At 44.1% G+C, this 288,358-nt stretch overlaps 5 protein-coding genes and 2 long non-coding RNA genes across 15 annotated transcripts; 2 read left to right on the top strand and 5 right to left on the bottom strand.

Annotated features, from left to right (window-relative positions):
* Window positions 1–64,677: 64,677 nt before the first annotated feature.
* Window positions 64,678–70,789, bottom strand: C15H5orf15 (chromosome 15 C5orf15 homolog). The gene is made up of 3 exons (XM_032124696.1): window positions 70,665–70,789; window positions 67,338–67,924; window positions 64,678–66,289 (listed from the first exon to the last, which is right to left on the bottom strand). Exons 1-3 carry the CDS (start codon window positions 70,765–70,767, stop codon window positions 66,158–66,160), a joined length of 822 nt encoding a protein of 273 aa, XP_031980587.1. The 5' UTR covers window positions 70,768–70,789; the 3' UTR covers window positions 64,678–66,157.
* Window positions 70,790–71,825: 1,036 nt separating this feature from the next.
* VDAC1 (voltage dependent anion channel 1) lies at window positions 71,826–87,342 on the bottom strand. 2 transcript variants are annotated; one of them, XM_032124694.1, is made up of 9 exons: window positions 87,204–87,342; window positions 80,756–80,825; window positions 80,147–80,196; window positions 79,775–79,927; window positions 79,632–79,684; window positions 77,251–77,478; window positions 74,155–74,305; window positions 73,603–73,660; window positions 71,826–72,770 (listed from the first exon to the last, which is right to left on the bottom strand). In XM_032124694.1, exons 2-9 carry the CDS (start codon window positions 80,820–80,822, stop codon window positions 72,679–72,681), a joined length of 852 nt encoding a protein of 283 aa, XP_031980585.1. In that variant the 5' UTR covers window positions 80,823–80,825; window positions 87,204–87,342; the 3' UTR covers window positions 71,826–72,678. The 2 variants fall into 2 exon arrangements, with proteins under 2 accessions (XP_031980585.1, XP_031980586.1); XM_032124695.1 differs by lacking the exon at window positions 87,204–87,342 and adding an exon at window positions 86,693–86,713.
* Window positions 87,343–129,153: 41,811 nt separating this feature from the next.
* Window positions 129,154–145,725, top strand: LOC116451733. The gene is made up of 3 exons (XR_004243316.1): window positions 129,154–129,165; window positions 134,762–134,766; window positions 145,617–145,725. It is a non-coding gene; the product is annotated as an uncharacterized LOC116451733 (long non-coding RNA).
* On the bottom strand, window positions 131,193–138,339 carry LOC116451734. Its single transcript, XR_004243317.1, has 3 exons — window positions 138,036–138,339; window positions 137,627–137,738; window positions 131,193–133,546 (listed from the first exon to the last, which is right to left on the bottom strand). It is a non-coding gene; the product is annotated as an uncharacterized LOC116451734 (long non-coding RNA).
* A 24,104-nt stretch (window positions 145,726–169,829) lies between the features above and the next one.
* TCF7 (transcription factor 7) lies at window positions 169,830–242,568 on the top strand. 5 transcript variants are annotated; one of them, XM_032124550.1, is made up of 12 exons: window positions 169,830–170,027; window positions 170,143–170,209; window positions 170,613–170,719; window positions 220,324–220,456; window positions 223,535–223,625; window positions 228,140–228,226; window positions 229,868–229,978; window positions 230,194–230,356; window positions 230,569–230,676; window positions 233,271–233,319; window positions 234,887–234,959; window positions 238,804–242,568. In XM_032124550.1, exons 1-12 carry the CDS (start codon window positions 169,830–169,832, stop codon window positions 239,102–239,104), a joined length of 1,488 nt encoding a protein of 495 aa, XP_031980441.1. In that variant the 3' UTR covers window positions 239,105–242,568. The 5 variants fall into 5 exon arrangements, with proteins under 5 accessions (XP_031980441.1, XP_031980440.1, XP_031980443.1 ...); XM_032124549.1 differs by having other exon boundaries at window positions 170,610–170,719; XM_032124552.1 differs by lacking the exon at window positions 228,140–228,226.
* Window positions 242,569–244,250: 1,682 nt separating this feature from the next.
* Window positions 244,251–253,358, bottom strand: SKP1 (S-phase kinase associated protein 1). 4 transcript variants are annotated; one of them, XM_032124557.1, is made up of 6 exons: window positions 253,252–253,358; window positions 250,660–250,756; window positions 248,404–248,477; window positions 247,077–247,220; window positions 246,285–246,425; window positions 244,251–245,512 (listed from the first exon to the last, which is right to left on the bottom strand). In XM_032124557.1, exons 2-6 carry the CDS (start codon window positions 250,754–250,756, stop codon window positions 245,477–245,479), a joined length of 492 nt encoding a protein of 163 aa, XP_031980448.1. In that variant the 5' UTR covers window positions 253,252–253,358; the 3' UTR covers window positions 244,251–245,476. The 4 variants fall into 4 exon arrangements, with proteins under 4 accessions (XP_031980448.1, XP_031980447.1, XP_031980445.1 ...); XM_032124556.1 differs by lacking the exon at window positions 253,252–253,358 and adding an exon at window positions 253,105–253,123; XM_032124554.1 differs by lacking the exon at window positions 253,252–253,358 and adding an exon at window positions 251,113–251,192.
* A 9,589-nt stretch (window positions 253,359–262,947) lies between these two features.
* On the bottom strand, window positions 262,948–278,906 carry PPP2CA (protein phosphatase 2 catalytic subunit alpha). The gene is made up of 7 exons (XM_032124970.1): window positions 278,592–278,906; window positions 267,378–267,587; window positions 266,688–266,861; window positions 266,418–266,507; window positions 265,971–266,132; window positions 265,100–265,218; window positions 262,948–264,361 (listed from the first exon to the last, which is right to left on the bottom strand). The coding sequence occupies exons 1-7, from the start codon at window positions 278,691–278,693 to the stop codon at window positions 264,289–264,291; spliced, it is 930 nt and encodes a 309-aa protein (XP_031980861.1). The 5' UTR covers window positions 278,694–278,906; the 3' UTR covers window positions 262,948–264,288.
* Window positions 278,907–288,358: the final 9,452 nt, after the last annotated feature.

The following is a 288,358-nucleotide window of genomic DNA, read 5'->3' as shown; positions in this document are numbered from 1 at the left end:
TTCCTGTGGCATGGTAATGCTTTTGGATGGCTGGTGAGGCAAGAACACCCACTCTATGGTTAAGAGGGGGTCCTTGATTCTCTCGTCCCACTGGAAAATAAGGCCTTGCAGGTGTGGTAGCTGGCCCATAATTATAAATTTGAACTGCAGGTCTGGTTCCATCCGGTGGGCCCGCCTGGTGGAAAGAGCTTTCTGGACCTTACCAATGGCCTCTCGTGCTTCTGGGGTTAGAGATTGGGGAGAATCTAACCCACTGTCGCCTCACAGTAGGTTAAAGAGGGGGACGAGGCTTTCTGTGGATATCCCCAACAGGGGCCAGACCCAGTTCACTGTACCAAACAGTTGTTGAAGGTCGCGGAGGGTCCAGGGCTTGTCAGCAATGGCTAGCTGTTGGGGAGCAATGGTCATCTCCTGGATCCGGAGGCCAAAGTAGGTCAGGGGGCACAAGCGCTGGGTCTTTTCAGGATGGACTACAAAACCTGCAGCTTCAATTGCCTGGATTGTCAGATCTAGGGTTAGGTCTAAGTGTGTCTCATCTGGGGCACACGCAAGGACGTCATCCATGTAATGAAGGATGATTTCCTCTGGGGCCTGTTTCCGGACAGGGGACAGGACCCGCACAACATAGCATTGGCAAATGCTGGGGCTGTTCTTCATGCCCTGGGGCAGCATTGTCCAATGATATCTGTGCATGGGGGCTTACCGATTAACAGATGGCACTGAGAAGGCAAATCTAGGAGCATTGCTGGGGTGTAGAGGTATGTGGAAGAAGCAGTCTTTGATGTCTATGACAGCTAACTTCCACATACAAGGGAGCATTGACGGTGAGCGCATGCCTGGTTGCAGGGACCCATATCTTCCATGACTGTGTTGATTTTACACAGGTCATGGAGGAGACGCCACCCATTTCATTTTGGTTTTGGGAGAACAAACACGGGGGAATTCTATGGGCTGTTAGTTGGAACTATGTGGCCCTTGGTAAGTTGCTCCTCTGTGAGGGACTCCAGGGCGCAAAGTTTTTCAATGGATAAAGACCACTGTTCCACCCATATCGGTGTGTCAGTTAGCCAATTCATGTGTGAGTGGTCATGCGCAACAGCGGCCCACCCTAAAAACCCTGGGCTGCTGGAACAACAGCTTGAGTTCCCCACTGGGACAAGGTATCTCTACCCCACAGGATAAACCCTGCGTCAATAACAAAAGGCTGGACAGTAGCCGAATTTCCTTCCGGGCCTTGGATAGTCACATTTTGGGTGCTCCTTAAAGCTGTAGCTTTGCCCCCAACCCCAGCAATGTTCCCAGTCACTGATTCGAGTTCCCATGCTTGGGGCCACTCTCTACGAGAGATCACAGTGACATCTGCCCCGTTATCCACCATACCTGGCATGAGAACTCACTCACCCCCTTGGCTCAACTCGCACTCAAGGGCTGGCCAAATGGGTCCCATCACTTCTGCCCAGAAGACTTGTGGCTCCTGCTGGGCCATCAGGGAATCTTTTGGGATTTCTCATCCTTGTGCGATCGTAGCACCTTCTGGAATAAAAAGAGGAGCATGATGACATTCAACCAGGAATACCAGCCGTCCTCCCCCATTGGTGGTTAGTACGGATGGGAAGACTTGAACTCCCGGGTGCTCCGATGCTGCAAGTCCAGTAATAAAAATGTCTGACTCCAGCGGGATGGGTATCACCACTCAGGCCGGAACAGATCTGTCACCAGTTTTTTTAACAAGGAGGCTGGAGGTCAGGACAATTGGCACTGTCTTCCCCAGTTTCCAAGTATAAAATTCAACTGCCGCATCGGCTAGCTCAGCTTCTGTCCAGTCCTGTAAAATGTTCTTTTTTCATGGCATGGTAGCTCCATTTGTGTCTTCACGCAGAGCTGTATCACGCTGTCTGCTCAGTTTCCCAAGAGTGGTGCTTGTGTGTTCAGTCGGTGGCTGCAGCAACATCCCTGCCCCAGGTGGCCCGAACCTGGAATGAAAGGCTCAGGCACAGGTGTTACTGCCTGGGGTTCTTTACATCCCTTTGCCCAGATCCCCAGCTTTCCACAGCGGTGACACCTGCTCTGGGATGGAAGTTTTCCTCCTTGACGCACCACCCCCACGACCCCCCTCTTTTATTATTTTGAATTTCAGGGTCAATTGACACCAACTTTATACAGGTTCCTACAGTTAAATCTAAGGTGAGAGGAGGATCTAAAGGCAGGGCCCTGAGAACAGCTTTGCAGGCTTTGTTCGCATTGGAGCGGGCCAACTCTGTTAGCAGCTGCTGTTGGAATTCGTGCCCCTCTGTCTGCGAGCGAACAGCCTGTGTGAGGCGCTCTACAAAATCTACAAAGGGTTCTGATCACCCTTGGAGGACTTGTGTGAAGTGGGTCTTGGGGCAGCAGTGGTGGGAGCAAGGAACTGAGGCTCTGAGCAGCCTGCTTGATGTTTTGCAGGACTGCTTCAGGGATGTTAGCAGCCTGATCTTGGGGCTTAGTCCAAGCCCCTTCCCTGCAAAGGTGGTCCAAAGAGAGCACTGCAAGTTGGGGATTGCTCTGGTAGGAAGCAAGAAGATCTCACAGTGCCTTCTTCCACGTCCTTTCCCAGAGGAGATACTCAGTCTGGAAAAGGAGGCAGGCCAGAACATTCTTAAAGTCATGAGGGACTAAAACTCTAGGGGAGAAAGAGGCAAGGAGCAAGCTCCGAAAGTACTGAGACTCTCAACCAAACTCCTTGCTCGCCTTGTACAGCTCTTTTAGGTCGGCATGGGGAAAGGGTTCCCATCAGAGGCATGCTCCGGCTTGGCTGTAAACAACTGGCACGGCTTGCATCTGATCTGCATCCCCACTTCCAGGTCTGGGGTCGTGGGAACTGGAAGGGGGGGCATAGGAACCGGAAGTAGGGAGGTAGGGGGTGGAGCTTTCAGGGTGGGGAGGAGCCGGCAGGGCAGAGCTGGGGGGGGGCCCGACGAGGTAGGAGAGGCCCAACACAGGAAGGCCCATTGACGTAGGAGTGGGAGGTGCCAACGTGAGGGAAGGGGGTGGAGAGAAGGGGGAGGAGCAGGGGAAGGGCTGAGGGCAGAGCTGTGCAAAGCAGCGGGAAACTGGGAAGATGAGTGATACAAAATGGAGGACTCTTTGTCTTCTCCCAAGATGGCGGGCACTGCCATGAGATTGCCGGCGCCATGTTGGGTAGGTAAAAAGGGATTAACGGGGGAAGAAGGAAGGAAGGGGGGCGGAACTGGGGTGAGAAGGGATTGAGATCTTTAGGGGGTACAATGGACTCTTTCTCAGGCAGAGCAGGGGACGAGGGAGAGGAGAAGGGGTTTAGGGAGGAACTCAAGCTGGGGTGTGCACACCCAGCTTAAGGTGGGTGGGGAGAAGCTTCTGGAGAGCCGGGGAGACAGGGGCAACCCCCCACCAATAGGCGGTATACTTCTCCAAGGCTAGTCCTGTTAGGAACACGGGAAGAAGGAAAGCTGGGAGAGCCATGGCAGAGCTGGTCCCCACCCGGCAGGCTGCACCGGAGCCGATCTGATCCCAGTGAGCCACACTGGGTAGAGCGGGGCTGCGGGGAGCCAGGGGCTGGGGAAGACGAGGGAATACAACCGGGGACATAACTGGGATCGCCCTCCCCCGCAGACCTCTTCAGAGCATTTATAATGGCTGCACACAGGGGCATGTACAGATAGACAGCTCTGTCTCCCATGGCAGCCACTTCCCCAAGCCGCTTGCTGACTCAAGCCCAAAACGTTGGCTCTCACACGTGGTCAGCGGCGCCAGGGAAGCGGTGAAAAACCCACCTTACAAAGCTCTTTAAGAGACCTTTAGAAAACTTAAAATCATAACTTTGAAAGATACCCACAACTGGGACATAAAAACTCCGCTGAGCCTGGGATAATTTATTTGCCATGGCTCGTGTCTTCCCCCACTGGGTGCAAAACGAAGAAAGAAAAAAAACCCGCGGGTTTCCTCCTCCCTGTGCTGGAGCTGCCCACGCTGCACGTGTCACGCCGAGAGCTGGGCACCCCGAGGTTTGCACATACTGCGGGAATATCCTGGAACGAAGAAACCGGTGGGAGTCCTCCTCCTAGCTGCAGGTCTCTGGAGAGAGGTCCCGCAGATTGTTGGAGAGCTGCACGCGCGCGGCGGCAGCAGAGCACACTGGCGGCAGTGGTGGCGCGTGCTCGGCGGCGGCGGTCTGCATGCCAGAAGCAGCAGCACTGGTCTGCGTTGCGGCAGCGTGTGCTTCACAAGAAGCAGTCGGCGTCCGACGACAACTCTTGCTGGCTCCAGCTGGCGAGGACGCTCGGGTCTGCCTCTGCTCGGGAAGCAGGCAGGATGGTGGACAGTGGGTCACACCGGTCAGTGGCCCCGCGTCGGGCACCAGCTGCCACGGTGCCGCGCCGGCTAGCACGCTGTCCCGGGCACCAGGCAATCTCTGCCTGCACTGCGATGCAGCTTCCGTCCGCCCCTTTGGAGCAGGCAGAGATTGCCCGGTGCCCAGGACAGCGTGCTAGCTGACGCGGCACCGTGGCACTACATATTTGCACTTGTGTATTTTTCTTTGGCATAAAATCCTCCACTTTTCAGTCACTCAGCCTTGTCCGCCTTGCTAAAACATTATGTAGCTGAAATGCCTTTTGCTCAAGCTTCTGCGTTAGTCATTTAATCACCATCTCCCATCAGGTGTTTTTGTTTAGCTTGTGTTAAAAATCCACACTCTGCAGCAGGGGAACAATTTCTGCAGCACAAATCAAAGCAGGAGTCTCTAAAATATACCTTTCTTAGAAAAAAAAAAAATTAGACTTAGTGATAAAACATAATTCAGACAATTTTTGCTACTGTCATTAACAGGAAAAAAATCCCAGTCCAGCAGTACAAGATATCAAAGGGAAACTCATGGGAGCAGTGGCAGAGAATGGAGCTGATGTAAAAAACTGTTCCAACACAGAGAGAATATAAAGGAGAGTTCAGTATTCCTTCTGCACTCTTCATCCTTCTTCTAAAGCACACCTGTTATCTCACAGCTATAGGGTTCCCTGCCCCAGGTGCCACTTCCATCAGGATTTGACGAGCCATAGTCCACCTTGCAAAGCCTGGCCATGTGTTGGGGTTTTAAGAGGTCTAGTTTTTTTTTCTGTTAAAGGAATTTTCCCCCATTCTGTTACTAAGACGACAAATCGCTGGGTGCTGAAGAGAAAACAAAAGACCTGGCTACCCTTTTGTTTCACCTGGGTGTGGGGTCAGTTCGCTCTCGGTGTTTGGTGTTCAGAGAGAGAAGCTGCTGGTTCTTTTCGGCCGCTTTTTCTTTCTATGGAGAAAGATCCCAGGATCCCCGGCCCACCTTCCCTGCCCCGCTGGAGGCCGGGCTGTGGCCGCCCTGCCCCGCCGCTGCTTCGAGCCTTCGCTGCGTTGTAGCCGTGCTCGCCCTGCCTGCCTGGACCTCCGGGGGGTTCCCCACTTGGATACATCATGTCTGCCACCCGGGATTTGTGCTCAGCCTGTTGCTCCAGCCTGCTGCTCCAGCCTGCTGCTCCCGAAGGTCCAGACGGACACCGGGGCCAGCTGTCCGGGGGTTTGTGAAGCCTTTGTTCCATCCTTCCCCGGGACCCCAGACCACCGGTGCCGCGTGCTTCCCGAGCTCGCTCCGGAGCGCCCCCTGCAGCCGCGGGGGAACCATCGCACCTGCCCTGCTCACCGGCAGCCGCCAGCGCCCCTGCCGGCTGCGAGCGGAACTGCACCCGAGGGGAAATAGCCTGACAGCCGAGAAGGCTGGGACTGGGTTTGTGTTTGCTGTTACTGCCAGAGTTGTTGTTGTTTTGTTTGACTGGTTATATATATAATAGTAAAGAACTGTTATTCCTATTTCCCACGTCTTTGCCTAAAAGCCTTTGATTTCAAAATTATAATAGCTCGGAGGGAAAGGGGTTACATCTGCCACTTCAAGGGAGGCTTCTGCCTTCCTAAGCAGACACCTGTCTTTCAAAACCAAGACACCATGGAAAGCAGCATTGCTTGTCTTTCTCCCAGATTTATGGTGAAAGTCTAGAAAAAACATAAAGAGGCTATAAAGCTTTACACAAATCACCTGAGGGATTTTACATTTTGTTATCTGGGAATTAAAAGTTATCATTAGAAACTATTTTGTCTGGTCCTGTTGCTCACTGCACATGAGTCAATCCTCTCCAGGAGCAAGTCAATAAAAGTCCAACTCCACCAGGATGGGGGCAAGTAAGAACTCGTCACACAGCCACCACGCCTTCGCTTCCTGAGGCATTTTAGATTTATCATTACTATTTTTTTCTTGCCTCTGTCACCAGAGGAGACTCATCCTGAGGCAAGGCACATCTCCGGGAACGCACGTGACAGGTTAGCTCAGCAGCAAAACCAACAAGCTGTAAAGCCAATGCAGTAATGACCTCATGCATTACAATGCTTGCTGTGTAGTAATGCCACGTTTAAATAATGGACTGCAAAGATCATTAAAGCCAATCAAATGTATAGATTAGCCCATAAAATCTCTTTAATGTCTCCTATATTCTGATACCATGTGAAAGAGCAACCCCAGTCAGCAGTGGATGCAGGTGCTCGGCAGTAGCCTTGGGCTTTCAGCATCCTTACCTTGGAGGCTTCCTTCCACTCTTACGTTATCACTGCAATTTTTTACATCCTAAATTCTCCACAAGGAGAGGTGTAGCTGATGATTGTGGCCATATTTCTGCTGTAATCTCCAAAAAAATATCAGATCCAGCACAGCTGCTCTGCCAGCCCCAGTCTCAGCACACCAGCCCTGTTTTGTGGTTCCACCAGCCCAGCCTGGTAACAACACCATGGGGACCTCTCCTGCAGTGCAATGGAGTTACAATCACAGAGTCACCAGGGTTGGAAGAGACCTCCAAGAAAATCTAGTCCAACCATCAACCCATCCCTACCATGATTACACCTAAACCATACCCCAAGTGCCACATCCAGACTTCTGTTGAACACTTTCAAAGATTGTGACTCCACCACCTGGGCAATTTATTTTAATGCCTAATCACTCTTTCAGTGAAAAAAAAAAAAACTAATGTTCAATCTGAACCTCCCCTGACACACAGCTCTCTCCATTGTTTCCAAGTCAGTTGGATAGAGAAGTTTTCATGACAATGAACCCTTTAGCAAAAATCTTTATCATCTAGGGGGAAAGCAGCTGCTTCTCATGTTATCCATAACAGACTGCCACGGGACACCAAGTTCCTAAATGGCTATTCCTACCTAACCAACCGAGATCACATATGCTCATTTTTTGCTTTTTATAGATGCGCTTCATGATTACGTACCGCGCCTGATGTTTCTATTTACAATATTTCCCAGTTAGATTTTATTTAAGTTTACTTACAAAAATATAATTACATTTTTGCTTTGACTAGATGTGTTTACCCTGCCAACATGGAATTATGCATGCAAGAAAGAGAGATGGGCGAACAGGTGAAGAATAACTCACCTCCATCAGTATTTTGCAAGTCCTCTCCTACATCCACAAAACCTGCTAATATTAACAGATGGCATATCCTTCCTGCTGGAAGACAGACACCAAATCCTGACCTGAAGGGCCATGTTTATGGTCTCACTTCCCATTTCACAGCAGAGAAATCTTTAGAGCCCAGCAAACTCTATTCTGTGCTCATATATTCTCTAGATGGGGAACAGGGTCAACTTGCCTACCAACTTTTAAAACAGCTGCACTAGCAAGAAGGCTAAAATGAGAATCTTCCAGGAAAGACTTCATGTTTTACATTGCAGATCAGACAATTTAAGCCACGTTGTATATGTTAATAAAAGCAATTTCTTCAGTTACCTTTTAGTATAAGAAGTGTCTGCTACAGGAAATAAATTCAGCAATTAATATTGGCCATAACCTTACAGCAACAATTTTTCCTAAATAATTTCTTTTTTTTAAGAACCACAACTTGTGCTGAAAGAACATTTGCATTTTATTACCCCTAAATGTTTAACTACCATAACTAACGCTTGATTAATAAATGGCTAGCTACTGCTGTTACTTGCAAACTCACAATTTAGATATGGCAAATTATTTGCCAATGAATATTGGTCCTTCTCAAGCAGCAACATAGGGAGAAAAGAATCAAAATAGGAAAACAGGTTTAATTCAGAGTGTCTCTTAGGCCTCAGTCTATTATTCCAGCCAAGCTCATTAAATGCTGGGTAAAGCTATAATGTTTATAGGTCTTATTTAAAAGTGAAATTGTGGGACAAAAAAAGCTTAAGTTCATGTGGCCAGTCTTCCACAGTACAGCTCTCAGCTGGACACATCCCTTTCAGAGACTTCCTCAAGGCAGCAGAGAATTCATAATGCTTTTGGGGGATCCTGGGGGAACCCAGCCTACATTCAGCACCTAGAATCAACATCCAAGCGAAAGACAGGTATTTTGGGTGGGGGTTTTTTTGTTGTTGGATTTTGAATTTGTTTGGTTTGGGACTTCTTGGGAGGGTTTAGAGGTTTTTGTGTGTTTGGTTTTCGTTTCTTGTTGTGTATCTGTGGGATTTTTTTTTTAAAGACTCAGGCACTATTTTCCCTCTTTATTTTTTTATTTATTGAGCATGTCATTAACTCACCAGGTTGGTAGCTGTAGAAGCATGAAGGCTTTGGGACTAATTTGAATTAAAATGAAACATCGTGGATAATACTTGTTTGCTTCCAGGCCTTTGCAATGGAGCCTTCAGGGGAAAAAAATTTGCAAAAGAAAATATGAATTGGACTTCAAAGCTGTTAAAACAGTCTGGCTAGAGGCGTTACCTGGGGTGGCTGTTTTATTCAAATGCAAATATGTAAGACATTTAACTATGCACGAATCAGATCTCAAGTGCTTTCTATTGCTTCAAATGTTCCTCTCCCCAAATCCCATTTCTAAATGCTTGTGCCTTTTAGGTGGCAGCTGATTCAGCAGTTTCAACTTGCTTTTCTTGGAGATAAGTGATAAGTGATGCTTGGCCTGGGAGCTGCAGCACCACACCTGAGAACCAGCCCTGTTTACTCTTCACACCTCAGCCCAAGAAAGTAAATCTTCTCCAGCCCCAATCCTGCATGATGTCAAGTTTATAAATATGACTTTCGATTAAAATTATTTCAGCAGAGCTACATGACAAAATAGAAGAACCAGCAGAATAGGAAGGAAGAAGCAGAGTAAGAAATCTTAGGAAGCGGCAGAATAAATCTTCCAGTCTGGACAATTTTAAAGGAAAATAGTGCAGTTAATGGAAATCTCGCCATGCGGCCAAAAGGAGGAAAGCAGAACTGACAGCTAAGAATCAACTCCTGTTCTGTTTTTTTCAAGACATCAACAAAGGTTACAACCTGCTGCATGGCAGCTGTGGACACAGCTGTCATTTCAGATTTGATTTCACAATATATGCTTTCAAATTAGGCAGATTTCAACACTGATTAGGAACAGGCTTTTCTTCTACAAATGCTTATAAGAAGAAGTGCTTTCTCACAAGTCATACAGCCTTACAACCTTTTGGCTTGTTCCAGAGATACATCAAAAATATCCACCCCCATAATCACAGCCTTTTTATCTTGGCAGGTCCTTCCAAGTGCTCAGTACTCTGAATTTTCCACCACTATCAATAGTGCTAACAACTAATACTTGGTAATTTTTCAAAACTCCTTTCAAGCCTTTCAGGAACTTACTTGTATGAAATATTAACAAGAAAAATGTTCTGAAGTACTAATAAATTTGTCTCTCTCCAGCCTCTAACATAGATGAAGAGCTGTACAGGGAATTTTCAAGTTCTCTTTAGGTCCTAGGGGTCTTCAGGGTGTTGGTTGGTAACATCATCCCACAAACAAGCAGCTCAATCTCACCGACCCAACACAAGAAAGCCCTCAGCCATCATAAGCCATGGACATTCTCCATCCCAATATCCAGGGATATCCTAGCTCTGTGTTTAAGCAGCCAGCCACTTCTCAAAGCAAACAGCCAGGTTCATGAATGTATTTAACTGCCTAAAGATGCAGAAAAGCACACAGGGAGAGCTGCTGAAATCCTTTAAGTGAGTAACTCCAATTTACTCATCTGCGTGCATAAACTGCCCATGAATCCCACACTCTGGGAGCAAAACTGGTCTGAAACCGAGCAAACCAGAGCATTTCTGCTTGTGCCAAGAGTTTCCCTTTCCATGCAGGGCACCTTTATCCAAGGTTAGGAAAGCAGCCAACAGCTCCATGTGCAGGTGATGTACTTTCAGTCACAACAGAGACCAGCCATTTCCCATCGACAGGCGCACCAAGCTAAGGTGTCTGCACATTTAATTGAGATTATGGTGGGAATTAATTGTAAGATTAACAATCTCCAAAAGTGATGTCACAGAGCAATATCTATAACTGCAGTAGAGCTTTGGTAGCACAGTAAGATCATAAAAAAATGCTATTGAAGTACATGTGGATGAAAAGAAAATGACATGTGGCACTTCTGGTATGAGATAGCCATACAGTATATTTGTAGGACCCAAAAATTTCTTTTAAGTTTGAAAAAGTGTGAGATATTTTTTTGTATACGTTTTGAAATAAGAGTGAGATTATCCCAGGCAAACAGAAGCAAGAGAAGGGAAAGAGTCATCAGATGTGTGAAGAGCCAATCCCACAGGAACAATGACAAAAGATGGAAAATTAACAAGTAAAATTGCCATTGTTTCTGCAGGTTGCCTCTTGTAATTCAGTAGGAGTTACTATACTGCAAAATTCAAGGGGATAAAAATCCATTACAGCTCTTCTCTATACCCTGCTCTGAGGACTCTGTAGGTTATGGGTGAGTTCGGTCGGGACGGAGACGGAGACGAATGGAGAGATCTCTATAGGCAGGTCTTGGGACACAGTCGGTTTATTGTAAAGGCGTGGGTATAGGGGCACTGCTCAGAGCTGCCTGACTCAGCTCTGAGCAGGCCCAAGAGAGTAAGCAGGTGAGAGAGAGAGAGAGGGTGTAAGAGCAAGAGTGGAAGTAAGAGTAGAAGTGGAAGAGAGGAATAGAGTGGAAGTAAGGAATAGAGGAAAGGAGTGAATAGAAGAGAGAAAAGAAGTGTCTGAAGTCCTGGTTACAATACAATAAATCATCTTCTGTACTGAATATTCTAATTGTCACTAACCAATCTAATACAAGATACAAATCCTATAGCATTTACATACAGCCTATAAGAGTTCTTATATTACCATAAAGTGTTACATCTTAACTTCTAAAAACTACTCTTTGGACCCCTTCTGCTGAGCTAGTAGGGTCTGCTCTGACCCTTGGACCTGCCTGCAAGCAGAGGGTATTGTTCCATCAAGAGGGGATTACTTCAGTGGCCATACCATTGTTTTCTAGTTGTTCAGTAACTAAGACCTGGTATTTCAAAAGTGGCTTTCATTTCGATGTTGCCTGTAGTTTTCATATTCCCAAAATCTTTTGTCAGGCAATCATATTTCCAAGTCTTTCCTGTTTCATCTTCCCCAACAGGACTCTTTGTCTAAAATAACTGTATTTTAATCTTTTTGGCAAATGTTTTCAATACAGTCTTTAATACAATACTGTGTGGAGAATTTCAGGGTAGAAGGAAGGTTTGGTGCATTATTTCTACAGTTTAGTTCACCTCTTAAACCTACACAGACAGAGCACAGGAAGATAGCCCTTCCACATGAAGTGTTAATAAACTTTTAATAACAAAACATTTCTCCAGGCATCAAATCCTGTCGCTGCTGAGGACACTGGAATTTTACCATTAACTTCAGCGGAACCAAGACACAATCTCTGGCTATATATTTCATATAAATTACATTGCTATTAGACTTGATTCCCAACAGAAATTACATTCATACAAGCTCTAATACTCATGACATCCAAAACACATCCAAGTATTTTCTTCTTGCATCCACTCACACACACAGATTTTTTTTTTCTCTTTAACTACAGCAATTAAGACAAATTATGGAGATTAGTTTTTCTTCTTTTAGGCTCCCACCAGGAGTTTCCCTCTATTTTACAAGCTAAGCGTTGTTCGTTCCAAGCTTGGCACCTACAAATGCAAGCCCTGTTGCAGGAAGGTGCACTGAGACCTGAGCTCAGCAGTCCTGTAGCTGCTCTGGAGAGGTTGAGCCTGGAACCTCCCTTCTTGGAGGAGGCTGAGCACATCCTCAGCCGGCTTGATACCAAAAAAAGCATTCTTTGTGCATAGAGCTGAAGTGCATAATAAATCATACCTCAATTTTGCCTACATGCCAGGAAGGCTGGATTCCCCCTTCCCAATCTGCCTGCTTGCCTTGCCTGCTCTCCACTCACAGGAGTGTGGGGAAGCCAGAGCTCCAGCCAACATCAGTTTGCATTTCTGTCATACAAAGCACACAAGTTCACCCAAATTCAACCCAACAGCCAGGACTTGTCCAAGGTAATGGCCATCTTCACCACCTTCTGTCCAAACCACCAACCAATGCACCCCAACTGCAGCATAAGAAACCTCTTGGGCTCTGTGGAAACCAAACACAGGCTTTGGGAGCCCCAAGAGCATTTCTAGCCTTTCCTGACTCAGCTTTAAAGCTTAAAGACATTTTAAAATGTTTTTAATTGTGTGGAATGATAGGTCTGTCCAACAGAGAAAGCCAGGAACCATGACCAGGGTCTTCCACGGTTGTGTCCCCTCTCTCTGGTGCTGCCTGGTGAAGCACCAGCTCATCCAGCTCGCAGCAGGTAGCAAGCAGTGTTGGGCCAGATATTTTTTTAACAGAGATTTTCTCATGAGTTGTTGCTTGTAGGTGAATCCTAACTGCTTGCTTCAACTGCTCCTATTACCATAAACCAAAACCTCTGGTCTGTTATAAAATATTCTGATTTTATATTCAAGACATTTGGAAATCTCAACATATTTTCACTCTCTGGAAAAGAGTGAAAACCAGCTCCCCAACAATGCAGAATTTAGCAATTTGCATATGAAATTAAGTTTTCATATCACATGAAATCAAGTTTTATTATTCATTTCTAAATCCCACTTTCCTCACCCTCCGTTTTCCCAAAGTCAGCCAAGACCATGTGCCAGGTACCCGCAATGGTGAATGATTATTCACCAAGCAACCCAGGGAAAGAAGAGAGTCTGGCAGGGTTGCAGGACATTGTGGGAGGCTGTAGATACCAACAGCAGCTTTAAACAAGGTACCAAGTGCTAAAAATGGTGAATTAATCTACATTAGGCTCCGTGCTTTACCAGCTAGACAGGTCATTTAAAGCTGTTGTATCTTCACACTACACTGCCGACAGCGCTAGAGACATTTTCACAATTCATCCTGTAAAGCAGTACGTTCTAATTATTATTTCTTTGTCTTCTGCTTAGGGCTTTGCCCATTAGGTGGTGGGAAATCCAAAGGATATATGCAATGGTTATTCTTTTGTCTTCATAGCTCTTAAACTGCTTCTCTAGCTTATGTCAATGCCTAAGTAATTGTGCCAACATGTAAGTATTTATGTGCTTAACTAAAAAGAACATTAAAAAAAAGAAAGAATGCTATTGTTTATATGCCAACTAGAGATGCTGTGATCTGCAGACATTTTCCTGTTTTTTACAAGCAAAGGGCATTTCTTCTGATTTGAGATACTCTCCCCCCCTCACCAACCCCATGCACTCCCACAGCTGGTTCATGCTGTGGCTTCTGTCTTCTCAGAGATTTTCTGTCACTCGACGAACTCCCCCTTATTCTGTGTCATGGACCTGGTTTATGCTAACACGTAGACAGAAACTGCAGATGGATCTACATTATCAGAATGGCCTTTTCCTCCCTCTGTTCCCTCTCAACTCTTGCAATGGTGGCACTCAGTGGGACCTGTGGATGAGCAGGACACCTCCTTTGCTGTCATAAAGCCTGGGCTGTGCATGCAGCAAACAAGAAAACAAATTGGCTTGGGAAGTTTCCTGCCCACACAGCACAAAGACACTAAATGGGGCAACCTGCAGACTCAAACAAAAGCCAGATTCTTGTTTTCCCTCCTAAGGCCACTTTGCTCTCTCATGCGGGACACACCTTTTGTACAGTGTTCCCCTGGGGGCTGCAGTGATGAGTTAGCCAATTATACAGAGAGAAGAGGAATTTGATGAATGGATCATTTTTGGTGCACTCTGCACTTTTGACTCATAAATTCCACAGAAAACAAGGTAAATGGAGCATAACTCATTAATGAATAGAGCCCTAAATATCAAATGATCCGCTGCGAATCATCAGCAGGAATTGCAGAGCCTTCACATCACGTTGGTTATCACATGCTGCAGTGGTTCAGCGATGGACAAACTGCAGCCTGGTGTTAAGTTGTACAAGATAATCTAGGAAATAACATTCTGCCTTCTATAAAGCACATTACAGAGAGGTGCTTGCCTGACCTTCAGACTATGACCTCCAGAGACAGTGATCCTGCAAGCCTCACCTTGCATTGCAAGCCTGAAAGCACCATTAAGCCCATGATGAATCGTGAGCCTTGGGAAAGGTCCATGAACCCTAAATCTCACCAGAAAGCTGGGGGAAAGTCAGACAGCTCTGAAGAGGGACACCAGTGAAGTTTCTGTGTAGTGAGATAATTTAGCAGCAACAGCTTTCTATCCTGCATCACTTCTACCCCTTCACTGATGGGTAAAAATGGACAATCCCACCACGTTTGAAGGTCTACTGAGCTCCATATTAAGCCTGAAGAACCACACTGGCTGTTCTGAGAGAGCGCCACAGGGCAAAAACATGAAGAACCTTCAATTTCCACCTTTCTAAAAGTTGTTTGGTTTTTTTGAGAGTTGAGAAAACATGAAAGAAAGAAGGAAAGAACAAGGAAAACCATACACCCAAGTACCTCCTCTCAAATTATCTCCATGAGCCTGAGGATCATTCGCAGAGAAGTGTGAGCACACATATGCTGGCACACTCTTGACTGTTCACAGTCACAATGAAATACCTGGTCTGGGCATTTTCCTCATCACTGTTCTTGTTCGAATTAATTAGCTTGTTTCCATACTTCTTGGTGTCCTTGTCTGTGGCAGGGAGGTTAGAACTAGGTGGTCTTCAAAGTCCCTTCCCAAATCATCCTATGATTCTTCTTTCACCTTAACATCTCTGAATCTTCTGGAGTTAACTTTACTGCTGTTCTCCAATTTTCTTTCCTACCTAATTTTTCCTTAAGTGTTTTCAAGCATTTGGGTACAAGTCTGCCTCCTGGCACTGAGCTGCAGTTACCTGTGTGCTGTGGAACTATCTTTAAAGTTGGGGGGTTTTTTTTCACTTGTATTGACAGAAGCAGTAATGGTAAAGACTGCCCACTACTTTCTAAAGGCCATTTTTCCCTGTATGTGTACAAACATGTCATCTTTCATCTGTCAGACCTCTAAGTAGGCTTGAAGTGAGTTTCTCCTGCAAATGCGCCTCTTTTTGCAGGGATGGCCTATCTGTACTCTCCATTCTTTCCTACACTTGTGCACATCATCTTGTTCAAACAAACTGCCAAGATTTCAGCCAGCAGATAGCAATTAGTACATAAAAACAAAATGAACCACCATGGCTGGATGCTGTGCCATAGGCAAAAAAATGCAATAGAAAGCTACTTTAGCTGAAATTGGTGTTTAAAAGACATTTCCATAAGAAGGCTACAAAACCACCCTCTTACTGACTACCCATAAGGCTTCAGCTACACTTGCCGGGTAGAGCAATTTTCTAGAGACTATTAAGTAAAGCAAAACCAGCTAGACAGATTGTTGCAGTCTAACTGAAAAAGCAGCAAACTGATAAAAAAATTACCATTGAAGTCAACAGAAATAAGGACTTTCTACCTGCAAGATGTGAACTGTCAAAGGGAGCTGGGAAGCATCTTCCTAAGTCAGAACACGGTTACTCAAACCTACATATCCCCCTTACTGATAGTTACATGTTAGTAACTAATAATAAAAAACACAAAATAGAGGCCAGCACAAGGAATTCAGAGATAAGCAGCAATTAACTCAGTATAAAGAGACACTTTAATGCCCAACTTAGCGATTTTTGTACAACACTGACCTCAGGTAGATCTCCCTGGAGATACTGTCACCAGTACAAGAAAAAAAGTCCTGCTCATTTTGTCATTTTCAAGTGAATTTCTCATGGGAGCCTGAGATAATACAGTGTTTCCTTAGCTAGCGTGGCAGATGAGCAAGATTTGCTGCTAAGTCCCAGTATTGATGTGCTGAAAGTGTTTTCTCCTGGAAACATCAAGGAGCAAGGTAAGGCTAAAATTACTCATCTACTTGAATAATATGTCCTGTTTACTTTGGTATCCCCTTCCACAACTGCCCCTGCCTTCGGCAGCATCACCCTGACAGGAAGTAAAACGCTGTTAATGCATTAAATCGAACAGCACGATTACATGGGCTGCCTCTCCAAGACAAAGTGCATTAACTACTGATAAATTCCACTTCTCTTCAAAATTAGAGTGAAAAAGTCACTAGCCAATACTTGCAGGAAACAAATTACATGCCTAGAGCTACCTCTGCTCTGTCTACAGAACCTACTGACAGACAAAGCCATGAGCGAGAAACTGGATGTCACGAGCAAGTGCTCAGCTTACGGAGGGGAAACAAAGACTAAGGGGGACAAAGTACTCCCAAGCCCAGGCAAAATCCTCTTTTCATAATATCTGTTACCCTCAAATACATCCTTTCTCTCACACCTAAAGGAGATAAATGCTTGTTCAGGGGTGAAGGGGGTGGGGGGGAAGTGGGGAGTGGAAGCCAGCATATCAAGAAGAAGATTAAAAAAAAAACCAAACAAAACCAACATCCCAAAACACAACTGATTTTATTGAAAGTTATCAGTTGTCCTAAAGATCTCTTTGGAGGTGCCAAATTATCAGAGATGGCACCAGGGACAATTTACCATTTCTCCTCATGTATATTTTGGTGATTTCAGTCAGGTATGCCAAGATACATCTCCCCTGGTCTTCTCCAAGGATCACCTTCATTCTTCATTTCCTAGATCACATCTAAAACACTAAAATGCAGATTTCAATGGCAGCAGCAAATGCTACCTGGAAAGATGTGGGCTGGTGAGAGCACCCCTAACACAGGAATACGGCATTCCTCTCCACTTCCCTTCAATATTGTCAAAGGTTTCACCACTCAACACAACAAACTTCGAAAAAAATATTACTTTTCTTCCCCTTTTTGTATATAGAATAATGGCTTTTCGACAAGCCAAATGGAAAACTGTGTTAATGCATTTCCATGAGCAAAGCTTGAGAACCCCATAAATTGCCTTGCTTAATGGACTCAGGAGTTCAGCTATCCATTCAGAAATTCTACATGGAATCAAATGGTTCAGTCCTCAGGAAGTGCACACACACGCTTCTGCAGCTCTGTGGGTATCATCATTTATGTCTGTTGGATTTGATGGAGTAAATGTCACTTGGAATGAAGGAGGGCCTGTGTCCACCACCCCTCTGGCAGAAAGGGGCTGACAGTCCTTCTCACCCCAGGGGACTGTGCAGATGCCCCATCCTTCAGGGCTCCACACAATCTCAATCAACACAGAAAAACCAGTAATCTAAAGGACCTGCAGGCACCCTCATCTGGCTCTAAATGCACTGTAATGACCAACAGCTTGAGTGCTTTTTTAAGCTGTTAAGAAGAAAATCAACTCCTTTAACTGTTTCCCCTGCCATAGGCGGTGAGTGCTCAGGACAAGGTGGAGGATGGACAGGGTTGTCCCTCATCCTGTCCACATGCCATGCCGTGAACTCCCGTTCAGCAAAGCCACTGCTGAGCCAAGCAGCCTGATGAGAGCAGGTGTTGGGCTGGTTTGGGGGATGTGACCCCTGCAGAAAAGCAGTCCCTGGCATTAACACCTCTCACCATGCTGTGAGCTCTGTTTGCCCGGGAGGAGACAGCCCAGATTAGAGCTTGTCCTCAGCCCAGGCTGGCAGAGGGTAACAACCTTGGCCACACTCATCCCTGCTCCAGGCAGCATCCCTCACTCCTGTATGATGGGGATGACCAGAGGGTGAAAATTTCAGTTTGCTGTATCTGCTTTGGGGTTCAGAGCAAAGCAGAGTCCAAAGGTGATGCTCTTCTCTTTATTACAATTTTTAAAATCTGCTTTTATTTATTTATCATCACAAGAGTTGAAGTGCAAGCCAATGGATAGTCATTGTGGCTGGCAGCCAGCTCAGATTGGGATCTTCTCAGCTCTGGGCACACCAGAAGATGAGGGAGTGTACTGGTGTCTGTAGGGGGCTGCTCCCCAGTCCCCTCCACTCCCTGCTTTGTGTGCTGAGACATGAGCAGATTTAGCACCAGTCAGTGTCTTTGTCACACAAAGGGACAGCCAGGCACACACCAGCCCTGATTCAGCCCAGCACATCCTGACTGTAACCACGCAAATAAATCCATCCGAGCAGCACAGTCTGCCTGCACCCACGGGAGAGGGGCTGCCTCAGCACCAAACACCCCCAGGCCCTCTCTCACCCCAAACAGTGGGATCACTTTGGAAACCCTCAAAGAGTGCAGGAAAAACAAAGATACTTTCATCTGTGCGCATGGATCCTCTCAGGAAAGGAGTATAAATAGAAGAAAGGGAAAAAAGTAAGTGAGCTAATGTCCTTTGCAACTTTTGTAAAGTATAAAATACATCAGAGGGCACAGGTTCCAGGTCCAATTACTCCTGATTTACAGAAATGTGCAACTGTGGGGACACACATATTATGCTGATAAGAAAATATACGTATCTGCAGCTGGGACCTACAGCAGAACTAAAACATACTGAGAATACTCAAATCTTTTCCCTCCTGTGTACCTTAGCTGTTCAGAGGGATTTTTTTTTTTCAGTCAAAATTGAAATGAAGGGAAAAAAACACCACTTCTAGGATTAGATCCTAGAAAAACAGATTCCAGCTGGAAGCTCAAGCACCTGCAGAGAAGTATTTATAAATGAAAGGACTGACATGACTTTAAATACAGTGTCATCAGAAACTTAATTATACAGCAGCAAGTCTCTAATTGGAAGTCACAGAGCAATATATTGGCTTTGTCATGTGATTTGATACTCTCCAAAATGCTTTCCCAGGATTGTTTGTGTTATCTGTCTCAGGTTTGAACAGTAGTGTTTGTTTGCAGGCTGCAGTGAGATTAGCCCTATTTATCTTCATAGGCTTTGTTTCCTTGAACACAGACTGAATTCATATGGATTTGTTTCAGTGCTCCAGGAAATCCTTGGCTTTGCTTTACCCAGCCCAGAGACATGTTTGTGCTGGCTGAAGCTAAGTACCTTGGGCACCCAAAAGCCCCATGTTCAAGTCAGCATGTGTTTCCCACCAGCAAGAGGAGGTGAAAAAGACCACCTACCTGTGATAAATCAACTTGAAAGTTCTAAGACCTGTGTAGTTTCATACTGAAACCCCAATTTCTGTAATTACATTTTTAAAGGATAATTTATTTTAGTGCTTTATTGTTTCAAACTGAAAATAAATACTTCTAGAGAAAAAGCTCTAAAGAAATTACTGAAAGAAGTAAAAGTCCATCCTCAATGCCCTCCACATAGTAAAGTTTTCATTTGAGGGAATTTTGTAGATACAGTTAGGCAACATCTTTGTCCTCCTTTGGATTCTGTCTTGGCTCCTGATTTCTGTCTAAAAACACAGTTATTTCAGTTTCCAAATTTAATTATTGCTTTAAACTGAGTGCATATGATTTAAACATCAGTTGTGTTCCACCAACTTGTGTTTTCTCAATCCAGGTATCCTTCTGGTGTCACTGACAAGTAGATACAAATATTCCAGATGGGGACTTCCACATTTGAAAATAGTTCATTATATTCCTCATCTCTGCCTCACACCATATGTCTCTTCAGAGCCTCCCAATTATCATAGAATCACAAAGTGGTTTGGGTTCGAGGGGATCTTAAAACTCATCTCATTCCACCCCGCTACCACAGGCAGAGACACCTTCCACTATCCAGGTTGCTCCAAGCCCTGTCCAACCTGGCCTTGAACAAACACTTCAGGGATGGGACACAGCTTTTCTGGGCAACAACTAATTGAAGGACAGTCAAAATAAGACTAATCACAGGTACGGTTTTCTTGCATCACATCCTCTGATTGCTCAGCCTGATGTACCTCCTGCCTGGGAAGTCCTCCCACTGTTTCCCCTCCCATTTTCCCATCCTTCCCCTCCCCTCCTGCTCACCCCACTGCAGAGGTGCCACATGACCTCTCCAGTCAGGATCCAGCTGTGCTAGCTTAGCTCCCACTATTCCCCTAACACCTGAAGGCTGGTGTCTGCAACACCAAATTTGAAACAGGAAATTACAGAACTGTAATTACTTGAGCTGGAAGCTTCCAGCCCAACTGATTTGTCCTGTCATCTAAAAATCTACTTGTTTCCAAACACAGTTGGCAGAGATACAAACACGCAACTCTCTGGCAGGGGTCCAGGCAGCACCGATAATGCTGTGCTGCTCACGGCATCACAAGTGAGATTTTCCACGGCTGAAAAAAGACAACAGTGAAATTGATATTACATTTTAACCTAGGGGTCATGAAAAGATGAGACAATATATTCACTCCACTTCAGATAGCCTGAAGGAATGTGACCTTTTCCGTATCATTTATAACCCAGAAGGTTGAAATGAGCACCAAATCCAATTACGGTGTATTTTTATTTACCTAATCTACCAGCAGATGGCCTTTAGTTTTAAATTTTCTTAATTTTGGAGATCTGTTCACGCAGAACTGGCAGCACAACTCACGTCCCCCTCCCCGCAGGGAAGGGTTTAATGACAGCTCCATGAAACCTGCCACTTGGTTATTGCCTTCCTGGGCCGCTGCTCATCAGACCCTTCCCTTGTAATTAGATACATATATTTTCTTTGTCTTCCTATTGGATTATGAGGCATTTAAAGCAGGTATCATCTTTTTGAGCTATGATTGTACAGTATCTAACACAAGCAGAGGCTAACCCTTAGCTAGAGCTCCTAATCAGCACGGTAATGAAAATATTTCCTTTTCAAATGTAAGTTGAAGACTCAGTTCTCAAGTACCTGGGAAAACCAAAGGATAAATATCTCAAGTATAGTAAAAATTGAGTTTAAAAGGCAGGTAATTTAAGCTGAACACAATATGCTTTTACAGTTTATGTATAAAATTAAATCATTGAATGAAGCTACACTCCTTTGTTGTGAAAGTTTTACTGACCACATGCCCATGGGAAGGCTCAAGCTCATGGATCCTGAAAACATTTCCTTTTGTTTCATTTTTTACAATTCTTTAGGAATATTTTTGGATGGGATCCCCTGCCTTTCTCCAAGTGAAAATACTTGGTGCAGCCAAGGGTGGGTCAGAAACATCCCATCTGTCAGCTGCAGCATCTTCCAGCAGCTCAAGCCACCCGTAACACTGTAGCCTGCATGGAATCATTGCGGTTGGAAAAGAACTTCAAGATGAAGTTGGATCTCCAGACAGAGTGCAATAAATACCTTTCCCACTACCAACACCTGCTGTGAGCCAGGCTGGCTCTAACAGCCACTGATGGGGAGATGCATTCACCATCCCACCCTGTTCACAGAGCCCAGCAGCTGCTCAGCTGCACTGCAGGGGAGGAGCAAGTCCATCTTTTCCCTACTCCTCTGCCCAATGGAGCCCATTCGAAATTAAGAACCTTCACAAGTAAAATACACAGACCTCAAAAAATCCCTATTTGCATAAACTTGTGTTTTTGCTAACCACAAAATGTAATATAAATTACTCAGAGACACCTTCCCTTTTCCTCGCCTTTTAGCAGAGCAAAACACGATTTACATTCTGTTTGTGGGTGAATCAAGTGAAATGTTTAATTATAAATAGCACTTGTAAATATAATCCTTTCAGCTGGAATATTTTTATAGTGAAAATGAACAAGACCTTAACAATGATTTCAGTTACAAAACTTCATTAGGCCTGTTTCTCATTCCAGCTCAGGCTCTGTGCAATGATTGGGTGTGGCAGTGCAGGTGGCTCCAGCTGCCGTGACCACTGGGGAAGACACCAATAGCAAACTGTGGTGGTCAGAATCCCATGTTTAAGCACTTTGCTCTCCAGGTACAGCGAGAGCCCACAATCCCTCTATTCTGTTATTTACATGTTCTTCTACGATTGGTTAGTGTTTTCCCGACCTTGTTTTATGTATGAGTCTAATGTATTGTCATTCCCCTGTGTTAATATGTATAAGTTCTATAAGTTTCTATGTTACTCGACACCGCATTGGTCCCTTCCCTAAGTCCCTCCACTGTGTAATCCCCATTGATTCCCTTCCCCTTGACTCCTCCCAGTACGCTTATTCCCACTGGCTGTGATCCCCTTTCCTGCCTTTCCGTCCCCAGTATAAAACCCCTGGTAACCCTCAGATCTTTGTCACTCCATCCCTGGACTTTCACCTTCAATAAACTCCCGTTTGTGGAACCTACACGGAGTGTCCTCTCCTGCTTCTTCATCGCCGCACACGCGCCTTACACCTGAACCTGGGGTGCGCTTCCCAGAGTGAGGAACCAGCTATTAAGCAAACATGACCCAGAGCCCTGCCAGGGGACGTCACTCGTGTGACGCTGCGCCTTCCCCCTGAGCTATCCTCAGGGCTTGGCATCGCAATTGGGTGTAAATTTACATTTACTCGATAGAGCCATGAAACACCCATAGGTAGGTGTGAGGCATTAAAGCTCCGCTGGCTGTAGTGGTACTGCAAGAATGAGCACCAGCTGAGGATCTATCCAACTAGATACAAGTGGTCTCTAGCAAAAATGAAAATTATAGCCATTAGTTTTATTTATGGAAAGCTAAAACACACACTTCCTAGAGCCAAGTCTGCATTCAGCAGATAAAGTATGCGTGTAACCTGCCACCAAGGTTATGGAAAAGTGGAGGACAATGTTTATCAATGTTAGTAGGAATTTTTTCCTCCAGATATATTTACTAGGATAGAACATCTTCTACAGGAAACAGTATACAAGATATTAATTTATGTTTAGTCTAATTGCTCATCCTGAGGTGCTACCAAGTTGGAAAGCACTAACTGACCAATCAAGCTGTATCCTTGAGGCCACCAAAACCTGCTAGATAACAGGCAGGTCAACAGCACACAGCCACTCACTCACTCTTCCCCTCCCCAGCGGGATGGGGGAGAGAATCACCAAAAAAACCCAAAAAACAAAAGCACACACAGAAAAAATCCAAACAAGCAAAAAACCAAACAAAACCCAAACCCAGACAAAATAAAAACCACAGAAAACACACTCCACTGTCGGGGTCTCCTCCCCCCTGCCACGTAGCCCTGGGAGAGGGGCCCTGAGGGCACAGACACGGGGTTTCCCTGCCCCTGCTCAGCCTCGTTCCCCATTGGTTGGTTTGTGTTCCCCGGCACGGGCAAGGACCCTCGGTCGGGGGATTGTGAGAGTTCCTCGGCAGAGCCCCGGCCATGCAGCTGGGGAAATAAACATCTCTGAAACATCTATCAAGAATCTGTCCATACATATATATTTCTTTTCCACGGACCTCCTGGTTTGGTGCATTGTGTTACAGTATCCCCGCTATAACACTCCACAACAACCAAAAAACCCCATGGAGTGTTGGAAGATGGCCAAGACAAGAAACATCTCAGACTACAGCTGTGTAACCCAACTGGCCTGAGATTACGAACAGATTTGTATCCTCCTGGCAACTAGTGCTGTCCTAACCTTATCGAACCAGGGAGAGCAACTCCCTGAAGGCTCCTCTCCATCTCCTCTGTACATGGTTAACCATGAGCAGAAGGGAGAAGCCCAGCCCTGACAACATTAATAGACTAGAGGATTAACCCCTCTGTGATCAATGCCTTGGGAACCTCTTCCTCAATTTTATAGGGGAGTATTTTAGGCTCATACCTAAAGACTTGAGGTGTACATGTAGATGTTTGGACTGTGCTAAAGCTATAACATGCTAAGCAGGACGTGAAAGAATATTAAAGACACTGAATCAGATATACATTGTGATTTCACAAGATCCAAGACCACTTAAACCAAAGTCAAAACACAGCCAACCTTTACAGCAACACAAATTAACTCAGGGTCAGCTCTGGGTTCAGATGCACCAACACAGCTATCTAGTCAAAGAGGGGTTTTCCCCAAAAAGCAGCCAACAACAGCTTTGCACAGACTTTTGCCTCTAGCCCTTGGTTAAAAAAGAGAAATTATGTACTCTCTTAAAGCCAGCCACCAAACTGAGTCTCATGAAGGAAAATAGATACTGGGGCTTGGGAGCTTTGCTGAAGCAGGTACTAATGCCTGTTAGCTTGGACAAGCTTTAAACACCTCATAAAAGCATCCAGCAGCTTCAGATACAGATTTCTTCTTTTGAAAACAGAAAGTACTGGAGGCAAATACTATTAAAAAAAAAACAACCCAAAAAAACCAAACAACAGTTTCAGTTCACTAAACCAATGCATTTGTTAAGTAGCCAGATAAGGATAGTAAACAAACAGAGAGACATATTGAAGTGCTGATTTGTAAGGTAGGAAAAAATCTACCATGTAGCGATTACACAGTTGGTTAATTTTAGGGAGAAACTTCATCTTTTTATTAGGAAAAAAGAATGCAATTATAACTTTGACATGAAACAATTTATCCCACATTTGGTATTTCTGTTTGTTGGTTTAATGCCTCAAAATTACTTATCTTATTATTTATCTGTATGTTTATTTTTGAAGAACATATTTTTGTGCCTTCAAGCCACTTTACTCATTAGTTCTCTGGAGTTCATGTCCTATTTCATTATGTTTTAATCTTTACAGTTGTTAATTTACATTTCATTTCCTATTGTAGCAAAAAAAATTACTAACGAAAAAGTGATTGTAAATATTAATACAAGTCAATTGATAATCATCCAAGAAAGCATTTTGCAGCAAAAGCAATTACCTATGTTTGAGGAAGAAAGCAGCAATTCAAGTAAGTACAAAGCACTTCAAGTTGAGGGCACAGCACCTTCTTAGAAGTGGAGAGTGGGCCATCACAGACCAGCACTTAAAATTAACAACAACTTGCTTAAAAGAGAAACTGCCTAAAACAGAAACTAAAAACAAGACCTATTGGGTAACCAGGTGTCTAAAGCACATCAGAAGTTGGACTACATTCTCTCCACAGCATCAGTTATGTTTAAGCAACTGCTTAACTAATACCACAGCCATGACACTGACCTACAAAAATTTAGAAAACAGCAAACCAAGCCAAAAAATATCCTGCACCAGAAAAACCAACAAACCATGTAGGTCCAGGTTCCCCCTCCACACACCTTCTCTTTCACCCCTGGCTCCTGGCATTGCATCACAGCAACTTCAGTTTTCACTTTGGGAGAGACACACTCAACTCAGAGCAAGAGAAATCCTTTCAACTTACTCAGGTCTGGACCATTGTTCTGCAGGCTTTGAGCTTGGCTTTTGCTTCCCCAGGCCAGTTCCCCACCACTCTGCTCTGCAGGGACACTTCAACCACCTGCAGGAAAACATCTGCATCTCTAGAAGTGATGTCTTAGCACCAGTGGATCATATTGTTCTGACAGTGGATAATTATCCTCATTAGATAAATAAAAGGCAGGATTGTAAATACACCTTAGTTTTAACAGAAGAAAGCACTTAGTGACTCCTAATGTGTGAGCTGAGCCCCAGATCTGCCTGGCTCGATCATTAACCTCCTGCAGGTGCTGCAGTTAGAAGGGAAGAAGGCAGCAGGAGCTGCTCATTAGAAAAGCTCCACAAAAGAGAAAAGGAAAGCTCGGGGACTGCCGTTTGAACTTGCCCCTTGTAACTTTGCTTGTTGGCCTCAAAGAAAGGCCCTGCTTTTTCCTGCAGAGAACCCCATACACTGTATTTCCTGGCTTGGTGACTGTTGCACGTCCCCAGCACACAGCGACGGTATCAGTAAAGAAACAGCCACGTGGAGTGGCGACAGCTGGGTTTTGAGCAGAGCCTTATAAAAGCTGGGTCTAGGCTTTCAGCTTCCCAGTGTTTGCAAGAGGATTGCCTCTAATTCCTTACGCTTGTGACTTTGTAAAGCTCCACCAACTTGCAGGAAATTGCCCATCTAAAGCCATTTCTCTGAGCAGCTCCTGTCCATCTGTCACAGCAACCTGCCCTCCCAGACATGCCGCCTGCAGGCAAAGCGTGACAGCTAGATGGGCTTAAGACTCATAAAAAAATAAATGAGGCTATTTTCTTCATTATTTTCCTCTCCAGTTTCTCAGCTTTTCTGTGTTTCCACAATTGTTTCAGCAGGGACCAGTACCCCCTGCCACTCACAGAGGCCAGGGGAGCTCTGCAGCCACCAACCAAAGGAGCTATGATCAGGACAGTATGTCCCTACTAAACTTCTGAGGATCTTACAGGACTGATCCTTGCAATAAAAAATTAGGAGTTTAAACCTGGAAAAACAGAGCCTTTCTTGATGAGAGACCTGAGATAATTTACTTAATTATTAACTTAGAAAATCCTTGGAGGTGACATTTCAGATAAGCATAGTTCTCACAGAGTTCCCTCTTGCAGGAGTAGGAAACCATTTCACAGGTGTTTCAACATCAAAATTATTCTGTTAACTCCCCCTGCCCCCATGACTGGGAGGAAAAGGGAGAGTGAAAGTGAGCAAGGAACAAGTCCTGCTCTCCTGCAAAGCCATGGAGAAGGACAGAATTAGTGTGCTCTACCAGTGGCACAATTTCGCAAAGAACTGGAAAAAACATGGTTGACCCAAAAGGGACAAGAGCAGCTTCCCATCAGAAAGACCTGTTATATCTTTAAAGGATTAAAGATTGACAGCAACACAGGGAAAACTGGTGCTAATGAATTCAAATAACGAAGCACCCAGGAATTAACTGGAATTTTGCAGCTGCAAACTTCCTGCTGAGCAAGAAAGTCAGTCTCTCATCTGCCAGCTTCCTACAGATAATACTCCTTCCCTGCAAAACAGGATCTGTACCCAGCCCATCTTCCAGATGATCTGGCTTCCCCCAGTGCTTGTCCAGTGCTACAGCCTGTCCCAAGGGTTGTCACCCAGCTTCACTTCTACCAGCCTTGTAATGGGACAGCCCATCTGTGGGAAGAGTCTCAGCAGTTTTAATGAATTTTCACATCCTTTAGAACAAATTCTCATCTTCTTTCCGGAGAAACTGAACAAACTCTCCTCTCGCTAGACAAAGTGTAGAGCAGCCTCTGTACAGTCACTTGAGTTTTGCTGTGGTTTAGAGTGATGTAGTTGGAAGCAGGGAGGCTTTAGCTGACAGATAAAGTTTGGCAGAGCTGTCCCAGATTCTACAGCAGCTGCTCTGGTTCACATATGAGAAAAACACATGAGAAAAAATGAATCAAAAAGGTAAATGCATCAAACAAGATGAAACAAGAACTAAACAGAAGCACCCATCCAAGGTTAAGGCAGTAAATAGTTCCATTCTTGCTTTATGATCTCTGACCTGAGATATGTTAATTCCTGTTCTCCCCCTTCCCAAGCTCATTCAAGAAAACCTGGCAGAAGGGTTGATGCAGTAGTGCCACACACAGACACAACACTGAGCAGGAAGCCAAGGCCCCCTCTCTGACCAGCTTAAATGTTATGCAAATGCACAATATCCATCTTGATCACACTCCTTTTTTCTTTCTTCCTGCCTTCCTCTCTTTATTTCCTTCCTATTCAATCTATTTCCATAGATCCTGAAAGCCTTAGAAACAGCTTGGGTTTTTAAGCTGCTGACAGCAGTCCCAATCCTTCTTACCCCCATCCTTCCTTTGTTTCCTGCTGGACTCAAATCCATCCATGACTGGCTGTTGTCACTTGTCTTGTAGTTGGCTGCAGGCTCTCCAAGATGACTTTCCTGACCTTGTACTGGGCTTAGTGAACTCCTGGATCTTGACTAAGGCTTGAAACGCTATGGGAATCTCAACTAGCGTAGATTTCCGCAGTCATAACTTCGGTGATAAAAAGCACCTATTTTGTAATCACCGTGAAATTCTCCTTTTTCACTCCTCACTGCTGATACCCTCACAGTGCAGAATTAAACCTCAGCAGTGGTTTTCTCTACTCAGGGTTAAAAGTGATGCAGAAAGTTGAATTCCCTTTGAACCATCTTCCCTCTAAGCTGGAATGATGACCATGATCCTCAGCAGATGGTGTAGTCACTGAGGTTGGTAGCAAGCAGCTGCAGTCCCTCCCCATCAATAACAGTCAAGCACATGGCCTGACTTTAGCTCCTGAAACGATCATTAGTAATGATCCATCAAAAAGTTTTTGATGAGTGAATGATAAAAGTAAACAGGACATGGTAATAATCAGGCTTTATTTATAGCCGGGTAAAACACCGCTGTTGTCAATTTAACAAAGTGACTTTGAAGGAACTTTCTAAAGTGGATAGTGAGAATGTTCCCCCCCCACACCTGCAAACAACCATAACCATTACTGATAGCTTTTCTAGAACGGCAGGTACAGAGAAACAGAGACTGTTATTTTGTGTCAAAATTGGTTTATGGTGCCATATTTTTCCCTTGTTTAAGGCAGCACCATTCATTCACAACATTAAACAATGTGATTTATGGACTTTAGCAGAGCTTACTACATTTAAATGTTTTAGGCATTTCGTTTTTACAACATACCTTGTTCCAATATAATCAATGTGCTTTTTTCTTGGGCTGTGATAGGAATGCAGTTTGTGTTTTATAGCAAAATCAATATAAGAATTAATGGGTGACGAACAAAATAAATTGTAAAAAGTGCAGTGAGGTTGTGAGATCTCTTTTGCTGTATTGATTCCATTAGCATGAGGTTGCCCAGTTGTACACAGTTTCATATTTGATAAGCAAGCAGCGGACCTCGTATTCTGTGGAAGACAAAATGGGTGATGTTCAGCACTGGAATAACTATACCAAAGTCATTGAGGTTAAAGCAAGAATGGAGACGAGCCAAGGTGGCTGCTGAAACACAATGAACTTCAGAGGCAGCAGCCGTAAACGTCAGATGGTCACAAACAGTGCCACTGACTTTTATTAAAGGCTGTGATACTTGAGAGATGACATTCTTGGCTGTTTTATGCAGCTGGGTTATATGTCTTTTAATTAATTCCAAAAAATGATGAGAGGAGAATGCTGTTCCCAAGGTTTTTTTGCTACTAGATGAAAAGCAATATTTTTTTAAAAATGTATGCAACCTAGATTTCTTATTAGAGACATAAGCAGGGAGGAGCTGTAGCAAGCTATGAGCAGTGTAATCTGGAACAGATTTTTTCTTTCCTTTGACGTCTTTTCACTTCTGAATTTTACTCTTGACAAGAGTACATGTGCTAGGGACTGGAAAGGCCTCCCTTGGAATATCTCTGGAGTCTATCTCCCTGCTGGGGACTCATAGCAAAGCTCATTCCATGCTTTCCCATGAGCCAGGAGACAGAAAACATAACAGCACCTTGTATCTGGGTGTCCCATGAGCAGACCAGCAGCACCCGCAGCACAAGCGATGCCAAGCAAAGGGTGGGTTCCCAGCCCCATCCCTCCTTTGGGTCCTGTGTTCCCTCTGCTCTCCATCGCCAGCAGCACAGGCACGCTCCTACCAGGGCTTCCACCTCTGCGAAATACAGCCTGCCCCCTGCAGTATTCGTACACTCAGGTTTGTGGAAAACTAACGGATTGGGATCAAACATCTTTCCAAGTGTCCAGCTGTCCTGGTTTCAGCTGGAGGAAAATTACTTTGATCAGGACCAGGACACCGGTTAACTCTGATTATTACTCGCACCCCAACTCATATTTCTGTTTCACAATCTGTATCAACAAATTGCAGTGATGCCCTTCCACCCTGAAAAGCATCTATAATCATTCTTACTCCAAATAACAGATTAGATGCATCTGTTCATGTTGCTACATTACTTTTCAAAGCTGTGACCAAACAAAGCAATTACTGTTCAAATCAGACTCTGGATACCTTCCATAACCAACAGTAAAGCATTCTGGGGTGCAATAGTATCTGTTCCTATTCTCATCTTCTCCCTTTCCTTTGGGAACATCCTTTTCATTTCCATAACCATCAACAGGTTTTAATAGAGCCCGGCAAGCAGGTCCAAGAATGGTAACCATGACAAACATTTTCTGCAAGAATATTATCCTCCAAATGTTCAAAATCATCCTCACATGGCACCTTTTGTTCACTCTTTGTTGTGAAAGTCTTAAAGTTTATTGCTCTTCTGGGTGTACTTGGAGCAAAATAATTTAATTATATTCTATTTCAAAACAAATTGTTGATACAGACTCGAAGTGTCAGTAATTAGATAATTTCACAGTGCACATTCCATTATCACTGTCATACCTAATGACTGTTTATTTGAAGAGTCCTAGCATTGCAGCTACCCCAGTACTAACTGTAATAATAGACGGTGTGATTGGGAAGGTTCACCCATTGCTCTCATATTTAAAGTAATGAGCTCTCCTACTCAAACACAGAGATTTAGATGGCAAGGAATAAAATGCTGGCCTTAATGGAATTGGTAATAAAATACTCATTGGCTTCCCAGGGCTTAATATAATCAGTTCCTTGCAAGTAAAGATGATTGGTGACATAAATTAAATATTAAATAAACAATTGTTATGAGCTCTATCCTGACTTCGAGTGTCAAAAAGGCTAATGTAGGAAGACCCTGTTTATTCATTCATGGACCCCTTAACCCAACTAAAAGCATGTTCTGCACACACCAGATCTGTATAACAGACCCTATCGAAAAGCTTAAACCAACACCCTCTGTGAGTCCTGTCCATTCCCACATACCTGGAGATGGGGATAAGGTCTCTCAGTAGGGGATGGGAGCAGAAGTCTTCAACCACGTGCACCACATCTCCCACCAGTTCCAGCACTGGCAGGGAGAGTGTAAACCCTGGCACTGCTGTGGGAAGGGTGCTGATATCCCAACACAACCTTCTGCTAAGGGATGCAGAGGGGCTGGGAAGGGGGTCCCATTCCCTCTTCTTGCTCCTGAGCTTCCTACCTACTGCAGTGCTAAAGTCACTGAGATTTTGTGTCATTATGCCATAAACATCCTCTGTGCTATTTCTGGAGCAAAGCACAGAAGTGTCTGCAGCACTTTCTAATTTAATAGGAGTTGCATTTTTTAATTTTTCATTTTCTGGTTTACTTTTTTAAAGAGAACAAGACATGCAGATAATAGAGATTTCTTTTTTCTATTTTTTCTATACTATATAGTATTTTTCTAAATACTGAAAATTAACCATCTATATTTTTGTCATACCTGATTTTGGTTCCTTTTCAAGCTGTTGATTTTACATACACAGAGCACTGCTTAAACCACACACAACCAAGCATAGTGATTGCCAATCTCATAGCATAGGGTCTTACAGTTCTAATATTATTCAACAAGACATGGACTAAATTTAGGCTCACTTAGCAAGGCTGCTGTGAGGAAGTACCAGCTGAAGTATCTGTCAGTATGTGGTGATCTCAGCCCTGAGCAGCTGGAGCTTTCAAAGGAAAGTACAAGCATCATTATGGGGTGGATATTAAAGATGGTTTACTTTCAACAGCCTTACCTTCGCAAAGTGTTGGGTAAATAGAATGATCTGTTTTAAAAAAAGGCCCTATTCTATTGCTGAAGTGGTGCACTACATCTGGAAATTAGAGGGAGCTCCATAAAAAGCTTTATTTTGAGTCCACTTACCCTAATGGAGTAGGAGCCAAGGTCTTTATCCTTAATAGAGTGATTCAAGAAATGTGTTACTGTTTATTAAGAGTGAGATGCCTTTAATGACCACAAAGAAACACAGGCAAGGAAAACACACTCCATTTTCAGACATAGTTCTTCAAAATGCATTAGGAGATGTTTATGCCCAACTGTCCAAGATTTATCCTTTTTATTTTAACTCAGGCATTCATTTAAGCAACAGAGCTAATTTGCTTATATTTCTGGTCAGCAAAATAATCTAATGCCAGGTTCTAGTGACATGGGGGATAGAGGCTCAGCTCCTTAATACAAGGGACAACCACTCTCCCAACATGACCTCAGCATACAACATGTTCAGAAATGCCCTTGCATTTTCAGTGGCTTTTGGTTTTGGTTTGGTTTGCTGCATTTGCTGCAGCCAGCCCCTCTTAGATGCCAGCTAATAACCTAAACATCAGCAAAAATGCATAATAATCAAATTCACCCTGGTTTTACCTGAGCCAGATTTTCCTTCACCGCTTATTGGTGCAGCACTTTCAGAGATTTAGTATCTCTGAGCCTTCATCTTGTGATCGAATTCAAGTGAGGCTGGTCAAGGGATTCAAAAGGGCTTGGGCAGGAGGTGATGAAGGAAGGTGGAAAACACACTCTCGTAATTCCCATTTGCATTAAAAAAATAGGCCTGTAAGGGAAAAGGAATCAAAATATAAAATAAACAAAGGATGGTTACAATAACAGCTATCTGAATATGCAGGATGTCTCTGCAGACTCTTTTTCCCTTAAAGTGAGTAAAGAAACTGTCAGATAATGGCCAAATAAATCAGTCAGCATTATCAGCCACAGCTGCTGCCCGTGCCTGTGAAGTGCAGCATAAGCTCTGCTCCAAGACTTAGGAAGCACTCCAAAATTCAGATTATTCTCCTCAAGGCATGCTGAGATCTGGATATCATCTTTCACTTTTTAATTAAAATATATTTTTCACTCCCGATCTACATAAGGAAAAACAACATAAAAGTAATTGAGAGTTCACATTTCACATGTCAAATCATGATAGCTTTTCTTATTCACTGGCATGCCAAATAAGTACTTATAGCAAGATTCACCATCAAAAGCAAGCACCCTCCTTTCCAAGGATGACGGAATCAGGCTTAGATAAAATAGGAACCAGCTCATGCTCAAAATGAATCCTGGTGTCAGGCTGCTGCACCTTTGCAAAGTCCTTCATCTCTCTAAAACCTACCATACTTCATTATAATATATGGGAAAATGCAACAGCTTCTCCAGGCATTTCACAAAAATTACTTACCAAAGCAGACAGTATTCAGAAATTAATGCCTTTAGTACCAGTGAGCAGGACTGAGCCATATATTGCAGGCTGTAATTTCAAGGTCTCCTTTATCCCTCCCGGGTATCAAGTATTTTGTTGCAGCCTTTTTGTGGAAAGCTTTTATTTCTAGGCCTTCTGTGCCACTAATACACTGTTAAAAGGGAAAGCATAAAAAGGAAAGAAAAGAATTTTCTGCACTTGGAAGGCACTGCAGGTCAGAAGGGATATGAAACCACGCAACAGGCTGAGAGAGCTGGGGCTGTTCAGCCTGGAGAAGAGTAGGCTCCAGAGAGACCTGAGAGCCCCTTTCAGTGCCTAAACAGGCACTGAAAAAGCAGGCTCCAAGAAAGCTGGAGAGGGACTTTGCACAAGCGTCTGGAGTGACAGGACAAGGGACAATGGCTTCACACTGACAGAGGCCAGGGTTAGATTGGGTATTAGAAATAAATTCTTTGCTGTGAGGCCCTGGCACAGGTTACCCAGAGAAGCTGTGGATGCCCCATCCCTGGAAGGCCAGGTTGGATGGAGCTCTGAGCAACCTGGTCTAGTGGCAGGTGTCCCTGCCCTTGCCAGAGAGGTGGAACTGGATGGGATGATCTTTAAGGTCCCTTCCAACCCAAACCATTCTGTGATGCTTCTATGGTGACATGTCACCAGTGATACAGAGCTGAGAGGGTCTGACAGCACAGGGACTGTTCCTGCAGCAGAGGAGGGGTGTGGTCCTCAAAGGGATGGATTTCACAGGGGTCTAGCCCAAAAACAAGCTTCCTTTTTATACACCCAAACATGAACAACACTAAAAATGAAGATTCAACACATGTGTTTATTCTTATGGGGATTTTTAACAACCCATCTAGTGTTGGGAGTGGCTGTCCTGGGACTGTGTTTTCTTTTAAATCAGTAAGTGCAAAACTTACAAAATGTACCTGCCTCTGCCATGATGCCTTGTCAACTGCAGAGGTAATTTGGCAATTTATGCTATGCAAACTTAGAAAATACAGGACTGAATGGTGCAGAAATAATGATTAGTATAGTAAGATTTTGAAGAAACCCGAGATCACTGTTGAGGAATGCTGAATCTGCCCATTACCTCAGCTTAATGGAGCGCTTTCAAGTCTAAACAGTTAATTTTCTGGAGATTTTCCACAGCTTCCTGAAGATCAGAGCACAATCACAAACTCCGAACACCAACTCAATTTCCTCTCTGCAACGGCTTTTCAATTAGTCTAGGTAGAGTAAGTGTAGAAAATACAGCACTTATAATCAATCTATATACCTTTACAAAACTTTCCAAGAGCAAATAACTGGTGTCAAGGCTGGATAAATGATAAAGGAGAGTTATTGTGCTGGATCTAAGACATTAGAAACCTTTTCAATTACTGACATTTAATTTCCTTATTATTTTCAGTTGTTAGTTCCACCTCATTTTGGATATATTGTTTTATTTCACCATTAAATCTGTTTAGTTCAGAGCCATGATCAGGTCACATTTAAGGTCTGTGGATAGCCAAGACATCAGACCCAAAAGAAAAGTGGTTAGAAACCCCACACTTAGCATGCTCTGTCTCCTATCTTCTGAAAGGTTGTTACCGTAAATGCAAAACCAATGTGGCCTGACACTGGTGAAAGTTGGAAGAGTAGGAGACATAAAATGCATGGGTTATTTTTTACATTAGGTAGAAAACTGAGTTCTTCTTTAACCACTTAATTACCTTTGCCTGTCAGGAAAAAACATTGCTATGAAAATTAGTATTATCTTTATTATGGATGTGTCCCTGAAGATGCTGATGCACTGACATATCTCCATGTACAAGGCCTGCAAGCAATGAAATAATTCTACCTTGTGAGCAGATGCAAAGTTTTGCACTATCACCAAGGATTTATTACATAGTTTAATGGTCGTTACTTACCATCATCTGCTCTTTTTATAAATTCTCTATCAGCATACTCATTTTTGTCTTTCAGCCTTATTATCTTGTGTATATGAACAAAGAATATGTGATGGGTAGTGGGAATATAAATCAGACCTAACTGGCCACAGGCAAGTCAAGCTCAGTTTCCCTGAACTCAGGTAGAACAGACTCAGCATAAGGTGTATTGGGTACATGACAATGTTGGCACAGCGCCCAAGAGAAGGACAACCTGATACTTAAAGCAGGATCTGCCTTGCCTTACCAATTTGAGGATACTTTCAGACACCTACATGCTTTTTGCAGCACCTCAGTTCTCCCCTCAATGAACAAGGACACTCATAGAATCCTGCAATTATTTGAGTTGGAAGGGACCTTAAAGACCAGCTTGTCCCACCCCTTCTCCACCAAGGGCAGGACACCTTCCACTATCCCAGGCTGCTCCAAGTCCCATCCAGCCTGGCTTTGAACACTTCCAGGGATGGGGCAGCCACAGCTTCTCTGGGCAACCTGTGCCAGGTCCTCCCCACCCTCACAGGGAAGAACTTCTTCCTAATATCCAATTTAAGTCTACCCTCTTTCAGCTGTGCACCTCTCTCCTTTCCTGGAGCCTCCATACTCCTGAGCTGACACTGCCAGACAGGAGTATGCTCTGGAAAAAAAATTAAAATCTCGTTGTTGCTGCTGAGACTGCAGGTCCCTCTGTGAGAGTTGAGTATGGCATGCAGGACATCTGCCTCAAACAGGTTGTTTGCTCCAGCACCAAGATAAAGAAATGGTCAGAACTATCTCTGGTACCATCTGCTACTATGGTACATAGAATAAGTCATTAATATTGCAGAGGAGCAGAATATGTATTGCAGTGTTAGCAGCTACCTCTAAACACACAATATTTCCTCTTTCAGTACTAGTTTTCCCAGCATCCCCCTCCATCTGAACACTCGGCTGTTAGTTCTAAAAGATGTGTTGCATTTTTCAATAAATTTCCAGCCCTTGCTTCAGATGAACTGTCATTTTTCCTTTGTGTAGGTCACACGCCCAAAGAAGATTCAGATGGATTTTATTTTTAAAAAAATGAGATTTAGGGCAGCAGAAATAAAGACTCATTGTGAATTCTCCACTATATCACCAGGAGGGGTAAAATACACAGAAGAGCTGTAGGACAGAGATCCCTCCACTCTCCCAAGTGCACGGGAGCTCTTACTCTGTTTTTCAGGCTCAGGTTCTCCAAGTTCTGACCAAGACCCTCCCTGCACTCCCTAAAGGCATCTTAAATTCCGCTTTAAATCCCATGTGGAGCAGCAACAGCCCCCTCCAGTGGTGCAGCCTAAGAGCCCTCACATTACCCTTCCTCTAAAGAATACATGGCTGGGAACAGGACACCTCTTCCTTTTGCAATCCATTTGAATTCTTGAATTGGATGCTGCTGTGGAAAGGCAAATGCAACCTCAGTTACCTATGGTGGCATTCCCCTATTGTTTTTAGGATCCCTGTGACCTCCAAGTTTGGTTCTTAGGTATCACCAGGTGCCGGTGCTCCTATGAGCTGGTTGTTTTCCTGGCTCTGACAGGCATCCTCTTCTCCAAAACCTTCAGGGACAGTCTCAGCTGAAATTCAGCCTGTGACAGCAAGTTCTCACACTGTGACCTGGGTCACTTTTGAGCCTATTGAATTAGAACTGAAATAAAAAGGGAAAAAACCAGAGATTAATCTGAAATAAAAGCGTAACTAAATGATGTGTGAAACTAAATTGCCATATCACAGCTTAGTGCCCAGCCCAGATCTGGGTATTATGGCACTTAGGATACAACAAGCCATTGACTCATCAGCAGCATGGCAGTTAACTGCTCTGCTGACAAGCATAAATCTATTCCACCACTATTTTGTATTAATAATTAGGAGAGGGGGGAGCAGTATTTGTAGCATATATGGGTGGCTCATCTACTGCCTAATGTGAAAGGTTTTATTTGGCTTGAAAAATCATCTATTTAAATTGTGCATCAAGGTCATAACACATGGATAGTTTCACTCACCGTGGCATTTTGATGGTGGCTGTGCTAGGTGGGAGCTCATATGCCATATCATTATTTCCCACAAATCAGCTGGAAAGGCAAATAAACTTTTGACTCATAATGGGAATACAATGCAAGCAAGCTGAAAGCCTGCCTCCAACAGCTTCAGTTAAAGGTATTAGGAGTTAAGGTACAAGCTTGCGGAAGGACAACAACATAAATCTACTCAGAATCTACAGAAATATCTATCACTATTCCCCAATATTGCTACCTATGTATGGATCTGATCAATATTCAGTATCACCTCCACTTTACCCAGAGGCTGTGCAGTATGCTAAATTAGCTTTTTCTATTACCATATCAAAGGTATGCTTGAAATTGAACATCACTGTAATTTAACTGCAATTACAGGCAGACCTGGTCTGTCTTGATCAGTTTGCAAACCCCTCTACATTAATCATATTAAAGACACTGCAGATGAACAAATCAGCAATGCAGGCAGAAAACTGGCTGCCTTGAAGGAAGTCCTCACATGCCCCTGACACTGAGGACACAGGGAGGCCTAAATGTCACTGCAGATGTCTGTGGGCCATGCCAGCACCACGGCCTCCATGCTGGTCCCATTCCCAGTTTCCCATTGCCCAGCAGCATTCCACCACCATCACCACGTTCCCCATCACCAAATCCTCACCCAGATGCCAAAGGCTGGTTGCAGATACACTCACTCACGATGCATTGGCCCAGTCTGAAGACACCATCATTTCCCCCAGATTCAGCAATCCATTTTTCCAATACCTGCCCACAGCTGAAGATTGTGGCACTGTGCAGGGGGCTTCAGCCATGCACAAGGACTGGCTGGCTCAGACCACATGCCGGTGTCCCCAGCACAGGGGTGTGGGTAGTTGGACGAGCGAGGACAGGAACTTCTCTGTATCCAGCTGAGCTCAAGCAGCACCCACCCCTGAAGGAGGAGGTAGACACATCCAGTGCCCTTCCTGGCCACAACAGGTGTTTGGCTCCTGGTTCTGTTCTTTTCCAAGAACAGGAGTTCCTGCCTTTGGCTTCTCCAACCTTTGCTGCCCACCTCTTGTTGGCCTCAGGTATTTATTTTTCGGTAGAAGTTTCTTTTTTCTTTCAATGACTTTCTTTTGCTCGGGACCTCTCTGATTTTGACAATCTTCAAATTATGTCCTTAAAATAAACCTGACAATCAGCAATATATAAATTATAATTTCCTTTTCCACATGCTTCAACTATTATCTTAATCAAGCAATCATGTCACTTCACTTATAGCCCCCAATTATCCAAGTCGTGCCCTGTTTGTATTATATCATCCGTATCTGATGGCACACCAAACCATCTGCAAATCCTCAGGGCTAATGCAATCCTGAGTCCTTAAATATTTTCTAGTTCTTTTGTGCTGCAAGAACTGAGTTCTATGTAGAGCAATGACTATTAGATGACATCCAGGTGATGAGAGGGCTTTCTTTACACACCCACCATTTTATCTGACCTTTTAAACAAGACCTAACAGAAGGAAAGCATCACTCTGCTAAATACAAGTGGCCCAGGGTACCATTTAATCTTTAAAAGGAAGCTCAAAAGGTCCTTGCTGAGATTACTTAGAACAAATGAAGCTGGAAACAGTCACGTGTTTTTTGGAGACGTTTTAAAAGCAGGAATTCTCTGTGGGATGGCCATACACTTGCCTGGAAGATGATCCTCCAGCTTCTCAGTCCCCCTGCTCTTCATGGTCCTCAGCTTATCAAATTGCCCATGGGATGGACATGCATTTTCCTGGGACATGGTCCTCAGCTCCTCCAGCTGAGCTCTCCAGTACTCTGAGCACCAGGAACAGAACACATGATCAATGAAACACAGACTTCTGATTCTGCAATCACAGCTGACCACTCAGACCTGTGACTTTTCCACACAAACTCTGCACAGGAAGAACAGTTCTAGCATGGAAACACCCCATCTGTATGCTCGGAGCCAGCCCACCTGCTCACCCAGCACCAGCCTCCCGCCATGCATAATTAATGAGCAATATCAGTCTCTAGTCTTCAGTCACCTAATTTGTTCTCACAGTCGTGATTCCAAATATCACACAAGTAATTCTTCAAGTTATTTTAACTGTAGTTAGATAAGCCCATTAGCCATCATAAATTTAAATATATTATCCTTTTCTCGCACATGGAGGTGCAAGAGGCAGAGCACCTTGGCAGGTGAAATATACCCCTCTGCATCTTTGGTGACATGTACAGTACTGGGTGACTCAAATCTGCATGGAAGTATCCCAAAGAGCCCCTCTCTACTCTGTAGCAGGGAACAGGGGGCCAGCCCTGGCCACTAGCCCTGGGTCACCACGAGGGCTTCAGATGGGTGGTCTCAGCCATGAGATCTCAGTGTCATAAATTTCCAGAGTTGAATGATAAACACACCCCAAAGATGGAGAGGCTTTGCTTAATCCTACCCCTCAGGAGCTCTTGTTTTCCAGTCAGACATCCTATTTCATTTACTGAAGCCAAACACCTTTTTCCCTCATTTGCTCCACTCCTTTGAAAAGGTAATTTTACAGCAACTCAAGAGTTCAGGTATACATCATCCCTTAGGCTTTGCATTGCAGGATCCCATTCAGTGCTTTGGAAGTCTTTCTCCCCTATCTTTGAGAAACAACAACATGGGGCTACAAACCCCAAAAAGGGCTACAAAAGAAGAGGTACAGCCAGGCAGTATCTGTCACTGCCACTACTTGCTTTGATCTCAGGGACTCACCTTGCTCTAGGGAAGAGGAATAACTCCATGTGACCCCAAGTTCCTCTGAGGCTTAGCCTCCCCCAGAAACCAACAGAAGAGGGTGAGATACTGCAAAAAATCCAGTGCACAAACAACCCACGTGAGCAGCTGTTATAAGTACTGATTTTTATACAAGTAACCTCGGTGGGAAGTGACATTTCACAGATGTAAATGATTCCTGACTTTGAACACACCACGTGAGGAACACTCTGTGCTGCCACACAGTTGTGTGAAGGGTTGTCACGACAAGTTAGCAACTGATTCTTGCAGAAAAGCCACAAAGATGTTGTTTTTATTGCAGCAGGATGATAAGCAACTGTACATAATATAAAGGGAGTCTAATTATAGTAGGCAGAGAAATGAAATTACACCAGTCTTAGTTTAAATTGCTGGGATGAGGTTTTTTCCAAGAATTTTAGATGAAGGTGCAAAAAATCAACACTGAGGTTTATAATTAAAAACAGGAGGAAACATTACAAAGGATATCAGACTTTGGGGTTTCTGGGACTAAGACACTCACTGTCTGTTAGGGGTTAGGATCAGGTATTGAGAGGTAGAGGTAGATTAACACCTGCCTATGATGAGACTCTTTCAGCATCTGATCACCACCACCAAGAAAGAGTCAACACAGCCTGGAGTGGAGTCACTCAGGCAATTTTTAACATCCTTGCCTCTGCAAGGATGTTACTACCTATGTGTGAAAGATGTTTAGTTTCTTACTATCACAGATCTAAACAAACAGTTTTAAATTAAATCCATACAAGTACTGAAGGAGCTTACTTCCAAATATTACTTAGGAAGCATAGAGAATAAAAAGTCCTTTCCAGTCTAATTGTTCAATTTATTAAAAAAAAAAAAAAGGCAACAAAACATATGAAATCTCTGTGAGAGGGAATTAGCCTGTGGGTTTAGATTATTCTCATTTCTGAAGCAAACAGAATGGTGGCTGCCTCGTATCTGTGGGCTACACAGACAAATTCAATAACCTGAAATATTATGGACCTTTTCCTTCCCATTCATTGTTACACATAATAGGCTGCAGGTATGCAGCCACATCAGTCATGGCAGGGATATTCCTTAGCACGTCTTTTCAGGAGGACAGTGAGGGACCTGCTTCTCAGCACGGGCACTGATAGGGTCACCCTGTTATCCTGGCTGGAGCTCCAAATACCAAAGCAGGACAGTACAGTCCTGGTGCTGGGTCATCTCAGACAGAGCCACCACCAGACTTAACCTGGGTTGGAAAAACACCTACACCTCCATAAAAATAGGAAATTTTCAGGGACTGACTCAGCCACAACCACCCTGCAGACAGAGCAGCACACGGGCACTTACAGGTGCTTTCTAATCCCTTCTGGTAACTCTCATTTTCCCAGACCATTATTTTTTTCAGTCTTCAAAGGTCTTTTTCCTGCCCCTGTTTCTTGCCGCCTTCCAGCTCCTGCTTTTGCCATTCCCTTCTCATTCAGGTCTGTCGTTCCCTAAACTTTCCTGCTTAATCTCCTGCCCTTTCTCATCTGTAACTTTCTGTCCCAGGATACTTCAGTTCCATCTGCTGCAGGAGAGCTGAGAAATAAGGCACGATTTTTGACCTTGTCCTCCATTTCAGCCCCCATTTTATCCTTCCACTGTACCAATGTCTACTCACAACTGTATTTAATATTGCTTTTCCTTCCTTAGGTACTGGATCCAAAGCTTTCCTTCCATTCCCACAGTGCTGGGGGCACCCAGAGGTGCTAGGAACTCTGTCACCAAAACCCATAGCACGCTAAGGAGAGAAACGGGCATGAGAAGTCCAAAACAGGGTGCCTGTGTCTTCACACAGCAATTAGAAGGTGGAAACAGGAGCTGAGGTTTTGCCCCCACCCTGGCACAGACTCACTGCACAGCAAGTGCCCCCCAGATCTAAAATGAATCTCAGACCTCACTGGACTATCGCAAGACTCAGTTAATAAATATTAGTGAAATGCAGAGATCCCCGGATGAAAACTGGAGTGGAGTTGTAGACTGCCATGTTTCATTAATTTCTTATTATCTTATAAGGGCTTCACTGGAGCCTAGAGGACTGCATGAATAGTGCATGAATCTGAAAAGTTTTGCTGTCATCCTCACCTTCAGCTTGAAAATGCGGCTTGTGAGAATGCAGACCTGAAGGATCCCTTGGCTGATAGAAAACATGCTCAGGTGCTGATCCTGGTTGTTGGGAGGGGGCTGGGCTCTCAAGCCTTTTGAAGTTCAGCACAGTGTGACTAAATCACATTTAATTAAGGTGGAAACCCTTCCTGAAGTCAGAGTGAGCATGCTGGAGTGATGCAGGAAGGTGATGAACTGTGCAGGTAAAGCAGGAATGGTCACAGACAAGATAGGAATTGGCAGGAGAGGAAGGATGGTGGTTTTCAGAAGATCACAGAATCATAGAATCAGTAAGGTTGGAGAAGACCATCAAGAGGACACTCCAGTAGTCAGTAGAGCAGCCTTACCCAGCATCTCCAGTCACCCCAGCTCTCATAAGAGATTTCTTCTGTCTTCTCACTGAGAAAGACAAGGTCCCAGCTACCACAGGAAAACACTAATGTTGGGACGTGCCTCTTCTAGGAAATCTGCTCTGCCTCCAAATCAGGTGGGATCTGGTAGGAAAACAGCACTGCCACAATTGGTGATGCATCACACTGAGCAAATAAGTCATCTCTCTTACTGCTTTACAGAGGCTTCCCAACTACTCGTCTAATCAGCACAAGGTAACTCTGATTCATTTATAAGCACTTCACCATGTTATTTTAAAGGAAAATTATCTCTTGTTTAGCTCAGCAGTCTGAAAGTTCATTTGGCTGAAACATGGGAACATCTTCCACCAGGAGAGATAGCAGTGACCAAGTTCTGAAAACAGCATTTTAAATCACCATTGGCATTTATGTTATACGTATAATAGCACTGCTATCCGTTCATCTGCTTAAAACCACAGTGCTACTGCAACATTCACATGGAGAGTGTGAGGACACCTCTGTGTCAGCCAATAAATCTCACTTTCCTACCAAATCCAGCATAGCTCTGGTACCCAAACCCACACCTACGCACACTGTGTACTCTGTGTGTTTTACAGCTGAAGCCCAACTACCTGGAGAGTGCAGGGTTCCAGCTGGCCCAAGCAAGAATTCTGGGCAGTGTGAAAAACACCAGTTCACAGATCCTGGCTTTGGCTGTTCTTGGCACTCTATATTTTCTCACCTGTGATTTTAAAACTTACTTTATTCCTAAATACAATCTGATTCTTAATGCTCTCTGTTCTCAGTCAGTGATCTCAGAATCATGGGAACATAGAATCATGGAATGGTTTGGGTTGAAAGGGACCTTAAAGAGCATCTCATTTCAACCCCCTGCCATGGGCAGGGACACCTTCCACTGGACCAGGTTGCTCGAAACCCCATCTCACCTGGCCTTGAACACTTCCAGGGATGGGGCAGCCACAGCTCCTCTGTGCAGCCTGTGTCAACACCTTCAGTCACAGTGAAGAGCTTCCTCCTAACATACAATCTAGCCCTGCCCTCTGTTAGTTCGAAGCCATTCCCTTCCCTTGCAGCTGCTGGGCTACACAACTCACAGCTCATGTCCGGCTGCTTCCTGCTAAAACACACAACAGGAGATGAAGGCAAACGCCAGCAACACAGACTCAGGGTCCGTGGGTGTTTCTGAGGTGTTGGTGGCACTGGGTGGCACATGGTGGCACTGACATCTCAGTTTGAGGCTTGGAGCAGGATCCGGGCACAAGGGTGCAGCTGGAGGAGGAGGTGTTTCCTCCTCGACAGACATCAATATAGCTCTCTTTGTGTGCAATGTGCTAATTCCAGGCAGAAGCATCCTGCTACACAAAGCCCTTTCAGATGTTAATGACTCAAGCATTACAGGGCTGGTCTTGGTTAAAAGTCTTTTGATATTGCCTTCCCTCCTTTCAACTGCCTGCTCCTGCTCAGCATTGGGTTTTGCTTTGGCCCCTTATTTCAGGACAAATCTTTTGCGCGTTAATAAATGCAAAGGCTCCTCAGACTTCTGCAGTCTGTGAAATACAGACATTGATGAACTTCATATTAGTGACAAGGATAAACCTTTCATTTTTCTACAAGACCACGGCATCTTACAACTCTAAAAGATCTGCTGGGTGTCAGCAGCGCAGGGCCAACAGCACACAGCAGACCTGCTCTTCTTCCAACTGTCAGAGAGCACCAAATCCAAAGAAAGTATCCCCTGATGGTACTCACCAGCCTGGCTCTGGTGCCAGGCAGAGCCCTGAGCCCACCCCAGTGGCTTTGCAGCGACTTTGGCACTTGGCACAGTTTGCTTTCCCAGCCGACATTGAAATAACTTTGCAGCAAGCAACCCACAGACACCCTGTGCTCCATTTACATCCCCTGAAACAGAAAGACTGTGCAAAGCACTTTTCTCCATCCAAACATATCATGGAGATGCAGTAAGCATCTTTGCTTCCTAATTGAAATCATACATCACTTACTTAAGTGATACTAAATCAGACACAAACATCACTGGCAATTCAAGCATTAATAACCAGTTCCCCGCTCCAAAGACAACAGGTCCTCTGCCAGCATAACCCTCATGGCTTCCCACAAAGCCAGCCCCTGCTCTGCTTCTGCCAACCTGTCCCCACACTGCTGCTGTGCACATTGATCCCACAGATGACTCTTTCCCTCAGAGGTCATGCATTTTAATTTTAGGTGCCGGGAGAAGGCTGCAGCTGAGCTGTGCCTCCTGTGGGACCAGAGGAATAGGGCAATGGCACATCCCTGATTACTCTTCCCTGGGGCTGGAGGCTGCAAGACATCCTCCTGTCAGTCCAGGGCAGAACAGGCTGAGGCCACCCAACCACCCATTTTGTAGAAGCAAACCACAGCCTGCCCCAGCAACCTCTCACATGAGGGACAGAGCCATCCTAACTCCCTGTCCTGTGCAAATCCCAGCCCCACAGATTGGGTCTTTAAAGGTTATCTAGTTCCAACTGCCCTGCCATGGGCCAGGATACCTTCCATTAGACCAGGTCACATCACTGTAAGGCAACTTTGCCTTGTGGGAGCCATCCAAGAGATTTTTATCCAGGCTATTCCAACCCACAGCTCTTAGAAGCAACAACTGACTTTGTTTCATTTTTTTAAAAAAACACCCTAAGAGATTTTATAATGCATTTTTAACTTCACTTGTTGTGAAAATAACTCTTTTGTGAGAAGCAGAAACAAGCTCTAACTCACCTTTTAATGTATGGCTTTTGTGCACCTCATGGATCTCTCTTTTAATGATTCTCCCTCAATTCTGCTTTTGACTGATTATATTGCATCCTATATAACACACAGAATATAGATTATACAGAATATAGACCACATAAAATCATAGAATGGTTTGGATTGGAAGGGACCTTAAGGATCACCCAGTTCCAACCCACCTGCCATGGACGGGGATGCCACCCACTAGATCAAGTTTCTCAGGGCCCCATCCAAAGCTCCATAGCTTTAAACATGAATCTATCATGTTCATCTCACTCCCGTAAGAAGATTTTGTATTGCTTTCTCCTTTAATCTGATTTTCTGTACCCCAGCAAAAAGGAGAGCCCTACACATGGTTATGCGTACAGCTGAGTTAATGTGCAGCTAGCAATTAATTTAACAAACTTTTCCTCTTCAAAGAGGCACAGTCCCCTGCCTAGTCAGACTCCTTTGACTGAAACTGCTGGAAGAGCTGCCAGTGGGAAATGGAGAGCTGACATCACTGAGCTCTCTCCCCTCTCTCTCCTAATAGAGAGATGCCTATTTATTTTACCTGTCCTGTGTCATTCTCGTCAGCTCAAGCCTCGTATCAACAATAATAAGAGCTATTATGAATAATCTCTATCAGTTAACTAATTTACAAAACTATTCAAATGGTCTTTGACCTGAAATGTAATTTGCATGTTACTGAGCCCTCTCGACTGTCTTGCCCCTGTGCCAGAGGAAAACCACTGTCTAACTTCATCTGCGCTGTGGATACAAAGTGATTTTCCCCTAACTTTGATTTTCATTTCCCGTTCAGCTATTAGAAGAAACCCATTCATCACAGCTATAGGTTTTCCCTCTGAAAACCTTCAGCATTTTAAAGCTTTTGACTGAAATATAACATATTAATGGAAGCCATGATTGCACAGCCCTCTGCTGACCTTCCATAGGCTGAAATTGCTTATTTTGCTAAATTTATTTGCTACCCATTTATCAATCTAAATCTAAGGTGGTTTTAAAGGTCATAAACCAAACAGCTACTGAAATATGATTAAGGAATATGGAAATAAATTACAAACTCACAATGTTATCCCTTCCTGTGACTTAGTGGCAGAAGCTTGGATGAAGTATGGGAATTTTTTTAACATCTTACGTATTTGGGGATTCATTTGCCTCCAGAGAGTTGCTTGAGTTCTGTTAATTCATAATGTGCTTCTTTGTGCCTACAGAAAGGAGGATTAGAGGGGGCAAACTCCAGGTCAGAAGCAGACTAAGAAAAGGCTTTAACTTGCCTTAGAGGAAAAAGTCTCTCCTTGATGACCAGACACATTGTGCTGAGAACTTCCTTCCCACTGAATGAGCAGCGCAGTCGTTACCACGTGCAGTTCCCAGACCGCCTCCAAAATAATTAATGGAGCATTAAACTGCCTTGATACTGCAGGATTAGCATGAAACATGCTGAAGGTTCTAGGAAAAACGAGCAAGTGTTTTCTCTCTGGAGGACAGAAGTAAAGGTGAATCTTCACATGAAGCTTTGAGGCATGTTGAGCAAAGTTGGTTATGGTAAAATAGCCAAAACAATTCAGTAGTGAGCACCAGGGTGGAAGAGTTGTGCACAGCTGAAGCTGGGGAGAAGAAGCATGATCAAACCGCCCTGCATGAGCTGCCGGAAGAGCACTGGAGACAGCATTGGTCCTTACACAGCACTTACTTGGGAGTAATGAGATATGACCACAACAGCAGTGATCACACTTGTTTGTCCAGCTGCCATCCAGTTGCTTTCCTTTGGGTGTTCCACAGACCACTGCCCTGGTCCTGCCCTGTCATGGGGTAGAGCTTCTTGAGAAGCTGTGAATGTCCTGTCCCCAGAGCTGTTCAAGGCTGGGCTGGACAGGGGTTGGACCAACCTGGTCTATGGAAGGTGTCCCTGTCCATGGCAGGGGTCGCAACAGGATGATCCTTACAATTCCTTCTAACACACACCATTCTGTGATTCTTCAGAGTGAGTTGGACCAAGGAAGCTTGTTCTCTGTCCAACATGTATTAGAAGTAACTGGTAAATGATACTGGCTTAAAAACAAACTGCTTGCTCAGAATTAGGCATTAATTCCTGCATGTTATAGAAACAATTTTGACTTCATTACCAGAAGCTTCAGCTAAATGAGTGTTCAGCCACTGGTGAATTTTAATTCTTGATGAACCTCTAATTGCTTTGCGCAGCAGACTCAGGTAAGCACACACACGTCTGCATCCCTTCAAATGCAAAAATCAAACACCAGCTCCAGAAACATGGTGCCATTTTTGCTCAATATCACTTGATTTCCCGGGGAGCGTATTTCCATGTAGCAAGAAACAATGTTTTGGAGTTTTTTAAGCAGATATACAAAGACAGAGCTCCAGTGCTCTCTGGCAGGAGTATTGCAGGTAGCACTAGCAAATGATGCAGCCTGAGGTGCAAAATATGCACAGCATTGTTCCTGAGCTGTGATCACTTCTAGCTGTTGGTTTTGGTGCCTTTTCTTTTCCCTCTGGTTTAATTGATTAATGAATTATAAATAAAAGAGACATGCATAGCATATAGACACTGTTTCATAAAGACCTCTTTAGAGAACAGTGGGATGAAGACAAAAATAAGCAAGGCAGTAAAAAGGCAAGATGAAAGCAAGCTGCAGCCTTCTGAGTGTATTATAAGTAACAATAAACCCAACAGAGGAACAGGAAGGCAAGTACTGCCTGGCACAGCCCCTGCAAGGGACTGCTTAAATGGATTGCTGAAAAAAATTAGTTGTACCAACACACTACAGTAGCAAGAAATACAGCCTTGCACATCAGACCAGTAATACTAAGATGTGCACACAGCAAATCCTTCTGATTGCTTTATTTCTGGATTGACTCCAAGGCAAAGAATCCAAAGATAAAATAGAGGTTATGAAAGATGTCTTATAGCAATTAAGAAAAACAACAGAGCTTGTGACTTGCTTGGAAAATTCAGCTCTTCTCCTATTGATCTAAACAAGCAGTTCTGCAAGAGCCAGTGCAGGTCCTGCTTGCCTTTAAAAGCCTGAGCTTTGGGGAAGATTTCTTCTCACCTGCAACACCCCTGTGAGAGGATCCCTTTGCTCTACTGATTCCCCACTACTCAGCAAGGACTTGAGGTAATGATTTAGCCTTTCCTTAGTCTAAATCTCTGAAAAGGTTTGTTTTCACTAAATTTATATAGAGGGATTCCTTGTGGAACAGGGGCATATGATAGCCCTGGAAAGATTGGACAATCCAGGGTTGCTGAGGAAAAACCCCTGAACTGGCCCCTGGCTGCAGGCAAGCCTGGAAAGCACCTGGCTGCAGGCAGCCCTGAAAGTCCTTGGCAAAGTTGGCAAAGTTATACACTGGTCATCTCCCCCACTGATTAGAGGCTGTCTAGAGGGACTGGGCGTGAATCTTTGCAAAAAAGTAGATATAAGCTTGCATAGTTAAACAATAAAGGGAGAATGACGCTTAATCGAATCGGTGTACGTGTCGTTACTCTGGCCAGCTCTCCGGACTTGGTCCCAAAAAAGTTTACAGGAATATCATCGCTTCAAAGCCTCTATTATCAGAAAATAGAGTTAAAATATGTTAATAGGGTCAAAAGTGGCAAGAAGAAATGATACACACCCACACAAGCATGGACACTGCGAGCCTGATACCACAAATGTTGTTTCTTTAGGAAACCAAGCTAAGAAACTTAATTGGTGCTTTCTGTGACCTGGATCACTTCTGTCACTTTTAGCCAGTTTTTAATTCTGTGCTCTGCAAATCCAAACTATGTGGAGGCTATTCTGGGCTTAAGGAACTGGAAAGGCACCAGATGTCAGGAAATTAATTGCACTGACACAGATCCAGAGGAATGCTTCTGTGGATCAGACCCAATCTTCATAAGATATTTTAGCAATTTCTCCAAGTCCAATTAGCAACTTACGTGTAATGCATTGAGAAAGCCTGTGGTTAAAGAGTGTATTCCTATTAACACACTTATGACCTGCAGAGTTTGACATGTTGTCAACTTAAAATGAATCGTAAAAAAACTACATTTTAAATAAGGGTCAAGAAAAGGAACAAATAGGCATAAACAGATTTTTACAGCTATCCATAATAGAGTCGCAGCAAAAAAAAATGAGTTAGAAAGAATACATAGCCATTCTGAATTATATGATCACAAAATTATGTCTCGATTGACTCTTAGCCTTAATGCTTGCATTGGCTGGCACAGTTGGATCACAGAATTTTCTTTGAATTTATTAACATTTATTTTAAAAATTATCAGTTTTGAAGTTATGAAATGCCTTTCTAATTTACTACACTGCTGTTTACTGCTAGGGAGTTGACCATTTTTGCAGACAGACACCCTGGGAGTTCTTTCTGGACTGTTATTTATTAGAATAAAATGAATTGTTTGAGTTTTAGACTAATGCTGCTGGAGGGCAGCTGGGGGAGATGGTGCAAGCTGGGCAGCAACATCACACTGGCTGTTAAGGACAGCTTTGTTTCTTAATGGCAGCTCCATAATAAAAATTAAAAGAGACTACTCCACTGTGAAAGTTGCATACTGGAGAGAAATCATTGCCCAGAGAAGCTGTGGATGCCTCATCCCTGGAAGTGTTCATGGCCAGGTTGGATGGGGCTTAGAACAACCTGGTCTAGTGGAAAGTGTCCCTGCCCACGGCAGGAGGTTGGAATGAGATGAGCTTTAAGGTCCATTCCAACCCAAACCTTTCTTTGGCTCTATGAAATCGGAATAGAAAAATTTTAAGTCATTTTTGAGACAAACAGCCAGAAATTAGGGCTTAATCCTGACCTCACAGATATGAGTCAGTGAGACATCCAAAGTAACGATGTTTTCATTTTGCTCAGTACCTGTTCATGAGCTGCACTGGACACAGATGGAGCACACCAGGCCTCTGAGTCCTGTCCAATTTGCACAAAACAAAATAAAAACCTATAGGTCTCCACCCTACCAGTCACCTGAGCCTTGTCCTATCACCAAGGAGATAAAGAGCTGGACTCACATCCAAGACACCATTAGATGAACTATAAATCTCATAGCCCATGGGAAAAATGGTCTCCATCCCCTGTGAGGCTGATGGACCTGAATTAAGCACCACTGCCCTGAGTAGACAGAGACCCAGCTCTTCTCTCCACCACAAGCACTTTGGGAATAACTTCCCTCCAGCACCAGAAGAAACTCGGGTTTGAAGAAGCTGCACCTAAAGCCCAGCCCAAGCCAGCAGTGCCCAACAGCACTGCCTAACTTGGCTCTTCTCCACCCAAAGCCTGCACGCAGGCCAGTAGCTGGTCTGCAGAGAGACAGCCCTCAAATATGGGTTTGGGGTTCAGCTCAGTGAATGATGGCTCTAGGTAAAGATCCACACAGTCCATGTTTATTTTGATTTTTTAAGACTGGAGTTACAGGAATTCCTGACTGAAGTGTGTTTATTTGATAACACACCTTCTTCCAGATGAAATAACAGCCTCATCAATTAAACATACAACTTCAGAAAATACAAGGTTCCAATACAAAAGGTCTTCTACCTCACTGCTGAGATTTTCCAGGCTGCCAGCAATTTGATTGCCAAGATCTCGGTAGGACTTGAAATAATCAATTATTGACATTGCAATATAGTGCCTACAACAAAGCTGTTCACTCTGCTGGAGATCTGGCAGCAGGAGAAAGCACTCAACAGCTCTGTAAAACATCTGGACAGGGAGCTCAGCCCACAGCACCCCAATTCCAACCACTGCTGTCCTGGGAAGCTCAACCCAGCCGAGTGGGAGGAACAGGGCAGTTATAAGGGAGATTCTCCAAACCACGTGTGCTCGGTTTAGTAACAGCAAGCAACTTGCAACACATTTGGCTCCCAATCATATGTGTCCCAGTTGTCTCATTAAACATTTTGTCTAAGTTTGGAAATTCAGCTATAGTGTATGTTACTACTAATTGCCTCACTCCTCAGCTGTGCAACAACAAACCACCCTGAAACACAGTTTTATATTAGCACCAGACAGGGATTAACTAATTAGTAAAAAAAAAAATATTTTCTTGAGATAACATTATAAATATATATTAGATAATTAAAACTCAAAAGCTATGTCCAAGAAGGACAACCTTTTTCTTTGCTTTTTTTATCTTGAGTATTCCCCAGTCACACATTTTCTTTTCCTTTGCCATGTCTCCGGCATAATAAATCACTAAAACCGGACATGTGTCCAATTAAGTAATGAGATATAATTTAGTCTCATCTTCAGGGGTCAAAAATAAAACTTACCTACTTCATTTACCTATTAAACAACAGCAGTTCACCACTCACAAAATGGAACATGAGGCCATTTCTCTTGGTTTAACCAACAAACTCATAGTATGCAAAGGGCTTGAAAGCTTTTACCTGGGAGGGACCCATAGTTTGCCTAACAATAATTCCACAGTTCAATAACTCAGAGTGGCAAGTGGGAAGGAAAACGAGGAAGGGTGATGGTGTGGTCCAGACAGGCACATGCCATGAAGGAGGCAGCACTCCTGTCCTGGGGGAGAGCACGACGGTTCAGTGAGGCATGAAGGCATCCCTCCAAACCTGAGAGCAAAAAGAGCAAGGAAAAGCTAAGGAGTTATGCTCTAACATAAAGGGGATTACTCCACAGTGAATGAGAAGATGACTGGGTAGGACCATTAATAAGCATCAGTGAGTATGAAACTCTCTGACCGCAAAGCCTGAAATCCGTGAGCGACTATTCCCGTACTCTGAGAGCATTTGGGATTAGGCATGGCCTCTTCATGCCTCCTCTCACATTGTTGAGCCGTGAATCCAATTTCACAGACCACACTGACTTTGAAAGGAACTTGTCCATATTTTCTTTACATCAGCCTCTGCACTGATCCATTTGCAACAGCTGTCATTTTGTCTCCCAGATTCATGAGGTTCAGAAATTAGAGCTCAGGAAACAAACTAAGCCAAATCAAATGGACCTAAAATGTCTTCCCAAATAGAAGATTAGTATATTTTTCCACCATGGAAATCACTAGCACACATCCATAAGGTCCATAAGGTCTAAACATCAGGCTTCCTTCACAGGAATACAATCAAAAAGTTCTCCTGGCTGGCAGCAAACTCACCTCTTTGCTGTATTTGATAATATGTGTTCTTTGTGCACACAGACAGGAGAAGGGTAAAGAATGGTATTATCTCATTTGTGACACTGATCACAGTTCAGGCACTAAATCCTGCCTAAGAGAATATGCCTCCAAATATTCATAACTTCTCTTTGCATAAGAAGAAACTATGATCAGTCAGCTGCATACAGAGCCACTGTCCTGTGACACTCTGGAGAAGACCAGAGCATCCCCTTCTGGTTTCACGACTGAGACCAAAATTTTCCAGAATTTCTCTATGATCTTATTAACATTATGAGATCACAGGAAGTGTATGGCAACAGACAGAATAGAATTGTTGTTATTATTATTGTTGTTGTTGTTTTTGTTGTTGTTATTACTACTACTTCTATTATTATTTCTTCAGTGTACCCATTACAAATCAGCTCTCTTACATCCCAGGGTTTTCCCTTTGGCTTCCTAATCTCATGATGAGTACACACTTGAGTCCTGTTCTTCCAGGAAGAGCACCAAACCAGTAAAACATACTGCACCTGTGAACTGAACCAGCAGCCAACACAGCAGCCTCTGTGGGACACATATTCCTGAGATTCCTAATGTTTGGAAATACAGTAGTTCGGTGGTTTATTTCCCCTAGGATTTAATTCTCCATTGCTCTGTAACACTGTGCATCCATTTACATGTATGTCAAACACTTGCAAGACAGAAGTGATGACTCTCTGCTGCAGCAGCAAAGCCCCAAGACAAATTCAATCCTCTAAAAGTTCCCTTGAGTGCTCACTAATATTCAAGTATCTGTCCAGCACCTGGGTTTTGTTACGTTTTCTGGTAGCATGGCTTTTGAAAATCTATACGTGCTGGGGTATGATTAAAATGCTTGGTTTTCCATGGTAACATTACGTATCTATAATCTTGTTTCTTAGTGAGATCTGAGCCAACCGTACCAGTAATTTCCTTTAATAATAAGTCTTCAGTAATAACTCTGCCCTATAAATGCAAAATCTGAGGCAACACATGATTGACAGATATCATGGCTTTCAGCTAATTAAGTATTCTGAATACTCAACCATGGGAGATTTTTTTAATGAAAATAATTTTAGTTGTCAGACTCCCTGTGGCAGCTCTGCCGTCACCAAAAACTCTGGCGCAGCCCTGGGGTGATGCTGCTGACAGTGAAGCTGCTCTCCCTCTCTACGGGGGGGGCTCACCAGGCTCCCTCCACCTAACTGGAGGTAAATGGAACTCCACCGTCAATTGCACAAAGCACTTAAGCATGCTGGGTTAATTAGTTACAGCAAAGATGATCTTCGAGGCAAGCAATGTGCTATTCCTAAATGATGCTGCCACTGAAGTGCTAATTCCCTTTGAGGATTAAGCTGCCTGGGTATAAATCAGATGCTGCAACCGCCCCAAAATACCAATTGCTGTGCAGGGATCATAGTCAAAAGCAGCAGAGCAAAGTGTTGAATACTGAACCTGGACAGGCTTGGAACACTCATGAGATGCATCACATGGTTGGGCTAAGAGCACTTTATTATTTTTTTTTACAGTGTAACAGCATGGTCCATTCATCACAGCTCTCAGTGGGGTGTGGCCCTTTGGACAGCACTGCAATAAAATTATTTGTAGCAAATTCTAGAACTGCAAAGGCAAGGCACATGGCCACTTTGCAGGTGTCAGAAAGGATGAGCTCAGCTGGAGTGTGTCACAGCTTCAGCCCCACTGCTGTGACTGCTGCTCTTCCACCACAAACACCTTTGTACACCTTCTCACATACCTGAGTATTTGAAAGCCCACCTCCAGCAGAGTTGATTTGTTATGATAAATCTCAACCAAATCAAGCATTTTGCCAACAGCAGTTGGAAAGTGTCCATGTTTTTATTGCCTGCACATTCTACATATCCCATTGCTACTGTTGAGTAATAAATGTATTCATAGCTCATACCAGCTTCCTACCTCAGATTAAGAGAGTGTTGCAGCTGGAAAAGACACCTGGGTGGACTGGAAAACACATACCTAATTTCACAGCCTCTCTCCCTCTGTAATACAGAACAAGTCAGATGTTGTTCACAATTTTGCTGCAAAGCATCTCATCTAAAGCCTCCAGGTTAGCTGTAACCTGGAGTACCCCAGGCCTCTGCAAGTCCTTGGGCTGAGCTTTGAACAACAGGCTCCCTGGAAAGAGAAGTGAGCAAAAGGGGGAAAACCAAACCAAACCGAAAACAAAACAAAAACAACAACAACAAAACAAAACAAACAAACAAAGCAAAAAACAAAAACAAACAAACAAACAAAAAACAAGAAAAAGGAAAAAGCTATTTTGTTGGGGAAAAAAGGCTTTACAACCTCTGCAAAACTAAAACTGCTCGCTTGGCAATTGACCCTCAAGAAAGTTTTACCCACTCTGCACAGAAGGAAGTATTTACATCCTTTAGTCACGGGATGCAGGTGGTGATATTCTGGAGATTACAAACAGATTGTAGGCATCTTGCAGTTTTATTGCTGTGTTATTGCAAGGAGATGTAGGTACATGATAGGATACCTGAGCCCAGCTGGGGCACAGGAATCAGAAACAACCCCTGAAGGCAGCAACAGCAGCAGCACTGCCAGGATGGAGCTGTGGTCCAGCCCCCCGACCCCCCCCGGGGATCACACCAGGCTATGGCACGTGCACAGTTTGGATCCTGCTGCTTAATGAGGATGTGTGGATCAGCTGCACAGGCAAGGAAAGGCTCATCTTGCAGTTTGGCATCAAATAAAATACATGTAGCATCACACTGTTAATGAACACACATCACTGACAGGGCTCCTGCATAATTTATCACCACAAAACCCATCTTTCTCCAGAGTTTTCATAATTCTCATATCTTTATTTATAAAGTGTTAATCTGTCTAAAATAAAGGGAAAGGCAAAATTTCAAACGTAAGCCCTAAAATGTGGTGAAATTGTGAAAACTCTAAGTGGAGAGGAAGGGATTCAACTACATAATGTTGCATCTTTCAGATGCCACGTGTTCCTGAAATTCTGAGTTTGGGGCAGTTACACTCAGCCCATGCAGTCTAAACCATGCCCTGAGCTTCAGTCATGCAGAAGAGGATGAGGAGGCTCTGCTAGAACAAACAGGCTTTTGGTGTTTTCAATAGAGGAAAATATTTGAGGGTTTGGCTTTTTCTTTTCTTTTTTTTAAGAGGATTGATGGTAATAGGAGATGCATTATGTAAATAATTTCTGTAGTGAAGACCTTTATCCAACCAGCAATTTCCACAAGAAATTGTAAATGCTGGTATAAAAATCTGTAAATGCCCCACTTAGCAAGTAGAAGGAATTGTGACATTCAAATATTCTCACCCAAAAGCAAAAAGACAATCTTTTGCACACCAGAAATGCAACATGCAGATTATGTCCCCAGAGATAGAAGAATATGTTTGGAAAAGCTTTTAAGTATCTCAAGAGCAAAGGGCTATTTGAAAACCAACATGTCAGTCAGTCATTTTGACATGAACACGCTGGTTCCATCAGCACCTCTATAGTAAATATTTCAAGATAATCTGTCCTGAAATAGAAAACTGGCTGCTTGTTTGAATGCCCTTATCTCTGCTGGGTTCCTCACGACAAACTAAGGCTCAGCAAGACCAAGCTGGTTGAGCTGTGCATTCCGGGGAGAACACAACCAGGCTGAGGGGGCTGATGGCAATCTGGGGAGGTTTGCTGGTACAGCAGAGAAACCCTCAGACCCAAAGACTTGTTGAGTGTTCATGCAAGATCTACCTGCCCATCTCCAGCCCTGAACACTAATGTGGCTCCACCTTCCCAAGAAGACTTCCCTAATTTGACAGGGAATGCAGGCAACCCCTTCCCTCAGTCAATGGGGCATTTTGAGTCATGCTTTGCAGCACATGCCACGAATACAGGAGAAAGAATTGTTTACTTTTAGAGAAGTGGCATCTTTTCCTCCTTTCATAGTTGGTAGCTCCTACCAATACCCCCAGCAGGGCAACCTTCCTTGAGCCAAGGTGTCAGCAGAGAGAGGGGGAAAAATCACATTCCCCCTGCTCTCAACCCTGTGCCTGGGAGCTAAACCTCCCCATGATTTTCTGCATTTGCTTTTCTTTACTTTCCTCACTCAGACAGAATGTTGCCTCTCTGCTCCTCACCCTCAGAGGAGCCTCCTGCAGAAACCTCTGACATTAATCTCAGAAGCAATTCAGACAGAGGGGGAAAGAGCTCTGTAAACCCAAACAAGACTGTGACCATCTGGCAAAAAGAAGCAAACCTGTTAAGAGACTACTTTGTCCTTCCTGCAGCTTCAGCACAAGCTGTCAGTGGCATTTCAATAGGAACAGCTTTCTTTTCCAGCGCTGCGCACAGTGCTCAGTTTAGTTTAGGCTTTTTTTTCCCCCTTCAATATTGTTTAGTTTATTGTACCAAAGCTGGTGGGATTGCTTTTGAAGTAAGTGTAATCCAGCCTGAGTAACAGCATCAGAGCCTGGACCATCATCTCTAAAGCCTCAGCCCTGAATTACCTAAGCATCTGTTTGCAGTTCGTTGTAGGGCGGGAATTAAGCAGCACTCAGAACAACCAGAAACTGGACAGAAATACATAGAAATTTTTATCATTATCTCTGCTGATGCTGTTTCCACCTCTGGATCCTGCTTTACGTTCTAGGACTGGCAAGTTACAGAGAAATAAAGCAGGAAGCTAATCCCAATGCTTGGTGGGTGCCACCATGATAGTTTTCTTTTTCTTTTATCAATTCTGATTAACATTTTTTAGGAAATCTATCACCTTAATCTTGGGGAAAGAGGCATGCTAATGGCTGTACCAATTTTAGTGGCTATTTTAACTTTTATATTCAATTTTATTTTTTGTGTGGAGCATAAAGAGGAATAGTATGAAGGACTGCCAGGATTGGAGGCACATCAGAGTCCTCTGAACATTAGCAGAACTCTGCTCTGAGTGCTCCCTGGTGGGAGTTATAATCAATTTTAACGGAAGTTAATTGCTGCTGTAAACATGAAAATGAATCAGCAATACGGGATTGACTTGAGTTGCTCAGGGACTGGGGTTTCTGAGGATGAGGATAGGATACCCTCTCCTGCTCTCAGCTGTTAGGCACTGAATAACTCATCTTTCATATTCCACAGCCCTCAGAAGGGTTCTCTTGACCTTTGGTGGCTCAAGAGCCATTGAAGGACCCCTGTGGAGCATATCAAGACTTAAAGAAGGAGGATGACAAATGGACACTGCAGATGATGCACAATTCCCAACGTTGCTTGTTGGTCTGGAGCCTTTTTCAGCATTGGGGTCTTTTCCTGTAGCACTGGGGAATGAAGGAGGCCTTACTGGAGATCACCCCAGATAGAGCAGCTGCTGTAGAGATGAGAATTTTTATGTTTCTCCCAAATGGAGAAATTTCTTCTCTGAGTTTCTAAGACATCCTTGCCCAACACTGCAGGTCCGCAAGCATTAGCAATTCCCATGCAACGACTGCACATGTGTGTAATTGGAAGGAGAAATGGCTGAGTAATTAGGCAGACAAACTATTTACAGACATAAAATAACCAGTTTTCAGACATCAAGTTCAACAAGAACTAAGTATTAGCAGTATGCAAGTAATTAACCTATTAACTGGTGTTTTGGTGACATATTTCTAAATCTGCATTTACTCAAGCACATAGCAATCATTTGTATATTGCTCTGGAAAAAGGTGCTGTCAGGTAAAATTCATCATATTACAATCCCATAAATAGCAACATTTTTTGCTTTCTATTAATTTCTGTTTTCCCATGCAATAACATTTAGGGAGATTCATGTCTTTGTTTTCCAATGTTTTCCTCTTGCACAATAATACAAATATAAGTTAGATTGAAGAAACATTTATTTTTCCCTGAATAAGAGAAGAACTTTCTGATTTCAAAGCTGGAGATTATTTTGCTGAGCCACCCAAGAGTAAAGACAGTTTTTATTCTCACAAACTTATTACAGCGGAGATGGATTAATACATAAGAGCTCATGATGTTAGAGACACACATTTTTCAGGACAAAACTAAAAAATAAAGGCCTGGGGATGCAGTGTAAGAAGAAGATAGAATCATTTAGATTGGAAAAGAAAATGTAAGATCATCGAGGTCATTACTCCAAGGTAAAAAACTCTGTTTCTTGAGGATTTTTTTAAAATAAAATAAACTGTTTTTTTTTTTTTTTTTAAGTAAACACCCCTTAACACCCCTCCACATCTGGATGGCTCTATGGGCTCATGCTGTCTGTCTCACAGTGTCAGTTTTGTCCAAAGAAATTTATCCTAACACTCATTCTTGAACTTATTTTGCACTTTTCCAGCACTTTTCTGGCTGCCAGGTGCCTTCCATGGCGCAGCCACACTCCCCCCTGCTGGCTGCTCCACGAGATGGTGAGCATCAGGGAAAACTCTGAAAAATAATTTTTTTTATATCTAAAGTGATTATTATTTTTCTTCTGGGTATTACTTCGAGAAAAGGCAGGAGCAGGCAGCAGTCCAGGCAAGTGCCAGAGATGATAGAAGGATCTTTTTGTTCTCACAGCCACTGCCCACCAGCAGCAAAACACATCTTGTTTGTACTGTGATACCCAAAATAGTCACCCTGAAATGAGAAAGGGTGAGCTCTTTTCTGGGGTTGGAAGATAAAGAAACTGCCCAGTTCACTGTCCTGGTTCTCTTTAACAAGCTCTTCCTGCAGATCAGTCCCATGCAGACCAAGGATGATGCAGAAGGACATCCTTCTCACAAACCACTCAGCCACAGCAGAGGACTTCAGATGCCACCTCCTCCCCCAGTCCCTGAACTGCTCCCTGTGAACCCATCACAGCTGCTCCTGGATAAATTGCATACCTTATGTTAAGCTAAAATTATAACAAATTGCACAAAAGATGGTTGCCTCTCCAACTGCCCCAAAACTGCTAAGATATCATGTGTCACAGAGCCTTTTTATCAGTTTGTGATACAACCCAGCCCAAACCCTCTGTACTCAGGATCAAAGACAGCTTTTCCTTCTCTAGGGATCACCTGTTCCAATGCAGAGAATCTTTCCCAGAAATGATACTGAAAATGTGACATTGTCGCTTGGAAGATTTTGGCTTAATTTCTGCATGATGCCATTATGCCCTTTGTTCCAACCTTCTTTCCCTCCCCAAACAATGTGGAATATGATTCTCCTTTTTTGAACATCTGGCATTCCAGCTGTTAGGATTCACAGTCAGCATGCATTATAAACTAAAACCTATTCCAGATTAACTGTTAGAATTTGTCAGCTAATGCTAAGAGGACAATTTTTAGATGTTGAAAAAACTTTGCACCTTCATAATCAGCTATTCCTTGCCCCAGTGACTGCAGCTGGAGAATGTTCACCCTGTTACAATTTGGAAATTTAACTATTAACCATGAGTTAACCTGAAAAGATACCTCTAAAGTGAGTCATTAGGGCTTGTTGCAATGCAAAAGCTATGTTATATGGATACTTTTGAAGGTTTAATTCACGGTCCCCGCTTGCAGAAGGGGAACAGTTATGTGGAGAGCATAAACATTTTCCCCAGGGACAAAAAGCACTTCCATTAGTCCTCACAAGCCACCTTGTGACATGGCAAGATGAAAGGCAGGAGGGTGCTGACAAAATATACAACATAATCCTACTGCCTTGCAGAGCCAGCTGATAATGAGGGTCAGCTTTGTGATCAACAAACACAAGGGTCCCCCAATTCAGGTAGTCTGAATTTTAAATATTTCAGCAGCCTGGGTACACTTGTGAAACTCAAGTCCAGTTCTTAACCCCATCAGCTTCCTTAAATAGCAACATTTCAACATTGTTTACAGAATAGTACAAAAGGATTACATCTGGTTTCACTTAATCTCTAACAAAACCTCAGTGAGTGCACCTCAATAACACAATCTACGTATTTTATTTTTACTCAAGATAGGAAATTGCATAGATTAGTGATTTTCAGTGTTACTAACAAGGCAACAGACCTTGTAATTAAAAATAACTTTTAGGAGGCTGCTAAATTATTTTGATAATGATTTAAGGATCAATTAAAGATGTCATTCTCCCCTTTCTAGTTAGATACATTGGAAACAGTGAAGCTGAGAAGTTCTCGTATTAACCATTTTTTATTACAGCAAGGATATTCATATGGTCTGTATCAGAAAAGTTTAACAAAAACCAGTACAGGGACTTCTCTTTAAAGGGCACTTGATAGTAAAAAAAAAAAAAAAGGGTGCAAAAATGATGTTGTTAGTTCTGCTGCTTTGTGGGTGGCTGAGATATATGGCCTTGAAGATTACTGCTCTATCAGCCTTATATGAGGATTTAGCACTCCCATAAAAGCTATTCAGCCTTGTAGGGGCACAAAATGCAGCTTCAGTTTGGATTTTGGACCAGACAGGGAAGCTGCACAGCACAGGGGGTGCTGTGGTGTTGGGGACCATGCACACACCAGCACTGCCACGGGGCAGCGCCACCCCTCAGCCTCCCCAGAGAGTCTGCTCTGAAATTTCCCCACAAGAAAATTTCCACAAAAAACAATGCAAACCAGAAGAGACCCCAAATCCTCAGTCTGGCTTGGCCTCTCAGCAACAAAAATCATGATGCTGAGACTGTAGTAACCACTGCTCACCTGGCCTCTACAGTATGAAATGCTCTTGTTTGGGCTTGGCTTTATGAGACAACTCAGAAACAGCTCTAGAACCATAGAATCCCAGTATGGTTTGGGTTGACAGGGGCCTTAAAGATCATCTAGTTCCAACCTCCCCTGCTGTGGAGCAACACAAGGTTATGAGAAACTTGATGATGGTAACAATGACGAAACCATTATGAGAAACAAAAATGAACAGTTTGCTGCTACTGAACAGGGATCGGCCCCATTTCTGCTCTCAACACCCCCATCACTTGCCTTGAGCCAGCTCTGGCGCTGGTCTGGCTGCACAGTGAACCAGCTCAGCACCCTAAAATGACTGAAAATCAGCCTAGGAATAGGATTCAAAAAGAAAGTGGAATTGTTTCACTGGGTTAGGAACCCACTTACCTTCCAGAGCAGGGAGCATGGCAAGGCAGGGAAAGTAAGAGCCTCCCCTCGGGGTGTCAGGCTCTCAGTGACCCAGGTTCTGGCCAGTGCTGCCCACTGGACCTCCCACCACACACCTGCAGCCTTCACTCCCTGACAGCAACTCAGGTGAGGAGCTCCTCTGCTGGGACATCCTGCTCCTTCCCTTCCACAGCAACAACAGCTGCCAGATAACAAGTCCCTCCTGCCACCCAACCCCAGGAGGCTTCACTGCCTCCAAATTTAGGCAAAAAATTGAAGCCTGAGCAGGTACCTGCTGCCAGCCAGGTTTCTCTTTGCTCAGCATGCCAGGTTTCCACCAACAATAAAAGCAAATAAAATCTGCCCTACTGTGGCTCATCAGAGGTTTCCTAAACTGACCATAACTTGGAAAACCCCTGACCAGTGTTTTTATTAATAGGAGTCTGTGTTAGAGATACAGAACTCTCTCTTTTCCCTATTATTTTTATAGCATTAAAATTCATTTAAGAGATATGACATTTTTCATCTCCACCTTGCAAATTAATTTCCCGTAACTCAAAGCACCCTGCTCAGATAAACCCTTCTCTCTTCACCCTGTACACAACTGAGCAGCAGCCAAGGACAGTTGACTTAGAGCTGAATAATATGCACTGGTGCTAAATGAAAATTAAACCATAAATATTTTAAAAGACCTGATTTCCTGGATAGTAAAAGTGAAATGTATGATTTGTTTAAACTATCCTATTCATTATTTCTTTCCTCATTTCATAAAACCCAGCCACTAACAAGGACCTACATAAATAGAGCTTGAACTTCCATCTCAGGAAGTTTAATCAGAAAGCTCCTCAGGAATATTTTATTCCTTTTATCAGAATACTGATGGAAGTTATAATTCACCTTAATGTGAGAGTGTTTCCTTTCTTCACTAAAGAAATTCATGAAGACATTTCTTGTTGGTAAGATGGACATAAATGCACTCGCTTTTTCCTGTTTGATCTCAGCACTTTATGAATTTTTGATTGCCTGCTCTTAATTTTCCACAAGCAAATTCAATTAAAGAAATTAAAACCCAGTAGTTCAATCCTGATTGCCTCATCAGCAAATGGCTCTTTTATCGCAGTGGATGACATATGCCACACTCTCCTGGTGCTGCTGGAGTGCTTGCAAAACCGGATCAGGAAAAACCTTTCCCTCTATTGGTGCTATTAGGCAACAGCTATTGACTGCCCAAGCCAATTCAGCAAGCACTTCCCTTGCTCAGGCAACAGTCCAAGGGCTATTGAGAATGAAAAAGTATCCTTGGAAAAAACGTCAAAGTCATTGTGTGCGTGTCAAACTTTTCACCTGCACAACGGCGAGGACCCTTTTCAATGGGAGAATCACACACAAGGGAGCTGGACAAACAATTCGGCACAGCCCCGGGCCAGGGTGGAGCTGAGAGATCGCTATTTGCCAGCTTTGTTTCCGGGGTCACCTTGCTAGAAGTGCAGCCACACTTTTATACTGCCACACAGCAGGGACTGGATGGCAGGATGTCTCTTTTAGGATACAAATCACCGCCGTTAATTGGCACTGCAGCCCGTTACTGAACGCTGTGCATCAGCAGTGGACAGGTTTTAAGAACACTGATATTATCATGACAGTATCACTTGCTGTGATGCATCCACAAACTTTGGTGTGACCGAACTATCTCCTGGGGCAACTTGCTGCAGTAACTGTCAACCTGACGGAGACAGACTCAGCAGAAGTCCTTAAACTAAATTAGTATCCAAACAGAGCATCTGTGTAGGTAGTTCCCCAAACTAAAGCCACTGTTTAAAGAACTTCAAGGACTTCAAATTCAAATTAATTCCCTTTGAATTTTAAAAGATTCTTACAAGCTGCCCTTATTATCATTAGTGAAGAACTTAATTTTAAAAAATATTTCTATTTTTAAAAAGTTTTTCTTACTTGTGTGACAGAGGATGTGCACCACAGTAGAGCAAGCAAAGAGTAACTGCTCATCTTAAGTGTTTGAAGTACCCGAGTGAGGCAAAGCTGTACTCTGCTAGGGAAGACACATGTGCAAACCATCATTTCATGACCTCAAATATTACTTACCCAACTCAAAAGGTTTCAGTTCTGGTATGACTTCACGAGCAAAATGCTCATAGTGTGATTTTCTCCTCCAAGGTAACCTCATGAAGAGCATTTTCAGAGAACAGCTACATGGACAATTCAGCAGAGAGTTGATTTAACACTTGCAGTCCAGCCCAAGGGAGCTGCAGGTCATTAGGCATAAATACCCAATGAACATCCCACATCTGTGAGACAGGTATTGTCATGGCACAGGTAAACCTACAAGCATTTTAAAATGTGATGACTGCAAAACAACCTGGTTTACTAAGCTCATGCCAGGCCTTTGCCTTCTGCAAGCTTTTTAGGGAAAGCTGTCAACCTTGCCAGTAGCTGTGTGCATTCCTCCTCCAGAAGTTAGTGGGTTCGTTGTAAGGAACAGCTTAAAAGCTGTAAAGATTAATAAATATCTCTCCTTAGAGACAGTCTATTCACAAAGACAATTTGAAGGAAGGAGGGCAAGGAAATGCAAGATTATTCCTCAAACATATTAACATACAGTCTTAAAGAAGACACTGTTAGTTGTTCAGAAAGCTGAAAGAACACATTTACATTGGTTTTATCCACCAGCTGAACTGTGCTTCAAGAGCTTTGGAAGACAGCCAACATGGATGAAATTCATGTCTATGAACTCCAGAAAATAACAGAACATGCCTTATTTCTACTAATTTAGACTGATGTTAATTGTCTGTATTTTTTTAACAGTATTGTAGCTATTATAGTGAGGGAAGTGGCTGAAAATGTAACATCTGTCTCGGTGGCCTAATTCACTGGGTGGGTTGAAGAGAAAATGACACTTTAAAAGAAACTTCTCATGTGGGTATCACTGTACTTCTGCACAGTCAGGTTGTTCACCGTGGGTTCTGTGCAAGGCCTGTGATACCAAGCTGAAAGGAACACAAGCTTCCGCTAAGGGTGAACAGTCTATTTTCTACTGTCAAAATTACTACACTTTATAATCAGTAACTTTATTTAAGGGCAAAGTTACTGAACTTCTTGGGTGCAAAAACATTAGCCACCTCCTCAAATTCCAATATTTAAATATCCTAAAGAAGCTTTGAGAAGTAACCTTTCCCTTTAAATCTTGACCACAGCAGTGTTACACTTTAAAGTATGTTCAGGTAAGAATTATTAACTACACAACTTAAGCTAAACAAATCATATTAAAGAATGCATTAATTCCAATAGCTTAAAAGATTTCATTTAAGCCTTGCTATCTACCCTACATACCACTGAACAGATGCATAAAACAAACCTTCATACACCCAGTATGGGCAACAGAGAAAGAAGATGGTTTTGAAATGGTTTCCAATTCCAAGCATAAGCAAGTTCTTTGTCGTATGTTACTGTATAAGCAGTGAAATAGTTAAGAAACACAGGCTTATTATTATCATTTATTTTAAAAACCTTATTCAAAATATTAAGTGATACAGGTCCAAATATGATAAAAATTACTGCAAGAAAAAATTTTTGGGATATTTTGTTTGTGCTTTACTTCCTGTGGTTATGAAAAGAATGCATTTAACAGCAGGATACAGAACTTTTAGCACTTCAGTCATAAGACAATATCATGCCTTCAGACTCCTCATGCCAACAGGCATGAAGTTGATTTGTTTCCAAACATTACATAACTACTTGAATACCAAGTCATTAATTATGGGGTTCTGATTAACTATTATTTACAAATTTATCAGTTTGAAAACTAAATCACAAACAGAATGTACAGAAAACTAAAATTTTATATTTTACAACTCATGAAAACATAAATAATGGAAGTACGAAAGACAAAAACAAAACAAAACCAAAAAGGAACAAAACCAAAAAACCACCACCAAAAAAACAACTGTACCAGTAACTTGATTTACACTAATGCATAAATGTTTGTCAAAAATGAGAGTGCACTGTCCAGAGACTGGCAGCCCCTACACCCTTACTTTCACCTGTCTGTTACCTGGGTCAGAAGAACAACCAAATAAATTATTCTTACAGTTTCTCCCATTTATAATATAACAAATCACATAGCCATTTCCCAACCGTCTTAAAATTCAATAGAAAACTTTGATATATTGAAAGCCTGTCAGCTATCTATATTTTAGTAAGATTATTCAACAAGGCTTGTTTTCCATTCATTAATTACAAAGACAATGAAGTAGTCATAAACAGCATTAGAGGAAAAAAAAAAGGACAGTCAGGAAGCTGCATACCTTCACAAACACCTTAAGCATTTTAGGAAATATATGGTATAAAACTTCTGAAATAAAATGGGTTATACATAATTATTTTTAAATTATTTACGGCATGAACACATACAGAAATTATTAAATTGCCATTCTAGCCATTTTGCCTAAAATAGGATCAAATTATGCAACAAGCAAACAGAATATGAAAAAACGAGATGAAAGACTTGCAGCATCAGAATTTAAGCACAGAAAAAAGTAATTATATTTTCAGTTTGCAATATAGGGGAATTTATGAGCCATGTAAGCGATTAGCAAAGACATCATTAATTTGATTTAGTGATGCCAAAGTCATTAATTTATTAGACCTAAAATATTTTATGCTTTTTTTTGGTAGTATAACTATTAAGACTGCTCCAGACAGAAGGGAATGATGCTTAATGACTAGAAATATCACTAATTTATTAAACTCTGTATCTTTACAGTTGATATAAAACCTGACCAAAGTAGCAAACAGATGGATCATGCCCTTGATCTTCCATGAGATTTAATCTCCAAAACATCCAGGTCAAAGAGAGTACATCTCATTTCCATACAAGCAGCTTATTTAGAATACCTGAATATCATTACATGACTGGGCAGGCAAAGAGTGGTAAGTTCAGCAAACTCAAATCACAGTGCTTTCAAAACACGTAGTCATTGGTTATTTTCAGGGAAGGCATCGCTTCGTTAACGTTTTGATCTAAACGATGATATTCCACTGTCCTGGAGCACAGGCCATCCCTCCACCTTCGGCTCTGCACCAGTAAGAAGATCTGAAAGAAAAACGGGACAACTTATAGATGCTGTGCAGAAACATTTTGGGTTTGATAGACAGCTTCACAGTGGTACTGACGTCATGGTTTTACCCCGCATGCTGGCAAGGGCATTACTGTGGCAAAGACAAGGCATTTTTTAATCACTTATTTGAACTGCTCTCAGATAAATTTTCAAATGCAAGTCTTCACCATCTTTCCCTACAAAGAGTCGGCAATGCACATTACAAATAGGCCACTGCACAGTAAAGAAGGTTTTGGGTTTTCAGCTGCTTTCTTTTCAGAATCCAGCAAATCCTCACCCAAATCAGTGTTCTCCCCAAAGATAAACACTAAATTTCATCATATCTAAAAATTAAACTATGGTTTAATGCAAATTTGTGCATGCACCTCTATTGGGTCTGGTTGGGCTGGAGTTAATTTTTAGTGCCAGCAATAAATTTTGAAATAACACCAGTCAGGATACTTTTGAAATATAGAGAATTAGTTTGTACTGAACAAACATTTACCTGAAAATAGTAACTTAGTAGCTTCTCTATGTAAAACTGGAAACAGTGTTAAACATTTTCTAAAAGTATGTAGTTACACTCTCAAAATATCTATGCTATGAAGACATTTTAAAGTGAACTATTAGAAGGATTATCACAGTCATAACATTTCCACACCATTTGCAATTAAACTTCCCTTAATTTGTTGTTTATAATCCTGTGCAGAAAAAAAATTAATCGCTCACCCCCACTTGACTTGGCTCAGGTCTTCTTTATAGAACTCATGTTGTGTACTGCCAGTGTCCACTACTGTACTGACTGATTACTGATGTTACCAATTAACTCATTTTCTAATCGCAAATGCTTGATTCGAGTTCATTTTCATTGTGCAGATAAAAATGACACTAGTGATCTGCATATTAGTATCACCACAAGACTAAGTGGTCAAAGATTTCATTCTTCAAAAAGCTATGTTCTTCTTCTTAAAGAAGTGTACAAGGGAATGCAACTTTATTTTAAGCACTGCAGCTGTTTCTCTCAACCTTTCAGAGCACACCTACCTTCCTCTTATTGTGATAGGTGACATAAACAACAGCTACTAAGAAGGCAATTACAACCAGATGAAAAAAGAAATGACTGTCTTCTTCTTCATCCAACCCAGAGACAGAAACGCCTTTTATCTTCTCATCAAGGGTCTTGATCTCCTCATTGTAGTTACTGATGGTGTCAGAGTTGTCATCTTCTGACATCTCTAGAAGGTCTGGGTTGTATCTGGAATTTGGTGTCATTTCATAAGCATAGTCATCTCCATCTGACTCCATAGTTTCTTTTATGATGGGTGGGGAACTACTTAGTGTGTCTTTCAAATCTGTTAGAAGATCCTCTTCCTCAATTTTAGTATCTTCAGAACCATCAACATCCACCTGTGATACCGGACTAGCAGGGACAACAGGTGATGAAGAGTCACCATCTGCTGTAGGTGGCTTTCCTGCAGTCATCGAATTGATTTTGGCTGCTGTTGGGAATGCCTCCTTTCTTGCTGAGGTTAAACTCTGCAAGCTGTCTGTCAAATTTTGGGATCTACTCAGTGTTTCATTCTCACTTTTAGACGAACTATTTCTCGTAAACATCTCTGCTTTCACAGGACCTGACAAAAGGATGAGAAACAATCAGTACTATGCACAAGACAGAAAACTATTGCCACAAATTTCTTTCACAGACAAGAAATCCTATGAAGAACACAGCATATGTCACACTGCAAACTTCTTAGAATTCATTTGCAGAAATACACATTCCTGTACTTTGGCAACTTCCAAAGAAAAGTCTTCAGTGGGACAGGAACTAAAGGTTGGAAGCACATTGCCTTCTAGATTAGTATGGCAAAGTGTCCCTGAAAAACTCAGCACGCCTGTTTTCCAGACGTAAGAACTTCAAAGACATGTCATCCTTCCCCCTGTGGATTCATGAAGTCTTGTAGAATCATACATGATTAGCCTTTTGTCCATCATCGAATTATTCTTCCCACAGATTGAGCTTAGGTCTACAAAGGAGGATGTTCTCAGGAAAGCTTTTACTGCAGTTAAGTTTTTCATCTTTCACCATTGCATGTTTTCCCAACAAAAAATGAGAAGACACTGCAAAGTCCCCTTTGGCCAGGACACAAAGTCCCAGCACCTCTTCCCAGGCACTCATTTTTATTGAATTTGTAGACACTGAAAAAGATTTCCAACCTTGTATTAACTCAAATGAAACTACTGAGCCACAGGTTAAAAAGAAATGCTGAAGAAAGGACAATCTGACTACCCATGCTCCTGGAGGAACGCCTTCTGTTGGCAGCAATTATTGTAATGAAGTAAGTCAGAAAGAGCACTGTGACAATGCACCCTCAGGCAAATTCAGCATCTCTCCAAAGCTGGGATGGCTTTGCAGAACTACATAAAAAAACAAGGTGAGCATTAAATCCAGATGCAGAGCCCACTGTCCCTCTTCTCTATCCAAAGAGAAAAAGATGAAGAGTCAGTTTAAGAATAGCCAATTTTTTTTAAACCTAAAAGTTAGCAAACTATTCATGTTTGCAGCACATCACTTCCAGATTCAAATCCAGAGGCACCGTAAAAAATGTGTAACAAATTTTAGATTTTCAGTCTGCATTTTCATATAAATACAGAAACCATACTTGCCTTGTATTTTGGCTTGCCAAAATAATATTTCATTTTACAAAAGCAACAGTACTTTTCATTAAACAATTCCAAGCCTCGCTGGAAAGTTACAGACTCTAGAAACGAAGCATTCAACCAACTGCTTGTGTCAGGTTACTTGTAAGTAAAATATTATAGAGGGGACACTGAATCACGTTATTCATGGAAGTTGTATATTTGCTGAGGCTCAGTTACAACAGAGCTCTTGTTTACATGGCACACTTTTACAGTATGAATGACTCTTTAACCAACTGTAAAACACAGAAGACTCAACTCATCTCACATGAACCAGACACTATGGTGCCTCTTTGCTGAAGTTCAAAGTCAACCATTTCACATCTAATACACTTCTTGTTGCTGAAAAAACTACTCATCTGAATTATTGTATCAACATTAACTTGTGCAGTTCTCATCCAGGACAAGTTTAGGGAATTCTGATCTCCCCTCAGGAGTCAAGCCAGCTAATTGCATATGCAGAGATAAATACGAGGAAAGGCAGTTGCAAGATAGTTTCACATTTACAGCTAGTTGGCACGTTGTGAGGTCAACTTTACTGCTACCCTCCCCAAACAGACAAAAACTATTAGACAGTAATAGCTAAACTGTTTGAAATACAAACAAGCATATTTTGCCTATAAAACTATGTTGCATCTGGCCTTACATTTCAAATTATTCTTGAATTCATTTTAACATGGAGGTTTTAGAAGGATATATGCTTAAATGCAAGGGTCTCCCACTAGCTATTGTTGCAGCTTCAGACTAAAAAAGAGCAAACTCCTATTATTCCTAAAATAAGCTTAGGGGTTTTTTATGTTAGTAGCAGCGGGAAGTTTAGCAGCTAAACCACAACTGATTTATGATATTTACCCAAAACTATTTGGCATTATAAACGGTGGTTGCACTGTTTACAGTTACACAACACTGTCAGATGATTTTAGATCCAGAGATGCCTCAGCTTCAGAAACAGATACTAATGTTCAATCATAGTGACAGGATTAGCAACACAACCCTCTTAGTAAATACCGCACATAAAAAACACATCATGGTTAAAACTCACTTCCAGGAAAAATGCATTTGGAAAGCAAGTTGTTTCATGACTCCTGAAGTTAAAAATTCTCAGTTTCCTACAGGTTTCTGTCCCAAATTCTTCTGCCTACCCATTAGACCAGGTGAGGGGCAACACAAATAGAGCTGGTGTGGGTATACTGACTGACAAGCACACTGACGGATCAAACAGCTCCCTTTATTTCCTTCACTAATTCCTTTCTCTTCACTGCCCAGCCAGTAGTCCATCTAACACAAAGAGAAACTCACTGTCCTTGAAACACTTATAAGCCTTTGGTTACAGCCGTCTGTAGGTTTAAGGAGGAGAAAGAAAACACTTAACTAGGGGTCAACTTGCAGAATAACATAAACTTAATTTCTAGGGGAGGGGGAGACTAAAACCAGGCACGCAGCTAGAGTAGTTAGAAAAAAACCCCAAATCTGGTTAATTAAGTAACCGGCTAAACTGCTCTTCACAGCAACAAAAGCCGTGCACACCTGGCAGGCGGCCTCCCGCCCCCCGCCCGGGCGCTGCCCTTCCCCTGAGCAGGGCCCAGCGCTCGCTGCCCCCAACCCACCCCAAACAGACGAGAGGCCGAGGCCAGCGCCCGCAGCCCGCCCCCCACCCGGCCCCGCGACGCTCACCGGAGGAAACCTGCCCGCGGGCCGCCAGGGCCCAGCCGCAGAGCAGCAGCAAGCACAAGGCGCAGCCCGCCGGCCCTCGCCGCTCGCCGCCGGCCGCCGCCATCTTGGGCCCCCTCCGCGGACGTGGCGATGGCACCGCCCCTCATGAGGCGGTCGCGCAGGCGCACGGACGGGAAGGCGGGAGGCGCGCGCAGGAGCTGAGGGGAGCGGCACGGTGTCACAGAGCCGGGGAACTGTGGAGTGGTAGTCTTGGAATCGTGGAATCACTGACTCATGGAATCATACAGTCATGGAATCATCAAGTTTGGGAGACCTTTAGACTGTCCAGTCCAACCCTCCACCCAGCACCGCCACCGTAACCCCTAAACCACATCACCCAGCGCCAGATCCGGGTGCCTCTTAAAACACCTCCAGGGATGGTAACTCCACCACCTCCCTGGGCAGCCCGGTCCAATGCCTGACCACCCCGACAGCGAACAAGTTTTTCATAATATCTGATCTGAATCCTCCTATCTCAGCTTTAGACCAGTTCTGGTCCTCTCACTGCTTGCATCTGCCATGCTCCTGGGAGCTGTCTGCATATGGCTCATTTGGATCGGTGAGGTCTGGAAGGGGACTACTTCTCCCAGGAGCGCTGGGTTAAATATCTGAGATAGGAAATACTCAGGAATGGCTCCCGGTAAGAGGGAAGTCAGCATTTCCCAATTTGTGGGCTGCGGCTGTGGCTCTGCAGTCTCACGCTGTCGCAATGGCATTGCCTCATCGGACACGTCCTCCTGCACCTCAGCTCTTGCCATCATTGCAGCCACCCACGGCAATGGCTCACACATAAAAGTACAAACGAACAGCCACTGAAGTTGATCCAAGCCGGTAACTGTTCATTGCCCACACTTACTTGTTTATAGAGAGGTAATTCACTTACTGAATGTAATAAAAGACAAGTAAGTCGTGTTATCTTGTTTTATCCAAGAGCTGAATACATGTGTATGTGCAATTGTCAGAGCTCAGAGAGCACTAAGAACACTGCCACGTCTGGAATTTAATTCTACTAAGTATTTTTGGTTTATTTGGTACAAAACATGCACCAAGACGTTGCCAGTCTTCTGCTGGAGCCACAAATGTAGATGTAATTGTTTTCATAATTCATATAAAGACAGAGTAGAAGATGACATTTCAGTATTTTATTCAAGTCAGGTTTGGGTTTTTTATCCATTTTTAGTAGTGTCAAGTACAGCATTTTGGGGTCTAGTTCCACACAAAATGGAAGACTCTCTAAAAATGTACCCATTTAGTTGCTAAAAAAAAGTGGTAATAAAAGAAAATTCCGTTTTAGAATTAGTGATGCAACTATGTAATTGCAGTTGCAAAGACTCTTCCCTGATTATGTACATTTTACCAGCTTTTCGGTCAGTGCAAGGGGAAAGAACCACAACACAGCACAGGCAGGATTGGCTGAGTCACATCAAACCTCCTCCACAAGGACTTGGGCAAGGTGGACAACCTAAAGCATTCTGGAGACAGCAGTAGGTGTGGGATAACCAAATAAGACAAACCATTAATGAAATACGTATCTAAAAAAAAAAAAAATTAAAATCCCTTTTTCAGACAAATTTGCACATTCCCTCACTGACTGAAACTTTAGGTTTCAGAACATTTTGCTTATACAACTAACAGTACAATATAGTGGTCTGCAATTCCCAGGTTTTATAACACATTAACACATTCCTTGTGCCATCAATATATTAGTAGAGGTAATCAACACCTTCCTTCTTCTTATCACGTGGCAGTTGACAGATGTGATGAGCAATTACATATGGAAAAAAAGCCCGGATTTTTTATTTATGATTTTGTCTCCACTTCTTTAATATCATTTTTAAAGCTTAGCTGTCTTTAACCAGGACTAGCAGGACAGATACATAGCAATACTTGCACTCCAGACAAAACATTGAAAGGTACACTATTTTCTGAAGGTAGCTATGCTGTATTTTCAGATTAGCAATTGTGAAATCACTCCTTATGCTTCAAATTCCAGTCCTAGACCAAGTTTGTGACCCCCTGCATTGACATTCTTGCCATCCAACAAAGCTGACAACGTCAGTTTGATACCTGCAAAATGGAGAAAAGGGAGAGAAAAGTCAGCTTAAAACTTGGAATGAGCTTTATGTTCAGGAAGTGCCATGTCTGTTACTGCTTTAATTTATTGGGTAGCCAAGTTAATGGGATTTGGCAGCTGGCCTTGGAAGGACTGGGCATTTTAAAACAATTTGCAGATAAGAAATCTTTCTGAATTATGAAATTTAAAATAAAACATGATGATAGATTCTGCTTTTTATCACTCTGAGTAATTAAAGCTCTGAGCCAATTCACTGCTGCTGGTCTACTTATTAATCTAATTTTAGAGTCCAGTATTACAAAAACCTGGGACCTTGATACATACTCACCTTTCTAAACCATTTTAAAATCTGAGTATAAAAAAGCCCAAGCCCCGTCTGCTGTAATATCTCATGTCAATCTGCTCAGCATTCTGGCAGCAGATTTATTACACTACATTAAAACCAATTTTGCAGCAGTAAGATTGTCGTCTTCCTGGGCCAGGGGACCTTGAGAAAGTCACATTTTTAAGAAGAGTAAACTCAATAATAGGAAGCCTCTGAAATATTAAAAATTTAGTTACTTATCTGTGACACAAATAATTATAGACATATTTTAAATCAACATAAAAGACTATCTGACTGTTCAGTCAACAATGATCTCTAGTAATTCTGCTTCCAACAGACATCCAAAATTAACAGAACAGCCCCTGGAAAAGTTCATCACTGGCTTGCCAAGCAGAAGAGCAATCTTACAAAACCCATCATACTTTACCACCAAAAATTTCTGATATTTCAAGATTAAAGTATCACTTTATTGATTCTGATTTTTTTCTGCATAAACCTACCTGGCTTTAAAGTCTGAGTGTATCCTAACCCAATCAGACTGGAGTTGTTCACTTTAGCCTTAAAGGGAAAAAATAAAGCGTTATTTAGTAATAAATAGTAAATTTAGTAAATAATTTAGTATCTTTCTTCAAAGCCCTCCCTGCCTGAGAATTAAGCAACAGCTTTTAAGCATGTAGGGATTTCATGTTTTAAATCCCAAAAAAATCTAGAGTTAATTGTTCTATAACTTAAATCTCAAATCTCAAAGAATCTACAGTCACTGTAGAAAATAATGGGTTTATTAACATAATTTCTAATTTTTTCCACACTAACACAAAAAGAGTCTCAAAATAGTGCCCAGTAATGCAATAAAACATTCTGTGTCTCTTTTAAGGAAAATCCAATAGTTGTGCTCTCAGGCTGCCAAAACCAAAACAAACAGATCCATGTGCCAACTACACAGCACAGAACTGCATCAAGACTGTACTCTGCTGATGGAAAGGCTGCTTTCCATTTCCATTTATTAAGCACTTATTTTCAAATGCATATAAATGTACATGCACAGGACTCACAGAAAAAGAGGCATCTGGGTCAATCTGATACTTGGCTGCTATTCCAAAGCGAGTGTTGCTATTTCCAGCTGTCCAAGCAAGATTCACAGCAGTTTCCAGTTTATCATTCACCTTCTGGTAAATGGAGCCGCCAAATTCCGTTCCATCATTCCTGGAAGGAATGCATTAGTGTAGTTTTAAACAGCACCCCAAAACAATCATCTTTTATTTTTCCAGTAAGAGCTGTATTTGCACAACATCCACTTACACCTCATTAAATATCCCTGTAACAACTAAGATAGACACATTAGGCCACATTGGTCATGAAGTTATTTTTAGATGCTTCAATTCATTGAAGATTATTATATTTCAGCAACTTCTGAAACTGAAAAAAAACCCCATGACAAACTATTAAAAATTAGACCAATGATGACAGCTTCCAATTTTCCCTTTCCCACAGATGGGAGCCTTTGTAGTAGAGAGATTTATTTTTCCCTGTGTGTCTCTGAAATAATTATTTTCCCTGGCAAATGTCTCCTTGTGCCCTGAAAGGGCTATATGCCAGTCAGAGAGCCCGAGTCATCCCAAAACTGCCATGTCAGCATGCTTTTACCAGACACAGGAACTGTATCAGAAGTGAAGATGACAATTTAACATCCAAGTACATAGGGTTTTGCAAATGAATTGCATTTGCAGCAGTCCTTATGGTACATCTGTGCTATGGTCTGTGCACTAGAAACAGAAATTTTGCTTTGCAGAGAGCACTGGCCCACAGCTGAATGATGAGTAGCACAACTTCCAATTACTACTGCCCCCAATGTCACATAGGAATAAAATATGGTAAATAAAAGGCAAAATGTTAGAGCATGCAGATCATAAAAACAAGACCAAAAGACTCCTAAAGGCCTTGCACTCCTTGTAAACCAGTGAGCATCTGAATTTCCGTTTTTGGTTGTTTTCTTAAAGAGAGGATACAAACATATTGTAGAAAATAGGCTTTAAACCCCAGGAAGATCTGGGGTTATTTCTAAACTGTGAAATAATCTGGTTCCAATTATTAGAGTACACCAGACCTTTAGTGATTACAAAAAGGGGTAGATTTAGGATCTTTTCCCTTTTACCCCTTTGGCCTGATGTTCGTAACAGTTGCACAAACAGCAGTGATATGCCTATTTAAAAGTTCAAGCAATAGCAACAGCCTTTTAAATTGTTAGAGTAATTCTTCCAGAAAAACACTGCAATACTTACTTCAGATAAGACTGAAGCTCACATTAACTGCATGTGCTTGGCTCTCAAGAAAAGGAGGAATTAAAAAGGACTGAGGAGAGCTGGTTATACAGGCAGACTTTGTGCAAGGTTTCCACACAGCTCTGTCTTGACCTGCAACATTGGGGGGGGGGGGGGCGGTCTGAGCTATGCTCAAAAAATGAGGAAAGTCATATTTAAAACTAGAAAATATCCAGCCCTACCTCCCTTATTTTTATTATTAAATAATAATAAAGTTGAACCTCTATTTAACTCTAATAGTAATAATAGCACTTTTCTATGCAGGTAATAGCACTTTTTATGTAGATTAAAAAAAAAAAAAAAACCAACCACTAGCCCCCTATGAAAATTAATATATTAAGGCACCCTTAAGGAAAGTAACTTGCTAGAATCCCCAGCTGGTTTGTGTAATGCCAGGAACAAAAAAAACATGCTTCAAGCCCCACCTAGTTACATTATCTGTTCTGCCACAGCATCCCAGTGAAACAGTAACTTGTGTAGATGTAAAAACCAAGCTGCCTAGTGAGGGGAGTTCCACACACAACTCTTTCTGGGATTATATAAAAGTTCTGACATGCTTTCAAGGCTGAAATACATCAATCACCTAACTAATCTATTATTAACAATAAATAAAATTTCTATTCGTATCATACATCTATGGTTTTGTCCAGTAACAGCAACCTGAGAAACAGACCCTCAGGAATCCAAGAAACAGTTAGATCTGAGCCCCTGCTGCTGTTATGAATTTCTGCCATTGCTTTAGTTAAGAGTAATAATAACCACAGCATTTTCTAGTGAAATAATACAGTGTTTTGAACTGCTACAGCATAACTAAGTTGAAAGTCACTGCGCTTGAAGGAGTAACTTCTATATCCTGAGTGGAAGGGGACTCCACATATTGTGATGGAAGTTTTCTGCCCACATTTTTGTGCTTTGGCAATCCTTCAAACGTACTGTCTGGGCTGTGGGGGTTCGATTGTTCTGTAAGGCAGCGGGAGCTTCCTAAACCAGATCACTGCAAAACAGCATGAAACAGAACAGAATGCCTTTGAAGAAGTAGCTCTAGGAAGGCAGAACAGTTGTTCAGCCCCCAGGCGGAAACAGCCTGGAATAGCTCTGCTACATGCAAAATATCCAATTACCCAAGGGCATGGAAAGGGGGGGCCCAGGAGAATGGATTAGGGATTGCCTAATCTTAAAAAACTGTATTCTCCAAAGGCATAAATTGCTTTTTTAGGAGGAACGGGAGACAGAGAAATAAAGGTTTTCATGGAATTTGATCCTGGTTTCCCACTATTGATACATTCAGAAAGGACAAATACTTGTGTAAATATATTATTAGGAGTTGCAATACTAAATAAACTTTTACACCACATTTTTTCCAGTACTACAACAAACCCAGTCCCTGTCTCTTCCAGTCACTCCCTTTTGCCTGTTTTTGTTCATCCTCTGATCAACTCTTTCATCTACACATCAAACCACCATTTCGTTTGATGTTGACAGGTGTAAAAGGAAAGCATTGCTTTTATTTCAGCTTTCACAAAGAGTATTTTTATAACTTACTTTTTTTTATTATAGCACTAATGGATTCTAATAGTCCTTATCTGTTAGACACTGGACCCTTGGGTGCTTAGTGAGTTCCAGTTCCTTCCATCATGCACTCCTTCACCCACACAATTAAAAGAAAAGGTAACACAGCTAAAAAAATACAGCTTGATGTCTTTAATGAAGAATTAATTTCAAATTCACAATTCCCTTGTTCACCACTGCTGAACCTCTGACGCTTTTACTGTTTACTAAGCAGCAAAATCCTCCCAAATTCCTTTTTAGTGCCGGTCTGCCAGTACTTACACATTAGTATGAAGCTGGAATTCATCGGTCTTATAGCCAACAGCGAAATTGCTCTGGGTTACTCTAGACTTTGCTGTCTCAAAAGTCATTTGGTAGCCTGCCAGCCACCCCTCGTAGCCAAGCACGAGGGCTCCACGTATTGAAGGACCCGCAATATCAAAATCCATGTCACAGCCGATGTTGATGTGTTCCCTTTTGTACCCCGACTTAATTTTAGCACTCTTTTTCCTAAAGAGAAAAGAAAGTATCTGGTATCTTTGAAGAGGTACACCTGTAGGTAACAATTCCATCATATCACTTACTTTAACTCAGTGTAATAGCTCCTGAAGACAGTGTGTGCATCCCTGGAGAACCACATGATATGTCATCTTCTTAGTGTTCACCTTTACAAAACCCTAAGGCAGCTACAGTGAATTCTTTGCAAATGAGCAATAAAATGTGGTGTGGTGCCCCAAAAAGCACTTCTGGGCTGTTTTCTGAAAAGCAGCCGCACACAGATAGGAAGTGACAAAACCATATCCTCATCTCCAACTGATATGATGGTTTCAGAAGTTTGGTACATTCAAGGAAGTAATGGAAACTGTAGAAGTTTACAAGTTTGCCACCAGAAGTCCACAGCAGCGGACTTGCTTGCCTGTCCCAAGCAAACAATTTTTAGACAATCCTAGTGAATTGGGTAATTTTATTTACTGTGGCAGACATTAAGAAATCATTACTTTGTCTGCAGCTTCGTGAGGGAAAGTCTGGGCTGTGAAGCAAGCAGGCTGCTTCAGTGGCTCTGACACCCCCCATTTCTCCTTAGGGTACTTTATGAACTTTAATGGTTACAGCCATTGACAGCCACCAGAAAGCTGCCAGGTTAAGGCAGAAATAAACTTTCCTGAGTCACCTGTTTATTTTTATACTCTTGGCCAGAACACTATTTTCTCATGTGTCCTTACATCAAGAGTGCAGACCCTCACAAGGCAAGAGAGTTACGTCTAATATATTCAGCTACTCTTATTTAAGATTTTTTCTTCTCTTTTTACAAGTGTCTTCTGTCTTTGACCAAATCTTTACTGAAATCTTTCTGGAAAAGTCAGGCTAATTTGAAATTTCAAATCAACCTTTCACGTCAGCTAACAAAACCTCCAAGAAAAGTATCAGTGCTGTGTCAGACCCACACAGAGACTGATCTCTTTTTTATTGTTATTAGCTCAGACTCAGGAATTTCTTGTGTTTTGCACAATCAGAAATAAAGTGCAGGAGTGCCAAAAGCATTCATCTGCAACTTCTGTAAAAGTTAGTGGTACCTCTCCCACCAATGTCACAGGGACAGAGGTAAGAACACAGAGAGCTCCTAAAAATGACTTCACCTGCTGAAAGATTGATCACAGTCAGTAAGTAATAACAAGGGGGAGAAGTAGCCTGTTACTGAGACATAGTGCACCCCTGTTAAACTAAGCCAGGTCTCACCAGGATTGAATCTCACTCCACTTACCCAAATTTAACACTCCCCTCAAGGCAATCATAACTACAGTATGTGTGAAGTGCCCAAGAAATAGTTCTAGACCTGTAACATCATTCTTGTACAAGGTTTTTCCTTTAAATTTTTCTAAGAATCCTATCAGTTACGAAATAATTATAAAAAACCACTTGAGATTACTCTGATTAACAAAAATATCTCATTAATCTAGAATTAGGAGTGGACTGAAAGCAGTTGACAATGCAGAACACTGAATCTAAAAGACAGGGTGAAAGTTCTGCTGGGAATATAATCCTGAAAGCCTGCAGTGCTGTTTGCTGCTCTGGGAAGCTGATGTGCAGAGTATTTTGACTCACTGGCAGCACTGCTTACACAAAGATAATCAGGGGAAAAAAATAAACCAACATCTAGACCTACAGCTGCTGCTTAATCCCTCTGGCCCACATAAAACATGGCATCCAATCGCCGTGTCAGAAATATCCATCCACCACCAGGGCACACTGTGGCCAGCAAGAATTCAGGTGATAAATTCAGCTCAGGACAAGAGCCCACTTCTGTGTCAACCTATCAGAGCTGTGGCCAACTGGCTCCTGGAGCTTGTTAAGCTTTGCATTACAGCTGACTTGTTTAGTGCTTTTATTCAGGCAGCACCTCATCCTCTGACATGGCCATAAATACACCAGGGAGCAAAACCTCAACTTTTTCTTCACTCTCTAATTCTAACTATAATTTTCAAGCTATTGTGTGCAAAAGTTTGCTTGTTATAATTTAGGATTAAAAAGGGATTGTTAGCACTAAGATTTAAGAGAGATTTACATGATTTCATCTTACATAGGCTGATTATGACCTGTCTTGGTATCTCAGGAAAAAAAATTTAAAATGCCTTTTGTGTCACTTTAGCTTACTCACTTCTTACCCAGTGTTAGGAGAGAAGGTGGAATCAAAGGTCAGCTTCAGGCCCCGTGCAAGCTGAACAGAAAAGAAATTCACTGGTTGGATTTCTAATTAGAGATTGGTGTACGTGAATTTTCAAATTGCTTTTTTGGAGCCAAAAATTACCTGATCTTCAAGAGTAATCTCAGTGCCTAGTGTATTGTCAGTGTTCCACTTTTCTGTGAACATCAATCCATATTCCACCCATTTGTATTTTGTTTCCAAACTACCACTGACTTTGTTTGTTTCTGAGTTTGCTGAACCTGAGCTTGTAAATTCCTGAAAGAAAAAAAAATAATTTATGCATGTAATATATGTATTTGTCAATATATACATATATGCAATCAGGCAAATGCTTATACTTGTAGAACGTATCAGTCATTATAATTTGTTAAATATTAGTTCAGAAAAATACAAATATATTTATTTTAAAAAGAAATATACAGTAAACACAAAAACACTGCAATGTTTAGGATTTCAGTGTGCTTCCAAACTCACCAGTCCATTTTCAGATCTTGTTTTCAAATCAAGCTTTATTAACCCAAAACCTAGAGGGTGAGTAAAAAATATTAATCATATATATGTTGATTTTGAAAAGCATTTCTGATTTATTTCTTAAAACTCTCTTCTAAATCACCTGTGAACTATTAAATAGTTAAACCAAGGGCACAGTTATCGAACCATGTGTTTCTAAGAAGCAACTTGTACTAACTTCAGATAGCACTTGTCTGATGAATCCTACTGACCTCAGCAATATAATTGGGACCAAATTAGGTAATAATACTTTTATTCACAGTGAGCAGCATTCTGTTCATAAGCAAACTACTGACAGCAGTGATCCTGTTCATTAATACAAAGGCGCAGCCAAAATACAGCACACAATTTTCTCTCAAAACCAGCAACAGTTCTATAGGAAACAAGAAGAATTTTATCAAAAGAAAAGTAAGTTACCCTCCCTTTCCAAACAGCGAGGGCAATGTGAAGCTGTGATTCTGTGGATTCTAATGGAAATAATCGGAGTATTTCTCAGGGGAAAGTAATAAAATCCTAACAGTTTCAGGAATCAGGTAGACAGCAAAAGACCAAACTTATTTTGGCTTTATTTACCATATCCCTTGGTGAAAATATCTCTGGCAGATTTGCCCAGGTCAGCATAAGCAGGTGGAACAGCCATTTTCTGGAAGGGAAAATTTAAGAAATAAAAAAAGGAAATTACAGTGTTCAGAAACTTACTTAATTCATTTAAGCAACAAGACACTTAAGCCCATTTCAGCCACTTTCATTTTGTATTCCCCACCCACCACTGAAATACAGCCTGAAGAAAACAGCTATTGCAAACAGTGTGATTTCGGGAGCCAGCAGCAGCAATGACCATGCACTTGCCACTGAGGATGTGAAACAGGCTGCAGAGCAAGTACATATTAAAAGAAACAGAACTGTCTATGCCTTTCCGAAGAGTTAACTGTTGTTTTCTTATCAGTGTAACTGCATGAATGAACTAATGGTTTTGTCAAACCATTTCTTGGAAATGTTTCTCCTGTTTCTCGCAATGGATCTCTTCAATCTGATGTAAAGCATTAGGGCCCCAACTTATTCGCTCAGGAAATGTAACCAGGACAAGCATCTACCATCAGGAACATCTCTCTTCCCCTAATTCAGAACAGCAAATGGATAACATTTATGTCAGCAAAATCAATAAATGGTCATTCTTGTGCTTGTTTTCTTTGACTTTGCTATTGCTATTAATGGGTTAAGATGCCTCCTTAAACATTGACCTTTAAGTGTTTTTCTGTGCACCTGAGAAAAAATGAGCTTGCTGAGAAAAATTCAGCCTGCAGAGAGGCCATCCTGTGAAGTCAGGCCATCAGGAGGGTGGCCACAACCCCACTTCAGCAGCCAAATGCAGACTGGAGCTCCCTGCAAAGGCACAGCCCAGTGGTGGGGACACTGCAGGGGCAGCTTTCTCCACTGTGTTTTGTTTCTTAGGGATGCCCATGGTGCCATGGAGGTCCTCACTTGCCAATCTTCAGCAGGCCCTGACATTCTTAGTTCAGTGGCCTCCTGCAAAAGAGATAAATGCATCCCATTTTCTCAGCCACTGGGAAAGTTGTCTCACCATATATGGAGGAGAAAATAGGATCCTGAGAGGAACAAACCAAGTGAATCTCTTTTTTTATCCAAGTACAATAATTTCTACTTTCTTATTCAAATGAAGTAATTTCTTTAGGGGAAACAAAGTCAAGCAATCTGAAATGGTGTATATCTTCTGTCTTTGTAGACAAGATTTCTGAATTCTACACAGCAAAGGAGATAAATCACACTTATAAAGCTAATCCTCTCCATACCAGATGTTGCACTAAAATTCCATATTCACAAACTTTTTGTCTATTCAAAAGTAATAAGCAGTTTACTACATATGCATGCAAATGCTTAAAAGAATGCCTGACATTCTTACTCCAGAGTATTCAATGTTAGCAGAAAACTACTCCTTTAAATCCCACACAAAGCCACTAGCTCTGAACACGAGGGTGCTTTAATATCTCTCTGGCTGCAGACTGGGATGCAGTTCTCAGGCAAGCTCACCACCCCATGAAGATCAGATAGGGACTTTCAGCAGTTACTCAGCACCCCAAGCACTCCAGACAACATGCTGGGGCCTGTTAAAGCAGGATATTGCTATTGCATAAAGGAAGAATCCCTATCCTAGAGGGAACAAAACAGATCTGGTGGCTAAATGAAAGCAAACATTCTTTTCACAACATGAAGTAGGATACAAGGGCACATAATGTGATGTAGCTTCAGTTGCAGACTACTTGGGTGCATGTCATCTCTTTCCAGTTATAGTCCAGTATTAGAATGTATCCCCAAATACACAAGCAGCGAAAGAGTTAAAATAAATTTTTAATTTTTTTTTTTTTTTTTACTTCATATTCCAAAGCAGTTTTAGCTGCTTATATTGGACCTAAGTGTCTCTGCTTGGGTTGGTTTTGTGAAAACATAAAAGCAGGGATTTAATGTTTATACACAAAACCAGCCTTAAAAGGGGGGGGGAGAAAGAGGGAAAAAAACTCCAAAAACATAAGCAGAAAAAACCCCAAAGAAAGTACTACCAAATTTATATGAGTAATTCCTCTACTCCTCGTTGAAGTCACTAGAAGCAGATACAATGCTCTGCTTGGAAATCTCCCCCCCAAAGTCAGGCAGCACTCAGGAGAGGGATGGCAGGAGTCACTAAGAGCTATCTGTGTACAACAAATGCTTCTGCCCTGCCAGAGCAGCCCAGCCCCCGGAGAACCCTCTGATGGATATTGCCATTTAGCATCATCAAAAATTAAAAATATTACAAATCCCTACAAATCAAATAAGCATTGCTTTGAAAGATAATGCACCGCTCTGCCAGCTGCACCTCAGAATCTATCAGATCTATTTTATCAACAGTCCCTTTGATTCACTTCATAAAATCAAAATATTTTCTTCATAAATGAATGCTGTATGCTTTTGGGTTGGATTTTCTCAGTTATGTATTTCCCTTCTCCAAACCCATGAAGCCAAGTTTTATTCCCTGACACCTGTATATCCCCTCTGGCTGATGACCCACGCTCATCAGGTACATGAGCTATGCCAGGCTGCTCCACTGCTGCAGTCTGGGCCCAGAACAGTGGGAGACATGAGAGCTCCACTTAGACAATTACTGTAATTAGGGGACAATACTGAAAGCCAAATCCCTGCCAGTTGTAAGGCAAATATTGTAACACACAGAGAACAAGGTGTTTAAAACTGCTGAGTGTGGAAAACGCCAGGAGCTGTGTACTTGGTGGTTAACCTTCCTGTTGTCAGCGAGAACAAAACAAAAATAATTATTTCTGGTTGCACTGGCTAATCAGAAGCCTCTTGTTTAACAGATGGAAAACAAAACTGATTACATCCTGTGCGAGTACAGGTTGTAAGACAAGCATGCTTAGCAGGGATTCAAACTCTTAAAGGATCAAGGAATGGCCGTGGCCGAGTGCCCTTGCTTTTCACCAGTGGGATCCCTGCACATTAACTCAGATTAGGTTTGGACTGAAATGAATTCATTGCTTTTATCCTTGTCCAACTGTGCGAATAGCTCAGCGTGACTACGGACCTCGACTCCTGCACACAGCAGGCCAAGTAGAATATCTGTAACATGTTTGAAGTGGGAAAGTATTTTGGTTTTCTTGAGTAAGAAACACCATAGCACAAGTGATGACTGAAGAAAACCTGAACTGAGGAGGAGTAAACTCCAAGTGCTGCTGTGAGCATACCTCCAGGAATGCCGGATTTATAACTGCCACAGGGAGAAAAACGGGAGCTCCCTTTGGTGCTGCAGGATGCAAGAGGCAGCCCCACCGAAGATTTCATTACAGCAGGGCAAATTTGAATATTTTCCAGTGTCACAGATGGCAATGTTTTCACTCTATGGTGCAGTTCTGGGCAATTAAATCAAACTCAGTCCAAAAAGTAGCAAACCCACAGGTTTTGGCAGATACAAGGATTGGCTGCAACCAAAGGAAAATTCATCTCTGCTTGATAGCTTTCATGCATGCCTAGGTTAAAGTTTCCCTGCACATATTTATCAAATTTATGATATTTACATGGGGAAAGGAACAATCTAAAAATTTAAGATAAGAATAAAATCCATTGTAAGAATAAAATTCCCATGAAGACAATGGAAATCTATCAGATTCAAGGCTAAGAAAGTAAAAAGGTTGGATTTATTCTTATGTAGCCACATTCTTTCCCAATAAATTTGCACTCATGTACCATTTCTTGATGGTACCAGTAGTTCTGAACATTCCAGTCTCCACAAGCATGAAAAGATGCTACTTGCAGGGTGCACACATTACAGCTGCTGGGAACAGCTGGGAGGGACAGATAGCATTGGGTTATGAGACAAGGTACAGTCTGCATGGGGAAAAACCCACGTGAGGGTCTTCTGCCTCAAGGTTAAAAACAGTATTAATTTATTTTTCATTTATCTCCTTCATTAAAGGAAAAATTATTCCTTGGAATGAAGCAGCTTTTAGGTGCCTTTCTGGACCCCCAGCCTGGGCAGTGTCATTTCCCAGCCAATGTCTCTTGTGTCAATACACCACAAAGGATGAGGCTTTGCTCTCAGACAGAGCAGGGCCCAGCTCCCTCCGCGTCCCATGGCTGGCTGGAGGCACCAGCTCCACTTGGCACCAGCATCCCTGTCCAACATCCCAGGCTTCCAGGGGAGCATGGTGCTAGCTCCACACTTTGGGTTTTATGGTCCAGATCCCAAATCCCTGTAAGTCATGCCCAGTCTGCTTCAAATGAGGTTCAGCAGCCTCACTGTACAGAGATTTAAGAATACACTTACCCGTAAATACATGCGCAGTCACGCAGAGGTCAAACATCAAGTTGGGCACATTCATGAGGCTTTTGAGAAGCCAGTAAAAGCATGTGGCTTGTAAATACTCAGCATTATTAGACACAACACTTAACAACACTTTTTGTCCCAACTTGCTACTATGCCAACATCATATAATCCGTGCAGCATTATGACTCAAAATTTAAGACTGGGAGTCCACAATTTCTTTTGTTGCAGGCATTATAAAGCCGTGCAGCGTCCCTGTGACACTGCAAGATCCCAGCCTTCCTGCTGGAGTTTTGCTCTGGAACTGCACGCATGATGGAGCAGATTTAAAGAAGGGTTTATGCAGTACCTCTGTAGCCCAATGAACAGAGGAGCACAGAGGAGAGAAACCCCTTAAAAGCAAATGTAAATATTATTATTTAGGCTATACTAACTACAGAATTAAAGAAAGAGACAGCCTGCTCTTAATTGTACTGGTATAAATTAAGAACTGCAGTGTCATATGGCAACCCCCTATTAAACTATCACACGTAAGTACCAATTAAGTAAACTTGGGAGATGTTGCTGCTTGCTGTAGCTACTGTAGTTACTAAACTGCATGGGAATGACACAGAACCACAGACCCTACATGTTAAATTAAACCTTTTCTGTTAAATACCCGTGAAGGAGGAGAAGAGCAGTGCTGCTGTCCCACCCTGTGCCACCAGCATGGCAGGGCCCAGGCCAGCGCATGCCCTGGCAAGCACACTCAGGAAGGGCCATGTCCCTCACTCCTGGCCCCACTGCAGGAACACCCAGCACCAGATCAATGGGGATGAGTAATTAAAATGGCATCTTGTCTTCCAGCACAGTGTGACATCTCACACAGAAGAGGAGCATCTGCCACACCAGTGGATGGGTTTTTGCCTACCTGCAGCAGAGGCCAAGCCCACAAGGGCCTGCGCTGTGTGTCCTGCCTCCATCCCAACAGTGCTGGGGCTGGGGACACCCTCCTGCAGCCACAGCAGCCAACAGTGATGTCCCCCACACTTTCACACCCCATACACACACCCAAAATGTGGGCAGGAAGAAAAGGTTAATCAGTGCAAACCTTTGATGGAGAGTGCTGAGGGAGGCATTATTCCAGAATGTCATTGCAATGGTGCAAAAGCCCATTTCTGACAAAATTTCATAGGTGAAATGCCATGAGAAAGGTGATTATTCAACTGACCACTGCACCCAACCAAACAAACTGCAACAGACGTCTATTCTCACTAAACCATCTGAGAAACAAGCTGGGATCTGTTTCTGCTGGAATCGCTATAAATATTCCTGAGACACAATCCTGCGTTGGTCACTGATGATGAGTCAGCTCCACGTCATTTTCTGAAAAATTTGTTACCGTTTTTTTTCTTTTTGCAAATACCTAAAGACTGAATGACTCAAAGACTTTTCCCCTCCAGCAGGAGTTGTTCCCAGCAAGGGCTGTGACAAGGCAGAATGGAGGCAGCTGCTGGTGTGGCCTCACAGTGCTCCGTGCAGGAGGCAAAAGCAGAGACATGGGGATTTTTAAACGGACATTATTTCACACAAGTAAAAAGCTACATTCTGAGAATAAGCAGAATAAAATGGAAGAAGAAATTGGTCTGGCTGCTGGGCTTGAGGCTTGGGGTTTTGATACATATCAGAAAGAATTTGCCAACCCGCAGAAGGATCCCGGGGGTGTGCAGGAGCGAAGTGAAAGAGATGTCAGAGCCAAGACTGTGCTAAACCCGGACAGGTACAGCCACCTTCGACCTTTGCTCCCCGGGAAGGAGCAGAACGATCCCGCTTGCTGAAGCGCTCCTCGGGAGCCCGCCGTGGCCCAGTGACCTTTCCGCTCCTGTCACGGGGCCAGCGCCCGGTTCATCCAGCTCGGCCTCCGCGCTGCGGCCGGTGGCATCCCGGGATGCGGCGCCGGGACCCCGCCGCGCCCGCTGTCCCGCCACCCGCGATGTCCCGGCCACCCGCGCCTCCCAGCAGGCCTCCGTGTCGCAATGCCCGGCATTACGTAAGGACACAGTTATCCCCGTTCCGACGGGCCGCGGGTGGGCAAACCCGCTGCGAGCTCCCGCGCTCCCACGCGTGACCCGTGACCGGGGCCCGCCGCCCGCATCGCCCCGCGCCGCGGCTCGGACGGGGCGGCCCGGGACCCCCCGCCCGGGACAGCCCTACCTGTCCCCGCCGCGGCGGCAGCTGCGCGCTCCGCTCCGCCTCGGCCTCCTTCGGCGGCGGCTGCCCCTACCCGGCGCCTCCCCGGGCTCTGCGACGGCGGCGGCGGCGGCTGCGTGACGGCGGGCGGGGACCGGCGGGGCGGGGCGGCCGCGGCAGGCGGGGTGGCCTGGGCTGCGGGAGCCGCTCCCCGGGCACGGCGCGCCGCCGGCATCCCGCGCCCCAGCGGCACCCGCACAAGGGACTGCACGGGCCCCCGGCTGCGCCATCCCCGAGATGCACTAGTTCAGCCCCGGTACGATCCAGGACACCTGCTGCCTCCTGGGTACCAGAATCCCCAGCTCTGCTGGAAATGAGACTAGGTGACCTTTAAAGCGCCTTTCCAACCCAAACCATTCTGATTCGATGAAACTCCCCATTTAGTTTGAATTAGCTAAATTAGAATTACCTAGAATTCGATTTAGAATTTAATTCTAACTCCACGTCTTGTTAAAATTTCAACTCCCTATATCCTGGTTGAGGCAAGAGTGGTGGGAAAGGAGGAAGGGAGAGTCTGAAAGAGGGTCTGTGAGCAGGTGGTCTGTGTATGATGGTTGGTGAGTGTCCAAAGGAGCTGTCAGAGGGCCAGGGGTCAGCAGCAACACTCACACCGTGGGGACTGACTGCGGGCCGTGGAGAGGCTCTCATGAATTAGGGAGTTGACATCTTTCCTAACTCCTCCTCAGACACACGAATCAGCCCTCACAGCTTACAGGGAAGCTGGGCTGGGTCCAGAGCAACACTCTCCCGGTGACAAAAGGTCAGTCAGGGAGTGCTCTGCTATCAGAGAGGAACAGAGGTGAAGGTGGGCCGCTTTCAGGATGAGATATAAACCCAGTCCTGCATTTCTGGAGGTTCCTCAGACACTCAGAGGATCACCCACAAGATAAACAGGAGAACCATCCCAGCCAGGAAACTGCAGATGGTCTGGCTGGTCATCCTTCTGCCCCCACCACACAAGGGATGTTCGTGTCAAAAAAAGTGTCACGTCTAAGAGTTCACATCCCACCCACAGGAACACTTTTTTTTTTTTTTTAATTAATTCTTTCCTGCTCTTTCTCCCTTGCACAGTGGGACTGGATAGTGAAAGAGGGAAGTTTCCCTGCTTGTGCTCTTACCTGGTTCCTGCCTTTGCTTTCCTAACAGCATTTCTCTGAAGGGCACTGCTCCCACAGATGTGGCAGGGCTGTACCCTCAGCAGGTAAGTGGTGCCTGCCCCAGCACAGCCCGGGAGCAAGGTTGGAGTCATCCAGCTGAGCACACACACAGCACTTGGGAACTTTGGTCAGGGTTCAAAGTAAATAAACCCTGCAAGGAACTTAATGTTGAACTGAAGTGTATAAATGAAGTGGCTTGTGGAATTCAGTGGGATCTCAGGAATTTCTTGGCATGACAGGGTGGTAGAGGGTAAAGGATTGTGTGTAGCCACACATCGACCTTAGAAAGGCAGCTGAGGCAGCAAAGGCTGAAGGAATTGTGCCGGATACCAAATCCACATTAAAATAAAGTGTGCAGCCTACCACCAGGGTAGGAACCCACGGAAACAAGAGGTCTCTTTCAAATTTGGAAAGTTCTTCTAACCGCAGTCATTTTGTTGTTCCAGGCACCTCTACGAGTGTGGGTGTCGTAACCAGAGCACAGAGTTGCACTCAGGGTGAAGTGTCAGCTCTCAACACCCTCTCAGTTCTCCCTCTGGTAGCAGCTGGTGCCTTTCCTCTTCTCCTGCATCCTGAGGCTTGTCAGAGCCTGCCCTGGACTTCGCTCACTGTCCCACAAAAAAGATGTAGCCCAGCAAAAACAGTGGGCAGCTTTCTGCTGGGGTGCATTGAACCTCCTCCTCCAGGTGTCAGAGGAGCAAGGGAAGCAAGGGGGCTGCCAGTGCAGAGGCAGGACCCCGGGGGGGAGCAGGGGCACAGGACATTCCCCTTCATCTCTTTGTCAGTCACAAGGGTGCATTTTCACCCTGAGCAGCAGCTCGTCAACCTGCTCCTGTCAAAGTGCAGCCTCAGCTCTTTGCCTTCTGCAAAGGTAAACCTCACAGTAATGAGTGTGATTTGTGGAGCGCTGACTCCCAGCCTTGCTCCCTCCCCTTGCATCATCCTGCTGTTGCCCAGCTTATCAAATATATTATTTTATTTCCCCTGGGCACAAAGAAGTATTTTATTACTTGCAGACATGCAGAGGTTCCAGCCTGTTCCCTACAGCTTTTCTCTGAGCAGCAAGACCACGAAGAAACCAGCCCAGCCCCTGCCCCGCATTCAGCCCTTCCAGTCCTGCAGGCAACCACAGGGTTACTGGGGGCTCTTCGGGGTGCCAGTGGCTGAGGTTAATTTTCATAGGCTGTGCCTGCAGTAGAGGCTGAGTGCACAGAATCACAGAATCGTGGAATTGTTTAGACTGAAAAAGACCTTGAAGTCCAGGTGTTAACCCAGCACTGCCAAGTCCATCACTAAACCATGTCCCCAAATGCCACACATTTTTTAAATCCCTCCAGGGGTTGATGCTGTAGGTGGGCTAAGAACGAGAAGAGGGAGAAAATGTTTCGTTTCTGTGAGAGATAATTTTTCATTACTTTCTGGAACACTCATCTACCAAAAGATGGCAGCAAGTCTCCTCAGTTGGAGTTGGGCATCTATGTCATCTGCTCTCTTGGGCTCTATTTTTCCCATGGGTTATGAGCTGTAGACTATCCTGGGGAGTGCCAGAAAAACAGGAGGATTACACTAGATGTTCTCAACAGAGAAAATATGTGCTTGTGACTTTGGTTTAAATTTTACAAACTCCTTCTACAGCATAAGAAATATCCAAAATGCTCTAAATGTCAGTTCCCTCTTTTATTTTAGCAGTTCTTGGTTTTTAGTAATGCTACATCTTAATTTATTTTAACAGGTGAAAATGGAACAGAAGGGAATGCATAATAATAGATTTGACTAACAATAATTCCACAAATGCCTCACATACAGGCTCTGTCTAAATGTTCCTTTGCCATCACAGGCTTTAGGTCTCAAGCACTCAGAGCAGCTTGTTTGACACCAGTTTGCTCGAGAAATCTGGAATAGCCCCATCTTTCATGATATAAATCTGCATGTCAGTCAAAGGATTATTTTTAAGCTCTGTTCTGCATCACTAATGGATATAGCTGTGACCCTGGTTCTGATACCATTCATACCAAATTAGCTTGGAATAAATCAAAGTCAGTAGAGGCACTGCAGGTACCAATGACATCAGGTGACAGTCCTGGGGCTGGCTTGCAGGAGCTGTGCCCTGTGCTCCCCTGACAGGACACAGCTTTACAGTGCAAACCACAAAACAAGTGTTTTATTTGGGAGTTAGTGGTGAAAGGTGGAATGCATGGAAGGATCAGCCCTTCTGCACTTCAAAGTATGCTTCTGATTCAATTTCTTCATAAAATGGGATGAGCAAATACTATTTTCATTAATCACTTTTACATAGCTGAATTGTGCAAAACTGTCATTTTCTCCAAAAGTAACTTACCTGCCTAAAATAAAGCTGTGAGGAAAAAAAATGCAGCTTGTGAATTCTACATGAACGGCTAAGTCTAATTCAACTGCAGTTTCATTCATATTACATAACATGTTTGAACAGCAGAAAAACTCATTAGCCAGAGATCCAAGATGTATTTGTTCAGTAGAGTTTGATTTGGCTCTCTTTAGTGACAAAAATGTTTCAGCTTGTTAACCTGCAAGGAATCCATTCATAATCAGTCAAGAACATGCTGGTGGAATGATAAAATAAGCAAGGATGCCTCGCTGCTGGGTATCACACTATCTAAACATGTCTTTATGCCTCTTACACTTATAAACTCAACCCAGGCTGTGTTCCTCAGAGCCAAGCCCTCACTGCCTGCTGTGCCCATGTCAGAGACAGGTTGTTTCCACTGCAGAAAACCCTGCACTGGAGATGCTTACACAGCTCTGATGCTTCATAGAGCATCTCTGTGTCAGAATAAACAATTTCTACCTGGGCCAGTGTAAGTGGGTTGCTGGTGGTCTCTACAAATGAGCCTTAGCAGCTATTTACCACCACCAGCACAGCCCTCTCACACCCACCCATGTCACTGCTCCCTCCTTCCCCATTCTCTAAACATTCTCTAACATCCTCTAAATACAAATATCTTCAAAACTCTTTAAAATAGTTGTGTGGTTTTAACTGGTTATTTTCACAAAGCACAGTATGGACCAAGCAAGTTATCCTTGAGGATCCATAACCTCTGGGCCAAGCAGCCAAGAGAGTGGCCATGCCAGCCAGCCCAGCTGCAGCCAGGACAGGCTGAAGCTACTGCAGCTTCACACGGGGGAAGGGATGAACTGGTTCAAGATGTGGGCTCAGCTCAGAAAGGTCATTGGTTGTTCCTATTCCCATTTGTCCACTGTGCCACTGTTCCAGGCATTGCTCAGCTACTTAACCAAGATGTTAAGCAACCAGAAAGTTGTGTTCTGCCCTAGCCAGATAAACCAGCCCAGAGCTTGGTTTTCCCCAGGCATAGCAGACTCAGTCCTTCATGATGCTGCAAAAAACACTAGAGCTGGTGCTGAAGGAAAAAGATATTATTAATGGAATTCTGTGGATGGATGCTGATCAGCACATTTCTGGGGTGAGAGAGCTCTGTTTGGGCTTCTGTCCTGGCTGCACCCAAACACCCTTCATCAACACAGCAGGGTGAGCTCTGCCAAGAGAGTAAACCCCAGTTCAAATCACTGAAGAAAGGATTATTATCATACATCTCTTGAAGTAGCACCCAGCAGGCTGAGCAGTGATGGGCACCCCTTACCAGTGTGCTACACCAGCACTGTGTGACACAGCCTGCAGTGGGCTGGGGGCTGGCAGGAGTGGGGGCACACAGGTGTGAGAACCCCAGAGAGGGCTGTATTGATTTTTGAGGAAGAAAGCTGAAAAGTAGAAAATAAAAGGGGAAGGCAATAAAAGCTAAACTCCCCCAGCTCCTTTTGATCTTGGAAAATAACAAAGAGATTGAGCTGATGTTATTACACCCCTCGCTCACTCCCTCTGGGTTATGTTTTTATTTCCCCGAACCAGTAATGATCAAAGCCAAGAGCCCCTCCATCACGGGGGAAAATCACATATTTTCCTTTTCACTCCAAACAAGAGTTGCAAAGGCTGCAATGCTTTCTCTTGTGGCTGTCCTGGACCAGTGGTCTGCTTCAAACAGAGCTGTTTGCAGGAGCACCAACTCCCATGATCTCAGTAACCTCATCTTCACACTGCAGGAGCAAATGAGTCCCGCCCAGGCAGGGGAGTGGGAAAGTGATACACACCCTCCTCGTGGGGTGCAACCCGTCAAAACAGATATCATGGCTTTTACAACTTGAATTGTTTGGGGAGAGGTGGAAATTCAATGTGTCAGGTGAGGCTGGAGTAGAAGCCTCCTTGAGGACAGAGCACGGACAATATATACACAGGCAGATAGTGATGGGGCGAAGGAGAATGGTTTTAAGCTAAAAGAGGAGAGAGTTAGATTAGATGTTAGGAAGTAATTCTTCCCTGTGAGGGTGGTGAGGCCCTGGCACAGGTTGCCAGAGAAGCTGTGGCTGCCCCTTCCCTGGGAGTGTCCAAGGCCAGGTTGGATGGGGTTTGGAGCAACCTGGGATAGTGGAAGGTGTCCCTGCCCATGGCAGGGGGTGTGAAACCTTTAAGATCCCTTCCAATTCAAACCATTCTACAATTTTATGACATCAGTAACCACAGGGAAGTGGTGAGTGACACAGAGGCATCAAGTGTGCCATCATTGCAAAGAGCTGTGCCTGCAGGTACCAAAGAGATCTTAGAATCATAGAACCATTTAGGTTGGAAAAGACCCTTAAGATCATTAAGCCAAACTGCACTTAACCCAGCACTTCCATGAATTCTTCTTCAGAGAAAAAAAGAAGAAAGAGAAGAAAGAAGCTGAAGTCATGACTTCCTAGCATACATCTTTTCTGCATATATTGAGGAATCTGTCAGCCCTCTTCACTTCTCAGAAAAAATCAAACCCAAAATCACAGGCCACAGTATTTTATAAGTATCATGATTATCTTGTCTTACAACTAACACTAGTGAAGCAGTGAAGATAGGGCATGTCAGATAAAGAGGTGATAAATACGTGCCAAGCAAAACATTATTTGTAGGCTATTTAAATTCAGGAAGCATTGGTATTAATCTGGCAGATAAGTTTCCACATTGTGCTTACAGAGCTGCAGACAAAATTATTAGCTATTATACAGCCTAACACATCTTTTACTTATCCAGGACCAGACTGCTGAATAGAATTAGAAAAAAAGGTCATTGAGTCGCTGGAACAAAAACATTGAGTGAGGGTCAAGCAGTGGAAGCTGCAGTGATGGGCAAGAGGACTCAGGGAAGGAAGAAGCTGCCATGGCTCATTGCTGATTGCCAGCATAGGCATGGCAGAAAGATTCATGGCAATGTAAAATGGTCAAGGAAAATTCACCTTGGCAAATAAGAGCTGCTGGAGCTGAGGGGTTGCTTGTTTTTGCCATCTTCACAAATGGAGTTTAAGTGCTGGAACACTTCTAGAAGCAAACAGAGACTTGGCAGCAAAATATTCACACTGGATTGATATTTAAAAAAAAAAAAAAAGGGGGGGAATGGTTCAGCTCTATTTAAATAATTATTTAATCAGGTTATATTTAGGTTGCCTGATCAAATAAACCTGAAAATACAGATGTGTAACACTGTTAAAAAAAAAAACAAAAAACCAAAACACAACAAAGCTAAGAACATCTGTTCTTCAGCTGCAGTATTTCTTCTGTGCAGTTAAACCGAAGGCATGAGATCAAATCTAAATGTGGCTGGGTTATGTGTGAGCATCCCAGACTGAAATGCAGCTGTAACTGCAGTACCCAATGAAACAGAGCATGTGGGTTTAGGCTACAGGTCTTTAAATTCCGCCAGGTAAAACTGAGTGTATAGAGAACTTCTCTAAGCATTGTGACAATTTGTTTCTGCTCTTGCTGAGTGGATACAGCTGGGATAAACTCTGAAGGAGACAGTGGAAATCACCACTGGACTTGGACAATAGAATAATTTTACCTATTTATGTAGTGTAATAAGTAGGGTCCATTGAATCATTAGGTGTTTGTGGTGATGCAATGTTTTGTTGTATGTTTTGTCTACATGTTTTGTATATTCAACCCTGTTACTCCCTTGCCTCCATTCCCAGTTGGTACACCCCAAACCTTAGCCGATCCCCCAATGCTCCCTACATGGTTACTCTCCCCGCCTCGTTCTAGTTAGTTCTCCATCAATCACCCAAACCCCTCCCGTTGCTCCAGACAGTTCTGTGCCCGAGGCCCTCCCTGATTACCCCTATATAACTCTTGTCAATCCCCTGAGACCCTGCCCCTTTTGGTGTCTCCCCTCTGGAAATCCCCTAAACCTCGATGCCCCATTGGGGCATGTGACCCCTTTCCCTCTGCCCCTTAAGGCCATTAGTCTGTGTATATGTCTATCCCTGTCCATATCCCTCCCCCAGAGATCCCTATTGGACCCTAACTGGGCCATTCCCCTTGTAACACGCCCTTTGCAAGTTGTTGCACACCTTTGCTCTGTGCTTGTTCTCCCTGGGCTCCCTCCTGGCAATAAACTTGGAACTGTATCCAGAGACAAACCTCCTCACAACCTTTTGTCCTTTCCCTCGTCGGGGCTGCTGACAATCACAGTAACTGGAGTTTCAGCTCCCACGGGCAGAACTGAGAGTCCAGAGGAGCAGCCTTAAAGCCGAGTGCCTTTTGCTGCTCCCCACTCCTGCCGCACACCGCAAGTGATAGTCAGGCTGTGGATTAGCGGTCACTGCGACAGGTGTCCTCAACAGGATAGACACAGCCCTACAGCTTTTCCCTTTGAGCTTCTTCTTCCCATGGGAGCAAGGGGCATCTCTGGTTCAGGGAAGAACAGCCCTTGCCAATGAGCTGCACTCCCCTTCAGTGCTGCAGAGAAGCAAAGCCCCCACAGAGAGGGACAAAAGGTGCCAATGGGTCCTTCCCACCTCAGTGAGGGTTTAGGCCCATCCTTGGCATTATACAGGAGTAGCCAGAGTACTCATCTCCATTCCACAACACATGGGTTTTCCTGTTCAAAAAAAGTCAAAATACCAGAACTGGCCAACAACTGACTGAAAAGAACAGTAGGGATGTTATACCAGAAACTTGAGAGGAAAGACAACGTGATCAGGAGCCTGCAAGAGAAAAGGCCTTTCACAGCCCTGCAAGCAAGTCCTGGCATCAGATTTGTTATAAACATATATTATAATATTGGCTTCTCGCAAAGTATAAAGGTAGATATTATATAATGTTAAAAATGCTTTTTTGCTGTGTGGATGTAGTTTTCTCTCTTTTTAGCAAGAATGTTAGCAAGTGTGAGCAAGTAAGATAACCTCCAAGCGAACAGAGGATGAGGCCTGAGAAGCTGCTAATCAACACTTTGTCCAGGGAACAAAAGGGCCCAAAGGCTACTCCGCCCGGAGAACGGGTGGCCAGGAGAGTCCGAGAGCCGCTATCACCGCTCTGCCCGGGGGGCAAAGAGGCCCAAAGCTGCAATCAGCCCTGGCTGTCTGGAGAATTAAGAGATCCACCCTACCATCGACTCTTATCTAGCGGGCCCAACCCCAAGAATCAAAAGAAATAAAACCACAAGGCAGAAGACTACGCATGCTCTAAAAAGGCGGAACCAAGGAGTGGCCATGCAGAACAGCTCCGGGGAAAGTTTTAATAGAGAGCAAACAGTAAAAATGGTATAAAAAGGACTCACCTCGGGCATCAGGCGTGCTCTTGGCAGAGCGCCAAGGCATCCGGCCGTTATCCCTTTGCTTTATTTTATGTGTCTCTTATTGTCTTTATATTAAACTCTTTAAATTCTCACAGGAGAGTGAACCTCGTTTTTCACAACTGGGGGCTCGTCCCGGATCTACACCTCGCCTCTGAAAAGCGTGGGAGGATTCAAGAAGCAAGGGTAAGGCGCCTCCCGCCCAAGTTGGCAGGATCCTTGCTTAGCATCCTCTGGCGCGATTTGGTGGCAGCAGGGCAACACCCAGAGGACAAGAAAGACACAAAAATAAAGCAAATGAAAGAGAGCGCTCTCGACGAAAATCCCACAGACACTGGAAAAGAAACAGGACTGGTAAGTATTGTCCAAAGAAAAAGGGGGTGGTTACGGGAGATGAGTGCATGTGAATGAGACGCGGACTGGTTGCCCCAGATCTGCGAAGCGAGTGTGGCAGTCTCTGAGTGCTGCGGTTCCATCTTGTTTGCGAGAACAGCAGCCAGCGAGGAGACGAAGCGAGAGATAAGAGGAGTGAAAGAATCTCCTGGGGTGACTGGGACGGGGGGTCCCAGGGAAGGGGTTGCAAAGTGGGAGCTACCCCCCCCATATGCTGGGTTGAGGAAAACTCCAAGAGCACCCAGGGTCTAGAAGTACCCCAAGAGAATTTGGGGTTGGATGCTAGCAGTGCTGGGTTGAGGGAAATCCAAGACCACCCAGAATCCTAAGGATTATATCATACTCATGGGTGGATACGAACAAGTGATTTGAAAGAGGTACCTTATTATTCTGTTGTAAGTAGGAATGAGTGAGTGAACAAATATTAAAAAAGAGTGAATGTGTGAATGAAAAACTGTGTAATTAGAAGTTAACTTTGTTATTGGGTGTCTTGGTTTTGAAAGACAGGTGTCTGCTAAGGAAGGCAGAAGCCTCCCTTGAAAGTGGCAGATATAACCCCTTTCCTTCTGAGTTATTATAATTTTGAAAATCAAGGGCCTTTAGGCAAAGATGTGGGAAATAGGAATAACAGTTCTTTACTATTACATATATAACTGTAGGAGCTTGGGTGGGTTGGACGGTCGGGACGGACGGAGACGAGAGATCTCTGAAGTCAGATCTTGGAACATGCGGTTTATTGCAAAGGGCGTGGGTACAGGGACACTGCTTAGAGCTGCCAGCCGCAGCTCGGAGCAGGCCCAAGAGAGCAAGAGTGTAAAAGTAAGAGCAAGTAGGTAAGAGTGGAGTAAGAGTGAGCGAAGAGGAGGTAAGTAAGAGAGTAAGCAGGTAAGGGAGTAAGTAGAGTGGATGGTGAAGTCCTGGTTACAATACAATAAATCATCTTCTGTACTGAATATTCTAATTGTCACTAACCAATCTAATACAAGACACAAATCCTATAGCATTTACATACAGCCTATAAGAGTTCTTATATTACCATAGAGTGTTACATCTTAACTCCTAAAAACTACTCTTTGGACCCCTTCTGCTGAGCTAGTAGGGTCTGCTCTGACCCTTGGACCTGCCTGCAAGCAGAGGGTATTGTTCAATCAAGAGGGGATTACCTTCAGTTGGCCATACCATTGTTTTCCAGTTGTTCAGTAACTAAGACTTGGTATCTCAAAGGTGGCCTTCATTTCGATGACGCTTATAGTTTTCATATTCCCAAAATCTTTTGTCAGGCAGCCATATTTATAAGGCTTTCCTGTTTCATCTTCCCCAACATATAACCAGTCAAACAAAACAACAACAACTCTGGCAGTAACAGCAATCACAAACCCAGTCCCAGCCTTCTCGGCTGTCGGGCCCTTTTCCCTCGGGTGCAGTTCCGCTCGCAGCCGGCAGGGGCGCTGGCGGCTCCCGGTGAGCAGGGCAGGTGCGATGGTTCCCCCGCGGCTGCAGGGGGCGCTCCGGAGCGAGCTCGGGAAGCACGCGGCACTGGCGGCCTGGGATCCCGGGAAGGGATGGAACAAAGGCTTCACAAACCCCTGGGCAGCCGATCCCGGACTCTCGGGAACAGCAGGCTGGAACGGCAGGCTGGAGCGGCAGGCACAAACACAAATCCCAGGTGGCAGACGAGATGTATCCAGATGGGAACTCCTCCCGGAGATCCAGGCAGGCAGGGCGAGCAGGGCTACAGCGTAGCGAAAGCTCGAAGCAGCAGCGGGGCAGGGCGGCCACAGCCCGGCCTCCAGCAGGGCAGGGAAAGCGGCTTTTTGCGTTGTTTCCAGCAGAAAAGAAAAAAAAAAAAAAAACGGTCAAAAAGAGGAACTAGCAGCTCCTTTCTCTGCAGCTCCTCTCTCTCCGGACGCTGAGAGCGAACTGAACCCACACCCCGGTGAAACAAAAGAGTGGCCAGGCCCTTTTGTCTTCTCTTAAGTACCCGGCGATTTATCGTCTTAGTAACAGAATGGGGGGAAATTCCTTTAACAGGAAAAAAACTAGGTCTCTTAAAACCCCAACATTGGGGAAGGTGGGCTATAATAAATTTCTTTTGTTTTTTGTACTTTGAAAGGGTGGGTAGTATTTTACAGCAGTGAAGATTGGTGTTTTAAAGGAATGAATTAGTATTTCAAAGGGGGGGGGATAAATTGGTATTTTGAGTAAGTTGGAATAGAGAACTCCTGGAAAAACGGGACAACAACCTAGTAAATTAAGTTCAAATTATAAAAGGGTGCCAGAGGATATACCCCAAGACAGTCCCCTTGGGGTCAAACTCGTGAACTGGGAAACTGATCCTTCTACAAAAGGAAAAGATAAAGTAAAAATGATTCAATTCTGCATGAAAGAGTGGGTAAAAAAGGAAATCAGATCTGATCATGTGTACTGGCCAAAATATGGGTCTGATGAGGCATGGATTTGCCAGGCTCTAAATGTATTTGTAAATTCAAAAGAGCCATCTCACCCTGAGGAGGGAGAATATGCTTCTTGCTGGACAGGAATTACAAAACCTCTGGGAACCAAAGTCTTTAAAATATCAGAAACCCCAGAGGAGAGGCAAACAGAAGAGAAAAAAGGCTGGGACCCTTTAGAAGTATTGCCTCCGCCGCCAGTACCAGAAGCTGCCCCCCCCTCCCCCGGCTCCGGGGCTCCCCCCGCCAGCCATCCCTCCGCCGACTCCGGGGGTCCTTCCCCCGGCAGCTCTCCCGCCTCAATGGAGCAGGGGGGGAGCCCTGCCCCTGCCCATGCCGGGGATCCCACCCTTCCCATATATCTCGGGAATCCCAGCACCCTCAATTGAATCAAGGGAAATGTCACACGTCCCGGCTTCAGCCCCCACCTCTCCTGCCTTGAGAAGCCCGGCTTTAGTGCCGGTCCCCGCCTCCTGTGCTCCGGAGTATTTGGCTTCACTGCCGTACCCCACCCCCACCCTCTGCACCACAGAATATTCGGCTTCAGCGCCAGATTCTGAATCTGCCCCTCCTCCCCAGGGGAGTTCGGTGCTTTCTTCCCAAATAAACCCTCTTCTTAACGAAGGAGCACCATGCCAGAATACAAGAGGTGCCATTAAGGCTCAGAGGCAGCCCAACAATCCCTCCGTTGCTAAACAGAGGGAAGTCGAGAAATTCATTTATTTCCATATAAGAAAAGTACCTATGGGAGGAGGGGGAACCGGCTTTGTAAATGCTTCTCTAACCTCTACAGAGGTTAGGAATTTCAAAAAAGAAATTAAAGGATTATTAGGACCCCATAGGTACAGCTGAACAGTTGGACCAGTTCCTAGGTCCCAACACTTTCACTTGGGAAGAAATGCAATCAATAATGAAAATAATATTCTCCCAAGAAGAAAAAGAAATGATTAGAATTGCTGGAAAAAAAATTTAGGAAAAAGAAAACCAACAAGGTCCACCCGGGGATCAGAAAATGCCCATTACACCTCCTAACTGGAACCAAAATGATGAAGCTGGGAGGGGACATATGAATGATTATCGTAATTTGATAATCAAGAGAATAAAAGAGGAGGCACCCCAAAGACAAAATGTCAGAAAGGCCTTTGAGGGGCAGCAAGGGAAGGAAGAAACCCCGACTGAGTGGCTGGAGAGGCTCTGAAAGAATATGAAACAATACTCTGGGATAGACCCGGAGCCCCTAGCAGGGCAAGCCCCACTAAGAGTTAACTTTGTCACTCATGCCTGGCCAGATATTAGGAAAAAATTGGAAAAAATAGAAGACTGGTATGAGAAACCATTACAAGACCTAGTAAAGGAAGCTCAAAAGATCTATGTCCGGAGGGATGAAGAAAAAGCCAAAGTGGAAGCAAAGATCATGATAGCCACTATGCGAGAGAGTACCTTCCAAAAAAATCTAAATCAAAAGCCCTCAGGTAATGCTCCTAAACGTTCAAGATTCAGAAATGGTGGAAGAGAGAAAAATAAAACCTCAGCACAGTCAAGTTTCCAAGAATAACCCAGGGATGCCTGTTTCTATTGCAAGGAAGAAGGGCATTATAAAAGAGAATGCCCCCACCTGAGGAGGGATCTGAAAATATTTAGAGACACACACAGAAGAAAAATAGGGAAGTCATGGGCTCTATTTTTGGGGGGATAAATACCATCTGGAGCCTTTGAGAACTTTAAAAGTAGGCCCCCAAGAAGAAGTATTAGAATTTATAGTTGACACTGGGGCAGAAAGGACTTGTGTAATGAATATTCCAAAAGGGTGTGATGTAAGTAATGATATGGTAAAAGTAACGGGAGCAAAGGGGGAAGGATTTAAGGTCCCTGTCATTAAAGATGTGGTTATTGAAGGGGAAACAAAAATAGGGATAGGGGATGTTTTGTTAGTTCCTGGGGCTGGCAGCAATTTATTGGGAAGGAATTTACAAATCCAACTTTGGATCGGAGTCATACCAGAAGAAGGGAGAATGACGGCCAAAGTGTTAAAACTTAGCCAAGAAGATGAAAGAAAAATTAACAGAAAGGTTTGGGCTGGGGAAGGGAATAGGGGTGGACTAGATATTGACCCCATAAGGGTCACAATTGAAAAAGAAGAATGTCCCATTCGTGTACGTCAGTACCCTATATCTTTAGAAGGGAGAAAAGGCTTAAAACCAGTTGTTGGGGTTTTAGTTTAGTCTTAGGTTTTCCTGTTAAAGGAATTTTCTCCCATATGCATGTTGCTAGGGGACAAATAGCTGTACTTAAGAAAGACAAAAAGGGGAGTGGGGCGGGCCTGGCTACTCCTTTGTCTACACCTGGGTGTGGGGGCAGTTCGCTCTGAGCGTCCGGAGAGAGAAGCTGCAGAGAAAGGAGCTGCTGCTTCTTTCTTTTTGGCCGTTCTTTCTTCCTGCTGGAAGCAACGCTGGGACCCCAAAAGCTGCTTTCCCTGCCCTGCTGGAGACCGGGCTGTGGCTGCCCTGCCCCGCTGCTGCTTCGAGCTTTCGCTACGCTGTAGCCCTGCTCGCCCTGCCTGCCTGGGCCTCCGTGGGTTCTCCCATCTGGATACATCTCGCCTGCCACCCGGGATTTGCGTCCGCCCCTGCCGTTCCAGCCTGCCGTTCTAGCCTGCCGTTTCAGCCTGCTGTTCCTGAGAGCCCAGCATCAGCTGCCCAGGGGTTTGTGAAGCCTTTGTTCCATCCCTTCCCGGGATCCCAGGGCACCAGTGCCGCGTGCTCCCCGAGCTCGCTCCGGAGCGCCCCCTGCAGCCGCGGGGGAACCATCGCACCTGCCCTGCTCACCGGGAGCCGCCAGCGCCCCTGTCGGCTGCGAGCGGAACTGCACCCGAGGGGAAAGGGCCCGACAGCCGAGAAGGCTGGGACTGGGTTTGTGTTTGCTGTTACTGCCAGAGTTGTTGTTGTTTTGTTTGACTGGTTATATACATATATATATAGTAAAGAACTGTTATTCCTATTTCCCACATCTTCGCCTAAAGGCTCTTGATTTCAAAATATAATAACTTGGAGGGAAAAGGGGTTATATCTGCCACTTCAAGGGGGGCCTCTGCCTTCCTTAGCAGACACCTGTCTTTCAAAACCGAGACACCAGTAATAGAAGAATTAATAAAGGATGGGACACTAGAACCTTGTAAATCCCCTCATAATACCCCTATTCTCCCAGTAAAGAAATCTGATGGAAATTATAGATTAGTGCAAGATGTAAGAGAAGTAAACAAAAGAACACGGGCCTGCTACCCTATGGTTCCTAATCCCTACACTCTTTTAAGCAAAATTCCGCCTCAACATCAGTGGTTTAGCGTGGTGGATCTTAAAGATGCCTTTTGGGCCTGCCCACTGGCAGAGGAAAGCCAAAATATTTTTGTCTTTGAATGGGAAGATCCAAACACAGGGAAAAAGAACCAATTGAGGTGGACTAAACTGCCACAGAGGTATTGTGAGGCCCCAAATTTATTTGGGCAAGCCTTGGGAGAAATATTACAAACCTTCCCCACTCCCCCAGGAATACAAATTATCCAATATGCAAATGATCTTCTAATATCAGGAGAAGATGAAATTAAAGTTAAAGAAGCTACTATAAAGCTTCTAAATTTTCTTGGGGAAAGGGACTAAGGGCATCAAAAAGGAAATTACAGTTTGTGGAATCAGAAGTAAAATATCTCGGCCACCTGACAAGCAAAGGTAGCCGAAAACTAAGTCCTGAAAGAATTACAGGGATTTTATCTCTCCCTCCTCCCTCTTCAAAAAAGGAGGTTAGGAGACTGCTGGAGCTACTGGGATATTGCAGACTATGGATTGAAGGATATACACAAGCAGTAAAATTTTTATATGCAAAATTAACAGGAGGAGACCATATACAATGGACCAAAGATGATGATAATAAATTAGAAAAACTAAAGTTGAAACTAGCCTCGGTACCAGCCCTAAGCTTACTCTCACTAGAAAAACCCTTTCATTTATATGTGAATGCAGAAAATGAAGTAGCTCATGGTGTATTAGTCCAGGAATGGGGAGGGGTGAGAAGACCAATAGCTTATTTATCTAAACTATTGGACCCAGTAAGCCGTGGCTGGCCAGTATGCATTCAAGCCATAGCAGCTACTGCTATTTTGGTGGAGGAGAGCCGTAAGCTCACCTTTGGAAGTAAACTGATTGTATACGCACCCCATGCGGTCCGAAATGTGCTAAATCAAAAAGCTGAAAAATGGTTAACAGACTCCAGGATACTAAAATATGAAGCAATTCTGATTGACAGTAATGATCTAACTATAAAAACAAGCAAAAGCCTCAATCCGGCCCAATTCCTGTATGGAGAACCAAAAGATGACCTGGCACATAATTGCTTGGAAATTATTCAATACCAAACAAAAGTTCGGGAAGATCTAGAAGAACAAGCCCTCTTAGAAGGGGAAAGAATATATGTGGATGGTTCATCCAGATGCTTGCAAGGTAAAAGAATGTCAGGATATGCCTTAGTCGATGGGATAAATATGCAGAACATCGAAAAAGGAAAACTACCTTCAAATTGGTCAGTGCAATCTTGTGAATTATACGCTCTAAAGAGAGCACTGGAGCATTTAGCACACAAAAAGGGGACCATCTATACTGATTCAAAGTATGCCTTTGGGGTAATACATACCTTTGGAAAGATCCGGGAAGAAAGAGGTTTACTAAATTCAAAGGGGAAGGAACTGATACATGAAGGCCTGATTTCAGAAGTGTTGGAGGCATTAAAATTGCCTGAAGAAATAGCCGTAGTGCATATCAAAGGACACCAAAAAGGGATGACCCCAGAAATAAGAGGGAATAATCTAGCAGACCAAGAAGCCAAAGATGCAGCAGAAAATGGGACTAAACGAATTATGTTAATCCTGACCCCAGAAAGGGGAAAATTGGGAATCCCCAAATTTAGTAAAGAAGAAGAAAAGGAATTATTTAAGATAGGGGGAGAACAAGATCAATCTGGAAAATGGAAACTCCCTGATGGGAGACAGTTACTTAATAAGCCACTCACGAAGAGAATATTAGAAGATATGCATCAAAAAACTCATTGGGGCACTCAAGCTTTCTGTGATCATTTTCTGAGAAATTATGGGTGTATTGGAATCTTGGGGGTAGCAAAACAAATAACTGAGAACTGTATAACTTGCCAAAGAGTGAATAGGAAAATAATGAGAAAAACAACATTAGGAGGCCGCGAGTTAGCTCTGCGACCATTCCAAAGTATCCAAGTAGATTTCACTGAACTTCCTCACATACAGAGATGGAAGTTCCTATTAGTAATAGTAGACCGTCTAACTCATTGGGTGGAAGCAGTTCCTGCTACTAGAGCTACAGCTAACGTAGTATGCAAAACCCTTCTGGAACAAATTATTCCCAGATATGGAATGGTTAATAAAATAGACTCAGATAGAGGAACACATTTTACATCCAAAGTCTTACAACAAATAACTCAAGCCTTGGGAATAAAATGGGAATTACATACCCCCTGGCACCCACAAAGTTCAGGCCAAGTAGAAAGAATGAACCAGACTTTGAAAAAAACTTTAACAAAATTAATGATTGAAACTCAAATGTCATGGGTAAAGTGCTTACCTTTGGCTCTGTTGAGAGTCCGAACACAGCCCAGGTCAGACCTAGGAGTATCTCCTTATGAGATGATGTTCAGATTACCCTTCCTTACCACTCAACATGGAACAGCCACTTATGAAGTAGGAGAAGTAAGTGTCAAAAAATATGTCACCACAATTGCCAGAACACTTGAAAATTTGCGTCTGAAAGGAATGATCCCTCAAACCACAACTTTGGAGATCAAAATTCATAATATCCACCCAGGGGAATGGGTACTAGTAAAAACATGGAAAGAACAATCTTTGACTCCACAATGGGAGGGTCCTTTTCAGGTACTGCTGACGACTGAGGCAGCGATCCAGACCAAGGAACGAGGGTGGATCCATGCCAGCAGAATCAAAGGACCTGTAAAAGAACCTGAAGAGTGGACTGTAATATCCAAACCAAGTGATACCAAATTGATTCTTAAACAGAGGCCAAGTGGCAATGAACTAGAACAATCTAAATAATCCAAGGGATATGCAAAGAATCACACCTAACTGAGAAGTAAAAGCCAAATTTATATCAGTGGCCCCTGGACAAATTCTGGGACATCTTGGAGAAGAATATTCTCACTTCAAACAAGAAGGGTTGGGACTGTATCAAACAGGGAACTCTCATGTTCTGATTCTAGCCTGTGATTTGTACTAAGAAGGGGGAGAATCACAGCTTCCATCAGTGCCACATCATATACCCTGTTTGAATCATTCTAACACGGGGCATGGCAGCCAGGTCAAATATAAGTAATTAATCTGGAGGGAAATTGGCATTTCACACCATCGACACCCTAGTTGTAAAGGGTATCAAGCACAAAATCGACCCCCTATCCAGACAAAATCATAAGCAACGAAAGCAATAACTTTGCTCTGCAGATAGGAATTACTAGTGCCTGTTGAATGAGAAATACCTAAGATACGATAAGATACTACAGTTAAAAAAGGTGCCAAAAGAAATTTGCCTAAAAGCTACAAAGGAAGTGACAAGGAAATAGAGGGCAAGACCGGGTTGGCCACTGTACTCGCCACCGAGAAGATCCAATACACCTGCTATGGGTTGCAACCTCATAGGCAAGGGAGGTGGGAGTATAAGCCATGCCGGACCTCTGTTATTCCTTCTTTTGTCACTTATCCTGGTCCCTTTCGGGACACCAGCAAGACCATGTTACAAATGCTACCAAAAGCTCTACATGGAAAGACACCGGGGCTCCTTTCTTATTACTCATACCCATATCAACAGTCACTGTTATGACTCATCCAAATGATGATAATGAAATTGGACTCTTTCAGTGTAATGACACAAGGAAAAATCCTTATTTTAGAATCCCAGAAATATCCAAATTTTGTGTGAGAATATAAATCAACAAGAAGGTGATTACTGGAAAGCACCAGATGGCTTATTTTGGATATGTGGGAAAAGGGCATACCCGAGACTCCCTTCACATTGGAAAGGGAGTTGTACACTAGGAATCATTCAACCAGGGTTTTTCCTTTTACCAGAACCAGAGGGAGATCAATTAGAAATACCTGTCTATGAAGACTTCAAAAGAAATAAAAGAGATTTAATTAGAGGATTCCAAAAATGAAAAGATGAGGAATGGCCCCCTGAATGAATATTAAAAACATATGGGCCAGCTACCTGGGCACAAGATGGAAGTTGGGGATATCGAACCCCAATTTACATGCTAAATCGTATCATCAGACTCCAAGCCTTTGTAGAAGTCATAACCAATGAAACAGCTGGGGCTATGAAATTAATAGTCAGCCAGCAACACCAAACCAGAGCTGCAATATATCAAAATAGGCTGGCTTTAGACTATTTACTGGCTGAAGAAGGGGGTGTGTGCGGGAAGTTCAATACATCGGAATGTTGTTTAAAAATTGATGACAATAGGGATGCCGTTCTAGATATCGCCAACAATATCAGAAAAATAGCCCATGTACCAGTCCAAAAATGGAAATCAATGATGACTGCTAACTGGTGGGATGGCATATTGGGGAAAGAATGGCGGAAGAAGCTAGGTTTCTTCCTCTTATGTGCTACAGCTGGTCTAATATTTCTCCCTTGCTTGATCCCCTGCTTTACTTGGCTAATCATCAGCGTAGTTCAAGGCATGCAAGTTGTGACAATGCCTACTGACCCAAAGTTGGCTATGTCTGGAACAGCACAAAAAATTATGGTATTAAAAAAACAAAGTGATATAAAAGACCCTCTCAAAGAAGCCAAATTGATCTGTGAAAAGAACGAACAGACATTAGAAGCCAAGAAAAAAGAATTATTGCTCAAGCCAAATGATTTATAAAATAGAAAAAGGGGGGATTGTTATAAACATATATTATAATATTGGCTTCTCGCAAAGTATAAAGGTAGATATTATATAATGTTAAAAATGCTTTTTTGCTGTGTGGATGTAGTTTTCTCTCTTTTTAGCAAGAATGTTAGCAAGTGTGAGCAAGTGAGATAACCTCCAAGCGAACAGAGGATGAGGCCTGAGAAGCTGCTAATCAACACTTTGTCCAGGGAACAAAAGGGCCCAAAGGCTACTCCGCCCGGAGAACGGGTGGCCAGGAGAGTCCGAGAGCCACTATCACCGCTCTGCCCGGGGGGCAAAAAGGCCCAAAGCTGCAATCAGCCCTGACTCTCTGAGGAATTAAGAGATCCACCCTACCATCGACTCTTACCTAGCGGGCCCAACCCCAAGAATCAAAAGAAATAAAACCACAAGGCAGAAGACTACGCATGCTCTAAAAAGGCGGAACCAAGGAGCGGCCATGCAGAACAGCTCCGGGGAAAGTTTTAATAGAGAGCAAACAGTAAAAATGGTATAAAAAGGACTCACCTCGGGCATCAGGCGTGCTCTTGGCAGAGCGCCAAGGCACCCGGCCGTTATCCCTTTGCTTTATTTTATGTGTCTCTTATTGTCTTTATATTAAACTCTTTAAATTCTCACAGGAGAGTGAACCTCATTTTTCACAGATTAAAGCTGGGTATTGAGTGCACTTGTAATCCCATCCCTGGCAGGAATGGGAGGGCTGCATTAGCACAAGACAAGTTGCTGGTTGTGATAGAAGCTGGGGGCTGCTCTGGGAAAGAGGGGTTGTTTTTTCTGGAAGACGAAGGAAGATGGCTCAACTGTGAAGGAGTATTCCTCGGAGGACACAGGTCCTTCTGGGGGAACAGCCTGGGCCACACTGCTGAGAACATCTATCACTGGACTCCTTGGAAAGGGGCTCTTTATGATCCTTACAATTCACACTTTCCAGCCAAGGATCTCACAGAAAGTGCTGTCTGGGAGCTCTCCTTCAACCCTCTTTATGCCTATAGAAATGCCTAAAAAGAGAGATTTATTCCTAAAGAAATATTTTCTAGAGCTGGTGATGAACATTGCTGGTTGCCTTAAGGTCATCCCACTGAGCCTTGCAGGGAGGAGAAGTGGGTGACTTGAGCCAAGAACCCTTAAAATTTCTGGTTTGGTGTTTATAGAAAAATAAAGGCAGGTGCAGGGTAAAATTGGTACAAAAGATCTTACAAATTAAGTCCGTGTGGGAGAGGTGAGCAGGGCTTCCCTTCCACTTCAGAGGGAATATCAGGGCAAAATCTCCACCTACTTGCTCAGACACAGGTAAGAGAATAGTTTAGATGCTTCACTGCACTCATCTGAGCTCAGTGTAGCCTTTCCACAGATCCCAAAAGAATTTGGAGCAGACACGATTATTTCCCAAGCACAAGCCAAAGCATTACCCAATGTCTGGCACTTCTGCTGAGGCTGGGAGCAGCCCATCTCCCAGGAATGCAAACCATGAGAGCTCAGCAGATATTTGCTTTCCTTGCTGCATCCAGCCTGGATCCAGAGAGTAGGACAGTAACAGCAGCTTGCAGAGCATCCAGGATGTGGATTTCCTCTTTTGCAAGAAACTCTGCCCTTTGATCTATTCCACCCTAGAGAAGGAAAAGGTGATTTTCCTTTTAGTCCTGAGATACATCAGTCACCATGTGGAAATATCCTTAATTATGAAAGAATAAGGCAGAAGCTGACATTAAACCCCAGCTCCCTACACACACATATCAGCCTCTATTCCGTTGACTGTAATTAGTGCTACCATTTTCTATTCTCTTTTGATCAAAATGTTTTATTTCTGTCTGTCCAAAAGCCTCTTTTTGATCTTTGGTCCTAAACTTCAATTGAAAGCTTTAGCGAAGGAAATTCCTCCATGAGTTCCATACTTGGCACACCAAGCCCTGAACAAGGCACCCAACAAACAGCATAATTCCTCATGACAAAGGTCCCATTAGGCAGCCGATGTTAACAGAAGCCCAGGGCACTTTAGGAGCATGTTTGACACTTGGTTTCAGCCACTTCAGGCCATAACTTAGATGCATGTCACCCCTGTAGTGACAGCAATGGGACAGATATCTCAGGGGAAGGGCACCAGATGCTCAGGGCCATGCAGTGGGACAGCCACCACCCTGCCCCTTGCCAGCAAAGACCATTAGATCACAATTATTCTGCAGTTTTAGACTTTGATTGTCAATATTTTTGCAGGCAGTTATGTATACAAAGAATTCATAAAGTATTATTACAAGCAATTATTTATAGAAAGAAAGCTCATGAAATATGCTAAGATCATCTTTATAATGATTTTTCTTCATTTATTATATGTTATTTCTTGAGTTTATTTTTCATTCTCATGAAGGATGGCAAAGTAAAAGCTCTATCTGAGTGCATCCCTGGGATGGAAAGGGCAGGAACAGGAAGGTGGCAGAACCACACTGGATAACAGAGCAGTACTTAATGGGGCTACAGGGCAGGTTTGGATGCATTAAATGCATCCTGCTGCCAGAAGCAGACACAGAAGTATAGAAAAATATAACACTGAGGGAAGAAACCTCACTGCCTGGCTTATCCTCTGCTAGTCAGACAAGAACAGCTCACATGTGCCATCTAGTGACGCTGATATTTCATACTGGGAGTTCTCCAGGCAGGACCAAAAGTACTCAGCAAGATTTGAGGGCCCATAGCCACGAGGATGGCCACCAGCAAAGCTGTACAGGCAGCCGTGTCTGGCAGCCCCTGGCTGCTAGTGCAGCCCTCTCCGTGCACAGGCTTAGGATTGATATGAACCCAGAGCCAAAAATAACCCAAATCAATAGTAGCAAGGCTTGTGTTCAAGTCTATGTATTCTTTCGTGCACATGTACAAAAAATACACTCGGTAAAAGTAGTATAACTAAATAGCCAAGAACTAAACAATAACTACTCTATAACTAGATTAAATAATAACTTTGAACTAAATAGCACCAGTAGAAGGCACCAATGCTTAAATCTGAAGAAACACCAAGATTTCTAAAAACATGTTAATTGAAGATCAAAGCCCTGGCATTGCATAGGATTTATAGGGACAAAGTACCAGAGGCAGCAAATGAAGGGCAGACATTTACCATTTTAATTACTGGAAGTGGGTTTGAAGGGCATTGTCTGAAGGAGGATGTGGGAATAACCATCCAATTAAAAATGGAAATGCCTTGTGCCAATATGCTTAAATGCTGCATTTGTTGCTGGGATGAAGAACGAGTTATGTGGAGTTTCCCATCTGAGCTGGGGAGGAGATGGGCCTGGAGATGCCCCAGAGCCAAGAGCCTCTCCTGTGAAACTCGTCTTGAGGCCGTTTCATGTAACACTGGTGAGGGCTGGAGAACCTCAACACTCACTGCTAAGCGCTGGTGAAGAGGCACTCCCTCGAGAGCTCAGTGGGATGGGCAGCTTCAGAGCACCTCCAGCAGAGAAAATGAGATGAGAAGGTCAGGATGGAGAGTGACCAAAGGCTGCAAATCCAGCTGCCTCCTAGGAACGTTTGCTCAGACCTGACTCCATGGCTGGGCTGGTACTGTCACTCAGAGCAGTAACACACTGAGGGCACAGGGACTGACCAGGTTGCAGCCCAGGCTCTGCTAATCCCGAACCCTCATTAAAGCTGTGACACAAGTGTTTGGTGTCCAACTTATCCAAAGAAGTTTCCATATTTACAAATAACATCTCCATCTTTCATGCTTCCATTTACCTTCCTGGATTGCAGAGTATTTTCAACCTTTTTCAAGGCAATTACATCTCACACAGGATGGTTATAGCCACCTCCTACTCCAAGAAATACCTTCTCAAAGCATGAGATGCAGGGAAAGGAAGGGATCAGTGTTTGCCTTCACTGCAGGCAGTCCCCCTTTGGGAATCTGCTCTCTCACACCTGTCTTCAGCCTCCCCAAGGGGCTGGCTTTCAGGGATATTGAATCTCAGGGATGTAATCTGACTTTTCCCTGTTCCAAGTCCTGCATTGTGCAGATCTGCCATATGAAAGGCACCCCAAGATCCTCCACAAATTGTTTAATCCCCTGCTTTTTCCTTAGTAAGATGAATGGTTCAGCTCACTTTCAATCCCTTTTCCCTGAAATAACTACTGATTTTATCTCTCATTTCCCTATACACCTACTCCCATATTTCTTTAAGTTTATCCCTGAAAGCCCTGAGTTTTTCTTGCTCACTTTTCATGGCCCGCAGCTTTTCTTTTAACATTAAGAGCATTGTTTCTGGCAAGACATTAAGTGCTCATAAAATGCCAACATAAAAGCCATAAATACCCCATTTGCATTCATATTTTGATAGTCTCTCCATCTCTGCTGCGGTGGTGTCTCTCCGTGTCTGCATCCTCTTGGCCCAGGCTGGGTTCCTTCACCCAAGCTGGGATCACACCTTTCCTCTTTCCGTCATGGGTTATTCCACCCGTGACAGTTGTCCTCTCAGTGCAGCAACAAGGGATATTCCATCACTTGGACTTCAGCCTCTCTTCTTCACTTTCAAAAATCTCATCTCCTGGAGAAGATCGTGGAGGATTTGGCAAGCTGCAAACTCAGAGATAGTTCCTCTTTCATTTTGCATACTCCCATGAGAGGGTGCTGCTGGTCTCCAGCAGTGGCTGGTGTTCCTCCAACAGCTGTGCTGCAGGGACCTTCAGCACCACTCTGAGCTAATTGCAAGGTTTTAAACACACCAAATGCATTACAGCCTGGCTCCATGTCCACAAACACCCACCAAGAGGAGCATTGCTTGAACATCTTCAGTTGCAGACCACATCTCTGTACAGATTTAGCTTCAGCAGAGCTGTTGCCTGGTCCTCTTTTCCCCCCCTTGACTTCAGAGCTGCTGTCCTCTCCCAGGTATCCACCACCTCTTATGTTCCAGCCTAGGATATGCCACAAGAGAGAAAATATCTTAGTCTGCCTTTATTGCCGAGTTATAGGAAATGCTTTAAAGCAGGCAAAACCAGATCTCCACTGGAGGGTGAAATGGGATGAATGGAATGGCCTCCAAAAAATTGTGATTGACAGCTGATTTCATAAGGTCTTGTCCCCTTTTAAATAAATTTCAGGACTTCACCAACAAGACTTGAACTTTGAAGTGCAGGAATGGGATTAAGAGCAGCCATAAAAATGAGCAAAGCTCTCAAAAGTTATGGCCAGCACTATGTATCCTGCCAATTATCAGCTTCTTATGCTCTAGAGAGAAAAACATCACTCAGCTTTAGCTTTCCCGCCTTCCTTGGGGAGATTGGTCATCCTAACTCTCCTTCTTAATGGAGTTAGTTAGTTAACTCCTTCTTAGTAGTTCTTAGTAGAGAGAGACAGGAGTTAAAAGAAATTAAATCATTACCATTTTAGGACCAGTAAGATTTGCACTGCTGGTAGCATACATTTGATGGGTATCCCTGTAGCTGCTCTAAATTTAATCTTGTAATTCAGAGATTACAATTCAGAAATTCCTCAAAGAGTAAAACTCCCATTCATCACTTCCAAAATCATGGATGGCATTTCCCAGGTTGCAAACTCTTCCTTCTTTGAGTCTGCAGTGTGCAGGGGAAGACAGCAGAAGAAAAGAAAAAACTTAAAGTTAATTTACTCTATTATTACTATCTTACTTTCTGAGGCTGGTTTTGGGGATGGATACAAACATCAGACCTCACACCCCAGCCTTCCTGGAAGGCACCCTGTTCACAGGCTCTCTGTTGCAGCAGCATGGCCATGAACACATGAACCCCAAAATGGAAACAGGTTGTGAACCCAGCACAGATCACACACGTGGCATTAATATTCAGTCCTTTCAATCCAAGTTTAACCTAACCTGGGTCTTTTTTTCTTTTAGTTCCTTTGGTATAAACAAGCTCATCTGGAGCAGCACAGCAACTCAGAGGTTGCCCTGTTCCTCCCACCCCACTACCTTTTCTGTCCAGCTCAAAGCCTCAAGGTCCAGGGGAAGGTGTTGAGCTCTGCCACATCTCTACTCTTCACTCCACTGCCCACACTCAGTCAGCACACAGCAGGGTTTAACCAGAGACCATGCCATGAGTGCAGTCCAGGCTGAGACTGAGCAGCTGAAGGGCTGGCAAGAGCCACACAAAACTGTACCTCTACAAGCCATACAACCAGCAGAGCATAAAAGCCAAGGTGCAGAGCACTGCTCTGCACAGAGGCTCTTGCAGCCAAGTAGGTCACAGGAGACATAACGCAAGGTTTTCCCCTTCATGAAAGAAGAATCACGTGCTCTTTATGTAGCAAAGAACACGCAATGGAGGCAGCTCTTGCAGCCTGCTGTGCAAAGTCACATTCACAACCTTTTTCAGAAACAGAGTCATATGAAAACAAAGGGGCTAAAACCTTTTAGCTTTATGGAAAGGAGTTGGAGTGTTTTGGGGATGTTTTTAGTTTGGTTTTTTTAAGTCAGACTAAGAAAAAGTAATTCATTTTAATGATGGCTGTTTAGTGGGTTTCCTGATCAAAGGCAGCAGTGTCTGTGCAGAGATCACTTTTGAACGTCAGGCCTCTCCAGCCCCCAAATAATGTTATTGCACTGGTGAGGTTTTCCTCAGGCTAAGCCTGCCAGCCCTAACCACATGAGCTGCCTGGCAGAGGCATGGTGTGACTAACCTGGATCCAAACCCCTGGTCTGGGACAAAGCAGGCAGCTGGTGCCAGCAGGGCCAGAGATCAAACAATAGAGCTGGAACACTGCTGGCCAGTACCCTTGCTGTTAGAGTTGGGATTTTTTTCTGGGTTAGTCTGATGGTCCCTCAAGATTTAAAGGCCCTTTTGTTCAGCCTCTCATCTAAAAATGACTTAGTGGCAGATTTTTCCCAGTCTGCCGAATTTCCCCAGTTTCCTACAGAGTCACAAACATCCTCTAATACCTCTAAAATCAGGGAAGTCAGTCATAAAATCCTACTCTTTCACAGTATTAAAAAGGAAGGGACAGCAGTTTCTGCCTCCAGCTTTTTATGCTCCTACAAGCAGGAACAAAGACTGGCTGAGCTGAGCAGGGATGGAGATGGCTCTGGAGGATGACACTGACAGCAGTGCATTCCAGGCTGTGAGTAAGCACCGTAAGAGGGCTCTCCAAAACAGGAACACCAACAAGCTGTACCAAAGTTCCCCCACATTTCCCAGCAGCACCACATAGCGTTACTTTCTTTTTTAGGTTTTTTAAGTTTTTGTCTAATAGGAGCAAGATTAATTCCATACCAACAGCCAAACTACATGCAGCTACCTCTGACACTGGTAAAAAGCAACCTTGCGGTTCTCTGAACATTTGCTTGGCATCTTCCTGAAGCACTTGACCTACATCTTCCTCCTACTCTTTCTTTTACTTCTGTATATTCAAATTAACTACTTAATGGAGTTATCTGTTTTTCTGTGCTTAGCAGTAATACAAACTCTAATGATACAGAGAAAAGCTTCATAGATCAGTCATGTGTTCAGCCTGTGACATCTGCCACACACCTTATTTATAAAGCAAATCCTCCTTTCCCTTTAGAGTAGCTCATGGGTTGCTGAGGCCCTTTTATACTGCACTAGTCAGACTGGAGATCTTAATTGAAACTAAAATGGTCTCTGCAGGCTGTAGGAGCTAAAGAGCCGTTTCCATTCAATTTGATCAAGAAATATTTAAGCAGAGTTGGACACATGTTTCATCGGGTCTCTTCCTTGGATAAGGGTGGCATCAAGTACCCACTTACCACCACCTCCTGGGCTATGCCTTCTCCCCTCTATCCCAAAAACACCCAACAAGCCAGGGAGGAGCAAGGCTTTGCAGCTCCAAGTAATGGATGGGGCACTGGATACCCTTCCAGCAGAAGCAGCGTGAGATGCTGTCTGTGATGATCACTCAGCACTGGTGCTTTCATCAACCACTGCACATCAGCAGAACACACAGCTGCACCATGGCAAAATCTGCTTCCCACATGCACTGGGCACAAAAAGCAGCTTTTGACAGACTCCCAGCCAGGAGCCTGCTGGTGTTCACATGTGGCCTCCCAGTGCTGTTTACACCGTTACAAGTAAGCAGTTTGGACTAATGGCATGCATGGCCTTAAAGAGCCACTAAGTGTTATAGAAGCACTTGAGCTAATTAGCAAAATCCACATCAGAAAGTGCAAGTTCCTGCTATCCTTCCTGTTTCATTATGAATACAAGATCAAGAGGTTAAAGACCAGCCTTTAAAAGGTGACCAACACCTAAACACCTTGGCAGTCTGGCCCCAAGCAGTTTGCGTGGGGCTGTGCAGTTCTGGGGTCAGAGCCAGGATCCTTTCAGACAGACACTTGCTGCAAATTCTGGGTTCGTTCTTACAGGCACAAACCTCCTGTAACCTCAGTAGCAGCCCCATTTGCTGATACACAGAGAGGTGACCTTAGCAGGTGGCAGAGCAGGGTCACAGAGTCTAAGGAAATGAGATTTGATCTTCTGAGCACACCTGAGAAGCCCAATCCATTTCTACTGATTGAACAGTGTGACTCAAAGCTCAGCCAGGGACAGAGGAGGGATTTAGAACAGGAAGGGCATGATCTTTTTAAGTATTTCTCCCAAGCTACTTCCACAAGATTGAGACACACGATACCGCAAAAGCCATGAAGAGCCCTTACGTACAATGAGAGAACGATTCCCATGAGAAGATCGTAGGCGTGGATACTGCCCAGCCCAGACACGTCTTCCAGGTCAAGCAGTGGGTGTCATTGCCTGTCCAGTAAAGGCATCCCATACTCATACCAGCCTTCAACTGTGTGTGTGTCAAGTCTGCCTATCCCATCAACTGACCTATGGAGAAAAGGTAAAGTCTTATCACCAGTACAGAGTGACACTTTTGGACCCTCCTCTCATACACAGAAGTGGCAGAGGGGAATTTGTGCAGCTGTTTCTGCAGACAGAAGCAGAAGGTTGGATTTAGCCAAGCAAGCACTTTGCTATGCCAAGAACATTTTCATGTGAAATTGGTCATGTTAGTTTGAACTCAAAGCACGGGATGGGTTATGTTGGTTTAGCAATGATCTCCTTGTCAGGTTACTTAGTATTCAGAATCTTGGACAGAAGAGCAAAGCTACACACTATTTCTTAAAGAAAAATGTAAAGTGTCATTTTATTTTGATGTTTCAATAATCTTTTTTCAAGAGAGATTATGCACTTGGAAACAAAAACCCTTCAGAATTGTTTTTATACTTTGCAATTTGCCATTTTGTGAGAGATTTTTGGCTCTATCACCCAGCAAAACAAATAAACTTCCTTGTGCATCTTGATTACCTTGCCAGAGCATGGGAGTTTCCATGGCCATTAGCATGGAATCAGCATCCCTTGGGAGGTTCTTCCGGAGATTCTGCGTTGTGGTGATTCCACATTCAGTGGCCACACGGGCAGTTTGATCCTCATCCATGTACTCATTAAAGCTTTTAGGTACAGCTGAACGCTGGATAAAGCAGAGGAGTGGAATTGCTATTGTTTTAGGTAATTTTGCTTATGAAAGATTATTTCACAGGTATCCTTAAAACTGGAATTTAGGTAGTTCTCAATAAGACCTCTATAAACCCCTGATTACTTGCTCTTTGCTGACTTTCTCACTGCCAGTAATTATTGTGGTTTACCCATCTCCCAGCAGAACCTTTCTTACTTTCCTAATTATAATTCCATTGTGGGCATCATCTAAGGACTCACAATCCAAAGAACTCAGGCCATTGCACTAAACAGATCCAACTCATCCCTAATGTAAGCCCATTGCAATGGAGTCAACAGCTACACCCAAAACCAAAGAACCAAAGCCTGTGAATAGCTCCTGGGCTTCTCCAGCCTGCCTTTCTCCCACTGGGATTGTTCTCTACCAAAATTCCCTGGGATTTTTAGCAATGTACTTTTCAACAAAGTAACCTGGGCTTTAAAGATCTTGTTTTAAGGGTACATCCTGATGTTTCAACTGCATTTGGCTTCTCCCCATCCCTAATTGCCACTCCTCATACTGCACTAATGAATGGTGGCATCCCCAGTGCTGAGTCCCACCACCATCACAAGCCATGACCACCTTAAGCATCTCTTGGCTAAGCTTGCCATATTTTGCTGGTTTAACCTTTCTTCTCCAACACCCCAAATATTTCTGCCCTTCTCACAAGTCTTAATTAGCTAAGGAAAAGCTCCAAACCCCAACGATGCCCAAACCTGAGCACAGCCACTGATGAGGAATATGTAACATCATGTGGTAGTGGGTAATACCATGAAAATGCCCATTTGTCTGGATAACTGAGATTCATTCCAAATTCATGCCTAACATGGTAACTAACACACCACCCTAATGCCAATTATTAGCTTCAAAGGCAGCAGCACAGACTAGTGCTGTAGACAGATAATATCAGACATCCCTATATTAAAGCAAACACAAATGATTTAATTTCATTTCAGATTCACCTGGAAAACTCTGGCTCTCCCATATTCTTGTGCTCGTCCCCCTTGGGAATGGCATCAGCTGTGTTCACCCATCCTGGTTCCATCCCAGATGTCGTTGCTGTCCGTTTGCAAACCTGGGCTGGTGGCACCACGCCTTCACCAGCAGTCAAGGCTGTCAATGCAACATGTTCTAATAGCAGTTCCTGACTGTATTAAGGTGAAAATAAGTCTCTTGGGGAAAAGTTAATGATTAATTTCAGAGATTAAAAACCCCAAACCAGTTACAGTGGGTTCTCATCTGATTTTGTATTAATAAAATGAGCATCAAAGAAGTTTAAAGTGATTTGGGCAGTAAAGTTGCAAGATATCTTCTGGTTCAATCCAATTTTAACAAGGCATTTTATTTTTCAGTTTAGGAGCATTTCAGTAGCTCTCAGAGAGTTTTAACTAGCTTGTTTCATGGAATAACATGTTGCAACACGTGCTGGGTGCCCTGTGGATGACAAGCAGTCTGTACTGACTAATCCACGTAGGTCCTGTTGGAGAAACCACTCAGGTCAGTGGGAATTGTCCGAACTGAAACCAGCTGTTTGTGCAAGCTTTTATATGGGCCTGGCTTATTTCAAGCTTTAACTCACATTTGCTCTACCTCCTGTCGGAGGACCTGATCTTCTCAACTACTTGTGTTTCTGGATCTTTATGTTCTGTGAACAAAATATCCAGGGGACCCGCTCCCATGGCCAGTGTACCATGATGAGTTACATAGGATGATGAGGAACCATGCTGGAGTCCTACACTCCAACAGGAAGGAGTATAGTGCAGTTAAAAGAGAATATCTGCATAATGCATATTTGCTTCTCATTGCCAAGAATAAATTCCATTAATATTTTTAGATGCCTTTTCCAAGGTTTCTGTGTTGTGTTCTTTACAAAATTACTTTCAACACAATCTTGTGCATCTGTTTTCATTCATTAAAGAGTTTGTTTCCTCATATGATAAAAACAAATCTGGCAGCTGACATCTGTGCAGAGCAATAGCAGTGCCAAGGCATCATCAAGGCTTTTGCAGTTCAAGGCTGGATCTAGACCTCACAAAATATTCCACAACCTTTTCTCCTCTTTCTCAGCTAAAATTTCATTGCAGCAGCTACAGCAGTGCCTTCAGCATCCAAAATCTGGGAAGACAGTGCAAATTCATGGGCAACTCCAATAGGATGCAGGCAGAGGGGTAATACCTCCATAAACTCATGCATCAGCTATTCAGCTCCCCCATGCGAAAGCACTGGTTGTAGGAAACCCTCATGCCATGGGGATGAAAGCAGTGCAGAGCTATTAAACATTACAAGGTTTATATATAAGTGCTGCAAAACCATGGAGTTTTGTTTATATTCTCTCCTGATGCATCCTGTAGAATTCTGTATGAGCCTTATTTGTGCAATGGTTATAAAGCCAGCAGAATCTTTATAGTCATATTAAATTCTACAAGTCCCTCCAATACTTGGATGTCAGAGGGACTCTCAGGGGTTGCAGTGATTGTTAGGAGTGGCCAAAGTCTCTGGATGCCTCTTCACGTGACATAAATCTTTAGCTCTAAGGGCTAACTTGGAGTGAAACTCACCATCAGAGTCAACACAAGGGCTACATTTCACTTAAATGCCCCTTAAACTGTGAAAAAAGGGTATTTCTTGTGACTTTGGCAAAGCAGCAAATTTCACTCTGATGAAAGTAAAACCCTCAGCTAAGGCACGTACAACGTATCACCTAGACCAGCCCATTGAATAACTGGGTAATGTTTCCCTTCTCCCAAATTGTGAATTGTTATTTCCATTGCTAATCTAATATCTTTCCATCAGTTACACAGCCACTCACCTTGGTTTTGTCCATATATTTTTGTTGGAGTTTTTAGAGGACCCTCAAAGAACTACTCGGTCTTATCCCTTGGACTCCTTCTAGAAGGGATGTATAGGGGGAATATTTTCATTATGGGGAGTTTCCTCCATTAAGACCCCATGAAATTCCAAGCCTAAATGTATAAAGCCACCACTGGGAATAGTCACCAAGAGAGCAAATTGTAATTCCATATTTCAGGATCAAAGCAAAATGCACATTTCCCAGTTGATCAAGTTGAACCTTATACCAGACACCGGAACCTAGAAATACCTGCTCCTGAAGAGGGAGCAGAAGCATATTGTGCAACACATACATTCAGTGGGAAACAACATGAATTTACAGTCCAGATACACCCACAAATTGCTCAGAAATAAGTCATTCACAGAATTGATTCAGGGGACGGTATGGAATAAGGAATACTCTGCAAATAACTGCTAGGACCTTAGTTAAGCACAGACGGGAGCCTTCTCCTACAGATAGAGAGGAAAGCACACCGTGGATCTGCCAGTCAGAGCATGCGTTTCCTGGCCATGGCACCTCACCACAGGGCATGCTGGACCCTGCTGGACCACACATGGCTGTGGCACAGCCTGCTCCTTCCTTGGAACAAGAGCAAACAGAGGAGGCAGCTGCCCATTTTCAGACAGGTTTCAGTGTGAGCACAGACATGCCCCAAGCCCTGCCTCAGCACAGGGTCAAGCACTGCAGGTCTTTGCCCGGTCTTGTAGTCACCTGGGTTGTGATCCTGTCCAGGACTGCTGCTGTCCAATCAGCCCACTACCTTTCCTCCCTGCTCCTTTTTAACCTCCCAGTGAATTGCTGGGAAGTCTTTAAAATACATCAACTCCACGCAGATTATTTTTAAGCAAACAATTGGCAAAAAAGTGGACTGCAGCTTAATTGGTAAGCCAGGATTTGGTCAGTATTAAATCCTCTCTCCAAGTGTTGGGAGATGATTTTTTTTTTTCTCCTTCATTTCACAAGTACTGTGGCAAGAAAGCTTTCTAAAATCATAGAATAGTTTGGTTTGGAAGGTACCTTTAAAGGTTATCTTTTTCAGCCCCCTGACATAGGCAGGGATACCTTCCAGGTTTCTCCAAGACCCATCCAGCCTGACCTTGTGGATCCACAGCTTCGCTGGGCAAGCTGTGCCAGGGCCTCACCACCCTCAAAAGGAAGAATTTCTTCCCACTATAACCCTGCCCTCTGTCAGTTTAAAGCCATTCCAGTTTGTCCTATCACTCCATGGCCTTGTTCCCATTCCCTCTCCAGCTCTCTTGTAGCCCCTTTAGGCACTGGATGGGGCTCTCAGGTCTCCCTGGAGCCTCTCTTCTCCAGGCTGAACAGACCCAGCTCTTGCAGTCTGGCCCCAGAGCAGAGCTGCTCAAGCCCTTGGAGCATCTTTGTGTCCTCCCTGATCTCACTCCAGCAGGTCCACATCCTTCTGATGTTGGGGGTCCCAAAGCTGAAAGCAGCATCGCAGCTGGGGTCTCAGGAGAACAGAGTGGAGAGGTAGAATCACCTCCCTCAACCTGCTGGTCAAACTTTTGATGCAGCCCAGGATACTGTTGGCTTTCCAGGCCGAAAAGGCATGTTGCCAAGTCATGCCCAGCATTTCATTCTCCAGAATATGACAAGAAAAAAAGTTTTGTCTGATTTTCCTTATTTTTGACTATTTGGAGATCAATGGGGAGAAAGAATTGTGGTTTTCCACTTTGGGATTTGGGGGTTTTTGTTGTTTTGGGTTTTTCCCCCTCAGTCCTGACTGATCTACAAAGCACCACTACACACACCATTTTCCATGATCTAAACTTGAAAGTCCTGTTTCTGCCAGTCCCAGAAAGCAGCCCCTTATAACACCCAGCTGAAAGCATGTCACAGCAAAATGCATCTCTTAACACATCTTTTGACAGAAGGGTTTGTTATGTGAACTCCAAAGCACATGAAAACATTTTGCCTTCACAGATCTCAGCAGGAGTTGCCTTATTTTTGTTTCACATCGTAAAATTCTGCCAATTATTTTTAAACAGAAAATGAGCCCAATTAGGAGAATGAGAAAGGAGGAACCCAAAGACTGACACACATGAGTTTGACCCACGCTGTCAGAACTTGCATTTAATGGTTGAGGTCCATCACCCATTTGTGCAAGTCCTGACCGAGCCCTTCATGCTCCAGCTCTCCCAGAGATGTACCCTGGCTCTGTGGTAGTAACAGCTCAGCTGAAACTGAGCCAAAGCCCCAAACTTCCTCTCACAAAAGATGCAAAAACAGATTCTACAGAACACCTGTGTAAAACATTATACCCCTTTTGCTTTGCTTTTCTTATGGAGCATGAAGGCAAAGTTTAAGTCTTCGTTTCTCTATAGATGAATTCAAAACGTACCAGTGCGAAGACTCACAAACTCAGAAGCAAGTATCAGAGTAGGAGTACAATTGCTCTTTTGGACAAAGCAGAAGGAGTTAGTGGATCTTTTCCTGTGCGCTAGACATGGTTTATTATGCTGGGTGCAAAGGATGGCTGCAGAGAGAGATCAAAGCCCAAACATTACACAGAGACATTAGCTGAAGGTTTATCACACCTGTCATGGGATGCAAAACCATGTTCCTGTGGTCATTGGAGACCTCATGACCTCTCAAAGTAGTTGACCACAGAATCCTGGTAAAATACCAATAGCCAATTACATTTTGGCTTTAAGCACCGACTGCTGTGTGAACCAACCAAGGGAATCTCTCGTGTTGGGTCCAGAGAGCCCCACCAAAGCTCACTGCACTTGGCTTTCAGTGAGGAACAGTGCAAAGGGCAGGGATCAGAACTGATTAGATTATTATCAGCTATTTAGGTATTTAAGGCAACCTGCAGGTAGATTTGGCCCTTCCAGGAACAAAGCTGAAATGGAACATGAACCCTCCTCGATTGCTGGGTGAGCATAAGCTCCCCTTCTGCACAATATCCACGGCACTCAGAATTGCTCCTGGAGATAAACTGGCCTCCATTTGCTGCCTTTTAATCAGGACTGGGCTTGCCAAATATTTTGATTGGCAATACCCCAGAAGCAGGTTTCCTGAATACAATCACTTTCTTTTTTTTCAAAGTGTGTCAATAAAGGGAAAATGAACAGTGAGTTGTTCCTTTGATTTGTTTCCTGAGATTTTGAGGTGAAAAAATATGAATGTGCTATCAATGCTGTTAAGACACATTCCTCCCAAATACCACGGCAACATAATAAAAAAGGCCATTTTCAAGGTCCCCACACCTTGCCCAAGCACAGGTCTCATCCCCTCACCACACGGATGCACAGTGCCTTTCCCATGGCAGGACAGAAGGTGTCCCAGGGAAGCCAACAGCTTTACCACTCATTTCCACCAGGCTGTAGTTCTACCTAACATGCTACAAAGCTTCAGCATTAACAGCACAATATAAAGTTACTTAACACCAAAACTTATCCTATATATGCACACACTCCACTCTGGCTGAAGAGAAATTCGTGTATATCCTGGAAAGAAGAACTGGCATTTATTTACTGGTTTGGGCCATTCTTAGGAGTTTATCAACAACAACATGTCCAACGCTGGCTCCAGGAAGACATCAGTAACACTATGAAAGATCTGGCCCTATAAGTCACATATACAATATAGCCATAAATTTGTAATAGTTCAGCTCTTATACTTTAATTCAAATTTTGACCAGCACTCACACAATTCTTACAGCAGTTTGTATCAAATGATCATAGAAGGAGCAGTAGGTATCTCCAAAGAAGCTATCTGCTGTTTCACTGTGCTTCATTAACTCCAAGCTCCAGCCAAGAGCAAAACAACAAAAAACCCAACAGTTAGCTTAATTGGTTGAAAAGCAGTCATTTTCATTTTCTGTTCTTTGTGAGGGTTATGCTCCTGTGTTTTCAGATGTGGTTACCTTCATTTTTCTTAGACCAGCTCCTCATTTGCTCTCTCCCCTGCTCACAGAGCACTTGTGAACTGGAGAGGCAGAGGGATAGGGAAAAGCATCTTTTAAATTTAAAAATTGGAAACTGGAAAACCACATGAAGTTTTGTTCAGTGCTATGAATGAGACACAACCAGGGGCATTATTTAAGGTTGCAGGGCTGTTCTAAGCCAAACTAGGGCAGCACACAGGCCCCTTGATGGCATTTCATGGGGGGGATGAGACTCTCCCAAGGGTGATCCGCCCACATCACCTTTGCTTGCTTAGAGCCAAGACCTTTCAGTCCTGCAGCTGCACAGGTGTTGGTGGTAGGAAAAGTTACAGAGTGAAGCCCAAGTGCCTTTCCATTTTCTGAAGGTCTCTCCTAAACTGAGCTACACACCCAAGAGCAGGGGGGGCTGCAGGGGCTCTGCTGAGGCTGCCAGATAACCCGGACTACACTGAAGAGTCCAGTTTTACCTTTTTCCTCACTACTATTATGACTCCTTCCTCTCTTAAGCAAGAGAGTGCCTTGCAAGCAGCTCAGTTCCTCAGGGCTTTGCATGGTGTCTGTGGGAAAGGCAGACACAGATGGATCCACCAGCTCAGGCTTTGCTTTCACAATAGGACTGATGGATGGATTCCTTGATGATGCACACACCATAGCCCACCAGTGACTCACAAACAAGGAAAACTCAAACCAAAGCTGCACATGGGGGGGGAAAAATGTCTAAAAGTTACATTATTATGTAAAGTGAGTGGGTCTATAGTGCTGAAAATCATTTCTGAGAAACCCACAATGCCAGGCAGAGTGCCACAACCCTCGTCCTGCTTATTGTGCCTTCTCGGCCTCAGTACTGGAAAATTTCTGCTTTGATTAATGGGTCCATGGCTTGTTTTTCTGCGTGGAAACAACCCCTCTAAAATCAAGGCATCATCACACAACAAGTGGTGTCACCCTCCGGCTCTTGCGTGGGAGCAACTCTGAATGCCTCAGCCCCCTGCTGGGACATCACAGAACCCACTAAGGGCTTCGAGGACAGAGCAAGGGAGGGAAATCCAGGATAAACATACAATATTGCTCATCTCAAATTTTTTAGCATTAGACAGAAAAGCAAGAGCTCAGCTTTGATGCTGACATGCAAACGTTTCACACGGGGGGGGGATGGCACAGAGACCTGAGCAGTGAGCAAGGGGTGTCTGCACTCTATATTTCCTTTGTAAACTGAATCAAACCGCTAAACAACATAATCATGGCTGTATGATTAACATACACACACTCCTGCTGTGTTATTGCTAGTGGTTATATGTTATCTAGTCAAAACTCACAACATTTCCACTTTGCAATAGCCTGAGTGTTCAAGAGCACAAAAGTCTCCCACAACCTTTTCCTCCGGCACTCAAACACCTTTAAACACAACCCTCCAGTCTTCCAGAGCCACCTTACCATAGAAATCCTCCACATTCAACCAGACTGAGCTGGTCCCAATCAAACGCAGAAGGAAAATCTGCCAAATAAAGCTGCCACCCCACCTGAAGGCTTTTAACTTGCCAATTGGCAAAGCTGCGGTGATAAGGGGAAGAAATGAGTGACCTTGGGGCAAAGCCTACAGGAGGATAATGCAACAGCTGCCCCCGCAAAGCAAGAGGGAGGTGCCACTAGGTGGTGACAGTGCTCACAGAAATCAAACTACCCAGGAACTGTTCCAGCTGGGAGCATGGGTTGGAAATAAATGATTAGTGCTTTTTGTTTCCAAGGAATGAGAACTAATGTAATTGGTGTTGTGGGCAAGAGCACCAAGAGGTGTTTGGTTACTGATAAATAGAAGAGTGAATGAATTCATCTGCTTGGTGTGAGTGTGAAATGAGCTGTTTCTGCATCATCATCATTAGAAGCAGAAAAACTCTATTTTTCTTCATTTCCCCATGCCCGCTCCCTTGCACCTCCAGTGCCCTTAGGCTGGGATCTAGTGTAATCTGGGCTGTGGGATCCCCCTGACATCCCCAAATGGAGCTGATCATCTTCCACGGAGAGACTTCACTTGCTCTGCCACTTGTCCCAGCACAGGAGGAGCCCAGTGTAAGAGCTGCTGCTGGTGACCCACCTGGGCACTGCCCTTGTACTGCTTTTCCAACACATTTCTGTTCCAAGCTCTTGGTTTACACCACATTCAAAGTAACATCTCAGCAGCTTTATGGCAGTCCACTAAATAATCTTGAATTCAGTAAAAATGGGTGGTTACAGATAACCCATAAAATCTATAAACGCTGATAAGCAGGAATTGGATTGTACCTGGTTACCTTGGTTTGTTTCCTGTGCAAATACTTGTGTAAGGGATGTTTTATCCTCCAAAAGGCTTCTCTCCCACTTTCCTGAAATCAGAGTTATATGAGAATGAACAAGTTCACCTACATATTTCATCTAAGAGTGAGACACATCTCCAGATATTGGATTTGTCTTTCGTTTTTTATTAATCACCTAAAGGATGCATTCAAGAAAATGTAAATTTTTCAATAAATGGCAGCAGAGGAGAAACTTTTTCCTGGCATTTAATTATCTTTGTCATCTCAAAATCAAGAGCTCATTTACATCTGGTCGTCTTGTCACTGTAACACTCTCGTCTAAAACATGAGAAGGAGCCCAACTTGAAAAAACCCTACAATACCCAGATTTTTCAAAAATCCATGTGCATGTTGTGACCTGATCTTTATTAGACTTGTGCTCCCTCTTGACTTGCTTCAGAGCTGCATTGAGCAAAGCTAAGTGATCCCATCATTACCACAGAGCAGACAACAAATCCACTGGGTTTTCTTCTGTTAAATATATCCACAGCATGGTGAGAAGAGGGGAATGTCTGGAAAGGACAGAAAACGTAGAGAAACAGCGATAATATTTGCAAAAGTACAGGAAAAATAATGTTCTTTCAAAGATGGAAAGATAAAAAAATCTGTGGGTAATTCTGAAAAAGAGGAGGGTTACTGATCCGTAATTATTATCTGACTCTGGGTTTTGTTTAGCTCCTTCGTAATCCAGCAAAAATGTTCTCCTCTCTCCCAAAGCGCAGCCCCATCGGTCAGACAATGTGAGCACTGCAGGCCAGGGCTCTCCACTCAGAGAGACAAAAGGGGGTGTAGGTGATCTGTGCTGAGCCTCAGATCAGTGCAAATCAGAGCAAATCCCATCTTTCAGACCACTACTGTAAACCACACTCCTGTACTCATGGCTGAATGGGATGCAAAGGAAGCATGGCAAGTATTCCTGCAGGGACAGAGCATTCTTAGGATCACAGAATTGTTTAGGTTGGAAAGGCTTTCTAAGATCATCAAAGCCAACCATTTGATGCCAAGCCCACCACTAAACCATGTCCCCAAGCGCCACACCTACACGTTTTTAATCCCTCCACAGATGGTGACTCTACCACTGCCCTGGGCAGCCTTTGCCATGGCTTGGCCACCCTTTCAGTGAGGAAATTTTCTTTAATATCCAATCTAAACCTTCCCCTTGAACAATTTGAAGCTACTTCCTCTTGTCCTATTGCTTATTCCCTGGGAGAGAGATGGACCCTACCTGGCTCCAACCTCCCTTCAGGGAACTATAGAGAGCAAGAAGGTCCCCCTGGAGCCTCCTTTTTCTCCAGGCTGAGGCCCCCCAGCTCCTTCAGCTGTGCCTCATCAGTCTTGTGCTCCAGACCCTTCCCCAGCTCCATTGCCTTTCTCTGGACATGCTCCAGCCCCTCATTGTTGAATGTGGTGATCTTAAAGGTCTTTTCCAGCCTTAACAATTCTGATTCTACAAGTGTCTTTCCTGTAGTGAGGGGCCTTACTGCCCAACAAAAAAGCATTTACAAAACCACAGTTCAAGAGCATGTAGAAAGGAAAAGATATCTTCTCTGACTTGGCGAACAGCTGTCAAGTGCATCCGCAGAGCATTTTCACCTTCCCTTCATGAGTGATGCTCAAACACATTAGTTAATGCTTAGCCCCAAATGTGTGTTTTGTTGAGTTCTCACATGGGAACACACACACATATGTCAGCACAAACTGAGCTATTCCCATTGCAAATCCCCTTTGCTTAATGATAGCACCAATTTTACTCATTTCTAAACAGTCTCCTCTCTTTGTTCAAAAATCACTCACGTCTAAATGGAAAAAAAAAAGCCAGTGAATTTTTCAACCAAAAAAACTCAGGTTTCAGTTTTACAGTGAGTGTGAAATACCCAGTTCTGTCAGTTTTCACTTTTATTAAACACTGCATTTATTTGCACAGCTCTTCTCTTACCCAGGCTGGTAAGTGACTGGAAAATCAAGGTTTTGTCTCTTCCAAGGCCTTATAACCCCTGACAGCAGACATTGCCAATACCCCAGTTTAGCACTGGGTCTCTTCTCTGGAATGAGGTGGGATGCCCTGAACTCTCCTGAGGGAACAGCCACCAAGGGGACACCTGACATGGGTGGGTCCTTTCACGGGGATATAGGGTGCTCCAGGGGAGTTCCCCAGGATGGAGGTGTCCTCAGCTGCTAACAGTTCTTCTGGTAGAACCACAGACTCGGCTGTGGAGAGTATGGCTATGAAAAAAATACTATGCTAGAAGGTATAAATAAAAAATATTTCTTTTCAAAGTTGTGCTCTGATTTTTTTCTCAGCTGTACAAGCATTTTCGTGAAAACTGGAGACCAAAAGACCATTCATGTATGGAGCCACCTGGAAACAAAGGCAGCAAAGAACTTGAGACAAAAAAGGAAATTTCTTTCCCCATGTTCCAATCACGGAGCATTGGTGGGGAAGGCAGGGGGTTCCCTGCTATGATATATCTTTTGTGTTCTCCCCTTTATGCCAGCTGTAGGCCCTGGGCTGTGAGCTGAAAGCCAACATGCATCCCAAACCATGGGATTTTCTGAATCACCCCTTTTTCTCATTGTGCTGCATCTGCACAGCAGAAAGACGACCTTGACAAGTTGCCTGATTGCTGCAAGTGACACCCAAGCTTGTCCACTGTCACTGCAAACACCACAGTGGCTTTAAAACCTGATGGGAAAATATCATTAGCACTAATTTACAGGTGGTTAATTGGTGCTTGCAGTCAAGGCTGCACCACCCTTCTTGGGGAAGCTGGGATGGGAAAGAGCTGGTGTCCCCCCTTTGGCAGCCAAGCTTGGGGCCAAACAAACACCTCATGGAGGCAACCAGAGATTTGGGGAAAACACCTTCAGTGTTGCGAGATTAAAGGCAGGGTGTCAGCAAGAGCAAGCAGGTGCCCTCAGGATCTGCAGCTCCTGTCCTGGTTCCCCGGACAGCACTGTGCTCCCAGCCCCAGAGCCCCCACATGCCTCGGGTGTCAGGTGGGGACACAGCAATGGGAGGGACACGCAGCCCATTCCTGCCACAGTGCAATAACAGAACTGCTTGAAAACAAACTGCCTGTGGTTAGTGCAATGGAAAATATGCAAGAACATTCCTTTCCCCAGTACACACTTGCCCTCAACCTACTCCGCAGCTGGTGCAGAGCTCCTCCTGTGCCCCACACCTTCGGGTCCCAGCACTCCCCAACATCCATTTTTGTGCATCTCCGTGAACAAAGAGATTTCGTGACTTTTATTCCAACCATTAATCCACATCGCCTATGTCATGGTTCACTCCAAAACTCCCTTCAGGACCGCCTGGGTGCTGAGCAGATGTAGGAGAAGCCTTGTCCCCATATCAGTGAGGGCAAACATATCTCTATTTTGGAGAATACTGCTTTCCATTGTGGCCCAAGGTCACCCACAACAACAAGAGGGGTTCAATGTTATAACCAGTGCCACCAAGATGACAATTACTTTTCCAGATTTATGAAAAACAAAAATCATTTAAATATTGCATCATATAAACAACCTGGTTCTTGAGCATAGGCTCATTTATTCCTTCCCAAACCAGATGTGCGGTAGAAGATGTCAACGCAAAGAGACCACCAAACAAATGTTTTCTACAGACACAGAGTTTATCTAGCCTTCATTGAAATAATCTGCTGTATCCCAGCAGTGAATGCTGCAAATTGACAATGATTTCCATGTTTCCCCGACTTTCTGGCATGCATATGGAAGTGTGTTGCTATAAAACATAGGCAAGAATTTCAGACTAATTAAAGGGATTTTATCTGGTTAAAATCATATCTTCCTTTTTTTTTTTTAACAGACATCTCCTTGCCTGTGTTTTCTAAATAGCATCTTAGATTATTAAAGTTTTACGAAGCTAATTTACATTATGCTGTTTATTGTCTTCTGTTTATTTTTGCATGTCTCCCTGTATAGTCTAGTCAGCCCTACCTTTCTTCCCCAGACCTAGAAAGTGCAAATCAATGGCATTTTCAGACTCTCTCGCCCGAAAGCAGGAGACAGGATGGATCAGTGGTTAGGGCACTAGACAGAAATACAACTCCCTGCTGCCAACATCCCGTGGGATCCCGAGCAAGGCGCTCGCCCGCTCTTTGTCTCTTTTCCCCATCTGTAAATCACCATTTTCCTAACTCACAGGGCTGTCCCAAAGCACACAACATTTCTTTTGAGCGAGATAATGAGGTGCAGACATAGCTCGTAGCCACCTCTGTGCCTGCCACCACTGTTAATCAAAAAAAAGCTACAAAAGGACTGAAGGGAGCTGCCTGCTGTAATTGTAGGTAGGAATGAAGCTGTAGGTGAAACATCTGACTTTGAAGAAAGGAGATACATGAAAGTGTGCAAGGGCGCTTCAGTCCCTGAGGTGGAATGTAAATACAGCTTTCCCAGCAAACACTCTACTCCAAAATTGGAGTAACTTTATTCAGGCATAAACACTGCACTTTAAATAGCACAGCAGTGCCTTATCTGCTTATCTTGACTATTAAGGAACCCTTTGTTTTCAGCAGATTGCCACTGGCCTGAGTGATGATCTTGTGATTCCTGCGGTGGGTATTAACCAGAATAGGATTCTGCACAGCAGCCAGGGATGCCTGTTTTTCCCTGGTGAACTCTTCACACATTGCAGACAGCCTGTCCAGGTGTGGCTGGAGCTGCACAGAGGAAAGTGTAGGGAAAGAGGAAGGCAGGACCTTCTTCTTCTCCACTACATGCCACCCTGACATCTTAGAGGTTATTTATGGCCTTGAAGACACGAAGCACATTCCCAAAAGTCCCAAGTCATCCCTCAAAAGGGCATCCTAAGGCAGCTGACCCAGAACATTGCAGGCTGTGGTTTCTCACATGTATCTCTCCCTGCCCTACTGCCCAATGTAAAGCAGGCAGGTACCAGAGCATCAGAGGCAGGTCCAGATCCCTCTCTGAGCTCTGTTAGAGGCTTAGGTGTCCACAGTAAATCAATATTGTTACCTTATGAAGTCTGAGAAATCAAGCAAAGGTTCTGGAGCAGAATCTGTAAAACACTTTATTTAATCCAACCGGTTGTTCCCTCTGTCTTCTGTACTGTAAAATTCAACAGGAAGATACACGAAAGGATGATGGTATAGAGTTTCCCATCTCAAACAAATAAAATCCAACCCAGAGTCCAAAAGAATTTCCATCTAACAGCTGATATAAACAAGTCTGGGGCACCAGGTTAGCTCATTCTCTGACAAAGGCAGCATCAGGCAGGGTGGCCCTGCTGCGGTTCTGGCCAGACTAAAGGGGAAGGGAGCTGAGATAACACTCATATCACACCCCATAGGACTCACCTGGGAGAGCACCACCCAGGCGGCCTGGTAGGCTGGGCCTGGGCAACTCCAGTGTGCAATGGCCCTGGTAAAAACATGAAATATAGTAACAAACAGGTTTTACTATAACTGAATTCCCAGAACTTGGCTGCACTGGTAGGAGTCCAGTTCACTGGCACATTGCAGGGGGTCAGGAGCTGCACTGCTCTTTGGGGCATGATGTTACATTCTCCACAGGCCCATTCAATCAGTTCAAAACTCTATATAAATACCAATGAACGTGTTCATCCAAACTGCTGTGGATGCTGGGTTACATGAGCTCCTAAAGCATGTGCTAATCTCCAGCAATGGGAGCCATTTGTTTCCTAAAGGTTACAGAGTGATCAGGTCTCCTATTTGTAAGAAAACCCTTCAAGAAGAACCTAATTTATCTGTTTTCTCCTAGATACACAGGCTAGTAGCCATGATCTATCATTCAATTACTAGTAAAATAAAAATATGCACCACTGTACACACACTGGTGACAGCAATACCTATAATTACCGGGTAAAGCCCAGTTTGCCCTAGAACACTAGCTGGTTGTAATTACTTACATTTACCCAATTTCAGCTCATCATACCCCTGACTATGCAGGGATCAGCAGCACTTTTATGAAAACCCCTCTGAAGATGGTGGTGCCCATGGAGCGTTGAGTTGCCTTTGGGGAATGTGAGCACCAAGAACTGATCCATTCCATCAGTAACTCTGGTGATACCAGATGGCTCTCAGGATCAGCCCCTCTCTTGCCACCCTGAGGCAAGGGAAGCCCAGCCAGGCACATCTGCAGAATCACATTCATGCACCAGCACTCTCTGAGTCAGGATCAGCCCCAGGGAATCGCGGGCAGTAAGTGCAGATCCCATGGATAATGAGGGGCATCAACCAAGTGGACATGTCAAGATATTTTTCAAAGCAGAAGGCAAATAATTAAAAGCTTGTAAATGCTCTAATACTCATTTCTGATAAGAGCTGCTGATTTGAACCATGGGTACTCATTTATTCAGCAGGATGTTTGTTACAGCATGAACTTGACCTTAGCAATGTAACCTACGTCTGTGTTTCTACTCTGAATCAGGCTTCTAAGCAGCCCATACCTGGCATGTTTTTTTCACTGAGGCTTCATGAAATATTAAGACTTAGAAAGAAAATTAGAAGATAAATATTTCCTTTACTGAACACAGATGATTCCATTCTTCTTGCCACTGGTTTACAAGCATTTAAGGCAGAGATGGGTAGACAGAGCAGGAGCTGAAGGTCTTTCCAGGCCTGCAGCTGCTCAGTGGGAACACACAGAGCACCAATACAGAGCTGTACAAATGTCAAGACAGTGCCATTTTTGATAGCAGATTTTATGTAAAGTGCTTTAGCTCCTGAAACAGCTACTGGAAAAACACATGGAATCAAACTCAATCATCTGGGCAGAAATCATATTGGAAATATAGAAATAAAGAGATAAAGAGGAAAAAAGCAAAATACTGAAATGGTCTGTGTGATTTCAAGGGTGGCAGGTGGTTCCCAAAGGCTGTTTTACCTTTTTACCTGCTGTTCCTCAGGGCAGCTCAGGGGTACCCACTGTCACACACTCCTCTGCCATGGCTCACCACCGAGAAATTCCGTGACACCTCTTTGCCTCTTCCTTTGGGAGCCTATAACTGTTGTTCCAGCTCACAGCAAGTATTACTACTAGTCATACTGTTATCCAGCTGTTTGCTTTGAGAGTTTTATTAAAAGAAAAAAAGAGAACAATCATATTTAGCTTTATGGACGCTTTTCTGTAACAAGACTTTTCCAGATGTTCTGCCCCTTGATGATGCAAGCCACAAAAGCATGTTTTATCATGACATAAATACAAAGCAAGATGAAAGTCATGGAAATGCCTGTGTGTTCTTTTCTTAACACAGCTGTATTTGAGTTGGTTTTTTGTATCTGTCAGGCATAAATCAAATGGGGGAAAACAATCCTGAGAAGTCATCCATTCCTTGACAGAGTCAGTGTTTTCTGTCACAAATATTAGTCTTTGTCAAGAATTGTTCTCCACTATAAATTTCCACTTCCAGCATTCACGGAGAGGTTAAGTTAAATGTTATTGAAGCATTTCCAAGCCTGGACTGGAAAGTTCTGAAAGCTGCTACATTTATTGATCTGCATTATGAAAGATTAAGTAATGAGTACAGTGTAAGAGGAATGCACGTCAGCTATAATTCCTAATTTCTCTTCCCAGCAGTGCCAAAACATTCATGAGTGGCTATGGCCAAATTGCTGATTTGGACAAGAGGTTTTTTTCATATTTTCTGGAGACATGATAATTAATCATTAGTTTAGGTGTTCAGATGAAACTTCCTAATCAGTGAATACAAATAATTCTTTAGTTTAAACTTTTCACATTAAATTGTTGGAGCCCTGGCAAGCAGGATATCATATAAATGAAAAACAGGCTGAAGTGATAAAAAGTGTTACTGTGTAAGCACAAAATACAGCCGTACCAGGAGAAAGAGCAGCCAGTTTTTTCTGACGTTTCCCAAGCAAAGCACTACTTGCGGCGAGCCCTCGGCTGCACATTACCTATATCCTGTATGAATGAATCCCTTTTTTGTGTGGTTGTTCAAAGCCAATGTGTCCGTTTCTACAGAAGCACCCACAGGATCACCGAAAACCACATATTCAGTTCTTGTTAATGTCAGCAATGACGTACCAGAGCACGTACTTGTTTGTCCTGTAGAAATACAGGACTTCCACCGCTTGAGCATGAGCCTGCTGCCGAACGCCTGTTCAGATAGAAAAAAAAAGAAGAAAAAAGTTGTTGACATGAGAGGAAAAACCAGGTTTCCTGTTTGAACTCTGACAGGTACTGGAAGATATGAGTAACATCAAATCTTGGTCTGCTCTAAAGGCAGTCTGTGGTCAGGGGGTTCTCACATTTGTTTGTGTGGAACAGCTTTGAATTGTTTGCAGATACCGCGCAGAAGAAACTCAGAGATCCTTATCAGGGTGCAGGGCCTGTTATGAAATATGTGCGTTTGTGAGTAGGTTACAGGAGATCAAAACGGCTCCAGATGAGATGCCTCACATGCTGTAAATGTGGTAGATGCTCCCGAGATACCTCTGAAAATATCACATCGCAGTGTTGTCGAGTACAGGCAGTAGCCACCCTTCTTTCCATTTGTCACTGTGTGGCAGGCGAATGGAGTTTGGGGGATTTTTTCCAGATCATTCTTTGGGGTTTTTTTATGTGTGTGTGTCTGTCTGACTGTTCAAATTAAAAACTTTCCTTGGTTATGATTTTCACTAACAGAACTACTCAAATGGTTTCTGAAGGGGAAACCTGCAGCAAGGACAGACAGGGGAGATTCTGTGTGAGTGGTACAGACTATTCTCCAGCAGCAAGGAAAGTGAATAGACCTGGATGGGGATGCAGCAGGCAGAGCCCTTGGTGAGCCAACAGGACAGGACAGGACAGGACCACAGCACCCAGCCCAGCTCTGAGAGGGGCTGGTGAGAATTGTACCATTTGTAAGAGACTTCCCAAAGTGCCCTGTCAAAGTGATCAGTCAAAACTGAAGCCAAAGCCCCGTCTCCCTCACAGCACAGCCAAAAGGATACTGCTTCCTCCCATATCAAAGATCAACCCCTACAAATTCCTCTTTCCTCACACCTTTGTGTGAGGCAAAGTCTAACCAGCTGACCAGACACTTTCCAGGAGCTCAGCCATCCCTGAACCAGGAGCTTGCCCTCCAGCCCAGGACTCCAGGTGTGAAGATCTCAAAGGGCCCTGCTTGGTCCCATCCTTGTGACAAGCAGCTCTCCAAGTCAGCATTCATATCTGCCCTCGGACACTTGCAATGCCTTCTCTTTTTGACCACCCCAACATCACAGTACAGTGCATTTGTATACAAAAAACTAAGCCTCCACTTTCCCCACACTCTAATGTAAAACACCTCTTTCAAAAACTCTATTAAAAGGCCTCCCAGAGCCCTGCTAAGCCCAGGTGTATCAGGGAACACAGCTCATTCACAGCTCCATGTCAGCTTAATGAGCATTTTAGAGCTGCTTCGGCTCATTCACTGAGGCAAAGCTCTCCTCAAAACTGTGAATCACAAATTGATGGCATCAGAGCTCTTGTAGCCCAAACTGAGCCCATGCAAGGAGCTTCCAACAAAACCAGAGGCAATTCTGCATACACCGCCGAGGAAGGGAACATGGTGCTCCAGGAGGAACACTCTCCTTGGAGAACATTAGCACCTTGATACATTACCAGGAGACCACCACATCCATTCCAAACCAAACCATTCAGGGATTCCATGATTTATTTTTATTTCAATTTTTCCAGCTCACATGTGAGCTGCTTCTACTACAGTCAGTGCCCACAGAAAGCAGGTTTTCACTTTGCAGGCTGTAATACACATGGAAGTAAATTGAAAACTAAAACCATTGAATCAAGGAACAGAACAATTCCCTAGAACAACACCAGCCAGTTGTGGCTCAATAACAGTTGGAATTTATCTGGGCTAGTCATAAATCCATTTAGCATGCAAAAGCCTTTCTTCAGCTACTTGTAGTAACTTCTAATAAGCCTGAAGCAGAAAAAACCTACAAGTTCCTTACAAACCTGATGCACGTTACAGTCACAGCACATTAGTGTCAGAGTACACAGCTGAAGGATCAGAAACTCAGTATTTTAAGTGGATAATTATTTACTAAGTACTGTGTTTCTCTTCATTTCCAAGCTAGAACCCTGTCAGATAAACTGATGATTTTCTGCATTAGTTTTTGTAAACTTAGTGGAGTAGGAGTTTTTCCCCAGGATCCTGGATGGATTTTGCCAGCTGGGTTTTAAGTGCTGGTCCTGGTGCAGAGGACACAAATGCAATATTAACGGTATGTTCCCAATGGTCTGATACAGAAATTGCCCTGGTTAACTTAATATCTGTGTTAAGAGCTTTCATGAACCACAGCTGTAAATCCTCCTGGCACCAAAATCATTGACCACTTACTATTTATTTGAGGATATCGGGATTAAGCCATAAATTTTTTTTGTAGTAATTCATACCAGTGTCATTCCGAATGGACTTGTATTATCAAAAGTACAGTATTTAAAAAAAAAGTATTAAAATATGAAAATTAACTATATGAAAAATAAGAAAATCCTGTAGAATCATAACTAGAAGTAATATTGAATTGATTCAGTATGACACGGTGGCAGTGAAAAATACTAAAAAATGGGAACCCTGGTTGTTTATCTACAGCACTTCAGCATTATAAACTTACAAGACTGAAGAGTTTGTCTTAAGTACTAATCAATTGCAATTTTTTTAAATAACTTTTGAAGTAAAACTCTTTGAAATAACACATCACAGATCTTTGTTCCTTTGAGTCTCCAAGAACCTATGTGAATTATTACATTAAAAGTGCTGATCCTATTGACTCAGTCTTGTTTTAGCAAATAATAAGGCCAGGTGTGCTCATAATCTTTCTATATTTTGAATGTTAATGGTCAATCAGGAAGATAATCAAATTTAACCAAGAAATAATCTTAATTCAATTATTAAATATAATTTCTGTTCATTATATTCTTTTAGTACAATTTCAATAAGGAATTTTCCCTTTTTAACTCTTTAAATGCTGCTACCAAATGTTCTCTTATTTGAATAAAATAACAAGAGTCCTTTTTGCCTTACTTAAATTTCTTCTTTTCAACTTCTGCTTTTATTTTGGATTTTGAGACAGCCAATAAGGTGCAAAAAGAACTCTGTGTACTCAAAGCTTTATTTCTTATATCCAGACTTTCCTGGTAACAAACACACAATACAGTCCTGCTCTGAAAATTCCACCGTATCACTCAAATTCCACCTATCAACTGCCACACACTATATGTGCCTCCGGCTCTGAATTAATATACATTCATCAACAATATTATCTGATTTTATGTTATCAAATACAACATGCAGAAGCCGAGAAACAAAGTAGTTTGCTGGCTTATTAAAAATAAAAGAAATATTTAAAAACATACTTTTAACAAAGCAACTCATTTTCAAAGTGTCAAAACCTTTTTGTCTTTTTCTTTTTTTTTTAATTCTATACTTTCAGAATATCTAACCACAAGCATTTGAGCAAACTAGAGAAAAGAAACTGTTGGTAATGTTCTGCACGTTTCAAAAGGCAGCAGGATATACACACAGTTTATGTTTCTATCTATAGAGAGCTGCAGGCAAACGTACAGTGGAACAAAGATAGACATCAAGATATATTTGTACCTGCTGCTTGTGTGCATGCATGGAGGTAGATTCTTAATGAGATAAGTAAACAATGGAAATTTTTAAAATCTATAGTTTTAGTGTGCTCAGCTCTGTATTTCTCTCTTACCTCTTCAGTAATAAATTTTTATGTGCTTTCCGTGAGTTACAGCCAATCCCAAAGCATCCAGCACTGCTGGGAGAGCAGATTTGGGCTCTGGGTCTGGTTTTGACCTGCACCAAAGCACAACCAAACATATAAAAGTGAAATAATTTTCTTTAATTCAAATATTTCTTTGGCATTTTGGGAGAAAAACAATTTCTGAACTCCTGAGCGAAGCAATTGCAACATGGAAGATCCTAAGCAGAATTCACCTGCACGCTTCTCATCTCACTGCTTGTCCCCGTGGCTTTGTCTGCCCAGAGGACAGGTGGGTTCTGTACCAAAGCCCAGAGCCCCGGCTGAACCCGCAGTGAAGCTCCTCTGACCCAGATAATGCTTTATTTATAGCTTATAAAAAACTGAGCACATGTTTGGGGGGAAAAAGAGAGTCCATCATCAGCTAGTGGGAATCAGTAAAGCCCTGGGGGTTCAGCAGAACTATGATAACTCACACAAGATTCAGTTCAGATGACAGGAGCCAATCCAGAAGTTGATGAGATCCATGTGCTAATTTCCCAGCACTGCTGGAAGAGCCATTCAAGTGTCCACAGAAATCACCTGCTTCTAGTAAACAGAAAAGCAAATTGCTTATTTTTAAATAATCTTTCTTTTCCCTTTTTCTGGCAAGGATTTAAGGAAGCAAAAGGTATTAAAAAAATATTTAAGAGACCATGCATTATATTGTAATAGCTATGACATTGTGTTTCAAAACCCCAATCCTGTGTTAAATATTCATCCCAATACTTAAGAAATTCCAAAGAGGATATACATTTCTTTGCAATGAAACTTTAAAAATTAATTAAGTGAAATAATCAAATCCAGTAAAATCCAGAAGATGACTGACTAATTTTGCTTTCTTACAGAAATCCAGTGGCTTCAAGAGTCTTCTTCTCTCCTCGTGGTTAATAGAGTTCAGTTGTAAATTGATGGTTTCTTTCTTGGTCTTGGTAAAAAAAATTTAAATGTAAAACTTTGATAGTACAATTTGTCTGTAAAACCAGAATGGGAAACAGAAGTTGAGTAATAGGCTGAAGGCTTTCCTGAATTTATCATTCCATTCTCCAGTAAAGATCCCCTCAGTGCCCAAAACCAGGAAGAATTGTGTTGCAGTAGGTTTGGGAAAGAAAAAAAAAAGGCTATTCTTGAGGTACACCAAATAAGGGTATGTGAACCAAAATACTGTAAAATCATTTAATGTAGCATAAGTTAAAACAAATTTTACCCTTCCTGGGGGTTTGAAACAGTACACTGGAACCTCAGTATTTCTTGGACATCAAAAATAGCATCTGAGTGTAAGAGAAAATCTAACACATGGGCAGGTACACAAGTAAAATGTCAGATCCTTTAATATAACACATGGTTGTGTTTCAGCTTGTGCAAAATCCAAATTTTGAGTGTTCACTAGAAATGAAAGTTGGCACTTGGATGAGGCCAGCTTGGTATCTTCCATTTTATGTCTTTCTTCAAATTTCACAGGAGCTGTAAAAGCTGCACAGATTTTGTGGCAATCGCCCACTTTAGTTTATTCCAAGGTAGAGGGACAATATAAAGCAAGAAACAGAAAAATAAAGACATTATTAATTTTGAAAACATTGCTCTTAAAAGAAAAAGGTTACTCTCAGGTTACAAATGCCATTTTTCAGTTGATTGATTTCTCATTTGTAGTAAATGTTTCTGTGATTTTTTTTTTTTTTTTTTCACTTTCGAGGTCTGGGTTGTGTAAATGTTTTATTTTTGGCCACAACAGAGGCTGCTTATAATGCCTTGGTGAGTTCCTGGGGCTCCTTTTGATGCCATTTCAAGATTCTCTATAGTAACACATTTCTTGCTAATTTTACCAGCATCAATTTTATCCAGCCTATGTGTGGCTGGTAAACTTGAAAGTACTGCACGAAATCCAACGTTGGGAAATCACCATGGGATTTACTACCAGATTTCCACACTAACTCTTCAGTAGCTGGAAATCTGAGCTAAGAGCAGTAATTCTGTCCCTGCAATACAATACAAGCCTGTAAGTGCCAGGACAAAGCTTCCACTTCCCCAAACAAAACAAAAAGAAAAGGCATAAATTAACAAGAGTCATCTGCAAAGTGGGATACTACAATCCTCCCCTAAGTACTTTGTGAGTGTCAGGATGATTCCAGCTTTTTCGTTAAAATCCACACCACCTTCATGCTCCAGGGTGGTATAACTTCACTTTTTTAGCTTTCTGGTCATGGTCCCGCTCCCAGACACATTTCTTTCTTGGGATATCTGGAGTTACATTGACTCTCTGCACTCAATCCCAGTTCTCACCTGGCCACAACCACTGAACCAAGAGCCCAAACCCAGATCGTGCCTTACTCATAAGTTGCTAGGTACAGCACAAGATTTCCCAGACAGTAATGTGCACATCTATATGTGCATTAGTAAAAAAACTACTCTGAATGCAAACTTTCCTAAACCCTTTGATGACAGCAATAGAAAGTGGGACTGCAAGTGCTGATGCGACGCTGCTTACTTACATTTCTCATTATTGTAACGAGCAGTCTACAGGCTCTGGAAACCAAGCAGCAGACAGGGACTTACTCTCCTGCAATTGCTACCTGCTGCTGATAAAACGTTATTGCACAGACAAATTCTGCCCTCAGACTTTATGTAAACACACGAACACTTGCAGGCTCACAAAAGGTGCCAACAGCACCACTTTTAATAGCAATTAGAAGGACAAGGCAAAAGGCAGAGTAATTATCTGTCTAGGGAAAATGCTGCGTTCAACCAGCCGCATCACACAGCACCTTTAATTGAATGGCAGCAAAATGTACAAGTAAAGAGGACAACGGGAAAGAATCTGAATAGCATTTGGTCCCAAAGACACCCAGAGCCTATGGCTGCATCATCCTCACTGCCCAAGAAGCTGTTGCTCCTGTGCTGAAAACAATGGGAAGTTTTCTCTGTGGAAACCATGGTGTGCTCTCTACGACAGGAGAAAATAAATTTTCAAAACAGAAACCCTAAAAGGATGCAGGATAGCGCACACCACCTGGAGTTTCAGAAAGCCAGAAGTTTTGTTTAATTTTTCTAAATTTGTTGTATTTCTGGTTTGGTTTTATTCTGTTCCACCTCCTTTTTCTCTCTTTTGAGTCCTGTTTTACCATTATTATTTAACTCAAAAGGTCTTTGTCTAAATATTTCCAAGCTACCCGTGGAAGGCTGTCTTTCAAGAGCCCTAAAAGTTACTACAGAAATGCATTTTCCTCTCCTATCTTCACAGTCTTTTTGCTTCAACAGTCTAGCTTTTCTTTCTGTGCTCCTCTTAAACAGCCCCCCACATGGCCACGAGCTACCAGTTTCCATTGACTTCACCGAGCTTTGGTTCACACTTTCTGTTTGAAAGTTTTCTGCCCCTTCTTATCTTCATATCCCTTTACTACAGTGCTTCCTACCCAAACAGAAACTACTTGGTACAAGCTGGAAATCTCATGAGGCTGTGGCTCTCAGGTTGCTTCCATTTCCCAAAGAAGGTAATGTTTTAGCCCTCAGGGGGATTCAGTAACTCCTGATCTGAACTTTCTACAAAAAGAGTTTTTCAGCCATAAAAAAAGCCTCAGATTCGGTCATATTTAGACAAAACAGTTGGGGGTACTTGGCCACTTTTAGCGCTATAAAGTCTGAGTGATTCTTCAGCATGAGTGTCAAAGGGGCTACCCCCATTCCCCAGGACCTGGGTGTCCAGCCATAGCTAAAGAGTCAATCAACACCTCATTATCACATTGGTTCATCAAAGATCTTAAGGAAACTCAATTTCCAGATAATGTGGACATGGAAGCCTTTGCAAACACATCAGAGAAGAAGAGGAAGAGCAACATGATCTCTACAACAGAAATAAAAATGGATGAAGTCCCATATGGACAGGTATAAATGAAATGAATAAGCACAAATACACCCCTGCAGATATACCTTGTGAAAGGGTAACACCAAACAGGAGTGGTTTGTTTATAAAAAAAAAAAATAATAAAAGGAACATGCAGTATTTCCTGTAGAATACACAACAAAATGCAACAGCTGTGTTCTGTGTCGATGTGGTCAGCCATTTTGGGGATTCAACTTCAAGAAAGATTTGGAACAGTTGGAGAGAGTGCAAGAATACAAAAGCCAAAGAGAAGAATTATCAGACAACCTGAATATATGGCCCATTAGAGAGGACTAAGAATTACGAGGTTGCTGAGCTCAGTGAATGGGCCACCAGCAAGGGAATGATATGACCATGGTTTCTAAAAGACATCCAAGCAAGAAAATATTTTATTGGGCATGTCTGCAGAAAATTCAGTGAGGAGGATGGACTTAGACTCTGGCAAGAAAGATTCAGGTTAGACATCAAGAAAACCCTCTAGTGAGAGGAAAGCACTGGAATCAGCTGACTGGAGAAGGTGTGGGGCTCCCGCATGGGAAGTCATGTAGAGCAGATGAAAGAGTTTTTCACCCGAATGATGAAGGCAGTTTTTCCTGTAGTGGTTCAGGGGATCAGCCAAAAGTACACGAGAAGTCCTTTCCCTGCTTATTAAACAGCTAACTATGGTTAGATTCTCCAGGCAGATCAAAGTGAACGCTAAACCAAGCACAATGCAACTTCAGATTCATGGATGTTGTAATGATACAATTTTCTACGTTTTTTAAACCCTCAACAACAGTTAGTGACCAACCTTACCCAGAAAGTCCACAGAGATGATGCAATTTCACTCTGCTGAGAGAGATCTATGGTGGGAACAGGGAAGAATTCACCTTGATTGCTTTTCACTTGCAGTTCAAGATTTCTCCAGGAACAGGCTTGGCTTGTGTGAGGAGGATGGAGCACTTTTCCACAGGATGATCTCCATGGCAGACTTGGGCTCATATTTTCTTTCACAGTCTTTGTCTAACAACAATAACAACAAAAGCACTGGCGCAGCTCTCAGATCTCAGATCTTTTTCCTTGAGCAAAACAACTGCTGTCCCAGGAGCTCCTGCCTTATACCCATATCCTTCCCTTATTCTTCTCAGCATTGGCCAAGGCAAAGGTAAACATCCAACAGAACATCCTGCACTTCAAGCAGAAGCAGGACATTGTAATCGCAAACCCTGGGCCAAATCCACACATTACACTGATGATTTATCCCAAAGGAAGGTGTGGCCACTCATTTCAGCCATGGTCTGAATTATTGTTCACACACACTGTGTGCACAAGGCTCACAGAGGTTTTCCTCCCTTAACTGGCTTGATATTTACTTACACAATTATTTCATGCAGACTTATTGTTCAAGCTTTTTCTTTTGTTCTTGTAAAGATTAACTTCTTAAAAAGATGTTCAGCTGACAAAACACTCCAATATAGTTCTCTGGGGGTCTATTTCAAGACATTAAATACTTGGTGGTCATTATATTTCACTACTAGTACTTAGTGTTTTAGAAGTTGGGGTTTGTTCTACATATACACATAATTTATCATAAAAAGACTCCTAAACATATTCTCCAAACTTACTTGTCCATTACAGAATGAAATCTGTATGCTGTATCAAAGAGGTTAGGTTAACTCAAGTCTCAAAATGTTGTTACCCAAAACTAACTCCACTTGCAGACTTCAACTACTTATTTTCGAGATAAATATAAAAGTCCTTAGAACAGCAACACAGGCACATGTACCACACCCAGTCAGAAATCACAGAATTGCAGAATGGTTTGGGTTGGAAGGGACCTTAAAGCACATTTCATGCCAACCCCTGCCATGGGCAGGGACACCTTCCACTAGACCAGGTCGCTCCAAGCCCCGTCCAACCTGGCCTTGAACACTTCCAGGGATGGGGCAGCCACAGCTTCTCTGGATAACCTGTGCCAGGGCCTCACCACCCTCACAAGGAAGAATTTCTTCCTAAGATCCAGTCAACCTACTGTATTTCAGTTTGAAGCCATTCCCCCTTGTCCTGTCACTACATGTCACTGTAAAAAGTCCCTCTCCAGCATTGCATTCCATCATTGTCACAAGAAATACCATGGTAGCAGGAATTCCAGCACACAGGAGACCGACACTGCAGGCACAAGTTCTGGTCTTCTGCACTCAGCAGATAATATTGATGGAGACTAAATCGTGATATAAAAAGCAAGTTACATGACATAACTGTGTCTCAATGACTGTTCCCGCCTGTAAAAAAAAGCCAGGCAAGATCTCAGACACTAGAGATGTCCTCAGAAAACGATTTTTGAGTCATCAGAAAAAACAGTCATGCTTGCCATGGATGCTTTATTCTGGGTAGATATTTAATGCAAGAAGCATTTGACGTGCCATACTCCTGCTTGCAGAGCATATGGCTACATGGTGGGACAAGGTATTCTCCGGTTGTGAAAGTTCCCTTAGCTAAGAGAGTGGGATCAGCCAGGTCTGTACCCAAAACACAACCTCCATGCATTGTGTGGATTTGGGAAGGGGAGAGAATGATGGCAGAAGGAGCCGTTCAGAACCCATCATAAAATAATATTGATAAATGAGAAGCTGTTCAGAGCAGGGCTAAGAAAATAATGAAGAGCTTGAGGGAATAGGTGGTAAAGGGAAGATTAGAAGAATTACGTCTGGATATCTTTGACCAAAGGAAACAGTCCAGGAAGGTCTGACAGGTACCTGCTTCACACAGGGGGGTGGGGCAGAGCAGGTGGGGTGGGGTAGGATGGATATCTGGGAGCAATTACAGGAAGCTGAATAAAGAGAAATTTAGACTCAACATGAGGAAAGAAAATCAAAGAAGAAAATTAGAATATGCAATACTTTGGGGGTAAAAGGGTAATTTGTAGAAACTTCTTCACTGGAGAATTCAAAAGCCAGCACAATAAAACACTAACAAATATTCAGCAAGGAGAATCATCCCTTGTGAAGGAGGGAAACGGTCTTGGTGATCCACTAATGCTTTGCCAGATGTAAGATACAGTGCTCTATTTATACCTGACCACATCATGGGATGCAATGAGGTAAAGTTCAACATCCTCACTTCTAGGAGAGTCTTTTCTTGATATATCTGCTTCCACATGAGCTGTGTTTGATGCAGGTCCATAGACGTGAACTTCTGTTGTGCTCCAAGACATGACCACCAGTGCCAGCAGGAGCCAAGTATAAATGGTGTCAGTCTGAATGGCAATCAGAGAGCAGGAAGAGCTGCCAGATGCTGCCCTCACTCTGGAAGGGTAAAACTCTGGCACAAGGAGAACAACCTCACAGCACGCACTGCTCCAGAGTTTACATCTACGACACAAACAGTGGTCTCACTCCAACATTTGTTTCAATAAACACTGGGAGAGCTTCCAAAAGCCTGCTGTAGGCAGTTATGAAAACTAACCATTGAGCCATTATATAAATGATCTTCCAGGCATTCATTATTATGGTTAGTGCTGGAAAATAACACGACTTTGAGGGGCTTCCACAATAGTAGAATCTTGTTTGTGATCCCAGAGGCTCTATTCAAGCACATCAGAATTAGTCTAAGTTCTAACTGAATTGAGAAACACTGTGGGGTTAAAACCATTATTGCATCAAGATTAAATACATCTGTTATGAAAAACTCCTCTGCTTTGCATACATGATTCAATAAAGACTCTTAGAAGGATAATTGTTTTGCCCAGGTTATTAACTAGAATTTTCTTACCTTTTTTTTTTTATTATTACTCCTCTGAATAATTCTTAAGGTAAGCAACTCATAATTGTGCAAGAATTGCATTAAGTGGAATGCTCTATCCTGAGTGTCCATTCCTGGATATTATATTCTATTACCAAAAGCCATCCCTGCATTAGGAAGTTAATTTTATATTTCAATAAACTAAAGCTGACAGTTCATCTATGAAAAGCATTAAAAAAAAAAAAAAAAGCACTGGAAATTATGTTCTGACTATCAGAGATTATGTCAAGGTGTGAATTAGGTTTGTACAAGATCAGAACTCGTTGAAAGCAGCGTCAGAACCAGGGATTTGAGCTTTGCCCCTTGAGCAGGGATGGCTCCCTAGTTCAGAGGTTAACCCACTTTGCAACTATTGACTCTTCAGAGAGATGTTCTTTCTTCAAAGCTCCGAGACGAATAAACAGGAATAAGAGTCTTATGCTAGACTAGTGGCCACTCTGAGCACCCGCTGGAGCCCCGAGCCCTGCCCAGCAAGCCGACGCTCCTCTAAGCACAACCTGCGCGGGACAGGCCGTGACGAGCGGCAGCCCCGCTCCGCAGGGAAGGCGCGGCCCCGGAGCTCTCCGGGCCCGCAGCGCCCGCCCGCGGCCGCCAGAGGGCGGTGCCGGGAGGGGCCGGGCCGCCCGCGGAGCGACCGCGCGAGTCCGGCCCCGGGCGGCCAGGGCAGCCGGATCGCTGGGATCACCGGGATCGCCGGGATCACCGGGATCGCCGGGATCACCGCCTTGTGCAGAGAAACTGCGGCTGCCCCGTGCCAGGAGGGGCTCAAGGACAGCCTGGACGGGGCTTAGACCAGCCTGGTCTAGTGGAAGGTGTCCCTGCCCATGGCAGGGGGCTGGGATGAGATTGGCTTTAAGGTCCCAGCTTTAAGGTATCATCCAACCCAAACCGTTCCATGATTCTAACCTAGCTGGAACCAGAGCCCTTGAAAGCCACATGACACTGATTATTATTTTTCCTTAAAGGTTTGATCCAGGAGATTCACTGGAATATACTTACCAGAACAGGTAGTGGCAGTATTCTCCTCTTTTCCAAAGAAGAGTTCAGAGTTAGGACGCGGTTCGGAATTTCAGGAGCATAGGGCCATACCTCTCTCCCCCGGCTCAGAACTGCAGGAGCATAGAGCCTTACCTCTCCTCAGGTTCAGGATTTCAGGAGCATAGGGCCATATCTACCCCATCCATAAGCAGCATCCTGGCTCCCAAGCAGCAGGTTGTGGGCAACAAAAGGCTGTGCATAAACCCTGCTCCTGATGCTTTTCCCTTGTCTGGAATGTTTCCAGACAGATTGGACTGAAGAAAAGGAAAAAGTCTATGACAAGACTCTTTCTTATTCCTGTTTATTCATCTTGGAGCTTTAGAGAAAAAAACATCTCTCTCATGGGACAATAGTTGCAAAGTGATTTAATCTGAACTACTCTGACAGGCTCCAGCACCCTTCCCTGTGTTCAGGGAAAACTGCCATTTTGCAAAAAGCCTGATCCATCACAAGTGTTGCTGGAGAAGTCCTACAAGTTTCAGCCCTTCCACAGAGGCAGAACTTTGCCTACTCGGCAAATCCAGCCAGGGCAGAGGTGTTAAATAACAACCTTAAACCCCAGTGTCGCAATAGTCCCATCCTTGCTCAATTGTCACCCAACCTTAGAGACTTCTGGAGCCTGCTGATGCCTTTCTTGTCAAATTTAGCCCATTCCAGAACTTGAACAGCACGAGGAAGTGTCCTGCAGGGCTCTCAAGAGTCCCATTTCTAACTTTTAAGGGTCACTGGTTGAGTAGCAGTAGGGGATGAGACAGATAACTGAAGATGCCACAGTGGAAGCTCAGAGTGTCCACTAGTCAGCATTGCAGCCTCTGACAGAAAACACATTGTTTCTGCTATGTGGACAAACGGGTTGGACTAATTAGCACATATAATCATTATTATTTATGCTCTACAGACATCAGAGTTTTGTCTTTAAATGAATTTATAGAGGGGGGGAAAAATCATGAAGCTGAATAATCCCTATAATTATATGCTTAAAAATCCTGAATGGAAGAAATTAAGGGACACAAAGGAACACATAAACTAATTATTCCTTGTTTTGCAGCAGACGTATTTCTATGGTAGCCACTACTGTCTTCAAAGAAATTAAATGATTTTAAATCAGTTCATTGGAAAAGTCACCCAGTAAAACCCCAAAACAAAAATCTCTCAAGTAAGTCTAAAGATGAAGGAAGAAAGCATGTATTTTCCCAACTGTGGATTATTAGAACTATGAAGCTGTAGTTTTATTAAAACCACTAAATAGGTTCTCTCTTACATGCTGTGTGGGAGCTTGGTGGGTATGAGCACAGGCACACATGAATGTGTGGGTGTAGAAGAGAGAACTTTCACCTCTTCTATACACCATGTGTCAGTATGGCCAGGTGAACAGAGCACAAGAATGTATGGGTTTTAATAGTTGCATTTAGTGCTTCTTTTTTCATATTGAAAGCTTCACCCTAATCCTTACAGAACCTCAGTTTGCTCTACACCATTTTGCTGAGTATTTATTTAAATGTGGAATGTCCGAACTCTGCCTCTTCCATATATGAAAAAGTACATTAGGTAGGCAAAAAAGGCATACAATTTTTGTAGACCCACAACACATGAAAGGCAGTGTAGCATTTTAAAAAGACCAAGTTTACACATTTTTTTCTCTTGAAATATAGCAAATTAATCAAAAACATGCACTTAAAACCAAACCAGCCTGTCACCAGCTTTATATTATTTAAGTTTAGCTCAGGGGGTGCATTGCCAGAGGAATAATTCAATCAGAATGTCCCACAAAGCAGGCAGGCTCTGGCTCTGTGGGAGGTTCATTCTTCAGGCTGTGCAGAGCTTGTAGCCAAAAAAGACAGTTCATGCACACATGCCTCACCCTTCTTTTGACCACACCACCAAAACCAGTGGCTTCCCCTATCGCATCTGTGGCCATGCTGGCAGCTACAGATAAAGGACTTAACTGAACAGGCTCATATGAAGGGATCCTCAGGGTTCAGTTAGGAGGAAAGTCCCTGCAGTTGTAGCTGAGGAGCAGGGTTCAGGCTTTTTTTCACAGAAGTCAGAGTTCTTTTCCTCTCTTTCAGCTCTTCTTGGTGCTTTTAGTGTCACCTTCTCAGATGTCTGCCTGCCTACAATGCTGTGACCGAAACAGGAACTTTACTGGAGAAAACTAAATTGAGTGCTGTACATGATCTGCCTCTCTCTGCTTGGATGAACTGTCACAAATAGAAGAAATACCAGGAAACTTCAGTGTCTCAGGCACTAAAAGACTGCACAGTTCCCTTTTGTATCACTTGTTACAGAACAGCCATCATCAGCTTTTCCATTTCTCTGGGACAGTTTCTTGCCACAGCTTTGCAAGGATATAAAGACATGGCACACATCCAGGCACGGTCCAGCAAGATTCATCCCTGCCTTTGGTTAACAAAAGATTATTATTATTCTTAATAATAGCAATAACAGTTCCTATTAAAACATCCTGCTGGCTTGGGAGAACAGGTTTCTATTTTCCTCAGGTTCTAATTTTAGAAGCTTCTGGGGACTATGTAAACATGTGAGCTGGAAACAAACAAAAGAACCATATAGATTACTTGCTGAAAGCTTGGGGTGGGTGGTCAGATCCAAATATCCTGCTGTACTGAAGTCACTGCCCTGGACTTCCACAGAAGAGTGCAGCACAGGGGTATCGTGGGTCTGGCTGGGCTACTGCTGAAAAGAGGAGCTTTCCCTTCTGCTTCATTGGGAAATGGCAAATCTGGGACAGATAAAGATGCACTGAAAGCCACCAACACTGAGCAAATGCTATCATACTGAGGAAAGGCAAAGAGGATGTGCACAGCCCTGTCTAGAACCTCATCACAGTAAGAGAAACCCTCTCTCATTTGATGCAAAACTCCTCAGCTCTCTGTGCCAAGCCCCGTTCTGCATCTGCTCTGCCAAATCTTTGTGCCCACTGCTATATTTAGAAAAAAATATAGTGGTAAAATGCTCATTTTGCATTCGTAGTAACAGCTTTCTTCAAAAGATACAACAGATTTTCACACATGAAATGGATCTCTAAAGTCAAGCTTGTTCACATCTCATTCTTCTTTTTCATTAATCCAGAGGAAAAAAAACCCGACATGACAATTTGCATCACACTTCTAACAGACAGCAGATCTGAAATATCTTCACGAGTTAGGTTTTTTTGGATCTTGATTCTACAAAGCACTTAAGCAGGAGCTTAGTTTACTGTGGGTAAGTTGTTATGTGGCTCCAGTGGAACAATGTATCTGATTAAAGAATAAATGTAATTGTCTCTCCAGATCAATGACATAACTTACTCCTCACTGAGTATCAGATAGATCTTTATAGTCTCTTCAATAAACTCATGCAGTGCAAAACACTAAGTGATCCAGCTTACAAAACCAAGCACACACTACTGGAAATCTATACCCGGATATATATTAACATTGCTGTTTAAGTATTTAACTTCTATTAAATTTCCTAGTCAAATAAAATCCTTGCTTTTTCCGCAGAACTCTGTATAAAGAGCTCATAAAAGCAAGCCTCAGCTTGTCCGACAATGTCTTGACAAAATTCAGACACAAGAAAACCCCACCAAAAAAAAAAAAAAAACAAAACCAAAACCAAACCAAAAAAACCCAACCAACCAAAAAAACACAACCAAAACCCACTCACTTATCAGGTCAGACCCTACAACAAGGACAAATTTTCAGGACCGTGGAGAATAACTTAAGGTACTTAAAAGAATACAAGAATTTTGTAAGCCAGCATAGCACATAAAATCAAATATTGGGGTTGCTTTTGTTGATAGTTGGTGCTTTGGACACGTGTTCCTTCATCTGCACTTCAGGGACCCTTATTCACTTGGCTCCGAAAGTTAACGCATCCATCAGAGGAATGATTTAATGGCCTTCACAGCCAACAGTGACCCTACAGGAAGAATAAATGAGTATGTGTTGTTAGCTGAAGGCGAAGGCATGTTTTGCACACATGATGTCACTCTTGCAACTCAGGAAGAACTAATTGCTCGGCTTGTTGTAAAGTCTCCTACTCGTTGGGTTCCCTTGCAAATTATAGTCGTCTGGAGAGCTGCAGCATGTCATCAGCACACAACAATGTTGTCTGAAGCGTAATTAATATCTGTCTTTCTTTTCAAGTTCCTTATTTACCCTCTTTCCCCCATGACAAATATGTTAATAACCTCTCCAAAACCCACAAGTTGTCATTTTCAAAGAGCCCCCGTCTTTCTGCCTTGAGCTGAACACTTTAGATTAAATCACGGTGAGCCTGTTCTTGCCCCCATTAAAGCTATTGAGGGTTTTGTCAGTGACTTCAGTGTAAGCAAACTCTCACAGTCTGTAATGGGAGCGGGACCACAGACCTATTTTGCTTTGCACCTTCAGCTAGAGGAAAAAAAAACAACCAACACACCAAACAAACAATAGGCAGGGATTGTTACAATTTTGCAGGGTTTGGAGTTGAATCAAGAGTCCAGAGCAACATAAGGATCACCAGACCATCCAGTCTCATGGGCTGAGATGTTTGTGCTGGGTTACAGGGTCGTAAAAGGCCACATTTTTGCCTTTGGTTTTGATTTTGGGAATGGGTTTTATATTTTTGAGGTTATTTTCAGCCATATTAACTGCTTACCTAATTCTCTGTAAGTACTTATCTGCAAATGGTGAAATACTGCCCAGAGTTTAATGCAGTTGCATGTGAAAATAAACATACAGAAGATTTATTCAGTAACAGCAGTAAATGTACTGGTAGCCCAGACTATTACTGGGGAACATTTTGACACCAGTTTATAAAGTACTGCTCACACTCATAAAGGGCTTGGATAATTCTGAATGTGTGTCCATTTTTTGGTGTATGACTTTACAAATGAATCAGGTTTACAAATAATAAATGCATTTACACTAAAACCAGAAACAGGATCATCTATATTCAATTACCCACATCTGTATTCTACTTTTCTTTTTCATTAAAAAAAAAATCCCCTAATTAAATCATCTGCCATACGGCAGAAAACTCCATACAACACAAAAAAAGTGCTGTGAGTTTCAAATGTGAATAAAGCATTTCCCTTTCCAAGAGTTAAACACATGGCAAATCCCCATGCTGCATTTATCAAGTTTTCACATGTTTCTATCCTTCCCCAGTTAGCAAGGTAGAACTTCTGGAATTCTTAATGTATTACTAATATGAATGTACTTGCAGGTAGGAACTACAATATACGTTATAAATTTCTTCTTTTGCACACAGAGCTGAAAAATAGAGGCTCAGACCCCCTTTTTCTATTCCAAAACAGGTGCTATAACCAGGTTTCAGCTGAAGTACCCCTCTTCTATTGATCTAGAACTTTTCAGACCCTCTGAGGACCATGACTGGAAGTAGACATTCATCTCTAATTCTATCTCTTTCTCAGCAGTGATGCATTTGAGGATGAACTTGGTCCCCAAGGGACACTGCAAGGTCTGTGCACTGCTGTGGTCTCTGCTAAGGAGAGGAAAATTTTACCTTGACTGGAGCACCTTTTTCCCATCACCTTTCCCCAGTCAGGAGCATTATTCCATCCTATGAGGTTGCCAATGAGAGCACTGAGGCCAGTATTCCAACAGGGATCCAAAACCCCAGATTATCTTGTGAGCATAAAGTACACAGAGCCCACACCTCCCCTGATGCTGCAGGCTGTGATACAGAGTCTCAGTCCTGCTGACCAGGGAAGGAAGCCCAAGGTCTGTGAGCACTAAAGTACAATATTCTAAAAGCCACCTGACACTTACATTTGAAAAAAATCTTTTATATTACATAGGTAGAGCAGCATAAAGCAAGCACAGTATATAAACATTGCTGAATGACAGGCAGAATCTGTTTCAGCAGAATTCCTATTTCTAATGACCTATATTGATTCTCATTCCATCATGGTTTAATGTGTTTCTTCAGCATTATGTAAAAACCCTCCTACATTCATCATTTAATAACGATAACCCCACTGCATTTAAAAGCACTCATAAGTTTATAAAGTCTGCCAGACAAGCCCAGTGGATTTTAATGATCTTCTCTCCTAGCAATAAATGGAGAGCTCATAGAATAGGGGCTGTGATTCAGGATTCTTGGGTTCTGGTCTTCATTTTGCAATACCATCACTGCCAAACTATGCTTGACACCTCTGTGCCTCAGCTTGCCTAGTTCATAAATGGGCCCAGCAACACCTGTCACACACTGTTAAAAGGTTGAGTTAATTGCTGCTCATAAATCATATTGAGAGCCTTGAAAAGAGAAATATATATATATGCAAAGAAGGTGCGATGTTGTAACAGAATTGCATTGCTTTCAGATACACTGTTTAAAATTAAATTCTTGGAGATTCATACCTCTGGTATCGCTTTACTACCCACTAGCATTAAGGATTGCTTCCAGAACGTTCAAAACCTGCCTACAATGTTTGTGCAATTCAAGACAACGTTACTATGACACTCACAGGGGAAGACACTGGAATAGGAACAATTTTCCCTATCCATCTCCTATTGCAGTGGAGCGAGTTTTGCATTCATTTCAAGGGCCATGGGACCCAAATCTATTCACCATTTCTAATCAGCCTGGAAAAGCAACACTACCAGTTTATAAGATACAAATCCTACATTTAATAGCTCTGTCTCAAACAAATGTTTCCCCTCCTTCCTCTTAACAAGCACATTGGGTGGCTGAAGGATTTAAAATTAGGCACCTTCACTTTGGGAAGTGTTTTGAAATCTGCCAAGTACAAAGTAGACTGTCAAGATTACCACATCGATTCCATGCCCCCCTCCCCCCTCCCCCCCCCGAATTACTTGCTATCAACACCAGCTGCTTTGTGGACAAGAAGCAGATCAGGAGGTTAGGAATGAACACTGCCCCTTTCCAGGTGTCATACACAGAAATGGAGCTTGCAGTGGCAGAACTAGGATAAAGCTATGAAATTTGGATTTGATGAGAAATTTGCTATTTAGACTTCAATGATTTTCAAAGCATCAGTTTTACTTCTTCCCACTAGAAAGAAAAGAGAACATTACAAACTTTCAATCCATGCCCAGAATACTGCAGAATCCAGTAAAGCTGTCTTTTCTTGGGCTTTTGTCTCAATTTCAGCTCTAAGATAGAGCCAAAGTAGATAATTCCTGTGCCTTTTCCATGTTGCAGTGAAGTGGCACAAAAAGCAATAAAGATTCAGGGACAGAGGTGCCTACAGCAATATGACTCCATTGCTACACATCTCTCCCACTGCTCCCATGGGTTGGACACTCCCTGTGCTCCAGGCCGTGTACATGACCACAAGTGGACCTTCGGAGGAGAGATGACTTGAATCCCTGCTGAGCTGTTCCATCCTGGTACGATTTCCAACCACACAACTACAACAAAATCCCAGACAATGAGACTCATCCTTCACTCCTGCCCGGGGTACCAGGGATCACAAGCTCCATTCCCGGAGCAGCTCACTCACTGTCCCACAGCTCATGTTCAGCAGGCAGGTGACAGATTAGTCTTTTCTTTAACCCTTTCAAATTGAACTATTTCTGGTTCTTTCACCGGGTATGCTTGATCAGGGAAACCTGGGGTTTGCTGTGGTGTCCCTGCCCATGGCTGGGGGTTGGAACAAAATTATCTTTAATGATGCCTTCCAACCCAAACCGCTCAGTGTGATTCAATGGGGTTTTTTCCCTAAAACATTACATGTCAGAAAATTATGTGAAGGACTCTCAACATTTAACAACTTACCATTTTAGTAGCCACTTACCACCAAATGAACAAAACAAGCTACAAGAATTCATTATAACTTATTTCATGCTTGAAATCAAAAGGAGAAGCAGTTACCTGGATTACCCAAATCTGAAGCAACCAGATTTTACAAGAAGGAGCCTGGACACTGAATAGAGCCATCAGTGGGCTGAAGAATGTAAACAGGGAGACAGGTAGTATAAATAATCCATGACTGGAATATTCGGCCCCCATTTGGGGCAGAACACTGAAACTGTAATTGCTCTTGCAACTGATGAATGAAAACAATTACTCATTTTATTTAAGCAGTTGTTAGTTCTGCCAAGACAAGTTTACAAAAGTCATTAGTCAGACTGCTCATAAAATTAAATAATAGAGAGGCTGATTTTTAAAAAATCATGCGATTATAAAAGAGCCCCAAAATGGATAAAGACGCTCAGGCATTCTCTTCCTATCTGGTTCAGACAACAGGGACCTTTTTTCCAAACTTTTCTTTGGAGTAATGAAAACCAGAATTTTTACTATGATTTTTTAATGAGATAGAGAGCAAGCCAAGCCTTGGGACTGCAGGAGCAAGGACTTTATGGCTTCTCACATGGATGGGGATAAAATTTAGGATGCTGGAGCAGTGCAGGCCTGGGCAGAGGCTGCTGGGAGTGAGGCTCAGCGCCTGCCAGGGCATGGCCACACGGAGATCCAATGGCTGGCTGTGGAAGGAGGCCAACTTGAGCACAACAGGGGCAGGAGGAGGGGGAAAGGCTTGCTCGGCTCATCCTGCAGCAGGATGGAGAGGCACAGCTGCCCCTGAGCCTTCTTCTCTGCCAGCACTGCAGGGACAGCTGGCTCCTCGGCCAGGGCCAGGTGAGCACCCACAGTCCTGCCAAACCCACAGCATCAAAACCAGTGAGAAACAGTTTGATTCTGTGCATTTAACCTTCTCAAGACCTGGCAGGAGTCTCCTCAGTCACTAAGACAAAGAGCAAAGAGATATTTTATGCCCCAAACACTCAGTGCCTGAGGGGAAGAGGGGCAAGAATGGATCAATAGGGCAAGACGTGCAGGGGAATGGGACAGGACTTGGCATTCCCACTGCCTCCCCACTGTGAGAGTCTTGTGGCATCAAGAGTGATAATTGGGGGAAACTCTGTGCTTTCCAATACCTTAAAACAAAAAGGATTTGTAAGACTTTTCCCCTTTGCTGGGGAGCTACAAGGGGTGGTTCCAGGTTTGCCTCACAACTATTCGTGGCATCAAAAGCACATTCATGAGATCAGACAGAGTGACAGCAGGAAGAGCAGTTGAAGAAGAGCACATGCCTCTTACTACTACGTCTAGAGAAAGCCATAAATGTACCAATATTTTGGAATGCTGAAGTGCCACTGACAGAAAAATGAGAAACAAAGCACATAACCAGATTCTGATGGAAGCTGGAAAGGGCCCCATCCCAAACCTTTTCTGGATTCAGATATGCATTGTTTAACCACAAGAAAACAGAACTTTTATTGCAGATATTTCTATTGTAATAAACAAGTTGATCTTGATGTAGTCTCTAGATGGTCCAGGTAGTCTCTGTATGTGATCTATCATCAGTCTTGCCTGGATGCTACAGTCTCTGTTCTTTTCACCTCTGTATTTAATATTTGAAAGTCATCATGCTCATTTTCTTAAAGAATATGGTATATTGCTACAAAATGCACCAAGACAGAACCGTACTGACACCCACAGCAAGACCTGCACAGAACACAGAAATCGTTTTGCTCCTTTTGATCAGGGGTGCAGCACCCCAAGAGGTAAGGCACACCGTGCTTACAGCTGCTGCTGTAGCTTCTTTTTGGCTAAATGGGCTGTACATGCCTCAAGGGAAAATAGCCAAAGTTTTTACAAACCTCTTCTCTGTCTTGGCTTACAACACTTCTTTCTATGGAAACTGCCACAGTGTATGGTCACACTCTAGACAAGAAAGCACCAAACTCCTGCTGGTTTACAGCCCCTGAGGAGAGGCACCACCTCAGACAGTGCAGAGGAACAGTTAAACAGGGGCACAGCAAAACAACACAGCATTCACACCTGTGAGCATACGAGCTCACTATAGCAGATACATGTTCCAGTGGGACAGATGCCAGGCATAAAGTGGACTGATTTGTTTTGAAGATCACAGATTGCACTGATAAACATATACCTGTCAATAATCTGGGAAAAAATGGCCTTTGGAAGAGGAGAATTTAGCTCAAGTTAAATTCTTGCTTCAGTTCACAGGTTAGAATTTTATTGTACTTCAAATGCTATTTCATATGAATAAAAATACCTTGTACAGAACCCAGGAAGGTTCACACTGAGGTCAGGAAATCCTGTGCCATTAGAAATGGATAAACTCAACTTTCCCTTGCTTTACAGTTGTGTGATCCAATATCAGTATTGAAAGAGAGGCTAAGAAACTTTTCTGTGACTTTGTACAAGCAACATCTAAACTTCTTTTTTCTAATATGTGAAATGAAAACACTTACATATCTTCACTGCAAAGTACCTAAAGAACAGTGGATGTGAAGAGCTTCATGGATGTGCAATCAAAGGAAAAAACCCAAGACTTAGACTGAAGCCTTATGCACCACCTTGGCATGTGGAGAGGACCATGTAGTTCATTGACAAGAGGGGCAAAAACTGGGATCCAGTCGTTCATTCAGCAATTAAAATTGCTGCTGAGGAAGAGGCATTTCTCCAAAGCCATTAAAAATTATAGCATGCATAGTTTTCATTCAGCATAATATGAGGTGCTCCTGATCTCCTTGACTCCCATGCACATATTCTTTTTGTGCTTCTGTTCAATGTGCCTCAACTCCTCATAATCTAGATATTTTTAATTCTTTTTAAGCAAAAGTTACAGTTAAACAGAGATTAATAGCATGAAAATTTTCATGTGTTTAATGGTCATAAGGAGAAGTCTTTTACAGAGTCTAAACAAGACTAATTAATAAGTAAATGTAACTCAATATTCTTTGCTTCAGCTAGACCATCTCAAGTATCACAACAAATACCTTTAAGAAAGAGGCTTCATACTATTCCACCACTTCTAAATGGTGGGTACTGCTCAAGAAAGTCTCTCCATAAGTTATTTCCCTAGCTGGATTTCCATATGTCATATGCTTAGAAGAAGAAAGGAGAATTTTTGCCATCCTTCTGTTTGAGTAAATCCCTGTGAATCTCTTTTGTCTGCTTGGACTGCCAAGAAGAAGCATTGAATCTCCTCAGCAGTGTTTTAGTTGGCTCTGTGAGAACATGCTCTCATCACTCCCCTTCATTCTCTAATGTATCTTTCCAAAATCATAATGCCTATTTCTCTAATTACTTTATTTGGCAGCCTGAAAATAAGGGTAATTACAATGTTCTCTATTAGCTTGTAAGGAGGACAGAGGACTAGATCATTTGGAGGAAGGAAAACTCAGACCAGTAGGTCCTGGTTATACTCAAATAGGAATTTCCAGAGGAAATGTGTGGCTGTTTATGAAGGACTTTGAGAGCAATTTTCCTTTAAACCAATACTGAACCAATACAAGACAACAGAGGCACAGTGACAATGCCACATTCCCAAATGAGATGTTGAACAAATGTCTTTACCACATGTGGTCATTAAAGATTTGATGTCAAGGTGAAAGGTGTTAACCTTGGAAACCTGGCCGGACTCCAACACAGGTAATTACATTCTGCCTTCCTGAGCAGTTCTCTGTAGAGTTCCAGCTGGACATTTCAGCCCTTGAACCGTTACACAGCCTTGCTCAAGAAAAGGACTGTACAACTCAACAATATTCTGTGCCAACAACTCATATTATGGAGATGTAAACCTTAGAGTGGCAGCTAATCATGCCACAGAAAAGTTATTTGGGTTACTGTGCATCACTGCAGCCCTTTTATACCCAAAGCAGCTCTAGGAATGCCATGAAACCTACAGTGCACATAACTTTTGTGGACAGACCTTCTGAAAAGGAAAAAGTATTGTACCTTCACTCACAGATGAAGGTACACAGGTCTTGCTTTGGAAGAAGCTCATAGAGACAGGCGAGGGTTGCTGTTCTACTGGAATTGTTCAAGTTTGCACTGTGTCACTGTTTCTCATGGAAGCAGTCCTGCTTGGATCTGTGAGTTGTGGGAAAACTTTGCAGTCTCATGACACCACTACCAACTGTGAACACAGCATTTGCAGCCTGGCTGCTGGATGCTAACAGCACATTAAGTGCTGCAGCACTGAGACCTGCTCTGCAAGCAGAGCATTTACAGTTCCAGACACCCTTGTATGGGAGGATTCCCTAGAGGCAGATCTACGTGGCTGGGCAGATGCTCCCTTCTACCTGTGTCCCTGGGTACATACCCTGGCCCCACACTGTCTCCTTTCCAGGAGGGGTGTGCATGCACAGCCACCCCCCACACGCACTAATTTCCTTTGCAAGGGTGTCAGGGCATGCCTGGGGGTGGGAGCTGGGCTGCACCCTGAGGGGTGCCAGTGGGTTTGGTGTGGGACCAGGGCAGTACTGAACTGCAGCTGCTGCTACCATTGCCTGCTTTCAGAGGGCAAGCAGAAAGCAGCACTGAGGGTATTTTGCATGAGTTTCCCAAGTGTTAATGAGATTATTATTACCATATGCATCTTTTCCTTACAAAAGGGAATCATATTTTAGCTCAAGCAGACAGGATTCCTGAGAGTCCCATACTGAAAAATATAGGCTACATGCAAAAAACCCCAGTGCAGAGACTTACTGAAGCCTGTCACACACTGATTTAAATGCAAGTGACTTCAAGGGCTGCACTCTCAGACGTATCACAGGAAATTGTTGTAAAAGGAAAATTATTGACCATCTTATGGATACAAGAGTAGATAGAAATAAATCCTTATTTATGGAAAAACCTCTAAGCCTACCTGATCTCATATTGATGACCATTCTATCTTAGATTCATTTTTTAAGACCTTTAATAAAATTGTGCAATAACCAGAGCTAAGGATGATAGCCTATGTTAAGTTTCTGACACTGCAAAGAACAACGTGGATCATATTCAGAAATTTTCCCAGTGCTCAACATGCCACTTATCAAATTCCCTTCAAGCATTCATCACACCCAGGCAAATAATTTATTCTTCCCCACAGAAGCTTTGTGTTTGATCACAATGACAACTTACTGCTTCTGCTCTGCATCAAATACATTATGGAGCTTCACACCCCAGAGCAAGAGCTAAATCACATTGAGGAAACCTATTGAGGCGACCATCCATTCCTGCAGTCCTTGCACACAATTACATCTCATGAACTCACAAAGATTTAGTTATGTCAACATGGTCTGCAGAACCAAGACCACGCTTTTGAAAAATGAGTTGTTAATCCCAAAAAGGACTAACATATTAGGAGATAACCAAATGCCTAGCTCAAGATTGTTACAAGCAAGGCATTTTGATTATAAACTACACTTTTATCATTTAGGAGTCACCTGTCCTGCAAATACACATGCACTAATACTTTGTCTATGAAATCCCTGGGAAACCACAAACAAGTTTTAGAATCTGCTGATCAGGGTAAGTAGTCTGTCAGAATAGCTTTAGCAAATAAAAGAAATGCAAAATACCAAAACATACCTAGAGGACAGAGTCTCCTGGCTGAGTAGGGTTGTAGGCTGAGACCCAAAGAGCTGGTAATTTGGGATGGAATAGCTTTTACAAATCAATCAGTGCAGAAAGCCAACATCACACCAGTTACACATTTACCAGGCAGTGTTTGACAGCAAGAAACAAGCTACAGCACAGAAAATTTCTGTGTATTTTAAGCCTCCATCCCAAACTGACTCCTCATACGATTCATCTGCAGGCTGTAATTTACTAAATCCATCTGTTGTTCCTACAGCTCGCTTTCTGGAAATTCTGCATTTCAAGGGTCTGCTTGTTAGAGAAGGTCAAAGAGTAAAGCAGGCCCTTTCATTTTAAGTGACTTGAAAGAAAGGAAAGGAAATTTATATTTAGAAATAGCAATGATTAACTAGGGGAAATATATTAGAGTATTAAAATAAACGACATAGAATAGCTCTTACTTCCAATTAGGCTGACTTTACTTCAAGAAAAATATTTATATACAAATATAAAAGCTGGGGAATGTTAACCTATACTAAGATGAAAGCATCTCATAACATAATTCATGTTTAGCCATTAAAATGGGGGATCACATTTTTACATACTTTTTCTTCTTGTCCTTCTAAAGTCTCTGCTTCTGTACTTTCTTCTCTAATCACCAACTTTTCACAGCTTCTCTTTGTTAGCAAACCGCCTATGGCAACTGCACACCTTCCACATCTCCATAGCCTTCATAAAGGCACCATCTGATGCTACTGCATCATTCTGGATCAGAACAGATTCACCACAGAATTAAGGAAATAAACTCACATACAGCCTAAAACTGAAGGTCTCAAGAGCTAAAGTCTGGACCAGGGTCCATCAAGATGTCCTCTGTATTCCTGACTGTATTCAGGGCTTCTGTTTTCAGCCCACTTATTGAACGATATAAAGAACACAAAAGCCACTTAAAACAAACAGAGGAGAGCTGTGGGTATCTCCTGAGCACACAAGTGAAGTGCTGGTGATGCAGTGCAGAGCCACACAGGACAGCTCCAGTCACCCCAAGAGCCCCAGGGAGTGTGTTCAGCCCCTGGGGATAACACTCAAGCTCGTTTAAACCACTGAGCTCACTCACCACTGATACTGTAGCCATCATCAGAGAGAAAGAAGGGAGCTCTGAGAGCCCTCCCTAAATCCTGTGCAGCTGATGCTGTAGGTGCCAGGTGTTCACTTCCACCTGATGAGTTAAAGGTGTGGCACAGCTCCAGAGGTACTTCAGGGCCATGGTAGGGACCATGGTAACAGCCTTAAAGGAGGCAATGACTAACACCATACAAAGCAGATACTGGGGGGAAAACACAATTCACACAGCTGGACTCCAACCAGGAGACTAAAATCACCCTCTCTATGAGTGCAAAAGTCTCCCAGGACCCTTACTGGCATGAGCGGTAGGCTGTCAGTCTAAAACACATCCTAAGCTCGGGTATGCTAACATCATGCGAGAACACAGGTTCAGTCCTGACTCAGAAGAACCAGTGTCACCTACTGAGTCACCAAAACCACCCCTTGCAGCATAGGTTTCCTTGGAGTCCCCTTTGTAAGCCCTGCTTAGGCCTGACCCTGTTTTGCCTGTAAGATTTAACACCATGGGAGTCAAAAGTCATATGATGAAATGAGCTGCAGTTTGTTTGTTTTCTATGGGGCTCTCCCTCCCTCCAACAGCAGCCCTACCAAAAGGCCTTTGTCTAAGGAGTAGAATAAGGAGCACAACACAGTGTTAGCATTTACTTATGGAAGAGCTACACCAGCAGCTCCTCTCAAGCCTCTGAAGTCAGCTCCAGTACAGTTACTTGGCCTAAGTTCATCTAAACTAAATGGGCTGACTTGGTTCAAATGTGTTGCAACACCAAATGATAAAATTTGGGGTGGGGGGGGAAGACTAGTGATGACACATGTATTTAACACTGCATGTCTCCTCTTTCCAGATTAGGAGGAGCTGGCAAGCTTCAGTCTGCACACATGCCAGCAGCGGATGTCGGCACATATACAACACTTTTCAGAACAACATACTGTTGAAACATGTAGTTCAACTCCAAGGCACCCCTTCTGTTCAGTTAGCCCAAAACAGCTATTAGAATTGTCTTGCTTAATATGGTAGGATTTGTAGCACAGCTTTTAATGCTGCTTTAATCTGGTTTCTTTATAGCCACTTCAGAAACACTGAGAAGTCAGTAGGAGCAGCCCTGCTGTGTTTTGCACAAGGTCCCCCACACCCATTTGAGCTGGGGGAAGTAACAAACCTGTTGGCAAGAGGGAAATATCAAGGATAGGGGGGGTGTCATAAATGATACAGGAATATAATCCTCTCTTCCGCTTTTACGTGTCCTCACTTTCATTTTTCAGTCTGAAGCACAAAAAAGCACGATGCTGACAAGCTCACCTTGGTTCATTGTCAGAGTGTCTTGAGAAAGTCGTCAGTAAAGATCTGAAAGAAGTAATGTCTGCAAAATAAATAAAAACATATTCCAAGTTGGAAATGAAGTGTTCTGCATTCATCAACAGAAAGCTCTGCCCTGATGACTTCCGATTTCAAAATAAGTTCAGTTCTTTCCTCCTTTTTCTTTCAGTAATTTTGGTGTGAACATTTATAAATTCAGCATCCCCCTTAATCCCATGTTCTTTTTCCTGCTTCGTTTTCCACTTCATCTCTTCAATTATTTTATTCTTTGTCACAATCAATCTCTAACAATCATTAAAAAAAAAAAACAAAGTGCAGAAAAAAACCCATCTTTTGGTGTGGGACTGGAGTGATGCTGGATGTATCAGAAGTGGCCAATATACCCCACGTCACATGGGTCAATTTTAGACATTGGAATAATTTTCCTTTAGTTTCTGATCTGGCCACTCTATCCCACCACCATTATCCTGACAATTTCCCTTTAGTCTCACTTTCTAGGAGCTGCTTTCATTTCACTCCCCTTTTCTTTCGGCATGACTCTGGCACTGGGGAGGAGTTGGTCAGACTGCAAAGACTCAGGGAGGGCTTCCTGCCATGGAACTCAAACGGGTGTTCGTGTAAGGCAGGAGCCGCCAAAGCCTCCAGCTCTGTTCTGCAGAAGTTTGATGTGCTAATGTGAGGATTACAGAGAGAGCTGCGGCCAACCCTTTCTCCTTTTCCTTAGCAGCACCTGTCCCTGCAGGTACCTCTTGGTGAAGCAGCCTCTGGTTTGGGTCTTGTTCCTTTTACTCTCCTCTCAAGCATCCAGAGACAGCAGTTTTCCATTCAGATGTCCCAGGTCACCACAACTAAAACCAGTTTCACTGTCTGCCACTCACTTCAGCAGTTCATTGCTGCCATCCAGCCCCCTTGTCATCAATGATCCTCATTCTCATCTACCTAACCCAGGTTTTTCCCAATTATTCTTAAAATTTCAAAATTAATCATAGAATCACAGAATTATCAAGGTTGGAAAATACTTCCATGATTATTGAGAACAACTTTCAACTGAATACTGCCATGCACACTAAATCATATTCCACAGTACCACGTTAACTTGGTTTTTTAAACACTGCCAGGAATGGTGACTCCACCACTTCCCTCCACTAACTCTTCTAACACCAGAGCTGTCCTTTAGAAATGAGCTCATTCAGGCAAAAGCAAGCTGGGGAGCGCCTATGTGGGAAATTACACTGCCCTGTCTGATGGAACACTGTTGGTGGGAGATACACAACAAGGGAAGAAGCAGTTGGAAGATGGGGCTGGATCACCACCTCTTAACCAGGCTCACCTGCAGCCTGGACAGCATGTCTGAGCAGAGCCTGAGCTAAAAGAACAATATTTGGATTTCTCCTGTACTTTGGTCCATCCAATGTTCAAACAGGAATTCCAGAACAAAGTGTACTCTATGTGAATTGTAGTAAATGCATAGCAAGAGGCTACTTCCACTGGGTTGTAAGGATTTGCTTAAAATGTAAAGGATGCTTTCAGAGAAAAAAAGGAGCTCTGTACCTTGGTTTGGTAAAAAAATCAAGTTTTATAGACCCAAAAATCAACATACTTTTCCCTATAGTTTACAGGAAAATGGTTGTGGAAGAAATGAGTGTGATTCTGCAAATCTGTCTTCATGGATCCTTTTAATTTAGAGGCATGAGTAATTGGAGCAGGGACTCCTTGGATGATTGTGTGACCACAGGATGCAGCCCTGGAAAAGTGTTTTTGTAAACAAATAAACATGTTCCTTCCTGTTTGAAACTCAGATCTTTCAGCATTGGGCAAGCGCCTGAGAACCTGACAGTGAGAGTAATAAGAAATATTACATGCAATGCCAGTTGCTTGGTCCAGTTCCAACAGCAAGAGGTGGACAAAAATAGATTAGTCTTTTAAAGTCCTTCAATAATGTGAAGTGCTATTGGTATCAGGAGCAAAGAAAAGACTTGTTAAGTGAAAATTGCCTGAAGAGATGATCTTACAACCTGACAAAATCAGAACAGAGGGTAAAAAACCAAAAATTGGGAGATTTGATGGTGTCCTGTGCCATACACACAGGGAGTGATCCAAAGATCACAGGCTCCAAAATGGATTTCACACTATGGCTTTTGACATCTGATGAAGTCTTTTGAGAGAGATTATCCTCTTTTCCTGGAGAAAGCAGGATGCTGGCCCCAGTCAGCAGTCCGCACTGCCTTTGCTACTTGACTCCCAAAGGGGAAGAATGGAGTCTTCAGTCTTAACAGCTGGAAACATTTCCAGAAAAGCATGTAGATGTTCGAAAGCAACCTAAATATTGCAGTGTCAGGGAGTCAATTTTCTGTTGGTAGTTTAAAAGCAAACTTCTGGCAGCTCTCAGGGAATCCTTTAAGTACATTTACATCAATGCATGGAGTCAAATAAACACTTAAAATTCCTCAAGATTAAGATGGGCAGAGTGAATCCAGTCAGGAAATGGCTGAGCCACTGCTTGACCCTCTTTTCTGTTGCAGACCAACCAACCTGGATGCTCCAACCCAACCCCAAATCCTGCTGTACCTGGGCATACACCAGTGAAGGAAAGGCGATATGGAAAAGAGAACACGAGGCTTGTCCCTGGCCTCAGCTGGGTCGGGATGTTTCAGTTGCAAACGATAGATCTCTTTTACGTATTAGAGCTTGTCTAGACTAAGGAAATGTTCCTGCTATGACTATGTTGAGGTAATTACACCAGTGTAAACCCCTTTGGGCAAAACAGAGCTTTCAGTGGCCTGATTTACTCTGGTCACTTGCCAGGATTAGTTCAGCTGGTACCAGCCTGTCCTCCAGGATCTCCTGCTCCCAGCTGGAATCCCGCACAGAAGTTTTCATCCGTCTCATCTGAAACGTTGGCACTGCCAATCTATCAATCAAGCCATCCTTATGGGATGGTTGTGCAAATGTTTTTCTCCAAAAGAATGGTAAATATTCAGAAGGCTCCTCTGTTAGTGGAGAATTGATTATTTGGCTAAAAGAAAAAAAAAAAAGCTTAAATAAATCTGGGCTTAAATTAAATCATATTTGGATTTGTATATGCTTATCAGGGAAACATGTTTGCTGCAAATACAATGAAATAGGAAACCTGATGTAGGATGTTTAACCTGCCAGGAGTAGATGTGTCCCTTACCCACATTAAATGAATAGTCTGCGAGGACAAAATGTGTCCAAACAGAGTAAAATGGGAGCTACTCCAAACTGATCAATTAGAATTTAAAAAAAAACAAAACAGCCCCTGAATTAAATAAATCCAAGGAAGGCATTTTTAAAGCACAGAAGGTAGAACCCTAGTCTAGGAGAAGTCAGTGGCAACATTTACATTAACTTTAAAGGAGAGGCTTCACTCACTCTAATGTGTAAAACCACACAGTGCTTCTGTGCAAAGCATGGTACAAAATACATGTGCTGAGTTTCACACACAGCATTCAGGGAACATGTTGATAAATGCAGGATGAGGAACGGCGGACTAACAGACAGACTTGGTTATATTTTAATCTGGTTTGCTGTTACCTACAGGTGTTGCAGTTAAAATGTTTTAAAAAGTTACTATACACCTTTAATTCTAAACAGTTACTGGAAGAACAGCTAGAAAATCTAATAGTAAAGCAAACATGTTCCTTTAAAAGTTTCCTTATTTAAAAAAAAAATTAAAAGAAGGGGGAAAAGTATGTCTGAAGCACAAAGATGATATCAGAAAAGTTCCTCAATTCACAGATGGCTGCACCTTTCAAAAAAAATTTAAAAAGGAACCCTAGATTGATTTAATCACCCATACAAGCGAAAAAACGTAATGAAGTTATTTAGTGCCAAATTGGTTTCTTGGGACCTTTTCCATGTAAATAATACATATCAAACCTTGAAGTTCAGCGCAGATATGATCTGACAAGTAAGCCAGGCTTTTGTTTTCCTTTGATCCAGCTCCAGAAATATTTTATCCAAGGTAAAGTTGGTTTTAAGTGTTTTCCATTTCAGTTTTTAATTTTGGATATTCATCATATAGGAAACTTGCTTATAATGCCTCAAACACCAGCCAGGCTGCACTGACTCGCAGCACCAAACATAAAGATTTCCTTGTATTTGCTCATAAGAGGAGGAATATCAAGAGCTCCCAGTGTGACACAGGAACAATTTCCATTGCTCAGTTATTTTTAATAGTACAGGGAACATGGACAACCCCAGCTGAATATTTCTAAATATTTCTAAATATTTCTAATATACAAGCCAAGTCCAGTATTTTTTGCACTGTTCCACATCTCCTAGGCGTGTTGGGGAATAATACTTAAAAAGATAATAAGATAGACAGGCCTTTGCTTTCTAAGTGATTCCCCAAATTCCCCACATGCTGCCACTCCCTCAGGATGCCATCTGGGAGCAACAGTGCCTTCTCTTGGAAGAAAACCTTCACAAGTTAGGTTTACTCTTTTTTTTTTTTTTTTTTTTTTTTTTTACTTCTCTGATTCTGTTAAAAAGAAAAATTAAAATAATTTTAAAAAATCTTTTTCTATTCCATTTTCAAACCAGGATGAAGATTCTGCAGTTCAGAAAAAAAAAAAAAAATCTGACCTTGTTCACAGTTTCCAGTGTTGTGTCCCTAAATACAGATTTAGGCACCTTGCTGTTGGCATCCAGTTTTCAAAAATTTAGCTCTTGTCAATAATGTAAAATCTTGTGGATTCTCTTCCTTCCACAAATTGGTATGTAGTATATTTAGAATTAACAGGGCCCATTTTCTCTTTTGACTTGAATATGTGGTGTAAGGTTAATGAAAGTACGATGGATCTTTTATTTTGGGTCTTACACATAATATTATTAAATGTGCCCACCAGAAATGTAGGATAAAATATTTGCTCTGCTTGAAGATTATGTGATATTTGTATTCTAAGCCTCACCACAGTGGGTTTCTTTAAATAGAAGCTATACTTTACTCCTAAATTGCTTAAGGCAAAGGAAGCAGAGATGATGTTTTTATGAATGTTTAAATGCAAATGGAACTGAGAGTGAATGCCATGCTAGCTAACATCAAAGGCTCACCAAAGTCTCTGCATTAATGAGGTTCTTTGTTTCCTGGATCACAGATTACAACAGGTTTCCAACTCATTGCCAAGGCTTTATCTCCATTTGGGAGGGCTGTAAATCTCAGACGATTTTTTTCACATGCAAAACAAGACGATCATCTGAAAGAAGAAGAAAAAAAAAATCTTAAAGTAGCAAATATTTCATTCAAATGATTATTCCTCAAAGTGGCTGCATCTTGTTTTATTTTTGGGATGTTTAAAAGAATGGAAATTTGCCGACAGAGTTTCCTATGGGGCAGCTCATTCATTTGGAGGAGAAAACTGAGCAGGAAAAAAGCAAACAGCATCCTTCCCCTCTTCCATCTTCTTCAGCCCAGCATCAACCATGCCCCGAAATCAGAACAATAATTCTGTGTCATGCAAAATCAGCAATTAGCAGAAAGACAGATTTTGCTCCATTTAAATATATTCAAGTACTTTTCAAAGTGACTCCAACTAGTTCTTCTCCTCCCCAAAAAGTAATGAGATTATATCCCTAGTAATAATACCCTAATTAACAAGAAAAATAGGGACCAAGATTTTTAGCTTCCTATTCAAGGGCTGAATGTGACAATATGTTGTATATTGGGTCATAAAAAACAATTTACATGGCGTCATTACAGTCTGTAGCAAAGTCTCCAGGACCCAGGGCTATCTTATGCAATCTTAATTAAGGAAAATAAATATCGGTGTGTTGTTTTAAGCTACTGGAGACATGCACAGGACCTGTCATGTGTGATCAGAAGAGATGGGGAGTTTCCTTTTCCATGGGAACTGCTTAAAAAACCCTCCGACGCCAACACACAAGTGTCTAGTGCCTTCAAAATGGGCTGCGAAGATGGTAATTTCTTGTTTCCTGACCCTCGGGGCCAGGCAGGAAAACTAATAATTTTCTGCCACCCCACATCATGTCTGTGCTCCAAAGGGGCTGAGGTCGCGATGGCGGGGCATCACCCGTGCCCAGGGTGTGCACGGTGGGCGGCCAGTGGCACCCATGTGTGACACGGGTGTGTCTGCACCCACAGCTGGGAAGGGGCACCTGCTGTGGGGGTGTGTGTGTACACGTGTGCTGTGTGTGCCTGTGCTCAGACATATGTGTCCTTATGTGTCTCAGTGTGCGCACACATGCGTGTTCTGATGTCACAGTGTGTGCATGTGTGTGTTCATGTGCGTCTGTGCACACACACGTGTCCTGATGTCGCAGTGTGTTTGTACACACGTCCTGATGTGTTTCAGCACCCACATAAACGGTGCTGAGGTGTGTCTGTGTGCATACATACACATCCTGATGTCTTACTGTGTACACGTGCATATGCCTTCATGCATGTCTCTCTGTGCGCACACACATGTCCTGATGTCTCAGCGTATGCACACGTGTTGATGTGTTCTTGTGTGTGCACACACGAATGAGCTGATGTGTCTGTGTGCACACACGTGCTGATGTGTGTCTGCAGCTCCACGGATGGCCTTCTGTCCTCTGTGTTTAGTCATGTGCTGCTGATCTGTGCTTGTAGCTCCATAGGCAAATGTGAGCATGCAGATGTGTTTGTGTGTGCAGATGTGTGTGTACAGATGTCTGTGCATGCCAGATGTGTAGCTGTGCATGCTGATGTGTGCAGTTGTGTGTTCTTTTGTGCTGATGTGTTTGGGGCTCTGCGTGGATCCCACTGCCGTGTGCTTTTATGTGAGTGCTCGTGTGTGCCAGATGTGCAGCTGTGCGTGCTGTGTGTGTATACAGGTGTGTGTGTAGCTGTACACCCAGGCACCTGTAGAGACGTGTGGGGCCCTGCAGACCCTGGCACGTGCTGATGCGTGTGTATGGACTGTGCACACATGGACGTGTGCACATAGACTTATGTGTGGATGTGTGTGACGTGTGCATGCAGCTGTGCGTGTGTAAGTGCTGGCATGTGCAGGTGCACGCACAGTTGTGGGCATGCAGGAGTGGGTGCAGGCGGGCTTGTGCCACGGTGCGTGTGCGGATGTGCATGCACACAAGCGTGGGCAGGAATGTGGACGATGTGCACGGGTGTGCACGGGGCGTGTGTGTGTGTGCTCAGATGTGTGTGCAGGCATGTCCCTGTGTGCAGGCATGTGTGCACACAGGTAGGCACAGGTGTGTGTGCAGATGTGCGAGCAGAGATGCACGTGCATACCCGTGTGTGTCACAGATGCGCACACACACCCGGGGCTGCACCAAGCCCCCGGTGCTGCCCACCCTCGGGCCACCCCGCACCCCCATAGCCCTGCACCCCGCAGCCGGGCCGGGAGGAGGTCACTCCGCTGTAGCGCGGTCGAGGGGACGGCGTCGGGCCGGCTGTGCCCTTGCTGCAGGGACTTGGCGTCGGAGCGTGTGTGCGGTGTGCAGGTCTGTATGTGTCTCTGTGTGCTCACAGGAGTGTGCACGCCTCTGTCTGCGTCTGTGTGTCCCTGTGTCTGTGTCCCTGTGTGTGCCCGCCCCCGGCCCCGCCCCGGCGCTGCCAATCACCCGGCGGCCGCTTTGATGTCGCAGCGCTCGCCCGCCGCGCCGCCGCGCTCGCAGTCGGACCGGGCGCTCCGTGCTCCGCCAGCCGCCGGCGCCCGCTGCTCCAGCCAAACTTCCCGGGGCTCGGAGGGCGGGGGGGCGGCGGCGGCGGCACGGGGGGGCCCCGTGGAGCCCGGCATCCCGCGACGCCTGCCCGCCCGCAGCCTGCCGAGCCCCCCGCGAGCCGCCGGACCGGGGAGGGAAGAACGGGGGGGAAGGAAAAGAGTGAAGAGGGAAAAGCAATTCTAATTATTTTTTTCTAAAGGAAGGATTTAAAGGGAATTTGGAAAGGGGGGAAACAAAATTAAAGGGAAAAAAAAGTTTAAAAGTTAAAAGGAAAGGAGGAAAAAACTTTTAAAAGAAAAAATTCAAGAGAGAGCTTTTTTTTTTTTTTTTTTTTTTTTTTTTTGAGAGGAGGAAAGAAAATAATTGAGGGAGAGAAAAAAAGTAATAACTGCGAAGGGCTTGATCCGGGAGAACAATACTCCCCGGGAAAGTTGCTGCGCGGCGGGGAGGGAGCGGCGGGAGGAAAATGCCGCAGCTGGGCAGCGGCGGCGGCGACGACCTGGGCGCCACGGACGAGATGCTGGCCTTCAAGGACGAGGGCGAGCAGGAGGAGAAGATCCCCGAGAACGCCTTCACCGAGCGCGACCTGGCCGACCTCAAGTCCTCGCTGGTGAACGAGTCCGAAGGCAGCGGCAGCCCGGCCGCCGCCGCCGCCGATCCCGAGGTGAGCCGAGCCGAGCCGGGCCGGACCGGCCCCGCACGGCGGCCCCGCGCCCCCCGCCCCGCCGCGGCCCCCGCCCCACGCCCCCGCGCTGCCCCTCTCTCTCCTCCCCGTGCAGGCCCTCCGGCGAGTGCAGGATCCGCAGAGGGTGTACCAGGAGAAGCTCCCGGACCACATGGATGATGGTTAGTCACAGCAACCTCCGCGTGTCTGTGTGTCCCCCCTCTCCTCATTCCCGGTTCCTGCCGGTCTCCCCCAGTGCGCCCCGTCTACTGCTCACCCTCCCCGGGGTGGTGACCCCCCGGTTCCCCAGCCCGTCACCCTGTCACCCCTGGGAGTGAGGGATGCCAGCCTGGCCACCACAGCTCCCAGCTGGAAAGCTACTCCTGACAGCACCGAGGCTTCCCAGTGTCCCCACTGTGGGAGTCCGCACTCATGGGGGACCCTGGCATTCCCAAACACCTTCTCTGAGGAGTATGGGAACAAAAAGACTCCCACAACATGCTGTAACCTCTTTGGGGACCCCCAACAGGCAGGGGAATCACCTGTCATAAGATGAATTTTTACAGGGAACATTGATTTCAGCAGGTATGAAACATCAGGACCCAGGGATGTATAAAGGATCTGCATATTCCGGTTACCCTTTCCTGATGCTCTCAGATCCATATCTGCCCAATGGATCTATGTCACCTCTGGTGAGTTCCTCCTCTCCTCATGGAGAAGTTTGTGGCCTCTCTCACTTCTAAAGTATGTTGCAGGTATTGTGCAGGCACCTACACATGCTTTTTTCCTGACAAATTGGAGCCCAGTTTCTGAAATACCTGGACACTGTTCTGTCCAAGCCGAAGGGAAAAGCAGTGGGAAGGGGGAGAGATGCTTGGCAGGAAGCTCCTGCTTCGCTCTAAATTTGCTGGAGGAGCTGCTTTTCCAGTCTCCTCATCCTCTAGGTTTGGCTTTACTCTTCCAGCAGTCAAATCCTAATATCTGATGGAAAAATGTCTCTTCCTTTTTCTGGGTCATGGGCTTTGGAGGGAGCAGCTCCTGGTCTTTGTGTATGTGTTCAGGGATATGTCCTGCAGCTGAGCTTGAGTTCGATGTGTCTGCCCGTAAAACAGCCAGGTTCTGGCGTTCTGTGTGTTAGGGCTCTGTTGTGGATGATGGCCCAGAAAGTGGATTTTGTGCTTCTAAAATGGCAATAGAGGTTTTTAGGAAAAGGCTTCATGCTGCTGGAGGACTATTCCCGTCTTCTTCCTGTAAAGTTTTTCCTTCTCGGTTTAAATCAGCTTTAGTAATTCTGTATGTTCTCATGTTTCTAAGTATTGCTATCTGAATGATTAAACTAAAGGCTTCATTACAAAAGCTGTCTTTTCCCATCACCATCTCTATCAGAACTTCAGAAAATAATGTCTTGACATTGCAGCAGACAGTCGGTGCTGGTGTTGCTCCTGGGAGCCGGCACTGCTGCATTTGTTTCAGACGTTGTTCTGCTTTAGCCATCGGCAAGTGAGGACAGAATGTAATTTGGTTTACTTCAGGTTCAGGTTTTAACCTTTAAAGGGATAAAATTTAAAAGAATCTATAAACCCATCCTTAATCCGGTCATTTGTTCACAAGAGGAGTAGGATGTAAAACTGGTGTTATGAAAAATTGACGGATTGTGGAGTATGAAACTCGGTACTGTTTGTAGGAATCAGTGCCGTACCCTCACACCGGACCCAGCTGGCCTGGGTAGCAGGAAACAGGTCCCTGCAAGAGCCTGCCTGTACCCCACACAGCTTTTCCTAGGAGATTCAGTTTTCTTGGCTGCAGACTGCTGGAACTTTGCTGAAGTTTGCAGATATTGAGGATCTATCCCTAAATTTTTAAGTCTTCCTTCAGTTTACAGCAAGAAAAGAAGTGTTTGCAAGGCAGGCCCAATGTATGTTGTTGTAACCCAAATAAGCATTTCTTCTGGTGCTTCCCACCTTGTCCAGGGACCAGGTATCCCACTCATCCCCTAAAATATTAAGCTGTTCTCTTCCTAATAAACTTTAAATGCTTTTACATTTGTCTTATGTAAACACATTTCATTTGCTCCCTGAGATAGAATCTGGATAGGTCCAGAGTTACATTAGTCCAGCAACTTTTTGCTATAGTGGAATATTTCTTTTAATCTTAAAACTCTTCCTAGATGGGCAGCAGAGTGCAGTAGCCTATTTACTAGCAGCTAGGCTATGAAGTAGATTGTGATTTAGGAATCACCTTTTCTCTTGATAACAGAATAAAAGCCAAGCAGTTACTGTCAGAGCAGCAGACAGGAGCAAATAGACTGTGCAGATCTTGAAAGGGAGAAAACATAAGTAGCAGAGAAGGAATGATCCCATCCCCTTGAGAGCCACCAAAATCATCCAATGCCTCAGCCAGCTTCCTTTAGGCCTGTTTGGATCCTGCTGTGGTTTATGAAGAGCTGATTTGATGTTTTCAATTAAAAATCTGTTCCCTAACAGACAAGGGAAGATTTCTTCCTCAGATGAAGGCAGGTCTTGCGGTTTTTCAACTTATTACAATTACTATTCCAATATATTATTCTGGGCAGTTTTGTCTTATATTTCTATTGACTCTGCAAAGGTTATCATGGTAAATTATGGATTGCTCTCATAGAGATTTATTGCTGCTGTGTACATTACATAAAGTGTGGGCTATAATCTGGTGGCTGCTTCCAATAATTGAGGAGGTCAGATCTGTGACCAAAGATTGCAGATACTTAACCATCCATAAAAGTGTGTTTAATTAATACTTTAGCACAAGTAGAGTCGGGGAGGAGGGTTGTGTGAGTGAATAGGATTACGTATCACAGTCATGCGTGCACTTGATAGTGGAGATTGTATTTTGGTTAATGAGGCTTCCTGGAAACAGTTGTTTGCAAGTAGGATTAGTTTTAGAATCTTCAAAAAAAATCAATTAAAAAATTAACCCAGGAGTACTTTGGCAAACTGTCAGGGCTTTACATTGAAAACAGTAATTTACCTGATTGAAAATAGAGTATAACTCCCTGAAAGACACAGAGCAGCCGGCACGGAGGCTGGGGCTGAACCCCTGCCCTACAATGCTCTGTAAAACCACATTTTTTTTGATGGGCCCCCCATGAACCCTGTGAGGGAGCTGCAAGTGGCTCTGGACTGGCCCCAGTGCTTGCCTGGCTGGGTGTGTTGCTACCAGCAATACTGGGGTGCTGCTTTCCTATTTTCTTTCTGATTTTCTCAGCAGCGTCACTTTTGCTTTGTTTCCCTCAAGGTGTTTGTAGCCACTAACTGTTACACTGCTCACCCGAGCATCCTGCTCAGCTCCCCACAACTCCCAGCCAAAATTGCCTCTTTTTACCAAAACACACGCAGCTGTGTTATTTTTGTGCTCTGCTGCCGCTCCAGAGTGATGCTCTGAAGATGGCTGGGTATCTGCCATCAGCAGCAAAGCCAAGCCCAGCTGATGGTCCCTGGAGGGCCAGCAGCAGACGGGGTGGCAGGAGCTCCCCGTAGCAGGGTGGCCCACCTTGGCTGAAGGTGGCAAATGCCAGTGTAGGATGATTCAGCTGGAGTGCTGCTGGTTTTGGCAGGCACAGGTTTCCTGGACTGGCAGTAGAGCTGTCGCAGGGGGCGCGGGCAGGTTGGAGGTGCTGCTAGAGCTGAGGATAAGGCAGAGGGCTGAGCCCAGGCGTCCCTTCTTCTGGGAGCTGTGAACCCCATCACCTGCCGGGCTGGGGAAGGCACACTCTCAGTCAAGGGTGTTCAAGAGCATCTTGGCATAGCCTGTGTGTGTGTCTGAAATCCTGACACTGCAAGGCCCCAGGAGAGCTGTCTCTCGCCTGGCTCTCAGGTGTTGTGTGTGTGGTCGTTCACGGCTCCACTTTATCCCGTCTTATGCAAAGTCCAGCTTTTCCCAGAGTGAAATATGTAGGACTTATGGGTTAAAAATCTGCAAGAAACTTCCAAAGAATATGAAAAAGTTGAGGAACTGTTTTTCTAAATTAAATATAAAATCATAAAACTATATCCTTTTTTAAATAGTACAAATGACTTTAAATCAAATTAAGGTACATCCTTAGTAAGAACATCAGCCTTTTAGGTGGTTACAAACATTAGAGGTCAGACATGGTCAAACATGTTAACACTTTGATCAGATTAAAATATTTTTCTTGCTACAGTTGTATAATTGAGTTTAGACCTGAGGGGGTTTTCTGAACATTGTTATATCTTGTACTATGTGGTAGTTAAATGGTAAAAGGAGCACTTATAAGTTCCTTTAAGTTCATTTTGTAAATAGGTTTATAAAATAGGGGAATGAGCCATGCTGCCCTGTATATAGGGCACGAGGTCTCCCTGCTCCCATTGATGGGAGAGATCCGAGGGGAGCTCTTCACACCTTCTGTGCACCTCAGATGTGTTTGTTGAGTGTGTGAGGAGTGTAAAGGCAGGATTAAGATGTTCTATATGTAAAGCTGAGACACTTGACTTTCTGCCTGTATGAGAAACAGAAGTGTAAGAGGCTCTTTTTCTTTGGAAAACAGACACTACCTCATTTTCTTAATTACTAAGTTGTCAAACCAGAGCTTACATGGGAGCAGAAGAGTGGGGGTACCTTCCCAAGCCCTGCACAGCTGAAGTCCCCAAATAAGTCAGCAGGACTCACAAATAATGTTGCTTTTCAGAGCCTGGTCCCTGTGGTCTGCTGAGCTCCTTGAGCTTGTTCAGAGGGTATGAAATGTCCCCTTGGGTGGGGCAAGATGAAAGTGCAGTTACTGCTGGCCTGGGGCCACAGGGCCCAAATGTCTAACACAAGGTCAAAAAGCATGGAGCTACAGTCTAGGACTGCTCTTCACTGGACAGAAGCTGAAGCAACAGCAGCTGAGCCCCAGGACACGGCTGCTCCTGCTGCATCCCCTTCTGCTTCATCCCTCTGCAGCAGAAGACTGTGCCCCCCCCCCCCCCCACCACCAGCAGCTGGAGGAAGGAAATCTGCAGCTCAGCTGCTTCTCTGCCTTTCTGTCCTGACTTGCACTGTCAGGGCAATAGTTTAGTATTGCTTTTTCCTGTGTTGAGTTCGGATCTTTTTGAAATCAGTGGGAAAACTCCCCGGAGTCGCCATGTGATGGGGATTTGTTGCTCTGAGAGCACTGCTGCATCCCTCTCCAGATGTTGTGTATGGAGGGAGGAAGGAGGGCAGCTGGAAGCCAGCAGTAGTTCTGCGTGTTCCCAGCAGTGCCTGCTGCTGTGGGAGAGCAGCATCCCAGCCAGGTTCCCTAGCAGCAGGGCTTGCACTGCAGGACCTCACCAGGATGGTTCCCTGTCCCCATAAATTGTAACGTTCCCAGCAAAAAGCGTTAGGAGTGCAGTGGCTGCTGATGGACCTCCTGGCAGACAGACAGATGAGTAATTTGTTCCCTTCTGACCAAAGCAAATCCACTTCTTTCAGCTCTTCTACCTAGCTTGAAATAAGATAGTGGTGAAAATAATATTTTATATTAAAGAACAATTTTGGATATGTGGATGTACCAAGACACAGGGCTTACGAGGTCATTTATTGCATGTCTGATTCAGTCTTTGTTCCCCCCAAGGAAAATTCTTGTGTTAATTTCTGAGTTCATATCACACCCTCAATTTTGAAGCAGAACTTCCCTTTGAAATAAATTAGAGAGTTCTGCTTAAGAAGCAGCGACATGATACAGCACTGCATGTGTGTGGTCTAATATAACCTTACTTTTAAAATTGTTTGGAATGAAAAAAAGAGAAAGCAAAATGTCACAGGGAAACAAAAGCAAGTTTTATGTAAATCTGTGAATGTGAATAAGTGTGCACAGGATTCAGACAATTCAACAATATCTGCTCTCCCAGTGGGATTCCTTCACAGGCTACCCTGGAACTGGCTTCCCAGGCATGGGATGCTTTGTTGGTGGAGAGTTGCTATGAGATATGTATGGTAAAGGCACTGTTCCTGCAAATTTCCGACCATTGCTGTTTGTGAAATGTTATGGGCTTGACCATAATGGGAATCTGGAGAGAAAAGCAGAAGCTTAACATCAACTGAAGTTCCCAAAGCTCATCCATGTTAATGATTAGTGGGCTTGAAATTTTAACTGTGAAGAACAAAGTGATTTGGTTTTGAGTGGCACATGGCATATCCAAGATGAGAAGTGCAGAGCTGGTCTGGTATCCAAAGCGGTAACTGAGAGAAGGGGGAGCAGGCGGGGCTCTGCAATGTGCTCACTCGTGTGTTGCTTCACAGCTTGTGATCCCTCTCATGCCATGACTCTATTGGCACCATTAAATTCCTGCATTGGGGTGAAAACCCTGGCTAATCCATGCAGTAGGGTGTGCTGGCATTTGCTCTCCCTTGGTACCCAGGCCAGTAACCCCGCGTGTGTTCCTGTGACTACACAGACGTTGCTGGCTCTGGAGGGACAACTCTCTTGCCTGCTCTCATAGATCTTCTGTGTAGGGCCAGATCCTAATCACAGGCTGAACCCTCTCTATCTGTAGCATAATCTGCAAGGGAAGCAGGATTTTGGGATATGGGTTGGTGTGAGCTGCACACCTAAGATGGCAGTCTGGTGTGGACTGTGTCTGTGTGTACACGGAATGGTGGTTATGGGCAGAGCAAAGCCTAGTGCTGAGGAACATCAACAGTTTTGAGGAAGCATCTACAGCTTGCCATTAATTTCATACTTGCAGTTCTTTGTCTGCCTTTTGGCCATGGTTCATCAAGACCAAATTTAGCCTTTGTTTCCTATGGGTTGGCCTTTGAGTCCCCTTGCCAATTCACCACAGAGAAGGTGAGGAAGGACCCAAGCACTTGTGAGCATCGTTACTGTCACAGGGAGGCTGTGCTGGACAGGGTGGGTTTGGGTGAATAATAGTCAGGCATGTGCTACTCTTCAGTTACTAAAACCTCCTGCACCATGTGTGAGTCACAATTTCCTTAACAAATCCTCAAGGATTATCTTCCCCTCTCTGTTCCATTGATTTGAAGAGGGATTAGGTGCCAGAACTGTCTTTTTGAAGGCATGGCCACTGTGGGATCTTCTCTTCATCCCACCCCTCCAAGGCTTTGGCTACTCTCCTTCTGTTTGCTGCTCACTTCATAGAAACACCGAATGGTTTGGGTTGGAAGGGACCTTAAAGATCATCACATTCCAATCCCCTGCCATGGGCAGGGATACCAGCCACTAGACCAGGTTGCTCAGGGCCCTTGGTTTCCTATGTCTTTGCCACTCCACCTCACTGCTCGGGGAGCCAGGAGATGGCTTATGTCAGCATCTCTGCCAGCCTGATGTACACATGCTCTTACGTCATCATTTACCAATGGTGGGTGGAGGGCACAGCAATAGCAGAGTAGGTACAAGTTGCTTCCTGAACTCCTTGCAGAGCCACTGTGGCAGGGAAAACTTCTCAGCCTGATCAAATCCCAGGCTGGTGCCAAGCTGGGACATGTGAGTCCCCCCTCCAGGCTCTTTCATGTGCTGTTCTTTGAATCTCTCTTTTAAAAAATAGGCTATAACAAGATACTTGCTCATTAGTCTCTGTGTCTGGAGGATGAAACAAAGGTTTGGTAGGCGAACGGGTGACTCAGAGGGTTGGATACAGGATACAGAGCTGTTCACTTCCTAGTTTCCAGTTTTAATCCAGCTGAATCAGTAAAGACCAGGTGCCTATTCTGTCTGCTGGCTTGTCCAGCGGTCTGTCCAAGAGGGCATGGCTCCCTCCAGGCCCCAGGCACTGCGAGTGTTTCATGGGGTGAATGTCCAAAGAACATGCAAAGTCTGGACCAAACCCTCTGTGAGCATCAACCAAGGTCTTGTTCTCACCATGAGACTGCCAGTTCAGCACTTGCTGGTGGCTCACAAACCCACCGACTTTGTTTCATAAAGGAAGGGTTTGCAACACCATGTGCCTCTCAGGCTTGATAATCAGCAGGATCTTTTTCTTGGTCAATTATCTTGGACAAAGAGCTCTTACCTGCACCTCCTTGCAGAGCAACTTAGCACTGCGCTGTCACTGGTTTTTGCCTTCGAGTCTTTATAATTTAGGATCATAGAATCATTTATGCTGGAAAAGCCCTCTAAGATCGAGTCCAGCCTTGAACCCAGCCCTACCACTAAAGGCTACCACTAAACCATGTCCCCAAGTGCCACATCTACACATCTTCTGAATCTCTCCAGGAGGAGTGACTCCACCACTTCCCTGAACAGCTTGTACCAGGGCTTGTCAGCCTCTTCAATGAAGAACTTTTCCCTACTATCCAACCTAAACTTCCCCCTGGTGCAACTTGAGGCCATTTCCTCGTCCTATTGCCTGTTACTTGGGAGAAAATACTGAGCCCCCTCCCCCACCTTGCTCCACCCTCCTTTCAGGTAGTTTTAGAGAGCAAGGAGGTCCCTCTGAGCCTCCTTCTCTCCAGGCTGAGCTCCCCCAGCTCTCTCAGCTGCTTCTCATCAGACTTGTGCTCCAGACCCTTCATCAGCTCCACTCCCTTTCTCTGGACATGCTATTTATGACCATTCCCAATGAAGGACTATTCCACCACCACCCCCTCTTTGAAGTGGATTCATGGAGAAAGTGGGACATTTGGTCAGTAAAAAAGGGTTAACAAAACCTGATGAAATCAGCTGTCCCCATCCAGAGCATCCTGCTGGCTGGAGGGGCTGGGCAAGAGGTCACCACAGTGGCTTTAAACCACTGCTCCTTTCCTGTTCACCACCTCTGTGCTAAACACAGCTCAGCTGCCATGAAAAGAATCTGGTTCATTGTGTTTCACGGGGTCCCAAAATTAGTATTTTGTGAAAGAAAACAATAAACTCAACCATGCTGTGGTAAGTTTTTGAAACCAAAGTAAAACTGGATACTAGAATCTAGAGCACTTTTCCCCTCCGGTTATAACAACTTTGCATTTGATTAAATGATAGGCAAAAAAAAGTCTCAACAGTATCTCCTTTGTTCCATTGAAGAATCTGGAACTGTAATATACAAAGTACACGTCTGCCTTGAAGAGCTACATAGTAATCACAGACTGACCAAAAAAAGACTTCTTTTTTTTTTTAAGTGATTCAGCTTGTCTGCTCTATGTTGAATTTGTTTTCTGCTGTGGTTTGTTCTGAGGAGTAGTGTCCATGAGCATAAACTGAGGTTCTGCTCTGATGGGACCTACACAAAAGTAAAATATGAAAGCCCAAGGTCATAAGGTGTGTTTGAATGGGTGCAAGAGGGCTGTGATTATAAAGGCGCTTGGGGAAGAAGTGCTGGGAAGAGACTCTTTGCAGCGAAATGCTCAGAAAGGATCAGAAATGTGGCATTTTTATTCTGACACTGAGGATATGGCACTGCAGAGATTGCTTTCATGTTTAGGAAATAAACCGTCATAAGATCTACCACATGAAAATTTGTTGTTCTTAGCATGGAGAGGCTGATGCGATGAACGTGCTGCTGCTGCCCTGGAATTACTGGTGCGGGAGTTGGGCTAGTGAGGAGGAGTTGTTGTCTTTGGATTCTAAGTGGGAGACACAGCAGAACCCCTGACGCCACCAAACCCCAGGTCAAAAATTGGCCTTTGAGCATTGGCTTCCTGCTATGGCTTGCAGACTGTGGCACTGCCAGATCTGGAATCTCACCATCCAAAAGAATATATGGATTTAGAAATCCAAGTGATGTTTTGCAAGATTGCATCATGCTGTGCTGAGTATTCCTTGGAGTGCTTAGATAAATTAAATAAATAGATAAATTAAATATGCATATTAACCCAAAATTGAAACCAGATGCAGTAACATAAAATAAGAAATAAAATTCTAAAAAAATTAAATAAACATCCAAAACTTTTTGTTTTACTTTCTCTGATACAAAGCAATTTCTCCAGGGCTGTACACCGTATGAAACACATTATAAATGCTCTTGTAAAATCCACATCATTATACCACATGAAAGGCCAGGTCCTAAAAATAGCCATTCAGAGAGGATGCAGGCTAGTAGCAATTTCGGTGATCGTGAAATAGTTGTGTTGACATCTCAATGCATGCACACCCACAGAAAGCTTTGACTTTTGAATATTCTTAGCAATATTTGTGCTTTATGGAATTTTACATCTCATCCCATGGATAGTCCTTTACCCAGGGGCATTAATTTCTGATCTTATTCCCATGTTTCTAACCCTGATTTTATTGAGAAAATGGGTACATTACTTTTCGTGGGGTTTTTTTCAAATTTTATGTGAAACTCTTTCCTTGCTATCAGTTTGACAGTGGCTGGCAATATGAGTTGTATTTCCCTGTCTTCCAGCAGAGATTTTTTTTTTTTTCTTCAATAGACACACACATCCCTGGTATTTTGGGGAACTAACTGTTAAAATGTAAACCTAGGGCATTAGATAATAACACAAGAAGTTGCCACATCTATGCAGCCTTTGTATCTGCTGTAGTATTCAAAAGAAAGTAAATGAAATCTGCAGTAATTACACAGTAATGTATCCACAACAAAAAATTTCTTCCTCATCCTAGTGATCAGAACTTGGCTTTTGTTTTGGAATATGAAAGACTGCAGCCTCCTGGCTTCGGTGTGTTTGCAGCAAAGCCCTGGCTGGGATCAACTGCTGTAGCTCTGGGGTAGACAACAGAGTCCTGCCAGCTGATATCGCTCGAGATCTTTTTGAAGAGCTCATCAGATTTGGTTTTATTGCTTTTGTGTTTCGGTTTTCACTTGTTATTTGTTTGAAAGCATTACTATAGGGATAGTTTTCTGAAAAATGTTGGAATCTTCAGCTCTGATCTCTTGTTTGCATTTTTCTTTTATAAGTAATATGATGGTGCTGGAGATGCACACCTTCACATGAGGGTGGCTGAAGTCTGTGTTTTAAGCCTATCCTGGATTTTAAGTGTGTGGCCCTTCTAAAACCACTTGGAAATGCTTGAGTCTATATCCTCAAAATAAGTTTGCTTCTGGAATTGGAGCAAAATCTGTGGAGATGGCAAGTGAAATAACAGGGTGTTGAAGAAAATGACATTGCTTCTGAAATAGCTGGCATGAAAATCATGAAGTCTGAAGTTTCATTCAAATCAGATATAGCTCTGGTTGTCGTGGGGCAGGACGCAAACTTACCCAGCAATGCAGCTCCAAGGGATTTACAGGGAGACTTACAGTTGTTCCAGGTTGTTTTAACTGCAGGGCAGCTCTTGTCTCTGGTCCAGGGTGGGGGTCCTGTTCCAAGGCAAACAGACTCTCCAGTTTTTACCTTGGTTGGTTGATTTTTTGCAGGCTGTTAGCAGTTCTGAAGAATCAAATGCTGTAAAATGACTTCACAGAAGTGGGTTTACTGTTGCTAATTTAGCTCCCTAGAACAGCTGGACTAGGAGACATGGGAACACCTTGACAAGGCAATAGTTTTATAGTGTAAATGCATTAATTTGTACATGGAGTCATCAATAATTGAAGGATCTCTTTCCAACCGAGGGCTGAGAAATTTTGGCTTCTATTGGCATCCTGCTCTTTATAATGCAATAGACAGTGGTGTTTAGAAAAAGCTAAAAAGTTTTAATGCTTCTTTTAATGCTTGAAGCTGGCATCGTGCTTAAGCCCTTTTCTCTTTTCCATAATTAATTGAGTGGCTGAAACTGGGGTTATATCTGTCAATGTCAGTTTTTTACTATTCTGGTGAGCTCAGGTTTTTCTGCTAGGAGCAGATTTCAGGTAAAAGCACCAAATGTTCCTGACTGGGACTTCTGGCGGCACTTGAATGCAAGAGCTGTTGTAGAGAAAATTTAATTTCTTGACTCAAGAGTACAGAAAATTACTTAATATGTCAGTGCCAGTTGTTTGGCTATTGACATTTACTGGAACTAATATATAACTACATGCATATATTCAAAATCTGTAAAATAGAATGTTTTCAAATTATAATAGACTATTTGTACAGATCTAGCGCATGGATCTGCACATAAGTGCATAGTGATGGATGAGGCAGGCTGCAGTGAATCCCTGAAAGATCAGCTCCCGTATCCAAAAGCATAACTCTTCATCCAAATTTCCTTCTGAAACCAGTGGTAAATGCCTGACTGTGGGGTGGGTGCATTGCTGTTTCTGTGGGCGGGAGCTGCCTCTCTCCTGCCTGTGCCCCGGGAGCTCATTTGATACGGGAGCCGAGCGATCCTCTTACCAGAGAGCACCAGGTGCTGTGGCAGACGGTGTAAATAGCCAAATAAACAGACATGAGTAGCACCAGTTGTTTATGTGTTAACACAGGATGTTCTCAAAATCAGGTAAGAAGTGAGGCATGTTACCGAGTTTTATAGCGGAGGAACCGGATAGTCTTGTAACTGCCGTGCAGGGCTGTGGCAGAGGAAGCGTGGTTTTATCCCAGCTTCAGCTCCCAGTCCCACAGGAGCTTGTTTTTCTGACTCAGTTTCCCCCAGGAGCATTGTGGAGCTTTATCGTTTCATGTGTAAGTGATGTTTGGAGAGTATGGCAATGTCGATACTGAAATAAAATGTAAAATCCCACACAGGCTGCTGTGAAAGGGGATGTTTCAGAAATGACCAGAGGACTAGCCTAAAAGAGTAAGCTGTGCTGCTTATTAGACCACTTACTTCGAGATATTAAACAAATTGCAATTTCATAATCTTTTAGGAAGTTGCAGATGGCCCTAAGACCACAACTCCTTCAAGGCAACTGGCGTCTTCCTTTAAAAACAAATCACCTTCTCAGCCTAAATGATAATTTCACAGAGTGGTGTTAGCTGGATGGCAGTGATGATGGCATGGTTCAAAACATTGTCTGAAATACACGTGACACACAAATCCTTGTTATTACACCAGGAACAAATGTCATTTATTTACCCACTTGTAATATGGTAATGAGAACAACCTCCTGATCACAGGATCACACAGCATAGCTTTTGGACACATGTACCAAATCTCTGGATGCATAATTCAAATTCCTTGTCATGAAGAATGAGTCTATTTATCTTGGAACCTTTTTTACTTAAACAGTAATCTCTAGGAAATCATTTAACAGTAGTTTGCTGCCAGTTTGTCAGTTAATAGCTTGAGGCAAAGTCTGAAGTGGATGAAAACTTTTCCAGGGAGATGCTGCTGTCGCATGGGGTGCAGAAAGGTTTATAGCAGAAAGCAAGAGAGGAGGCGGTCAGATGAGTTCAGTCCAACTTTTAGAATCACGAGGAAACTCAGCACAACAGGGTAAAGATGGCTTTTGCAAGCACATCATGTGTAGAATGTGAAAGCCATCAACTGTGCCCTTGTCAGCTTCCCAAGCCTAAATTTTCCTTACTGGAGGCTCCAGGTGTGTGTGTGTGGAGGCCAAAACCACATGTGTTTGTGGTGGCTGGGGCTCTGCCTTGCTCCCTGTGCCTCTTTGCTTCCCAGGCATTTCTGCATCTCTGTATCTCTGTATCCCAGGTATCTCTGTGTCTCTGCATCCTGGGCATCTCCACACCCCAGGCATCTCTGAATCTGTGTCCTGGGCATCTCTGCATCCTGGACATCTCTGCATCTCACCATCCTGGGCATTTGCATCTCTGCATCCCAGCATCTCCACATCCTTAGGCATCTCCCCATCCCAGGTGCGGAGGCAGCCAGGCAGGAGAGCCGGGGTGCAGCCCCCCCAGCTCAGCTGGGGTGCCGCAGGGTGTCTGCCAGGGCAGCAGAGTCCTCCAGCTCTCAGATGTTATCACTTCTCTCTAAAAGTTTAACAGCAAGTTTCAGTTAGGTAATGAGTTATCTGATTTCGCTTTAATCTGGGCAGCATCACTCCAGCGCGATAACCTCGAATCGCTGTTTATCTCACGCTCAGTGCTACAGGAAGAAAATGGCAAGAGTGGGTGAAAATTCACTGGAAAAGGAGCTGAGAAAAGTTGCACTGGTCTACACCAAATCCCTCCTTTTTGCAGCAGGAGCGGGTGAGAAATAACTGCCCCAAGTTGAAACTCTCCCAAGAGGCCACAAAATCCAGCTGAAGTAAATGCCACTTCCCTGCAGCATTATCTCCCACTCGGTGCTGTCTGCCCACAGAGGATGGTAGGGTGTAGGAACTGGCAGGGGATTAATGGCAGCCTGGTTCACAAAAAACTCTGCTGCCAGAAGGACGTGGGACCCAGACAGAAGTAAAGAGGGGCTGGTTCTCTCTGCAGATGCCCCCAAGTGCTATTTGTCTGAGAGCAGATTTTCCCACAGATCTTTGGCCTTCATATTATTTGAAGAACCCCCTCTGCAGCTGCAATCCTTCCCTCCCCCGAGGGAAAAACAGGGTGGTAACTTTGTGAACTGAATGGTGTGGAGGTTTAGGAGTACTGCCATGGGAGGGGAAGAATTGGCTCATTAGCGTGGAACATTGTGTTGCCAGGAACAGAGTTTTGGGGCAGAACTAATAACATGGAAGCAGATGCAGTCAGCTTTTATTAAACTGGTTTGTAGATTACTTTAAATAGGCAACAGTTGTATCTGGGGCTTTCCTTGCAAGAGGCAGAATGGCAGACCCCAGCAGTAGCAGAGCCTGCCTTAGATGCTGGATAAAAAGTACAGAGGAGCTAACCAAATTTCTGGATGTTAGGAAACATTTCTCCCAAATATATTTTTAAAGGAAGGAAAAAAAAACCCAACCAACTGAAGACTTTGTGATTGTGTTATAATCTTTGAACTTTTAGACTCTACACATCTCCCTTTGAGGAAGGAGCCACTGTAGAGCCACAGCGTTCATAGTCTGAAGGACCCAACATGATCTCATCTTTGCTTTATCCTGATGTACCATCTCCTCTAGGCCATGGACTCCCGAGTTTCACTCAGTTACCCCCAAATCCGGACATACATTAACTGCTTGACAGTGCATTAGAGGCTGGCATGGATAAATTAATGTCCAAGCCAAGTTTTGAAGCTCTTCTCCCTTGAACCACCCTTTCCGTAGCGCCAATTAACTCCATAGCACTTATCAGCATCAGCAATGGTCGGGTGCCATTTCCTGACACATGGCATTCCACGGCCACCAGTAATGAGAGGTTGAACTCGCTCTGTAATTGCCTTACCCAAGTACACAGGTTGAAATGACCATCAGCCAAATACAAAGTGCCCACCCCAACCAGTTCCCAGATCCAAGTAAGACCGTTGATGCCTCCGAGGAGTCACCACAAAGACCATCCATCCCCGGCCAGACCCAGTGATGACTATTGCTGTGTGTCCTTACAGTGTCCTCCGCGTCCTTCATCACCTCTGTGCAGCCTAGACCAACTGCCTGGCTTTCATGAGGGTGTTGGGCATGGTCGGTCCCTGTCAACGCAGCCAACCCTGCAAATCTCTGTAGAAGTGCCCGTTGGATTTGTGACATCTCCACAGATGTCTGTCAACTGTCACCTCCTTCTATGCCAACTTCAGCCACCATTTCATAGAGCAAAGAGAACCATCCAGAAATCCTTTCCCTACTCCATGCATCCAAGAGCAACCTGGTATTGCCATCATGTCTTCCTCGCTGTGTTCCACACAGCCTCATCATCTCAGTCTGGCTGAATAAGGCAGGAAGAATCCATTCGGATGCTGTATTCCATCCTGCCTTGGTTGTGCAATACATTTTTTTCTCAGGCAATTTCTAATCTAGAGATTTTCTGGGATCTGTGCATGGCATTAAGGGAAGTCTCCTCATCACCTCAGGTTCTGTCTTTCGGTACCAAGTGTTTAAGACATAATTCTAGGCGTCCAGGGCTTGCTTTCTCTTTGTGTCTCCTTTGCTGTTGCTTTCATTTGCTAACATGTTGAACTTCAAAGTCTATTCTTTCTCATTCCTAATTTTTATGGAAAAAATGGTCTGAACCCCATTTGCATTTCCTCCCTGAGGATACTGGCAATCCTTAATCCTATATATTAAAGAATCTCAGTTTTCCCAGTAGCCCTTCATTCTGGGACTACTCTTCCACTCTGTTTTCTCCTTGAAATCCTCTCCCGTGGTTCAGAATTGCTCTTCACGGTGCCCCTGACCACTGTCGCTTGCTGTTATGAGCTGTTTGCATGGATGTTTGATCACTTTTTAAGCCCTTTTCCCTTCCCATCCTGTCCCTTGCAGGTAATTCATGAAGGTTTCATGCCCATGGCAATAGATGCCTGTTTGCTCCCAGAGGTTGCAGCATGGGCTGTGTGCTCTGCAACTGGCAATATCCAGGACCTGCTGGAATAACTATTTATAAAGCCAAGAGAGAGCAGGATGAAAGTAAATAGGGCACTATTTTATTCAGGTTGATTTTAATTTCACACTGATTGGTCTCCATACTCCAATTGAGTCCCAGTGACTCCTGGCATTTACCTGCTTGAGAGGCGATTGCCATCCGTGCTTCCCCTGCTGTGATGCAGGAGGGTACAGGGACCGTCTGTCTCTCAGTCCCTTGTCCCTCTTCCTGCTTCCACACAGGAACCACAATGATTCCCTCTGTTCCCCAGCACCTGGGAGCTGTGGGAAGGAGGTGGAACATGGACTGGGCTGGCTGTGCAGATCCAGGGATTTAGATCACGCAAACCCAGTGTTCTCTCCTACAAGCCATTCTCAGCGATGTGCTCGGGTAATTAGCATGTTCATAAACACTTCGTAATCTTGTGATCATGGCTTGCAGATTAGCTCTTTTGCCAGCTTTGCGATTTCTTTGCCAGTTTTAGTTTTAATTGCAAATCCATTACTGCCAGCTCCCTTGCATATTGTAGCAATAGGCAAATTAAAACACTTGGACACAGTTGGGCGGGTTTCAGTTAAGAAATTAATTGTTACTGCCAACCAGTGCTTTTTAATGTGAGGGTGGCATTTAAGTTTGTTTTTGAGGGCATAATCTCCAAGACTTTCTTTTTTCCCTTCTCCTCCCCCCTCCCCAGACAGCGTTGCCCTGTCGAGCAGCTCCCCAGATGGCATGAAGCAAATGCTTGCCTCTTTGATCTCCTAGTCAAGAAATTTGGAAGTCGTTCTGAATTTATGAGAATCCTGTCTGAAATAAATCTGTCTGTGCACAGGGCCACACTAAGGCAACCAGGAGCTGCAGGCACAGCTCACCTGAACCTCCTGGGGAAGCGCAGGATTACATCCCACAAGAGCACTGTGTGATGCTGTAGCGATAAAGAGAAACTTCATGCATATTGTTGAACATGAAAAAGTCTAGACAATCTACAATTTACCAGTCGGGGTAATTGGCTAAAGGCTTAATCCACCCTGATAATCCAGTAATGGTATTGTTGGCAGGACATTGATGTAAATATCACTCAGCAGTGCTGGCAGCCGCTGTCTCCTGTGATTGCTGCCGTTCCCAATTCCTTTCCACAGTTGTTAGGGCTGACGGGAAATTTTCAGAGTCCTGTGAACTCCTTGTCTTTTTCAAAAACTGTCTGGGCTCTGTGTTTTTCACTCTGTTTGTTGAATAAGTAGCATTTTTCACCAGGTTAGAATTTTCACAGACCCATTCCTCAAGAATATCTTTGTTCCTTGATGTACTCTTCTCCCTCATGTATTTCTCCCATAGCTCTCTCCAGCCTCTCAATGCTGCTGTCGCACAGTTTGTTATCACCCTTCAATACAAACAACATCTGGTCCTGCAGCGGACCTGTGCCAGCACTGCAAGCCACCTGCCACCTGTGTGTCACCACCAAACCTGGTGGCATTCACGGAGACTGGTGGCATCAGTCTGCACAAGCCCATGCATGTCACCAGCATGGATGGCGCTGCAAACATTGGTGGGGCACTGTGAAGTCAATGAGCTGAGCAGGGTTTTAGAAATCCATCACTCTCCCCATTTTGCAGGGGTGCTTTTAATGCATTTCTCTGTGCCACATGGGGACAGAGAAGGGGATTGTAGCACCACAGATGCAGGGAAGAATGGATAGACTTAGTCACTCCTCCAAGCATGAGTCTCGCACACCACTGCAGTGCTTATCCCCACGTGCTGCCTTCCATGGCCTGTTGATGTGTGAGAGCATGGCTGGGCTTAAAGCCTGCGCTTAAATCTTTGTTTAATTGTGCATGAAGCCAGTGTCTAAAAACACCTGTCCTATTCTTGTTACTTTATTCTCTTTAACTCATTCCTTCCATCTGCCTTAGTAAATGTGGTTGTTTTCAGCTGCCTTTACAGCTGAAGGACTCTACTCCTGTAAGTCTGCACAGTACCAAGCACAAATGGACCCTGCCTGACTGGAGTCACAGAATCCCAGAATCATAAAATGGTTTGGGTCAGAAGGGACCTTAAAGACCTTCTCATTTCCCCAACCCTGCCATCAGCAGGGATGCCACCCAAGAGATAAGTTGTGCAGGGCCCCGTCCAACTCCTGCACAACTCCTCTGCATTGGAGAGATTGGGGTTGTGTAATGGATTGGAGCTCAGCAGAGGATTCCCTGATGAACGAAGCAGAACCACACTGGGAATTCCTTTTCTGCAGCAATGTTGACTCCATGCTGCCAGCTGAAGTATTTAAAACCCTATATGTAAAAATATATAAACTTCTTTTGGTCACTGACCCAGCTGAGATGGCTGTGAATCCTTGACACCATTCTTAAGGCAGCCTGTAATGGTTTTTTTTGAACATTGCTTTATTTTTTTCTGCTCAGAAAACAATAGAAGCAGCACGGTTCCGCTGCAAACAAAATCTGAACATGCTCTAGCTTACATGTGAAATATCAAAGAGCGCTCATTCAGTACACATCACCGCCCTTCCGTTTCACAGCAAACACCTTGTCACAGCCCAGAGACTTTGGGAAAACTATATATAGTGTATTCGGGCGAATGTCACCCTGGTAATTATCCCATAGCTCTGGCTCCACAGTGTTGTGGCTAACAAATCCAACTTTAATTGTTCGTGATCTCTATCGGAGCAGACATCAGGTTTGAGTTCAGTCGGTACAGAGTCAGGAGGAATAAACACAAACCTACAGTAAGATCAAAGCAGCAGAGAGGTGCACATGTGCTAATAATAATAGCTTATGAAAGCTCATATTTTCCTTCAACAACATCCTGTCATTTGTGTATCAGCTTTGAAAAGGGTAAAAAAAAAAATTCAGTGTAATTTACTTCAGCAAAAAAATAAGATAAGGCAGATATTTGATTGCAGCAGCTCGTGTGTGTGGTTTGCTGCGAGGATTGTACATGCATTGCGTCCTCCAGTGCATGTGTGAAGGGAAGGTGCAGAGGCTGAGCTGGCTGTGACCAAAGTACCATCATTATCTGATTTTTACATACAGCTGGTGACAATGTGATGCAGAAGGGAGGATGAGGTAAACAGTCTCAAAGTCGGTAACCGCATCCACACCTGGTGCACCTCGATAAAATGTCTGTAAACAGTCTGGATAGAGTGAGGTTACGGCGAGGCTGAGGACGGCTAACGGCTCCAGGAGATGCAGGGAGAGGCACACGGAGGTTTGGGGATGGTGTTTCGGTTGGGGTGGAATTGCCCAGGGGATTAAAATGGGGATTTTGCCCTTCCATGGCCGTAGGCAGCTTTGCAGGTCGGCTTTCCCAGCAGTGCGTGGGACAAGCAGAGTGTGGTCGGGGTGACAGTACCCAGGAGGTTCTTGCTGAGCGGGGTCGGGCAGCCGTGATTTCCCCTCCACACAATGTGACCTACTTAGGAAGGTCAGCCCTCAAAACTGGGCACAATGCTGACCATTTCCTCTGTCCTCTTACATCAAATTTTTGCTATCAGCTTTTTTAATCTAGGACAGTAGCTTAAGTTTCCGTTGGGGGTTTGTCCTGCCTGGCACTGAGATGCCTGGTGGGCTGTGGGGGACTGGGACACAAGGAACTGCAGGAGCAGAGCCGTGGTGGGTGATGTGCCTGTCGGGAAGGAGTCACGGTGTGTTGTAAATGTCTTTCACGTTGCATGCTGTGGTTGTTGACATTCGATTATGCCTGTAGTACTCTCTGCAAGCAGGAAAGGGTTTGGGGTTTTGGTGAAGGGAGGAAGGCTGACAATAAAAGGTGACAAAGTGTCCCAGCAAGTACTGAAGATGGGCTGGCTGAGGAAGGAGAAGGTTGTTTAGAAAGAAAACCAAGGAGAAGAGAACAAACAGGAGCAGGTACAAGAACAGTCACACTTTCTGCTCTTTCTGCACAGGTTTCTTGGGCTGAGTGTGACATGGCCATGGGGTCACAGTAACAGAGAGCAATCCTTGCGCTGGGAAGGTGTTTTTCAGGGCTGTGAAGCTGAGCTACAGTCTATTCAGAGTCTGCAGCGGCTGAATTGCATCAAACAGGGACTCGTTAAGAAACTGGAGCAAATAATAATGATCCATATGTTTAATGCAGCTGAAAGGCGTACTTCAAAGATAGTGTTATCCTAAAAAAGCCCAACTATAGAGGGGAATATACTTGATCACGGCTTCCAAGTTTTGATGGTAGTGTTGTAAGTAGGTCAGCAAACGGTAATATTTAAATTAACTCCTCTTTCTGGCAACTAGATGGGAATGTAGGTCTGGAAATGGGTAAATGTAGATTCCCTTCCCAGCTCTGCCACTTTGACAAGTCACTTCATCTCCTCGTGCCTAAGGGAAAAATACACCTTTGGGTGTATTTTTGGGCTCTGCCCAGTAATCATCAGCCAAATGCTTCCCCACCTATCTAAAGGGTTTTAGAATATGTGATTGAAAAGTGCAAAGTGTTATTAACATTGAATTAATGTCTGCCATTACAATATGTAATGGAGTATTTCTGCACACACCCCATTTCCTCCTGCTCGAATGTTTTGTCAGATGAGTCCAAGTGTTTACCAGCTTTATAGCTGGCCTGAAAAGAGCCAGCAAGAGCTGGAGCTGCTGGTCGCTAGTGGAGCTGCTGGGCTTGTTTGATGGCAGGATAGCTGGGGTGCAGAAACTGGCAGCAAAGCTGGCAGCACACAGCCATGGAGCCAGTTTGTGGCAGCAGGGTTGGGGTGGCCAGGGTGCCCCATCAGCCGCCACCCAGGAGCTGTGGGCACATCTCCTGTGACGCCTGCACACTGTGGTGCCGTACCAGAAGGCCAGGTTCCGCTTGCCACAGGGTGCATGGTGAGGTGCAAATGCACACTTCCTGACAGGGATGGAGAAGGGCAGGCAGGTCTGAAAACGGGGAATGTGCTACTGGAGCACTTCACTTCTCTTTTCTGGGAGCTGAGCGTCACAGCCCTCCCACCGCCTGCACCTCATCAACTGATGGCAGCATTGGCGCTTACCCGGGCAGCACTGGTTGCTTTAATTTCTACCTCCTCTAAATGATTTGATTTTCTCTTTGCAAATAACAGCTGCATGTTTGTTGACCCACAGCAGTATTTAAGGATTCCCACCCCTGGAAATGTTCAAGGTCAGGCTGGATGGGGCTTGAAGCAATCTGGTCTAGTGGAAGGTGTCCCTGCCCATGGCAGGAGGGTTGGAACAACAAGAGCTTTAAGGTCCCTCCCAACCCAAACCGTTCTATGATTCTGTGATATCAACCCAGATCTTTCAGAGCAGCATTCCTCCTTTTCAGTTGTCTTCTCATCCCATCAGACAGACATTCCCTGCCTGCCTTGGGTTTGCCCACCAGCGTGCACAACCCTGCCTTCTTTCTCATTATCATGCCCTGCGCGGACATTTCCCTTCTTTTCTAAAATATCTCAGCACATGGTGTGGGTTACTGTCTAGACTGCATCACTTGAACCAAATGTATTCACTAATATGATATATTATTAGAACTCACAAAGAGTAACAAACAAAGTACATTTCTTTGTTCACTCTTTAATTGTTTGTTCATTAGCTTGCTTGCTGATTCATAAAATATGAAAAGCTCCAATAGGGTATCTAGTCACTAGTGCAAATTAGCTAGTTTCTAATGTACATAAATAAATTATAGCCCTGCATTTAAAATTTGCCTTTACTATAAGGGCTGTGCAGAAGTGCTTTATCTCTGCACACAAAATAACAAGTAAAGGCAGAAGCTGGGAGTGCTGTATCCTACACTTGCAGAACACGCTAGTGGCAAAAATTATCTCTTTGCTGATGGGTAATTTGTTTTCTTTAGCTCCGAAGATGGAATATGACAATGTTGGGTAGCTACCTTTGTAGCTAGGGCTGGATGTTGAGCTGGTGTGAGTTGGCAGGGCCATGCTCTGTGTACTGTCAGCCGCTGGGAAAGCCCTGAAGCTTTTGTTATCCTGGGGCTCTGTGTTTTCCTCTGGTTTGTCTGATCACTGTTGTGCTCTCTCTCCAGCAGCAGCTCTTCGTACGTTTTGGCTATTCTTGTTGTTTATGAATTATTCCCAAAAACCAGCTATGTCCTCAGATTCCTAGGAAACTTCCAGGTATTATGTGCCCATGTGCAAGACTTCCAGAGGGTGTAAGATCATCTTAGGGTGGTTTTTTCTATGGATTTCTGTGGTAGGGAGTGTAATTCTCTAATAAAGATGGAAGATAGAATTCTTCACTCCTTTCCATACCACGATCAATATGTTCATGACTAAATGAATCATTCTTTAAAAGTTTTGTAGGTTTCTAGATAAAATTCTGCAGGCAGCTGTTTAATATCTGCGTATTATATTGGTTTAATCCCTTCTCAGTGTAATTTTCTTAAATGAGGAATCCAGGCTACCGGAGTCCAAAAGAGAGAGTACCAAAGTCACAGAATCACAGAATGGGTTGGGCTGGAAGGGACCTTGAAGCTCATCTTGTTCCAACCCCATGCCATGGGCAGGGGAATCTTCCACTAGACCAGGTTGCTCCAAGCCCCGTCCAACTGGCCTTAAACACTTCCAGGGAAGGGGCATCCACAGTTTCACTGGGCAACCTGTGCCAGTACCAAATAGCACAGAGAATTTATTAATTATTAAAAACTTGTGTCTCATCTGATTTGTATGGATACCAAAGATTTATGGCCATAAATGCCTTATTTTGCTAAATTGATGGTTACTGCCTCTGCCATGGGTAGCATTCCCAAAGTCTTTGGTGGGTGTTAGGCTTGGACCCGCAGATGCTCACGTAGGGAAATGATTTCACTTATATGGATGGTCTTGTCTAAACCAGCCTAACAATTGGTGCATAAAATTATTTGTATATATTTGTATTTGCAAGTGTTGGATTTATACATGCAAGATCAAGGACTTAATTTGTAATTTTTTTTGTTTTGCTACATGAAAGCTTTGCTGACTGTGTACCCAGAGGTCTGTGCTGCATAAATCGTGTTGAATTTCAATAAAAAACACTTGTATGCCTTTCCTGAGCAGACCTAGATATTTATAAAATTCTCAAATTTATTATAAACTGAAGGATATTTCAGCAGGTCAGCTCACTGTAGGATGCCACATTTCCAGTGATGTGTTACCAGCAGTCAAGGCCCAAAAATGTCTGGTTTTGACAGAGTGAAATACACACTTTTTTTCTCAGCCTCTTTCAATGGCATTGATTAAACAGAGATTAGGATAATGTGGGGTTTGTATCTTCAGTTTTTTTACCTCAGTACTATACCATTGCTTTAACTGACTTTACCACAAAGCCTTTCAAACTTCCTTTTCTTTGCTAAATTAGCTTGTGAATTCTCCACTTCCTTACATTCTCAACACCTCCACCTCTGACAGATGTGGAAAAAGCCTTTTATCATTACATGTCCAAAATGTTCCCAGGCAGTGACCCTGGTGCACCCGTTGCTGTGATGGGACATGGTTTTCCAGACATTGCAGACTGGCTCTTGGGAGGGGACCTCATCCACAGACAGAGTGGTGAAAGCTAAATCCTAGTCCCAAAGACATTTTAGGACCTTTGTGGTATCAATGGGAGCATTTTTCTTGCATGCTTTGAAATTGAGAATCCCAAGGCATGATTCATATGGTCTGGGAGCTGGCAGGGCTTGTGGTGCATTCTCCACATGCACCAGGAGTCTGAAATCTGCTGTGCTCCAAGTGTGGGCAGTTAGGTTGTCACACCAAGTGAAATCTTACTTTGGAAAATTGGGGGCACCTTTGCCCCCCAGTTTGACTCCATCCGCATTTCACATGAGGCTTTTCTTGCTTGATCGCTCATGGGTTTCTGTCATTTTGTCCGTATTGAGCTTCAACAATAAAAGCAAATTAGTTCTGCTTAATTAATCCACAAATCTGTAGTCTCTAGTTTATGAAGGAAAAATACAGAAGTGGTAGAATCTCATGTCCTGCTGTTGGAGCCAACCAGTCCATGCTGCTGCAAAGGCCTGCAAGCTAGTCTCCCACAGCATCATTCAGAAAGTCTTGCATCTTCATCTCATTCTGCTTGAATTTCTTCATTTACTTGTTGGAATCATTGGCTGCACTTGGCTTCCTACATTTTTGTTTTGCCATGTGTGTGATGCTACCCATGCCTCTTTGCAGATGACCAGATTAGGTGAAAGAAAATTCATTATGCTTATTTCTGTGCTTTAGGTGTTTTTTCATGAGCACTGCCCTATGCAAAACAAGGAATATGATTCTTTAATGTTTTCTTTAATCCTGACTCTAAGCAGTCTCCCTAGTTCCAGCTGAGTTCCATGTGAACGTAGCTTTCTTCAACATAGGTTTTTTTCTTCATTGTTGAAGAAGAAATTTCTTGTGAAAGAGGTAGACAGTTCTAGATCTGCATCTCCATTTTAGGTTGCTCACTCTACACTTTTTTAATCCAGGCCGGCCATGGTGATGAGGACCTCAGCTCCAGCAACAAGCCGCCATTAGGGGTAGGGTTACAGTTCAGAGAGCTGCAGAGCCTACAACTCCAGGGATGATGGCACTCAAAATGCTTTGCAAGGGCGTCACAGCAGGGTGCCAACATCTCCAACTCCACACTTTTTAATTTGTGCCACCTCTGGTGATGAGCACCTCTGGCCCAGTGCCAAGATACCATTAGGGTAAGGGTTAGGGTTACAGTTAGGGTTAGGGTTGAAAGATTAAAAGAGCCTACAGCTCCAGGAGCACTGGGGCTGGAAAAGGCATGCCAGGGTGATCACAGCAGGGCCACAACATTGCTACTCCTGCATCTTTCTGATCTGGACCAGCCGTGGTGATGGGGGTTTCAGCCCCAGTGACAAGCTGCCATTAGGCCTGGAGTTAGGGTGGAGAGAGGGAAATAGGCTAGAGCTCCTTGGACACTTGGGCTGGAAAACTCATACCAAGAGGATCATAGCAAAGCCACAACATTGCTGCCTCCACACCTTTCAGATTAGGGCCATGCATGGGGATGGGCATCTCAGCCACAGTGCTAAGCTTGCTGAAAGGTTTGTGTGAAAAAAAACAAAATTCTGAAATGAAGTGAAAACAATTAAATGGAATAGAGTGAAATGAAGTGCAGTGAAATGAGCCAAAATTTAATGAAATGATCTTCATTAAAATCTTGAGATTTCATTTTCTTTCATGAAATGAAGAAGTTTTATTTCATGAAAAGAAATTAAATGAGAAATTGAGGAATGAAATGAAATGAAATGAAATGAAATGTCAGGAAAGGAAATACAATGAAGTGTATTTTCTGTCCATTCAATTCTCTGCCTTCCCCTTGCTGTTAGGGGCAACTGTGGGGCTGAGATTCTCTGAGATCTCTGAGATTCTCTGGCCAATTCTGGCCATCAGAATTTGACTCTGAAGGCCACCACACAATTCCTTGAAGAAGACAACTTCCATTCTCTGCTGGTCCTGTCTAATTTCAGGACAACTACTGTAGGGCAAAGTGTTTTACTGCAGATACCAAGAGTTTTTAAAGTCCTGAAACAAGCTTGCATTTAAAAGGAAGAGTTGCTAAATTCAACACATATAATTGACGTATAATTTGAAGTAATAGCTTTGCAGGAGTGTCTGCATAGAATCTGACCTATATATTCCTTAGAATTGGTGACCATGGGGAGGAAGGAGAGAGTTTGACCCAGCTTGACATTCAGATCCTAGAGAAAGGTTGCATGACTAACACTGAAAAAACAGCCATTTAATTTCAGTCTTGGAATTGCATCATGAACTCACAGGCTGACAACCATGGAACCCAATATGGGCATTTTCCAGAGTCACTTCCTGATGCTCATCCACGTGAATTAAGACAAAAGAGTTAATTACTTTCTTTTGGAAAGCAGCTCTCCTCTTAAGCACTTTGCCATGTTAAGAGCACCTCTTCTGCAGTTGAGGAGGATTTCAGATATACCTTTGGCTCACTCTTGCCAGGTGGTGGTGATCCAGCCTTTTCAAAATGCCTCTACATAAATTTATCCCAATCCCACAAACCACTCAGTATTATTTCATTGGTGTTCTGCTGGCAAAGAGGCCTCTAAGGCTTTAGAGACTTGAATGGAGGCAGGTGCCTTTTTTATCCTCCAGCCTTCCCAGAAAATCTAGTGATGCTGTGGGATTTCCCCAGTCCTCAAAGGAATTCCCTCCTTGGGGGAAGATAGAGTGGCAGTGTGGGTATTTATTTGAATCTTCCTGGGGCAGAGGACTGTGTCTCCAGTGCATTCTTCTCCTGCATCCTTGTGCCACCTGGGTGCTGAGCCCTCATTCCCTGGGAACATCCTGGGCCACTCTGTCCTCTCTATTTTCCCATTCCTGGTGTGCTGACAGCATTCAGATCACACATGAAGGGAAGAGGTGCAGCAGTGCAGCAGTGAGTGCCTATGAAACAGGGAATTAATCCAGTGACCCCAGTATCCTGGGTACCAAACTCCCAAGGGAGCCCATAAGGTTGGTGCCTCAGGACAGCAGCATCCTTGGTACCACGCTGGGGCTCCATTATTCCCACAGTACCGCCTGTTGCCCTGCCTTGTAGCTCAGCATATTCTTGACCAGCTTTAAGGAAAGGACTATTCTATATCAGCTGTGTCAATCTCTCTGTTTCACATGTGTGGAATGTCCTGACTTCCATATGCAGTGCAAGTGGCTGTCAGGTTCATCACTTCAGTGGTAGGATGTAGGGTGCTATTTAGGATGACTCACTGGGGTGCACTGCTCTGCCCCTTGGGGCATTTGGTTCAGACATAACACGTTCTGGGATCAGGAGAGAACAGAAAAGGAGCAAAGTGTTGCTACTCTGACACATTTTTTAAAACTCGGCTTCTTAAAAGATGAGCAGAGCATGCCAAGAGCTGCTGGGTGTTGATCTCTGTTTTCCTGCTCCCTTAGCAGGCTCACAGAGATTTGTATTTTCCCTTGCGACAAGGATGGGTGGAATGAGCTAAAAGGAGGGAGTCAGGAGCTCTGCTGCCTGATGGAGAGAGCACGGGTGAAGTGTTATCTTCCAGTGCTGGGGCTACCAGCAGCAATGGAGATCCAAGCAGCTGCTGGGCCACCCAAAAACATGCCCAGAGAGAGGGAGGGGAGAAGCTTGAGCTGCTGTAATCACAGGTAGGAGTGGAAATGTCTGGAAATGATCCATCAGTGAGCAGTGGGCCACTCCTTGGAAACGCTGGGAATGACTCCTGTCCCCTCACAGCAAATGTGTGCTGATCTGGTCTTGGACAGTACTTCATTTTTCAGTCTGGCTAATATTCACAGTAACATGTTTAGATAGAAATTTATATAAAAATCTCTCTTTACGTTTCATTTCCAAGCCACCACACATGGATTTACTTGTGAATAATGGATGAGTAAGCAGGGTATAATGCTCATTACTCACAGTGAGCACGCAGGGAGGTACCTGGAGCAGTGGTGACGGCTGGGTGAATCCCAAATTCATCCTGTCCCTGGATGCTGGGCATTGTTTCCTGGAGCTGCCACGCTGCTGATGCTGCAGAAGCTGGGATGAGGAATTCAGCTAGTTTTCACCTCATTTTTCATTCACTTCTGTTGAGAGAAACTAAGCCTGTGACACATCATGGAGTACAAGCCAACAATAAAGTCTAATTTCTGCATCTTCTGCCTTCCCCTGCTGTTTGTGGAAGGGAGGTAACAAGTGACGTTGGGCAGCCACAAACTTTTAAATGAGGATTACATTACCTGCAAAGAATGTAGGCAAGCAAGATTCAGTGGTGCAACTTTCCGAAGAAAAGCCTGTCAGCCAGTGCTAATGAGAGTATCTGGTCATTCACAACTGGATTAATCTTCTTTTCCCTCAGTGAAATGTTTCTGTTTAAAGCACCTGCTGAAAAGGGAGCCATGTAATGAAGTGTCTGGGTCATAAAAAGTGTTCTTAGAGCCCTGGGTTTGCTTCCCATTCTTCAGGCAATGTATAGAGCAAAGAAAATGCTTCCATATCATGGGAAATCAGGAACAGGAATAAGGAATTAGGATCTGAGAGCCTGAAATACCCAGCCTGCAAAATCTTATGCTGCTGGTTGGGTGGAAAAGAAGAGAGATAATTGAAGCAGAGAGACTGTATTTAGGAACAGAGCAGAACAAATTAATGTGTGGTCCTGGAGGGTGATTATCCCTGCTCCTGTGCCTGAGAACACCTGGGCTCATCCTGTATCACAGGAGGAGGGTGGTGAAGGATTAGGTTCTCCTTCTGCTCAGAATACAGTTTAGACCAACCCTAGCCAGACCAGAAAGACAACACGCCATGGAAATCAAAACACAGGCTCCTATTTCTCTAATGGTGTACACAGGATACAGTGGGGCCAGCATGAGGTTTTTTTTGTTTGTGGTCGAGAATTTAACTTTCTTTTTTCTAGCGTCAGACACTTTGGGGGTGAGGGTTTCAAATGAAACAGGATTTGGCTCATGCAGAAGTTGCATGTTTGCAAATACAGTGATGTGAGTATAAACCCTGTGTGGTTTACCATGGAAAATACAGACATGGTGTTTTTCACCTGAACTTGGCTACACACAGACCAAAGACAGAGGAGACTGTGTAGCTAAAGCAGCGAAGAATTTCAGACACGAAACTGAAATTAACTTCCTCGGTGTGCACACAGACAAATACAGATAAACACGCACACCCACCCAGGCTGCTGTAGGGTGACGTCCTCGTGCCATTTTGGCTTGCAGGGCAATCAGGTTGTAGTGAGCAGCTGTCTGTGTCTGTGTCAGCAGAGGCTGCGTGGAGCTCCAGCCCCCCGAGCCATGGAGGAAAGGCTTTGTGCTGGGAAGGACACTGTGCTAGGAGGGAGTCAACACTCATGGACGTGACCTCAGCAATATTCCATATATACTTGGACACACATTTAGCCTCTATTTAGCCCTGAGGATGCAGGCACTGGGACAGGTTATCCAGAGAAGCTGTGGATGCCCCATCCCTGGAAGTGTTCAAGGCCAGGTTGGACAGGGCTTGGAGTAACCTGGTCTAGTGGAAGGTGTCCCTGCCCATGGCAGGGGTTGGGACTGGTTGAGCATTAAGGTCTCTTCCAACCCAAACCTTTCTAGGATTCTACAAATCTTTGTAAGCAAGTTCAAGTCTTTCTTTTATTTGTAAGTGCATGAAAATCTTCCTTGCTTTTGCTCATACAAGACCCATATGTTTCAGCATCCCATATGGATGACACATCTTTCCAGCTTGGAAAGGGCAGGGTATGGCCCTTCCACTGGAGCTGAGGGAGACAGGAAGAATTACTTGTACAAAGAACTCATTTAGGCTTCCCCTTCTCTGCTTCCAAGCAGGCTGAGGATTAAGATGCAGGTAGCAACACTCAAAAATACAAGGCTCAGGAGTCCTTTCATACCTTGTTTCTTAGCAGCACAGTTACAGCTGCTGCCTGTTTTCCAGTGACTTGTGCCTGTAAAAGGAAAGCCAGGTTTTATTTGTTGCTTCTTCATGGTTTTATTTATTTGCTGCTCAAAAAGTAAGGGGGAAAAGTATGGCACACCACATTTAAAATGCATCATCTGAAATGGATCGTTTCCACCTTTGGACTGGGAAAAAAAAAGACCTCCCAGTACAGATCTATGCAAAGGACACTTGTATGTGTTTATCATCGTGCATTACTGGGGTGGATGAGGGAACTGCCTTCCACATCCATAATTGCTTTCACTTTTGATTCCTCCTGCAGTGTTGAAGGTTTACAGTCTGTAACACATGTGGGTTTCACAGGTCAGTCAGCCTGCCCTGGAGGAAACAGATTTTGGGTGTAGTTACTCATTCTCATTTACTCCTTGTATTCTTCATTAGCACTAAGGCCCAGAATGAGCTGGCTGCAGAACACCAGCTGGGAATGGAAAGCCAAGATGTGATTATCCTTCACCTGGCAACAATTTTGTGAGGATTTGGCTTGAATGTACATTATAGCAAAAAAATGAAATCTGTTTTTTGAGTTAGAGTAAGATATGTGTTAGGGTGAAAGTTTGGGCTGGTAGAGGAACCAGGACAGAGCAAGGACCTGCATGGGCATTAGGGCTGCTGGGATACACTGGATAGGAGGAGAAAATTTTAGAACTAAGGTTTGGCTGAGAAAAGCCATGAGACAGTGTAGCTGCTTCTGGATTCATGATCTGGACATGAGACACTGTTCAACTGGCACGTAGCAACTGAGCTTTACCTACTGCCTGGAGCCTTGGCCATCAGTGCCTTGCTGGCTGTGGTTGGAAGCATGGCCCAGGGGCACTCAGCAGTTCTAACGTTGTTTTAGTGATGCCTGTAGTACAATCTCAGTGGTTTCTCCTGGTTCAAGCCCTAATCCTACGTTTAATATCAGCCCAGCCCTAGAAACCTCTCCCAGTTCCCAGACTAAATGAAATGGCTGCAGATGAGGCAGCAGAGCCCACCATATAATCTGCTGGATTCAAACTCTAACCCTGACCTCAATCTCAGCCTATTCACTGCTCCAGTGACTCCTGGTGACCCCAGATTTCAAAGGAGTCACAGATTCACTCACCATGAGCTTTCCATTTTGGTGCTGTCTCCCCCAAATCCCTTTATTATCCTAGCCCATCAGTGTCTTTTGGACCTTCCCAAAGTCATGCAGCCCTTGCCAGTTCCAGAAAAAAATTTTCTCAAAGAGCATCATGTCCTCTCCCCATACTTTGCTCATCTGCCTCCACTGAACCTTCTCATGACCCAAATTTATCTGTTCTTCCTGACCTGACTTATGGTCCTAACACTACTCCAGCCTCAGTGCCATTGTTTTCCCTTTGGTCAATACTAATCCTAACCAAAACTTTCACCCGAGTCGTAAAGATGGAAGCTATATACAACCTGCCTTAAATCCAGGTGGACCTGCTAGAATGATTTTTTTGGGTAGAAACTCACTGAGATCCAGAGTCCCATGAGTTGGGTAGAAACTACACTGAGATCCAGAGTCCCATGAGTTGGGACTGGGGTCAGGGCCGAGGTTAATATTGTTCTCCAGATGAACTTTAGGATTTGTTTAGGCTCATGTTTCACAGGAGCCATGAGCTAGGAAAAAATGGGAAAGTGATGACACTATGGCATGTCTCCAGTCACTAGTGCTGGTTTCACACACAAGTAGGTCAGGAGTGTCCTGTCCCAGATTTCCCTGCCAGCTCTCACATGGACAAAAGAAACATTGGTACCATAGGTGCTTGGTCTCACAAAAGTCTTCCTTGCAAAACAGACTTCAAGGAAGAGTATCTGATGTCATCCCTGAGAGATGACTGGGTTAGAACAGTTTCCTTAATTAACCTGTAAATAAAATGTTTGACAGACTGCAGCTCCACAGTGGTGCAAGGATCTATTTCTGAGGAAATTCTTCTGAATTCCAGAAGAGATCAAGATACTTTGACTGAGAAGGGACTGTATCCAATAATAACTCTCAAGTTCGCAAATAAGTCTTTGATCTCTTCTGTTTCATGACTCCACATTGCTTTTGAAAGACAGCTGAAACTTCAACCCCCACAGTAAAATTCAGCTTTTTTTTGTTTTATCTTGTTTACAACAAACACAGTCAGGTGGCAGGTCCTGGTAGTGCGATGAGTGTGAGGGAATGAGCTTCCCTTCCTTGCAGCTCAGTGACAAATGAGAGAGAGAGGAATAGAATACAACAGAATAGAATAGAATAGAATAGAAATTTCAGTTGGAAGGAGTATGACAGCTACTCCTGTTTTACATATAACAAGAGGGCTTGAGATTTATGTGATCAACAGTTCAAAAGCTATCAGAAGAAGAGAAGCTCCAGGCTGTATGCATGCTTGCTCACAAGTGAATGCAAAGCAACTTGAGGTCAAAGTCCATCCCAAATGCATCCCCCCGTGTTGCAGACCACCCCCGTCAAAGCTGTGTGAGGATGCACTGCTCCATTCCAGCCCCATGCTGAGTGACAGTCACCCAGTGGCACAGGGACAGCTGGCCATCTGTGCACCTCTCTGGGGAGGAGCACACAGCTGTGAGTGCATCCTTTCTCATTTGATACATCACATGTGAAGGGACAAGGCTGGTATTCCAAGCTGGCCCCACTGTGCCTGTGGCCACGGGGGAGCAAAGCCATGTACCCGAAAGTTAGTTCAGTGAAGCAGTCACAGGTTTTCCTGTTGATTTCCATTCAGGCTTCTAAAGGTACTTTTTCTCTTCTCTGTGTTTTATAAAGCACTGCATACACCTACTTTCAGCTATAAATAAGAAATAATCGTGTGCATTTAACACTTATTAAAATTCTTTTTAAATTTATATGCAAATGAGGAGCAGCCACAGGCTCCTGGCAGGTTGCCGATAAAGCCCTTTGTTCTGCAAAGATTCTGCACCACTGATGAGGCAGATAAATTTGTCTTCAGTGCCATAGTCTTGTCTTTGCTCTGAATCTTTTTTATAACTACTGGAAGGTGTAGGTTGAGAAATGCTGGTTTGATTAGCTGGGCTTGTGGTTGGTCCCTTTTATGCCAAAATCATTTAAGTGTTCCAGACATGGCATACACCCATGGAATCTACAAATATATCTCTCCCCAGTGCGTCATAATTCCTGGGGTAGTAAGTGATGAATCATCAGGATCTAATGTGAAGATAAGATAATTAGCATTAATCAGAGCTCCTGCCCGAGGTGGGAAAATGCTAGGTGAGCAGTCTGTTAGCTGCCATCTGACTTATTTAATTATTTTATTTTCATTTCTTTCAATTTTACAAATAGGACTCTTCAAAGCTTCCAAGCTCGTAGACTGGTACTCTTTGGTGACATGAGAAATTTAACAGCCTTTTCATGTCCCTTGGTCTCCATCCTGCCCTGATCTCACCCATCATCTCACTTCTTGCATTGCCTGGAAGTCCACAGACTGTGGTTGGGTTGTGCCATGGCATGGGATGGTTGCTGGGCTTAGAGGTTTCTCCCTGCCAGGAAGCTGCCTGCAGCCCCCTCCTGCTAAAATCGTTACATGACTATCTCCAGAATTTAAATTAACTCTTATCTTGTTTCAATATGACAGAATAGAGAGATCCCATCATGTGTAGTAAGTGGTGATGAGAAGTATTTCCCCTATGTAGAGTAATTGCGATATCAGGCTATGTTCCCCTTCTTTCTACTCCGGGCAATAATTTTCTGTTTGAAATCTTTAAAATTCTATTGCAGCATTTTTCTTCTAGTAATGTACCTTGTAGCAAAAAATCCCAAGCAGCAGGGATGACTGTAAATACTTTCCAGTGTGTCCTCACCCTGGTTGGGGCAGGACTGTTGCAATCAGAGTTCAAGTCTGTGGTGCAGGAACATGAGGAATTCAGTCTCAGCAGAAAGATGCCATCAAACACCACCCTCCATGAGTGCTGGCCCATTTGGAGGATTGTTTATGGCAAATGCTTTTACCTATTGGCATCTGCAGCATGCCTCTGGATTTTGAAATGCGTTGGCTTTGGTGGTATGTCTCCTCACACCTCAGGTTTGGCAGTAGGAATCCCAGTACAAAGGGAACCAAGATTCAGAATTATCCATTAGCATAAAGATAATTAGCTTTCAGTGAGACCCATGAGGAATTATTTTAAAGATGCTTGGGCACTCAATGTGCAGCATGGCACCTCAGGGAAACTGGGACTGTCCTGCAGCCCCACAGCCCTGATGGCCCACAGTCCATCCTGGTCACAGAACACAAAATGGTTTGGGTAGGAAGGGACCTGAAGAATCATCTCATTCCAGCCCTCCTGCCATGGGTAGGGACACTTTCCAGTAGTCCCACCTGGCCTTGACATCCACTTGATGTGGCACAGCCTCTCCTCCATGGAACAGCTTATGGGCTCCATGGGAAGCAGCACCGAGTACAGTGGCAGCCCTGCTGGGACGTGGGGAATGTGTGTCAGCCAACCCCCAGGGCAAGAAAAAGGGAAATGTCTGCCAGTTTGTGGGTTCAGAGTTCTACAGTACTCCAGTCGTGTGGTCCTTTGCTGTGGTGGCCAATGCGTTTCTTTGCCACCCAGACAGAACTGAGGTTATCTTTCCTTGAAACTGCTGGAGATCTGCCATGGGAAATGCCTTTCTTTGATCTGGATTTTGCCATGATCCCATAACTTATAATTACGTTAACTCTTCCATTCCAGTGAAACCCGCCCCTTCCTTTTTTACCCATGGCACATGGGAGTTTTAGAGAAACCACCAAGACTTGTCCTAGCAGTGTTGTGCTCCATGGACTGCTGGGGTGGGTTTTACCTCTTGAATTTGCTCAGGTGTAGCAGAATTACTCCTTTTCACCTAAATACTGTTCCATAGCTCTGTACTGAGTTGGAGGAAAAAATACCACAACAAATCCAAAAGTGCAGGAGCACGTAGCTGCTTCTTTTATTATGGGGAATAAAGTCACCTAGGCCAGCTGAGAAGGTTTGTAGCCACCAGCAGGTGTCATTGCAGCGGCACAGCGTGGTACATGTCAGGTGAGAACAGAGGCACTGCAGGTATTCAGATAATACCCAATGGAGAATGAAAATAAAAAAATAAATCAAGTAATCGCTGATTGCAGTTAGCTCATTCTTAGATCACTGGTAGCTCATTTGTAGTAGATACAGTAGATATGAGGGATTAAATCCCACACTACAATTTGTTTTCTGCTGAATAATTAAGATTTATTAGTCCCAAGCACAAATTATAGTCATTTAGAATAGTAATACTTTTTTTTAAATGGAACATGCAAGTGGATTTTGTTTAATGGGAGTAGTCGGGTCCTGATAACCTAACGAGCCTGAGGATTAATGAAGGGTGCTGGTGAGGGGCTGATCTGCCCCATGCTCCAGTGCTCCTCCCGTGCTGGGCCCTCTGAGGAGAGTGGAGCACAGCAGCCCGTGGGGCTGGGGGCTGTGCCAGGGGCCCGGATGTTGGTTACAGCAGTGACTCACTGCTGTTATGTTGGCTTCCCTCCTTTGTTTTCTCTGCCATGTCTCCAGGACCTGGTAGTTTGTGCACATCTCCATTACAGTGCTCTAGTGGAAGGGGTCCCTGCCCATGGCAGGGAGGTTGAAACTGGGTGAGCTTTGAGGTCCCTTCCCACCCAAACCATCCCAAGATCCTATGATTCTGTGGTTCCTTGGTGCAGGAGGAGAGCCTTGGCGTGCATGTGTGTGCATGTGTTTGCCTGGACGTTCGTGTATGTGCAGGGATTTATGCCCTTGCTCACCTCAGTTTTTAATGCTCACAGATTTCTATGCTAGTGGCTACAGAGTGCCAGACAATACTCCTCTTGAAATCAGTGGCAAACTTTGCTGTCATAAAGACAAAATAATGAAAAATGCTCATTAGGCTCTGTTCTTGAGTAATTTCCCCACTCCTTTCTCTGGGGTCAGCCAGCAAACAGACAGAGAAACATCCCTGAGCTGCCTGTAAGACCTTGGTCAGTCACTGGTAGTTATTATTATGTCATTGCATCAAATGTATAGAAATATTTTATATAAAATCTCCCATTACAAGCAATATTTACTGTTTGCTTGGTGAAGACCACAAGTAGAGGTGAGTCTGCTGAGTTCTGTCTTCTTCAGATTCAGGAGATAACAAGTCTCCACCTAAAATACACTTTACAGTTAAGAAATGCAATTTCTGTTAAACTCCTGATCTGAATATAGCCCTGTACACATACAAGACAATCAAGCCTAGGCAGGTGGATGTGATGATAAGAGAGATGGACTAAAGGCAGCATTTTATGGCCGGTCTCTTTGCAACACAACAAACAAGTATTTATCTTGTGGGAAACTCTGGTTCTTCCTATTTCTACAGTCCCTGTTGAGGCTGCACCTCAAATTCTGTTTGTGTTGAGTTTTGGGCCCCTCACTCCAAGAGAGACATTGAGGTGCTGGAGAGTTTGCAGAGAAGGGCATTGGAGCTGGAGAAGGGTCTGGAGCACAAGTCTCATGAAGAGACAGGCTAGGAGGGCTCATCCTGGACAAAAGGAGGCACCTTCTTGCTCTGTACAACTCCCTGAGAGGAGAGTGGAGCCAGGTAGGGATCCATCTCTTCTCCCAATAAACAAGTGATAGGGTAAGAGGAAACAGCCTCAAGTTGCGGCAGGGAACGTTTAGATTTAATATTATGAAAAAATGTCCACCAAAATGGTTGTCAAGCCCTGGAAGAGGCTGCCCAAGGCACTTAGGGTGGAGTCACCATCCCTGGAGGGATTTAACAAACATGTAAATGTAGCACTTCGGGACGTGGTTTCGTGGTGGCCTTGGCAGTGCTGGGTTGACATTTGGACTCGATGATCTTAGAAGGCTTTTCCAACCTAAACGATTCTGTGATTCAAGACCTGAATGAACACCTGCCAACACTGGAGTTAATGTCGTGTTCTTGGCCTTAGATGAGATAAATCAGTAGGAATACTTCATTGACTTTGGCACGAGTTGTATCTTATTTGCAATTCCATGAATCTAAATTGTTAATCTTTTGCTAAAAGTGTTTGGAAATGCCCCTTCAGCTGGGGACATACAGAGTCACCTGTTCTGGGATGGTGTTTCCTTATAAATCCCGTCAGCTAGGGCTTGGCTCAGCTTGGGGATTTATTTCTTCAGAAAGTCCCAAGTTGCTTTATGTCCTGAAATAGAGGAGAGAGCCAGCCAAAGAATTAAAGGGAAGATGTTATATTAAACATGTGTTTTAAGAAGAAATTGCTTTATCTGTGTAGCACTTAAAACTGAGAAGTGTAAAAAAGTGTAATTCTCTATAAACCATACGATTTTTACCTTTCGCTTTCTAAGGAGCTTGGATGATGGCCAGAAGAGAGATGGACTTATTTTTTAATTGCAAACTTTGCTGGGAAGAATGTAAATCCTAACCCAATGGTAATAGTGTTTCAATTGTTTTTTTTCACCAAATGTACAATCCATAGGTAATAAAGAGAACTTTTACTATAAAAAATGCAATATATGTATAGGATTTAGTTGTGTAGCAATGCCCTGAAGCAAGGGCTCTTTTGCCTGTATATCATTGTCCTGGTGGCAAGATAAGTTTGGCATTCTAGATTCTCTCGAAAGCAGATGTGGGATACATGGACTTCCAACTCAAGCCCTAAATAATTCCTAAGATTAAAAATGTCACTATAGGCATGTCGAGGTTGTATGCATACAGGTATGGTAGATGGTTTGGGTTTTTTTAGTATAATCAGTGTTCTCTGTAACCTCAGTTCCATTGTTCAGCAAATACAGCTGTCAGTTACTATAATAGATCAGAGACCATGACAAGTAAGTTAAAAAAAAAGTCTGTGTTGCAGAATGACCTGCAGTTAAATACCTGATCTCTGGTGGTGGGTTGAGTTAGTTAATTACCTGATTGGGAAAAAATCTATGCCAGAAGCTTCATGTTATCCTGTATTCTTCCTTCTTCTTGAATTTTTTTTCTTCTTCTTTTCATCTAAATTGGTGCAAATTCTGGGGCAGTTGTTGTGGATCTGTTTGCATTTCATGGAAGCAGCTGGCATTGTGGTGGCACCATGGTGGCATCACTGGGGGCTCCTGGTGCGGGCAGACCTGGCAGATGTACCTCTGCACCAGTGACGTACTGGGATGTGCTGGGACGCAGTGGTTGCTTGCACATCAGCCACCCTGGTCCCTGCCTCCTGTGGGACTGACTCCATACACACCCTTCTGTTTGCTCAGTTCTGCTCTGTTTCACTTTTCTGGAAAACCTCTTCCACGGAGTGCCATGTCGCAGCTGACCACGGGGCAGGGCGAGCTCCCAGGGCAAGCTGTGTTGGAAAACAACAAAACAAAGTCTGACCTCAGCCAGCAAAGTTGGTACTTTGACATTTTTGCCCTTCACCACCTCCGTGAAATGGTGATATCTCACACTGGGGTGATGGGAACAGACGCTTCCCTCGGGCTGCTTTCCCCACTCAAGGTCAGGCCACCAGGACCCTCTCTGTGATCAGCCAGGGGTACAGCCCACCAGAAGATTGCTCTTGCAAGTGTCACCAGAGATGAGAATCAGAGCATGAAAATACAAAGAAAGGTTCGGGATGAACGTGGCTTATATCTGGGTCTTGGTGAGTGCATCAACCAGGACTCTATCCTGCACTTTAACTTCTCCCAGCAAAACTGTGGTGAAGTTTGGTGCACCCTACGAAGAGTTGTGGGTTCTTCTGAGAAAAATAAATAATGTTGCTTAAAATTCCTGACCCTGTGCAGTCCTGGACCAGGTGATAAGCTCCCCAGTAAGAACTGCATCACTAGAACTGTACTAAGATTTCAGCCCTCGCAGGTTTGCGCCTGTTGCTTCTTGTATTCCCGTGAACCCCGAACTCAAAGCAAAACCAAGTTGAAAGAGAAAAGTTTCATCAATTATTTTTCTCATCAAAACCGTATGAAATTGTGACTTTCTCATTTTTTCAATGTGAAGCCTTTGATCAGTCCTGCCTCGTGAACATATGATTAGCCAGGGTTAAAATGAAATCCAAGACTGGGAACGTTTTGTGTGGTCTCTGGTTTCAAAGTGACAATTTTTCATGTCTGTCCTAACCAGGTTATCCCTGGGCCATTGCTGGCAGTCACTTTCATAAAGGCATAGCCAAAACTGATGGGAGCTCTTGGTAGAAATATGCTGAGAAGCCAGCCTAGCCATAGCAGGGATCATTTATTATTTTTATTTTAGCATAGAACATAAAGTTTGCTGTATTTATTAATAGGCCAAGTCATAATCCGCCATTATGGCACCTCCTGGCACTGTATCTGGCTGTATATGGAAAATGAGACTTTCATCCAGGCCCTGAAGTTTGGAAACCAGCTCTCTCCAAGCTGCTTTCCATACCGAGACATAAAGATGAAAATAATCTCATGACCATCCACTCCTGTAGTAAAATCTTGTGCAATTAAATCTATGAATCTCAATACCTGAAAAACAGGATTTGATGACACATGACAAGAGCCGAGTTAAAATATGTATGACTTACTACCGGCACGGTGCGTAATCTTTATCATCACAAGTGTGGAGAAGATGAAATCGAGGCATGGGGTGGGGATGTATAGCACCAGAGCTACCTCATATATTCCCACCCCTTACTGGAGTCCCATTCTGAAAAGGAGCCCCAGAAGTATTTCTGAATAGACAATATTGAAAAAATAAAATGGAAAAAGATCTGTAAAGATGCTTTGGATGGAGTCAGGAGTTGCTATGGTGCTTAGTGCATCGCATCTCTCTTGGTTTGCTAGCTCATTACCTAGTTTGTTGTGAGGAATTAGGAGACTGAGGCAGCAAAGCTGCATGTTGCCCGTAAGTCTGAGTCCAGCTCACAGGATCAAACCTCTCCAGCCTAAACTTCATCCAGGACCCTCTGCCCCATGCTGCTGAGGCCGCCAGGATTAGCTGTTGAGCATTTAAACTGCTCCTTGTTTTACATCTCATAGGAGGTAACATTTAAGGAACTTCTAGAAGTCAAGTGGCAGGACAAGATTAATTAGGATTCCTTTCTAATCCTAATTACAATGACATTTGCTTCCCACGATAGGAGTTGTTCATTATCATATGTATAAGTTTGTTTCTTTAGTCTGTCTGCTTCCCTCCCCCCCAACAAAAAAAGGTTAAATAATATTTAATACATTTTTGCAGTCATTAAAAAAAATCAACTCTTTTTAATCTAGTAAAAACATCAGATGGGCAGAGGAGAAACCCATTCAATTCCCTATTAATTTCCCTTGCTCTCTAATTATATGCAAATCCACCAAGCCCAGGTTTTAATTCAGCTGCTCGCATTAAGAGATCAGAGGAAGATTCAAAATGGGAAAGCAGAGTTTGACGTGTCGTCGGGGGTGCGTATGAATTTGACTGGGAGATAAATTCCACATTTTAATTAAAATGTTTATTCCGCTCTGCACAATAATGCTTGCTTGCTTTCAGAGAAAGAAAAGGGTATTAAGCATTAAAGGAACTAATTCCTCCTATCGAGAAAATTAGGATTTCTCTCAGGCAGACACAGGGTATCATCCAGGATTAGCGGCTGTAGCATTCTTTGTAAACATGTCACCCTTGAAAGTGAGCAACAAGGAAAGCTGCTATCACCTTACTGCTGCAGGGTGTCCATAGAGCATCCGTTTGGCTCCAGAGGGGCTTATCTTCCCTCCGTGGCCCCCACAGAGCCATTTATCATGGAAACTGGGAAATAAATGTGAGTCAGATTAGGATAATGTGGGGGTGGCAGCAGGCAGCTCGCCTCTCTCCGTGCCAGGATTGGCAGGGGGATTTGGGGGTCCCTGTGGGGAGGGATGCCCCTTGCCACAGCCCTCACCCATTGGGCTTCACTGGCTGGCAAAACCAGTGTTACAGGGGGAGTGACATCTGTCCTCACACTGGGCTGGAATGATGCTGTGGAGGAGTCTGGGAGAGACCCCGGGGAAGGCTCAGAGCAGCCGTGGTTCATTCTTTCCTGGCCATCCATGCTGGAAATGTGCTTGACATTTGTATAAATTTGAAAGGATTTCACCATAATAGAGAAATGTGCACTCAAAGAGGATGATGATATTACATATTATCATCCCTGGTTGTTTTAGCTTATCTGTTACTGGTTTGTGGCATGGGCTTGGACATAGCCACCTCTGACATGGTAAAACACTTTCCTTTGGTGTCATCTGACATTGTGCAAGTGCGTGGCCTTGGCCATCGGGTGCCATGGGAGAAAGCTCCCTCTGGACAAGTCAGCAGCATTACAATACCATTTTTATTTTTATTTATTATTCCTGTTATTACTATTGTTTTTTCGCAGCATTGTCAGCGAGTTGGGGATTTCAGATGGGGTGAGAAACTTGGGTTTGTTGTCTGTTTCTTTCAACCAGTGCTGTTGTCAGACAGTGAGGTCTCCCCTGAAGCTGACCTTTGAGACTAGCAGATTTAAAAGGGAGGAGAGACAGAGAGGGAGAGGGAGAGAGGGAGAGGGAGAGGGAGAGAGGGAGAGGGGAGGGGGAGAGGGAGAGGGAGAGGGAGAGGAGAGGAGAGGAGAGGAGAGGGGAGGGGAGGGAATGGGGGGGGGAGAGGAGAGGGGATGGGGGGGAGAGGGAGAGGGGAAAGAAAAAGGTGAAAATAAAATAGGGACTGTAGTGCTTGCCAGGAGGGGCTGGTGACTGTCCCTTCCCAAGCCTATAGACAAGGGGCAAACATCCTATGATAGGTCTCCTGTCTAGGTCCTGGTCTGACCAGCAGGATGGTGTCACCCGTGGTGGCCTTGCACCCTGGCACTGCTGTGATGTGGAGAGGCAGGTTTCACCCCTCTGATGTTTGGTGAATCGAAACGTTTTAAATCACATCACAGTGTTTTTGGGGGGTTGTGTTTTGTAAACTCCCCCACACTCTTTCAAGTACATGGGCTGGTTTTGTTTTTGTTATAAATGGAAAGAAAAAACGCAGCCAGCAGCCAGGACCCCTCTCCTCACGCCCAAGGGTTCTGTAAGCAAATATTTGCCTCCAGAAAACTGCACGATGCTGGCACCTGGAGGGTTCTTGTTGCTGGCAGATGGCCCCAGAAATCTTGCAGGTTTTTCCATCTGCTGCTGCAGCACATCCTTGGAGAGGAGGGATCTTAGAATCACAGAATGGTTTGGGTTGGAAGGGACCTTAAAGACTATCTCGTTCCATCTCCTCTGCCATGGGCAGGGACACCTTCCACTAGACCAGGTTGCTGCAGGCCCCAGCCAACCTGGCCCGGAACATTTCCAGGGTATGGGGCAGCCACAATTTCTCTGGGAAACCAGTGCCAGTGCCTCACCACCCTCAGAGGGAATAATTTCTTCCCAATATCTATGGATGTGACAATCAGGTGCCAAAGCCATCTCAATTCAGATCCAGCACGCAGCTGGGGCTGGGGTTTGCAAATGGCTTCTCAAAGCAGGTGAAAATCCTTGAAACCAGCAGCACCAGGGATCAGGCACAGCTCTCACAGTGCAGACCCTCAATGTTTCCCCAAACCTTGCACCCTGAAGTTTGGCTGGACCTGGTGCTGCCAGGCACATAGAGGGTGACATCCCTGCTCCTTCAGGAAATGGTGTTTCAAGCCTGGCAACAGGGCAAGCCTTGCTTCTGTGACATATTTTTATTTTGCTTCCCTCCCTTTCTCTCTTGGGCATTTTCCTGATTAATTCTGGGTATTGGATCAACCGCTCACCTTCGAGAAGTGGAGTGAAATAAAGCAGGTCAGATACTATCAGCCTCCACAGGTCAAGTGGGAGCCTTCGTGTTCACAGCCTCAAGTGTTACCAGTAACTCCAGGGTTTGCAGGTTTTGATTCAAATTCTCAGAACCACAGGGCATGATGGGGACAGAGATTTTTTTTTTCTCTGTAGCCCAGAACATGAGAGAGCCAGTAACCCGGGATGGATGTTGCAGAACAAGAGGAACAGCTGGGGGTTGATGCAGCCCCAGAATTAAATTGCCCTGGTTTTGGGGAGAAACTAGCAGGGGTTTGGTGCTCCAGTGCAGCCCCTGGGTTATATTGCCCCAGCATTTTGGTTCCATGTGGCAGTGCACATTGGGACTGGAGGAATGGTTCTGTCCTCTCCTGAGCAGATGCTTTGAGCATCGCAGCAGGAGTATTTCCCAAGCAAGGCAAGCGTTGCATGAGGGCACTTTCTGTGGGTTTGAGGAGGCTTCTGGAGTGAGGTGGCTCTTCTGCTGAATGGAACTGTAAACATTGGGTGGTGATGTCTAAATTTCATTTTTTGGGGGTTCCATCTCTCTGGTATAGTGTGTAGCTGCCTCTACACTTGCCCCCAGTCACCCTAAGAGAGCAGCCTCTGGGAGGGACTTTTCATCTTTATTTTTCCATGCCTTTTTTTTTTCTTTTTTTTTTTTTAATTTTCAGGAAGAACCACCTACATCTTTCTCTTAGAAGATAAATACTTGAGAAGTGAAACAGCTCTTCCTGTGCCCATAAATGGCAAAAAACTCAGCTTATTTCCCCTGTAGAGTTTGACTGAAAAATAATAACCCTTATTGCTTAAAACCAGAAACCAGCAGCAGCATGGAAGGTCACTGAGAAATTTTAGAACGTTTTTAAGTTCTTTCACTGTGTTTCTCCCATCGCTGTACATGTTCAAGGCCAGGTTGGAGGGGGCCCTGAGCAACATGGTCTAGTGGGTGGTATATCTGCCCATAGCAGGGATTGTAACTGTATTATCTTTAAGGTCCCTTCCAACCCAAACTGTTCTGTGATTCTGTGATTTGTCCCCATCATGTCTGGAGCTTGGTCACCCCTCTGAGTGCTCAGACACAGAAGAGGTGAAATGCCAGGGAACTTGTTCTGTGATGCACATCCCAGTCGCAGGGGAATCAGCATCAAGGGAGCTGAGTTTGGCCACTAAGGTGAGCGCATCCCCTGGAATGTGCAAAGATCAGGGCTACCCAGGTGCCTCATCAGCATTTTCAAAGCAGAGCTGGATTTTAAAGAAGCTGAAAGAAATCAGGGGGAAAGGGAAGAGTTGAGGGAATTCATGCTCCATCAACCACAAAATGTAGAGTGCCGGGATAAAAACCAGGGCGAGGACAATGTGTATGTGGGATATGTCTCTTAAACCAATCAGCTCCTTGTTGCAATTCATATGCAGAATTAATGCAAGAGTTAATAGCTGCAGATTATTCCTTTCTGCTCCATCTGACTGCTGCTCATAAGTACATCAGAGCCAGCCAGAGGTGGGGTGCACAGGGCAGCAGGACTCTTCTGGCCTTGGGGATGAGGTCTCTGGGCCCTGGAGGAACCCTTGGTGGTGCTGAGGGTAAGAACCATATCCAGATCTCTGAGCCACAGCCATACTGGTTGACCTGGGCAGTGGCAAGGGAGATGCTGCTGCTGCTGCTGCTGCAGCCACCAAAATTTGGCTCTGCTGGAGGGGTGCACAGCTGGATGAGGGCAGTGCCTGAGCGTGGGCAGCTTTAACTTTCCCTGTTTCCTTTCCGCTGCGGCAGCAGGCTGGGGCGCTGGGACTGCAGCAAAAGTGAGAAAAGAGAAAAAAGTGTGCTGAGACGAGAAATGAGTCGACGCTGCCTTTGCCCACGGGCTGCCGAGGGCTCCAGCCCTGGTGCGTGCAGTCAGTGCCAAAAACGGTCTGCAGTGGGTACTTAGGGTGATCTTTTATCACAGCATCTCCTGGTATAACAGGGGAAACGATGGGGGAAGGTGTTTGCTGACACGGTCTGGGGCCCTGAGCTGGGAGGTGTTACCAGAACTTAAGAGTGTGGAGAGCTGGCTTTGAGTCATGGGCTCTGGGTCCCTGGTGCCCCAAGTGGCAGCATTCTCCTGGGAGTCCTCCTGTGAGCCCTCCTGGCAGCGGATGCTGCAGGATGTACCTAACAATGTCCTTAATAATACCATAGAATCACAGGATGGTTTGGGTTGGAAGTAACCTTAGAGAGCATCCAGTTCTAACCCACCTGCCATGGGCAGCAACACCTTCCACTAGACCAGGTTGCCCAGGGCCTCATCCAACCTGGTCTAATGTCTCCAATACATCCCTGATCCCTTGCTAATTTGGACTGATTGGAGGATAAAGAGCAAAAGGCACTGTGCCCCTGGTCACAGGTAGCTTCCGCAGCAGCAGTGCATGCTTGGTGCAGCCTGACCTTATACCTTTCTTTCTGTGGCATGATGACTAATTTTGCAGTGAAGAGGAATTAATTCCTCATTGAATCAGCCACAGCAAAACTTGGTAGGTTTTGTTTTTCATAGCCGACACATCGACTCATCTCACTCTCTCTGAGAAGTGACGTCAGAGCAAACACATATGGGGCGACTCGGGGCTGGACTGCAGCCTGCAGCTCCTGTGCTGCACCCAGGCACCAACGCAGGGCAGAGGAGCACGGAGACCTGCTCGGAGCTCAGCCCACCATCTGAGCTGGGAACAGCCTTGGGGGATGCTCCCAGCAGCCAAACACACTGTGCAGCCAGTGACACAGGGCTCTGGGACTGCCAAAACCCGCCTCTGCCATGGTGGTGATGGCCACCAGCACGGCACAGCTGCCAGCCCCAGCTCCCTTCCCTTGGTCAGGCCCCTCGCCACACACGGGTCACTGCTGGGCTGCCCCACAGCTCTTCATTTCTCTGTTTTTGGGGCTGGCAGTGTGGGAAAATTTGAAAGTAATGTGAGTAATCTCACCTGACTGCGGCTCGGCTCCCCGGCGAGGCTGGAAACCACAGCACTCACCCCGGCCACCAGCTCCTGCACCCAGGCACTCTGTGCTGTGGGGGACAGATCCTGCTGCCTCCAGGGTGCTCCCACTTTCCCTCAGCACGGTCTGGGCCATGGGGGCACCTGGCTCCAGGGGTCACAGAGGGGTTACGGGACTTTCCTCTCCCTGCAGGCTCCTGTGCATCCATGGACAGACAGTGGCTCCCACAGTGCAGGGGTTTCCAGCAGTTTTGGCTCTCAGAATGTTGGCTGATGTTCTGGGAGCTGTGGTTTGTGCAAGGCAGGCAGCATCCTGTTATCCTCCGTGGGGAGCACAGCACCCCTTGGAGTCACATCCCCAAAGAAAATTTACCTGCATGAAATTTAACATTTTTCACGATTGGAAGGGGCAGTAGAATTAAGCTGCTTTATTTTAGTTCTGAATTGTCTTCTACCAGAAAATTAATTAAAGTCATTCCCATTGATAGAAGCAGCAGTGGAGCCCAGCGCTGGTGGGATGTTGGGATCCTCAGCAGCCCCCAAGGCAGCATGGTATGACCACTGCTGCTTTTAATAGCTGTGTTCAGTTGTAAAAAGGAATACTTCCCACAGATTACAAAACATCCTCTTCTTTTTTTCATTTGTTTCTTTTCCTAAACTGATCCGAGCAGAAAAAAATTCTTTTTTTTCTCTCTAATATTTTCCCGGAGTTAAAAACTCAAAGAGTTTTACCAGCCATGGAAATTTTTTTAGTTTGATCATTTCACTCAAACTTTGACTTTCGACCTTCTGTGCTACATTTTTCTAAGGTTAGCTTTAAAGTTTAAGAGAAAAATCCTCCATCAAACCAGCAAAGTAAAACTACTCATTTTTAGCATGTCATGACTAAATAGATTAGTCTTTAAAAAAATGAATTAAAATACTTGCTAACACAAGGTGCTTTCCAGAAAATGTTTTATTATAATCTCACACCATTCTCTAGTGAAAACCCCGCATTTTGATTAAAAACCCCCTCATTTATAGTTCTGATCAACCAGCAGCATCCCAGCAGCTTGTATAACCCCACTGCTACCTGTGGCCAGAGCACGTGTGATGGGGAATGGAGTAAAGGAGAAGGATGTTGAGCCTGGTCAGGCACCTTGGAGCCAAAATACACTGGAACTGCAGTGGTGAGGGTGATCCTCATATGCAAGATCCACTGGGTTTGTGTGTGCTCAGAGGAGAGTTTTCTGTCTGGCCTTGAGATCCAGTCACAATCACACATCCATGTGTGAGTGGAGAGATCTAATTTTGCCATGCCAACAATTAGTCTTTCTTAGCAATTAGTGCAACTGTGTTTTCTCTGTGCTCCTGCAATTACCTCTAATTATTAAAGTCACATCTTGGCTTCAAGGAGGGATCCTCTTCCCTCCATAGCGTTGGGTTTTTCAGTCATTTTCAAGGAGATTGGTGGGGTGTTTGGTGCTGGGAGAGGGATGTGCTGCAGCATCAGTGCCTGGCCTAGCACACGGGGGAGGAAGGGGCAGCACTCACCAGGGAGCTGGGCACTCAGCAGAGCTGCAATTTAGCAAATTTGATAGGGGGAGAAAAAGCCCTCCAGGCTTGCAAACCCCGTCCTGCTGCTCCGTCCCCTCTGGAAATACCATTCTGCTGTTGCTGTGAATGTGTCTCTTCCTTTCTGTACGAGGTTGTGGCTGCACAGCTCATTCCCCAACATGTCCTCAAAGGACTGTGCTGAAAGAGGTGAGGCAATGCTGTCCTTGGAGCCCTTTCACGTCCCCCATAGCTGCTGAAGGACAGGAGGTGACAAATTGGTGTTGGGACCATGATGTTTGGCACCAGCAGCTTTATTTTTGGTGGGTGGGTAGTGAGCAGCTCTGTCATTGCAGCTCTGGGCTGTGTTGAACCCCAGGAGACAAAATAATATGGTTTACCAAACCACAGCACGTCCTCTGTGATGTCCTGACCACCAGCACCCTGTGTTCTCTCAGGGGACCTGCTGAGAGAATGCCAAATCACTGCCCTCCTGTCAAATCAATTCTCTTGGGAGAGAACATTTACTTCAGGTTAATTTTATGGCATAAAACATTGTTAGCTGCTAAGTTCTGGCTTTGAAAAGCCTCATCGGGGTTCATGTGCTGCAGCTGATTTGCCGGAACGTAATCTAGACCTTGCAAAAAAGAGGATTGATCCTGTTTCTCTGGCATATGGATTTCTATAAGCCAGGTATGGTTTCATAGTGCAGCTGGGGAAGACCAGGAGCTGCAGTCATGGCCATGGACCACAATCATTGGCAGCTGCAGTCTTTGAACCAAGATGAACACAGAGTTTTCTCTGTTTCTCCATATTTTTGTGCAGCATTTCCTTCTTCCCTTCATTTTGGGAGATGGGTTCCTGTAACAAACTCCCTAATAGAGAAAGTAGGAGGGGCATAAATAGCCCCTTGCAGAAATTTTTCTTGTCTCCTTGCTGGTCATCCTTCCCCACCTGATCTTTATGGCTTTATAGAGTAAAGAAGTTTTTTGAGTGAGGCAAGGGCCAAATGTAGAAGGGTCATGGGGAAGGCAGCTCTTCTTAATGGTGCAGCATCTTGTTTTCCATCTGAACTGATGGAAAAGCTGAGTAATTGAGCTGCAAGTCTTTGTTGTACCGCCAAGTTACCATTGAATCATTTAATCTGAGAATGGTATGGGTTGGAAGGGACCTTAAAAATCATCTCCTTCCAATCCTCTGCTATGGGCAGGGACACCTTCCTCTAGATCAGTTCTAAGCCCAGTCCAACCTGGCCTTGAACACTTCCAGAACTTGTTCTGAAAGTTCTGCTTTGATGGGAAGGAGGACAGTCCATGCTTTGCTCTAACCACATGTACTCTCTGCTTTTCCCTGGGGAGGTATCTTGCAGATCAACATCAGAACAGTTCATCTGCCTTTTTAGTGGTCTGTGTCTTCTGTCATTGCTCTGAAAGCTGTTCACAGTCATCAGGCAGCAAGACTGGCTGGTGAATGGTGCTGTGCTTTGGATCAAGCACAAGGCAAATGGGAAAGAAAGATCTGCCCTACTTTGAACATAAGAAATGCTTGAGTTGAGGTTTTCCAAACAGCTCAACATCGAACTCGTTCTGCTCCAGTCTCATGTTAAAACGTACACGTAGAACTGCATATCCCTCATTTAGGCTTTGTGGTTCTCAAATAAACTAAACCATAGCTAATTTTAGAAATATCACTGAAAAGCTCTGCTTCATCTCATTTCATGGCTAGGAATAGAAAAAGCTCAGAGTTCCAAACATGTGTTTAACTAAGCAGGAACCAGCCAAGTGCTGCTCTCAATGGGAAAACCACATAACCCATGGCCCTGCTGCAGGACTGGAATGCTTGTACCACACCAGTTTGTGCTGGGAAGGGGGGTTACATTCCCAGTACCCCATTGTACACAGTAAATCTACACCTGTTAAGCATCAGGAATTAGGGTTTTCATTCATTCTCAAATGCAAACCTGCGTGCCTCTTGGTTTTTATTTGCATGAGCAAACCTTTGTGGGAAAGGCAGATGTAAAGCAGCGTCTCCACCAGTTTGTTTTCCTTTCCGCTTCATGGGCTTCCTCCTCAGAGTGCGGATGCAAAACACAGGACCTGCCCAGGGCTCCCAGTTCGCTTGGAGCAGCCGGGATAGGTCCAGGACCGGTCGGCCAGAGCCACTGTCTGCATCTGTGCCTCCTCCACCAAAGCCAACCGGAGCTTCGTGCTCATTGTGCCTGAGCAAAATCATTACCAAAGTGAAAGGCACCAGTGAATTGAGTCCAGGGATCAAATGACTTGTCAAAAGTCACACAGCAAATCATCTGTAGACATCCCAGTGAGACTGATGAGAACTGGCTGGCAGTGCCCAGCTCCTAGCCCCTGGAGAGCTGTCTGACCTGCTCTGTTTCCATTTTCACCCTGTTTTGGAGTGCTGTTAATCCTGTTTCTTTTTGTGGATTTATCTGGGACAAATCCTAACATTCCACCACCAAGATGAAGTCAGTTTGGATTTAAAGGCAACCATGGGCGAAACTGGGCATGTTAGGAAGCAGCACGAGACGCTCGAGGCGAGGAGGCTGCGTAGATGGCAGCGTGTGTGAATGTGTGTGTGTGTGTGTTCCTTAGAGCTGTGCAGCTCTTCCAAACAGGTTCCCCTCTCTCTGCTCCAACATGCAGGAGGACTTCCTGTTGTGTTCACCAAAAAGGGCCTTTTCCAAGGTGTTGGGCTCCAACAGCCAAGCTGTGCGTAACCAGGAGTAGCCACAAGAGGAGACAGATTTTTCTTTGCTTAGTTTTCCTGGATTTTTTGCATCTCCAGCATTTCCTCAGCTCCCTCTGGTCCTTCTCCAGCACTGGAGCTCAGTCCAACAGGGATTTCAGCCCCAGGGCTCACTGGTGACCATGTCCCGTTTTCAAAGGCATTACCCTCGGCGTTTAATGGTGGCCTTGGCAGTGCTGGGTTAATGGTTGGACTTGACGATCTCTACAAAGTCTTTTCCAGCCTAAATGATTGCGTGATCCTGTGTCTGTCCGTGCATGACAGCCCTGATAAGTAAAGCCCAAACATGACTTTCACAGTGAATATGAAGGATTCACTGTGAAAGTCCAGATTTAGACCCTGTGGTAGCTCAGGACAGAGAACAAGAGCTTTGCATTGGGTAACACACTTGGAGCATTCATCCTGGAATAAAAGAGACTGGAAATGAATGAAAAAAAAGTTCTGAATTTTGAAAACTTCATGCTGATTTGATCTGTTTTCCACTTATCCAAGAAATCATTTCCAGCTGTTTTTCCCTGCTTGGTTTATGGATTTTTTTTTTTGCAGGATGCTGCAGTGTTTGTTTAGTTATTTGTTTAGGGTTTGTTAAGTGTTTTTAGTTATTCCCAGCCTTGCTGGCATCAGCAGGACTGCAGAGGGCACTGGCCTTCCTTGCTGGTGGATCCTGATGACTTCTGAGTCCTCTCTGTCATTGTGTCTTGCAGTCCAACAAAGTTCCCGTCGTGCAGCCGTCCCACGGAGTGCACCCGCTCACCCCGCTCATCCCATACAGCAACGACCATTTCAGCCACGGCTCCCACTCACCCCACTTGCCCGCTGACATCAATCAGAAACAAGGTAATGGCAGCACTGGGACCTGTGTGCTGGGAGAGGCACAGAGCTGGAGACCACTGAGGCTGTAACCTTCCTGGTCTCAAATCAATGAGAAAAACTGGGAGCATTGGTCAGCTGGGACATTGCTTAGCAGTAAGAGGTTATTTAGCTTATTGGCAATGCTTTGTGATCTGGCCGTGAGCAGTTTGATACCAAAAGGGCCAGCCCTGCTGATGGAGTGTGTTCAGTTCTCTGTACAAGCTGTCCTGCACCTTGAGACCAGACCAGAGCCTGCATGATAATGCACAAGAGTCAACCAGAAAATGGAAAGTAATCTTTCCTTTGACTCATACCCAAACTGTTGTCAGGTTGTCATTTTGAGAAAATAAATGCTTGAAACAGGAAATATTTTGACTAAACAGGATCAGTGTCTGATAGTTGACTGGATAGTGACACATGTGTCCCCATAGCCACACGTTATCGGGTTGTCACACAGCTTGGCTTTTTGTGTTCCTGTGTGAGCCCAGGCTGTGTCAATTGGCTTATGAGGCTATGGAGGAAAGTACAGTATGTTGAGGTTAAACCCTCTAAAATAAACTGTAAATACAGGTATGTGTTGAGGAATTCACCCCAGTCCATCATTCCATCATTCTTCATGGGTTCCTGGCAAACTGAGTGCAAAATCAAACTTTTCTCAACCTTACATTAGTGCAGAACCTCTGTTCAGATTACCCAGGCTTTTACACAAACCTGGGCTTAATTTCGTGGGAAAGCAAGCAAATTGACAGTTTTCTGTCAAACTGCATTCAGGAAGGAGGTCAGTGTCCATCAGAGCCCAGAAATCAGTGCCAAAACAGAGGCACAAAACCAACTGTTGTGATTTGGGCAAAGGCCTCCACCCAGGAGTGATCCAAACTGTCCCAGAGGCATCAGCTTCACCAAGTTAACATCATTGATAAAACAATGGGTTATGGAAGATGCTCTTGGCTGAAGGACTCGCTGAATAATCCCTGGTCTGACCCTGAAGGCCACATTCTGGACTCATCAGGGATGCGGATGGGTAGGATTTAGGTCTGGTGTAAGAGATACCCAGGCATATCCTGGTTGTCTTCCAGGCAGCACACTGCTTCTCAGCCATCAGAGCATAATAAACTCAGCAGAAAAATAGGAAGAGTTAACAAAATAAACCTATTAAAATCTCAGCTAATGGCTGAGTTTGATTCTGGAGAGAAAGTGCGCAAGAAAGCAAGCTGACACACCTTCCCCCACACTGCCTTTGCTGTACCTGGCAGGGCTGTGCCCCTCCAAGAGCCCCTCGCTGTGAGATGCCTCCTAGGACTCACTGTCAGCCTGGAAAACCTTAAGTGATACAAGAGCAGCTCTCCCAAGGGCAGAGCTGGTTATATCCCTCTGTAGAGGCTACAATTGGCACTGGAGCAGTCCCTGAGCGTTCATCTCTGCAGTGGGTCAGTCATTCTAGGACATTGTCCTTGGACTGCCCACCTGCACCCTCAGTTGCAGGCACTGTCCAGTCTCCGCTTCCCATTTAGCCTGTACTTTTACAGACATGGGGAGTCTGTTTGTCCCAGAGACCCCCCAGGTGCTATTCAAGGAGAGGTTCAGACCATCATCCTCAGCTGGGTCTTGCCTTTGTGGTGCAGCTGTGATCATACATACATGCCCCATCCCTACACTGCTGGGGTGAGGGTTTTCTTCCCTGTTCATCCTGGCTGTGCCCCATCTCTGTTTTCATCACTGAAATAGCTCCCATTATCACCCACAGTAAGCACTTGAGAGTCACTCTGATTCTCCCAGCATCCCTTTAAAGTTTCTCACAGTAGCCCAAGGACACACAGACAAGGAAATACAAGCAGGAATTCTGAGTCAGTGGCTGGTGTCCCAACCACTGGGCCAGCAAGAATAACTTGTGCTCTGACTTACGCAACTCATATTGTTGGAGGTGCAAATCTGAGGATGTTCCATCAGCTGCCTTGTGCAGGGCTGGTTTTGTTTGACCCTCTGTGGGCCACTGAGTCCCACTTGAAGCAAATCTCATATTAGGTTATATATTCCTTTCAGGTCAGTTATGTGTTTATTTTAGCTGCCTACTAAGATGCTTGGAATCGGTTGATGTCATTCCTAATTAATAAGGTATCATTCATACACCTAGGAAAAAAATCCAGTTGCAACTGCTTGCAACTCATCACCAATTTAGTCCATGTATTTATCACCCAGGACAGCCACTCATCAATCCCTGTACCCAGTTTTTGTCTGAGGCTCAGTAGCAGCCATCACTACACCATGCTGTGCCAGAGCTCAGCCTCAGCACCCCCCAGTTTCCCAGTCCAGGGGTCAGCTGGAGGCTGTTTTTGCCAGCAGCACTGTGGTTGTCTGAGTCCCACTCACAGCCCCAGGCTCCACAGGATGTTTTTCAGTCCAGATAGGAACGGAGCGATGGCTGCAGCTGTGTCCCCTGGCCATGCTGCCCGTGCCAGCGGCTTTGAAGATCACACAGGGATTCCCCATACAAAGGGTGAATTCCCAGCTGGCACCATACCCACCTCCACAGTTCTTGGCACTCACAGAGCTGCAGAACAATTGTTTGAACTCAAATTACTTAAAATGAAGGTGGAAGTGATGACTGCTGGAGCATCCCCACTGCCTGCTCACGGGGGGTCCTGTGGATGACAGTTGGAGAGGGAGCATAGGAATGGCTTTGGCCATCCACTGAGCACCTGAGTGGGCTCTCTGGGAAAGGCAGAGGGGAGCCTGGAGTTAGCCAAATCCTTACCAAAGCACAGTGCTGCTTGGCCTCAGGGTGGCATGGAGCAGCTATGATGCTTGTGCAAGAGCAAGATGCCTCCTCCACCCCCTTATGTGAGTGTTTGTGATTTTGCAGCAACATGGATGACCCACCACATCCCCACAGAGAGAACCACAGGAAATAAAAGGGAATTACACCATCCTGCCACTTGCAGAGAGCTATTTCATATAGCTGTCCACAAGTGACCATAGATGAAGCAGCCAGGGGGTTTGGAACAATCCAGGTCAGCCAGGGAGTGCAGTGCCAGGTCCAACTCCTCTCCTTCTCTCTTCTTCCAGGAGTGCACCGTCCTTCCCAGACCTCAGACATCCCTGGTTTCTACCCCCTGCCCCCCGGAGGAGTCAGCCAGATCACGCCGTCGATGGGATGGTGAGTGAGGAGGGCTTGGTCCACGCAGCCCCAGCCTCGCTGGACATGCAGGGCAGGGATGGGTCACTGAGCCAACCACTGCGGCTGCTCCCCGTGACCTCCACGGTGCTTTCTCCCAGCTTCACCCCTCCTGTGTGCTGTGCGAAGAGGGAGGAGAATTTAGCCCTGTCTTGGAGGTGGGGAGCAGACTCGTGGAGAGGCTGAAGGCTTTGTCCTGGCTGAGGCATCCCTGGAGAGGGGTTGCAACCTGCCCAATTCAAAACTGCCTCCTGCTTTACATCTGTCTTTGTGGATTAGGGAACCCAGCGAGAGCTTCCTACACACCCCTCCTAATCACAGCAAAAGTCTCTCTTTTGAGTAGGAGGTAATTTTCTCCCTCACTGGACTTTTCGGCACAGACAGTGCTTTCCCTGAGCATGCCACCAGCACGGAGTAATCCTGTGGGATGCTCCATCTGCCAGGCCATGGTATTTCTTAGAATCTGACATACAGGGAAAAAGTACATCATGGCAGAGACCTGCCAGGAAGCAACCCCAGTACCCACAGCCTGGCCACAGCTCAGCCAGTTGGTAACCACTGCCCCAGCAGGCATGGGAAAGGAGAGACCATGAGCTGGAGCACTCCCAAAATGTACCCCCTGCGTGGGCCAGCCCTGCGGAGCACCCTGCAAAGCAGAGCCTGGTGGTAAACCTGCCCTGGGGACAAAAGTTAAAAATACACCAGTGTGTTCTCTGTAGTCATTGCCACTGGCTTTTGTCCCCGTGACCATGAGAACACCGAGAGAGCGGGTCTGGCAGGTGCTGCCATGTGGGCATCATCACTGCTCAGATTAACTTTTAATCCCCCGTGATGATGTAAGGACATGGCAGAGGCTGACAGGGAGACTGGTGGCTGCAGGTGGCAATTCAGGGTTGCTGGGATGAGGAGAGAGTGCAGGGCAGGTGATCACAGGGGCCATGGCCAGATCCCCCCAATGCCAGTGGATAAAACCCTGGCAGAGCCTGGGGGAGAGCTCCAGGTACAAGAACATATTGCAAAGTGGGAATGGGGAAGCTTCTTAAAGCACAAAGTAAAATGTTAGCTTTTTGCTTTGTTTTGCTTATGAATTCCATGTTTCAGATATTTAACCACAAAGAAACAGAGGATGAGGCCTTTGATACAGAGTCTGGCTTCAAAGAGATTACATTTTACCTTCTGTGCTAAATCTGCTACTCTTGGGTGATGATTTAACTCCTCAGATTCATCCTCAGGAAAAACAAGGACTGGGGTGACGGTGCTGCAACATGAAAGAAATAGTTGGAGTGGGGAGAAAGGAGCTTGTTTGTCAAATGGAAGGTCCGCTCCTGGGTTAGGATGATGCTGTTCAGACAGCCCTGGGCACATGAAGGGAGAGCAATCTGGTTTTTTATGGAGGTTCTGTGGGGCGGTTGGTGGTGGAGAGAGCTTTTCATGGCTGAGGGCTGCTCCAGCATCCATGGGGTTTGGCATCTTCCTGCAGCCTCATCAGATGCCTTCATTAATGGCTAATAAGCAACAAACAGCCTGACATGCAGAGAGCAGCACCTTGAGGGACATGTGTCTAACAGAGCTTTTGCTCATTCTTTTCCTTGCCCGGAATGTACAGAAAGAGTCCCAAACTCACTTTGTGGAGTGCCCAATCCTCAGCTGAGGCTCAGCACACCGCTGTGGGTGGGTGCAGAAGCACTGAAGCCCAGAGGGTTCATGGCAGCATCCCCCCCATGCCAGCAGCAGGCAGCAGGGGCCGTGTGCCAGGGATGGATGTGCTGGGGATGGTCATGCCAGGCATGCATCCCAGAGAAGCTGTGGATGCCCTGTCCCTGGAAGTGTTCAAGGCCAGGTTGGATGGGGTCTTGAGCAACCTGGTCTAGAGGAAGGTGACCCTGCCCATGGCAGGGGGTTGGAACTGGATGATCTTTAAGATTCCTCCCAACCCAAACCATTACAGGATTCCATGGTCAGGGCTGCCAAGTCAGCTGCCAAGTCAGGGCAGCCACACACTGGAAGCAACTTTTCCTCCACAAACTGGCAGGCAGGAGCTGGGCAGAAACTGGTTTTGTTCTCATCGAGCACTTCAGGAGGAGGAGCTGCAATCACTCTCTCTGTAATTAAGCTGGGATGACAGTCAGATAAAAGCCTCCAGGAGTCCAGTCAAGTGAGTTTTGTTTATGGGAGCCTGGCAGTTAACATTGGCCAGGAACCTGCAAATAGTGTCACTCACCTGTGCCTGGGGCCGAGCACGGCGATGCCATGGCAGCCCCTCATCCACCATCCCACAACCTTTTTTCTGAGCCACCCTCCCATCACCAGGTGATCCTCTAGAAAAAGGCTGGGAGAGCTGGGGTTGTTCAGCCTGGAGAAGTTTCCAGGGAGGCCTCAGAGTCCCTTCCCATACCTAAAAGGAGCTTATAAAAAAAAGGGATAGGGACTTTTTATATGGGCAGATAGTGACAGGACAAGGGGGAACAGTTTTGAACTAAAAGAAGAGAGAGTTAGATTAGGTGTTTGGAAGAAGTTCTTTACATAGAGGGTGGTGAGGCCCTGGCACAGGTTGCCCAGAGACATTGCGGCTGCCCCATCCCTGAAGGTGTTCATGGTCAGGCTGGACAGGGCTTGGAGCATCTGGATCTAGTGAAAGGTGTCCCTGCCCACGGCAGGAGCTTGGAATGAGATGAACTTTAAGGTCTCTTTCAACCCAAACCAGTCTGTAATTCCATGATATGGGCTGTAATCATGCACTCCCAACCATCAGGGACTGATTTTGCAGTTGCTTTATTTTGCGTGTCAGAGGGACTTCGGATGAAGATGCAAGTGCCTGACTCCATTCCTATCCCAATATACCAGCCTCTGGAGTAACACAGCTTGCTTCTGGATTAGCTCCAAGTGTTTTCTCAGCCCTGGGGCAGCCGCCTCCAACTTCAAAGGTTGTTTCAGTTTCCCAGTGCACGGCAACACTTGGCTGTTTGTTGATGTGTTTATACCCACCGACATCTGAGGGGTGGGAGAGGGCTTCTGCCTGCCAGGGTGTAAACAGCTCCGGCTGCCTTTCCTACAGACAGATCCGGCAGATTTCGGTCAAGCCAAGACACAGCAGCAGGAACGGGAGCCTCCTTCCTGCCCAGGGCAGCTCAGGGGCTTGACTGCTGCCCCACTGTCATTATTCCTCTTCAGGGCAGAAACTTGTCTTTAGCCCCAAAAAATCCCAGGCATCCAGGAGCTTGGTCCTTCACAGTGCACCACATTTAATGGCAGTGGATTTTTGTGGATTTTTTCATCATTAGAGTGAAAATAGCTGGTCCTGGGTTTAGGTACAGCTCTGTGCAGCCCGGCCAGAGGAGCATGAGCACCAGCACAGGTATAAGCATCCCATTGTGCCCCATCCCTGGAGGTGTTCATGGTCAGGTTGGATAGGGCTTGGAGCATCTGGATCTAGTGAAAGGTGTCCCTGCCAAGCAGGAGCTTGCAATGAGCTGAGCTTTAAGGTCCCTTCCAACCTAAACCATTCTGTAAATCTATGATCTCAGTTTCCATGTGCAGTTTTAGGCTAGAAGCATCTTTTGGCAGGTTTGCAGAACAAGCCAAGGTATTTTTGAGCTATTTCCATATGAAAATGTGGGGGTTCCCTTGCTGGGAACAACAAGGAACTTCCTGCATAGTTATTTTACTATCTCAAAAATAATTTCCAGCCCCAGGTCTGATACATGCCTGGTCCACAGTATGAAACAACTTTCAAAATGAATGCAGGACTGAGCTTTTGGCTTGTTTAAAACTGATGGGTGTCCTTAAGAGGATGTGCTGGGGAAATCAGAGCATTCCTGAAGCACAAGGGCAGGGTAGGTACTTTCTCTCCAAACTCCAGGAGTCTCCCACACTTGGGGCATTACAGAGTCACAGAGGAGATAAAGTTGGAAGGGACCACAGTGGGTGATGTGGTCCAACCTCCCTGCTCGAGCAGAGTCGTCCCAGAGCACATGGCACAGGATTGTGTCCAGACCATCCTGGGGTATCTTCAGTGAGGAAGGCTCCACACCCTCTCTGGGCAGCCTGTTCCAGTGCTTGGTCACTGCACAGTAAGGAAGTTTTCCTCATATGTATCCTCCTGGTGCAGCTTCTTATGCACCACACAGAGAATCTGAGCAGGCTTTAGTTTTTTTGGTCACACTGTGCTCTTACGAGCAACTTCTTCTGTGCAATAGCAACATCTCCTGATTTTTCAGCACATCTCTGCATTTTGCATTATTACTGGGTAAACTCAAAGCTGCAGCATTACTCAGTACCAGGGGCAGAAGGGGGTCAGAATTGGATCCAACCTTTGTAGGAAGGCCGAGGTTCTCTCAAAATAACATCCAAATCCCACACTGCCCCTCAAGCCCAAGGGACACCGAGTGTCCCCCCAACCAGGGGCATTAGTGCTCTGAGTCGCCTTAGCAAAGGGTATCTGTAGGAAATACCACATAGCTGTGGATACTTTATAGACTCTTTCTTCCTGATCCCAGGCAGAGCCAGTCTGTCTATCCGCTCCCGTCATGTGGATTTAGACAGCCGTATTCGTCAGCGCTTTCTGCTGGGGCTTCTTTCTCCAGGTGAGTATGAGCTGTGTGAGACAGGGCAGCTCAGCTGGTCGCGCAGCTTGCAGTTTGTGCAGTAGCAGCTTGCAGCAGACCACAGCCACCCAGGGACAGCCACGCGCCCTCCCTGGGGCAGGCGCGGGAAGAGAAGGTGCTTTTAGGCAGTCCAGAGGGTGCTCAGGGGAATATCCAGGATGAAGGATGCACAACAGTTGGGCTTCAATCAGCAGAACTCTAAAGAGAGTCAGAAACTCCAGCCTTCAGCTCAGCACTGGGAGAATGGGGTGGAATCCATTGCTCAGGATTTTGCTCCACGTCACTAACCCTAATCTTGAGTGTGTCCCTGCTGCCACCACCACTTTGCTCTGCAGAGATGGATCTGGTTTACTTGGTCTCAGCTTTAAAAGCAAGACAGGAGTGGGCAGTGATTTCCTGCCCTCCCATTGGCACAAGTCAATTCTGTGAGATATGAGCACAGCTTCTGCCTTCGGGTGAGCAAAATGCATCCCCTGTGGATGGGAATCACAGAGCCCAGCTCTTCAGGTGTGCTGCTGGGCAAAGCCCCCGTGGCTTCATAGGGATGCCAGGGCCACACCAGCTTTTGCTTCTGCTTCGTGTTGTCCTGAAGAGCTGTTAGTGGAGATTTCCCCCAGGAAAACCATGCAAACCCTTGCTCATGCGAGCCCTTAGCCATGCAGAAACCTGGATCTGTGCAACCTTCGATCCTGCGGAAGAGGGGAGGGAGTGCTGCCAGGCCTCCTTTCTCGCAAGGCATCACCCTTGCACAGCCTTGAAAGTGAAGGCAAGAGAAGGTAACGGTTCCCTGTGGGGCCTCAGCAGCCTCCACGAGCTCCTGCCTGCAGGATTTTGGGGTGGATTTTGTAGCACTGCTGCAGCCGAGAAAGTACACCTGGTCAGATAAGGATCAGACTGTGCTGGTGGATTAAATTAAACAGCTTTTCTTTTCGTGCCAGCATATCTAATGAACAGTTCATCTCCCATGGGCAATTCTGCCATCTCAAGCTCCAGTCATAAAGTGGCAAGCTTGGCAAAGCTGACTCTGCTGGCTTTATCCTCCAAAACTCCGGAGAGAGCTAATGAAGCCTGAGAGCTAATGAGACCTCTCGTGATCTCAGCCCGTGTTGTGGAGAGCATTGCTTAGGCAAGGTGCACCTCCTAGAGTTGCAGTTGGGTTCATGTTCAGACTTAGTCTATTTCTGTTAAAAGGTAGGTGTGGAGTGGTCCTAATCTCTCCCATCCAAGTGCCAGGTTGAATTTGTTGTTTCCTTCTGCAGTGCTAATGAGATATTGCAACAACAGAGATCTGAGTAGCTGAAACTGCTGGGTGAAAGCACGCTTGATCTCAGCCAGGCTGGCTCCTGCTGCAGCCGGGTTCCCTCACTGTGGCACCGGATCCTTTCCATCCACGTGCCCATGGCTTGACCAGCCATGGCACGAGGGTGACCCAGGGGTGGTGGGCACTGCCTGCCCCCACCAGCCCAGCAGCACCTGCGTGCTTTCCATGTCTTCTGCTTTCCGTCTGCTTCCGCCACATCAGATTGCACTCTGAGAGACGCCGCCCTGGCTGCCCGGCATCTGCAGTGTCCCCAGCACGGTGCAGCCCTCCCAGCACGGCTCACCCACTCTCTGTTGCAGGTTCACTCACCCGCTGATGCTGGGCTCTGGCATGCACACCACCGGCATCCCACACCCCGCCATCGTGCCCCACTCCGGCAAGCAAGAGATGGAGCACTACGACCGAAACATGTGAGTGGGAAGTGCTGGCTCAGCAGCACCAGCACGTCAACACCCATTTCATTTATCACCCTTAGTGCTCGTATGGGAGGAGGATGGATGAACACTGAGCTCTGCATCTGAGGAGCAGATCTCGGGCCCCCCACCTGCTCGTGCTGTTGGGTTGTTTTGGGGTCAAGTCTTCTGGTGGCTCTGATGCTGACAGCCCCTCCTTTTTTCCCACCAAGGAAACCTCAACCAGAACCAAAGAGAGAGAAGGAAGCCAAGAAGCCCACTATTAAGAAGCCCCTGAACGCTTTCATGTTGTATATGAAAGAAATGCGGGCGAAAGTCATCGCCGAGTGCACCCTGAAAGAGAGTGCTGCCATCAACCAGATCTTGGGAAGGAGGGTAAGAGCTCACGGGGCCCAGTGTCATCACCTAGTGCCACATCCCTGTCCCTTGCAGCTACTCTTAAGCACATAACCAGCATCTGCTTCAAATCCGGGTGCTCTTATCCCACAAACACAGGGGGCCAGATGTGCCCTGGGGCAGGGTGGCCATGGTGGGCAGGGCTGGGAGGGGACAGCGGGGCCATGCTTCATTGCTGTTTGTCCTTGCAGTGGCATGCGCTGTCCCGGGAGGAACAAGCCAAGTACTACGAACTGGCCCGCAAGGAACGGCAGCTCCACATGCAGCTCTACCCTGGCTGGTCTGCCAGAGACAACTACGTAAGTGCCACCATGCTCGGACCCCCGCCCTGTGGCATGGCCCAAAATGATCTGGGGGGCTGACAGCTGGCATTTACCAAACACCTGGTCCTGGCAGTGCCATTCCTGGCAGCACAAGAGCCATAGAAATTCACATTTCAGGAGTATTTTGAACACCCTCTTGGCTTATTGCCTGTCTAAAGGATGAATGATACAGCCCCCAGCAACCACAGGCATTTATTTGCTTATTGTCTAAGCAAATACAAGTAGAAATGAAGAGAAGCTTTTAAGTGCTGTGGAAATATAATTTTATCCTTGGAAATACAATTTTATGGAAACAAACTGCTTTGTGCCTCTTGGACAGCAGGTGAGGTATCTGTGAGGGTGAGGAGGCCCTGGCATGGGTTGCCCAGGGAAGTTGTGGATGCCACATCCCTGGAAGTGTTCAAGGCCAGGTTGGATGGGGCTTGGAGCAACCTGGTCTGGTGGAAGGTGTCCCTGCTCATGTCAGGGGCTTGGAACAGGATGTGTTTAAGGTCCCTTTCAACCCAAATCATTATATGATGCTGTGATTTAAAATAGTGGCTCTTTTTGTAGGGAGTCTTTTCTTGTGACTTTCATGACTGTTTTGCTATTACATGCCTAACAAGCTCATTAGAGAACTAAAGCAAAGGACACCTAAGTCTTCAGATATCTCTCATGGGCTCTGTCCTTTTGATCTTAATCTCTATCATTTCCCTCACAGACACTTTCTTAACCCTGGGAGCTGCACAGTGAGTGCCCATCCATCCCACACTGACTCCAGCCCTCCTTCCAGAGTGACTAAACTCCACCAGGGGCAAGAAAACACCTATAAACAGACCCAAACCACCCCAAAGTCCCCCCACACACAGAGGGCAGAGATGATGCAGAAAAAGCAGAGGTGATGGGAAGCCCCCACATTTTGATGGGCACATATCTGGAGGGCATTAACATCTGGAGGGCAGCAGCACTGCTGAGAACATGACACCATCTTCCTCCAAGACCAAGCACATCCTCCATGGAAATCCAAGTCCTGTATCATCTTCATCTGGTTCCTTGGGGAGCCAGGGGCTGGTTCCTTGTTCCAGAAGATAGATGGTGGGCTCCAAAGGTGCATATTGGTCCTCCCAGCACTGTAAACCAGCTGGTTTGGGTGTTCTGGTTGTTGGAAGAGATGCTTTTCTCTCTGGAGCTGAGCAGGGAGGAGGAGGAGGATGAGGAGGAGGAATGTAGGTTACTTCTGAAGCATGTGATGCGGATATCAGGCAGGAAATACAGTTGCTCCCCCACTGAAGAAAAAGCTTACCACAGCTCAGAGCTTTCCACCTTCACTCAAACCACAAAAAGTCATATAAGAAGTCACAGGTCAAAAGGCAGCCCTGGGAGCTGCCTGCTCCACACAGCCAGATTTGCTCCTGCACTGCTGTGCCCTCATTAATCAGCTCATTAGGGGATGAGCATCTTGTGAATCACAGAGGCAGTTTGGGGATAAAATAGGACTTTTTTATTAGTGAAAGAAGAATGAGAGATGGGTTCAGAACTGCAAAAGCATTGAAATATATTAGTATTATTTAAAAATAAATTTCTGGGGATTTCCTAAAGCTTTATTTCCCATTTGAAATCAGGGAATATCAAGGACCAACTTCTGTTTGGGTATAAGGTACCACATTAAAGCATGTTTTGGAAATAGGGAAGGTTCTAAAATGGACCAAGTGCTTCTTAGAAATGTGAGGAGGAGGAATAAGAATATAACAGGAGCATCAGCTATTGATCATACTCTCTCCATTGCATGCAGCAAATCTTGTTTAATTATATTAATCTCAATAAACTTATTAATTAAATTATCAATTCATTAATTAAAGCAATAATGGGTGGGATCCCCAGGTGAGGTGCATCAGAGTGGGCTAAGGAGTTCTGGCAGGAGTTGGCAGAGGTGCTGAGCAGCGCAGGCACAGGCACTGGCTTTTTTACAGCTGATTTACATCCACTAGCATTTTCTCTCACACCTTCTGACACAGCCTGCAGCATAAATCTGGGTCTTAGCTGCATTTGCAGCATGGTCCTGGACTCATAAACCAGAGCATGGAGCAGACATGGGGGTAGGAGTGGGGACATGGCTGCCATCGCCTCTTGAGTTTATTGCAGTTTCTAAATATGCACAGATCTCATGCAAAGTGCTGAGCCAAAGTGCCCTGTGGTGCTGGATCCGGGGGTAATGGAAATGAGGGGTAATCCCTGAGAAAAGGCACCAGCCCAGAAGGAATGTGTGCTGTGCAGAAGCCATAGCAAGTGCACAAAAGCACACATGGGTTTCACTTTGAGAGTTCCTCCTGAGTTTTTTCTTAGGAGCATTGGAGTGGGAAGAGGAGAAAGGAAGGGGACATCCTCATAGATAAACCTGAGTAGTCCCTTTGCAGCCTTATTCAGTTCATCTCTTCCTGGAATGGGCTAAGCCAGCAGCACCGTGACTCTTACCAGATCTGGTCATCTGGGAGGCAGCAGCCATCCCCAGCACCCAGTCCAGTCCCAAAAACCCTGCACAGCACCCTCAGTTTTCTGGAGCACAGGTAACGGCCTTTCCTTTGATTTCCTAGGGGAAAAAGAAGAGACGAACACGGGAAAAGCAGCAAGATTCCAACTCAGGTAAGTGTGTGCGGCCTGGCAGCTGTCTCAGCTTTCCTGCTCAGATGGGAGAATCCGAAGCAGTTGTTGTGTTTCACCATGTTTTCTGTTATTCTCCTGAGCTTAACTAGAGAAATACACATTCGTTATTTTTTTAAGACATGGTAAATTAACCTTTCTGTGACTTTTTAATAGACATGTTTGATTTAGAACATGGGTAGTGTGTGGAAACTGAAAAGATCAGATTTTGGCAGGTGTATAATAACTTCATATGAACTATCACTAGCCTTAATCTATTGAAAATATCCAGGGTGAGTGTCCCCATCAGACCTACAGATGTTATTAACTAAAGAAAACTCCTCTCAAATGCATCCATGCTGTGTGTGGGATGAAATGCAGTGGCAGGACTGAAGATCATTCATGGGACTACCCAAGTTTGGTTGTTATGTCAAAGTAATGTGGAGTTGAAGCAAAGTCATACTAAACCCCAGTACCAGCTGCCTCCCTGTACCACCCTGCTGATTAGAAAAAGCCCTTTCAACAGATTTCAGCTGGTCACAGACACATTCCCATCATCCAAGGCTCTTCATGTGCTGATTTCTGAAGTATTTCTGCCGTATCAGGAATAAATATTAACTCTACCAATAAATATTCATTATAAAGGGAATCATTATCAAGAGATGTGTCCCAGTAATACCTACAGTTTAATTAGCACTGTTGATCTCATTCATTGCTGAGTCTGATAAGAGGAATACAAGCTTTTAGGCCTTTATGTAGAGTGCATTATGTATTTTTATATATGCATATATATGTTTTGTCTGTATAATACAAAAATGATAATTTTGCCTGTTACAGATTTAAAACCAACCACTGGTTGTACACGAGACATTGATGGTGGTTGAAAGAGGGAGGCTGAATCCAGCACAGAAATGTGCTGTTCAAATCTCATTTACAACACTAGAAAAAAACATGATGTGCCTGAAAGCAAACAGGGCTTCACCCTAATGAGTCTTGTAATTATACAGTAAAACAGCAACGTTTTAGGAAAGGCTGTGGAGAACAGCTTTTCCATTAAAACTGGAAGGGTTATGATGGGGGGCAGGGTGGAATACCCTGGGCCTGGGTCTCCTTGGTGCTAACTCTGCTTTCAGCCTGCTTCTGCAACATTTCCTCCTCTTTTCTCCGTGCACAGTCCGAGCTCGCTGGCAGCGCACGTAGTCGCTGCTGGAAAGGGAGGGAGCAGGTAAGGATGCAGACACAGGAGTCAGGCATTGCCTCTGGGATTTGGCAGCTTTTCCAGACTTAAGAAATTTGAAGAGCTGTGAATTTCCCCGTAATTGCCCATGTTTCTCAAAGCTGTTTCCCAAACCACCTCCAGCTGTCAGCAGTGATCACTGATATTTGCCTAACGATCACTTTCTTCCAGGTGGTGCCAGTGCCATTCTGTAGCAGAAAATAATGGGATTTTAGTCTGTTAGTTGTGTGTTAAAGTGGCTAAAATGATGTTGCCTCTTTTCTTCCTCGTGCTCCTCCTCCTCTTTGTGCCTCTGCCTTGCCCATTCTCCGCCGCGCATGCTTCTGTGTTCAGATCCTGCCTCTCCTAAGAAATGCAGAGCTCGCTTTGGTCTCAACCAACAAACGGACTGGTGCGGCCCGTGCAGGTGTGTATCGGCATCTCCTCGCTGCTGGGTGTTCCTGGGAGAGTGGGTTCAGCTCCAAGTGTCCTCCCGCAGCCATCCCAATGCCAGTGGGGGCTGCTCTGTCCAGGCAGGGATGGGCTGTGCTCTGGGCATCCTCAGGAGTTTTCTGAGCTGCAAGGGACAGGCTGTAGTCTGGGCTTCTTATCCCTTCTGGGGCAGTGTTGGTTTAGTGCTGGACGTATTCCTCAGCTGATAGACTGCCCTGGTCTTAAAAGCTTATTTCTAGGATGGAGGCCTCTGTGACCCTGACATGAGGCTTTTTTTCCTCCATTAGTGTTTTCCAATCCCATTAGTGGCACCCTAGGGCCAGCAGTGAGGATTTAATGGGTTTCTTTGTCCTATTTATACTGGGCTAACCATGTATTTCAAGATCCAGCTCTTCCTGAGCCTTAAATTTTGCAGTATCCACCATGGGTGGGGTGGGACAGCCTCAAGCAGCAAAACAGAGCAGTGCTGTGCCCTTCAGGCTTCCAGAGATGGATTTGGCCAGGCAATAGTAAAGTTTGGTGCATCAACCAAGTGTTGTCTGGCTCAGAGGGCCTGCAAAGGCAGGCAGGCAGAAAAAGCTCCTGGGAGCTTCTGGATCTTGGTGCCAGAGCACAGAGAGACTCCAGCTTGGACAGAGGTCTGCAATTTGCAGTTTTGCACCAACGCATTGAGGAAAAAGGTGGAAGTACTGCTTGATGTGCTCACTTCAGCTTGAAGTGTCTAAAATCATTTAGTCGGCCCAAATCTGGCCCAGACCTTGCTGCACCCCAAGCTCCAGTCACTGGGCCTGAGTCCGACATGAGCTCACCTCCTGCACGTCAACGTGCCACAGCAGCAGAGCTCCCTGCTCTCCTTTTATTCCCTGGGTAGTGTCATCAAGCACCATTTTTTAATTGATTAAGAATCTGGACACAGCTCCCTTAGTGTCTCATAAATACTTGAATGTCCAGAGGGGGTTGCTGGAACCCCCCATGCCCCCTGCAGCTGTGCCGCCAGGCTGAGTGCCCCATTCTTCCATGGGCACTTCTTCCACCTTCCCTCTGCCTCCATTCCAGCTCTGAACTCAGCTTCTCCTCTGCACGGCTTCCCAATTAACACAGGCTGCTGGAGTGCCCGGACACCTTGGCATGCTCTTCTCGTGTACCCTGTGTAACCAAGCCCTGGTCAGCCAGAGCTGCTCTGCAATTCCCGTACTAACGCGCTGCTGCCACTCAGGGGCTCCTGTCCTATGTGCTGTGTTTACAACTTCCACAGGAGGATTTCCACTCCACAGGAGAGGTTAACTGGTTAAGACTAAGTGTTCCTGCTCTAGAGCTTTCACACTCCTCCCTCATACCCTGGACAAACACTCCAGGGTGCTGCAGTTCCCAAAGAGAGAGGGAACAGTTCCTTTAGCTGTGTAACACCCACCTCAGCATAGCCCATGGACTGGGCCATTATCAGCAGTCTGTAGTATCACATCTGCTTTTTTCCCTGTTTCTTTAAATCGAATGAATCAATGTACACATTCTTGTAATCTTAAACAGGTCATTGAAACTCTATGCTGCAGCTACTCCCAAGATGTCTGTGGGAAACACAAGCTCCTCCTCAGGCTTGTCTCTGGGGGATTACTGCCCATGGAAAATACCCTCAAGTTGAATACTCGGTTCAGCTGAGCTGTTGTGTTTCCTATCACATTAATTGGGTCACCACGGCTAGCGATGGCACTGACAGCAGGAATAGCACTGCTCTTGTTCACTTCCAGTGCAAGTCATGTTTAATACTGGACTAGTTAATACACATTCTCACAGGGTCTGGTTTTTCATTAGGAAGATCAAAGAAAGGTGTGTGCCCGCATTAGCAAGTTCTCCATTTGATCAGTTTTCCTCAAATGAGACAGCCAGGTGGGAGATGTTCTTTTACCTGTTTTAGCTGTAAAGTCTCCAGCAGAGGAATTATCCCCTCGATACTATTAAGGTGACATCTTGAAAGCTCTTTTGTGTGAGGATCTATACTGAGGTGCTCAAGGACCCAAAGCAGGTGACATAAGGGATCTGTCACATGGAGAGAAGGAAAACCAGCTCAGCAAAGAGCGAAGACAAGATAGGGTAGGGACTGACTCTGGACAGCCAGGGGGTAGTTAAAATAATCTGGAAGTACAAGGTGACACCTGGAACTTGGGATAAATACTGAACAGAATTGTCACAGGATGTGAAGGAATCATGGCCAAACCCAGCTACAGCAAGAATGATGTGTGACTTCTATTTTTGAGACCCCCAAATCATAACATCCAAACAAGTAGGGAACCTGAACATTTCTTCCAGGAGGAATGAAGGGAGGCTGGTCCCTGCTCTCAGGTGCTGCTGCCTTCAGGACCTTCCTGCTCCCAGCAGATTTCTTCTTAGAAGAGCAGAGCTGGGAGAGGAGAACTGCCCCCGATGGGTACTGTCCTGTCAAACCCCTTTGGGTTAGTAAAGCCATCCCCAGCTGATGACCTCTATCACACTCCACAGAATGGAAGCATGGAACTGAGTCTGTCACCATTGCAGGACCATTCATATCCTTCTGCCAAATCTTTCTCCCCAGTGCCTGCCCACATTGCATTTTGTACCTATACTCCACTTCCAGGGGAGAGGTCACATCCCAAGGGGAGGTCACAGCAAACATTTCCTGCCCAGGAACCCCACGGGCTGAAGTGTGATTGGTAGCTCTGTCAGGGCTGATTTTCCCTTAGCTCAGTGAGCAGGTTAAGGGCGATCTGCCCTCCAAGGAGCAACAAGTCCTCTGGAGGCCTCGGGACTGTTCCAGCTTTCGAAGCAGGACCACAGACACGCTCAGACCATCTCCCTCCAGCCAGTCACAGGCTATTTTGTTCCCTTTTCCTGAATGGCTGCTGAGCACTTTCTGCTCAGCTGCATCACTGAGGTGGGAATGAATGGAAAGTACACTCAGATGCAGAGATAGAGCAGAAGAGAAGAGCTGAGTGCTAAGGCCAAGTTGGATGGTACTTGGAGCAACCTGGTCTAGTGGGAAGTGTCCCTGCCCATGACAGGGAGGTTGAAATGGGATGAGCTTTAAGGTCCCTTCCAACCCAAACCAGTCTGTGGTTCTAAGTAGATGATACTGTGCACAAGGCTAGGAAAGTGCTGGGAAATGGGGTCTTGGAACCTTCAGATTTTGGGATGAGAAAAGCCGAGACTGGCGTGAAGGGCAGTGTCCCAGCAAGGCACAACCTGGCGCTGCTAAGCACAGTGGTGCCGACCTGCCCTGTGACACCAGCGCACATGAGTGTCCTGTGGGCCCTGCGTGGGCTCTGTGGCAGGTGGGGAGGGGACCCACGGCAGTGCTTTAGTCCTGAACTCATGAGAGCCAGGCACCCACACAGCCTCCCAGAATTCGAGCAGTTGGGGTGGTGGCTGGTGAGGAATGACCTCACGGGTTGGATTTTTATTATTCTTTTGATTTTTTGTTTTTGTGGGGTTTTTTTGGTTTTTTTTTTTGGGTGTTAATTACTATTTATATTATTATTCTAAATTTTTATTATTATTGTCATTTCATGGCTTTGATAATTATTTTGGGTTTGGGTTTTTTTCCTGTTTTCATTTTTATTACTGCATTTTGATTTTTACTGCTGTTTCATGCCCTCCTCCTCCTCTCCCCTTGCGGCCGAGCCCTCTCCCGCGGGCCCCGCTCCCGGCCCGCAGGCGCCGCCCGGCGGTGTCCTCGCAGCGCTGCAGCGCCGCCGCCATCCCAGCCCCGCGGGGAGAAGGGGACGGCGGATCCCCCAGGGTGCCGGGACCCTCCCGTTACTCACAGAGGCCTGTCTCCGCTGTTCCAGGAGGAAAAAGAAGTGCATTCGGTACCTACAAGGAGAAGGACGCTGTGCCAGCCCAGTTTCTTCCGATGGAAGTGCTATAGACTCCCCTCCATCCCCACCGGACGCACTCCGATGCATCCCCTCCGCCTTCCCGTCAGAGCAGCTCGCAGCCCCCGCCGACCCCGCGCACCGCGACCAGCCCGACCCCTGCCCCGTGTCCGCACACCTCCCGCCCGCCTCCGGCCCCTCCAGACCCGGCGCCCGGCGCTCCTCGGCGCCCGCCGCGCCCCCCGCCTACAGCCGCGCCTCCTCGGGGACATAGTCCCTCGCCAGCCGCCGGCCACGCCGGGCACTCCGCTCGCCCACCTGGTTCCGCTGCACCTGGACGAGGACCAGAGGCCCAGCCGAATCCCCATCTCACTGTAAAACACGCAAAGTTTGGCGACACGATGACTTAAAGGATGATGGAAAACTCACTTGGTTGGGGTTTTTTTGGAGAGGAGGGGTGATAAAAATAGAAAAGCAATTTAAAAAAACGTAAAAAATAAGTACTTGCCAAAACTTAAAGTGCTGATGAGTAAACGAGCCTTTTGTCCCTGCCCTGTGATGCTTTTTTGTTTGTTTGTTTGGGGTTTTGTTTTGGTTTCTTTTTTACTGCGTTATCTGTAAGTGTGGCGGAGAGCAAAGTCACATCCCCAGCTTGCTGCTGTAGGTGGTAGGTGCTGTCAGTCTAACCCTGGCTTCCGCTCCCTGCCCTCCGAGCTGCTTGAAAGTGTAGTCACCCACAGATCTCTCATAGCCGTTACACCACGGAGCTGGAAAAGCTGGAATAGGAGCATTTTTTAAAGCCCTTATATCTGAAAAGTAAACGTAGCGTTGCCGGTGTTCTGATCCGACCGGGTAAAAGAGACATTAAATATTTAAACCAATGAGGTGAATTTTTTTAACTTCTTGTTTGAGAACAGGAAGATGTTGTTTTCAGGTAACAGGTCTCTGTGCAGACATGTCCCATTCCACGGTCGTACAGCACGGCAGAGGAAAAGGGAGTACCAGCTGGGCAAAGGAGCACGGACCGGCCACTGGAAGAAGGGCTGATAGTTGCTCAGGGCATCAGTCAGATGCAGGGTTTGCCCTGCTGTTAGGAATTGTCCTCTGCAGATGTGGATGGTAAGAAATCTCACCAGACAGGCTGGGCAAAGCCTCAGAAATCAGTCTGTTGGTTTTGTAGGCTCTGATTGAGCTCTGCACCTCCACAGCGGTGAGCAGGGCAGGGCATGTGGGGAGCCAGCAGCCCCGGCAGGCTGGCCAGTGTCCCAGGATCACACTAGCCCAGGGCTGAGGACCACGCTGGCCCAGCAGACAGGGGGGAGGTGTGAGCTCTCCCGTCCCGGGGCAGTGTGGCAGCAGAGCAGCACTCACTACCCTGCCCTGGGCTGTAGGCATCCGTCTGTACGTACCCTCGGCAAGAAGGGAACCCTGTTCTTCATGATTCAGTGTAGAACTTTTTAAAAAATCTTATTCTAGCTTTTTCTAAAAGACGCTCCCTCCACCCCAATGACGATGCCAAATGTTAATGTATTCTTTTCAGCTTGAAAATGTTTACCGGTTTCTGGTATTGTATTTATATTTTGAGTTTGATAAACAAAAAACACTGTGGATGGATTATGATCTCCATGAACTGGTGTAAATCCCAAATAATTCCAAATGCTGGATTTACTTCAGGTTTACAGTCTTTTCAGAGACCACAGTCTAGTCCAGTGCAGACTCTTTTCCTGCTTGAAAGAAATATATTACAGACTGCTGAAGAGAAAAATGACACCACACAGAGGTAGAGGGGGCACTATTTTTTTCCTACTTGATAAATAGGTTCTGGAGTATTGAATACAAATTATGTAGTAATATTATTGTAGAACTACAAGAAATTTAAGATGACCTTTATAATGTACAAAATATTTTTATATTTTTTTCTTAATGCAAAAACATAAACCATAATTTTTTACATTGGATTAAACATAACTTTTTAACCAAGTTTATGCCTCAAAGATTTAAAATTTAAAAAAAAAAAAAAATCTAAACCTAACTAGTCTGTAGAGCAGCTTTGGCTTTAGTCCCTTTATTTAGCTAGTTTTGCTTATAGTAGCGTAGATTTTTTATTTCTGGTTTTAGTTTAGGAGATCTAAACCTATTTCTTGATTCCTCTCCTGTATAAATGTAACTTCAGAAGCACTGATAGAAAGCTACGTGCACAAACCTGACAAGTTTGCAAAGAGTAATTTTGAAGTTTGAACCATTTTAACCCTTGGAGAAATAGCATTACCTGATCCAATGCCAACTGTACATTCGTGTACTGACTGCACTCAGAGGGTTAATTACATAGCACTAGATAAATATGCAATCTGCTCATTTTAAATTATTTTAGCAAGTTTAGCCAACAGCATGTTCCAGTGCTGAACAGAGGAGCTCAGTAGACTCTTGCCAGATCTGACATGGTCTCTTTAATCATCTGATTTTCAAACAAACAAAAAAACCAGCTTTAGAAAATGGCTGTTTCAGCTCATCATTTGTCACTCTGAGACCCTCTGCTGTAAGGTGCTGTACAAGTGTCACCTACTGGAGACACCACAGATGACAGACCAGCCACCATAGCCTGGTGTACCCCACACTGGGTGTAAGGCTGGTGTAACTTAACACCCGACTGGTACTGCATGGTTGGATGACAGATGTAACTTAGCAGCAAAGCAAAGGCAGGTATAAAAGGAAAAGCAGATGTGTCTAAATCACACCAGAGGAAATTTCAGGGTAAGTCCTGATCAGTATTAAACTGGCCAAGGCACCCAGACCAGCCCTCATTCATTTCACTCTCTGGGACTTTCACCCACTTATTTCAAGGCTCCTCTGGCCCCTCCACGGTGTTGTGAGTCCCTGCCTCGACCAGCAAAATGCTCATCTGCATTACAGCCTCCTCTCACTATTGTTATTCCAACTGATTCCTGCAAAAGCTCTTTAGTGACACCTAACATCCCCTCTCCAGGAGCCGTTCCCTGGGCCCTCGTAGCACAGAAGCATTTTCAGAGCCTCAGAGCCGGAGCAGTCACACCCACAGCATTGTTTTGCCTGTACTCTGCTCTATGCATACAGGTTTATGGCCAGACCTTACCCTGTGCTTCCAGCTACTGCAGGATAAACTCAGAATGTCCACTTGTGATATACTACAGTCAGTTTATACTGGGGTAACTGAGAAAATTTCATTTTTATTCCAACACACACAAAAAGATACCTTTAGGCTGCCCCTTTCCAAGACAAAACAGCATGACCAACTTCTGTTCCATGGTCCCACGGCTGATAACCAATGCCAAAACAAAGTTACTCTTATTAATACCAAAAAAAAGTGTCTTTAGAACTGCTATATGAAGTGTTGCTATTTTGTGTTAATACTCTTTTTTAGTAGAAGGAGATTCTCAACAAGAATTTTTTTCTAGTTATTTTACAGCAGTTTTAACTCTTCCTGAAACAGATATTTGAATTCCTGAAATCAGTCTGAATGTAGAAGTCATGGAAGTACCAATTCATTAAAACAAGTAAAACCACTGTATGTATGTAGCAGGGGAAAATGTTTTGCAGCTGTACCTTCATTTGTCCAATGACGATCCATCATTTGTTTTAATTTTTTTACTTCACTGAGTTTGTATTTTTTGGCTTTTATGTTCAAAGTATGTTTATAGCTTTATAAATAAAGTAATTGCCGGACTGGCTGTTCAGAAGAGGCCACTGGAAGTTAAAATGCTATCAAACTCTCAAATAACTATTTCTTAGCATTCAAGACAATTCCTGCTTGCTTTTCTTTTTTCCCTTCAGCATTTGTATATTTGAATAGTTTTTAGAGTAACTGCCAATAACCTTAAATGGGTAAGACTGAAATAGTAAGCCAAGGGGAAGAAGAAAATATTTTTTCTACAATTCCTACTGACACCCAGCCTTCCCTCTCCCTACCCCCACACTTAATCCCTTTATCCAAGAGAGGCCTGATCCCTGATCACGCACAGACTTAAAAAAAAAAGTTAGGGAAGCACCATACAAGTTAAACAGCAACAGAAAGTTTAACAGAGAGAAATCAGTCTCTTCTGCTTTCTGGAATTTCAGAGTAGGCAGCCAGTGCCTGTTACAGTAGCTAGGAGCAGGTTCAACTGAAGCAGGGAACACAGGCAGCAGCCACATGACAACCCAAACGCTCAGCACCTCCTCAACTGTCCTTCTCTACAGCTGAGCACTAGTATTACTGGAGTGGGTAAGGTAAGTGAGGGAGTCGAAAACAAAGTCTTTTCCTGCTGCCATCCCTGCCAGGCAGCTACAGAATTTGAATCTGGCTGAAGTCTGAGTCAGTGCTACAGGGGAATTTCAATTAGACAAAGTCAGCTGTATGCAATCCTACCAAGCAAGACTACTGAGACTATTACAAATCTGCCAAAGCTACACAGTGCCTTGAGCACACAGACCAGCCCTACCCTACACCTCCACAGGTGCTTCAGTGCCAACAACCAAGTGTCACAACCTGGAGCTGCAGCAGAGGCTCCACCACTGCATGTTTGGCCAGCACAGGTCAGGCTTTGGGCCAGCTGCTCACACAATTACCAAGTTTTATCCCAGGTGTGGTTATGCAGGCACAGCACAGTTGGAGCAGTGCAATGAGGAAGATAAAGTATGTCTCTCCCTCACCCTACAGCACCATGAGGCATCGTGCAAGGTGGTGGCTGCTAACAAGCATTGACGCTGGGCTCATGACAAGCACCCAAAGGAATTTACACAGGCTGCTGCCACCAAACACAATTACACCAGGCTTCTGTATTAGCCACAGCACTCTGAGGGGGAACAAGTGTACTCTGGAACATTGCACACACAGATTTATTTCTTGTAAGAATCCAGCATAAGCTGAATATTAACTACAAACATAGTCACAGAAATGACATCAGATTTTCCTCTAGTAGCACTTTTAAACTGAGGTGCATTGTTTGCAATACAGGCTACTGGAAAGGCTTCAGCATGTCCAAGTGTAGCAGTGGAGTATTTTATGCCCACTGACAACATCTAAGACACCCATATAATGCACAGCAGCACAAAGGCAGGCCCCACAACCTCCTGAGTAAGCAGATGTGAGGAGGAGCTGTACGCAAAGCATGGGTTTGAATGCTGCTTTAGAGCAAATTCTGAATACTTTCCATAATGGTCACATTCAAAATTTAGGTAATCTTGGTAAGCCATCAAAAAAATATCTCTCTGGATATTTAACCATCACCCAACTTCATGTGAAAGTTGCCCACTGTGTCTTAACTAGTACCCTGCATTAGTCATTTAAAAAAAACCCTTTACATCTGTTTTACTTCAATTAACCACGGCCTCAGTGCTATTATTTCTACACTCAATAAGTGACAGTAATATTGTCTAGTTCCAAATAACTAGAACCATTTGCAAACAAAAGTTTAAAAGCCCTTTATTAATTCAGAAGTGAAACACCAATATTTCAAGTGAGATAAGTATGTTTATTAAGGTTTATTCTACTCTAAGGTTTATACAGAGAATGGAATGCAATACAAGCTAAGAGCACACCTCAAAGATCTACCACACAACCATCCCCCTACTCCCTATAAGGGAACTGTAAAAAAAAAAAAAAAAAAAAAAAAAAAAAAAAATCAGAAAACCAGTTACTGTTTAACTAGTTGCAAGTGGCTTTGTCCAAAGAAGTTAAGCTTGATATTGCATTAGCTTTGTATGCAATAATTAAGTCTCTACAAGCTGAAGTATCACATACAGAGGCATAAGATTTCCTGTGGACACATGAAACCATGTTTTCAAGAGCTACATCACAAGGGTCTTTAAAACTGCCTAAAAACCAGCCACTAATGGCATGCACAGGTCAATAATATTAACTTTGGTAATGTCAGTCATTTTTGGTCAAATCTGGATTCCACTTTAAACAGTAACATGTATAAAACCACACCCATTGTGTGCATAAAGCAACACACTATTTGCTATCACCTAGAGGCAGGTCTTCAAGACATGGCTGAAGTATTCAAATTTAGGAGCTTGTTTAGTTCTAAATCACATTTTCACTAGTCTGTAAGGCAAGACTAAAAGGACAGAAAGTGGTCAAATATTTAATTTTTTTTTTAAATGCAGGACAAGAACCATCTTGAAAATTATATAGCTTTAAGTAACACTAATTTTTTTCCACAATGTTTTTGTAAGAAATTCAGTAACTTTTATCTAGTACCCCAAGACACATTCTGGTTTGTTTCTCTTTGTGAAGTTATCAATACCCTGTAAATACAAGTGTTTTGTTCTTCTTGGGGAAGTCATAGATGTTTTTATTTACAACAGAGTCAATCCTTAGCACTATAACTGGACTTCAACAGTTTAAAAGTGTAATGAAAATGACAACCTGAAGTGCTACTACCCATACAGAATCCACACTTAGTTCAGTTTTATTCATTGCAAAATAAAAAGACATCCAATTACACTAGTAAAAACTCAGAGATTTAGATCTGTACTCAAAAAAACACTACACATGCAAAGGGAACAATATCCTGCTAACACAACTTCATTTGCTGCTGCATTTGTCTAATATTAACAATTATGAACAGGGCAGTGCAACTAGTATTTGGAACAATCCTTACAGTGTTCGAGTGTCAGGCACAATACTTCATTTCTCTTCACACCACTGGTTCTCTTTACGTACCTGAAAGAGTAGTTTATCTGTTAGTATGCTGCAGTGAAATTCTAAGCCTTGGCTGTAAATACCCATAAGCATTCAGGATTATTTACTGCAGGGAGACAAACTTGAAGCAGCTTTAATTTTTCACACAGGTTTTGCAATTATAAAAGTCAGTCTTCCAAACTGGCCTGTTCATCAATATAAGCCAGGTTTTTCATGCCTAGGTTTGATCAAATCTGAAATTTTCCAACCAAGTAACCAAATGGATTACCTTAAGTCCAAGTGGTTTGTTTCATGACATAGCATTGAAAAGATATCCAAGTCTACAACTCATTGCCTTGTATAGAAACCAGGCATCTAGCTCTGCTTTTCCCAACTCTACCATTTTGCAGTTGGTTTATTGCTCAAGTTTTAAGATCAGTGAGTTTGTTACTTAGAGAACCCAAACTTACCTTTCCAGCCACATGCAGCAATACATCTTCAGCATTCCTACTACAGGCCCAAACCAGCAAACTAAGGCTGCCACAAACAATCCTACCTGCTTTCCTGCTAGACATGCTGGAGCTAGAAAATCAATACACTTTGTTTTGACCTTTTCAGATCAAAGTGTGCAGGTCAGGCTGCAAGTGTGGCAGACATCATAAAGTCTTCTACTAGTACCACCCCAATTATGAGGGGTTGATGCATTAGTTTACACTTACTGGTAACAAGTCTGTTGCATCACAAGTTAGGAAGCACCACACCGTAATCCAGCATGAACAGGCAGCTAAATCGTAATTAAATCCAGATCAAGTACCTGTGCTTCTTCCTCTTCAGTGAAGTCATTCTTAATATTGAATGTCTTGCGAATTTCTTCTGGAGTTTTCCCCTTGATCATGTTTGCCACTGTCTTGCACGTGACATCCAGCAAACCTTTGATGTCCAAGTAATTTGCAGCCTGTAAAAGAGTTTTCAGATTTAAAGCCTCCATATCAATATTCTGCTTCTGTAGATGTACTACCAAATTTAAGCTTACACTGAAATTGTAGAATATTGTATGCAAACAGATCATCTCTGCTTTGAGAAGCTTCTAGCTAGAACCTTCAAGGGACAGTACCTAGAACTTGCTTGCCAAACAGGAGTCCTTTGTACCATGAAAAACATTCTTCCCGCTCCTCCTTTTACAAAGAGCTTTCAGAAGTCTTCAAACACCCAAGATCTTCAGTGTTGCAGTACTGTTAACTAGCCAATGCAGTTGTCTAGTTCTTATGCAGATCTCCAGAACTCCATAATTAGTAATAAGCCCTCAACTTGGACTCGAGAGCCACAAGAATAAAAGACAGCGATATTTAGAAAAGTATTTTTATATTTAGAAATTTTGATATTTAGAAAGATTGATGAGTGAGTATAGATTAATGCCAGCATTAGGCTAACAAGCATTCCAACATCCTCAGCAATTTCAGTCAATATTTACCAGAACCACCTGCCCTCCCCACATCCCCGCTTCCAATGAAGAAGTAACTCAAGAAGCATAAAGGCTTTATTTCTCAAGTGCATAGCAGAGCTTCACTTCACAGGCACAACCTTTGCACTTCTTGAGGACACTCACCAGGATAAGTTCAAAAAGTGTTCCTTGGTCTACTTTCAGAAACTCTTGATCCCACACAGGGATGTCATCTGTTCTCTTTTCTTTGTTCTCATCATCCTCAGGAGGAGGTGGATCATCCTTGTGATGGGTGCACCACTGAATCACCTAATTATGGTTTTGAAATTAAAGTTTTATCCAAGTGATTCTCCCATTAAACTCCAACTAAAACTTAACTTCATTTTGGAAGAAATGTACCTTTTTCTCTAGATTAATATTAAAATCCTGTGCAAACATGTTCAAATCCCCAATATCTTCATTTCAGAACAATTGATCCCCAATCCCAGAATACAACAGCTTTCAAGAATCCCAACAGAGTTAGTTTCATGTTAATTACTTAATCTTAAAAGCCAGCTGCTGGTGCTATAAAGTTATCAGTCCCTGTGCTAACACACAGGTTGTACAAAGAAAACCTAAACCTCATTTTGCTGTATTTAATCTGTTTACAGAAACATTTTGTATTAAGCAGACTACTACATGGGGGAAGAGCGCAGTGGCAATAGCTACCAGCAGGTCGCATTCACCCCAGTACAAAGTTCAGCCAGCAAGTTCGTCAGTAGTGTTGGCTCAGGTTTGGTTTTGGCTTTTTTTTTTTAGTTTGGGAACATGCAATCTCACGACCCAGACAAAAGGAGCAGGGATGTACTGCAAGCACAATCCTGTTCCATTTCATCAACCCAAGAGCCTTCACAAGTTTAAGTTATTTATGTGTCTCTTCACTAGGAAACAATTCCTAACCCTGTGTTTACCCCAAAACAGTCACAATAGTTTGGTGCTTATTTTGGCACAACTCTTTCTATTTGAAAGCAAAAAGAATCTTGGATACCACAGTACTACACTCTTCCCCCTTGACCCAATGACCATGGCCTGTTAATGAATTTAATACCACCAAGTGCACACAGTGTCTCTTAAGCACTGCCACTGCCAGTCACTCTCACCACTGCCTGTCTCTTAATCCTTTCTCCAAACATTTGCATCTCATGAACAGCCACCTCAGTTTACAGAATCCAATTAAAATTAGTGCTTTAACACCATGAAATGTCTGTGTGCACAGATGCCCAGCACCACTTCAGCACCTTAGGAAGCCTGTCTGGCCTCCAGCTTGCTGTTCTAGGTCACCCCTGTATGTCCTCTGCCATTATCCACCTGCCAGCTTCGGCCCACATGCCCATGTTCATGCACTTGTAGCACATGAAAAGTATTTTTTAACTAGTAGTTCATAATACCCAGCTCCAAGATGAAGTTCACATTTCTTTACTGCCATGCAGCACAACCACTTTCATCATCTTACCTTTTTTAAGATGGCTGCATTAACATTTGGAAGAGGGACTGGGTCATCATCACCTTCATCATCCATTCCCAAATCTAAAAATGGAAAGATGACTGAGCAATTGGCAGACAAAACCATTCACTGAACTAGGATGCTTCCTCTATTCTTCACTATTTTGACAACACTGAGGCTGAATTATCAGTAACAAAGGACCTCTAAACTGTGAAGTCAGGAGCTTTTGGAAGGCTTTGTGGAGCTACAGCTACATTATACATGCTAGGTTGTACCAAGTTGAGGCTAAGTGGCTGATAAGGCTGCCTCATCAAATGAGAGCTGAACAATCTGACAAACATTTGTGTATTTTTACCCCTTACACAGTTTCAACCCACAAGTTCTAACTGAGGGTTCCCATTCCATTTATGATTAAATAAGAATTCAAATCTAGTGTGGTAAATAGATGCAATGTCTTGTCCTCTGCGTGAGCAGGAAATACTGTAGCCACAGACATGCTGCTCTCTGCCTCTGAATCACTTGTACCGATCCTGTACCAGCTGAAGAAGTTCACATGGTAAGACAGCAGTACAAATCCTTCCATCAATAAAGCATTCATAAAGCATGCTTCCAACACTCCTTGTTTTAAAAGCTTGTCAGCATGCTCCAGACAGATATGGATTTGTCCCCTTGGTATGATCAAGGAATCAAAGTAAAAATTAGGAGAAAAATATAATTAAAGTGTCAGCTTGATACACAGAACAAATACCACATTAGCCAGCTTAGAGAATGTGCTTTTTTTTATTACCCAAATGCTAACAGTTGGATGACACCCTAGCTGTCAAAGACATCTTGTAATTAGTTATGTAATTGAGTAACTATGCAGACCTTCACTCATTACATGCACAGATGAGCCAATTCTATATCACCAAGGAACTTAATTTTTAAGAACATACGAACATCATCACTCATCAAATTTGTACATGATAAAAATCATGTACTTCTGTATTTAGACAAGTCCGCTACTGTTGTTATCAGTAGACTATTAATTAACACTACTTGTTTGTTTGAAATCACTCCCAAGATTCAGAACTGAAACACTGCCATTAAAAGATACAGAAATAATTCAAGCAATATCTGAAGTTTAGTCAATTCTGCTTGACTTGTCACCATCACCTCTGAACCAGCAATTTCATCCATTAGCAGAAAATTGATATTTCATTAGTGGTCCCATGGTGCTCAGTACAACCCAACTTTTCAGCTCCTCCCCTCTCAGCTGCAGCACCCAACACACAAAACATTAACTGATGTTCAGCCACCCATACCGAAAAGGCATTTCACCTATACTAGGAGACTAGTTCTCTCCCAGGTTAGAAAGAGGCAAGTTTATGGTACCCAGCATACACACTTCCCATTAATAACTTCCTTCCATTTCCAGCTGAGTGTCATTTAACACCAGCAGTGACACAGCTCCTGCTGGAGAAAACTAAGAATTGTGCACCCTAATGCATTCTAGCTCCTGTTTGAGTTGCCAGTCATGTTCAACAGCATCCTATTACCAGAAGTGTTCAATGCCTGATATAATTCAACCTTATTTTTACTGTTCTTATAAGGTGTCACAACCAAAGATTTACATCCAAGGGCATAATATTAACTACATCTACAGAAATAATTATTTCTAAGTTAATCCATGAATACATCCAAAAACTAGAAAAAAACACCAGTAAACAATGAGGATTTGCACTAGAGGGATTAGACAGTTTGCTCTGTATCCCAGCCATCTGGCAGATTTCCCCTCCCCCGCCACGAGTTCTTTTGTTTCAAATTTATGTCAGCAGGAGATCAGACCTAAGTATTTATCCCAAATAATTTAACAGCATTCACAAGCTCACAATACAAGCTCTTTATTGCATTGATTTATTATCTTCCACTCCATACAAGTGATATTTACATTCTAAGACTCGTTTGTGTGATTAAATAAACTGAAGTTTTAAATATTATTAATGTTCTGCTTGCTTAACTCTCACAAAGCTGAAGTAGACTGTAGGCAAGGCACTGGGCTGCTTGTATTTTACTGGCCTCCCTGCAAGTGCTCTTAACCAGGGCTTTTTACAAGAGCATATCCACTCTAAACAGTTTCAGCTACAACAGCAGGAGTTCCAGCTGTTGTGACAGGAGACAGCAAGCTGCTCCATAGACCTGGGAATGCTTTTTCAGCAGAGTACCAACTTGTCTCTTCTGGTCACAATTCCTGTCTAAGAGGCCTCCTCAGGGTCTCACTCTTACCTTCAAGCATAGTCTTTATAGTCACAGACTGTTTCGCAATTTCCACATCAACTTCAAAGATTTCTCCATCTGAACTCTGCAGTTTAATTGAAGGCATCTACAAGAGAAGGACAGTTATTTCCACACAATATTCAGCAGACATTACAAGTTCAGCTGACTCAGATGCGCATCACCTTTACTGCTAAAATTGCTTCTTCCCAACAGCAGATAGCCCAATGCCACTTAAGACACACTCAGATTATTCACTGCTTGAATCAACAGCCCTAAATTCATTAATCCTCATACTTAAGAAACAAGGATTGACTGAAGTCTAACACTAATTTATGAGCTTTTTTCCTTAATTTGAAAGCATAAAATACACAGATTATAACAGTGCTTTTATTTTTTTTCAGTATAACACTAGGGCTATCTTTCTCTTGAAATAATTTTCAACACTTCCAAAACACTACTTGCCTTCAAATCCAAACAACTGCTACTCACTTCAACTGCTCAAATGATGTCAGATCTCAAAAGCAGTTTTCAAATGATAGCCTCTGGAACAGAATCATAGCATTAAGGTTGGAAGGAATTCCCCTAGACAGAGTCTAGTCCAGCCTCCCTTGCTCCAAACAGAATTAAAACAGACCAGGTTACTCGGAATCAAAGGCTTTCCTCGAGGAAAGTGTTTGGTTTTCTGATGAGATTAAAAAGCAATAAACTCCTACAAGGAAGGCCTTCAGCACTCACTACTGCTCTTGAAAAGCAGGAGGTAAGACCAGTACTTTGTTAGCATCTGAAATGACCATGCATTTTAACAAAGTTTCTCAAACAAACTGTAGTAAGACCTACAATAAAGAGGCAGCAGTCTTGAAAGATGTCGTTAGCAGAAACACAATCAAATTTTACAAGAAAGTGTATTTCCAGATATGTAACAACTCAAACCCAGAAGTAAAGCACATGACACAGCAGCCAGGAGATTACAATTTCTGTCTGAAACTACACATAGAGACTGTGGGGGTTATCACTGCACTTGAACCAGCCAAAGGGCACTATTAACACAACCGTCTGGCCACGTAAGTTTTATAAATTTCTTCTCAACCAGTTAGTAGGATGTGTTGTAAGTTCCTTCACCATTCAAAATATTCGTTAGCAGCAAACCATTGCAACAGTTTCCTTTTTTTGTCCTCAAGTTACCTTCAATTTCAATTAATTTTCAAATATTCTTCCCCCATCAAACTTACAAGCCTCACACACTAGTTCCTCAGAGTAGTACTTGAGCTATGAACAGTTAATTAGTTCGACCACTTGCAGCAAACTTCCATCACCTCTTTCTAAGAGCTCATCAGTGTAGTGTGGCTGAGCCTGACAGCCCTACGCAAACCCAGGCCAAAGGAGGCTCGGCCAACACGTGTTATTAAGCAGCTCACACCAGCCCCAAGTCCTCATTGCTTAAATTTCCATTTGGCAGTGAGCAGCCAGTTAATGTTTACACAGCAATGTAACCCTATATGACAGTGCTACTTCTAATTAAGACGGGTGTTCTGGAGGAACATAGTCATGATTGTTCCAAAGGTACAAGTATATATATTACACACACGCACAAAACCAAAATCTGGATTAAAGCACCATTCTGGGTTAGCCGTTTGAACGATGCTCTGGGAAAAAGTGCTGTAGGCACACATTTTAAATGTAATGCATCTGTTCTTGCAGTGACTGTCTGGGAGCACTCCAGAACAAACCCAGCTCCATCGCCAGCCTCCTTGTGCCTGGGCTTACATAATGCTGCACAGCAGAGCCGGCCAGGCAGGGATGCTGCCTTAGCCAGGGCAGCCCCTGCAAGGGTATTTCCCTCCTATCACCCAAACCCTCTTCTAACAAGACTTTTAGTTATTGCTGAGGGTGTGAAACAGGTAGAATGAAGTTCAATTACTGCCTTATCACTGACAACAAACCAGAATTTCATCAAATTTTCATTGTTTTTTTATACCACAGAACTCAGCTTCCTAGAAAATAGGGGGGGGAAAAATCATTTTTAGCAAGCTGCAGTACAGCCCTGGCAGGTGACAGTCCCTGGGCAGCAGCACTACTGGGTGACTAAGCAAACCAGTCCTAAAAGCTTTATTCGACAACAGCACAACAGGCTTGGAGCCGGGCTGAAGCCAAACCTGAATTACAGCGATAATTTACATGTCTAAGCCTGAAACGCCGAGCTCAGCCACCTACAGCTGCGCCTCCCAGCGCCATTCCGGATGGATGTCCGCTGCTTCCCCCTCGCCTCCCGCGCCAGCGCCGGTAACCAGGAGCCGGGTAACGAACTCGCACCTGAGGCGCGGCCGCTCCGGGACACTCAGCACCCCCGCGGGCAAGGCTCCCCACACCGGGGAGCTTCATTCCCGCATGGCCCGGGAGGGCTCGGCCCCAACGAACCCCCAGAGCTCCATCCCCGTACGGCCCAGGAGCACTCACGTCTCCGCCTGCCCCGCCGCGGGCTCCGCGATCACCCCACGGCCTCCCGACCCTCTGTCCGCGGCAAGCCAGGCCCGCCACCCCCACACAGCTCCTACTACTGCCCCGCCCCCTCCCCGGGCCGGGCCGGGCCGGGCCGGGCCTCACCGTGAGGCGGCGACGGCTCCGCGAACGGACCGTGAAGAGGCGGTAGCGGCGCTCGGGCCCGACTGCGGTGGCGCTTTTATACCGAGCGGGGGAGGGGAAGGACCCGCCTCTCGCCGCCTCGCAACGCCCGGGCTGCCCGCCGCGAACGCCTGAGTAAAACTCCGTACCGGGGCTCCCAAAGGTAAAAAGTGATACTCGCGCCCTTTTCCGTGAGGTGTGGAGGGGCGAGCGGAGCCGAAACGGGTTTGAGGGGACGGAGCGGCCGGGCGCGAGTTTGTCAGGCAGCGGCGGGGCCGCGCCAGGAGCCGCACAATAGGCGGAGGCCGAGGAGCTCCCCCCTCCCCACGGGCCGAGGTGGTGCCGCGGGCCCGGCTCGGCCCCGGTGAGGGGGGAACGGCCCTGCGGGGTCCGGGGTCGGGGCCGCCCCCTGAGGGCAGCGCGGGGCTCCCGTGGCAGCGGAGGGCGCCGGAGCGGCCTGTGGTGTCCGGGGGCTGGCTCGGTGCCCTCCAGCGACCCGCGGGCCCGGATGGCAGGTCGTGTAGTGAAATCGGTCATTCACGGTAACCCGGGCTCGCCCTAGAACGCGCAGGGTGTGGGTTTTCCTTCACGGGGAGAAAGGCCGAGGCCTAGGGGTAAGCGGGGTAAGGCTGCAGCTACCTGTGGAGGCTTCCCGCAGGTAAACACGGTGAAACCCCATCGCCACGGGCTGCTCCAGCGGCAGAAGACGTTTTAGCCAAAAAAGCAACATTGAACAACCGGCTAGTTTAAAATCGTTCCAACAACAGCCAGCCTTCCTCAAGTGGAAACACGTGCGGGACCTTTGATGGAGCCGGAAATGGATTTAGCTCTGAGTGGCGCTCACAGAATATCTGCCCTAGATCCCGCCAAGAATTTCAGGTGGCTCCAGCTCAGCCCTTTAAAGCATCTCCAGACAGCAGCTGTGCTAGGAGCCGCTGGCCCGAGGAGCAGAGCTGGGCACCCAAACACAGCCCAGGCCTTTGTGTTAGCACAGTTCCACCTGAGCGCTGTGCCCAGCACAGGTGACAGCTGAAAGGTCACCAGTGTGGACTAGAAAGCGACAGGTACTGGGTCTTCAAGAAAAGAAGATGTGAAGGGTTGTGCTTTGTGAGGAAGGGCAGGGTATGACCCCTCACATCGCTGTGAGGTGTCCAGAACACTGTGTTGTGCTGTCACAGCACGCGCTCCGTGCTCTGCTGCTGAGCTCAGTTTTGTGTCCGCTCTCCATGGCAAAATGGCTTTCAAGTAGGCAAGGTATTTCCACAGTGACAACACAGGATTCTGGCAATTTTCTTTACTTCCAATCTTAAATAAAAATGTTTTAAGAACCAAAAAGCATGTTTTCGCATCACTCCAATGCAGACACAGCCAGGGTGCCTGTAAGCACACTGATGCCTGCAACAGCACCAGACTGCAGAGTCCAGCATCATTTATATCCTCAGGCAGCACCAGGGGAGGTTCAGGTTGGACATCAGCAAGGATTTCTTCCCTGAAAGGGTTGTCAAGCACTGGCATGGTGGTGAAGTCACCATCCCTGGAGGTGTTCAACAAACAACGGGACGTAGCACTGAGTGCTCTGCTCCAGTTGACGAGGTGGTGATCAGTCAAGGGTTGGACTTAGTGATCTTGGAGATGTTTTCCAGTCTTAATGATTCTGTCATAAGTCACAGGTTTCCCTTCCCTTGGGGTCCCTGAGAGCTCCAGGCTGTGCACCCCACACCTTATTGAGCAAATGACAGCCAGACCCACTGGAAAATATCTTCTAACACAAAGAATTTTCCCAAGATTCAGAATTTCTTAGTTCAGAATCTTGTTTTCCTCAGTTCAGTAGCCAAGACAATGAAGTGTCAAGTATTGCTTACTCCCCTCCCTTGCTCCCTTCCCTTCCATCTGAGAGTAGACATAGAATGATAAGAGTTGGAAGGGACCTTAATCTCATCTGGTCCCACCTACCCTGCCATGGGCAGGGACACCTTCCACTATCCCAGGTTACTCCAAGCCCCATCCAACCTGGCCTTGGACACTTCCAGGGGTGGGGCAGCCACAGCTTCTCTGGCAACCTGTGCCAGTATTTTTCTCACATAACAAGTGAGACTACAATTGGAGAAGCATTTAATATTAAATACCTTGTTGGTTGGGGCTGATTCTCTGGAGAGATGGAAGACTCAAAGAGATTCTCAGCCAGGAAGGACCTCCTAGAGCTCAGCTGATAGCCAGGCTGTTCTACATCAGAGCATAACACTTAGAACAGGCTTCTCTATAAATTCCAAAAAGCTGTTGGAGATGACTGCCTGGCTTGGGAAGCTTGTTCCATGGGCTTTAGGATGCTGAGCAGCTTGTTAGAGCAGACTTGAATACAACTCTGAGCAACCTGATCTGACTTTGCAGGTGAATCCAGGTCACCTCTGTGGTCCCTTCCAGCCTGGATTACTGTGTGCTTCTGTAACATGTGCTCCCCTGGAACTCTTCCTAAGAGCTGAGTGAGCAGCCAGGGGGGGCCAGGTGATGCTTGGCAGCAGACTTGGACACTAACAGGAGTTCCTCAAAGGTCCTGGTATTGATAACCACATAAGTTCACCATTTAATGGGACCTAATTTTCATTTTTAATTTATGTGTGTCTCATACATAGAGTGTGAACCCTCCAAACTACATCTAATGTGACTTTTTGATTGTATCAGCATTGCATTTACCTCTTTCTTCCTCAATCACTCCATCTCTTACTCCAATGCTGAGGATCACATTCAGTGCACTAAAAACCACTGCCTTTATTTTCCCTAAATTATTATTTTTAAATTATATTAAAACTCCTTGGTTTAGAGAATCAGACAATAACAGAAGGTGGCCTGTGGAAAACATATCTACAAATTCTAAATCCCCTTTCCCAATGTTGCCAAAGACCAAGGTTTCTGATTTGGCTCGTGACCAGCAAGCACAACTCACAGACTGCAAATCAGGCTCAGCAAAGGGGGGATGGGGTTTGCTCTCAACACAAGACAAATCTAATGGCATCTAGGAACAGGCAGAAAGCTAAATTCTATGCTTAATTATAATTGTGGATAAATTCAAAATTATACTACTGATGAGCTTTATACTTGGTACAGCTTTCCAAAGGAGAAAATTCAGTCCTCAGTGGACTTTGAATTCTACTGTTGAATCAGAAGTCTGGGAAAGTTAAAACAGCAAAAACACCCCACACCCCAAAAAGAGGCAGATGGCTGTCATAGATATGCCATAATCACATGACAGCACCTCCCACTGTGCCCTACATATCATACAATGAACTTCCCCAGCCACTCCAGATGCTTCCCGTTATCTGTTGTGATAAAGCAGCTGCTGCGGCAGCGGTAGCCCAAGTGCTGTGAGTCAGTCAGTATTAATGGCACAAAACCCCTATCCTTGGCTAAAGCTGTGAGGAAAAGAACAAGATTGCTTAAAAAAGGGGTGGCCCAATTTCAATTGTTCTGCGCATTGGTCATGATTGCACTGCAAATAATCCTGAAGATGAGCATTGCTTCCCTGAGTGCAGAGAATCACACCATGTATCAGCCACAGGTAAATTACAATTAAGGGCCTTTTACTACTGAGAACATGGAGGAGGAAGGGAGCAGCTTAACGCCAAAGCAAATACCTGAAAAGATTGGTGCAACTGAGCTTGATTTAACCCTTAATCAGATCCAGAAGAGCTCTGACCTACATACTCACAGCATCCCTGGGCTGCAGGCACAGCCAGTTGAGCAGCCACGCAGCTGCAGGGGAAGAGCGTTTAACACGCTGAACATGAGGGAGCAGCCACCTGGAGACAGCCCTGCATCTGCTCCACAGCCTCAGATTCCCTTCCTGGGTGTTTCTCTTAGGCAAAAATTACTGTGCCCCCCACTCTTCAGAGCAGCTCACATTCCACTTTGACAGAGAAACAGATTTTTTTAGCTGCTGGTGGTGATTTAGAGACTATGGAGATAACACACTGATTATTTTTCAATACAAATATGATGTGGGATTGTCAAAGTCTAATGACAATCAGGCGTGAAAGAGCTTAGCTTTGCTCCATCGATAAATTGGAAAAATCCACAGAACTCATCCTGGATTCACTGAACCAGGGAGAGCAAGTCAGGGAGAGAGCCAGGTATGACCATGGAATCTGAAAAAGAATCTTATCTACGTGTAGGGGAGAATGAGACTTGCTGCAAAAATCGTCCTTTTTTTCAGGAATACAAAAGACGAACATTTTTTAAAACAAGCAACCAGATCAACAAGTTTGAAAATAATTGAACTGATTGGGTCAGTGTAAAACCAGAAAACATCAGAATTATTCATGTGAGAGAGATGGTAGAAAGACACTGCTGAGCTCAAAGGCCTGGGCCACTGTTGTTTAAAGCAGTCTTGGAAAAATGCAGCATCAGAAGAGGAAAATTCTTGTTCTCAACACAAGTCTGAAAAAGCTTATTATTGCATTTCTACTTCATCAAAACTTGTATTAAAGCAGCATCCTTGAGAAGGTGTTACTTTTCATACAAGTTGTGCCCCAGCAATGCGAAATGGTGGGTGGCAGAGCCCAGCACTTAGGTGATAGTCCAGGTTACACAATCAGAGAATCCTAGAATGGTTTGGGTTGGCAGGGACCTTAAAGCTCATCCAGTTCCAACCCTCTGCTGTGGACTAGACCAGGTTGGTCAGGGCCCTGTCCAACCTGGCCGTGAACACTTCAGGGATGCGGCAGCTGCAATGTCTCTGAGCAACCTGTGCCACGGCCTCACCACCCTCACAGCTAAGAATTTCTTCCCAACATCCAATCTAATCCTGCCCTCTGTCAGTTTAAAGCCATTCCCCCTTGTCCTGTCATTCCAGGCCCTTTTCCCAAGGCCCTCTCCAGTTCTTTTGTAACCCCTTTAGGCACTGGAAGGGGCTCTCAGGTCTCCCTGGAGCCTTCTCTTCTCCAGGTGAACACCCCCAGCTCTCCCAGCCTGGCTCCAGAGCAGAGGGGCTCCAGCCCTCAGAGCACCTCCATGGCCTCCCCTGGTCTCACTCCAGCAGGTCCACGTCCTTCTGATGTTGGGGGTCCCAGAGCTGGACCCAGCACAGCAGGTGGGGACTCTGAGAGCAGAGTAGACACCAATGGACTGACAAAACCCAATAACCAAATCCTGTCAAGCTGACACCAAGTGAGATTTTTTTATCAGCTTCTATTTCTTCCTGTAACAGCACTCCCATTCCCCTTACATAACAGCGGGGATTCAAGACAGTTTAAAAAAATGAAGATGAAGAGGAGGAAGACTGAAAATAGAAATACGTACCTCAAACCTATTTGCAGCATCTACTTCCTAACCTCACCCTCACTCCACCTCCCCATATTTAAACAATGATTCTTGTTCCAGTTCTGCCCTGGCATCCTCTGAAATCATCTGGAGCACTCTGGAGGAGCCAAGCCGGATCCTCCGTCTGCTGAGGGTGAGGGTCACCCACCTTCAGCTACGTTAGGGCCAGTGCACGTCTCAGCCTTGCCGACAGCAGAGCAGTTCCCGGCCCTGCGGGTCACGACACGCCGGTCCGACAGGCAGGGCAGTGCCACGCGGTGGCGCCGGGGCTCGCTCCGAGGGACGGGAGCCGTCAACGAGCTCAGCCCCGGAGAGATGCGCTCCCGGGCATTCCAAGAAAATGTAAAGAGCAGACTTTCTATACGTGGCCTTGAGAACGACCTTCAGTGGTACCGTATAAAATTGTAGATATCCTTGATATAAGCACGAGGGGAAGGGAACTGGGTTAGCTTTACAGGGCTGCCTGGCACTGGTCTCCAACGCTGGAGCCGTTCAAAGTCCAAAAAGCAGATTCTGGGCTGGTTCTGACACCACAGATGATAATGAGCAGTTGCTTTGAGGTTTCAAAGCCCATGGGAATAAATATAGTGTGTTTCAGAAGCCAAGCATTTTAAAATGCATTCAAAGCTTTTTAAAGGGGATTCCAGGGGGGAAAGGGACAGTCCAGTAACATTTTGAGATGGCTGAGCCAAAGCTGGATAAACTCATTACCAGACAAACAGAACCCAAGCACCAGCCTTTCTCTCTCCCAGGAAGCTGTGGCACTCCCTCCCCTGGGCATTGTCCCTGCTCCAGCAGCAGCCGGGTGTGTTCCTCTTCCCCGAGGACAAACACAGCAGCGGAAAAGGAGCAGAGCTGGCTGTAAAGTGGGTCAAGCGTGGAATGAAACACCCACCATAGGATCCTCCCAGACAGGGCTTCTCCAGGTCCACCCCACCCCCCGCGTTTTCCTTATAGATTGAGGAAGCACAAGAGAGCAGCCATCACTGCCCACTTCTGCACTAATGGCCACAACAAAGAAGGTTTTTCACAGCAAGGTTTACGGTTAATCTGGATGTGGGGGCGTGTTTTCTCAAACTCCTGAAAAATAAAGGCAGTTGCGAGCCAGGCTAAAGCCTTTCAGCCCAATCAATCATGCAATTATCAATGTAAGCAGGATACTCATCTTTTACAGTTCAGCACTTTCAGTTTTAAACGCATAATATGGAAAACAGCTTATAGATTTATTGAAATTAAAAAACAAACAAACTAAAGCAACAAAAACAAACCAAAAGAACCTAACCTCTAAAAACCCAGATGTGTTTAGGGGAAATCTACAGAGGAAGATGAATACAGAAGTCAAGACAACCAAAAGCAAAGATTTAGTTTAATTTATACGACCTTGTGCAATGATAGAGTAGCTGCAAAATGGAGTTTTCTCCTCAAAATCACTTTCCTGCAAGTTCTCATGCAGGATGCTCACCCTGATCACACTCTTCCATCACCAGTCACAGGTACTATTAGCGACTAATGGTTTATACATTATTTATACCAGCAGCAATCATTTTAGTCTCCATCCCAAAGCAGTTCTGTTCACCAGAGAGTAATTAAGAGATCAGTAGTTCAACCCATTTTAAAGAATAAAGCTTTTAAGCACAGCACAGGTTTTAAAAGGCTAAAACATACAGCACTGCTTAATTTAAAACCAAAAGCGTCGTTTCAGCCTTTTTTTGCTGTCCATATGCCAAAGCACTCTGGTCCCTTGCTCAAGAAAGCAGCCTGCCTTTATTCCCATCCAAAAGGAGTACAGCCAAATGAATTAGAGCACCAAAGTAACCTTTTGTAAAACCACAGAAGGCTGACTCATGAACTGCTGACTGCAGGGCTTTGTTGGTGTGTTCATGGGTACCAAAAGATTTCCACAGAGTCCGGTGTGATTTTTACTTAACACTTAGGACCTGTTTCCAACCTTCTCCCAGAAGAATGTGCAGAGCACACCACTCTGTGCCATGATTGCTGTAGCACACAGAAGGCACTCAACGCCTTCTACAAGGCTTCAAAAACCCCTGCTTGCAGACATTTTGCTCCAAAAATCCAAGCTCATACAAACCATGAATATGGTTGCAAAAAGCATGGAAGATGTAGAAAGTCACTTCTCAGGCAAAATTTGCTGTAACCTATACAACCCCTAAAACACATTGAGAGCTTCCAGGAGTGTTCTGCATCCAGACAAAACAAGCAGCAATTAGAGCAATAAATGAGTGTGAATAGGTGCGTAAGGAGGTGATGAGTGGAGGCACACCTTCAACTCACTGAATGTGGACCAGCATTTAATTTGAAATTCAAAATTGTGATCACACTTGCATCTTTTTACAGATCATTTTTCCTGAATGAAAAAGAGTACTTACTCCTCAGCCCCCTCCCAAGGTCACAGCTCCTCCAAGAGCAGGAACTGCACTCCAGTATTACTAAGGAAATGAAGAGGTCAGAGGGGGAAAATAATGTGTTTATTCAACTATGAAAAAAGGCCCAAAATAAACCCAGCACTTGCATAACAGGTTTGGTTTTGTCTTGTACAGGAGGAAATCCTTTAAGATTCAGGACGAATTTTAAATTGTCAGAGCAGACTTTGACCCAAGGCCCTTGAAACACAACTGCTTTCTAAAAAAGACTTTCAGTGCTTCAGTTTACTATTATAAAATCAAAATAAACCCCATGGAACATGGATTGGTAGGTATTGGTACCTCGCAGCAGTTTTTTCTGACAGGAACCAGACCAAGATACAGGTACGTGAAATGCCACAGCTTTCATGGGCAGGATGTCCCCATACCACCTCTTTCAAAGGGCAGAATATGTTCTGTTACTATCCAGACATATGGGGAAGGAGGTAACAACTCTGTCTGCACTCTCCCATGCATCCAGTATCTTGCCAGGATATTATCAGAAGACCTAAACGATGTAACATGGCCCAAGCACTTGGAGCAGGGATACTGAGTGTGTATAGAAGTGTCAGCAGCTAGAAACAATCTGAAATGAGCACCAGGTGAGTCACACACATTGGTTACCTTGGACAAACATCCATCTATGTCTGATATGGCCAATGACTTACACAAAATGAAATATGGAAAGCTCCAAACCCTCCCCCCCTTTGTACACCAGCATTCTCCTGGCGCTATTCAAGTTCTGAGAAAGAATAAAAAAAGAGGAGTGGTTCATGGAAAAGTGTCATTTCATTCCCAACTGCCATCTAATAATCTGAACCCCAATGTAAGCCCTCCCCGCTAAGAGCTGGGTGTGACATTCCCACTTAAACACTGGAATAAACCACCACAATATGGGATTTCCAGCTATGCCTATTTTGCATTTCATGGAATGCAGCAGTCATTGTACAGATGAAGGAAACATCACCACTGATCTCCAACACATCTCATTTCTCTGCAGCCACCACGCTCAGAGGCTGAAGTAAAGGAAGTTTTGTGCAGGTAAACTGATCAATCAGCTACCAATAAATCAAACCCCAATTATTTATAGCTGAAGCTTTGTTTCTTCTCTTGCATCTTCCAAACATGGTTTTAGCTGGTTAGCGCTCCATCAGCACAACCAATTTTTTCCTCACAACGTGGCTTTCTCACTGGCATCTTCACACAAGCGGTCAACATAAGTATAGAGGAAAGCACGAAAACTGGAGTGACTCCAACATTGTCCATGGACTTTACTAACAACCACTTGGCTTTGTGTACAGAAACTGAAGCAAGGCAAGGACTGCTCCTCGCCAGAGGAGATGAGTCACGCCAATTAAAGCAACAAGGAAAGCAGAAAATAGGGCAAAGTCATTCCTCTTGAAGGAATGGTGTCAATGAAAGCACAAAGTCCCATCTACACAAACACAGAGAAAGACAAGTGACAGGACTGGAAAGTGAACTACTCTCAGCAAAGGATTATTTTAATAGTGATCAAAGCAAAAGCTCCCACTATACTAAAAAAAGCCACTTCAGATGCACTTACTTTTAGCATGCACTTCTTCCTGTAAGAGATCAAACTACAGCAGACTGAGCTCTCCAGAAGCCATTTGGAACCCAACCTACAGGACAAAGCTCAAATTTTGCTGAAGGAAAAGCAATCACTTGAGGCTTTCTGAAAGGGGATGAAATAATGCTTGATGAAATGCAGCATCTTCTTTCCAAGTTAAAGAATTAAGTGGTCCTCCAGCTTTTCAGAAAATCAAGAAAGCCCCAAAAAGCATGTCTAGGACTAAACCTCCAGGTGAGTCTCAGACATTTGCAAAAGTTCTGTGCATTCCCTTAGAAACAAGCAGTGTAAAAAACAAACCTCCATGTTATTACAGAATCTACTTGTGCCCAAGAAACTTAAAAGTCTCAAACAATATGAACGTTAGGAGTCTATTAAATGAACAGCCAGGTACATAATTTAGATGTACCCAAGAAGTTTAACGCACAAGCTTTAAGAAGGCACAACATTTGAATTTCTGTTTTGAACCAAACCATCAAATCAGGGTTCCAATTTTGAAGAAGTTAGTAGAAAGGAAATATTTAAACAGAAGTTAACATAAACCACGTACCACTATTTTTCAGAATGGAAGCTTGGGCAAATACACATAGTACTAAACTTCAAGTTGTTTCCTTTAATATTTAGAAAACTGGTTTTATTCTTAAGTTTTTCAGAAAAATGATTTTAAGTATTAGCACCTACATTGTAAATGACTCAAACTTAGATTTACACTTGAAATAAAGCCACACACAATCAATTAAGTGATCCTATATTCTTCCATTTCTGAGTATTTCAGTAGAGCACCAAGAGGGAAAGAGCAACACGTGAGTAACCAGCAAGCTGTTCTCAGCTGTGAGACACAAGCCCAGGCACCTTCCTGGGACAGGATTCAAAAGTCAGAGTTTTCCAGCACACTCTGTATCACCTCAGTTTTAGTTATTTTTAAGGTGGAAATTTCTATGCAAGTTTATAAAACCCATCCAGCTACACGTTAGTTTATTAAACCACAGTTGACCTGAGATGCAATTAGAATTTTGACATTTTTCCATACTTAGTTCACAAGTTTATTATGAAAAACACTGCAGCTCTGTCCTGCAGTAACATTGTTTTACAGAAAAAAACAGTTCTGTTCAAAGTAATTCACTATCCTTGGACAATTACAAGGGACAATATGGTAGGGCAGAGTGGAAAAGGGAACTGAGTGCAGACAAAAAAAATAATCAATACAATTAAATTAAACAGTATTCCCTGAAAATAAAACAAACAAACAGTTTCAGAACAAATATGAGGCCTTGGTACTTATTTTAAAAGTGTTCTTTAAGCTTCAATGATTGTTTGCTGCTACCCTTATCTACAGTCATGCTGAATAAAGCTATAGCTAAATGGAAAGTTAAATGTATTCACGAGGTGTTAATGTCTACATCTTATTATTTGCAGTCTCTCAGAGAAAGCAAAAGTAACTACAAATAGCGCTATGCCAGAAACTGGTTTCTTGACCAACAATGTTGCTTCAGCATGCAATGAACTGGTTCATTCTAAAGTGGTCACAGTTGTTGACGACAAGAGGCTTTGTATTGAATATGGCACGTCTTTTGGTCCATGTGAAAACAAAGTTTGAATGTTAAATATTTTCTGACACTTTGGAGTTACTGTTGCTCTTCCCATTTTCTTTAGGTCAACATATGGTTCATGGCAATACTGTACAGGTCTAAAATCTCTTTACAGGAAGTAGTCTGGGGTGCGACGAGTAACATGCGGTTCACCTCTGCGTGGTGCCGGGTCAAACTGCAAACTGAAGAGCACAGACATCGATGAAAACACAAGAGCTCAGCTTACATTCACATATGTTCTAGCTATGAATTTACAGTGGTTTAGTACAGGTGAATCTTTGCAAGTTTTATCAACCAAGTTAAGTATTCTAGAACAAGTGTTACAGCTCTTCCACTCCCATTAGTACGTATTTATAACCATCACATTTTAAATTCCTCTTACCATGAAGGTCTGGAGAGAAATTAATTTTAGCTTTAAGACTCAAACTGGTCAAACATTAGTCTCTATTTAGAAAGTTAAAGTCTCCAGTTATTATCAAAGAGGGCAGTTTGCACAGTGCTTTTGCATCATTTACTAGTTAAGTTGCTGCTGCAGTAGTCAATTAGAAATCTCATTCAAAAAGCTGACATCCCAACATCTGAAGAATTCAAAGATTCCGAAAGTCTCCTGCCCGAGACCAACAGGAAGGCATTACCTTAGATGTGACAGACTACTCCTGCTCTCAAATCACATCCCTACACAGTAATTCATTAAAATCCAGGTAATTATACAAAACAAAAATGAGGAGTCTCACTTTAATCTGACAGAGATGATCTCAACAGCAACTGTTCCAGAGGCTTGACTCCAAGACTAACCCAACAATTCCATATTCACTCCACCTCCCAGAAGCATAGAGGGGAAAAAACCCCCATACTTTAACACAATTAAGTGGTATTTTAAAATCACAGGCAATGTAATTCTCATTTTTAAACATACTTACAAGGAGTATTTTAGAGTATCATCAAGTTCCATAATTGCAGCCTGGTTGCCACAACGGTAACAATAGTTTGGAGCACTGAAAATTGTTACTACATTCCGATCATGGCACCAGTTGTACCCCTGGAGGAAGGAAAAAATAATTATGACAACCAAGTTCACGTACCCCATGTAACCACCTGACTAGAAACCAATCTTTTAATGCACACAGCTCTAAGTGGCATTTATAGGGTTATTTTAAATAAATTTAAGGCCGTGTCTTTTTTTCCTTCTGGAGAGAAAAAGGGTAAAGGAATTTTGGCCATCATAGGTTGCCTCCTACTAGTAAATATGAGCTAGATATTAAAAAAAAAAAAACCAAGAAACAAACCACCTAGCAAGATTTCTCCATTGCATTAACATTAAATAGTTAAAACAGCAATTCTGAAGTGCACAGTCTACTCTGAACCTTCAACTGTGATCACCAAAACCAGAATCCAGACACACATTTAAACATCTGAACTGCTAGGAATAACTAGAGGCCAAGAACAAAAGCATACATCCAAGCTAAAAAGAAAAAATACACCTTTTTTTTCAAGGAACACATATTTAAAAACCTTTTTATCTACACAGAAATGCAATACCACATCTAGTACCAAAGCCTGATTTGGGATATTACTGTAAATTTTCAGGAAAACAAGGCCAAAATAAAGGTTATTCCACTGTCAAACTCCTTTAGTAGCACATGAATACTGTCAAGGTCAAGTCTCTGGAAGCCTCTCAGCTGGATCATCAGTTGTCACAGCAGCAGATGCACATCTCTGACACACAGAGCATGGAATAATCAGACCAAGGTCACAATCCAAAGTTTGAACACACAGGCTGTCCCTGCTCACCTCCATTACCAACTGATGAGCTCTTGAAACCAACGTAAGGCCATTAGCATGGTTAAAGGTTTCTGAAATATCCTGTCCAAATGTGTAACCTGCACCTCGAGGAGAAATTCCCCAGCCACCACGATCATCTGGATCTGACCATAGCAAATCACACATTGGACCCTGTAAGAGACGTAGATAGATGATGTTTCAGAGGTGAAGTGCAAAGAACCCGAACCCAACAAAACCACAAAAAACTTGCACACAAACCACCCCTGCACAGCACTTTGAAAAGTATGTTTCTTTGTTTAAGCAAGGAGATGCCCCTCATTTTTCCTTTAAAAAATCCAGAACAGGAAGACAGGCACTTTAATATTGCTAAGTTGATCTGAATTTCATTTTCAGCCTGTGAACTCAACACCCCAGTACATACTGAATCATCAATCTCATTGGCTTAAAAAAAAGTACCTCATGGGGAACTTCCTGCAAGCGATCGAGTGCTCTGATGTGATCCAGTGTATCTATAGATGGAGAGAGGCCACCATGTAGACAGAAAATCTGCAAGAGTTAACATACATGAAGTTTATTTGCATTAATCAGTGCAGTTAGAACAGTTTAGAATAAATGATTAGGAGAAAATCTGCATGAGGTTCCCTTAAAGATGAGAACTGACAGAATGCAGTGTTAAGAGCTCCCTTTACAATGAAAAACATTCAACTTTGTCAAATGTCAACATACCTGGCCATCCACCAAGGCAGTTAGAGGCAAGTAATCAAAAAGGTCTGTAAAGTATTTCCAAACATTTGCATTTCCATATTTCCTTAAACATTCATCATAGAAACCATAAACTTGTGTGATTTGCCTGCTTTCATGGTTCCCTCGAAGAATTGTGATACGTTCACGGTAACGGACCTAAACAGAACAGATTATTTTAGAGCACCAATGAGTAACTCTTCCCCAGAACAGAATTTGCACTTTTCATTCCCTGCCACACGTCAATAAAGCAATCAAAACCAAACCCTTCTGAAGATTCAATTATAACCTTTGAGGTAAAAAAAAGGAATAATTTATTGAAATCTTCAACTGCCAAATACTTTTGAGATTAATTACAAGTTGTATTTATTATTACTAGTGGACTTCACTACACCTGTGCATTAAGCTGATCTCTCCAAGCAGATTCTTAAATTGCTACTTAGTCAAGTAATAAATAAACTCAACACTCATTTTAGATAAAGCTCAGGCTTGCACCTGAACATGAATTTTTTTTAAGAAGTGACTTAGAAAACTAAGACAGCCAAGAAGTCAGTTTTGGTACCTCTAATACCAATGCATTGTTATGCATTATGAAAATCATAACAGATATTAAGTGTAGTCAGGATAGTAATGATATATTTTACACTAAACTGTACAGCTGAGAAGAAAAGTTACCTTAAGAGCTACAAGCAATGTGACTGTTTCAACTGAGTAATATCCTCTGTCAACATAGTCCCCCATAAACAAATAGTTTGTGTCTGGTGATTTGCCTCCAATTCTGAAAAGTTCCATGAGGTCATGAAATTGTCCATGGACATCTCCACAGACTGTGACTGGACATCGCACTTCTTGTACATTGGATTCTTTTGTTAAAATTTCTTTAGCCTATAAAACAAAACAGCACATAAATTGTGAGTTTGTCTATTAACAGTCGTTTTATTCAAAACACACTCTACGACTTCCAACTCTGCTACCTGCTCTCTTTAGGACCTCTTGTCCCTTCCTTCTCTGAAGCACTTGAGGTAAAAGTTTTTTTATTTAAAACAGCATTTTGCTTTATGAAACCCTGTACAAGTAATTAGTAGTTGAGTGGCTTTTTTCCCTCCTTAAGGATGGTATCTTAAGTGAAACTTCAGACTTTCTACAAAAATGGTTCTGTGAAGCATAAAACAATGATCATTGCTACTGCAACTTAAGAAGTTTTTAAGTATTTTGAAAAATTAAATCTAAAAATCCTGCCAACATCTTACCTCTCAGCGCACAAACTCAGACATGGTCAAAACACTACCAACACTTTGGCACCCATTTGTACAAACATCTTCAACCTACCTGCAAGGGGCAGGGAGTCCTGCATGAAGCAGAATGAAACAAACATCCACAGGTACCAGCAATTACAGAGCAAGTCATTACCTGCACAAGCTTTCTCAACAAGTTTTGTGATTAAACACAAACATCAAGTTGTGTCTTTATTAACCAAAGCTGGGTAAGATCTTTGTCATCACCATTTTTTTCCCAAAAAATTGTGTTATATATATAAGTTGCAGACAAAGGTAATTTGTATGAAGAAGCACAGGCTAAATATAGCACCAGAAAGATAATTTTGAAATAATGCAAGACAGTTGTTACAGTTTGTTCTCAGAACAGTCACCAGACACATGCCACAATGATTTGCTAAATCAAGAAGGTATTAGAAATATAAATAGTAATGAGTTTACTAGTTACCATCTACAAAGACTTCCCTGTTTTTCAATAGTCAATGCTCCTATTCAAAAAGGATCCTTTTTTACCTCATTACCTCCGTTACAAGAGAATATATAAAAACTATATTCTATTCTATAATCCAAGTTGTCTACAAGACAGTGGCTGACACTCCCACCCAAAAGTGGTCTCACTGTCCCCACACGTCATCCTGGCTGACCACCACAGTCACCACTTCAAACAGAAGCAACATGTAAGTTTAACGATGGAAAATTCATTAAATTCAATGTTTCATTCAACACTGCAAAGAAATGCAAAAATGCAGTGTGGTTAAGCACCCTGCACAACACAAAGCTTTAGATGTCACTCTGCAGACATATGACAGTTTCCACATACAGTGTGCTCAGTACTAAAGATAGGTCATTCCTGGCTTGTGGTTGATGCTAAAAGTGCAGATTTATTTTAAGATAGCCTGACTTGAGTTAATTTTAACGCAGTGACACTCACCGGATGTTTTGAAGGTGTTTTAACAGCCTTAGCCTCTTCTAATACTCTCTTACATTAGAAGCATTAGCCAGCTTAATTCTCCTTTTGACAGAGAACATCACAGATGCTTACAGCACTTCGATATAAAAAAAACCCCTGCTCTTTAATTAGAATGTTTCTACCACTGGATTTTCTTAACACACTTGAAGCACTGCACAAAGAATGCAGCATTCATTTTGCATCAAAGGTATGCAGCGTTTGTGCTGAAAATGGCAGAGTTCTCAGCAACTGAGTTGTTGCTTCCTCAGTTTCTGAAATATTAAATCACTCAGATACGCACATGACCAAAAACACAGAGAAGTCAGCTACTCTGATGGAAAAAGACTGTTCCAGGTCATGCAAAACAGCAACCTCTGCTTAAATCCTGCAGTGGAGGAATGCTGGTGCAGGGATTCCAACATTTCCATGTTCTAAAGCCAGCTCCATGCAACACTGTGTTAGGAACTGCTTAGTTCATTTACAGTCTTATGTCCCACAGCATTAGAAGTGGCACAACCTCAAGTGCTTAAACACTCTACTTGGCTCTACAAAAGAGCTTCAGCAGAGCTGAAGATAGAAAAAACAACATCCTGAAAACAAGCCACCAACAAGCAGTCTACTATATCCCAACTTCCACATTAAATGAATTCCTATATAAAGGTAAAGCAAAAAAAAAAAAAAAAAACACCAAAACAAGGACTTTTAATATACTGTAACACAATACAAACACAAGTTGGTAAGACAACATTACATTTAATGCTATAATTTCACAATGGTAAGAAATCACTAATACTACCCCTACAGTACCTGTGCCCCTGACCTTGTACTAGATCAAACACAGCCCTGTGAACTCCACCTGGTTCCACTCCCTCTTTTTATTGATTCTTTTATCGAGATCCATGATCTCTGCTGCTTACTCACCACATCACACAACTCCCTCCCCCCACCCATCCTCCCCTCCAACAAATGCACTTCCCACCAGCAGCTCTCCTACACTTCCTCACAGAGAGGAAGCAGCAGAGCACTCTTCAGCATCCTTCAGTAGAAGGTAGAAAACTCCTTGATCCAACCACCTGACAAAGGAGAACTAGGTAAGACACACACACACACCCCACCCCTTGAACTTCAAAAACCCAGTGACCTATTGCCACAAAGGATAATAGTGCAACACTGCAGTATTTTGACATCAACATTTTGAAACATCCAGGCTTCACTGCCTATCATCAGGATAAACAATTACAAAATTCATAAACAGATTCTCTTGAGTACTTACTAACTCTTTGGTATCTCTGCCTTTTTTCAGTTCTTAAAAATTCTTACCATTAAGACAGCCCTGAACTTCTCTACACCTCCAACACTTAATTAATCTTTTTTACAGAGTAGAATACCACCACAAGTCAAACCTCTGTGGTGTGGGGTACTTAGCAAAAACTTGTTCTCAACAACCTACTATATTACAGTTGTAAGACCTCGCCTCTGAATCAGTTTAATTATTTTTTCAGCACTACACTCACATTTCAAAACAAAATGCAAACAGATACAGAATAAGACTGCAAAGAAAACATTACTTCAAGTTGATAAATGCTAATTTTACAGCCAATTACCAATAAAGTCTAATACAGAAAAAACACACAGCTGTGAGACAGTTAAACAAGAAGAGTATAAGAACCACCAAGTGCAATGCTGTCATAAACATAAACACTGTGTCATAAACACAGAGGTGGGAAGTTACATATTTTACTCAGAACAATCTCAAAGTTCAAACAATATGCACGTATCAAATACATTTCAGCTTAGTCATAGTGACTGGAATTCATTCCGACTTGATACTGGCTTACTCAGTCATTTCACTGTGAAGAGAAGACTTGTATAATCCAAAACTCAACAAGAATAAAACCAATATTGGTTTAAACACACAAGAAAACAACCAATTTTCATTTTATTATAAAGAGTAGCACAATAAAAAGCACAACCTAGTACTTAAGAATTAAACCATACCTGGCCTGTTGCACATCATCTAAAGGCCCAGCTTAACAGTACCAAGCTGCTTTGGTACCTCTGCTTACAAAGCACATCTCAGCAAAAAGCTGTTCTTAAAATGGAAAGATCAGCTTCATCATTTTAAGACAGTACAAGATCCAAGTGTATGAACTACCATGGATGAGAGTTTTGAAAAGATGACTATTAACATTACTACCATATGATTTTTCAGATCCTCAGTTTATTTAATGAGATGCAGTGGTTGTATGCATGCAGACATCTCTCTTACTTCCCCTGCTCCCTCCATATATTTTTATCCTATATGCCACAAATTAAGGCTCAGAGTCAAGTGCCATAAAAGCCATAACCCATCCATATTACTTCCTCAACTCACTCTGTGCTGAGGATAAGCAAGTTTCCCTCATGAGCAGCATACATCATCAACGTTGGCTCACAGAAATAATTTCCAGTGGTCCATTTCTGCAAAATCCTCTGAATTAATCTGTATCCAAATTCCTCTGTGTTTCCAGAATATACCAGATATTTCTTAATTACTCCAACCTCTTCTTAGGTCCCCAAATTCTAGCACGAGCTCTGACAACTAAGCCCAATTATCTACCCTGAAAAATTCTGGGCCACATAAAAGAAAATGACAAGACCCAAACCAAACAGTAAACATCACTGTGTCTGTGTAGAATTCAATGCTTGAAGCAGCACTATGAAGCACTCATCAAAAGATTACCACTAACTCAGTAAAGGAAATACAACCACTATTTTAATTAGACAACACAGCTCCAAAGTCATGTTTGCAGATGGTAACATGTCATTCTTGGCAGACCAGAATTCACACCTGCAGCCCACCATGCTGTCTAGTAAAGTATGTAATGAGAAACATCCACTGTAACCAAGAAATAGTTATTTGTAGTTACCATAAAGATATTTTGATGAGATTGAAGACTTCAACCACACCCATAATTTCCTGTCACTAAGGTGCACAGGATGTGACTAAAGACACAATGATCAGCTAATTGGGATGAATACTGGTTTTAGCTGTCCAAATATCATGACCTGGAAGAGATTCCAGTTCCAAGCAAAGTCATCCATTACAGTCAGCAATTCTTCTGCAGAGTCAATGCTTTTCAATTTAAAGGTTTCCCCCGCTCCTTACATGGGGAGGAAAGAGAGCAGGTTCAGACAAGAGATGGGCTCATTTTTTAAAGCAAAAGTGTTTTCATTCACTGTCTTACATTTTAAACAAAATCAGATAAATGAAGCCTCCAATAAAACCCTTCTGTGAAGGGGGCATGGCAGTCAGATTACACATGACACAAATGGGAAACTGATTTATGCTGAACTTCAGAATCCACTAAGGAGTTCAATGTGAATGTATAAGTAGGAGCAAAATTAAAATACAAAGCTCCCCAGTGACTTTTAATTATTTAGTATTCCAAAGTAAGTAAAACCAGGATTTCCATCCACATAAAAGTCTGAGCTGCAAAATAGTCTTTTGCTGGGACAGAAGATGATACATCTGCTTTCTCTCTGGATTTGTGACAAGCACCTACACCTTCATTCCTAATCTCTTCTGTTCGGTGAGAAGAGAGACCAGTTTAAATACAAGATCTTAGCCAACCAAAAGAGCAATCCCAATGCCAGGACTGCTGTAAGATTAAATAAGACAACCACTTTCCTTTGTCTCCTGTAAATTCTAGATGATCTACAAGAAAGCATGCAAGCAGCAAACTTCTGCCAAATAACCCTCTCTACCTTACAAAAGGACTGACACCATTCAAACTTTGATAGTCCCCATAACATTTCCATTTGAAAAGATCAGTCTTACACACTCAGTAACTGATGAGTGTTCTTTCCCTCAGAAGCAAATCTGCAAAGAAGGGGGAAAGGGTATTTATCCAGCAGTAGTTGACAAGAGCAGTGGGGATAGGAACAGGATCTTCTGAAAGAACTTGATGTCATTATTTTGCTTCACACAAAAGATCTTAGTATCTTTAATTTTAAATTGAAGAAAAATAATCTAGAAAAATCTTTTTTAAAAAACATAAGAAGGCAAATAACTCAAGAACCTTTATGCCTTCCTTGCCTCATGGGAGTTCCAAGAAACACAGCAATGACAGCAATGCAGGAAGCTGACCACTTACAGGGATGTTTTTCAGTCCTGTCTGTAGAACAAGCTGTATTCATTTTGAATCATTCAAGTTGTTAAAAGAAATAGGCTAAACCTACTCCCAAACTAGTTATGCCTGATATCCACAAGTCCAGCTTCATGCAATGAACTAGAAGTTCTCAACCCTTTTGTTCCAGTAACTCCAACACAGCTTGGCAGTCATGCTACAGGTCAGGATACCAGTTGGAGGATGGCATGTCAAAACTCAAGAAAAAGTTTAGAGCCGACCAGCAAGCATGAAACATGTATTGGAAGGCATGTTCAAGACATTCAGCAGAAATCCTGGAGACCTGGCTACTGAGTAATTGAGCTCCAGCATTCATTCTTTAGTCAGGAATAGACTTTTTCCAGCTTAATATATACTACCTGAAGAAAAACAACTAACAACAGCATTATTGAATACAGGTCTAGTGTTTAAGGGTCCCTAAGCAAGGGTGAAAATTCAATCCCTGCTCCTCTGATTCCCCTCACACAGATCTGTTGTACGAGGCCTTGTGAACTCCTGCCAGACACAGCCAGACAGGATTGGGTTTTGTGCTGGGCAAGGCAACCCAGATGAGTAATTGAAAATGTCTCAGAAGCAATCACAGAGCAGCACTGTCATCACATCTGAGGAGGCAACAGCCTTAGCACAGGTAGATTTGGAAGAGGACATCAGTCTTGCAGCCACATCCATATCTCCAGCCTTAAACTGGTAGAACTCAAGTAGGAACTCGCTCTGACTTAGGAGTGCTTACTGCTGTTAGCTTAAGCTATGCCCAAAACAACAAAAGTATCTTTCACTCCTACTTGATCACAACTAATGCTGCAATTAAAAAGCAAAAAAACCAAAACCAAACATCTTACTGCCAGCACAACTCAATTTTTACAGGATTTACTAGAATTGAAAAAAAAACCAAACAAGAAAAAACCCAGAAAGCTGCTGATGCTACAATCAGCGGCACATTCAAGACTGAATTTTCATATGCACATCAAGATGTTCTATGTAAATCCGGACTAGGTGAGAAGGCTGGTGAGGTTGACACTTCAAATGCCTTCTGTGGAAAGAGATAATTTCCATTTTACATTATCAACCACAATAAAAGAAAAAAAAAAAAACACTCAAAACCCAAACCAAAACAAAATCCACCAGAAAAAAAAAAAAAACCACAACAAATCCATCACAACAAATCAGAACACTGGGCATGAAAAGACTTTTTTTTTTAAAGTGTTCCAGAATAATCTAAAACACAGTTATTTAAATGTTACAATAGGCTTTGTACACTATACTCGAAACTCTTCAGAGACAGAAGGTGCAACTACATGGCCCCATCAGTGACCCAATCCCTGGGAAAGTTCAACAAAGCAGCCCTAAGCCACTCTCTGGTCTCCCAGAGCCCCTTGAACAGCTACTGAGGGGCCCTCCTGCCGTTGGCAGCAGAGCTCCCTTGCTACAGAATCCAGAAGCCAGTGCAGTGCTAAGGCAGAACTGCAATGCTGCACATTCCTCTTCTGCCAGGGCCAGGGGTGGAGGGACACAGAACCTGCCCAATACACAGCCCACCACACAGGGTACCCCACACTCTCACTACCTGGGAATTCTGTTGGGGCAGGTTTCTTGGCTGATTTACAGCAAGTTCAGACAGGAACACTAATTTTCCCAATCATCTTAGTCTGAAGAATAGTTAGTTATACATGATGGATATGGGAATGCAAAAGCTAGCTAATGAAAAAGCCCTTGCAAATGCAACTGGAAACAGTTTAAAACATTCACTCCTGGCCAAAAGTAATCAGCTAAGAAAGATAACTCCTGAACAGCAGAGAAGTAGAAGGGAACATGTGCCTCTGTCTGAAAAAGAAGTCGGGCAGACAATTCAGCTTGAAACACAGGAGTGAGAGCCACAAAACATGTAAGTTCTATACATTAGAGGAACTGAACCTTGATTGCAGAGGCTTTAGTTTCATTAGTAACATACTTGTCCTCTCAGAATTAAGTCACTTAACATAAGCTAAATGAGTTTGAGCAACTCACACAGCTGCAGTGGGTATAAGCATGTTTGGTTAGAGAACCCCTAACCTGGAAGATCAGGCGCTAAAGTCAAAATTCTACAACAGGAAAAAAATTATAAAAATACACCATGAACAAGCTACTTACCAGAGGACAGTATGGCCTGGAAACATATTTACACTATGAATATTAGCACTGGTGACAAATCAAAAAGCAGATGTAACCAATATCATTGTTACAGATCAAAAACTGCAGAAGTCAAAGCTTGAATCAAGGCTCCTTGAATGCCTTTACCAGTATCAGCCCTTCACTTAGTTTACAGTATTTTGTCTAGCAGCACTGCCCATTCAAAGGTGTTTTACTAGCAATTCAAGAACCCTAAACACTCTACACAGTATATATGACCAAATAGTCATCTCTCTCTCCAAAAACTGGATGCCATACTGAAACTCACTAATTATGGAGTAGTGTTTTCAAGACAGTGACTCTGACATCTCTGCCTCCACCTGCACTAGATACCTTCCGCAATAACCAAAACAAACGCTATCCAAAAATTCACCTCACTCCTTTGTGCAATTTTAGACTGTCATCCCACCTTCCTGAGCAATGTACCACACCCTAGCTCCTGTGATAAAGGGCATTTATACACAGACGAGACAAGACCATTTCCCTCTACCCTCACAATGTATGAAAAAGAAACTCTAAACCAGCATCCTTTCATTCAAAATGGCCAGTGGAAAAACTCTCACCTGGCAATAAAAGACTTTCTTTCTCCTCTGCCAATAAACAATTCAGCACTAACAGGACAAACACTGCTGACATGTAACTGGACTGGGTATATTTTGACCACTTCTTTAGAACTTGCTCTTCTCAAATGCTGAAGCACACCCAATCGGTCACTCAACTGATGTAACATTAAATACAGAGCACGTACTAAGTCTAGAATAATTTAACTGCTACTCAGAGGTTGATTATTTCAAATCATCTGTGAAGTATAATGTATTATTCATGGTTACAAATTATTTCTAGACTTCGAAGATGTTTCTCCCCAGTTCCCACCACCACCACCACCACCCAGGTAACCCGGCTCAGTGAAAGACACACCAAGAAAGTAACTGGGATGCACAAATGGCCACACAATTACTGTGTTTGTAAAAAGCTGTTACGTTCTTCAGGTATCAATACTGAAATACAAGAAAGCCGTTAGGCTTGTCCTTATTAGAGAGGCACCAGCCTGCACACACAAAGCCCCAGCAGATCAAGAAATACTCGTCAGGGAGATCATCCAATCAAACAGTGTTATCAGGAAAAAGCCCTTGAATTTTTTTGATTGTTTATTTTAACTAGCCCTAGCTACAATTCAGTGTGGTGAAGAACAGTTTATACCTAGTAGGGTCCTCATCTGTCCTTTGGAACAATAGCTGTATTTGACACTGTCTTTAAGCCATTCATGCAAAAACAGCCTTTTGGTGTGGTTACATCCACAAAACTACTTAAACAGTCCAAACAAAGCACAACCCAGAGAGATTTCTGAGAGTCGGTGCTGGGAGCATGGGAACACATTAAAGCAAGTGCTGTCCTTCAGCAGGAAGGTGCAGAACTCAGCTCACACCCCACTTCCATGAACACAGCAGAGACAAAATGGAAAACTCGGACATCAAGGGCCTACTTCCAATTCCTTGCCTCAGCAACCATGAAGAAACTTAACTACTCCTAGCAGAAAGTCCAAGTAAATCCACCTGTAGTTACCAGCAACAAATCAATTTTCCCTAACATCACCAGCCCCATGGCTGAACTCTGCACAGTGCTGACCACACACCCAGCACACAGAGGGAACTGTCACCCTACCCAGAGCTCACAGCCACCCAACTCAGCCAACATGAAGGCTGCTGCTAAATGACATTGTTCAGGTAGATTTTGCTCTCACGTTCTCATAGCCTCTCATCTCAACACACATTAGTCAGACATAAAGTTTTCTTTTATTTTTTCGTTTACCATTATCTCGGTGAGGAGCGTTACACATTTATCCATAAATACAGCTCATTTCTATTCTCCACTGGGAAAAAAAATGAAAATGTCATCTTGTGCAACACTGATGACTGGGACTACTGTATCTCCTGTAAGGAATTTCTAGTTGTATGCTTGCTCCTCACTGAACCAAAACCCCCAGCATACTGCAAGCTTTTTGTACATCCCTCATGGTCCTGCAAGTTACCATACAGCCCCACAAAATGAGGCCATATGCACCCACTCCTGTGAGATTCAGGACTCAATACCCATCAGTTTATAAACAATGGCAAGTGAAATACTTGCCTCTCGCACAAAGCAATACAAGGAAGAAGCTGGACCACTGTCATTGGAGACGCACATGGAAATAGCCAGGCAGTGACATTGCCACTTGCTTGCAACACCGTTTAAAATACACAGCCTGGATCAAATGGAAACAATGCTGAGTTGCTGGAATACAAGTGAACTAAAATCTATATTGGAGCAAAAGCCTGTCTGGCCAAAAGCACTGCAAGTTCTTTACTAAGATCATAGACAGTCCTCTTGAAACAATTTGCTTCCAAAACAACCCGATGTAGTATTTGAAGGCATGATTCCAATTTTAAAATATTCTAAGTACTTTCTGTGGCAAGTACATCAATAACTTCATGTATTCGTTAATATCCACTTCCCAAACAACTCACAAATATTCCATCTTCCAGTCTAGAAATACAGGAATACATAAAACCTTCAGTAGTAAAAAAACCCCAAAAAAAACAAAAAACCCAACAACAACAACCCTCAACTATTAAGTTACAACCAGAACTAGAATTCAACTGGAAAATGCCTCTGGATGCTACCAGAACAACATTTTCCTTAATTTCCAAAACGCAATCTATCCTGACTTGGCTTTACAACCTTTCTAAGCTACAAACGTCTCAATCGACACATTGCTCTGTAACACCCACGTCTCAACATTTTCAAACCATCACCACGAAAATATATAGTTATATGGGATCTCGAATGTTTATTCTGTGAATTTCGTGCAACCCAGAACCTTATTGAGGGAAGCCAAAACCTCAAAGGAAATTTACCCTTCAATTAGCTATAAACATGTCTGTGGTTATTCATATCATGAAAAAAAAAAAAAAAATCAAAACAGCAGCTCTTCATCGCTTGTAATTTCCAAACGCTTACCACAACCTTTTATTTCCACTGTAATAACTCACGCTTTTGGGGGCTGATTTAACATTTTAACCGGGGGGTCTCTCGGGGGTCTCTCCCGAGGATCCATCACGGCCGCGACGCCATTTTAAGAGGCGCTGAGCGAATGGGAGGCGGAGCCGAGGCTCCAGCACAGCCGAGGGGCCGCGGCTCGCCCGGCCCCGGCTCCCGGCCCGCTCCCCCCGCCGGGCCGCGCCGAGCCCCCGGCCCGCCCGAGGGCCCCGCGCCCGCCCGGCTGAGCGGCACCGCCCCCGCCGGCAGCTCCCTGACAGGCCCCGCCGCCTCCCCGCAGCCCCTCGCGCCTCACCTTCTCGCAGAGGCTCTTCACCTGCCCCTCGGACAGCTGCTTGCACTCGTTGAGCTGCTCCACCCACTGGTCGAGCTCCTTGGTGAAGACCTTCTCCTCCATCCCGCTCTCCCCTTCCTCCTCCTCCTCCTCCTCCTCCTCACCGGCTGCTGCTGCTGCCGCCGCACCGCCCCGCGGGCCCCTGCGATCCGCGCTCCCCACAGCGGCGGCGGCCGCGACGCGTCAGGGCGGGCGAGCGCGGGGAGAGGGCGGCCCGGGACGCTCCGGCTGCGGCAGCGCTGCCGCTCCTCACTCCGCACCGTGTAATGGCCGCCGCTGCTGACGTCACCGCCCCGGCCCCACCGCGGGGAGGGGGACGCCGCGGGAGCCGACGACGCGTGCGCGGCGCCAGGGCGGGGCCGCGAGTGCGCTCTGAGGGGAGGGGGCGGGTGAGGGCAGTGACCTCGCGCCCGGCCGGGGAGCGAGGGGTGGGCGTGCTCCGTGCCGGTCCTCGTTCCCGGTTCTGCTCCTGGCCCGGGGGCTGGCGCTCTTCCCATGGGGGCTCTGCTTGAGGGGCGCGGCGCGGCGCAGCCCCGCCCGGCCGCAGCGCTGAGGCGGGAGCCAGGGCACCGCCGTGAGGGGTCGCCGATATGGCGGTGCCGGCCCCTCGTGTGCCCGGGTGCTGAGCGCCGGCTTCTCGCGGCGCACAGGCGGGGCACGGTCCCCGCCTGCCAAGCGCCTACTGCGGGGTCGGGAGGCGATGTATCTGAGGGCTTTGTGCGGCTCCACAGTGTTTATGGCTCTCGCTGCAGTTAATGCATATAGATATCTCCGAGGCGGGTGCCAGGAGGGTCTTTGCGGTGACAGGACGAGGAGCAGTCGCCGTAAACTAAAACACAGAAAGTTTCACCTCCACACGAGAAAGAACTTTACGTTGAGGATGGCAGAGCACTGGAACGGGCTGCCCACGGAGGGCGTGGAGCCTTCCTCTCTGGAGACTTTCAAAGCCCTCCTGGACACGTTCCTGTGTCACCTGCTCCAGGTGACACGGCCCTGGCAGGGGGTTTTGACTGGGTGATCTCCAGAGGTCCCTTCCAACCCGAACAATTCTGTGATTCTGAAGTTCTGAGCCCAGTTATCGTGTCCGTCAGAGAAGAGGGAAGTGGATGGCGCTTGCTGGTGTTGGGTACTTTGAAATAAAGCTTTTCCCTTCTAAATCATGAGCATTAAATACCATTGTAATTGTACCACTAGATAATGCTTAGGTTGAAAAGGCCGTGCTGCATTTCTTTAAAACAATTTATACTGAAAGAGTTCTTGGAAGTCTAGACAGAAGTAATGTGTGAACTGCAGTGTAAGTGTTCAGTAAAGGAAATTAGTGGTGGACCTTTCAGGAAACTTTCAGGAAGGTGGTATTTTTTCAGGAAACTAGTGGTGACCTCAGCTACCTTAGTGTAATCAGACACTTGCTACCTAAGGGAAAATATGTCAGTAAGACAGCGATAAGTTGCAATTAAAAAGAATGTAAGAAATATACATCACCAATTTCTAATGGATTATGTATTCTATTGCAATCTGCATCTTAAATTATAGAGGAAGATTTCCCTTAAATAACTTACAAAAGGCATGAAATGATCAGTAAAAAAAAGTAATATTTTTTCATTTAAATGGGTCAGAATGTTGATAAAATGTTGATTTGTTAATTTCAAGGGGCACAATGACTTTTCCTAGTTAATTTGTGTTACTTTTCTTGCCTAATATGGAGTCTGGCTTATTAAATTCTTTGCCTACTATTGAAGCAAATTAAGAATTCCATCGTGAGCAAGGGGTAAGGAATATTTGCTTTCATGGGTCAGTCTTGGTTTCTTGGTATCATAGTCTCCTGCTACACATCAGTTGGTTTGAATTACCTGACTCAGGTTTTGTTTATCTTCCAAAATATTTTTGCTGTTCCTACACAGGTTCCCATCGTCAGATGGCCTTTGTTTTGTGCTTGAAGTTGTAGAAGGAAAAGTACCATTCATTGAGAAGTGATGAGTTTCAAGAATTCGCTCTGTAGCATATCTTCCCAAAACAGTCTTGAGCAAAGAATATGAAGCAATAACATCAACTCTTGTGTAATTTGCCAAGCTAAAGTTCATTTTCTTTAATAACTGTTGACTTTCTGGCATAGTTAGATGTTTGAGGATCACACTGCAAACCATTCACATAAGCTGTGCTTTCCTCACACCTACCTGATAAAACAAGGCAGGATTTCAGTTGCAGTTTCATAGGCAAACAAGCCAGGTTAATAGTTTCTTCCTGCTAGTGTGGATCAAGACTCCTCAGAGATTAGCAATCACTGCTGTCTTGAGAGCAACTGTCATGGTTCCCAACTCCACCGTTGGTTCCCAGGAACATAGTGGTAAAGAAAGGAGCACTTGTTTGAAAAGACTCAGTCATAGCTCTTTTTCAGACAAACTCCACTTGGGAAGGGGTAAGTGATTCAGCACTCTCTGCTTGCTACTGAAAGCTGAAGCCGTGCCACTCACTATAGGAGAATTCAGGACTCAGCAAAGGAAATTCAGGATTCATTTATCTGGACACTCACAGAGAAGGGGAAATCCTCAGTTTCCATCTCCATCCCAAGCATTAGCTCTGTATTTTATCCTCATACTGTTTTGAATTGTCTATATGTGGATCAGAAATCAGATCTCCTTCCTCCCTCTGACTTGAGAATGACAATCAATAGTTTAGAGAGTCCCAATTGCTTTTCTCTTCTTAGATATTTATCTGAGCCTTCAAAGGAGAATGTGATAATGAAAGGATACATACTGTATTGCATAAGTCAGGGGTTTGTCAGGGCTTCAGATTCACAGTAAGATTAAACTGTGACCTGTGAGATGGCAGTAATAAATTGTATTTAGTATATGAATATATGCCAGGTGTGTGTGTGGTTTGTACCTAAGGAGCTGTCTGGGTGCGGCTGCCCCGGTGAGTCAGGGGTACTGAGGCCACACTGCTGTGCTGACACCTGAGTCAGGGACCCATGTGTGTCACATGTGTGGCATTCTGGAGAGAGGTGAACTGGTCAGGCTGACTGCACTTAGGTTTACACACATCCAGCTGTAGGTTATTCAGCTGTTAGCCTATAGTGCCAACTAATTCTGTGCTAGTCTTAAATTAACCTCAAACTCATGGATGAGGGTGCTAGCAACTGCAATAATCGTATCAGTAACACCAACATTTCCATTGTACTATGAGACATCAGTGTTTAAATGCAGATTTATGCAGACTTATATTGCACCGTCCAACTATACAACGCATTGTCAACTTAGCATTGTAGAGTAAGGAACACATAAATTAGTTTTCTTCACACTTGACTCTTTCTGAATATTTTAGTGATTCTAAATTACCCATCAATGCATGTCCAAAATGTCTGTTGCTATGGTGTTTTAATACTAAATGCAGAATTAAAGGGCTATGCAATGAAATATAAAGACTATACTATACAATTAAAAGGCTATACAATAGTGTAACAATGAGCCACCTTTAGATGTAGCGCTGCCAGCTTTGATTAATACATGTATTTCTGCAAGCAAAGAATATAGACCCTGGTACAGTTGTATGGAAGTCAACTGTCTCTATGAGGAAAGGGACTTCTGATCGACTAAAATCAGAAGTACACGTGATGTAATCTCTTGCATATTCAGATACTGGCCACTATTGGATAAAATATATGGTTTGTGTCTTAACAGTCCTACTAAGTCAGATAAACCTGTCATCTTAAGTAGAACCATTGCAAAAGACCGAAAGAAAAATAGAACACATTTACATCAGATATTTGTTACATCACCACAAACAAATACTATTTCTGTATATTTGACTAATTTCAGAGTCCATATAGTACATGACAAAATCAGTGACATCAGTAATACCACTATCAACAGAGGCCCACTTGCTTTAACTGAATGGCTTCTGTAAAATATGGAATCTCATTATTAACCACCTTGTATACCACAAAACATATTACTGAAACCTGCTAGTTCATGATTCACCCTCGTGTTGTAGATAAACCAGGAAGTGCAGTGTCTTACTGAAAGAAGAAATTACAGAGTAACCATGAAAATCACATTTTCAAATCACTATGGTTACAGATATTTCATAGTGAAGAATCTTTAGAAAGCTAGGAATAGAGTGCTGATTCTCAAATATTAGAAGCTTCATATTTTGCAAATATTTTATGTCCTGCTCTCTCCCCATGAGCACTGAATGCTCTGTGTCCAGCCTGGCTGGGTAGGAGCACTGGGGCAGTGGGTACATCCTTGTGCACCTGAGCACAGGGCCATGTCCCTCCTACCTATCATCTACCAGTTTTAATCTCTAGAGCACTTGAAAAACACCACCTCTGCCAGGACAAATACGATCACTTTATCACCAGATGGACAAATACATGATACTGAAATTAACTCACTTTCCAAACATGACAGAAGCATTGAGAGTCGAGAGTAGAGACCCCAGGTCAATAGATACTTGGGCCCATCCCTAAATTCCTTCCTTTTAGACACATAACACAAGCATCTGTGAAATGTCCTGCTAAGCTCACACTTCAAGGCTGTAGGCTTGCTGATTGCTGGTGTGACTCTCTGATCAGCACAGCTTGTGTTATAAGTGCTTTGTTTGGAAAAACTCCTATTATTCAGTCGTCTCCATAAGCTATGTTTAAGTACACAACAAATTATTAATACGTACAAGCAGTTGTCATGGAGATAATATGATCCCAAGTGGGTTTTTTGTAAGTGGCACAAACCTGGCACATCCCTCATGCCTTGTATGGACAATTCCTACATAATGTTTCCTGTGTTAGATATGGGATAGATATATATCTTTGCTTTTTTTGCCAACACCCAGCAGAGAAACCACTGCTTCTGGCTTTCAGACGGTTGACTTCAGGAATATGAAAAATGTAGGACTTGTAAGACATGGGGTTTTTTAAGCTGCAACATCTTAGCAAGGGGTTGAACTGCTCACTTCTGTGAAATCTCAAACACAATGCCACATCCGAATTATGGCTAAAATCTCGCAGCATGTATTTTTCTCTCCTCATCTTGGTCCATAGACTTATGCCAAAATGCAGTAATTATTCCAAAAGAAAGCAGCTGGCTAATGTAGCTGGGGAGGCTTCAGGGCCATAATGAGGATCATTTTCCTTGGAATGAGACTGCTATCCTATTAAATGTCAATAAATCCAGGTGAGGCTTTGTTTAGGATTATCATAACATTTCTACTCTTTAACTGTGCCCTTGAGAAGTAGTTCACTGTGCACTTCAACCATTCTGACCTTTATTCTGCACCTCTTGTCTGGTCCTGGAGATTCTGTTCCACTTCAGCCGGGCAACATCTGACTGTTGGAGCCATTCTGTACCTGTTTACTTGAGTGAATGAAGGAGATTCTCTCCATATTATAGCTGTTGCTTCTTTTTTCTTCTTTTCAGATATTTACTCATCAGTTGATTAATGTAACCAATATTACATTACCGTTACTGTCATAATGACCTTGAGCTGGGCCAAGCAGTTAAGCTACAGAAAGGCTGCAAAAAAGAATGGCAGCAAGAAAATTTGAGTTATTGCTCCCTCACTTTCCTGTGTAGTAAATGTACATTTCTTTCATAGCACTGCCACTATCTTACAGTGAAGGAAGCATAAACCCAGCTGGGGAGTACCCATGACTTCTAGTGCATGTTAATATGATATCCATGTTGGTTTGGAGATGTTGCAGGTGTCTTGTGTGACAAAACAGGTCTGCATAACCTGCTAAGGATGGCTTGGCTAAACTGCTGCCTTGCCCTCCAGCTCAGCATCAGTTCTCGAGCCCAGTTCCAAGCAGTGCTGGCTGCTGCTTAAATGCTTCCTCTGAAGAGAGCCTGGGGAGGGAAATTTTCTTCTGAAATCTCTTTGTCTATGTGCTAAAGGACAAAGGAGAAATTCACTGCACAGGCACACATTCTCAGATCCTGATTTCACTTCAGTGTGGTTAACAAGTGTATTACTAGTAATAGCTAGTTACAAATAAGAACCTGACCTTATTTTTAACCTAATACTGAATCAGATCTAATTGTAATAGATGGGTTCATTGCTGTGCTTTGCTCTTTCTCATTCAGAATTTCAGTGCCTTCCATCTTAGGTATTAAAAATAGGTGGCAAGCTGGATAATTATTATTGTTTCAAATCTCATTTGCAGCCTTACATAACAGTGTTCTCACCAAAAAGTTTATTTTAAGTGTGGAGTGGAAGAACATGCTGTAGCAACCTGAAATTACTTGTAGTACTGTAGCTGGGTTATACAGAGTCTAGATAGAACTCTCTAACTCTCTCTTCTTTTTTTGATGAGCCATTTTAATATTAATCAAAACAAAGATATCAATTAACATCAAAATGTATTGACTGCCTGAGCTTTGGAATTACAAAGTCCTGTGCTGTCAGTCCCGAGCATCCTTGGTAATCTTACATTGCCTAAGCAGAAACTGCTGGTCATTCCAACTCAATGACAGTCCAAATATTTTGTGAGTGTAATAATAGTAAACATGTAAACATGCAAAATGTAATAACAATGGTAAATTACTTAGAAAGAGAATAACCCCAGGTGGATAGAACTGCACTTGATAAACTTGAGCTTCCTCAGCTTGATAAACCTGAGCTTTCTCATTAGTCCCATTAGTAACACTGTGTTCATTCACAAAGTACTGTCTCCATTTTTAGTAGCTAAAACCATTTATCCCTCCAGCCATGAGCTGTGTCACCTTTCCTCATCTTTCTTCATCATATCCATCAAACACATATGACTTGAGAAGGATGAAAAATGTTGGGAAGAGGTTGTGATCAATCCTGAGAATATTAGATACCTCCCTTCAGCTGTAACTAGCTCCCCTGCTCTCCCTGTGATCACAATAACGACAAACCCTGATTCCTTCTATTTGAATAACAATTTTTTTTTCATCTTGTATTTCATTGCATGCTGTGACCTTCCTCCTTAATCAACATCCTTTTCACATCAAAGCTAGCATTTATTCTTCCTGATTACTGTTCGTCTCCTCTATCTCTTTTCCTGTCCATAACTTCCTTTCTTGCCTCTTTTCAGCCTTGCTGAATTGGATCTAGCCAAATTATCCACAATACCTCATGAGCTCTGAAAATGTAATTTTAAACTGTTTTTTCTCCCTGGAGTTCTGCATAAGATAAATATAATGAAAAATAAAACATACACATATAAATTTGACAAATAAAAATCTCGGATTTGACAAAAGAATGAGAAATGGCCATGAAGAGTGACACATTAATCTCACTGGTAGATGGTAATGCCAAAATTCTTGGCATTTCAGCTGGAACTGGGAACTTATTGAGGGAGCACCTGACATCCTTAGTGATGTATTATAGCATCAGTGGTAACTGCTGAGCACTTTCACTGGCAAAGTAACATTCCCCCTGTTAGCCCCATTGCCACTGTATTCTACCGCATGTCTGTCATGCAGGTGCTACTCACACCTGGCTGTTGGAAGCCCAAACCAACAGATCCTAAAAGTTTTCAGGTTAAAAGCTGGGTTTGCTCTGGTCTGCCCAAGTGCACATTGAACTTGAGCTGAGTAAGCATCTGAGTCCCTCCCTGGCACTAAGGACATCCAAAGCTCAGTCTCTCTGTGCTCAAAGGCAGGAACCAGTACTAACCCTGCTGCTGAGGCATGCAGAGATTTACTCTCGGGGTACATATCTAGCGCAAGTATAATGTTAATTTGTACACTTAACCAGTGTGGTTTTCCTCCTCAGATTACAAACTGAAAAGATCAATGAAGTTATGACTGTTTTTTTCACTGGATGAATAATTACTTCATAGTTAAATAATGTTATCAGGGATATTATCAGAGAGAAGAACTGGTTTCAGGAAACTGTCATTAACTTGAGCAATTATAATTTTTCAGTTGACCAATTAATACATCTGTATGAGGACTGGATGAGTGAGAGGCAATGCAGGGTCTGTCACAGCAGTGGTTGATTTCAGCCATACAGAATGAGAGGGAGTCTCCAGCTTCACAGGGGAGGCTCCCCAGCACAGAATCATGCTGTGGGGCACTGCCCAGCAAGTTTAATTTTGATTTGAATTTTACTATCAAAAATAGTCTTAAAAAAATCCATCTGAACCTCCTCAGAAGAACATTTATTTCAGAAACATCACCTTCCAGACATCAGATACAGTACAAGTTATTCTCAACAGCACAAGGGTTAAACTGACCATTCTTGCGATGGAGCTGTTCCTACATGGAGTCCCTCAATGTAACTTTTCATAAATCGCCCTCTCTGTCCTGATTATGGTTACGCTTCCCTTAACAAATGTTATCTATTACAGCAGAAAATGGTTGATATTTTTTCTGCTAGTAGACAGAAAAACTTCACTGGCATAGCTCCTACAGCTCTATTTTTTTGATGGTGTCCAACTGAAGACTGTCAGGAAATGTACCAAAATCTACCAAGGATTACCCATGTGTAGATAATATATCAAGTGAAAGAATTTCCACAATAAAGGTGTGTACATTACAGTAGCCTTGAGATAGGGCTGACTTCTTCCAAAACAAGTTCTTCTGGTTTTATGTGACTATTTAATGCACTTCTGTGTTGAAGAAAATAACTCTTGTTCTCACTCTGTACTATGAAACCAGTATAGCAGGAGGCACCATGGGCTGGTGAACAGATCAGGAGACAGGAGGAGATGTCTCTTGTATCTGTTTAAAGATCTTCAAGGCCATTTCAACTCCCACTTTCTCTTCTGTGAAGTGTTACAGCTACTAGTAATTTTGCTAGTTATATGAGCAGATTTTCTAAACTGAAATATACTTTCTTCAAAGTATAAGGTATCTTAAAGAGAAAAGTCTTTAGGAAAACAAACTCATTATTACATCTATGAAAAAGCTTCTGGGCAGTGTCACTGAATACAAATACTTGCATTTTGTTCATCTGTTTTAAATGTTAATGCTTTCTACATATAATCCAGAAGAAATATATATACACATATATACATTCCTTGTAGAGAGGGTAGCCTCTCTAAAAAACATACTGACAAAGGGTATGTGTAACATGGCTTTTCACTTGTCTCAAGAGATTCTGCAGTGTTAGTGGCTTGCAGACACAAAGGTAATTTCACTTACCCTGAAAAGCAGTTCTGTATAAGATGATGTCAGAACCACAGCACTGGACAATAAGATTTCTAGGTGAGGGAGTGACTAAATGTATCCACCTGAAACTGCTAATACGTATTTTTAAAGTAGGGGTGCTACCAGCAAAGTACAGCTTATTGTGAAGTGAGACCATGTATGTAGCAGATGCTGGTAGTCCCTGTGCCTCCAAATCCCTTCTACTTCCTTTTTTTATCATGGGATTGTGAGTTGTGCTTTTTTGGTTTTGTAATTAAAGGGTAGAACAGATGGAGAGAACTTGAAGAGCTGCATCCATTAATTTAATGTAGAGAATGTCTCCACGTTATAATTTAATATAATGGGCTTTTACTTTAGTGAAATAAAACTCTCCAGTCTAGTGCATGGGAATGTTTACTATATGAGCAGCTTCACTGTTGAAAAGATTTCACTGATTCATGCTATGACTCTCTGCCAAATACCAATCATATGACCAACCCAGCTAGAAAAGGGTGTTTCTTCATGCCAGTATATTTCACATGCCACCCTGCACTGAATCTTTTTTTGGCTGTTCACCTGTGGATTTTTTGTGGCAGCAAAGGGGCACAATGTAATCTGTCTGCATGTGTT

Source organism: Corvus moneduloides, chromosome 15, assembly GCF_009650955.1.
Source record: "Corvus moneduloides isolate bCorMon1 chromosome 15, bCorMon1.pri, whole genome shotgun sequence".
Lineage (NCBI taxonomy): Eukaryota > Metazoa > Chordata > Aves > Passeriformes > Corvidae > Corvus > Corvus moneduloides.
The sequence above is the reverse complement of the archived record's forward strand: the minus strand, read 5'-3'. Positions and strand labels throughout refer to the sequence as shown.

Excerpts from the sequence above, each read along its gene's own strand:
- PPP2CA (XM_032124970.1), bottom strand. The coding sequence starts at position 278,693 with ATGGAGGAGAAGGTCTTCACCAAGGAGCTCGACCAGTGGGTGGAGCAG. Across the intron at positions 266,508-266,687 it reads CTGCCTTGGTGGATGGCCAG|ATTTTCTGTCTACATGGTGG; the intron begins GTATGTTGACAT and ends TAACTCTTGCAG. Across the intron at positions 265,219-265,970 it reads CTCATCAGTTGGTAATGGAG|GGGTACAACTGGTGCCATGA; the intron begins GTGAGCAGGGAC and ends TCCTTCCTCCAG.
- SKP1 (XM_032124557.1), bottom strand. The coding sequence starts at position 250,756 with ATGCCTTCAATTAAACTGCAGAGTTCAGATGGAGAAATCTTTGAAGTT. Across the intron at positions 247,221-248,403 it reads ATGCAGCCATCTTAAAAAAG|GTGATTCAGTGGTGCACCCA; the intron begins GTAAGATGATGA and ends AACCATAATTAG. Across the intron at positions 245,513-246,284 it reads CTGAAGAGGAAGAAGCACAG|GTACGTAAAGAGAACCAGTG; the intron begins GTACTTGATCTG and ends CTACTCTTTCAG.
- TCF7 (XM_032124549.1), top strand. The coding sequence starts at position 169,830 with ATGCCGCAGCTGGGCAGCGGCGGCGGCGACGACCTGGGCGCCACGGAC. Across the intron at positions 220,457-223,534 it reads TGACATCAATCAGAAACAAG|GAGTGCACCGTCCTTCCCAG; the intron begins GTAATGGCAGCA and ends CTCTTCTTCCAG. Across the intron at positions 230,357-230,568 it reads ACCAGATCTTGGGAAGGAGG|TGGCATGCGCTGTCCCGGGA; the intron begins GTAAGAGCTCAC and ends TTGTCCTTGCAG.
- C15H5orf15 (XM_032124696.1), bottom strand. The coding sequence starts at position 70,767 with ATGGCGGCGGCCGGCGGCGAGCGGCGAGGGCCGGCGGGCTGCGCCTTG. Across the intron at positions 67,925-70,664 it reads CCGCGGGCAGGTTTCCTCCG|GTCCTGTGAAAGCAGAGATG; the intron begins GTGAGCGTCGCG and ends TCCTTTTGTCAG. Across the intron at positions 66,290-67,337 it reads CCTATCACAATAAGAGGAAG|ATCTTCTTACTGGTGCAGAG; the intron begins GTAGGTGTGCTC and ends TTTTTCTTTCAG.
- VDAC1 (XM_032124694.1), bottom strand. The coding sequence starts at position 80,822 with ATGGCTGTTCCACCTGCTTATGCTGACCTGGGCAAATCTGCCAGAGAT. Across the intron at positions 79,928-80,146 it reads CAAGATCTGAAAATGGACTG|GAATTTACAAGCTCAGGTTC; the intron begins GTGAGTTTGGAA and ends TTTTTCTTTCAG. Across the intron at positions 72,771-73,602 it reads CACTCAGACTTTAAAGCCAG|GTATCAAACTGACGTTGTCA; the intron begins GTAGGTTTATGC and ends TCCATTTTGCAG.